Source organism: Corvus hawaiiensis, chromosome 30 (assembly GCF_020740725.1).
Source record: "Corvus hawaiiensis isolate bCorHaw1 chromosome 30, bCorHaw1.pri.cur, whole genome shotgun sequence".
Lineage (NCBI taxonomy): Eukaryota > Metazoa > Chordata > Aves > Passeriformes > Corvidae > Corvus > Corvus hawaiiensis.
Genome location: NC_063242.1, coordinates 293,192 through 581,549, shown reverse-complemented (window position 1 = coordinate 581,549; position 288,358 = coordinate 293,192). Strand labels below are relative to the sequence as shown.

Here is a 288,358-nt window from a genome sequence, read left to right as displayed (position 1 = left end):
CACCTTTGTGATTGATAAAAAAGGGCTAGGTGAAACCTCTTTTCCCCATCACATTTTTTCTTGACTTTTCCCACGGAGACACTGTGGGACAGAGATCCTTATTTCCTTTACATTAGATTTTTCAAAAGACTTGTACTTTTTGTTAGAGGCAGATTTGCAAAGTATTTCAGAACACCTAAGAGGGAGTTGCTCTTTCACAGATGCTTCAATCTCATTGCTTTCAACTGTGGTGACAGACAACATGTGGAGATGGGAACAAGCATGGAGTTAGGAAGGTGTTGACCAGCCCCAAGGATGCATATCTTTGCTGTGCTGAGCTCTGTAGTCTGCTGCTTTTTCCTAGATTTTTAAACACTCTGTCCCTTGTGTGTAATAGGAGCATGCACAGCCTGTGTTTCAAGTCAGACCAAATGGGTCAGGTGTGTTTCTGGTCCATGTGGCTGCTCGTGAGCTACTTTCAGTTTGATGGACAGTCAAATCTAACTAAGCATCCAGACACCTTTGGGGATCTGTTTTAGCCACAGGGCAGAGAAGTGGGAAGCAAAAAGCCTGAAACGGGTCTGGGAGGCTCATTCCCTCCCAGTGTGCCTGTCATGTGCCAGGAACCTGGTGGGATAACAGCCACTTTTGGGAAGGCTGGGCTGCACAGGTAGAAAGAATTCCGTGAAGTTGGTCCCATTGCTTCTGTTTCCTCGTCCACCCCAGCTTAGGTCCACAGCAACTTATGGACACAGAATGATCTTGGTCCCCTTCATACCACTGGGGCAGTGGTTGGGAAGGACCTGACTCAGGCTGTCAGGGATGCCTTATCCCCTCCTCCACTTCCATTGGCTATGTCCCTGTGTCAGGGCCACAGTGGCAATGGTTTCAGTCCAGAAATAAATGTTAGTGAAATTCTGAAATGTCAAATAATCTGTCCTGCCTTCTCGAGGTTTTCTCTGATTTTTTCCTGGTAAATACCTTTTTGTTGATAAATATGTGAATGTATCTTAGATATGAACCAGAAGACCTATTAGTTTTGGACACGAAGGTCTTAAGATCCAGCTCAAAGCCCCCAAACAGGCAGGGTGGGTTTATTTAGATAGGAGTTCTCTCACATCAGGCCTTGTCTTACTAACTTAAGGTGTGTTATGTTCTTCATGAGGTTGCCTGTTCGTGATAATGCTGGTGTTTCATAAAGGACGAGTAGTCACACAAGTGCATACAAATGCCCGCTTAAATATATTTTAACTGCCCCCAGTCTTATTTGATTTAGATTCTTGTGATTTCAAAAACCATCTCATGACTAATTTGAATCCCTTGGCATTTGAATGTATAGGGTTGGTGCTTACTTGGGTCCTGAGCAAGGTGTCACACAAATCAATAGAATAGATCTGGGAGTTAGAAATAATTTTATTTCAGAATCATGAGAATATAGATATTAGATTATTAAAAAGCATCACCTATGTCAGACCTGGAAAACAATGACATAAAATAGACGGTTTATTATTCATCTTCTGTCTAGTTCTAATGACTTTCCTTTGCCCAGAATCAATCCAACATGAACCATGCTGTTACTTCTTACTCTTAAACAGTGAACTGTCCTGAAGCAGAGGGAATAAAGAAATTGAGGCCATCTATAACACATTTCAATAAAGCATGAAGGTGGTATTGGTTCTGTCACCTGCAGATTAAAGTAGCTGAATTCGTTATAATTTGATAGAATTTTGTTCTTGTTCTATTATTTCACTGTATTTTATTTAAAAGGGAATGAATTGAAGATATTTAAAAATACATTGCCATTGTAGAAAAATGCAATTACATTAGCCTTCTGCTGATGTACTTCTGTCTCAATGTCAGAATTTGTCAGCTTTAAAGTAGGTTTTACTCTCTGCTTAAGAAGAGTGGGTATCGATTTTCCTTAAATCACCTGTGGATCCTCCTCCTCTTGTTCCTGTGTTTGTATGTTACCACCATAGGAAATTAGTCTCAGAACCAATGATGAAATGCCCATTTATTTCAGTGGGACTAGAATGTCTTGTTTGGGTTTAATGTTTGCTGCCTGATGTCCAACAAATGTTTTGAGTTTTGAGAATGGACAAAGTGGAGCATTTCTTCTTTGAAGACTAAGCCGATGATTTGGTTTGGGTACTTTAAACCTCTTGAGAAATGTCCCAAAGGCCTCGTTGAAAAGCCTGTTGAAATAAATGGCAAGACTCTGCTTTACATCAACAGATTTGAGCCCACCTCTCACATCTGAGCCCATGCCTGTCACAGCTTCAGAAACAGTACTAGACCCAAATTTTAAAAATCTGGCATTTCAGAACTCACTGCAGTGTATCTCCAGTTACCTGAGTTGATTTGTTTCCTGTGGGGCATATGAGAAGTGGAATCAAGTTATTGTCATTATCTATTCCTGTAAATTATTGATATCTGAAATGCTGATGCTTCAGGCTGTGGTTACAGTAAGCATCAAAGCTTCCTGGAGTATTACTTTTCTTACTGGCTCTTGTCCCATATTCTGGCCTTGTTCACTTCCAGAACAAGCAGTGATGAGCTGTGATTGACAGATCATTCTTGCTTGTTTATATATGATTATTTGCATTCGTTTCAGGAATGTCAGAGAAAATGAAACATTAAATATTGATTTCAAGCAGGAAAAGGCAATGCTTTCTTTTAACCACAAACATCTCTGTAGCTACAGTTAAATTTTAAAGTAAAATTTGAAAGTTTGTGTTTACCTTCCTGCACAAAGCCAGAAATGTTTTTCCTAGGGTTAAGCAGCGGCCTTCCCACTCTTTGTTTTTCTGTTGGCCATAGGAAAGCAGCAGCTATGGCATTCAGAGAGCAGTAGGTTTGAGCTGGCTGTCCATTTTGCTAGGAAGAGAATGGCTGCTGCATATCAGGGAGGATCCACCCTCTCACCAAAAAGCAAACAAAGCAGAACAATGATTTCAGAGCCTTTCTAAGATGTGTTGTTGACCCCATATGCCAACACCAGAGCTCTGATAGAGTGCATCAGTGCTCTTTGGTAGGGTGGAATACTGTGTGTGCCTGAGAACCTGAAAGCACAGTAGTAAATTATTATGTGTAAAGCTTCTGGGACAGATTACTCAACCCTATTTTCCCAAGGAATTTTATTATCTCCTGTCAAGGAAAACATATTACAGAAATCAAGGGCTCTGTGTGTCTGCAAACCTCTTCCATAGATGTAAATACCGAAACTTTGGGGATGGTATACGATACTAAGCAACCCATTTCACTGTTCACATCAACAGTAATTAAGAGTGCTTGGATCTCAAAAGCTTTAGGTGATTTATTTGAGGTCATACTGAAGCCTGTAGGTGAATTGATCCGTGATGTTTTTATGGGGCTAAAGCTGGTGTTAGGTTAGGCTGCTCTTTTCCTGGTAACCCATGCTCAGATGGCAGGGAGCACTGGCCCCCTCCCAGCAAAGCATTTAAACACAGTGTGGAATATGAACATAAAATCCATAAAGACAGTGCTTGACTTAATAATTCCATGGGGATTCAGGTTACATGTGAGCTTTGCTGGAATGGGCATGTGATGGGATCTCTCTGCTTCCTGGTAACAAATGCAAGGAGAGATATTTGCCCTCCTAGGAGAAGGCATGAAATTGGCTCCAGAGTGCTGATAATCTTCCCAGAGGTTTTGAATGTTTTGGGGGTAGCACGTTGCCCATGTACACTGCTGAAGCACCAGCAATGTCCTTGCGAATACAGCATTACCAACTGTCTGAGGCTCTCCATATTTTTTTTGTTTGAAGCATGCTGCTGCCAGGACAGTTTGGATCCTTCCCTTGGCATCACCCTGCCTCCTGCTCTCCTGGATCTCTGTGCCATCTATCCTGATCCAGAAACCCAGTGAGCTCTATGTGTGGGCTGCGGGGGAAAGGGAACATTGCTGTGGAAGTAACAACTCTTGACATTCAACTCAAGGAGTAAAAAATCTGTCACCACACCTTCTGCTAACACAGAGAAAGCTCTGAGGCTTGAATTACACCCTCTGTCCTGAAAGCCAGGCTTAAGCGTCCTGCAGGAAGCTGACCTGGACTACCCCACAGTCACTGTACAGGAGGATATCTTGCAAGGCAACCATATGCTGAAGCTGATGTAGAGGCTTGTGAGACAGGCTTCTCACCAAGGAGAGTGGCAGATATCTTGAATGATGTTTAACAGTAGCCGGATTTTAACTTATTAATCTTGCAGAACATTTATGAAGTCATGCTTTGCTTTATTGGTGTGGTGGACTTAGCTTTTAACTAACACTGATGATGCCAACGGTCTGTATATGCCAGTCTACTTTTTGACCACTATCTAAAATACTCCACTCTTCTCTTTTCCTATCCTAACTTGCTCATCCATGCTCCTGTATACGATTATAAAAAGAATTTCCTTCATCTTCTATTCACCTTTTAACTTACAAGAGCTAAATATACTTACAGGGATCTGGGTCTTTCAGCACTAAAAAGAGTGAAAAAAGTGATTATTATTATTTACTTTTCTGATATCAGAATTAAACTGTGCCTTGCCAGGCTTGCTTAGCTGGCTCTAGGAAGATTAATACACCCACATTTGGCTTACTCGAGTTACAGACTGTTTACGCTAACAATTTGGAGAAAATGACACCAGTGGTCTTCAAGAAGTGAAGTGCCAACACAACAGATTTTAAAATCTGCAAGAAATAAAAAAATGGGCCTCAGTAAGAAATGAAAGCCTTGCATGCTGGATTAATAAAGAGGAAACTGTTCATGGTATATAAAATACAATGTATGTCCAGGACCTGCTTGCTAATCCAAAGCTATACCAAAGCTAAAAAGTTTTGCTTTTTCCATTGCTAAATATCTGGGAAACCCAGGCACACCAGTATATTAAAATGTTCCTTTAAAATGACATTTCCTTGCATATATAAAGGTCTTTTTCTAATCAAATCTGCATTTAAATCCACATACTGCAAATGCTTCTGCACATATTTAATTCACCTTGTATGCAGAAATTCTTGCAAGGTTATGGCCTTAAAGTATATGTGTTTTACCCTTTTAGTCCTGACCTTGCATGAGGGAAGAATGTGATTTTCAAGTGTGCTTAAGAAAGTGAAGTATGCTGTTCTCATTTCTCATACTGGGGGCCTGATCCTTAAAGATATCTTAAAAATTCTGACCAGAATATTTCAAGAAGGAAAAAAATGTCTACAGCTGCAAGCCTGAAAACACACAGTTTTTAGAGACAGGCAAATGTACTGAAGGAACCACCAAGAGGAAAAATGACTTAACAGTTGCAACTGCAAGACAGAGTGTACTTGAATGAACAGCATAATTGTACATGTCAAGCACTCCAGTGCAGAACATTTATTTCTATATCCATGTGGGGAGGGGAATGTGTAGTAAATGACTCACCCTCACTACCTTACAGTCCTCACACCGTTTTTTCTTCTAAATTATTGTGATTGTTCCAATAGTCTATAAAGAATATAGTATTTGTACGTTAGAATACGACTTAAAGAGGAGAATGTATAGTTATAGAATTAAAGACCCGCAGTAAGCTTTTATCAAAGCTCCAATGACCCCTTTATCAATAGTGTCCATATCACCAATGTTTCAACACTATTTTTTATTTATGGCGCAATCTTTAGCCCACTGGAGGCAGTGAAAAGATTTTCACTGAGAACAGCATAGGCATGGTCAACTCCTAACCTTCCAAATCAGAGGCTGAGTTGTTTCCTAAAAGAATTTCTAGGTGGGGTTGTTGGAATAACTTTCCTCTTTTATAACTTCTAATTCTCTCCTCATGACCATGAAAACCATAGGAACATGCAGTAACATGCTGTAACCCCGTTTCCAAAATTTCTAGAAAAGTCATGGAAATCCATATCTCTTCCAAAATCCACTGAAAATTTTTCAGCTGATCCAACCTGCACTGACAGCAATTACAGGCTTGAATGTTCTCAGGTGGAAACTTTCTCACAAAACCCTGTGACTTCCAGCTCTATCATGGTCTCAGTCATTTCTGAAAACTGCTTTCAGTGCTCCACCACTGTGCTGACCTCAGAGCAACAGTGCAGCCCAAACTGGGCATTAATTGCCCTGGCAAAATACTGCTCAGACAGAGCTACCTGGGGAAAAGGAGTCCTTAAAACAAAATGAAAGCAAACAAAAACAGTTGTCTCAATTATACTGGCACAAGCTGTGATGTTTGATGATTACTGATAAGGTGAAATGGGGTGCTAAGTGTGGTCCTTAAAAATCTGTCTCTTATCTGAGCAAGTCTAGGAAATATCAGTAAAACATTGGCATTATGTATAAAAGCTGGTAGAGAAACTCAGCACAGATATGTTGGTTAAGTCCTTAGTCACAGCAAAGCACCATAGGAGACAATATTTCCCTTGAGTGCATTAGCTATGACATGGTAATAGGTCATGACAAATGACCCTTAACAAGAAGCAGGTATAAAAGCATAGGTCTCAATCTCTCCCTCATGTGTTGAGGCTTTCAGGAATTTTATGGAAAGAATATTTCCTATAAACTTTAATTCAAAAAAGAGCTGCTCTTACTAATCCTCTTCTTGTTGACCCAGATAACTCATGCTGTATGAGGTGGTGGATCTTCAGGCACCAACAATCTGTTACTGTGACTTGCAGGAAACACTATTAGGAAACTATTATCTAAACATGTGTGGTGGATAGCCAAAAGATCTGAAGTGTGACTCTTCATGTTGGCAGACCTCAGCAGCGAGCAGAGTGCCCAGCTGCTCTGACATCCACTGTGCAGCACAGAGAGCACAAAGATGACAGAAAATAAGCTCTCTGTTTGTTTAGAGTCATCAAAAATAAGATATCGGATGTCTTGAAACAGCAGTAGGCATACATAGCTCTCTGTTTAAGCAACACCAAAGTGGAAGAGAAAACACTGAGAGAAAAACCCACAGCCTCTCAATTTCAGCAGCATCTTACTGAAATACAAAGTTGGAGAACAGAATTAGGGCTGAATACAGAAAGAATACACATCAAGGTGGAGTTTAACATGTTTTGGGAATGACTTAAATACAATAAGTAGATTATTATTTAAATAAATAAAGTAGAATGAAAGTGAAACAAAATCCTTGTGTGTATTTTTATTTAGAAAAATAGGAGCCTAAAATACTCCCTCTTCCCTTGATCTGAGTGCAGATCTTTGCATTCCAGTCTCTATCAGCTGCCTTCACTAGCAAAAATAAAAATTGCTTTATTCCCCTAATAGTCTGCTAGAGCTGTGCTACATTGCACATCAACAAGACTCACTGACTTAGTTGTAGCTATAAATTTTGCTCAGTGTCACTCAGAATGTAACTTGAAGACAATGGAAACTCTGTGGATATAACAAATATCCCAATTTATTCCACACAAGTTTAATTTCCTTTGTTGGAAACCACAGAAGCTGGTTGAGTTTACATGACTGAGATTTAATTCCAATAATATGAGAACCTAAAATATAGAAATTGAGAGAAAAAAACCACAGATGTCTCCCATGCCGTGTTTGAGGTTTGTTTTACAAGTACATGTACTCTGAACTCCAGAGGAGCAATCTTATTTATATATGTACATACAACATAAGTGAGATGGGATATTGGCATATTTGGATGGAAGCTCTGGGGAAGAGGTAATTAATCAACATAATAATCCTATAACTTTGCATTTTACATCCCAAATTAAATTTGCATTTTTAACCTGGCTTATATTTATTCAAGCTTTATTCTTTCCATTGGGTTTTACCCTTCCTTCTTCAGCTTTCTTTCCTACTTCCTTCCTAAGCAATCTCATAGCTAGCAGGCCTCCCATTCCTTCATGGTTCTTGAAGAACTGCCTTATTTTTCCTACCACCCTTTCAGTTCATTTATAAGACAGAGACAGTGTGTTCTCTCTAAAATCAAATCCTGACAACCAGTTGCTCTGACAGCTCTACCTGCAATGCACATTTGATACCTTCTGAGTTTCAATCAGCTGTAAGATATAATGACAAGATGTTTGAGCAGTGAGGATGATAATGGATCAAAATAACACATGAATTCTTTGTAAGCATAATATGAAAAGCAAGAGTGATATTACCTTACACTGTCACTTTTAATGAGTAAGAACTCATTGCTCCCACAGACTTTCTCACTTGATTATGTGTGCCACACTTTTTGATAGACAGACAAATTGAAGACAATTTAGAGATAGCAAAGTATCAGTAAATAGTAAAACAAGAATGTAAAAGGAAAAAATCAGAGTTAGGCATGTCTGTTCAGGAAATTAGTTGATCAAAATATAATTTCTACATTAACCATGTTACAGTCATGGTTGATTAATTTAGAGAGGAAGATAAGAAACCAAAGCTTCAAGCAGAGAAGGAAAATGTAACTTCGATATTAAGGAAAACTTTCCAGTACAATGCAAAATTGACAAAGAATAAACTTTCAGGAAAGACTGCATAATAGCTATCATTGCAGAAGCTCAAGGTCAGATGAGAGAGCCTCATCTATTTAATATCAGTTAAGGAGAACTGAATCATAGCTTCACTTTAGGAGGATGACCCAAATCCCAGTCTTCTACCAAAAGGTTCTCATCAATAATCCTCACAAGCAACCTATCTTAAGCTTTTGTCTTAATATAAGACACAAGCTCTGTTTAGCATAGGATTAAGTACTAGGATCTGAGAGGCTTAAAGAAATTAGAATATTCTCTCTATAGGTGTGCAAGAACAAGTGACATTCAGACAAATAGAAAACTCCTTAACATTTAAAAAGAATATGCAGGAGTTAATGGACATGACCAACAGCAATTTCTGAAGTTCTTTAATGGGGTTTAACTACAGACAGCCTTGTTGATAGATCACACCTGACCATCCTCTGAGCTTTTATAAAATGCAGATGCCTGAAAGAGCATTATAAATGCTGGTGGTGTTCTCCCTTACCTTTCCAGCTCTGTGCATCTGGCATTAAGTTTTGATAGTTGTGCTATGTTATTTGGATAAAATCTCTGCTCTGTCCTTTCTTAGCACACTAGTGCCTATCTGGTTTACTGCTGGGATTTTGTCCTCCTTCAGAAGGTAACAATTCTCCCCCCAAATAATTTTTCCTTGTTAATGATTGCCTGACTTCAGTGGATTTACAGGAAAAGGATAATAGTGTCTTTACACATAAGTTCAAGTTTTCTGATTCTGCTTAAGCTATGTTATCAATGCTGTATATTGCTGTCACACTTTTGAGTTTCAGATAAAACTTCTAAAAGAGGAATAGAGAGAAATGTGCTCTCATTGAAGCAAAATACGTAGATAAAAATGTGATGGTACCATTTAAATACATGTAACAACTTAGAAGCACACCAACAGAGGAATTGTTTAATAGCTTTTGCATAAATTATTCACAGGACTCCAGATATCTTTTATAATGTTACCTCTGTGCATTGAAAGCTTATTTACAAAAAAAAAAAAAAAAAAGCCAAACTAAACTAGCTGGGCTATGCTTTCATTTAAACGGATGTGAACTGTTAGCTCATTAGTACAAAGTCCTCCTAGCCCTGAGGTTTATCTCTGTATGTCTTTCTGGAAAAGCAGAAGTCTGGCCTGTGTCAAGTTAAAGCAAAAGGCCATATGTACTGTGAATGGTGTGTAATACTGTCCTAGCATCCTTTCTTGCCGTTGTGGAAAACAAGTCTCTGTCTAGCTTTTTGCTTTGCTTAGGCTTGAAACCCTGAGTCATACAACACGTGGTGCTTCAGGTCTGTGTAGTAACAACCCGCTACAGCAGAATGGAAAATAAATCCTGTAAGGACAGAAGAGAATCACAAAATGTTAATGCCCCAAAGATGTATAGGCCCCCTTCCACTGAATTCTCTTGACCTTTTGAATGAAGATAGGAAGAGCAGGAGCAAGACAGGTGATTCTGATTTGTGGTGAAGAGGAATGAATGTGGATTTTCCTAATCAGATGGCCGTGTATTTCAGCTGCAGAGATTTTTAAGAACAAGCTGTTAAAGGTTATGCAAAGAATTAACCATTTTGCAAGTTTAACTGAGGGGTAAATATTTTTTGCTGAAGGAGGCATTTTTAGATTTCAAATGAATGGTTTGAATCTTAGTTGTGGTGTTGTACATCATGTGCTCAGCCGTGTTGCTCCTCCAGCACTCTGCCCACCCTATTGGTGTTCAACCATCCTGTACCTAATGCTGTGTCAGAGTTCAGTGCTGCACTATTCAGGACATATTGTACATGCTGCATGCCTATAGATGTATGTCCATAAATAAAGTAAAAAGTTAGTGTGGTAGCACAAGAGTCAGACCAACTATTCCATTTCTTCTCCAGAGAGAAAAAGGCAATTTCTCTTCAAAACTCTCAGAAATTTTCTGTTGGGTTTATAGGCTGAGACCTTTTCTTTTCCAATGTACTTTTATGAACTCCAAGGTCAAATCATGCAGGCTGAATTAGATAACAGTGTCTAGAGAGACCATGACTCAGTTTATTTGGGTGGCACAATATGAGCTACTCATAGTCCCAAGAGTTTCTCTCAGCTTGTCAGGGATTTGCAGGTGATATTTCTGCTTGTCTGTTTCTTTTTGTAGATTTTCATACTGTAAAAAAAAAAAAAACCAAAAAAAAAAAAAACCAAAAAACCTGACATCATCTTCACCTGGTTTATTAGGGAATAAGTTGTGAAATTTAAGTAGTTGCCTATAATGATAGAGAGAGATTTCCGTTTAATCTGGAGATTAAGGATTTATTTTATTTATTGTTGATTATTTAATGCGCCTATTTGACACATAACCCAATATTTCAGCAGTCCCATAGCATCTTTTGAGTAGTGTGAGTGTGTGATGGAGACCTTGGGATGGTATCAGAGGTGCTGCCAGGCTGCAGGAGTGGATTGTGCCTTGTAGCGAGGCTCCCTTGGGCTCAGCCTTTCCAGGCAGGGGGTGCAGCCCTGGTGAGTGCACAGACACAGGGCGCCTGTCTCACACCCCCAGCTCATGCACCAGACTTGCCAGGCTGGTGGGACCTGCTGTGCTGGTGGAGGCTGGCCTGGCTTCCAGACAGCTGGAAAGGAAGGGCTGCATTAGTGCCCAAGCAGGCTGGCGTGCCTTCTTTGGGAGAGGTGGCACTGCCCTTCAGCAGGGACACGGCAGGAGCCACCTTTGATAATAAGCACGTCAGCTGCATTTGCTGTAAGTAATGTCTCCTTAAAGAAGGACATAATCTGCATTAAGAGTAGCTGAAGTATTTTATTCCCTTTTAGGACACAGACATGAGTTTTGGTTTTTTTTTTTGTGGATCATTGTTGCTAAATGTAGAGCAGAATTCAGCTGCCTTCTCACTCAGGCCAACCTGGAACTTCTTTTTAGCTGAACCTAAAGCAATTGTAGAAGCTTGCTGACATTTTTGTTAGGAGACAAGCATCCCAATAAATAATCTGGAGAGTTGCTTTATGATAGACTGAGTCACTGTTTTCTGAAATAGGCCAAAGATCATCTAATTTATATGCCTGATCCTCCATCTGGCTGTCTTTAAAGCCCTTCAAAACTTAAACTGTAAGAGAAAATATGCCTGATCTTGTCTCAGTTCTGAGCAAAGAGTTTTGATTCCTGGAACTGGCTGCACCATTAAAAAGAGCATGTGATATTTTTTGTGATGGGATGAGAACAGGTGAAAGGGGCTGGAAAATAGAGCATAAGCTTATTGACACTTTTTTTTTTTAAATCAAGAAATGCACATCTGTTGATTTGTATTCACAAGTTATTTAGCCATGAAAAGAGCAGGTGAAAAGAGAAAGCCTGGTAATTGAATAGTTTATTTGCAACAGCTTGTCAATGAGTCTTCAAATGCCCTTTTCCACTACGTTTTTCTTGTGCCTGCAGTATGGTTTCCCCTTGTGAGTAAGAGTCTCAGCCTGGCTTAAAATTTTTCTGAGTCATCAGTTACACATCCTCTATCTCATATATTTATTGTGGCCCTGTGATTGTCTTTATCCAAAAAGGTTTGTTTAGAACTGGATTTTTGTCAAAGGAATCATTAATTAAAATTTCTCTGGACCCTTTCCTCAGAAACTTCCTTAGCCTGTCCTGTATTTCCTGCAGGAAATACAGGTGATCTTGACAGGTTTATCATGAGGGGTTACTTGTTTGGTTGGTTTTCTTTAAAAAAACACAACAACCCACAAGTATAATGAGCTTTGGAAGTTTTGTGTTAGAGAAAAACATAAATAGTCTGCCATGTTTGTATATGGTTGTTCCACACCAGTCAGTTCACATCCTTCATATTTGGCTCCCATAGGGGTTTTTCATATTCAGATATATTTTTCTTCTTTTAGAGTGGAACCCCATGAAATAAAGAAGTTTGTCCTTTTTCCCGTATTAGTCAACTCTATTGTGCTTTGTCTTCTTGAAGAATTTACTTGTCCCTTTTATTTTCCTGCTGCTTCTCTGTTTATTTAAGAATACTGATTTAAAACTTCTTTTCATACACTTAGAAAAAATAATGTTTTACTTATAAAATCCTGAAAATCAAACTGAAAGAACCATTACCATGAAATGAGCAAGTTGTGCTGCATTAATAACGTGTGCACTACACGAACAGGAGTTAATGCAGTGATATCTTACTGCTTCCTAGATCTTCCATGGAAAACTTCAGTCCTTTTCAGGTAAGCAATTTTCACATTTTTAGGTCATTTTGAGGGTGGTGTTCAAGTTACAGAAAAACCTACACCTTTTCTGAACTCTTTAGAAGGTAATAAGAGAACTGAGTTTTAACTTCCTAAAGAAAGTCAACAAAACACCTGATAGACACAAGCTTTGAACGATGATGGCTGTTCTATTAGTGTGACTTTGTGGCTTTCTGGTCTGTGAAGTATGGTCAACTTCTCTCTACAGGAAACATGGAAGGATGCAACTTCTATAATTTTGTTCACTTTAGCTCCTGATTAAATGAACATAAAAATACCACACAACACCTGAGAAAGCCAACTGAGGAACGGATATCGTAAAATGTGCACAAAATATTATAGAACCCAGAAATTTAATGCCTAATAGTACCTTTATAGAAATAAGAAGACCTCTAGGTCTTGTTTTGTCCATTTTCTTATTATAGAAATTAGACAAAATGGATTTACTGGAACATGTGTCTGATGTATTTGCAGTCAAAACCTAGGAACTCATCTCTTAAAAAAAAAAAAAAAAAGGGAGAGAGTGGGGGGAAATTTCTGCTAAACCAGTGTTTTAGAGGATTACCTGTCAGCTCTGTGGCTCTTCTGTACTTCCTTCTTTCCTTGATTCACTGAAGAAATGGATGCTCCATGATGGTTTATTTCTGGTGCTGGCAACACAAACTTTTTCATGGGACTTAAACAAGTACTCTTTCTGTGTTTTAACAGGGGTAAGGTTTGCCTCAAGGCTTATAAACCAAATTGACATCTCTCTGCCTTGTAAAATGCATTGTAGGTTTAAAATTGGATTTGTTTTACTCATGTGCTTAAAAATGTCATTCTCAAAACTTGAGTAGATAAACTGTGTTTTAAATAAATTGCAATTAAATGTACTGCCCACTTTACCTGTGAATACATTACTCTTCTGGAAACTAGCTATTTTAAAATTTAGGTTAGGATTATGTTAGATTTTCTTCACTACAATTGTCCAAGTAACGCTTCTGAATAGAAGTGGTATCCAATTATGAAGCAGCCTATGGCAATTTGCATCATGGAACTCAAAACACGTATAATCTGGAAGAAGGAAATGAGGAAAATAGTAAGGAGTTTATTCTTAAACACTGAATTTTGAAGTATATACCATTAGCACTTTCCAAAACTGCAAAGTAGAATAAAACCAGGTTTTAAACAAACTGATTTATTATGCCAACAATACATCTGACCTAGTTTTAGAACTTTTCCTTTTTTTTTTTAATAGTTCTGCAGTGTCAGAACACCAGCACAAGCCAGTAAAATGATTAAAACACTCTCTCTAAATTTCAGAGGATGACAGAGGTATACTGCAGCTGTGATGGAGAAGAATGGTTTGTACCAGCTGTGATAAGCTTGATGTGAAATTGGCAGGCCACACTTTCACTGGTTGAAATAAACCCAAAAAAGATGTTTGACAATACTAGTGTGGTCCTGAATGAGAGAAAAGGATGTTTTTTCCCATCTTTGTAATAAAGAAGAATATTTTCTACAAAAACTAGCAAAGAAATGTGGTATCTAAAAAAAAAAAATACTGTGGCACTTAATCTTTTAAAAGTAAGACTCCTTTCCTTCATGCCATGCAGACATCTTATACACTGAGAAAATCTTTTCCTTCCTGTTACTGGCAGAGCTGATGTACTGTGTAACACCATCTTTTAATTCCTCTTGGTAAGCTTAGAGCCCTTTTTTGAAGGATCCACAATGCAGTGCAAACAAAAGTGTACACCATAATCTTATGAGAAAATGAAACTGAGAATGAACTAAAACAGATTATTGGTGTTTGCATTGCTTTGTACGTTTAGTGCAACCTTAAGCAGTTAATACTAGAATGCTTCTCCTGAATTTCAATGATAGTTTGCATCTGTGTTACATTGTTTTAAAAATTGATTTGGTCAGTTGCATAAGCAGTCAAGATGTGGACTAGCAAAATAAATATCCAGTGATATGTTCCATAGACTTTTTTTTCTCCTTGAAATGAGTTAATTGAAAACAGTATATAGGTATTGACTGGGACACCTTGCCACTATATGTTTTAACAGAGCCCATAAAACCAATCATGATTAAGTTTAATAGATCAATATGAAATGTACTAAAGCTCTGTTAAACTTTAAGCAGTTAAAATCAATGGGTAACCTACTGCAAACAGATACAGAGAGGCCCTTGATTACCAACAGAGTTAAACATCTCCTTGTGAAGTGGTGGAATAGAAAGTTCTTGTATGTCAGCAGACTTGTCAGTGTCATTGTTGTTCCTGGAGCTCTTCTTAGGGAGAAATGCATTTGGGAACCACTATGCTGACCTTGTTTCACAACAAAAGGATATGCAAAGCTGTGGGCACCACCTTCATTATCGGGTTCAACCCCAGATCTTTCACCCTGCCCACTACTTGGTGTTCATATGTATACGGCTTCTCTCACACTGTGGCTGCAGGTCTCTGCTCAGCTCCCCGAGCCCTCACTACTGGGTCACTTCTGAACCATATCCCAGAGTGACATTTCACCAGGATTTGAGAGGGTTTGGGCTTGGATTTGAACATAGTAACTTAAGCACATATCTATAATTTTTGCTCTTTAGGGGATTTTAAAATTATCATTATTAATTTCCAGACCTTTTTTTTAATGCTTAAAGCCCTAAACACTTGGAAATGCTCACAGAATAAAGTGCTGTTAAAGCTGCACTTTTTCATCTATTGCCTGCTGCTGTACCTGGGCGGTTGTGAAAGGTGCTGTGTGCCCATACCTAGTTTTACACTAGGGTGGATGCCTGTAGCACTGCATGTCTCATCCCAGGATTCGCTGTGGTCTGCAAAGAATGTTCTGAACTCTGTGCTGCCACTAGCACACCAGTAGTGGTGCCTGACCTCCTTAGTTTCTGGTTGGGCTGGTATAAAAGGCTTGCAGGAGTTTCCTCCATAGGTTGCAAACTGAATATGTCCATAATAGCAATTTAAGTTTTTACTGATTACACCCATAAATCATAACTTGTGATTATTATCATGATTCCATAATCAGAAATACTGTCTTGGTTGCTCATATTTTTTTTACAGCATTTTTAGTATTTTCTGTGTTTCTTGATGTCTATTGGTTAAGAAATTGCTGAGCAACTCCTTCTGTAATGCTAAAAGGTAGGCTTGGCTTAAAGCAATAAATATTGGAGTACCTATTTCTCAAATCTACTCACAGTTGGTGGACCCTCTGATCTTTATGGAGACCTGCATGTTCCCCTGTGAGTACTGATCTCTGTGCAGGGTAAAGGGATTAAAATAATACGGAGGGTTATATAACTCTGAAGGAGAATGGGAAGACAAGAGATGCAGTGCCTGAAACAAGTACAGTGATGATTCTGTTCATCACTGAGGAATGTCTAACTCCAGTTGGATGAAATAATGCATTCAGAGAATTGGCCACTTAAAGACAGAAGGGCAATTCAGATTGGCAAAGCCAAAGCAAGGGTGCAGTGCTCATGCTTGGTGTAATGTGCCATGCTGAACAGCTTCATAATTCATGGAAATACTATCTGTAAGAATAAAGGTGATTTATTATAGGTGTTTCACTTGGGGCTAGCAATGATTTTTTGGTTATTTTTTTTCTAATGTTAGATGAATGAAACTAAGGATATTTGTTGTCTTATATCCTGCTGGAAAAGATGGGTTTGTGTAATTTGTTAGTCATCTTTCCAGAGCTTCTCTCCCAGCATGTCCTCAGAGATGCACACTTTGGTAACACAAATACTGTCCTTTTATGCTGTTGTACTGCTGAATGTCAGCACAAACTTTTCAACAATGAAGAAATGATAGGTTGTAACAAAGCAATAGGACCATCCTTTCTCCCTCAGTGCTGGGTGTCTGTCCCAGTAACTGGGAGAGAAAGTCTTATTCCCAGATGCATATTAAATCTTCATAATAAAATCGTTTTTTCTGGTTAGTTACAATTTAGCTCTAAAACAAAGCCCTGACACTAATCACTTTTACAAATCCTTTTTCTAGGGCTTGAGTCAACTCCCTTTGAAGTCAGTGGAAGTCTTTGAATTTACTGAGAGTTAGTAGAGGCCCCTACATTATAAGCAGCACTTGGTTGATTAGATTTAAAAAAAAAAAAAAAAACCACTTATAGTAACTGCACTTACACACAGCACTAAAACTTTCGAATAACAGCCTTCTAATAAAATCTTAATTTCTAAAACATGTGAGCCTAATTATTATTCATCTGTGCTTGCATGCTGTGCTACCTCTTGCAAAGCTTTCTGCCTCATATATCATGTTGTAATTAGTAAAGTGGGAAAACACATTCATCTCTTCTTCAAAGAAAAAAATCACACTTTAATCTTAAGTACATCATAATTGGCAAGAGAAAAAAGAGTGGGGGAGGTATCTGATGAGTACCTCAAGGATTTTGCACAGCCAATCTTTTTAGGAGGGAATCAGTGCTGTATAGCTTTTATTTCTGCATTATTACTGGCTAGAAAAAATAAGGGAGAGAGGCACAAAGAAAGGAGCACAAGGACCAATGTGAGGAAGCACCAAACCAAGAAGAAACACCCCATATTGGGAGAACCTTCTCTCTTTCCCTTTTTGGAATAAAACCCTGAAAGTTGTTCAAAAATAGTAATGCTACTGATCTTACTCATAGGACTGTCTCCCTAACAGAGCCAGCAGGCTGAGGTAGCAGCTTAGGGCTTATGGAACCATGCAGAACAGAAAAAATTATTTTTTCTAGTTATAATTCAGACGATGAGGCTGCATAGTGGTCCATGGGATATTCAGAGAGTATGCAGAAACCCACTGGTCTAATATTTGGGAATTCTTGGTTAAAATTCCTTGCTTCTTTGTGAAAACAGCCAGTAAGACAAAAATGAAATGCATATTTTTACAGCGATGAAACAGGGGGATGAACAAATCTGCCCCTGTTAGAAGCTTGAATATGGTCAGTTATTCAAATAAATCATTTGAGGCTACAATTTGATGTTGTTAATTTCTCTTTCAATATTGTAAAATGATCAGGGATCTGTCTAAGAAATATTCAGCTGGGCTAAATATTTAACAATAAGAGCACTGGGGATATGTATTTTTAAGTAGTGTAAAATGAATGCAAGGTTAAAAATTACCAAAATGGGAGTAAGGAGTGATAGGGCATGTTTCCCTGGAGTGAGCCTACTGAGGATCCCAGAACACTTTAAACAAACTTTGTCTGAAGCTCACAAACTCTTTAAGCATTATAATGTGCCACTTAGAAATAATAGGCCTGGGAGCCTATAAAAACATAGTAACAATGTTTTTGTTTCAAGTGTCTTGCTCAAACTTAAACATAAAATAGTCTCAGATGAAAGCAAGCTTTAAGGTTTTTTTGTCTTCCCCTTCCAACACATCAAATCCTGGAACCCAAATGTTAGGGTATTATGCAAAATATTATCTGTCTGTGATTACTGAGGTTTCTTCTGGGCTTTTGCAAAGACACAAACTGCAGCAGGGACAGCTGAATGTATCCTTAGCACAGTAAATGAACTGCCTTTTTCACATTGTAGTGAATTGAAAAAGCCCCCAATTTAGACTTCAATTTCTCTATATTTAGCTCTCCAAGTCAACAATTATAGCAAACTTCCATCCCTTATGGGTCTGGCACAATGTTCTCAAACTTTTAATCTTCCATCATCTTTAAATAAAAAATAAAATAAAATTTACATTTGCTCTCAGGTTCTGGAAATAAGCCAGTTTCCACTTAACTAGTCTATGGAGCAGAAAGAATTGGGAAGAAACTTACCCAGAGGAAAAGCCTCAGCAGATGAGTCCCTAGGAACTGGCTTGCTCTTCCTCTCTGCATGTTTAGTGTTTCTGTATCATAATCAGGACATTGTGCTTTTAGGGTTGACTTCTCCACACTGGAATTAGAATGCTTTCTTGTAACTACTTTGTTTAGGCATCTATGGCTTTGGGTAAGCTACTCAAGTGTTTTGCAGCCTGTATGGAAGTGGTGGGTGACATATTTGTCTGTACCAGAGGGCACACTGCTGTGAAGGAGCTAGGATATGGCAGCCATTGGCTGTGCACTCAGGCTGATGGCAAACCCATCTGCCTGACCTCTGAATATCAGTGTTCTATTTTGTCTCGTTTCCTTTTGCTGTGCTGAGCCGAATGACTTGTTTGAGGAAAGATACGTACTTAGCTTTGTTGAGCAGCAGGCTGGAACTTGATCTACCCATGCTTTGGAATTGTAGGTGACTCTGCCTCCCGGGAGCGGGGAGCTGAGGTGTGCTTTAGGGCAGCAGCAGATAGTGTGGGGGTGGCCTGTGTGCCCTCCAGAGGGTGTGAGGCACTGCAGAGTGTCTCCAGGCATTTCTTCTGAGCAGCTATATTCTGCCTGACAGTGATAAAAAGAGAGGGGGGAAGTCGCGTCTCCTTGAAACTTGTTCCAATAGTTGACCAATTTTCAAACATCTTAGTTCAAATGCAAATTTGTTGAGCATCATCTTCCAGGTATTGGCAGAACCACCACCTAAACCTTTTTGTTTCCCTGCAAAGGAGATAAGATTGCTATGAAGCCATGTCTCATGTTACTTTCTGATAGTATAAACTGATGGAGGTTTTTCACTGAAGGACATATTTTCTGGTCTTTTGGTATTTTTTTCCTTCTTTGTTCTCCTAAACTTTTCATTACGCTTTTTTAGAACTGGAGAGAGAATTTTAGAACAGGACATAAAAGCTTTCTGGTTATAATTCAATATACACTATGTGCTACAGTCAGGAATGTAGCTGCCAGGAAAGAAATATAAGAAGGTATACATTAAAATATGCAACACTGTTTTTCCTGCCTCACCAGTCTTTGCTGTCTTCACTATAGGTAAATTGCTTTGATCATATATCCATTGACCAAATGCTAAATCACACTGCTACACACACAGCCTTTAGTTCTTGGCTCAGTGAATCTTGGTTACCCTTTTAACAAAATGAGTCTTGTTGCATATGAATATCTTCGTTCAGTAAAATAAAATGAGTCAGTAAGTTTTAGCTCATTAGGCAAAATGTTGCATAAATGAATAGAAAAAAACTATTTGGTGCTATAAATATGTTCCAGAGAGTAAATGTTAAATTGAATCTAACATTTAATAACAGTAACATCATTTTTTTTAAACTTTACAGTATACACATATTGATGGACAAAATGTGCAACTTAGGTTTCAGTCCATCGTGGGGTGTAGAAATGTAAAGCAATGTCAACAATGTATGAAGAGTAGAGATAAACATACCATATACCTCTGCTTCAAAAATACAAGGTACTTTTCAGCAACTTAGGGGACCTAACTTTACCTGGATAATTAAAATATGCTGAAATATTTTGCAGGGAATAATATGCTCAGTGAATCCCAAGCTGAATTCTTCACTCATCTGGCTTGAATCTGTCTTTTCAGAATTTTTCATGGGTTTACAACCACTGTAAATCTACCAATATTGTTTAGGCTAAAATTATGGTGGTTCCAGCTTCTTCAGCCTTGGTGCTTCTCTAAGTGGGTTTCAAACAGTGTCAGAATTCAATGGTCTTGGCGTGTAAGCCTGGAAAGTCTTGAAAATGGCATTTAAGATCAGATGAGGCAACAGGTGTGGGTAGCTTTGACCTAACTGTGATGGCAGAAAATAAGCTCAGAGGGTGCTCGAAGATGGACCTAAATACTTGATAAATTTTTCCTGGAGTGCAGGCTTACTAAATGGAGTCTCTTATGAGGAAAACATTCAAGTTCCATCAGACATTGATTCTGTGCACAATGCTGTGAGCCCAAGGAGTATGGAAACCGGGGCTCTTATGGGTGCAGCCCTTCAACTTCACAACTTTGTCAGTGGTATTTCAGAGGATTTCTAGATTACGAGAGTTGTCATGGAAGTGATCTGAAAGCCACAAAACAATTCAGCACCCATGCTATTGATTTGATTAGAGTTAATTTATCCCAGATTTTCAAAGAATAAAAACCAGCAAGTATTTAGGAATTAAAACAAATATTAACACAAATTGTTATGGCATGCTAATTTCCTCCAGGGGACATAGAAACTATAGATATCATAGTGCAAGTCTTTTTCTAGAGTTGATAAGAAATGACAAAAGTGCTATAGTTGTGAGAAATTAGCATATATATTGTTCAATGATCATATTTTTTTTAGGGATGGAGAATTTTTTGGAAGGTGATACCACAGAAATATAACTGAACTCATAATAAAGGTTAGTGATCTTCACTTAAATCTTGACTGAGCTGTCCCATCTTCTCTTCTGTAGATGAAGTTTTCACTTTGTCCTTACACCTCTACTAATTAGTTTACCTTCTAGAACATTAAATTATTCTCCCTATCCTACTTATGTCTGAACAAGGCTTTAAAGTCAGATAGGCTGGTAGCTAGCACTAGTTACAGCTCCAAGGCCTGGAAACAACCTCATCCCTGAAGTACCCATATTTGTCCACATTTGCTGGTGGACATAAACACCAGACACCTCAGCAGTTAAATTCACATGGAGATCCCCAAACCAGCCTGCTAAGCACCTGTGAGGACTGAGCAGGAGCCTAGCTGCTGACATGAGCCTTGCACAAAGCCCAACAAGGACTCCCAGGTGAAGTCTTCATCCATAAGATGAAGAAGAACAATCTCCTGTGCTGCCCTGCTTTTTAACCTCTATTTGGGATGTGAATCTAAGACAAATATCTATTTACATCCCAATCATCTGCCTGCAGTGCTCCAACAAGACCCTGGTGACTTGGTCTCTCTTATCGAAAGTCTCCCATTTTGAGCAAAGCTCAAATTCACTGGTCAGATGGCAGGAGACTGGATCTACCCCACTACCCAAAACAGAGTTAGTCTCCTTTTTTCTACTCAAGCTCGTCAACATGATGTATGAATATGGAGGGGACTGAGAGTGCAAACTCTGTGCTCTCCCTGTTTCTTCATGGTTAAAGGACTCCTCTCTAAATTTTAGTGCTTCTGGTGATGACTGTGCTCCAAATGAAGTCTCCCACAGGCCACTTTGCTCTTGCAGCTGGGTCTTGGTGTGGATGTTTAAGAACAGGTTGGGGTCAGCTCTGCCCTAAAAGTGTGCAGAGAAAGCCCAGAAAAGATTATTCAGGGTCCAATCTTACATCCTTTGCTGTGTAAATTCTAAGGATACTTGACTATATAGTAGAAGTGATGGCTTGGACCAGAAACACCAAAGGTACAACTGTGACTTTAGATCATTCCCATAAGCCTGTCTAACATAATGGTCCCAAAGGAAGCAGTATCTAGTAAATCTGTCCCTTTCAATCCAAAAAGTCATGTTACACACACAGAGCAAGCTGAGATGCTATTTTTCAAATGACTGACAGATCATTACAGTTTTTGAAACCTGGAGTTTTAGTAACCTGTCCTTTGTTAGTCATTAACAGAGGTCCCCCCCCCCCCACAACTGCTTGCTGGAGTTCAGATTTGTTCTAGTAGACATAAATCAGTTGTGAGATTTTTTCTTTTTTTGGTGTCTCAGTGAATTGCTGTCACTGAAAAGGATGATAAATGATTATTTCTGTTGACAATAGAAAATAACTAAAGTGCTAATCAGATCCCACATTCTGGGGTCAATACTGAATTTCTTACTAGACTATCTTTTACACCCCCGTGCATAGTCAGCTTCCTTCTATCCCAGGTATCACTTGAACAACAAAAACCAGCATCCCAGTAAATTCATGAAATATGGTTTCTGGCATGTTGCTCCCTTGCTCAGTGAATGCTTCTGAAATGAACACTCTTCTCTTGAATACAAACCTTTATGGCATAGCACATCACACTTTTTCAGGCTTAATGTAGCTAGAAATATGATCCCCTTTGTGACTTTGGAATAAATGAGAAATACTCTCACTGCAGATGAAGGACTGCCAAGCAGGTGAGTTCTCACTCACCCAGGGTCCTTGCTAGTTTCCTGCTTCCCATACTTCTATCTACTTTAGTTTGTCCAAGCTTTTTTGTTCATCTCTCTTGTCTACTTTTCTCTCAAGGTATTCCCCAAGTCATTAAAGTCCTCCAAATCTCTCTCAGTAAAAGGGTTCTCCCATCCCTCCCTTCACACCTTCTGGATTCTGTCTGTCCACTCTTATACTGTGGCCCTCAGCCAGCTCTGTCCTTCCCCAATGCTCATTCCTTTGATTGTAGCAATGTAGAAAAGCATGGATGTGCATCTATGGAATTCCCTCCTAATACCCATGTTTAGGGAGGTAATATGCAAGTTGCCTGTCCATGGAACCTGGCACACTGATATCCCAGTTCTGGTGGGCCTCCCCTTCCTGGGAGCTTGCAGTGTTTTTGTAGTTGCCCATTCATTTGCTTATAGATGTTTGAATTCCCAAGCATACCAAAATGACACTATGTAAACCAAAATTAGAAGTTGGGGAACAGTAATAAGAATACTGATCTGAAACCATGCTGAGCACAGGAAATGGCAAAAGTTTTTCTGGTGAGAAATAATTAGTTCATGTAATTTAATCCACTGTTTTGTTGTTTAATAGTGGCTTCTTTATTAGCTTCATGCTAAAAGAGGCTGCTGTCTGCTTTGCCTCCTATTGAAGCTGTCTACTTTAAACTCTTTCAAGTTGCCCACTGGTTGAAGCTTTCAAAAGTCAAAGTGACTGGCTAAGGGAGTCCCTCTGTGTGTGGGAGTCTGGAATGCAAATCCAAGTGGTACATGCTGGAGGGAAGCTGACTGCAGAACGAGCAGGAAGAAAATGCCAAGTAGCTTATTTTGCATATAGGTGCTTTTCTTATTCTAGAAAAATTTCTTTGGTACAGAGGAAAAATCTGTGATAATATAGTTCTGCCACATGACAGACTGCTGCTCATCAGGCCAAGACATGCTTATTTTCCTTTCTTTTTAGAAGAAAAAAGATCTAACTTGCCAGTTGAATGGTTTTTGACTTATTATGTTTTCTGTATGTAAAGCAGTAACTCAGCAGCCAGGCTCTAAGATAACATGTTCAGTGTGCCATAATCAGATGGGACCAAATGTATTCTTGGTACAACTCTATTAACTTTGATGGGCTTACAGGAGAGAAAAGTACAGCCCATCAACATTAAGGGGGAAATTTTTCCTGGATAGAGAGCTGCAATATCTCTATAGGTAATACTGACATGATTGTTCCGTGTCTTGGAGGCACAGTCATTGCAATTAATGGAGTGAGTCTACATGATATACAGCATTTTGTTGTATGTTTTCTTTTTCATTTAGCAGGATTAAACTACGTTTTCATGTGTACTATTTCTGTTCAAGAGTAATAGCTGTGATTTCATGCTCTCACTGCTCAGTGTGCAGTCTCAGGACTGCATAGCAGAAGTGTTTCTAAGGAAATAACACAACTAGGGGCAGTAACTGCTAAGCAAATGGTACAGGTGGATGTGATTTACTGCTGACCAAGTCTCATTTGAACTGTTTGGCACACCTCTAAATTAACTGAACAGATGGTTTTTTAATTAGTTCTGTCATTTCATTTTCTGCATTCTTAATACATGTCAGGCTGTATGTCAGGGAGTATTAGCATCAATTTCAAGTGATACAAAGACATTCATAGCAAGAATAAGCTGATAATAACAATAACAAAATATAATTAGAGTACAAATTGGGAGGTCTGCAGCTTTATAAACATGGTAAACCTAGATTTATGAGACTTCAGAGATTTGTTCAAAATGAGAAATGCATTAAACTTGCTGCAAACCAATTAGTTCTGTGCAGACCTAGAGCAGGATTTTCTGGCTTCCTGTAGTGGGATAGGCCCTGCTAATGTGAATTGCCCGAGAAGAGCTCCTGAATTTATGCATTTGATTTATCTGATTCCACCTTCCCCAAATGGCAGAATCACTTTCCTGGGCACTAAAGTGCCTTTTAGCTTCAGAGATGTCAGTAGAAGATTTAGTTATTCTTTCCTTCTCACCAAAGTGGTATTTGTCCAAGTGCAAAATCCTTTCTTTGCCATTTCCAGCCAGGCTAGTGGAACTGTTTCCAAGGGGAAGGTAGCAGCAGAATTTTGTTCAAGTATAGTAACATGGCAGCAACTGTTGCACTCCCATATGAAATTAAAATTATAGTGATTTCTCATGAAGAAGCAGAACAATACGACATAGTTTTATTAGGACAATCTTTCCAAATACTAATGATGCTGTTTATATGATGGTAGTTAACAAGATGAAGTGTAATCTACACAAAAACAAATTCTACTGACTGTATAGAATTAGAATGCCACACTGTTCATATAGTTTAAGCTGCAAAGATTACTTTTTATGCATTTGTAACTCTCCATGGAAAATTGGATAAAATACTTATTTCCTCCAGGTTTATCTCTGCAGGAAATACCTTAGAACTACGGCAGGCCATACATTACAAGTAGAATCAACATCTAAGTTAAAGCAAATAGCTTTAATCATAGACTTTCAAAATCTGTTCCTCTTTGGATCTGCAGAAAATGGATAGCATGTAAACAGGCCTAGTCAGAGCAATATTTCCAGCAGCAGGATCCTAGAGGAATTAAATAGGAGAGTCCTCATCACAGGGACATAATGATGCTTGGTAAGCTCTCCATCCCTTGACACCTTTTCTGCAATATTACACAATGTACACATAGTGGGAAGTGCTTTATTTAAAATACAACATAACATTTTGCACGGGTTTATTTAGGAGTGTCATCTTTTGATGTCCTACAACTGGTTAAAACACACACAGCAAAGTGGTTGGGGTTTTTTTCCCAAGAATAAGGAAAGTATTTAAGCCTGAGTGACTTTATGCAAGTGCAAGTTACTACCTTGTTTCCTTATTCAGTTATAGTCCACTTGCTGTCTTTTGTGCAAGATCTCAGCATCTCATGAAAAGCAATTGTCAGCAACAGAGCAGACAATATGCTGGCTGCTAAGGAAATTCTGGTTAAAGTCTCCCCATTTCAGAATTGGGGCAAACACTGAGGCCTTTGCTGTAGCCTAATCATATGGTTACTGGCTCTCCTGTGGCAGAGTATTTGGCTCTGGTCATTGACAGCATCCTGAATGCGCTGCAGACAGCTCTAGGTTTTTTGTGAGATATTCAATTTCAAAAGTGTCACTTTGCAGATTTTGAAATACTTACCCTTGGAAATTTTTCAGTCAGATCTGAAACTGAATAACCTTGGTTGATACTTTACATTGTCAGAGGATTTGCTGGGAGTCTTCAAATATGGGAGGCGTATGCTGACTCAGACCTGAAGATTTTGCATGTATTCAGGCCCTGATAGATGAGAGCCCTGTACATAGCTTACAATTCCTCAGTTGCAGAGTCCTAGAAAAGTCTTTTCAGTATCTGGACTACTTCATAGCTGATGCTTTAACCTGGAATGGCAGTGCAGGATCTCGTCTTCTTCAGCCTTGCTGTCCAGAGGGTTTGACAGATGGATCTGTGTCCATATGAAGGTGGGCTTGGGTGGCTCAGCTCTGCCTCCTCTGCAAAGAGCACACTGTGCTTCTGCAGAGCTTTTCAGTCTGCCAGGCAGCCAGAGCCATCCTGAAAGGACCTGAGATAGCCTGGCCTTCTCCTGAGCAGATAAGTTAATGTGGTTATTTTAACAAGGTTTGGAATTCTGTAGCTTTGGGGGGACAGGTGATGTTATGGAGACCGTCTTTGGCCATAGGCATGAGTGCTGCTGAAAAGTGATGGTTGCAGTCCCCATGTTAGAGCAGCAGGCAGGATCTCTGCTGGAGCCCTGCTATCACCTCTGCCCAGCCTATTTGCCTTTGGATACAGAGATGGTCTCATTGACAACATAAATTTTCATCAGATATAGATATAGATATATGATATAGGTATCGATATAGATATAGATATATGTATGTATATATTTACAGGAATAAAAGTTTTGTGTATGCAAGGACTACAGGGCATCAAATAAAATCAGCATGGACCAAGTTAATACCAAAGATCTGCCCCATGGCGAAGCCTGTGGGTGAGCTTGCCACAGAGTGCAACAGACAGTAAAGTCCTGGAAGTTTGAAAAGGAATTGGGCATGTTGCTGGATGAAACACTAATTAAGGTTATTAAATATTTAAGGCACCATCTCCGCTTCAGGAAGCCCTCAAAGCAGTTAGCACCTGAGATTAGAGGAGGATGGTGGGTCATTGTTGCTATGTGCCTCCCTTAATTCTTCCTTAGGCATGAGTTATTAGCATATGACTGGAGGCTGGTGCTAGGCTACCTAGACCTTTCATCTAACTCAGTATGGGTTTTCTTAGGTTTTTTTTGTATTCTTTTGACCACTGTTTTTCAAAGCAAAATTTCAGGGCAGAAAAATCTATGTTGTCAAAAGTAGGAAAATTTTGGAGAAAGCAAAAAAAAAAATCTCTATAAGAACATGCAGTTTCTTCTCGAAATCTATTAATTGTGAGAGCAAAATAACAACCAGATGTTGTGAAAGGGAGTAGGGGGAAGACAACATGTACTGAAGTTGCATGCCTGTGCTTTTAAGTTCCCAGCGCAATCAAAAGTGTTTTTGTCAGCCTGCAAGCCATGGCCCTTGGTGTAAATAGCGCATGATTTAAATGGTAACTAGCAGGTTGCTGAGGCAGCTGCTGAACAGACTCAACACCTCAATAAAGATATTGCATGTTTCTGGGGAGCCCTGTAAAACATTATTCATGTCGAAAAGCAGATTCTGAATAACTGTGTTATGCTAGGCATTACATCGTGTTTATTTGTAATTGTCTGGGGCCCAAATGAGAGTAAAGAAGACACTCCAAAACTTTTTGTAGCAGTGAGGAGGAAGATCCTTATGGGACAATAAATACTGAATTAATGTAGGTTCATCAATACAATCTGAATAAATAGGCTTCCTTCATTCTGCAGCTGGCTTTAGCTGTATTATTAGTTGTTTGTAACAACTGCCAGATACTTTTGAAAGTGTTCATGAGTTCTGGACGATTCACGATTCCTTAGTGTAGGTGATTTTTCATGAAACAGTTCTTACCAGAAATGTGGTGTTACTCATTAATTCAGTATTTGCTATTTATTGTTTTGTCTTTTGTTTTATATCTTTTTATATCTTTTGTTTAAATATATTTAAAATATAAATATATAAATATTTAATCAGAAATACTGTCTGGTAACTTAGGACTAGTTATGAACCATAAACAGCAAGCAGACAAAATGGAACAGTTTGACATCAGACATGGTATGTCCAAACCAGTTGGCAAGTGCTTTCCATTAAGGAATTTGCTAATAGAAATGATTACTTGTTCATGGTCCATTTGAAGCAAAAAAGAAATTATTTTCTGGTGAATATACACTCACTCAATATACACTCAGTTTTAATTAAATACTTGTATGGAATGAGTCTCTTGGTAGCTGCCCCTGGAAGTTGGTGTTCATGAAAGCAAACACACCCAGCATGGGAAATAAAGAGCAGTTGTTAGAGACATGCACATGCCTGCAGGGCTATGAAGTTGTTGGCATCATGGAGATGTGGTGGGATCGCCCTTATAACTGGAGTGTTGGAATGGATGGATAAAGGCTCTTCAGAAAGGACAATCAAGGAAGATGAGGAGGGGGTTTCACCCTCTATGTCAATATCGATGACCATCTGGTGTGTATGGAACTCCACCTGGGGATGGATGAGGAGCCAACTGAGAGCTTATGGGTCAGGACTGAAGTGGGGTCTGCTACAGGCCACCTGACCAGGAAGACAGAGCAGATGAAGCCCTCCATAGACAAATGGGAGCAGCTTCATATTCACAAGCCTAGGTCCTTATGGGGGCCTTCAAACATCCTGATATGAGTTGGAGGGACAGCATAGCAGAGCATAAGCAATACAGTATGCTGGAATATATACACAGTATATTTAACTGATCTATGATTTTTCCCTCCCTTCCCTCCTGGTCACCCGAGTCAACATGTAGCAAGATCTCCTCACTTTCTTAAAATAGTCCAGTGGGAAGCATCATAACAGGATACTTCTGAGGCTATCACTAGATGCACACAAGTGAAGTCACAGACAGAAAGTGATGCACTACTAGACTTTGAACAAACTACCAAATGACTTACAAGAACAAAAGCAATCAAAGTTCTACCTCTGGCAATAAGAGGCAAGTGACCTCAGGGTGTGTTTTCTGATGCCGACTTCCCTCTCTGCTGAACCATACCAAGCTGATGATGAAGTACCAAGGATATCTAAAAAAGCTTATGATAACCTGATCTTTGAGCCCTGTGATTAATCATCTCCTGAGTTTCATGCATACACAGGTAGCAGCACTGTGGGAGGTGCTGGTAAGCATATTTTGTCTTTTTTTTTCCCCTTTGGTGATGAATGCTACAGAATTCTTTGAGTGTATTTCTGCCATGTAAGAAAAATGGTAATGAGAAGTTAAATCTTTCTTCCAGTGAAGAATCAGTCTTTCTGGGCATACTTTGAAAATCTGTTTTCTCTATTACATCTTTCATTTAGAGGCTACCTTTGTGCCCTAGTAGAAAATAAGGCTGCATGTCACCTTGGGAACCTGCTCTTCAGAATGGAAATGATCTTTCAGACATGTGCTTTAACTTTAGTTTTGCTGTGATGAAGTAATGAAGCAGAGGTGCTGGTCAACAGACACGAGAACACAAATCTAGCTGCTACACATTTGTTTGCAAATTTAGAGATTTGTGGGTTGTAAAGAAGCAGCAAATACCACTGCCTCTTAACTTATGCTGATAGTCCTCTTAACTGAGGGTAACCCAGCGGTGGTGGAAATGCAGCTGCTGTCAGAAACCAGAATTTTGTGGAAAGAGAAGTAGATTAGTGTAGCTCTTAGCAGTGCAATAAAGCAGCAGAGTAAGATAATACTTCTAGGAAGGGTCCACAGTCACACTCAGCGAGGATGCAGGAGGATGAAGAAAGATGTGAAGATGTCACATTTTCCCATGACCTGCCAGACCCAAGCAATGAATAGTTAACTGGGTTTTATTAAATACCACATTTACTGCTTGTGCAAGCTCCTTCTCTCCTCTAGTAACAGAAATATGGCAGCAGTGGCCAAATTAGAAAATGTGGATCCGAGATTGACCAGTCACCAGAGTATCTGCCATTCTCTTCATGTAGGGAACATGAGCACACTTGGAGATTAGAGCAGGAAGTTAAATACTGTGCTAAGTATAACTCTTCAGAGGGAATGGTCTTCAGTACACACTGCAGAATAGCATTTCAGAAGGTTCAGTTTGAAGCATTATACGGGAGAATATAACTTGAAAAATACTGCACTATCCACCCATGAAAATATGCACAATAATTTTAATATTACCTCTGTTTCTCACAGCTCTTGCAGCCAAGGTCAGTAACTGTGTGAAGGAAAAACATCTAGAGACATGATTTTTCCATACTAACTCGAATGATAGGATATCATATGTACAGTGTACAAAGCCACATTCAGGACAAATTCAAATGGTACACAGGAAACTAAAAAGCACATTAATCTTGTATATTTTAATCATTGTTTTACTGGCTCACATTGGCAATAACATCTTAATTCAATAAGTCTCATTCAGTAGTTCAGTCTTAAATCTTAGACAGCTGGTAGAGATTTTAATAGAATTCAGCAATTTAGTCGATACATGAGAACTGAGATAAGCAAATTAAGATCTACCAGAGATAGGATATAAAATTAGAGACAGTATAATTTTTGATGGGCCATGACCTCAGCAGCTAGGAATTGTCATTTCACTGTGAAATTAGATGAACGGATAATGAAGCCATTACTTTGTGAACTTTGAAATTATAAACAAATGGTAATGCTGCAGGACAGGCAAAGTAAGTTATTTGCAGCATCTGCAATTTATCTTTAAATTCCACATAAACTCTTCAAATCTGCGTATATTAGTATAAATAAGAGTAACTAAACTCAAGAATGATTTCTCTCCCAAAGGCATGTCCTTTTTTTAGTATAAATAAATATGTTTATAATACTTTGCTAATCACAAGTCAATGCAGCTACCTTATGATTTTTGTCTTAAATTCTTAAGTTACTTTGGCCAGGTAAGTAACTTAATCATATGTATCGTAATGACATCTCAGACAAAATACACCTTGTGTTTTCCTAAGGCTTCAATGAAATAACTGCTTTTCCTCAGCAGCAAATTAAGAGCAGTAGAAAGATCTGAACACCTTTGGACAGTGGCTTTGTGAATATGAAGTCTGTCTGGTTTTCTTTACCTTGGGCATAAATGCTAGGTCAGCAGGTTCACTCTGAGCTTGTCTTGCTGAAATCTAAGGTGCAAGCACAATGCTTTTGTAAAGCTCTGACTGACAGGACAAGGGCAAGTTCCACCCTGGAGTGCAGTAGAAATATGTTTATCAAAGGACAGAATAGGCAATTAACTGCATTTTATCCTGTGGTGATTTGGATAATACAGGCTTCATGTGCTTTTTGCTCTGTGCAGCACGTGATTTTTGATTAACACATTGCTGCCAGTTTTAGGCACAATTTTATTGTGATGAAGGTGATGATTTTGGCTCTCTTTGTAGGCATTTCCTCTGAGGATTTTTAATTCTCTTACTAAATGTGCATGTTTATATAATCTTCTTTAGTGCATTATACATGTACTTAATGAAGTGTGATTTTTCAGTGGCTGCTTATGATAACTATTTCTCCAGATGGGCAGTAACAAATTTGGGTGATCACAATTCTATTTGCTCCATGGTTCACTCAACTCTGGAGTTACTGAGAAGGTGGAAAGAATTGCATTACCAAAGATGTAAAAAGTAGTGTTTTATAAAACCAGACTATAAACTATAACCCAATTTTAAAATACAAGGCGATCAGTGATAGCAGATTATTTCTTTGACTGTGAAAGATGAATAGGGTAGAAAGGATATGGACAACATTAGAAATAGTGGAAAAAAAATCTGTACTTGCCTGTTAAGGAACTTCTTTTCTCATATTATGAGCAAAACAAAACTGAAACTCAAAATATAGGCAGACCGAAGCAGGATCTTCTCTTTTGAACCCCTTCAGATTTTAAGGAGCTGGATGATCTCAGACTTCATCAGTCTTTTTTTCTCTAAGAAAACCGCAAATGAGGGGGGGAAGCAAAGTCAGCATCCCAAAGCTTAATTAGTGTATTTGCTCACTGTGCTCACCTTAGTCTCTTGGTGAAGGTAGATACAGATGTCAAAACAGAGTAAGACAGTGGTGAATGAAGTGGGTCTGCAGTTTGTATATCTGGTTTGGAATGTGCTTTAAAATTATTTGCAGGTATAAATCAGGAGTAATTCCTCACAAACACAGCTGGAAGAATACATGGATTCTATTCTTACAGATCAAAATCACTGTTTCCTGTGGGCTTTGACTTCATCAGAGAAGCCTTTGCATTGCCATGCTGCTTCTATTTGCCTTCCCCAGATGAGAAAGCATTTAAGGCCAAATTTACCTTTAGGCACATCTCTACATTTAGAATGACTTTGAACAGAATTTCTGTTCACTGGAAGCACATTAGGAAAGACAAAGATCTGTGGAATTCAGGAGAAGAATCCAAAACCTCTGGTTGGGAATGTCATGGATATCAGCTGTCAGGTTTCCACCAAACTTTTCCTATTCCACCACAAAGAATCAGGAAAAGAAGGAAAACCTGCTTACACAGATTACAGACAAACTATACTCAGACAGACCTGCCAGAGGCTCTGCTCAGAAGGGCATGCCAGAGGCTCTGCCTGCATTAGTTGTTCCCAGCAGGGCCGGATGCAACATTTGGAGAACTTGCTAAAAGCTCCAATGGAGAAACACCGAGTGGGATGGGGTGGGGGAAGAATTTGGTGCCTCTGAAAAACAAGGACTAGATTTTATCAAGAGTCACCGTTTAGGCATTTCTGCAGACCTGTTGTCTCCTGGCTTTCAGTTAGGAGCTGCATTTCCCATCACCTCCCAAACAGTTAGGACTCTTACTCTCTGTTTTTAAAAGGCTTTTACATTCTTACAGACAATGCCTAGAGTAGCTGAATTTAAAATGGAGAAGTTCTTACCAGCATTACTAAAACTTACTCAAAATAACAATACCAGCAAATTTTAATACCTTGCACCATTGCTATTGATTACCTTTTCTACTTGCTGACTATTTTTTTTAATGGTTAGATGCCTCACACAGTGAAGAGAACAGAAAAAAAAAATCCACTTATTTTTCTTTTACTTAGCTGTTTAGTTATTTTACCTGTCCTTTTTATTCTGTCATGGTGCTGTCCTCCCCAGATTGCAAGCATTGCAAGGAATCCTTCTGATACAAATGAAGAAGTCCCTATTCATTTTCTGAGATAGAACATACTTTTGGTAATGTTGTATCTTGAAATCTCTTTTGAAAGAACTTAAGTTTGAGAGTAAACATGGAAATGATATGATGCATGTACTGCAAAGGAGCTAAAAATATAGAGTAGTTTAGAATATTTATCTTAACAGTATTACCCTTTCCCTAGAGAGATTTTCTGTCTTCCATCTGCCTATATCCATTTTTATACTTACCCATGTTTCTAAAATAAATCTGACTCTCTTATTCAGGTTTCTTTATATTCCAACCCCTAAATATTCTATCCATTCAATTGCCTACACAAAAGTCCCATTTATGTGAAGAGTCCTGTATTACCCTTTAGTTAGGGGCAGTATTACAGATTTTCCTCATTACTTAAAACTCCAAGCTGCAGTGGAATGTGCCTAGTTATTTCAGGGTTTCAAAAGCAGCTACCTTCTGTTCCATGAGAAAGTGTAATCCATGTATGTGGGAACTTTGCTTCATAATCTTCACATCCAATTGTGTTTGCATCAGTATTAAAATCCTTCCTTTATGGCAGCGTTCTGGATTTATGAGAACACAGATGATTACAAGGATAAAGAAATAAGTGCCATCCTTGTAATGTTTACCCAGCAAGAATCTGTATGACAGAGGAGCATTTATATAATTGATGACAAAAAGTTTCTTCAGCAAAGCCATATTTCTTTTCATAAAGTCATATTTCACTTGATCTTTAGTCAAACTGGACTAAACTCTTAGCTGAATTCACAACTTTGGTGCACAACTCCTGATCCTTGTCCTTTGGTGTTTCCTTCTCGAATCGCCTCCCTTTCCTGATTTTCCTAATTATGATATGCTACCTATGAATCAATAACAGACTAATAGGTATTATACTAGAATCTCAAGTACCATTTCACAATGGGTAGTTTAAGGTGTGAATTTACTGTGGAGACAAAAGGAATCCGTAACCTAGCTGGGCAGAAGGGAGAGAGGCTCAGTCCATGGCTCACTGAATTACTTCTTTCCTACCCAAGTGAAGGTAGAAGCTTTTGCCTTCCCTTCCTGGTTACAGTGGTGGCCCCTCTGATCACGTACAGACTGCTCTGATGTTCAGCTGGATATATACAGTAAATAAAACTTCTAGTTAAAGAAAGTGGGGGAAGCAATCTCTGGATCTGGACAGCACCTTCACTGGTATAAGACTTACAACAGGAGCGGAGTGAGCTGAGGGACCTGTGGGTGACAGGAAAGGAGGAGCATGGCTTTCTGAGGTATAATGGGAGTGTGTTTTTGTGTTTTGCCCATGGGGAGATACAAATCTGCTCTGGAAGAAGATATACTTTTTCAGCGTAGTGAGACGAATATGGCAAAGAGCAGGTATATGTATTTTACCCATTGATCCCTGAAGTCTGCACTCCTCAAGACATCTGGCCCCAAAGTATCACAGGGCCTGAAAGCTGTTTTGTGCAGTTCCCAGCTGAGCTTTGATATATACTGCTTTTTCTGTTGACTCAGTTTATTGGGTGTTTTGTTTGTTTGTTTGTTTGGCATTTTTTTTGTTGGTGGTGTTGGGTTTTTTGGTTGGGATTATTTTTTTTTTCCTAATGAGGTAGGCATTTTTGCACCTTGAATGAAACTGGAATGATGCTGTGATGATCTGGCATGAAGTACTGAAAGGAAGAAGAAAAGCCTCACAAATGCCAAGAGCACATCTGTATATACAAATTGAACATTACTCTGATTACAAGATAAGGAACAGAAGAAAAGCTACTTCTTTTTTAAGTCGATAATATTGATTGAACATCATAATTATGGACTGGTGCTGCAGCAACTGAGACTCCACAAAGTATTGCGATCACAGCTAAAGGAATACAACAGGCATTTGAAATACTGTCCTAACTAGTAAATAGTACTAGTAGCAGCTGGCCTTTATACTTCAAATAGTTTGCTCTTAAATAGCTTAAAAATAAAACAAGAAACAAAGGAATAAAAAACAGATTAAAACACCTTTATCATACAGACACAAAGCTTAGCAGAAGGTAGTTGCAGAACTGAAATAATGCTGGATCAAATGTTCCTCCCTGCTTCTGCATGGTAGCAGCATGCCACACTCTGAATTCCCCTGCCCAGAGCAGATGCTGAACATCAGACACTGTGGGTCCATTTGATACTTGCCGTAGTGAACTGAGAGATGTTACAGAGGGCAAAGGAATGCTTTGTGGCTGTAATTCTTTGACTTCGTTATATCTTTTGAAAGCAGGGCAAGTAATTATTTAGACTTTTTTAATAGGAAAGTAGAATTCCACTTTCATGGAAGCAAGTGGAATTCAAAAAAAGAGGCAAATTACTCTGTTGGCACACTTCGCGGTCCTGCTTTCCCTTCTCAGGATATATTTAATGAAAAAGCATAGCGTTTTCCAATCATATAATTTTTTCAAGGAGAGTAGAAAAAGAATAGAACACAGTAAGTGTTCAAACTTTCAATAATTGAGGAACTGTACAAGATGAGCTGATGTCTAGTTCATTAAAATTATCTTTATTTTTGTGGAAAAATCCCCTAGTTTTCTCATGAAACTAAGGTCAACTGATTTTAAATGTAAATTTAAGTTATGTTATGGATTTGTATTGGACACGGGGCTGATAATACAGAGATGTTTTTGTTATTGCTAAGCAGGGCTTACACAGAGTCAAGGCCTTTTTGGTTTTCCATACTGCCACGCTGGGGAGGAAGTTGGGGTGAATAGGAGACTGGAAGGAGACACAGGCAGGATAGGTGACGCAAACTGACCAAAAGGATATTCCAAGCCATATGATATCATGCTCAATATATAAAGCTGGGGGGAAGAAGGAGGAAGGGGGAGACATTTGGAGTGATGGAGTTTGTCTTCCCAAGTCACTGATATGCATAATGGGGCCCTGCTCTCCTGGAGATAGCTGAACATGTGTCTGCCCATGGAAAGCAGTGAATTTATCCCTTGTTTTGCTTTGCTTTGTGTGCACGCCTTTTGCTTTCCCTATTAAACTGTCTTTATCTCAATCCATGTGTTTTCTACCTTTTCCTATGCTCTCCCTAGACCTGCTGGTGGGAGAATGAGCAAGCGGGTGTGCAGGGCATGGTGTCTGGCTGGGGTTAAACCCCAGCAAGCAGAGATGTACTTCTCAGCTTAAGCACAGTGACTAACTGGATTTTTTTTCCCCATTTTGGTTTGGAGCACTGTATGGTAAAATCTTGCAGACACATGGCTGATAGGACATAAGGCTGTCAGTTTCTCAAACCTCAAAGGAGCAAGGTCAGTTCTGAAAACAGGAAGAAAAAGGAGTATTGGCATTGCTTACACTTTATTGTTCCACTTCTGATCAGATAAATGAGAACAACCCATGTAATGAAAAATAAAATTTAATACAGGAAAAAAAGAGCTTATGGTAAATCCCTTATATTTCTTTAAAATTTTCAATTATGTATTGCCTTGCATAAATGTTGCCTTCTTCATGATTTCAAGCATGAGCTTGAAATTTTGAAGTGGAATGGAGTAGGATTTTCTTGTGTGAGGATAACTTTCAAATTGAATGACATCCTCACCTCATGTTGGTAACAAGAGACACTGCGTAAAATTTCCATCCACAAAGAATACTTCCAGATGGATCAACTGAAACATCTGTGTTAAGTCCAATCCTGTATTTTGATGTCAGCCCTAAGAGAAAGAAATGAAAACTTCAAAAATAGAAATTATTTTATATTTTGAAGAGAAATTTTCTCTTTAGTGTGCATTAATCCCCTTTTGCTTTCTTATTATGCAAACTTGTTCCCTAGCCAAGTGTCCAAAAAGCACACTTGAGAAGTCTGAAACTTTAAAAGAAACAAAGTTTTCTTGAACATTTTTATGACCACTAAGAATCCCCTAGGGAAATGGGAAAATTAAAGCTGAACAGAACTAAAGACGCTTTCAAATTTTATTCTAACATAAGTGTTTCTGAAGCAGCCTTTACTATGACATTTAAATGTTACATATGTGAAAACCTTCATTCACTCTTGCTGTAGGTGGAAATAGAGGCCATCTACATTAAGGCCTTCTTATTACCCTAGATCTACAATGAACACTCCTATTAAAATCAGCAAGAATTCACTAAATCTAGAGCATATTAATGAAGGTGGCAGAAATAGATGTGCAGTTGTTTTGCTGACTGGGAGGTTTTCAAGGATTGCTTTGAGGCACTCCATAAGTGTTGCCTCACATGCTCCCAAAGTAGGTAGGTGTTAGTGTTGAAAAAATAAGATCAGTCTTGAGAGATGAAAGAAGAGTTGTCTGTTATGACAGTTCTTTCAGCTGGAAAAGAGGGAGGAGAACTGGGTTAGGGCAGCCCTGTGTCCTTGACAAGAGCTGCAGACAGACCATCAGCAACTGATGGCACAGCCATAGAAGTGCTGATTGTTATGGACCTCTGCAGGCTGTCTGCTTCAACCACTGCCAAGGCACCATCTACTTCAACCACTTCAGAGCATGTGTCTCCACATATTGTAGCAATGATTTTCTCTAGCCAAGTAAGAAAATCCTTCAAAAGTCATCTCCATCCCAAAAATTAACTCATTCCAGTGCTGTGCTATTCTCCTTATGAAGAATTTTTTCCTGTTGCCACTTGGACCTCTCAAACTGAAGGTCTTGGCCACTTCCCCTTATTTTATACACTTCTGCTATTGCTGGGAAGAGGTTGGTTCTATTGTCTTTTATCTCCTTCATGCAGTTGTAGGCTACTAGAAAATTAACCTTAGTCAACCTTAGTCAATTAACTCTTCATCAAACTAAGCTGTGTGTTTTAATACACAGTGTCTGAGGAGCAGCTCTAGGCCACAGACATCCTGACAGCAATCTAGGGTACCCTTTTTAGTTCCTCAGTATCGTTTCTTGACAGGGAGGCTGAAACCAGGGCATAAAATTCCAATTGCAGTCTCCACGGCAAAGAAGAAAGCTCCACTTCATGCAGTCCAGCACCAGTTTCCTGCATTGGTAGGGACAGCACGGAGTTGGCTCATGTTTGACCTAATGGTGACTGAAATACCCTGGGCCATTTTAGCAGGTCTGCTCCTCACCCAGCTCTCTTCCAGCTGTGCTGACAGATCAGATCACCTGATCCCCAGTGTAATTCTTTGGGCTTTTTGCTGAGCTTCTTGAGGCATGTGTTGGCTCACGTTATGCCCTGATACGCTCAGCGGGTTTAGGGGAAGGTTATTTGATTCTCTCTGGGTGATGCACAGAAGAAAAACCAAAATTCTCAGGAGGTTCAACAACAAACTTTTACTTGCAAACTTTAGAAAATTAAGATAGAATAATGTACTTGGCAAATTTTAAAATAACATCCAAAGTAAGGTACTTCACAAACTTTAACTTAGCAAACTTCAATTTATCCAGACACTACAAGGCACTTATTAAGGCATTGACTGGAATTTTTTAGTCTGTCTTACATTATATTTCAAGAAGAAGCATCTAGGAGATGAAAGAGATAAAAAGAAAGAAAAAAAGGATGAGAAAAGTTCAGTGGGTTAATAGGTTAATATATACTCAGGCTATGTGGGAGCACCCAGGTATCTTCCCTAGAGGTGAGTTTAACACTGATGCAGCACTGGGGATCATGAACAGTCCTCTGGTGGAAGGCCCCAGAAACGAGTCTGGGGGCACTCTGGGGGTCTTTGATGGTGTATGACACCTTCTAAAACATGACAGCTCTCATGTTAGTGTAGTTAAGCCAATTAGAAGGGATGAACACCCTCAGGGTTGTGTGTAAACAGGAGGAAGAGTTTTGACATCTGAGCCCGTTGTGTAGGGGAGGACATTGTCAAGATAAAAAGCACAATCCCACCTCACAGAATCTGCTTCTTATTGGCCTCTTTGCTCATCTGCCTCAAAACTCAGCTTATTGCTAAAAAAACGTTTCTTTGTCACGGCCATCCTGTAGTGCTCCTGCCCTCTGCACCTGGGCTGTTTCCTTGCACATCATCAGCAAAGCACCCACTGCTTTTGTAAGTGGCCGATTGTTTGAGCCATTAATCTTTAACGTTTTGGTCTCTCACAGCTCAGTCCCCAAGTTAATCAAATTTTTTGGACTGAACCTCCTTAGACATCTGCAGACGATGTGCTCTTGCTATCAAATTTGCTGATGAAGATCCTGAACAAAACAGGCCTTACTGCTTACCTGTGATACAGTCTGCTTCTTAAGCATTAGCTCAGCATCAAACTAGTGACTTTTTTTTTCTCTATGGAACTTGTGGTGTACCCAGTTTACAACCTAGGCTTGATATCAGAGCCAGTTAAAATACTGCCTGTGTATTGTCTTTTTCTGTAGCACAACAGTGATATGTCGATGGTATCAGATGTGTTAAATCGCACAATATTAAAACCTGAAGACTAACCAGAGTGGTTCAGAGTGTGGGTGAATATAATTCAGTTTTTCTATTTTCCTAGTTTAATGCTATATAAAGATAGATTATATATGAAACAATATTGGTTAGAATCGCTCTAGTTAATCTTTTCAGCATGCTTGTTACCACACACCTGTCCAGATGTCCCAGGACTGAGGTGGTAAGGCTGGTAATGAAATGAAGCATTCCTTACTGATTTTAAACAACATGAAGAGGTGAGCTGCTTGCTAAAAAACTCAGATTACCCTGTTTCACTTCTTCTAGGATGATCAATTGGGCTGTTTCTTCCTCTTTAATCTATTGTTTTTAAGACAGAATTCAAATTTTTATACCAAATAAGATGCTGGGGCCACTCAGGGATCTCAAAGATAATGGCCCTAAATTTTTCCTCATATTGATTATGCTTTTCAAAAAGGCACCTATGAACTCCAGAAATACTTGGCTTTACATTATTTAGTATCAATGCAAACTCTATTCAGAGAAGTTGTTTATCCACATTTCCACTTTTTTCCTGTACTTACTTTACCTGTTCTTAAAAAATTGCAATCTATTAGTATAAGAGTAACTTTCATGAGCCAGAAGACAGTAATTTAGATCTCAAAACCCACTTCTAGTGGGATAGTTATTTCTCCTGAAGCATAGTGCTTCTCTGAAATGAGTCTACGTTAAACTGGTGGCTTTTCTCACCATCTCTCTTGCAGAGCACTTTCACTGCTAATTTGAGTGACACAAATACATTTTCACTGTGCTTTATTCCTGTTTGCCCTGCAGAGGTACCACTGCTGAGAGACACTTTGATTTCTTTTTCTTGTACTTTATCAACAGAATTGTTTGCTAAGAACCATTCATGGAACGTTTCAAAGGCAAAAGAGAGGATAACTGTCACAGAAAGCACAATCAGAAACCTTTAGGCTAGGCAGGATGAGATTTAGCAAAAAACATTTGACTAATGAATATTCTTGAAAAAGAACCCACTGGGATTATGAAGAATTGGATAAGGAAGGGAGCAAGGAGAGATTATTTGCATATCAAAAAAGCCTGTGATGTATTTATGGAGATACACTAAACCGAGTTAGCCAAAGAACAGAATGTTTTTTTCTGGTTTTTGTTTTGGTTTTGTTTGGTTGGTTGGTTGGTTTTCGGTTTTTTAAGAAATGGCAGGATTTATCTTGTGAGTAAGTGCACATTTGGCTTTTGTGTGTCTAAAAACAAACTGTTTCAACTGTATCAAGACGGTGTGATAAATTTTTGTCAGCATATTATAATAGAACTACCTGACACCCATTTAAATTTCATTGACTTGGCATTTTTCAGTAGGAAACTACTTCCCTGGAAATTGTTTAATCAACTTACAGATGAAATAGTGCATAATAAATGTTTTCAGTTTCTTTACATCCTTCTCTGCATAGTGAGTGCTCATCTCATCAAAATCAGGGAACTTGAACTCTTATCTCGTTGCCTTTCCCCACCCAGCCCAACTTAGCAGTCTGTCTTACCCTCACAGAGTCACAGCAGATGAAGAAATACTAGGCTTCTGGAGTAAAACCTTCTAAGGGGAGGCATTGAGCAAAAATGCATCAAGAATTCCTTTTAAGAACACCTGTAGACCTGAACTATTCCCAGAGGAAATTAGCTTCTTTAATGTAGTTTTTAAGTGGCACTCTATTTTAATATTAAAGCTGGCCCTCAAAAGTGGAGGTACAAAGAACAATTTGGGTGCTGCAGGTTTTTCTGCTAGAGAGCTTGTCACTGCAGATGCATCCTGCCGGGCACTGTTTGGGAGCTGGTGATAAAAATTAAATCCTCCAGCTCCTGAAGGCTCAGAAAAACACTGAAATCAAAGGCTGCAGGGATGTTCTTCCCCAGACTGAAAACCAGAAATAAGTAGCAAAAGGAAAGACTTTATTCATATAGCAAGGAGAAAGGGCTTTTGGTTTTAAACTTGCCACAACACTTTATGTTCCTAAATATGTTAAAAGGGCTTATTCTCTTCAATCTAGGCCTGGAGGTTCACGACTGTGCCACTGGCAAGGGCTCATATAAGCATTTCTGCTGATGTTCTTGAAGCATGTTCAAGGAGACATTTGGCTTAATTTGGAAACCTCTTCTGTCACGAGTTTCCTGGAATTATAAATATTAATAGAGTCACTATTGTATATTATCTTCTACCCACAAAATTTCTGGAAAATATTTCTTACGAAGTAGCCTCTAAAGTGGGTTGAAAGATGAATGCTATGCTAGATAGAATGATAACAGAGGCAGCATCAAGATGACATTTTCTAAGGATTCTGATTGCTTATGTCTGGTTTTTCATAAGAATAATGCTAAAGGCCTTGCCTACAGCATAAATGACACTAAGCTATGTAGGGAATTTGCCTGAATATCATCTCACAGTTTTTAACAGAGCTTAGTGTTTATGATGTTTTCATTGGAAATGATGTTTTATATATATATATATATATATATATATATATATATAAATTGTATCTTTTAAATTAGGAATATTAACATTACTGTGTGTATCTTGGAAAACAGTGATAATATTTGATTATAGTCTATTATGATAAAGCTGATATGTTCTTTAATTTTTAGCCATGAGGTCACTGGAAATTGGAGCAACTTGCCAGAGATTTTTTTAGATTGCACATAACTGGAAATTGGTGTATCAAGATTGTGTGGCCTTTCTTTTCCACCAAAACATTACTTAGACATAAATTAATTCAGGGGATTCCTCTAACATGCATTGCACAGTGTGGTTACAGGATTATAGCCAGTTACTTTTGGTCTTATGACCTATTGATTTACAGTATATTAGATGAACCTATACAATTGACAGTATACCCAGGCCTCCCAAAAAGTTCCCTGATGACTTTGAAATGTGTTATGTGGTCGTGATGTCCAATTCCTCTTACAGGGCAATTGCAATGATGTTCATAGTGCCAGCATTCACAAAACACTTAAAAATCCTTGTATTGAATCCCATGTTCCTGTAAGTAGGGCAGGGGTATAACATACCTGCATAACAATTCAACACAGTTATGTGCAGTTATCAGTAGATTGAAAGCTGTTTGGGGAAAATGGGTGAGAGATAGGGCGCCTTGCTAATAGCACCTCATTTCTCAGTCTCAAGGCTAAACTGGACCTACAATCACCTTTCCCTCATGTTGGCTCTGTAACCACGTGAAGTGGCTATCCAGCTTTCATGCTCCAGGCTCAAGTAGGTGACACTGAAATGGTAAAATGTTGTCTCTGGTTTGTCTTGCTGTTGGTGTTTGAAATGCAGATTATTCCCATGAAAACAGAAATGAAGGAGGCCCTTTCCTTTTAAACGACTTATAATAGCATTTTAGCGTAAGACAGTGGAAAGATTAAACCCTGTGTTTGCTTGTCTACAACAAGATACAGAAATGTGTGTCTGTACAGCCATGTAGACAAGTAAATAAATAGCTTAGTGTTCAAAAGTGCTGAGCACATTCAGAAGTAATTGAGCTCAGTGGGATTACAAGTGCTTGCTGGCTGCATTATTATTTTAATATCTGTTTTAAAGACTTTAGGAAAATTTAAGATCAGGCTTTTATGCCATCGAACCATAAACTTTCCTTGTGTCACTGACTACACCTTCCATCAGTCTAGCCAAGAATCTCAAACATTACTGTTATGCTGTAGTCCTAGGAACAGTCATCTTCCCTTCAACCTTAGAAGACAATCCTGTGTCTTCTCAAATATTTGTGTCTCAATCTCAAATATTTGTCAAGCTTTCTCAAACAAGGTGATTTTAAAAATGTGGATTTCATTAACCTTAGTATGAAACGATTGCTCTGTGCTGCCTCTACAATTAAAGCTGCTCTTAAGGTCCAAACAGGATATGTGGTTTTCTCTACACCCTGATGAATTTCACAGACTAATAGTTTCACCTATTTTCATGCTTTACTGTACTTGCAGTAAAAACTGGACTAACAGTGATTTTGGTGATTCCCCTCCCCACCCCCCCCCCCCAGTATTGCAATAAAATAGTACTTTTAATAATGTGTGGAAACAGGTCCCAGCACACTGTTAGGGAGGCAAACCCTAAACAGCCTGATGCCAACCCAAGAGGTGCCAGGCTTACAATGAGAAAATCTTTGATGGGAGAGGCAATGGCAGGGGTGTGTGGAAACACCAAGTGAGACAGAGTATTTTAATTTTTGCATGCTGTCATCTCAGTTTTTAGTGTGACAGCTCCTGCCTGAGATTTCAAGCTCCTGTACTAGTGTGAAGAATGGTAACTTCTGCTTTTGACTTAGCTTTCTCTTCTATTCTCAGATGGGATGCTTCATAAAACATGGTGAGGGGGAGAGGGGAGGGACCTCCAAAAAAAGTAAAATCTTTAACTTGGCACTGACCCCTTCATCTAGTTTAGTTTTAAACAATAGTTCAAGGAGTTGCTTCTTCCTGGACAAAGTGGTCCAACTTCCCAACCTGATGCTGGAGTGTTTGTTGGCAAACATTAGGTTGCTGTATTTTGGCCAAAGTCAATAACAAAAATGCAATAACTGCACACTGCACGTGATTCCACTTTTTAAAAGTAGTTTGCATGCAATCACATGCAAGTGCATACAAATCCTTATGTAATATCCACCCTCCCTACATTTGCAGATGACTGGATGGTGCCATGTTATTTCTCATGCCACATTTTGACTGCTGTTCTATTTCTGTCATAAGAGGCTTGGGTTATGGGACTTAGTGCCTGTTAAAACTAATTACCCTTACCATTATCATCAATTAACCCCAATTAATGTCAGACAGAAATGCAAAAATGTTGAACCATTTTTTACAATTCATTACAGATGAGTTCAGAGGAACTGCTAATGACATCTTCAAGCTGTGCGCGAGAAGCTCAGGCTACCAAAAAAAAAAAAAAAAAAGCTTTCTTCTAGGTTATATATACACATCACTTGAAGAGGCCAAGAAATTGGTGCTTCCTGTCACCAGGTCACCTAGCTCTTCATCTGGGAAGATGTGTGCGTTAGAGCATGCAGTAGGGCAGGTTCTCCAGCACGACAGCATTGGCAGCTATGCCAGCAGGCTGACATGGAGGATGTACTGCATGTATGGCCTTTGTCCCTTGCCTGAATTCTCTCTGTCTTCCTGTATTATTAACTATTTTTCCCAGTACATGGCAGCATGCTGTAGAATGCTGATTTTGTCAATCTTATAAACATTTAGTCTGTAAAGAAACATATGTTATTGAGGCTTTTCAGATTTGGATCTTGCACTTCCAGGCCTGAGTTCTGCTTTCTGCTTTAGGCCACGTGGGCCTTGATGAGTAAGAATTAAGCCTTCTGTTTTGCACTACCTCTCATTGGAAGCGATGGTGTCCTTGTCCCTAGTCCTTCATCCCTTTAAAGGAAAGGAACTTTGAATCAGTTGCAAGATTCTGTGTGTGCAGCGAGCACATGCTGAAGGAAGGGCAATGGCTTGCAGGTAAGGGAAGCTGTGCATCAGGAATGAGAACAGTTAAGAGTGGTCGGAGTTGTGCTTTAAAGTAAAAATGAAGGAATAACATTAAAAATAGAAAACCAGATTATACCAGAGTTGTTCCCTCAAAAAACCTAAATTAAGTAGCTTGCTCAACAATAGCTATTATAAAATTTGTGTGTGCAGTTTTGCCACCTATGCTTTTCAGACATAGATTTGCTGTTAAACAACGAATGAGGAACGGAGTCACTTTACTGTAATAAATATCATAATGTTAATTTAGTAAGTCATATGTGATAGCACAAATGTATTAATGTTGTTGGCTCGTGAATGCCAAGACTCACACAAGATTTGAAGTCCTGGTTGTGGTTCTAGCACTAGTGGATCTATGAAGGAAGTTTGCTCACAATGTTCAAATTTTCTGCAACATTTCCTAAATCAGTGGCTCTATCCTGGCTGCAGTATGGAGCTTGGAAACTTAGGACAAAGCTGTACATTATGGGGATAAAGCTCTGTTCAAAATCCTCTGACTGTGTCTGCCAGTATAGCTCCTCTGTACTCTCTCGCATCACTCGTCAGTTTCTGATCCCTTCTGTTGGCACCACCTGCACTGGGATTTGGAAAGCTTTTAGGGATGACTATTGCATGTGTGGAAGCTGAAGATGATTGCTTTTCATTATTCTGTTAGGATGTAGTGTGATAGTTATGACAAATACTGTGACAACTGAGTCTCTTGTTATTTGAACAGATTTCATTCTTAATAAAAGTTGACAAATATCCTTAATCTTTCACTTTTTTACAATGAAGCAATGAACACCGGTAATTTAAAGAATGAGTGTTTTTCTGATTTCAGAAATTGTCATATGAAATACACTCCAAATTTCTTCTTTGCATTGGTTTTCTACTTTAAAAATGTAACCTCTTTCAATACACAATATAAAGAAGCACCACTAGCTATGTTGTGAAAGATTATCATAAAAGAGAGTAATATACACATCTTTGAGGTATACATGTAGCAATACTTCATTTCTTTCTGTGCTACAAGTGGTCCTGGTTACCATATTTTACACAACAGCTGTGAAAATGCTGAAGGCATTAGGCTTCAGGGAGCATAAGTGTGATCTACTGGTCAGAGTATAGGACTGAGAAAGGGAAAATTTATACTGCAGGTCTGTGTTTGTGGTGGTGTCTAAATCATTCTATCTGATCAACTCAAAGGCAGTTTGGTAACATATTACGGTATCTCAGCCATATGTCACGGCTTTTCTGTCTAAAAAACAGAGTAGGAACAAAAATCATTATCTTATTGACCACAACACTGTCTGGCCCTTAAGAAAGTTCAGTAATATATAAATGCTCCAAAGAAAGGCACAAGGAAACTAAATCAAAGATATTTTGAAATAATTTGGAATTTTTCCCCTGCCATTCTTTTTGCCTCATAGTAGGGCTGGTTTATACTGTGGAGTAGTGAGGCTTTAAATCCCTTATTTGTTAACCTTTGTGAAGTGTTTTAAAAACTTCAGTTGAGAAGCACTATGTAAGCCAAAATATTCTTAATTGTTTTATTATACAGTGCTCATGCATGTCAAGAAATATAAATACTGGAGGGAAGGTGGAACATTTGTCAGCCAAAGACCTAGAAGGGTTTATGTAACCTGGAATGACAGGCTTGGAGTTTTTAATAATTTTTCAAAGTGTTGTTTGAAGAAATACATATTTCAAGAATTTCACTTTTCAAATTTTTACAGCAAGAAAGAGATTTTCTTCTCTATTCCTGAGACAAGAGAAACTATCTCTCCTGAGGAGAAAGGGAGAGAAAGCATGTGAAATGAAGAGAGGGGCTGGCTTTATCTATTACTACCATGAAGTTGTCTCTGACTCCTGAAACATGTTAAATCTTTCCTGCTGTAAGGAACCCAAGTTCGTATTTTGTTATTACCAAAGTACTCTTTGGTACTGAAATTACCAAAGAGTAAACTGGTGTGGGAATTTCAGAATCTCAGATAAGTCTCAGTCGGCATTTAATAGAATTTTACTTTTCTCTTTGTGTAATATTTTAAACTGTTCGTAAGACGAATGTGACACTGCACATTCTTTTCTTCAATTTTTGGATATGTATGTGTAGACAAAAATGTTGAGCATGTGTTATTGCAATAAATGATTTACTTTGCCAAATAACAGTTTTGCAAACATTGGCATGGTGCCGTCTCTTCTGCTGCAAGCTAGTATTTCATTGTATTAACCACACTAAAACTGGGATGTGGACAAGTGATTTTTTTTTATTTACATGGAGTTTTAATGAACAAAAATGTAACTCGTTATAATTTATAGGATTTGCACAGTGTTAGTTCTAACTAGGTGCAGGCAGTTGTATATCAATGCCTTTGTTAATATTAACTACTGTACAGTTGCTGCTATCAAGAAATTCTTAGAGTACAAAGTAGCACTAAAAGCCTTGGTTGCATTTCATTGAGCAATGTAGATAATCTTTTCAGTCACTACCTGGCCACAGACTTCTGACTGAAGAACTCACATGATGTACACAGGGTTACTTTGGATGACTTGGCTGCTGAAAAATTTGAAGCTGTATGGCAACATTTTTTCCAAAGTGACAGTAACTTCTGATTATAAATTCAAGAATCTCTGATTCTTAGAAATGTTGAGCTTTAGACATCAGCACAAGGCTGTGAGAGCACTGCTGCCAGACCCAGACAGCAAATACACCAAGACTGCCAGCACACAGAGATTTAGCTAACCACAGTTTTGGCTAGATAGGGAAAAGCTGAGATACTCCCAGGTATGTCATTCAAAGAGGAATCCCAGAGTAACTTCTTGTTTCTGCGGGTGATAGATTTACATTTATATTCATTATATCCATGTCATAACATTTATTAGATTGACTTGATTTCCCCTTTTTGTCTTATTTACAGCACTTCCCTTTCCCTCTATTTCTTCAACTGCTACTGTCTAAGAGGCCTTGTGAAGACCAAAAATATACCAAACCCAAATCTTGAGCACTTCCAGTGTAACAAATTTCTCAAACCTGCCTGTCAAGATCTGACATTAACTCCTTTTCCTTATATGACAGTTGGCAGGTGTCACTTTGTTGTTTGAAAGGGTGCTTGCTTTGTGCTTCACCTGCCCTTTTGCTTTCATGCAAAATTCTCTTATGCTATTAATATTCTCTATGAATTTGAAGAAAATCAGAAATTACTCCTTTTTCACTTCCTTTTCACAAATCCCCTGGTTTTTTGTTGTGCACTATAAATTCTGACTATTTCTGCTGCTCTACCCAGATATTTCATCAAGCTGAAGAGCTGACTGGGGCTGCTGCCTGCCAGTCAGATGCTGTAGAAGGATGTCTCCACGTGCAAGATGATGGACACCCTGGCAGGGTCAAGTGTGCATGTTCACTTTGCCAAGTGTCAACTCCAATTACAGAATGCTACCTCCCAACATTTTAAAAAATAAAGTCCCTCCTAAAAGTACATGGAGTATTTCTTAATTGCAGGAAAACTCTCTCTCTTTTAATTTTTTATAAAGCTAAGCATAAAAAATTTAAGTGAAAACTTTTAAAGGGTATAGCTTGAAATTTAAGATTTGTAGTGTTGCTGCAGCACAACTGACTCCAAACTCTAACCTGTAAATAGGCACAAGTTTCATTGTGCAGTAATTTAATTTCAATTCCATTATCAGCTTCTTAGACTCAATACAAGGTGATTATTCCTCTCTTTGGCTAGGTAATGTTCTTGTAATAGTTCTTGACTATTACAAACTGCAGATTTGAATCACACTCTGAAGTCTTTGGAGTCCAAGAAGTGCTTCTAGTGCCCCTCAGTGATACCAGTGGTGTTGGGAGGCAGCTCTTTTGTTATAAATGGGAGTGGTAGAACACTGGAACAGGTTGCACAGAGAGATGGTAGATGCCCCATCCCTGGAACCATCCAAGGCCAGGTTGGTTGGAGCGCTGAGCAATCTGATCTGGTGACAGGTGACTAGGTCAAGATGAAGACAAGATGAGCTTTAAAGATCCTTTCCAACTCAAACAATTCTGTGATTCGGTGAAATGGTACAGTCCTTTTTTTATCCAGAAACAATGGGTTAAGTTAAGATGTTTGATAGTGAATACAGAGTAGGAAGAAGGTTCAGGACACACAATACTCTGGAGTCAGATTGATCAGGTTAAATGCAGTCCACTGAGACTAAACATTTCTCTGTTTCATCCACTCTGCCAACAGACTATAAGCACTAAGGGAACCTCTACTGCAGAAGACTCCGTGAACTTAGTGTTAGAAGCAGCCTTGTGCAGTAGGATTTCAAGTCCCTCTTTTGAATTAGGGATTTGGACACAGTCATGTAACCCTATAAGCACCAACTTTCAGGGTTTATCACTTGTCAGTGCACTTGTTCATAACACCAGCTGCAGGAAGCAGTTTATTTTCAGCCAGGCTTGAGACAGATGATCTGAACAGAATGTACTTCCTTATAAGCTTATATGTCTGTGATTTGTTTCTATTAGTTTATATTGCTTCCTGATGAGCTGATTTCTGTGGCTTGTTCCTTAATTCTGCTCTCAGGTTAGAGGAAAGAGCCTGTGGAGGTATTTGGAGATGACCCTTCTAAGCGGCAGAAGCCTGAGATGATGCACTGCTTTGTGTTAAAATGCCTGTGGGAGTCAAACCTTCGTGCCAGCAGTAAATGAGTTGTTCTTCCCTTCCATGCAGTGTCATGGTCAGCAATAAAACTGGGGGAGATTGCCCTGGGGGTGGCAGCCTGTTGCTCAGGGACTGGCTGTGCATTGATCAGTGAGTGGTAAGCAGTTGGATTCTGCACCACTTGTTTTGCATATTCTTTTATAATAATTATTATTTTCCTTTTCTGTCCCATGAAAATATCTGTATCTCAACCCACAAACTTTAATTTTTTTTCACCAATTCTCTCCCCCATCCCACATGGTGGGGAGTGAGCAAACGTCTGTGTGGTGCTCAGCTGCCTGCTGGGTTAAGCCACAACAGGAACCTAAGACCTTCCTTTTTCTGGTCTTATAATTTCTTTGTCAAGCCCAGGTGCCTCTCCCTTCTCTGGTGTGATTTATTTCACCCTGCTGCAGAATTATAGATGCATACTAATATTCTTTTTTCCTTCTCCCTTTTCAGTTTTAGCTAATAGATTGCTTGTAGGTGTGTGAAAACTTGGCTACCAGTCATTGTATTACATCTAACTTCCTGATCATTGCTGATGGCATACATTACTGTCTCACATAAAATAAGACTCCTAATCAGTATTTCTAAAGCTATGAATGATGTCTGCAGTGCTTCTCAGAATTTAGTATAGAAGAATTTTAGGTAGTTGAGACTATCAAATACATGATTGATTTGATTTTTAAAATTTTTTGAATTGTTGGCTAGTAAAAATTACTTTGGAAAAGGCCCAAATAACAAAAGACCAACAATAATTACTTAATTAAAGCTCCTTGTCCCACACTGAAGGTAATCCCTTCTACAATGTGTTTCCAACATTTTCAAGAAAAAAACCCAAACCATTAGATCTCATGTCAGATTCTCTGTGTAGAAAGAGTAAGTATTTTTACTTAGTGAACTGTCTGCTATAGCTTGAAAACCATCTGCAAGCACAAAAAACTGTCAAAATTCATTAAGAATACCATTATTTTAAGTTAACAAGAGTGATCTTCATTTTTCCCACCATCCATTTGTGCTTCAGAAATCAAGAGAAAAGGCATCTTTGAAATGAAAGCTCTGCTGTTTGTAAATGTGGTTTTTAATGTGGAATATTTTGTATAGCAAAAATTTGTTGTGAAAACCACTATTCACAATAGTGTGATACCTCAGTGTGCTACCAGAAGTGTCAAAATTGGTTTTGGCTGGGATTAAAATAATTTTCTTCATAGTAGCTAGTATGGAATCATATTTTGGATTTGTCCTGGAAACAATATCAGAGGTGTTTTTGTTACTGCTGAGCAGCACTTACACTGTATCTTATCATTTGGTTTGGAAAAGACCTTCAAGATTATTAACCAAACTGTAAACCCAGCTCTGCCAAATCCACCATTGAACCATGTCCCTCAGTGTCACATCTACACTTTGTCTTTGTAATACCTCCAGGGATGGTGATTCTATCACTTTCCTGGGCAGCCTGTTCCAGTATTGGAAAACCTTTTATTGAAGAAATTTTTCCTAATATCCAGTCTAAACCTTCCCTGGTGCAACTTGAGGCCATTTCCTCTTGTCCTGTCACTTGTTACCTGGGACAAGAGACCGACCTCCACCTGTCCACACCCTCCTTTCAGGCAGCTGTGTAGAGTAATAATGTCCTTTCTGAGCCTTCTTTTTTCCAGGCTAAACAACCCTAGGCCCCTCAGCTGCTCCTCATAAAACTTGTGCTTCATCCCCTTAAACCAGTTTCATTGCCCTTCTATGGACATGCTCCAGGACCTCAATGTCCTTCTCGTAGTGAGGAGCCCAAAATTGAACACAGGATTTGAGATGTGGCTTCATGAGGGCTGAGTACAGCAGGATGGTCACTTACCTGGTCCTGCTGGCCACACTATTTCTGATGCAGGCCAGGATGCCATTGGCCTTCTTGGCCACCTGGGCACACTGTTGCCTCATGTTCAGCCGCTGTCAACCGGCACCCCCAGGTCATTCTCCACTGGGCTGTATTCCAGCCACTTTGTCCCCAGCCTATAGCACTGCATGGGGTTATTGTGACCCAACTGAAGGATCTGGCACTTCATCTTGTTGACCTTGGCCCATTTGCTAGCCTATCCAAATTCCTCTGTAGACCCTTCCTACAATAGATCAATACAAAAGATCAATACTCCTGCCCAGCCTGATGTCATCTACAAACTGATGATACCCTTGCACAGATCACGGATAAAGACATTAACAGAACTGGCCCAAGCACTGAGTGCTGGGGAACACCACTGGTGACCGGCACCACTGGACGTAACTCCAATCACTACCACTCTCTAGCTCCAGCCATCCAGACAATTTTTTTACCAAGTGAGGAGTGCACCTGTCTAAGCCACAAGTAGCCAGTTTCCCCATGAGAATGCTGTCAGAAATTATGTCACAGTCTTTAGTATAGTCTAGGTAGAAAACATCCTCAGCCTTTCCCTCATCTTCTAGTCAGGTCACCCCGCCATAGATGGAGATCCGGTTGGTCAAGTCAACCTGCCTTTTACAAACCCACCCTGGCTGGGCCAGATCCCCTGATTGTCCTGTGTGTGCCATGTGATGGCATTCAGGATGATCTGCTCCAGGACCTTCCCTGGCACTAAGGTCAGGCTGACAGGCCTGTAATTCCCTGGATCCTCCTTCCAACCCTTCTTGTAGATGAGTGTTGCATTTGCTAACTTCCTGTCACCTGGGACCTTGCCAGTTAGCCAAGGCTGCTAGTAAATAATGCCAAGGTCATGGGTTCAATCCCCACATGGGCCATTCACTTAAAGAGTTGATGATCCTTCTGCATGCCTTCCAACTCAGACTATTGTGTGATCCTGTAAATGATGGAGAATGGCTTGGTGAGCTCTCCTGCAGCTCCTTTGAATGCATCCCATCTGGCCCCAGAGACTTGTGATGGTGTCATGTTCAGCAGATAAGGGAGGGGGAACACAGAGGAAGTGGGGGATGTTCAGCATGATGGAGTTTGTTTTCCCAAGTCGTCATGACACATGAAAGCCCTGCTTTCCTGGAGATGACTGAACACTTGCCTGCTCACGGGAAGTAGTATGCACTCCTTGTTTTGATGTGCTTGTGTGCATGGCTTTTGCTTTACCTGTTAAACTGTCTTTATCTCAAACCCACAAGTTTTCTTGATTTTCCTTTTCTGATTCTCTCCCACATCCCACTGCAGGGAGGGAGCAAGTGGCTGTTCAAAGTTTAGTTTCTGGTTTGCATTAAACTCTGACAGTTGGTCAACAGTGTCAAATATATTTTAATTTGTATTTGAAGAGAGATGTCAAATATAATACCTAAAAGACATAGAGATTGCCCTAAAAATAAAGCAATATACTGAAAGTAATGAAGCTCAGCTTGTAACAGTAGCTCATCACATATTTGTTTCATATTGGTTTTTAGTCGGCACAAAAAATTCCAAATGTTTCAAGCTGAACAATCAAATGATAATGGAAAGTTTAAGAACGGGAAGTTGGATGAGAAACATTATTGCAAATTTAGGTACATTTTTAAGTTTGCAAAGTTACTTCAAAGAGAGAGAGAATTAAATTTTTTACAAAGTTGCCAGTGTGTTAAAGCTAACCTGCTGGGAATGACTTTTGGTAGCTTGTGATAACAGGTATAAATTATAAGCTTCATGGTTATAAACAACACATAGGTGGATGTGTTGCATCTACTATGGAGCAGGGAAATCTTTGCACTTCTGCATGTGTATATATGAAATGTTTTGGACTTTGTAACTGTAAAAAGCCGTTTTGCCATTTAAAGTCAGCATCACTAAGCCTCAACCAGCAAGATTACGACTCTCCAATCCACATTAATAATTCAGTGTAAAATATCTTCACGAAGCTTGTAGCCCTGTCAGAGATAGAAAGTGTTTATATTTTCTGGATACATTACATTAAAAGCAAAAAGTATTTGTATGCTGCAAGCATTTGCAATTCTAGTCATAGTGGATGTGTTATGACATGAAGACTATAATTTCAAACCCAACCCTGCATTATCACTCGTGTTGATTTCTGTGGACGGTACTGATTTGTAACAGGCAACTTATGATAAAAGTGCCCTGTCTGGACAGGTGTTATGGGTGAGGACAAGTGGTAAAACCTGAATCCCAAACCATATTCAGTTCTGATCTCCATATGGGGTATGAGGTTCATCAAAATCACTGGGTTTGGCCCCTCTTGTTAAAACAAGTTTTGGGTTTGTGTTTCCTCCAGTCCTTCTGTTTTTCTCACATCTCTATCTAGTGCCCCCTGCCTGACTCTTAGGATGACAAGGGATGCATGCAAATGTCTTTCCACTGAAATCTGTTTTAGTCGGAAAGACTAAAGAAAGATGGCCTAGCTACTGTTTGTCAAAGCCATGCATGTCATATTTGCAACACAATCAGCCTTTCAAAAGCAGAGGCTTATGCGATCAAGTCTTCCTTTGAACTTTTGGATTCTCGTTAGAAGCGCAAAGCTTTGTCATGGTGTTGCAAAAAATCGTATTTTAGTAACTGTTAAAACCTTTGAACATAAAGTTTAATAATAACACTTGCAGGAATTAAATACTTTCATCGAGTGTCGGAGTTTATGGCCTAAACCCGTTAGATTTTCACCACCTGCTACCTACGCTGGGGACTGGGGTTTGCCTCAGAACAGGGGCTGATTGCAACAAACACTGAACAGACGCAGTCAGTAATAGTAGAAAAAAAGCATTCCAGAGTTTAAAGCTTAAAAACACAGGCCTGAAGAGAAGTGTGGAAATTGGGCAGAATGTGCCACCTGTGCTACCATGAGTTTCTTTCCCATCTCTTGATAGTGGCTACTTTTTTCCGGAATGGGGATCTGTCTCAGGATTCACCACTGGTGGGCAAGGATTAGCCAAACTTAAAGACAACTAAAAGAGAAGGTGGGCTGCAAATAGACTGGAGGAAGAAGTGGAAAGCACATGCAGGCTGAAGCTAGAAAGAAATGGTGAGCGTTAGTGGAATGGGAGGGCAAAAAGGGCGGGGAACTGATTTGAACTGATTCGAATCAACAGACTCCTTCCACTTAAGCCACCAAAACTGCATTTCCATGCTTGCTTTGCTACAACTGGACTACAATTGCTGGGGGGTTCCGTATGTAAGGTACTCATTTTCACTTTTTTTCCCCCGAGTGAAAGATTGCCACAGATCAAAAACCTAAACAGTTCACAATGATCATCTCTAATTCTCAGGATAAATATGGCCATTTCTTTACTAAAGACAACCATCTATGTGCAAAACAGAATACCAGGTGTCAGTGAAAAAATCTTTTCTTTTTCTTGAGTGTAGTTTGTTTTTTGTGGTTTTGTTGGTTTTGGGAGGGTTTTTTCACACAGGAATAAACTAAAAGTTATAATCTTGACTTTTGATGTGTGTGCTCTAGCAGCTTTATTATAACTGGTGGTCTCAAAGAGCTATACAGTAAGTGGACCTTTTGTAACTAATTGTAAGCATGTTGTGATTTAGATAAAGTTTTCCTTATAGCCAATAAAGTCAAAAGTCAAACTGTTTACAGTTAGTAAGCAACTGCATCAGAGTTCTGATCCTGCACATCTTATCAGACCAACCAGTTCATCAGAGACTGTAGCACTATGTGCACACATTGGGATGTCTCTACAATGAGCAAAACAGGTTTTTTTTTTATTGTTCCATGACACAAGATGCAAAAGAATATAGCAGGGTGAAATAAATTTTGTAAATAATGAATAAATAAGAAGGGTTATGTCAGTTCTGAACATGTAACAAGTGTAATCTGGGCTGCAATGAGTTAATAATGCCTTTCCAAATAAATAAGCACAAAGGCAAGGCTACGCCTGTGCTGACCTCAATGCACCTCATTTAATGGCTGTAGCATTCATTTCCACTGGTGCTTTCAGTATCAGTGGAGGATCAAAGAGAACCTGGCTTTCTGCTGGCAAAAGTTCTGCCTGAGAGCAATACCTCTCCCTTCCAAGACCTATTTTGCAGTTTTCACATGTACTGCATCATGGTGGTTCTTAGTATTCTGTATGCTTCCTGTTACATGGTTCCAAACTGCTTAACCCTTTAATAAAATATCCAATCATGCCCATCAGCTGTGACTCTTAGTTTTCAACAATTTATATCTAAGACTACTACAAGGAAGTAGTAGCTCAAGGAAGTAGTAGCAGAGACAAAGCCCTAGCTAATGGCTTTCTACAGCATTAGTCCGTGTATTTTATACCAGCCTTGTCAGTAAAGCTTTGTCAAAGCAGGAAACTGTAAGATGAGCCTTGGGATAGTCCTGTTATGGTTAAGCAAGCTGGGCATGACAGGGTTCAGAACTGGAAGTTGTCGCTTCATGTCGGAACTCCATGAAATCTCCAGCTTTTACCTCAGAAACAGAGTTAAGAGTAAAGCCTAGATAGTTTTTTAGAAGTTATACTGATTTTCAAACACAAAAACTTCTATACTGACACCGAGTGACCTTAACACCTCTTATTATCTAAAGATTCTGGCCAGCCTTTATGATGGATTAACTAAGCTCTTTATTGTAAACCAGTAGATCACCAGTAATCAGTGATCATCACCAGGCTACATACAATGTGCAAACAGAGCACATTCCCAGTTAGTACTGTCTCCATGTATATGTTGCTTCCAAAGGGCTAATCTTCAAAAATCAGGAGGAAAAAAAGAGACAGAAATCAATTATGAGGGACCATATTTTATACAAAAATGTGAAAGGAAATTAGGTCTTCAAGATGCATTTATTGTAAGATAAGAAAGCTGCATTCTGTCATCTGTTTTCATGGGGAAAACTAGTCTTGTTTCAATAAGAAATTGAAAAAAACTACTTGACATAAATAATATATAAAAATGGTTAGGGAACTATGTATAGTGATCAATATAAATAAATTGCTCTGTAAATTAGTAACAGGAAGCTAGAAATATGAAGGAAAATCCATAGCAGATATTTTCTACATATACCTTCAGTAAAAAAGAACTCATAGTGAGGGCATAGGATCTCCTAAATCACAATGCATAAGCTGTTAAAATAATTTTAAAAAGGTATTTGGTGCAGGGTTCTTGTTTGGCTGTGGGTTTGTTTTTTTTTTTTTTTTTAAGTGACTTCAAGAGATCAACCAAGAACATTCCTCCACTTGATAGCAACTGTTCTTTTTTTTTTTTGTCAGCAGTGTTTTGTTCATCTGGAAGGAAATGTTTAAGGTATGACTCATTTGGCAATTGGTTTTGGTAAAATCATTGGCTGGCCAAAAGAGGTACTATTTCACCTGGGGATGTCATGTCCTATATACCTGTCCCAATCATTAATACAGAGTCAGGGACAGATACACTTTTATAGTGTTACAGAAATATATGCCCTGAATCCAGGGCTATGTGTTTAAATTAGGCAAAATTTCCTAATATATAAAGCAGGGAGCACATTAGCATGCTATACTTCACATCGGGCTTATGTTATGATTTTCTACATGGCTTTATTTCAGTACCATTTTGTAAGTGAAAATCTTTACAGTTCAGTTTGGGCTGAAGTTCTTTGTAGTTTCCCATTTCACTGACATCCCACTAGTAGCATTTCAAACAATCTAATGAGAGTCTGCCTTATCAGTTTTCGAATATAAGTCCATCCTAACGTGTGCAGTTTTATTTTAGTATTGGACTAATATTGGAGGTCATTTAATGCTCTGCAGATTGCATAGCTGTAAGTAGAAAAATTCACTGCAAGGAGAATGTCAGAAAAAAAATTAATATGAAAATAACACAACAACCCCCCCCAAAAAAAAAAAAATCAAACCAACAAAACAACAACAAAAGGAAACAAAAAACCCACAACAAACACATTCCTTTAACTATGACTTTTTTGGTTTATTTGTATGATTATAGTTTATCTGACAAAGCAAAGGCTTTTACAGGAATGGCTTTTACACGGGAGAACATGCCTGTTCTCTCTGCCCCTGATGACCAGCCCGTACCACTCCTGTGGCTGTGGGCCGTGGTACTCAGCACTGCGCACACAGCATCTATGGCCCTGAGAGCTGGCTCGGCGTGCTGCAGGAGTATCGTACACCAAATGCAAGGCGTGGGACAGTGACCTCCGCTATTAGCAGCAATGGCACAGGGATTGAAGAAAATCTGGGCTTGAATTGGAAAATTTTAGGGGAGAGAGATTCCCATGAAGTATTATAAACAGCATGTCCCAATAGGAGGGTATGTGAGCAGAGACACACTTGTTACTGCTATCTCCAAACCGATCTCCGGGTGCTTCGGGTAACTTCTTCCTTACGGGAAACGCCTCCCCGTGCCGGCCCCACTGCCCGGCTCAGCCGCGGCCGGACCCGCCCCGGGGCCGCCGCCGCCCCCGGCGCAGGTCGGGCAGGCGGGGCGGGAGGCGGGCGGAGCAGCCGGGCCGGGCCGGGCCGGGCTGGGCCGAGCGGGCCCAGAGCGCGGCGGCCGGGGAGGCTCCGCTGCCGCGGGAGCCGCGCCGCTCTCCGCGCCGGGCCCTTCCAGCCGGCATGGCCGGGGAGCCGCTCTCCTTCCGCGCCTTCCGCGCCGCCCGCCCCGCCGGCTGCGAGTACGGCTACGGGCACGGGGACGGGCTCAGCGCGCTGCGGGACCGCGAGTTCCCCCGGCTCCGAGGTACCGCGGGCACCCTGAGGGCCGGGCGAGGCTGCGGGGGGCGGGCCGGGGGCGGGGGAGGCCCGGACCATTCCCAGCTCGATTCGGCCCCGGGCGGGAAGTCTCCCGTACGAGGGAGCGGCGGCAGGGGCGGGGACGGGAACGCCGGGAGAAGGCGCTGGGCTCAGGGGACTGCAGTTTTTTCTGCGGCTCCGTGGGGAGACGAGAGGCAGCTCTCCTTCTCCTCCCTCCGACACAAATACCTCAGAGGTGCTGTGGATTCAGTAACAGGATTTCGATATGGATTTTAAGAAGGGGGATGGGAGAGAAAGGAGAGACATTATAATAGTAAACCAGCCCATTCTAGTGAAAGTTTGTAGTTAGACGAGTGTTTGTGAAATACTTTTGCAGGTTATGTAGGTTTTCCCATCCCCCAGCATTAACCATCCTTGTGCATGCTACTTCAAATCTAATCGTGATGGTTATATGACAGCAACTTGTTTTGTTTAAAGAAATATCAATGCCTGTGATATTGGCACTTCAAAATTCTTAGGGCAAAAAGACCCAGGTAGAGAGTGGAGTAAATGACATCAATTTGGATGCCCTCAAACTGTTACTTAGGCCACTCTTGAGAGTTTCATGTTACTGCTCTTTTCTGTTTTGTAATTTCTCTGAATTTTGGTGATTGAATACAAGAGCAGGCTTTCTCACACACAGGTGTTTAGTTAGAATGGAGTTATACTTTGTCTCTAAATGAATATGAAAAAAACTTAGGCAACACTTTGAAGAACTTTGAGATTCAGTCAGTCAATGTCACAGTCTGATACTAGATACAGTATTTGCATCAGTAAAAGCTTGAACACAAGAAGTTGCTTGTCCGAAATTCAGGCTTAAATTTTGGAAAAGTGGCTGTTTTGTAACTGAAACATTGTTTAGGCCTTTAAGCAGATGAGTTTTCAAAACTCCCGAGAATTAGGCTCATTTCTCAGAGGTTCCCCAGTTTTGAAATAAAGTGTATCTGCTAATGAATGATGTTTGGTGGATTAGTCTGGTTCCCAAAGGGAGGTTACTGCAAAGACAGAGCATTAGGAATTTTCCTCCATTTGAAAATGTTTTTCCTAATGTAGCCTTCTGAGCTGTGCAGCCTGCTAAAGTAAGATGTAGATAATTTAGAATATTTCCAGAAAAAAAAAAAAATACAGGCTTTAAAATAGAATCTTCAATAATGTTAGCTAATTGAAATCACATAATCGTCTATGGTAAGGTGACCTAGGTTGCAAATTCCTTCTGCCCTTTCATTTCCCCTTTGGAACTTTAACATGTTATCCAATTCACGAATTGTCATGCATTCGCCTTGAAAGTTTGTCACTTCTGTGAGGAAACTCAGTATCCCTTAAGTGATTGCTGTACATGCACATGGTGTCCTGTCTGGAACTCCTTGTCTGAAAAACAGTGACATCTTCTGTGCTCAAGAACTTGTGCCTTCAAGTGATATCAGCAGTGCCAAAAGAAAGGTGCCCGACAGATTCCTAGGCTAAGTGTCCCCTGCCTAACATGTCTCTCTTTAGCTGACTAATTGGACTAGTCCAGGACAGACTCCAGGAACTGGCTGATAGCGGAGCAGTATGGATGAGAAGCACATTGCTTTTACTTATTTCTTGGTCTCCTTTTATTTAGCCATGTATCCCCACATGCTGATGGTCTCAACACACTGATGTTGAGATAATAAAAAGTCTTTTAAAGCTCTCAATTTTGTTGCCTTGCGGAAAGAAGGCAAAGAAAATGTACAGGCTAATGTACAGGTTGGTGGCAGCAATAGTAAATAAAGGAACCTTCTCCAAGTGACTTACAAAAAATTAGCATTTAGCTGATGAAGCATTTTCAGTGGCCTGCCAGAACATGGCATGTTGCAGGATGACGTAGAAGTTTTACATCTCTGGTGGCCTTGGATCAGCTCTCTGGGTAAGTCCTGATTGTACAAACAGTGATTCACCATAAGGAACTTGTACCTGTCCATGGGGTTGATCTCTGCTATGTGTCTCCCTACTGCACAAAGCTGCTGCAGTTTTATCCCTTCTCGTAAAGAGCAATCTTAACTAGTTCCACTGGGCAAAAAGAAGGAGTGCTATTTTAGGGAGTTAACAGGAATCACAGAATCATAGAATCGTTTGGGTTGGAAGGGACCTTAAAGATCATCTAGTTCCAACCCCCCTGCTGTGGACAGGGACACCTTCCACTCGACCAGGTCACTCAAAGCCCCATCCAGGCTGGCCCTGAACACCTCCAGGAATGGGGAGTCCACAACCTCTCTAGGCAACCTGTTTCAGTACCTCACTAGCCTTATAGTAAAGAATTTCTCACAAATATGTAATCTGAACCTACTTTCTTCCAGTTGGAAGCCATTCCCCCTTGTTCTATGAGTACATGCCTTTGTCCAATCAGTAGATGCCATCTCCAGCTCTCCTGTAAGCCCCCTTTAGGTACTGGAAGGTGCTACAAGGTCTCCCTGGAGTCTTCTCTTCCCCAAGCTGAACAGCCCCAACTCTCTCAGCCTGTGCTCTGTTTATTTGGGGCATGCCTTAAAGATCTTTCCATCATTAAAACTGGTAAAAATTCAGATTTTGCTGCTCACTTTTTATGTGAACAGAAATTTTGGAGTCCCTGTCTAGATACCTGTGATTTAAGCCTAATGTTTGATTTTGGAAGTGTAATTTTTTTATGAGCATCATGTGATAATTATTATTGCATATCAATATATTCACTTTTTCCTGATTACTATATTTTGTGGCATCCACTAAGGACATCGTGTGCAAATGGTGGATCCTGGGGAAGGCAGAAATCTTTTCTGTGTTACAGACCATTGCTTACATGGTGCTGGTTCTTCTGTTGTAGCTTTAGTATGAGTGGTTGCACAGGTGCCTGTTGAGCAGAAGGTGCAACAGATGTCTGGAGGGAGCACCAGCTACCAGGCATACTGCGAAGCCAGGACTTTTCAAAGGTGGTCCACCTGTGGTTGTATCAAAGTCTTGGGGAGTTTCACTCTTAGCTCCATCAGAAGGAAAGTAAGGTTCATACTCAGTGTGTTGGGGATTTCCCTTTCAGGTTTTGTGAAGAGATAAAAAGAACTACTTTGCTTCCTTAAATCAGCAGGGGTCTGTCTGTTTTGGCACAGAAACCTTATATTTTCCCTTTTAAGCCAAAGTTTATCTTCACTTCTGTAATTCAAAGGCTGTTAGCTGATGACTAGAGCAGCCCTTTCTAAAAATACATGTGGAGTCTGTGAAACAGATCGCTGTTTCACAGGCAGCAGCGTATGTGCAATATGTGACCTTGACTTTAATCTTGTGAGCAGTGTACCCTTATCTGCAGTGTAGGATTTTAAACTGTGCTTTAGAAACGGATAAAGAAATCAGCAGGAGTTTATAGGTTCTGTTGTTAAGTAATGGGGATGAATATGCTTCTGTGATGTTTATCATTGCAAGGAAAATATCAGCTTCAGTTTGTATCATGGTTTTAAAAAAGAAAAAGCTGACATGTGATTTGGATGCAGCATTTAATCACAAGATACCTCTCCATTTTAAGTCGAGTGCCAGTATTCTCCTCTAATATAGCTGTGGCAGTTCAGTGGGAGCTTTCCAAGAGCAGTAAGCAGTGGATACCCATCCCCCAAATAAAAATCAGCATGTGTTAGCAATCAGGTATTCTTTAAAGGCTACTGACTATTTGAAGATAGTCTTTAGCTGAGGTGAGGTGAACTGTCCCATTTAATGTCAAATTGGTCACTGTCCTGTACTTTAATGTCATATCTTACCTTAGTAAGAACATTTATGAGATGTGTGATTACATACTACTAACAATAATAATGCAATTTGCCTGTTAAACAAAAAGGAAAGGCAGACTGAGCTGGGAGTAACAGAATTGTCCTTTGTTTCTCTGAAACTCAAATGATGTCCCATGAACTGGTCACCTGTATGAGGACTTACTGTATTGCTCAGTTAAGGAATAGCAGCATATTGGATCTGACCTTACACAAAAGTAAGTCTTTTTTACTCATATTGCTGGTAATTATTTGAGTGGTGACTTTTCCTCTGTGTAGGAGAATGTGAAAAGCAGATCTCTGTGTGCTGCAGAAGTCCTCAGCGGCTCAGTTAGTGAAGTTCATCTCTGTCCTCGGAGAACAGAAAAACCTATCTGTTTTGTCACCTTTGGAGTAATCTAGTTTTCTTTGGCTGAACTACAGAAGTAAGAAATACATTCTGGTGTGTCAACTCAGAGTAATTTTGTTGATAGGTAGCTGATGCTCACACTTTATGAAACTCGTGAAGATGAGTGGACTGTGAGCCTGAGGAGTCATGCTCACCTCTTGATTGCAAATGTAGGCTTGCCTTGTCAACCAGAAATTCTACCTTGTGCCTGAGGTTTTTTCTTTATTTTAAAAAAAAAAAAAAAGAAAAAAAAAAGGAGTAATTTTTGCATCCTAAAATAATAACTGCTTTTGGGGAAAGAGGAGGCTGAGGGTTTGGTTTTTTTTTTTTTTTTTTTGTTTTGTTTTGCTTTTTATAAGACCATTCTGTTTGACTTGGTAGCTATCTTCTGTGTGTGTATGTTAATCTCTGCTGATTTCTTAATTATTAATTTTTGTCTGTGGATGAATCTTTTTTATTTCAATTTTTTTTTCTTGGAGACTGACTGAATTTTCAGCAAAACCGTTTATAGTTCGGTTCTTTGAGCAGTACTGGTCTCTGACCAAGTTAGCAGTATGCAGGTCTGATCATGTTCTTTAAAAACCAGTTTGATAGTGAGGGATAAGTTTATTTTAATTAATTTTTGTCTAAAGACCGTCATACACCAGAAACAAGGCATGTGCCATTTTATGGTCAGATGCAATGCTTACTGTGAATTCCCTGACACACACCCACCCATTGCTGTCCAGAGTTGAGACAACATCTCATGGAAAGGACAAATTATTTCTCCCACATGCAGAAACTGGCATATGTTAATGTTAATCCAGTGCTTGCTTCTCCTACACAAAGGCAGCCAAAGCAATGTGCAGGGGAAGGATGAGGCTGCTTTTTGTTGTCTTGTTGGAAGATTCTGTGTAGCCTAGAAGAGTTGCTAATTGTGCTGGAGAATAAATCTTACTGAGTTTCCTTATCTCTAGCTCATCCTGAACAGAGGAAAAAATCTTCTAAACCTTTCCATTTGGTGTTTAAAGCTGAGAGCTCTTTCTGTCACTGTCCAGGCTTTTTCACTCTCCTCAGTGGCTGTGAGATCTCTGGTAACCTGCTCCTGTTCTCCATAGCCTCTCCACTAGAATGTGATTTGATTTTGTGAAACACCTATTTATTTTTTTGGAGGGGAAAAGAAAGCAAAAGAAATTATCTTTATTGAAGGAATCTGCTGTTGGACAGTTTGAAATGCTAAAAGACATCTGGGAAGAAGTGTTTAGTGGGTGGAGAAGGTATTGTTCAAAGAAGCTGCAGTATGGGTAGTGTAACCGCACAACTAATGACAATTGCTTTGGAAAAATAAAATATACATATGCTCATGTAAAGCCTTAATGCTTCCTGTTGATTCCAAGTCAGCAGCAGCTATATAAATAAGCTCTTATCTAAAGAATTGATAGCAAAGAGGAGGCATATGTTGAGCGTAAATTGTATTTAGTCCCAAATGCAGTAACAGTAGCTGTGTGTTAGTTTCAGGTGTTTGCCTACACGGAAGTAACAGGTACTGCTAAGGAATTCCTTACTCTGCATTTCAGGGCTCAGGAGATGGTCTACTCTGTGCAGGACTGATCTTTCAATTGCTGTTCATGATGGACATAGCTCTAAATGAAGAGTAGTCAATGATATTGTCATTGTAATACTTCAGCACGGAAAACAGTTTTAGTTACTTTGAAGTTTAATTAGTGGAAAAAAAAAATGTGGAGGAGAAAAGCAAAGTCCCAAACCCTATAAACCTGATACAGCTGACATGAACTCAAAATATTCAGTGGTATTTGAGAAATAAATAGTCAATCAGTTGGGACTAGATTCTTTACAAGAAGAAATAAACATATATAGACATTAGATTTTTTAATCAATATGTTGATGTAAAAAAAGATAAGATTTTGGAAGATAAATTTATGGAACTCCACAGATGCGGCAGGGTATCAGTCGCCCATTTTTTAAAAAATTTCACTTTTAATTAAAAGATACATTATCTCTAAAATTATTGCCTGTACAAGATGTATATTAGTATTTGAAAGTGTTGAAGCAGGCAGATGTTCTACTTAGAAGAGCACAAGATGCTTTTTTCTCTTCCTCAAAAATTGGAAATTCAACAAGGTCTTTTTCCTACAAAATACCGCCCTAGTGGTACTTTCTTCCTTCTGTTGCCTTTGCGTCCTCTTAAGTTCTCCTGTTTGTCCTCTTGGGTTGTTATGATGTTGCTATGTGTGAGATGTGTATTGATTTCTTCCCAGACTATTTTTGTATGTTTCTGTGTGATACATGGATTTTATTTTTTTTTTTTTTTAATTTTTTTTTTTTAGTATTAAATATAAGGTTATTAATTAAAGAGTGTATGTATGTTTCCAGCAGAAGCTATCTGCTTCTGGTGTTCCTGCATTTATACTGGAATTTCCTCTGCCAAAGCTGGAATCTGATGCCCTTGAAATTTCCATTAGATGTTATGGTAGCAATTCCCATTTCTGCACCGCTTGTCAGAATTCAGGAGTGCTCCCTGTGTAAGGACAAACAGTCAAATGGAGAGGTGAGAGGTCACTGTTTGTGGTTCAGCTTGATTCATTGCATGCCTGGTATCAGAGAGATTGCTTGGATGTGAAAAGACTGTCATTGAATTCAGGAAGGCCATACTGCAGAACACTGCATAGTAAAAAGCACTGATATGAGAGATTGATAAATGTGTAGACAGCACAGTATGTTTGGAGAACAGGAAGCCAGTAGGGTGCTTAACTTGGAGAGGATATTTAGGAAGTAGTTTGAGCTTCCAAATGTCTCAGGCTTTTTATAATCCATTGTTTTTGGCCCAAGCCATCAATGCAGATGTTTTCCTTTGTGTGACACTAACGTACTGGTAAGGCGGGCTTCTAATTTTTTTTTTCTTTTGCTTCGCTGAACTTAAAAAGGGGACTAAAAAAAATAAAATTATTTTTAGGAATATGTCAGCTTGGGGTTGGTATAATTATTTTCTCTTTCTAATAATGCTGTTAGTGTTACCATGTCTGCATGTTGAGAACCACTGACTGGTTCCTCTCACATTTGGTAGAAGGGAATGTGTTTTGAGGAGGCATTAGGAAAAGGGTGGTGTCAAGACAGAAGGTGTGGGACAGGGATGTCAGAATTATGGAGAGACAGGTATAGTGGGGCAGGGAGGCATGAAGACAGGCCACAAAGCATTGAAAAGTCGGCCTTAATTAGTTTAATTGCTAGTGAGTCAAGTTGTTAGGCTCCTGGCTGTATTTGTGTCAGCCCAGATGGATCCTGTGCCTTGGTGCTCTTTGCCCCTTCACCTTCTGCCCTGCTGTAGAGAAGCAATGGTCTGTGAGATGCCTGCGGCGGGGATGTGACCCCAGGTAGGCAGCTGTTGTGAGAGTGGCATGCAGGAAAGTGTGAAGTCACTCTTTTTTTCCCCAGTATGTGAAATACCCATATTAAATTGGAAGGCAAGACTGTAGGAGAGAAGTCTTTCTCTCACAGTATTTTATTTCTCCTTCTTGCTTTCAGCATCATCCTGACTCACTCCTTGTATCTTGTAGCAGCCAGGGGAATATGGCTTTCACATGAGAAGTAAAAAACAGATGAAGTTTCTGTGCTCTTTCAGATTAGTCCCTGGAGCAGCAGGTTCTAAAATGCCTTTAAAAGAAAGTTAAGAACATGACTGGACAGGGTTTTTTGTCACTTATGGTCTACCTAAAAGAGGGAGATGTGATCACAAGGATGTGATATTTTGGTGACATCATTAGCTGTGAAGGATGATTACACAACTAAGCTCACTTCTTCTGCCAATATGCAGAATAATGTTCTAAATTAAAATTTGGAAAGACGGCAGGAAGCTTATTTGAAGAAATATTCATTAATTAAATTAATGGTGTGTGACCTAATTTCATTAATGCACAATTAAACACCAAATATCACTCTGTATACCCCTTTGCAAACTTATGAACAGGTCAGGTGAAGTTACACAGTCATCAGAAAGTTTCTCCTGTAATTTCTTCCAGAGGAAAAAATTGAAACTCTGGACTTCCCACATGTTTGTGTTCATGCCACACAGCACATTAAAGATATCATAATTCAGTAACTTGGAACTGATGGTAACAGGTTCCAGTGTATGTTGCCGTTCTTTATAAAAAAGACTTTGTATTGCTGTTGAGTAAAATACACTGTTCATCTGCTGTGCCATTCATTTCCCAAGTAATATATTGAGGAGCGTAGCTTATTAAATGTGTCTCAGAGTTGCATTTTTATTATTTGTATGCCTGCCTATAATTTCTTTTAATGTTAAACAGTTAGAATTGTCTAAAAACAAAATGTTACTTGGCTGCTCTGGCAGTATGCAACCTTCTTTAAGTCTGTCATCGTCTTTCATTTGTCACACACTAGGAAAATATTCATTACATATTTAATCAATTTAGGAGTGTGTAAGCCCAGTGATCAGAGTGACATTTCTTTTCTTAATACCTTGTCCAATCTCAGTTGTGATGGATAATTTGTTTTGATAATGCACCTTGCCTTCTCATGAGACTGGATAAAAAAAGATAAATGAAAGTGGTTACCTAGCAAGAGCTCCCTGCCCAGCAGACTGAATGGCCCACAATTAAAGGCTGCGTGAAAAAGAAGCTTTTGCCATCCACAGAGATGTTGCTTTCTTCTCCCAACACACATGAACTCGCTAGTATTGCTTAGCTGGGAAACTGACCAAATTAATGTTCAGACAAAACTGTATGTAGAAAATTGCACTCCACTGTTGGTCACAGAGTTTGTGTTCACAATAGATGAAACAGATTAATGAGTAAATTCCCATAAGAATGCAAATTCCTCAGAAGTAACGTATTGTTGGCAGGCATTGGACAGGAGGCTGCCCAGGGAGGTGGTGGAGTCACCATCCCTGGAGGTGTTCAAGAAACAATTGGATGTGGCACTCAGTGCTGTGCTTTAGTTGACAAAGTGGTGATTGGTCACAGGTTGGAGTCGATGACTTTGGTGGTCTTTTCCAACCTTAAAGATTCTATGATTCTTTGATGTCATGGAAGGTTGTCAGGAGGTGTAGCAATATGGTAATGTTCCTCCTCTTACCACTTCTGCTTGGATGTTTAGTGACAGGTACTGTCCACTGCAACAAGGTACAGTGCTGCCAAGACAGCCGAATATCACACATGCAGGTTGACTGTTTGCCCTTCTAAAAAGGAGATAATTTAATATTACTATAAGTGCATGAAAATACGTGCCATTTAAATTCATTGGAAGTGACTTAGAAGACTTGGAGTACATAAGAAATAAACTAAAAACCATGTAAGCTGTGATTTGGGTAGCATGAAATTACATGCAAGAGACATTAAAATGCAAAAATAACCTTTAAGGGATGGCTTGAAAGGTGTACTTTTAAGATAGACTAAGGCAATAAGAGTGTGACACCTCTGAACTGCACTGCAGCTCACTTTTTCTGGGGACAGAGCAGCCCATGTAACTGGGGCCCACAAATTCTTTTCCATTTAGTTTTTTCCATTTCTCGTCTGACTGAAGTGCATGTCCCTGACAGATTTTTTTTCTGGTAATGAAATTAAGCCCTCTTTTTGCAAATTGTTAGCTCTTTGGTTAACATTTGATCTGAATTGTCTAAGTATCACTCCAAGCTCACCAAGAGCAGAAATACAGAAGGGAGAAAACTATTGAGAGTTGTAAAGGGAAAATCACTTTCTGTGTATATTAAATATCCCCAAAAGCCATCTTAAATTGCAAAGCTGGAGTCATAGTGAAAATAAGCCTTCCTTTCTTCCTTCCGTCCTTCCTTCCTTCCGTCCTTCCTTCCTTCCTTCTCTTTGATATAGGTCTTGTTGAAACCACAGTTATAAATCTGAGATTTTTTTGGTAAATGAGTTGTGCATTTCAGTGAAATGGTTCAAAATTCATGCTCAGGTGAAACTCTCTAAACTGGCATTTGATTAAAAAGTCATAATACCAGCAGCTTTATCTGCTCTTTGTCCTTCAGGGTCACTTCCTGAGAAATAGGTTGACTTCTCTAATGATCAGAAAATTAATGATTTGTTTTTCTTCTGCAGAAAGATTTCTGATTTTGGGTTACGTGGAAATTTAGCTTTTCATCAATTAGAATAGCAGTTATTGATGTACTCAGGCATAGCTAATGGCTCTACAGCATTGAGGAGATTACCGTGCATTGAAGTGGTTCTCCTATAGACAGAACACTGCAACTATAACTCCAACATAAAGGAAATCTATTCCTTGGGAAGCACCTTTTTTCCTTTCAGATACTAACAATTTACGATTTGTTGCTGTTAACTATATTCATTGAGAAGGGTTGATCAATAGTTTAAGTCACTTCAGTTACATTCCTTAAAGCCTCTGTAAAAACAGCGAGCAGAAGGAAGAGGTAGGGTATGAAGGAGGAATGAGGCAGATGCCTGGGTCAAAAAGTAAGCTTTTCAAATATTCATTGTTCCTGTCACAAAGATCTGCTTCAATAGTAACTTCCATAGCTTATTATAAAGTTGAGTTTTAAACTTTCCATCTTCTATTTTTATGGAGGCCTGAGTATATTTGTTTGGAAAACAGAATTGAAGCTGAACTTTAGTCATAAACTACAGCTTGGAAAGAAACCACACTTCTGTGAATGAGTAGGAAAGTAATGATGAAATTGTTAGGAGCTGCCTCATGTTCAGGCTTGGTGAAGCTCATCTGCAGACTGCAGAAAGCATCACTGCACCACAGGGCTGTGGAACCAGGGCTGCCTTCTAGTGAGCACTGCCATGGGCCCAGCTTCTACTGATCCACTGGGAGAGATTGGCAGACAGGAGACAAACCCTTCCTGTGGCAGTATAGGAAGCCTCCTTGAGATATAGGCTGTGTAAAAACAAATCCTCCCTTCATCCCGTTTTTCAGTATCACCTTGCCCAAAGGGTGAGGCTACTCCAGTGAAATGCTTTCTAGGAATTGAAGCCATCTACTTCTCTCTCTTACAACTCACCCTCTTGGTTGTCCTTAGAAGCCTATAATAGTGTGAGGTTGAGTACTTTATGAATGATGAAAATGTCTAAATGCTAGTGAGTTACATTAATAGTTTAGTGAGTTTCCTTTCTATCTGGTGTTTTTCAAGGGTGGGGATAAGTCTTCCTCACTCAGCTCCCCCAATACTAAATTTAAAAATACCTGCTTTTGTTGGAATATTTATATCCTGATTGGCAATTATGAAAGGCAAATCAAGCTTTTTAGCTTGTGGGTGCTAAAGTTACCCACTTAAAAAAAATTATGAAAACCCCTTTTCCTTTGGATGTTGTGGAGTTCACAGGGTGCAATGCTTGTTTGAAGGCACTCAGTTGATTCTCCAGACTTAGCATCACTGAGTATGACAGCTCCTGAGAGATTAAAGAGCTGTTACCATCAGAAGTTTAATCAATTTTTCTTTCATTTCTGCAAGTACAGAGAAGGATAGGTGTACTTGTAAAGTGTCACGAGGATTACACTGCAATGCTTTCTGGATAAACTTCATTATATAAATAATGGATAAACTGAAGTGGGGGTAACAGGACCAAATAATCTCATGACATCTGTCACGTTTCCAGAAGTGTCTGATCAGATCTTCAAATCTGAATGCTAGATAACTTGTGGGTACATTCCAGTAGCCATCACTTCTGTTTCCATCCATTCTAGTTGTAGAAGTATGATTAGGTACTAAACTAATCAAACAGCTGTTAATTTACAATGATCTCTCCTCAATCTTACATGTGAAATGATTTATAATGAGTGGGATATTTGGAAATTTGGGGGAGAACCTGTCTTTGCCTAGTTCCCACTTCTTCAAATGCTTCCTAAACTTTATGTTTAGAGAATGTATTGTGTATTTAAAAATTATTTGGATTGTTACATGGGTTGTATTGAAATACCATGAGAATTTCTCAAATGAGTAAAACTGTTATTTATAATATAATTATAAAAATCTTCCATCTGTGAGGGGTGAAGCATGGAAGGGAGTCTCTCAGATCTTGTGCTTTAGGGTAAGAGATTCTGTGCGTATGTGCTGTTTGCTTGATTGGTTGGTTTGTTTCTTTTATAATCTAGCTACATGACTTGGGGTCTTTCTAGTCACTACATATCTCCTTTTTTTGTTTGTTTGGTTAGTTCATTTGTTTGTTTGTTTGGGGGTTCTTTTTTTGTTTTGGGGGTTTTTTGGTTGGTTGGTTGGTTTGGGGTTTTTGTTTTGGTTTGTTTCATTTTTTACTGTAGATTGAATTTCCCCTTAGTTGTAGAACAGAAATAGCTGAATCCAGAGGAGAAACTTTACTGTTTAGGCTCTTAATTAAAATGAGTTGTAGTTAGTGTTGCATATGTTGAATCTACTTCAGTGCACTGCGTACTCCATGTAGAATGACTCAGAAGAAAACAGCAGTCTAGTCTAACATATATAGTCTCTGGATATATGTTGGCTGGGATTCCTGGCTTGTAGACAGCAGTATATGAGAAAGAATGAAACACTAGAGAAAAAAAAAGGTATATAGGGAAGAATCTATTCCTATCAAAACTGATTGTTTTGTATTGTCTTTTCGCTGAGCAGTCATTACAATGGGTATATATACAAATGTCAACATAAAAAATAGAAAAAAAATGGGTATCTCTCTATAAATCTGTGAATTTTACTGTCACTCTGGTGAGAACACAAAGCATCATCTTTCATAGCAGAAGTAAGAAAACTGTTTCAAACTGGAAGGGGAGTAGGGGAAAAAGAGCACAGAGTAGGCACGGGGAAAAATTTGCCCTTAATACCATACTTCTTGTCCCTCAGTCAGCAGACATGGGAGAAGCCCATAGTTTGCTCTGTAGAAAAAAATAGTCTGTGTTTACTATGCAATAACTGATCTCACAAGGTTCACTTTATCCTAATTTTCTGTGGAGGCAGAGTACCAAATATCTGGTGTCTGTACGAAATACTGAGGAATACTTGCTTTCCATCTAGAAACAAGCTTCCTCAAAGCAGTAATCTCACGTGTAACCAGCGTCCTGTGCAGCTGATTGCCTTGGCTCATTCTAGGTTTACTATTGGGGAGCCATTAATTCTGTTGTGGTGGTGATTACATGACATAATAGGGATCATTTGTGTTTCAGTATTTATGGCACAAGTTTGGAGAGGTGTTTTTGGAAGTAAATAGATCTGGAATGAAACATGTAGAACCAATTGTATGCACTGAGTTAGATGCATTCTTTGAGTTATCACTGTTTCAGGGTATTTTGACCCATATTTTTTTTCCCATTAGTTGTTTGAATTTTTCATAGTCTAATTTGAAATGTGGTGGGCAGATTGAGATATCTGACTGAACCAGATTTACAATAGTTGTGATCTTACAATTCTTTGAAAATCAGGTCCTTCTTGAGATAGCTGTAACTAAGGACACAAATGAGGGCATTCTAACACACTAATTTTAAAATTTAAATTTTTATTAAACCAGTTTGATTTTCTTGTTGCTTTGCTTAGATTTATAATCCTTTCCCTTACAGTTTCCAAAGCCCTGAGCTGTCCCTTGGCCTTTTTGTACTCCACGAAAAGCCTTCAATAAGTATTTTAGAATGTGTTTTTGATGTGTTTAGGTTTTTCATTTTTGCATCTCCTGGGTGATTTTTTGGTGAAAAATGTTCATGCAGTTTTGCTAAAAATAAACAAATAGGAATTACAAGTTAATTTCTTCTTAATGGCAAATAACTAGCTTTAGAATGCAAGTGATAGGAATCAAATGTGGTATTGTTGCCTTTAACATACTTGCTTTGGGGCAATATAGAAATAAAATGTCTGCACGCACAAATTCAACAAAAAGTAGAAATTTTGAGGATATAAAAAGAGCTCCTTACAGAAGCTCAATACTATTCTGAGATGTTACTTCTAGCTATAGCAAGTGTGAGGAAGTATTTGAAAATTAACAGTGCATAAGTTAGCTTTGAAATATTAGCAAATTACTACTACTTTGCCAGTTATGATAATACTGTTCATTATTAATTAGATCATTCATTGTCATAAATAATGCTCACCTCACTTAAAATTCCTCTCCATCCCCACTTCATGTTACGGAATCAATTCCTGAATTTATTTGCTTGTGTAACTCTTCATGTGTCACCAGACATCCTCTGTCCATGTAAGGACGAGGTGTGTTCAGCCATCTGGTTTGTACAGCATCCGTAGAAGTGGTCTGTAAAGAAGGAGCAGCCTTTGGCCTGGCTAAGGAATTCCAGCACTAGCTGGAAGCTCTATCACTTCTGTGTGGCTGTGCTAGTTATGGAGGAGGCTCCACATAGGAAATTGCTACCCATACTTGGAATCCAGTCCTGTAGTCACTTTTGGAAGCAGCATATGCCATGTGTAGTTTTATCTAGATAGTATTTTGAAGTACCCTGTATCAGAAATTGAGTAAGATATGTTGTATGAACGTTATGTCTGGTCTTGTCATTTATTCAAATCTTATACAACTTGTGGGGGAAGGCCTTGATTTTTAAATACATAATGTTTTCTTAGATGTTTTGAGGCAAAGTGCAATAGCTGGTGTTGTGGCAGAGTTGTGAATTTAAGCTCAGAGTTCAGAGATTAGGGGTACTGGAATATTTGTTTTCCCATGCATAATATTTTACTCATTCTCAAATCTAGTCTAGTGTTAATGAAGCCATTTGTATTTAGTATTTTGAATAATTTATGGTGAAATTATAATTCTCTTTAATTTCTAAAGTCATTAGTATTGAAAGAATCTCTTTGAGAGAAATTATATCGTGATTCAGTGAAGCACAGGTGTATGCTTATAAAACTGGGATGACATAGTAATTGCTTTATTGCTGGTTCCATGAAAAAAAAAAAAGGAAGAACTGTGAAACTTATTTTTGTAGCCAAAGGTACCCAATGGAAGGTTGCTACCAAAAATGAAATTCTGTGTATTTATATCAGTAGCATTAGACTGTTACTGGGTTTTTATGATACTCAGATATTTTTATCTCTTAGTACTAACTTAAATCGGACTAACTTCACAGGTGTCCCAAATACTACTTTTATTTAAACATAGACCATTCTGATAAAGATGCAAAGGAGAAGCAGTTGACTGAGTGGACTTGCGTCGAGCTGAGCAGCTTTGGAACTCAGTCTCCAGTACTGGAATTCTATAGTGGATGCAAATTTATTCAAATTAAAAGTGTGCCTGACTCTCTTCAAAGATATTCACTGGTAACTGTGGTTAGCGTACTGTTATCAAAAGTTGGTTTTGTTTTTGTTGAGTGCTGATGATGTTCTGTAGATGTTAATTTTGATTTAGATTGAAAGCAGATGTGATGGCCCCTAGGTTATGACTTTGCCAAATATCAAAACGTACAATTGGATAAGCATTAGAGAGGAGAAAGGGGGAAAGAGCTGTAAGGGAAGAGAGTCTTCAGGTTCACATCTGCTTTTCCTTATGTTTTGCTACAAGAAGCAACAGGGAAACACTAATTATCCTCTTAAGGGGATCCTTACGTACATATATATTCATATGCCCATCTCAGCCCTGCATATACAGGCACATTTGTGCATATTTGTAACTAAAGGTGTACAATATGTGCTTGGAGGAAACACAATCACCTGGATGCCTTAAATACACCTCTGGAGCAGTTCTTCATTTGATGTAACTGACTCCAGTAAATTGATCGATGTGATTCTGAGATTCTGTTGCTTTTGCCTGTTATTACAGCACTCCTACTCCTCTTGTCAATGGGTTACTACAAATACTGCACTTTTAAAATTGATACCTGGAGTTTTAGAGAATCCATGCATATCCTAGAGACTGAAGATGTTCTTTAGGTGCCAGATAAAGATACAGCTATATGAGCAGTCCAGTGCTTTTAATTAAAGAAAGGAAAATTTCACTTGTTTCAAAGGTCATTTAAGCTTCTGTGCAGATTGTAATCCAGCTCTTTAACTTGGCCTGGAACCAGAAAGGTGATTAGTGCAGTATGTTTAGGAAGTGCTGGTTATAGTGTATTTGTTAATGGTTTAACTCGGAGTTCAGCAGAGCCCCATAATTACTTCAAAGGCTCTGGACACCTTGATGCGTGTTCTCACGTTTGAATGGAGCTTGCTTCTCTTTACAGAGTTGAGGTCTCTGTGACCTGAAGGCAAAGTTCTGCTTTGGTTATTCATTGTAGTACAGCAGAAATGCAATCAGACTCTGCATGCGTTCCTTTCGAGTCACTGGACTTTGGAAAAGACTTTTTTTTGCTAGGTTGCAGCCCTTTGAGTTCAGACAGCCTGTCCTCTGAAAATGTAGTATCTGTGCTCAGTGCAACATAATGCCTCTGGAAGAGCCACAAACTCCTTCTTCTAAACAGCTTTATGGCAGTGTCCAGCAGTGGATCATTGCTGCCCAAAGTCAGATTCAAAGTGATTACTTCCAAAAGCTGTGTCACATGCCAGCCATCCTTTAGAAAGAGGATTGTAAATGATGTGTTTGTGCCAATAGCTCAGGAGATTTTTAGTTTTCTTTTAGAAATCTTTAACATGGACAGCAGGGAAGTTAAAAAAATTGAGAATCTGGAAGCTGCATGCTGTTATTTGTATTTAAAGCAGGCCCATGTTAGGTAGGATTTCCCTCACATACTGCTGTGTTCAGACCTACTCATTGGGAAGCTGGTATTTTTGTCACAACTAGTTAACAAATCTCTACAGTTGTCAAACTGTTTCAGAATTAAAAACTTTGGTTTCCCCTAACAGTATTTTTTGATAAATGTACTGTTTCATTCATAGTAGATTTCTGAAAATGATTGTTGAGTATTTGAATCTATGCTTGGAAATACCCCTAAGAAATGTAAAATAACCTGTGGAAACTCATTTAGGTCGAGTATAATAAGACAGTAACAGAACACTTATGCCAATGTTTAATTGTATATGTATTAAATTATTTACAGAAACTTGTGTCTGTTAGATTTTTTGTCTGAATGGGAACAATTTTATTTTCGAGTAGGAGATGCTTTTTTTACTGAAGTATTAAAATTTTGTGGAGGTATCAGGAAATTACAGTCAGTCCTGAAAAAATTTACAAAACAATTCTTATTTTAAAAAAAAAATCCCTAAATAAGAAATAAGGTTATTTAAGAGTTCTCTTATTGATAGCTGCATACCTAATGTGGTCAATGAATTTCAGTAAAGGTAAAGCAATTGAGTATAATCTTACTATTTCAGTCAGTCTGTTTATAGTTGAATAGTTTCACCTGAAAGAGCAGCTTGGATCAAATTACGATAAAGTATAAATTAATCTGTGGGAACTTGGAGCCAAAAGGTTTTAAGATGGAAAAATACCTAGATTAACCCAATACATATGCAGAAGAAAAACTTATACATAGTTTTTCATGCATACTTACTATCTCCCTAATGAAATCTCAGTATTTTCTCTACCTCATTAAAAGTAAATTGTTTGTGTTAAGTCCTAATTATTTACTCAGTAGCAATACTGAAACTCCTACACTTAACATTTTTACACACTATTGTTGCTGTCTCCTGATTGTGGTTTCAGTTTTTGTTGGTGGCTGCTCACTGGTGAAAAGGTGATACAGGAGATCTTGGCCAAGCATTATATATGGGCATTTCAAGCATTAAGCCTCTCCCTGGTCTAATAATGCTGTTTTTTCCTGACTACACTACAATCAATTAGGAGTGTAAATCAGGTAAGGAGTAACAGTTAGGAGTGTAACCCAAGAGATCTGGATATGTTGGTCTAAGGAAGTATATTTCCAGTAAAGTTAGGGACGCTTACTCTAGGTCTCCAAAATTCTGAGATCATCTTCTGGAATGTGTGTTCTGCTCCCCCACTCCTGCTCTCCAATCCCCTGTTGCTCCCAGAGAAAGGGCTTCCAGCTGGAAGAGGCATGACTGGGATTGAAATGAGTTGTTGGAATTACCATTTATTAGGAATAAAGAAACGTGGAATTTTTAGCCAGAGCAGATGGAGAGATGCTACTGGGTTGTCAAGGGAGAAATACCTGTTAAAGCTGAGTGGCTGGAGATAGATATTAAAGCAAAAGAATGCTGACATGAGAGATATGAGAATATACTGATCATGGAAGAACAGTCTAGAGGGTGAGATGTAGTTTCTTACCAGGAAGATACAATTGTGAAGCACTGTTCTGGTTTGAGCAAATAGACTAACAGCCTGCCTGTTTTGCATAGAGGCAGCTTGGCTGATGAGTGTTGTAGCAAAGGACTGCCCACTGTGGGCCAGGAGAATCTTCTTAGACCTCTCATCTAATGAGTGTGGTTTTCGCTAAAGCCCTCACTCACACTCTTCATTCCACAGTCTTTGAATTTATGCACAGTTCCTCTTGGTAATGTGGTCATTTGGTTTTACATATTTTTCCCTGAAAGATCAAATTTATGCTGAACAGAAATTTATGCTTCACTTACTCTTGCATCCCTGAAATTGATCTTCACTATTTGTTCCTGGACTTTTTGCTGGATAGTGCAAGTAAATCAAGGGCTGTAAATGTCTGTGAGGAGCCTTGTACGAAGAACTTCCATTGGAGAATAACTTTACCACTGGTTTTCAGCAGCAGCCTTGCTTCTTTGCCAGAAAAAGCAGCAGAGAGGGCTGTTACATTTGCCAAACAAGGCATTAACATGGTCTTGTCATTGGGAAGAAATGATGGCTGGGAAGTACTTCTGCAGGGCCTCAACAGTGGATAATTGATATTTCCTGTCTGTCACTGAGTGTTCCTAGTGTGTACCAGTTCTCATGTGGGTGTTTAATTATTGCTGTGGTTGCAAGTTCAGCCCCAGGCTCCAGCTGCCAGAGGCTCATAGTGAATTATTTCTGCGTAATGAAATGAGTTTTAAGGGAAATTGGTGAAGAAAAGGGTTACTCTTTGGTTTTTGTTTTGAACTTAGTTTATCTTCTAGTGCTTTTGGAAACACATAAAATAATTTTAAAGGCTTTCTATATATCTTTGCACAATTCATTTGATGTATTTTGGAGAGAATATTGAGTCACTCTTTTGTCCTAGATTTTATATGAAGCCCATTATTTCAGGTTACAGAGCAAGAAGTAGAACTGACTAGAAAACTTAGTTTTAAATATTATCTTGGCATGTTGTTGAAAGTCTGTGGCTGTTTTATGGGAAGAAAAGGAAGGAAAAAAGTGCAGGAGTATGCTACTAGAATGTTTAGGTAATGACTACTATTATAAACAATTATTATTATGATTCCTTAAACATTGCTTTTTACCATCGTTTTTTCATCTCAATTCTCTTTCCTACACAAAAGCGCCTCTTTCCTACACAAAAGTGAATGTTTCCGTGAAATTTTCATCAAAACCAACAAAAGCATTTTCCAGTAATAGGAGAATGGGGAATGTGTTCTCTTTCAACTCTTCTTTCATTTGATCAGTTGCATCAGAGAGAAGGGGAAAAAAGAAAGAGACCATATCATATCTTCGCTAAGGAGGTATGAATGCTGGTTTCAGTCTGAGCAAGTTGCAGTTGTTTGAAGACATGCATGAATATGAATCACTTGTGATATATATTTCATCCAAAGACAGAGAGGCAGGCTGCAGCAGGTTATTCATATGAAGCTGGGGTACCTCTGTTTTTGGCCCGCATGTAAGACTTCAACCGGTCTCACACAACCCATTAAAGGTGTCTATGGAAATAATATCACTGACTGCAGTCGATATTTAATCCTGCCCCAGTGATGCACTGAGTAAAGCTATGCCTTACAGGTAAGGCTGTAAGGATGAAGGTGAGTGCTGATTGATCCCTTTACTGCAGTCTCATTTAGCACAGGAGTTGGCAAATGATGAAATTTGATGCCATGCTGTTTTAAATTTTTTTCTGTAGCTGCACAAAATACGTAGGCTTGGATGTGATTTCTTAATAAATGTGAAATCACTGCTTTCCTTTGCCCTTGCATCTTCCTCAATACCAGCAAGCTGTAAACTCAAAGCTGCAAGTAGGACTCATGTACATGGAACAGTGTCAATGCATAATGACACTGAATAACCTTATCCACCTAAATAGCTTTTGTGGAGTTGGTATAGCCTCTGCTGAGGAGTACAGCAAGCAAAGAGAGCATGTGGTATTCACTGTAAAGGGTTTTGATGTTCTGCCTACTTTGCTGTAGGTAATAATGCAATGAGAGCAAATAATGCAAGCCAATAGCACATGGAGAAAAATAATGAAACTTTTTATGGATAAATATAATTGCACATTTTGTGCTTTGCTTTTTGTAGTGAGTCCATCAAGTCAAACACTCAAATACATTAGTTAAACACCATTTTCCCACAGAACTCAGTAACTAGTTAGCAGCCCTTGGAATACTGGTACCATTATCCGGGTTGGTTGCAGCCTAGTGCAGAGCAGCATTTGGCAGTCAGGTCAAGCTGTGATTACTTGAATTGATGAATTTGGTGGACTGGCAGTGGAAAGCAGAATGTGCCCCATGGCTGTGGGCTGACTGCTGCGTTACTTCACCAGGCCTGTAGCAATTAAGTGAAATCATGCTGAGGAACAGTGTCTCCTTTGACTGCATGGTAACTACTCAGGCTTTGAACATCTATGGCCTTGTCCATCAAGCACTATGCTCTTGTGGTCTTTTGAAGAGCTTCTTGGCCCTAAGCAAGGGAAATAAAACATTACCTTGTCTAGCAGAACAGGACTGTTTAGATGAGAGGCATGTTTTTATTGAGAAAACATACTCTGATGTGATTGTTTTTGTCTAAATCGATGCCAAAAACGCACTGAAGGTGCAGGTAAAAATATTCATTAAATATTGAATCCAGAAAATATCCAGCAAAGGCAAATCTCAAGCCATATTAGTAGGATTTTTCTTTTCTTTTAATGCACTTCATTAATGGTTTTGTGTAATGAGGATCTTTATCTGTTTGTCCTTACAGTATGTAGGCATATCATGTTCTGTGTCAGGAACTTCAGGCACTTTTAGAAAGGTTATATGTACTACATTACATAGTTAAAGCTACTTTTGCCATTTAATTTAGGAGCATTCCTTGGGGGAGCTGGGGACTGGAAAGAAGGAGCTGACTCTAAAGAATATCTGACTTAGATTACTAAAATAACCTGGAGGCTGGGCGTGACCCGGCCATGTGTGCTCACAGCCCAGAAGGCCAGCTGTGTCCTGGGCTGCATCCAAAGCAGCGCGGCCAGCAGGGTGAGAGATGTGATTCTCCCCCTTTGCTCCGCCCTGGTAAGACCCCACCTGGAGTGCTGTATCCAGCCCTGGGGTCTCCAGCACAGGAAAGACGTGGACTTGTTGGAGTGAGTCCAGAGGAGGCCACCAAGATGATTAGAGGGACCGAGCACCTCTTCTATGAGGAAAGGCTGAGAGAATTGGGATTGTTCAGCCTGGAGAAGAGAAGGCTTCAGGGTGACCTAATTGCAGCCTTCTGGTGCCTGAAGCCTACAAGAAAGATGAAGAGGTGCTTTTTACAAGAGCATGTAGTGATAGGACAAGGGGGAATGGTTTCAAACGGGAAGAGAATATGTTTAGATTAGATATTAGGAAGAAATTCTTTACTGTGAGGGTGGTGAGGCACTGGAACAGATTGCCCAGGGCAGTTGTGGATGCCCCATCCCTGGAAATATTCAAGACCAGGTTGGATGGGACTTCAAGCAACCTGGGATAATGGAAGGGTGGTTGGAACTAGATGATCTTTAAGGTCCTTTCCAACCCAAACCATTCTATGATTCTATGAATCTGAGGTACCTGATGTGATGCTACCTGTTAAAACCTCTCTGTGTCCAAATGCTATCCCACTTGTCTACAAGCTCTGTAGACCCCACTTGTCCCTATATATTGTCACTTGTTTTTTCTCCTGCTTATGGTTTGGTGTATGGAAATGTGATATTTATCTTTTGACAGATAATGCTTAATTTTGCCTTCAGCTTGTTTTCATATAATCTATTTCATACTGGTTTTGTTAATATTGCTGTACTTAAGATATATACTCTCTCCCCAGGGCATTCTCTCTATCTGTTTTCCAAGTAATATTGTGTATATAATCCTACTGAATTGCAATTATATCCACCAATCAAAATTCATGACTCTGTAGAGCTGCTGCCTTGTAACTACACATTTCATTCTTTATTACGAGACTTTTGGCAATATAACTGGCAGCCTGTAATCAGCTGGAGTGCAGGAATTTTGAAGTGCCAAGGCTGTGAGAAATAATCTGCGAAGCCATAGCTCAGGTTGGCTTGTTTTGGTGACTGTAGCAGAATCACAGAATAACAAAAGGTTAAGGTGGTGAACACAGAGCGTCCAGATGGTGCGTAGGTAAATTGGTTATTTTTGGAAGTGATACTTAGATAAAGTTCATAAATGTGTAGCACCAAGAATAATTTCAAGGATTACAAGAACATATTACATAATACCAAAGTAGTAATCATTTAGCCGGAGAGGAGCTGGGTGGCTAGACATGGGTTTATGGGTGGGGTGTGAAGCAGGAGAAAGCTTAGTCACTTAGTGCCATGTGGCACCAGGCCACTGTAGGAAGTGCCTCCATGGCCTCTCTGTGCTTCCCCTCTAGACCATCCTCTGGGTGGTAAACATATGCACAGCTTAGTAGTTACTAAAAGATTTAGTAACAACATTAACTGCCTTATTCTACTTTCAGTTCATCAAATGATGTCTTTCAAGTTCTTCTAAGTCAGGTGGAGTCACGTTTCAGGGAAGTGTGCTTTTGTCAGAAGCAGATATTTGGCTCACAAAGATTAATCTGATAGTTTCTTTTTGCCTTGTGTGTTTTGCAGGTTCTCAGACTTTTTGCAGTTGAATGTTCTCACTTGGTCTTAAACTCTAATTTTGGAATGTTCCAAATTAAATTATCTTTTTTTTTTAAGAGATAAAAATGTTCAGTTAAACTGGATGGTCCCCTGGCATTTATGAGGCTGTATGTAGGTGTGCATTCATGAAGTTTTACAGACGGCCAAGGGCACACAGAGATGGTAAACACTTTGTTAAGAGGCGAATTGTAGCATGTAAGGAGATCAGAGAGCTGGGCTGGGACTTTTTCAGCAGGACAGACTGGCCTGTGTTTGTTCCTGAAGAGTTCCTCATGTAAAATTAATCTTCAACGATATTAGCATATGAATATTGCAGCTTATGAACCAATACTGTATCTGAATAACTTTCCATAACTAATGCCAACACACTGAATGATTTTGATACTTGTATTAAGAAAAACCCCTACTTCTGAAATATGATCTTATCAAATAGTTGGTATATTATTAGACCAGTGAAGTCGGTTACACACTCCAAATATAATAGTATGTAAATTAAACTAAAAGTTAATTTTACATTTTCCCTGAGCAATGAAACCACGTCCTGATGGATATTGCATTTTAATGTTATTTTTGGTTGATCATATTATATTTTCTTTCTTCTGTTATTTGCCATAAACAGTATCAACTCATAGTGCTGACAGCCTATATACTAAATACCACAGTGAAACAATGGGAACTGTATTGTTCTCTATATACTGGAAAATCTCTTTGGTTAATGTGCATTCAATAAAGATAAAATAGCAAATGTTACTAAACTGGGGAAAAGCACAATGAAAGTTATTAATGTGTTTTTTTCACAGTGTTATACATATACCACTTTTTTTTCTTTTCTTTAAAAATACAATTTTTTTGAAATAAGACAGCAAGGAAAAACTACATCATAAAAGTGCAGTAGAGATGAAGATATTTGTTTCAGTGCAGTCTCAAAAGATGAGAGATCCCATTTCTTTTTTTGAGCAGTGAGAGAGAGTATGAAACACTGTTCTCTGTTTGCAATTAAACAGCAGCATTAAATATAAAATAAAAGTTTAAGAATTAATAATTTTTCCTTCCTCAGCCAAATTTCCTCACAGATTTTAAAAGTATTACACCCAGAGGAGGAGTTTAAAAAATGACTAGCTGTTTTTTATACTTCCATTTCACAGAACTGCAATATTGTCCTTCATCATGAGCTACATAAGGAATCAAATTTGAAAAACCACTTAAGGGCCTTTGCCTAGAGGTCTTTTAGTCTAAATTGTCTCACAGGAGTGTTGGTTAGGACGGGAAGTGCCTGTCCCTTGTCAGTGGGTGGTTCGCATTTGAGGAGCCTCAGCTGGTTGTCCGGTTTTTACTTGTGCTGTAGGGCTGTGTAATGACTTCAGTGCTGTCACCATCCCTGGGGTGGAAAGGTCCAAACATGGCAGCTGCTCCCAGAGGAGCATCACCGGGCTGTGCTCCTGGTGCCCATGAGAGCCAAATGGCACCTCTGTGGAGGCTTTGTTGGGAGTGTGTTAGCTGGGGTGGTTCCCTCCAGGACAGCAGTCCTTCCACCTGTGTCTGGCTCAGGGCTGCCTCTTCCCATTCTCAGCTCCAATCCTATCTTTCCTAGCTCTCCCAGCTAGTGACCGTGGACTGCCTATTGCCCTGACAGCTGTTGGAGCTGGTGGAGATTGTGGCTGTTGCTCTGTGCTTTAGCTCCATCTCAGGGCCTATCTGAGCTTTTGGTGCCAAGATGCAGGTCCTGGGGTGGCCATGGTGAGCATATGTCCTGCTGGACGGAACGCTGCTGTCCCCTTGCTGGCAGAAGCTGTGCCACAGAACCGGGCAGGGGTCTGGCTGTGTCCTGCCATGGGCAGTGTGCCTCTCTCCCTCCAAAGCCCTGCATTCCAGCAGAGCTGAGCAGCTGTCAGGAACTGAGCAGGACAGACCTCCATAAGCATTTTGACCCCTAAGTGCTTGTGTGTGTTGCTTCATACTGATTGGGAGAAACTTCCTAGGATTCTTCCTTTTTAAAAAAGTAAAAACCTAAAAAACCTGTACAGCAAATGAACTGACTCTGGTTTTTGTCCATGCTCCACCTCTTGAAGCGCCCCAAAACACTCGATTGACTTCAAGCCATTATTAAGAATTCTGCTTCTACTAGGCACTCTTAAGGCAGAAGAGGGCTCTTCTCTTTCGAAAATAAGGGGTGGGCATCTGGATTGGTTTTATTATTAGCACTGCCTCACAGCTTTACCCACTGGATCACTGCTACAGTAATATAATATATAATAATATATATTTCCAAGTGTCAAGGCTTCTCGTTTAAAGCTTAACTCAATTTTAAATCTGTGTGGAAAGGAAAGACCTTTAAAATACTTAATAAATTCTAATCTTAATCATATTCATCATTATTAAAATTTGAAATAGGTTGAAATACTTAAGGTAAGTGAAATGAAAAAACTAATAAAGAGCATGAAACACACTGGAGAAATGGAAGAATAATTGCTAAAGATTAAGAAATCTACAATGGCCAAACATGAAAAAGCCTTCATTTCCAGTAAGCATTTATTTAAAAGTTTTGCAATAGCTTAATAATATAAAAGGAGATTTTAAGAATGAATTGAGTGTTAAGTGCAGCAGAGTGGCGAGACATGATTAAATACATTAAAACTTATACTAGTCCTGTCTTTGGGCTTCAGACATGATTTAGGCTTTTGTCGGTTCTTGAGAGAGTTGCTTCACCTGTCAGCAAGGAGACAACATTGCTATTGCTGTTGCTGTTAATAATAATTATTATCATTGTGGTAATAGTAGTTTTCATAATACGTAGTGCCTAGAAGAAGCAAGGCTGAAGACACCAGCTTGCTCAGTTTTGTACAGGCCAAACAAAAGATTTTTTCTCTTCCAAAGAATGTGTAATATAAGCAAGAAAGGAAAGACCTCTTTGGTTTTAATTAAAAGTTATACACAGGTAATCAAAATTTTTGGCTTCTATTGTTTGTTTCATCCTTTTTTTTATTTTTCTGCTAGTGAATGAAGGGTATTTGAATGGTGCACTTCACAATGTAGTCTGTGGGAGAAAATGGCATTAAATATTTTAAAAAATGAAAGTAGTAATTTTATTTATATTCTAGGCATTACTTACCTTGACCATGCTGGTTCAGCACTTTTCCCAGAGAGTCTACTTAAGGCTTTTACTGATGACCTCAGAAAAAATGTTTATGGTAAGTGCAAAGCAACATTCCCATTAGTCTTCTCAATGTTGCATCTAAATCGTACAAAACTGAGTTTCTTGGAAGAGACCTTCTGCAGGCTTTTTAATACTGCTATAGAGTAGTTGGAAGACCAGTGCTTTTACAAAGGAGGCATAGGCTCTTTGTGTCACCTCTAGCTTCATTCTTCGGTTGCCACAGACGTGTCAATGTTGGTGAAGAAGAAAAATCAAAGGGAGCATGACTGTTGCCTCAGAGTTAGGGCACCAGGCTTGGGATAAAGAAATACAGTGCAGCTATAACCACTGTTCATTCTTTGTGTTTTTTTCCACACAAAATGCAAACTCAATTTCTTATGCAAGGACCAGAATCCAGAATCACCCTCCTTCTCAGCGAGAGTCATCACAAAGAGTTTAGACTGTGACTCAGTATAAACATTTTACTCAGAAGAAAGCTTAGCTCAAAGATCCCAAGTGAATTTAGGCATGGAATAGGTGCTATTCGACTTTGCTCTATTAGACTTTGGTGCCTGCTCAGAAAAAGGATAGGTATTGCCAAAGCAATAATGCACAGAGGAACGTGAGTAAAAGTATCTACAGAATTGTGTAATATCTGGGTGGAGATTTAACTATTGCAGCACCACCTCTAGGTACTTCATCTCCAGATCCTCTACCTAAACCTTTCATTTCTTTCTAATGTTATTATTAGCTGAGAATCACACACTGAGTGTGATTTTACATACAAAGTCAGCAGCATCCATTGTTTAAAAAATATTGTTACTGTGTGAGACAACTTACATTAGAGTGAGTCATGCTCAACCAGAAAAAAATATACTGCACAGTATTATGCTGTAAGTAGTCCCACTGAAGTAATGAAATTTCCTGTGGTATGTTACTATCTGTGGGTCATGTGTCCTTTTTGCTAGTTTTGTGTATTTTTTGTGCTCCCTGTTACACGGAACAAAGGGATTCCTCACTTGGGAACTAGGTACCACTGCTTTACAAGAAAACTCTTGTTCACTCCAGCACTGGCACGCTTGTGCTTATCACCTGGGCTAGCCACTTGAGAGTTTTGGGTAGTTTTCATTTTCCGTGAGCCATTATGTCATTTTCCCATTTTCTTTTTTCCTTGAGTGCTGGCAAAGCTGGGATCCAGAGCATGAATTAAGGTTCCACTATAAAATAAGTGTTATTCTTGATAGGGATAGGGTCTTTTTTCTGTTATAACAAAATACATCGATTCGATTACATTCAAGATCTCCTATTCAAGTGCATGCCAGTGATATTAAAATTAATGTTCTGTCACCACAGACATTGTAAAGTGAAATGTATGCACTCTGATCTTAGTTATTTCAAACAACATTGGGCTCAACCCTTTTAATAAGTACCATCTGTCTCAGAAAAGAAAATTAATTTGTGAATCAATTGAGTGCATGTGAATAGAAGTAGTAGTACTACCAGTTTGGAGCAGATTTGCATAGTACCTATAACGCTATAGGAGAACAAATTGTGTGTTTTTATTGGTGTTTTCATCTAAAATGATAACAAGAGCTCCAGTATGGTCAATTCCCTTTTTTTTCAGTTACATCTCGTACTCTGAGGACAGTAAATGCTGTATAGAAAGAGTTAATTTAACAAATACAGGTGTGAATTAAGGGGGAGTCTCACTTGCAGCTTTTTTATTTTCTTGGTGGTAATCCACAGGCCCAAAGAACTGCAGTTTAGCTGTTGCATGTGTAAATGAGGGAAAGTAATATAAGTGAGAGATAGTCTCACTTCTAAATTGAGAATACTTGAATTGGAAATTACAGAAATGCAACATCAGACATGAAAAGTGTAAGTATTAGTTTTGGGTTTGAGCTCTAAAGTTATTATTTCCAACACCTTCACTCAACAACTTTCAGCAGGGTAATTTTTAAATTTTGGAAAGAGTAGCTAATATTGGAGCCTACTGCAAAAACTGTATTAGTATGGCAATTTTCCTCTTATTCTCTTTCCAAACTGTTTTGGCATGTTCTCTGAAGTATTTGCTAGTAAGAAAGTGTGCTGTGCCTGTGTGAATATTGCTGCAATCTATTTTGCTCAAGAAGATAAAATTATGCCGACTTAATTGTTATGTATGCTTGTTCTGAGCTGGGCTAAGGTGGCTACTAATTTTGCAATAAAATTTATATTTCAATGAATTAGTTGAATTTCAGACTCTAAAAAAACCTAGGATTAATTCTGCTGTCCAATCATGATTGTCTGTTATCTCCAGATCCTGTCTCTTTCTTCTTAGCTGCCGCACAAATACATTTATGAATGTGCATTCTGTCTGTAGTCTAGTATGTTTGTGCATATGCAGTTTCATTTTCTTTTTAGGAGAACTGCCTAAGTATTAGTGAGAAATCCAGCTGAAGTTTCCTGTTATAATTACTTTACCCTCTTGTATGTCCCTTCTCTTGACTAAGGTGCTTCAGGACATTGCTGTGAAGTATGCATTGAATCTTTTTTTTATCATCTTTTGGGCTTGCTTGGTGTAATACTTTGATAAAAGACAAATTTAATAGCAAAATTGTGATTGATGATTAATTTCTGTATCTCTGTTATCTCCTAGGCAACCCTCACAGTCAGAATCTCAGCAGCAAACTGACATATGACACAATCGAGCATGTTCGATACAGGTAGAATAATCCTTTTCTCAGATGTTATATGATGCACTTGATAGTTTTCTTTTTGGTTAGGCCTGTAGTGTTTTGATGACTTTGATGTGATGCTATTTTCTAAGGGTCATCTGTCATACCTAGAGAAAACACCTCACTTTTAAAACACAAGTCAAATGTTGGATCATATCAGTTCTTTCTCTCTCAGATTCCCCAATTCTCAAAGTCCTTTAGTTAGTTTAGTACTGTAAGACAACTCCACAGTTTTAATTACGATATAGGACTTGGAATTTCAGAAGAGATTATTAGTAGGATGTTATGGTAAGATAGCAAGGTAGTACGAGGTTTAAGGACATGGTTAAAATTCAGATAAAATTAAATAGAGCATAATGGCTCTATTTACAAATAGAGAATTTACAAAAAGCTTATGGGAATGTGTACAGCATGTACTTACTTATTACTTGGAGTAATAAAATACCTTTTAAAGCAGTTTTAGTATAACTTTTAAGAGTAGAAAGTAAAGGTGAAATTGACTGTTGGGGCTTCTGAGTATAGGCAAGAAAATGAACTGATTCTCTAAATAAAATACTCCTTTGAAAGTTCAGGATGGAGTGTGCTGAAGGGTACGCTTCTTGCCATTGATTTACACCATGATGAAATATACAGCTTAGGTACTTGGTTATTCATTTTAGGGATTTGTTTCAGAAAACTCTTGCTATTTTATAAAAGATGTCTTCATCGCAGAATATGGATGCTCTGAGTTTATTTGCCTGCTTTTAATGGCACTCTTAAGGCAAGTAAAGAATGTCATGGATTCCTCTTATTTTATCTTCTTTCTTGGAAGTAAATGTTTCTCCAAAACACGTCACAGAATTCAGATCAATAGCACTGTAATAGCATATAGTTGTAATGAAGAAAATCTGTTTTATGCCTTTCTGCTGCATTTTCTCCCACTGTTTTTATGAGAGTGTAAAAAATCCAAGATTTCTAGTTGGATGCTGCTGCTGGTTAAAACCTGTTTCCCCCTTCCCATTACCTTCTTTCTGGAAAAAGTATATTCTTTTTGCTTCTGCCACAACCCTCTCTTAATGCTGTGCAGGATGACAACCTATTAATGCATGGCCAAGTGAAATGAAGGAGACTACCCATGAGGAATAGTTGTCTTCAGAAGCAGACACTCACAGCCAGTTACAGCAATACCCACAGCCTGCAGAGTCTTTTGAGCAGACCTGTGTGCTCACATGCAGAATTAGCATTCTGATTTCCATTTACTCTCAGTGCTGTTGCAATGTTGCTGTTTCACAGTTCTGTTTATGAAGGCACAGTAGGAAGTGTAACTGTTTTTAGAAAAATTACTATTGTATTGTGTGTTCTTCGTTGTTAGGGAATAAGGAAATAGACTTTCACTGTGTAAAAACCTAGATTACTTTAAAAGAACTTACATCTTCAGCTTGTTTTATTTTGGATCTTGCTTTAAAAAAGCTTGTGACTTTTTTAAGGGCAGAATGGGAGATGACAAGAACATACCAGTGTTAGTATTGAGGGGTCTTTTGTGTGTTTTATTGTTCTGGTTTTTTTTTTTAGATGCCCTCTGCATCTAAATGAACGTTTTTCATATCACACCTGATAGAATTTGTCATCTGTCCCTAAAGAAATTCAGCCATTTTTAACTCCCAACAAAAATTTAAAAAGCATAGTTGTCAAAAAAGCATAGTCATAAAAATTCAGGAAGAAAATGCCCCAAACCTACTGTCAATAAGTCAGCTATCTAAAATGCAATAAAATTATATTAAAAATCTATACTTCTATGCCATTGCAGCTAATCAAAATAAGCAGTATGACAAGACAGGGAGACAGGCAGCTCTGTCCTGCATCACAGTGCAAAGATTGAATTTCCTCAGTGAAAAAAATTATTCAGCAGGTAATTTTAGAAATCTTAAAATGAATTACTGGCTTGAATGTGGCTTTTGGCACATGGCTGTAGTCAGAAGTATAGCTTTTTTTTCAGTGTTTGACTCTAGGACAATGCTGTTTTATTTTTTAAATTATTTTTTAAATTTTACTTTCTGATGTGATGGCACAATCAACTAATTAAAAATTAACACAAAGCTTAATTTCAGATTTATAGGTGCTGATATGGGTGATAGCAGCATCAGAATAGACTTTCCTAATCCGGCAGTGTACGCTGTACAAAGGTGAATGATTCGGTCTTACCTCCATATCTGCTGGGCAGGGAGAAACCACTCTTAGAATGTGGCTTTGTGAGAGAATAATAATAAATAATTAAATAATTGAGTCAGTGGATGTTTTCTCTGATTTAAAAAATTATAAAAAGATGCTTTACTTCTTGACCAACTCAAGTGCAGTAAGATTAGAAATAACTATTTTATGCTTAAAAACATTGCTACTCTTTTCTTAATATGGACTGCTGAGTGATTTTTAACATCGTACATATCTCAACATTAACCATGAGTGATGCTGAGAAGAGGAAGCAAGAAATGTAATAAGCCTTACTGAAATGTATTAAATGTATGCATCAAAAGATTATAGATCGTTTTTATGACTTTACTTATGGATGTATGGCAATGCCATTGCTCCACTCCCACATAGCTAGAGAGCAGGAGTACAGTATCTCCTGATGATGCTGCAGTTAATGTAACTCAGAAATTCATTACACTGAGTATTAAATAACCCTTTTTCCATATGCAAGCATTTTAAAATACTAGATTTCTGAATATTTTAAAACATTGTCCTTGTGAATCTTGCACTTGCAACATCAAATAGTGCAGCAGTGTCTTCTAACCAGAACCAGACTGAAGTTTTAGTGTTGTTTGAAGTTTGTGATGTGTTTAAGATCTACAACAGGATACTTTTTAATTTAAACACAGTGTTGTTATAACAGTTTTGATGTTCATCCTTGAACTTTCAAGTACTGTGAAGTGTTAAACTGAATCATACTTTGGGAATTCAAATATATATTTAAAAAAAGGCCAGAAATTTCAGGTATGATTTCGGTACCAAGCATCATCTAGATGTGGCAATATGTGTATTACAGAATTTTCTCACTGAAGCTAAAAGGATTGGGCACTTAGCTAAATGGGAACAAGTCAAAATATAGAACCAAAACATGTATTTCTATAAAGGCTTGTCTCAAAGTATGCCATCTAAGTGAACTATAAGAGGAGAATAATCTCTGTGGCCAGGGCATACAAACAAAAACAGGTGCAGCAGGCATGCAAAAAATGACTGTAAATGGCTTAGAGTTTTAAAAATGTATTTGTTGCTGTGGTAAAACACACAGGTGGTACCAGATTATGCTAAGGAAGCAGTCTCATAAATGCTGTTTATAATTTCATTTGCATTGTATTTTTAGAGAACATTTCATTATAGGAAGGTAGAACTTTACATTCCTTCTGAAAGCATCATACCTTGCTTATGAAATTGATGCCTTTTCCTGGTCTTAAAATCAAGAGTCATACACGGTTAGAAGGGGAAATGGGATTTTACCTTGGTATTTATTTTAAGGATCCTGAGGTGCACACGTCCAGGTCATATGCATCAAAATGCACACCACAATCCCCGCACACCACAATCCCCCCCCCCAAAAGATCTGGTATAACATTATAGGTTTTACTAATTAGCATATCTATCAAAGATTCCCCAATGAGAGGCTCGAGTGAGCCCCCCTCCCCAAGGAGCCTTCCCCTGGATGGTTCTATCTTAGTTTACAGAATGTGTTCTGGAGAGCACCTTGGGGTCTGGGGCACACTGATCCCTAGCTACGAAGCTTCTAAAATGTTTAGTCTCTTAGCTTGACAAACAAGTCCAAGAATGTAGGGGAAAAGCACTAGGAATACAGAAGTTGTAAAAAGGTATAACAGGGGTATAAAAGAAAAGGCAAAAAATCTTCATGGCATCAAATAAGTTTCCATTCCAAGTCTTTTTTTTTAAGTTAAAACATTTTGAAATGGTGTTACATGCAAGATAGGGATTTTTTCTTAATTCCCGGGTTTAAGCAATTCTGTGTCTGAAAACAGTAATGTTGGAACACATACATACATGAAAATGGGTTGACCTTTCCTACACAGTAAGAAGTAGTAGATACAGTATCTGCTTAGTATTGATTTGTCCTTTGCAAAGGTCATTGACGGGAGGCCGTATGGATGAGTGATATCTGAGCGCTGCATCCTGCCCTCCTTAATGGCACCTATCAACTTGAAAACCTGGTTTCCAGTCTAGGGTGGTTCAGCCCCTTTGCGTGCTTGTTTTAGAACACCATTTGCAAACGCTGCTTTTCCTGATCCCACTGCTCAGTGGGGCAACTCTGAAATACCACAGGCAGTGAAGTCCAGCAAAAGGTCACCATGCTCACTGCAGTGACTGCACACATGGCAAATCAGAGAGGCATTAGAAGATAATTACGAATAATGAATAGGTTTTTTGGAAGAACTTAGGCAAGAGGGGTGATCTTTTTCCTTGTGATTCATGAAATGATTTAGGCATGCAATTAAACAATCCCAGTGTGCCCACAGTGAGTGGCTGATAACCCCACTGTGGGCTCTGTCCATGTGCTGAGTGATAACACAGCAGGGGCTTTGGTGCAGATGCTTCTTGTTTTTCCCTCAGCCACACCTAGCCTTTTTTACAAAGGACTCCATTTTATAAACATTGTTTCTATGAGTCAATCTATTACTTTTGGTGTGTTTATTTTCTGCAATCCTATGCAAGGTAGTAAAAAGATTCTGGTCAGGGTAACAGGTACTGTCATTTTTGAATGAGTTAGGAGACTGATTTAAGAAGTAAAATCGGTCTGTTTTACTTTGGAACTTTGCTCCTGGACTTTCAGCTCTATTTAATAAATTAATTAATCATTAACTTGATAAGCTGAAGCTTTAGAAAGGAATTTGCTAATGCTTTCTTTTACTCTTCTCGTAGTCAGCTTTATACTTTCATAGTTTGTATGGAAAGTAGAAAATAAAACTGGTATATGCACTGTCATACTCTGACTAATCTTTGTTGCAAAGAGTCAAATCTGGAATGCTTCACTTATTGAAAGAAATAAATATTTCAGTAAAATAAATTAAAATCTGGAGGTCAAAATTGCTAGTTTATGAACAAAAAGGATAAAATGCTTCTGGGAAATTCTGAGTTTTATTAGTATGGGTGGCTAGAATGTTTTGCATAGAGGTCTGAAAAGCACTGGATACAACCTTTACTTTTTTTCTTCCTGATTCAGAAAAAAAACCCTCAGGACTCTGCTTTTGTAATATGCCTGTGACAAAGAAGCTGTGGAGACTAAGTGTAAAAATGATCTTTTTGTGCCATTGCTCTCTAGGTAACATTCAGAGTAGGGAGAGTGGTACAGGCTTACTTGGATTCAGGCCACCAGTTTAGTTCATATTTTTTTAAATGCACGCAGCCTTGATGCCTCCTCAGCTGCTTTTTGGCAGGGACCCAATGGCTTCTGTGCCCACGGGGAGGTCTGTGAAAGGGCACATGAGCTGATGAATGAGATAATCCAACTGGAACAAAACACATTGATAAAAATAGTGAAATTTCTCCAATGCAAATTCCTTTTTTCCATTCTCTCAGTCTCTTTGTCTTTTGCAGGATTTATATAGAAGCTTTTTTTCCCCTCCCAAGGCTGTACAATACTTATAGAAGAAATGTAGTGTTCATCCCTCTTCTGGGTTTGCAGCTGCTTTTCCTAAGAAGCAGCATTGTGAGGCACCAGTGGGTGACGTTTCTGGTGACGTTTCTGTTGCCTTGGATGTTCAGGGAGCAGTAACATTGTCCTGCCTAGCTGTTAGGAACACTAGCAGTTCCTTTGCCAACTCCAGGGGAGCCTGACAACTTCATTACTGGTGTACATGATTATTTGTATTTTAAGTAAGGCTTTTGGAAGACCAGATATTTAGCACAAATATAATTTCTGCCATCCCCTGTGTGCACCTGTTGTGCTTGACAACTTTGTTTTGGCTTCAGTGCAGTTCGGTTTCTCAGCACAAGTTGTGTAGCACTGGAGAGGTGCTCCACCTGAATGAATTCAAGAAATTTTGAAAGCCACCTTCAGTTATGTGTGTTGTTCAAAATTCAGCTGATATTTTTTTTCATGTCTAATTTTTTTGAAGTCTATGGACTCTTTCTCTTTTGCTCCATCTGAAACTGACTCAATGATCTTGCAGCAAGAAGTACATGACTGACAAAAGTTTAACCTGTGCTGTTCATATCTTATTTCATATTTAAAATCATAATTTTGGGAAATACTAATTAATCTACTTTTTTAGAAACACAGAGATAATTTATTGCTGCCCCTTTTAAAATAGTCTCTAATAATCTCTCTGTGAAGTTAGCAAACCCAGTATTGAGCTCCATTTTGAATCTTACTCATTTCACTTGTAAAGTAATATGGGTATTTCATTTATTGTTATAATTAAGCTGTTGAAGACACACTAAAGCATTCCCATGGGCTTCCATGGTGGCATCTGTGTCTCAATGAATCTGAAATTTCTGGTGTCATTTCTGCTGCAAGACAGAGCTTTTTGTACTCATCCTTTATTTTCTATCTGAGCCCCACCTTGCTACACTTTTGACCAGCAGATTTGAGTCCTTAAACAGTCTCATTTGCACTATGAGACTTTTTGCTCCCATCCAAAATTCTGACTGCCAGTTCTGACTCTGCTTACTGCTCTGTTCCCTCGGCATTTTGCTACTGGTTTTGTTGCCCACACTGCATGATCCTTAGTGATCATGATTTTTAATACTTCAAACACTGATATCTACTGATGTAGTTTTATTATAAAGTCCACCTAGGTGAGTAGCTATTAGTGTTGCTTATGTTTTTATCACTATGAATGGGGGCTAACTAGTTCATGATTTATTATTTGAATTTTGAATATAAATATTTTAACTACTGGTGAACTTCTAATCTCCTGAATATAGCAATGTATTCAGGATCTTCTGCTAGTTTTTTCTCCAGAAGCAGATATGATGTGCAAGTCGTAGTAACTTTGGGACAGGTGCCTCTGCAGTGTTTGAGTGATTTAATCACGTTTCTTTTTACTCTCATTTGTGATGTAGCCTTAGAATTATTTTCTGTCCCTGTTACATCAAGTGTACATCAAGTGGCTGCCTTCTCATCTGTGATGATGCCAGTTTTCTCTATGCATTGTTCCAGACTATCTGTAGCTCATCTGGTCTTCTTACAGACAAAGCAAACACATTTACTTTGTCAAATGATGGCACAAGCCCTCAGCTCCCTTTCTCTAATGAGCAGGTTGTTTACAGCAGCCATGCTAGATGCTGTAGTCCTAACACTGTTGGGGGTTTTTTGTTTGTTTGTTTTTGTTTGGGTGTTTTTTCTTTATTTTGCTGCCCTCTGCAACCTGCTGTCTTGCTGAAATTCTCAGTTAATATCTCATTTCTCTTAGCAGTTGTTGTCTTTTTTTTCCTCCCCCCAGCACTGAGACTGCACTTGGCCGCAGGCAGGTGCCAGCTAGCTGTGTTCATTAAATATATAACGGCCTGTTACTGAGGTCATGGCTGCCCTGGTGAAAACTTCTCTGTGGCAAAAAGCAGGCAGCTGCACGGCTTCCAGGCTGCCCAGGGGATGTGTTAAACACCACAGGGAGCAGAGCCAGCAGAGCACTGCAGCAGGAGAAGAATCCAAGAAGGGGGAGTGCAGAAGGATGGGCAGTGACTGGCAAGGGGTGATGGTGTGATGTAACCCAGCCACCTTAACCTGGAAGGGATGAAATGAGTGTGTGTGTGCCCAGTAGGGGTTTTAGGGTGCCAGGTTTCAGGACAGCCAGGTGAGAAACATATCCCAACTTATACAGTTCAAGAGTATGGGAATGCAAATGACCTTCAGGGTTTTGTGTTTCATCTCCAGCATTATAGAGTACTTTCCATCTACTGTTGATGATCTTTCCCCATTGAAAGGAATAGAAAACTTCCTCTTCCACTGGGTCTTGAGAAACCAGTGTCCTTTTGTTCCTACACCAAAATTTCCTGTTCTTATAGGCTTTTGTAGTCTGTTCTACTATTAACCCCTTCTGATGCATTTAAGTAGAGGAGACCTGTTTCCATAGGCTGAACAAGATATGCTCCTCTAGATACTGTTTCCAAAATGCATTCTTCATCCCCCGCCCCAATCTCCCTGACCCTGTCTGTGGGCTTGATCTGAATTACCTTCATCTTTCTGAAGTGTGTGACCAAAATAGAATGGGGTTGTTGAAGTAAGTCCTGAAGTCTGGAAATTGAGGGTTTGGTAACTAAAACACAATAAAAGATGCTTGAGATGGTGCTGTGACCTCATCAAGTGTTCTGGGTGCTATGAGGCCAAAAGTATTGTAAAGCTAAGGAAATGGCACGAGCATTTCAAACAGAGGAAATCTGAAGGCACAATGGATTTCCAGAGAGAAAGAAAGCACATAATTTGGGGAATTCTTCTAGAATGTAATGAATTTGCTGGAACATGAACTTTCTTGTTTTTGTTAAGAAATTTCGTGCTAGGCTGAAAGTGATAATGTGGTCCGTAAACTGGTTGGTACTTACAAGAATGGAGCAAAAATGAAAGATTGAGATTTTGTACAGAGTTTTTGTTTAGGACACCACAATCACTTAAAGGAGAGAAATTTATTTGATTAAACTTGATCACTTTATGCATTTAGTTCTTTGAAGCTAAATGCTTTAACTTTAATTTGTAATTTGAAATAATGGCAAATAAGTACCTAAAACTCACATAGACCTTTGTAGTGTATGCTGGTAATATTAGTGAGTTCCTTCTAATTTTCATTATTCTTTCTATTGTTTCTCTGCTGATTCCATTGTTTCAAGTTTCTTACCTGTTTTAAACTTTATTTCTAATTTGAAGTTTGTAAGCAAATATGGTGTCCTTGAAATTAAAGGCTGCCTTTAAGAAGCAGCACAAGTCATGGTAAGATTCAGGAATATGAAAGATAAATGAAACAAGACTTTTAACAGAACTGTCTCCTTTATATTTAGGTCAATAACACAGGTTTAATTTGCTAGATTTTATTAGTGTGTTTGGTATGTGTCAAGGCAGAAGAAAATTGCATCATTGATATTACTGAGTGCCAGCTCAATAACATGTTGCAAATAATTTAGAATTTATTGCAAGCTTTTGGATGGTGAGACTGTTTAGAGGAGTATGATGTATGTACTTTGGATTTTATGGAGACTCCCTAGGCTTGTAATGAATCCAGTGATCACAGGCAATGGTTCTCAAAAGAGCTTTTCAACACTCAGGCTTTTCTGAGCCATCCACTTACCACTTGTTTTAGTTTGTCTGCTTTTACCTTTTTAAAGGTGTTTAAAATTTAGATACTTTTTTTTGCAAATACCTGTCATGATAAAAAGGAGGTTTTAGACACGTGAAACACTTCTTTGCAAAATCTGTCAATCAGGGCACAGACCGGATATTTCTGACTTGTGAGTAAACTATGTATGAAAACAGTGTTGCTTTGCAGGAAGGAAAAAAAACCACAAAACCACAAAAAGACCAAAGATAAGAACAATACTAAAACTGACCTCTAGAATATAAGGCTGAGGCTGTTAGCTTCTGTGCTAACAAGGGAAGCACTCTGCAGCAGAGGTGTAAGGCACAATCCTAGTTACTTTTCCCCTGCTAAAAAAAAATTTCACTGACCTGTTGGTTTCAAAATCCTGATGCCAAAGTCTTGTTTGTTGTCTAATTCGGTCTTTTAAGAGCCTGGGTCTCTGGTGAGCTGGGTGTGAATCTTCCAGTTCAATGATTGTCCAGCTAACTTGCAACAGGAGAAAGAGATCTGCCTGCCTATAACAGCTTGTCTCAAGATGCTTACAGTCTTGCTGTAAATTCATAAAAGCTGAAGGTTGTTTTATTTCACACACATCTGTCTTCCTGTGGAAGGTGAAAATGAGAATCCAAAACGTTTTGTTAGACAATAGCTGCCTTGCTCACCTTGCAGGGCTAGAAAGCCTTTAGTCCCACACGAATACAATCCAAACCCTAAAGTCCCCATGTACAAGCTTACTGGGAAGTGCCTGTCTGGCCTTCCAAGGACCAAACAGCTCACCACATATGTAAAACTTTATGCCAAAATACTTAACGTGAACTCCATCAATATCCTACACACAATATAATGTTTTAGTAACATATTTGAGGAATGGTTCCTTCCCTGTAAAAGGTATTTATGGACAGTTTTGATCATTGGATTTTTATCTGCCATCATGTAATGACACATTTACAATAACTGTAATTACAACCTGCCTTGTTAGAAACTTGGGTGTTACCATGCTTTGAAACTGGAATGTGAAACTGTGCAGACCTCTGAAGTGTTGTGGCTGAGAAAGCATATGAAGGCAGTGAATGAGCCTAGATTAAAACAGACCTTCTAACTCTTCTTGGTCATGTTCCTCCTATGTGAGTAGTGTGCTACAAACAGGTAATTTATGCATTATTCTCCATGACTTCGGCACAAACTGCCTGTGTTTGTTTGTGATGAGCTCAGTGTGTTGCAGAAATAGACTGAGTTTGTAAATCTGTCAGCAACAGGTTACCTCAGCCAAGGAAGAAACCTAAACAACCATGATATAGTTCAGCTAACCAGACCTACCTGAACCAGAATAGGTAGGAACTGTGCCTCTCCTCCCTCCTACTTGGCTGACAAAGTTGCTTAGATGAAGGAGGGAGGCCTCCAACGTTCCAATAACACTTGTCAGCTGTCTTGAGTGGCTGTCACAGTATATGGGATGCTCTTGCTAAAGTCTCCTTCTTTCTCCTTTGGGTGGGGGAAAGTTTTGTGGCAACCTTACACATGCATTGTCTGAAGGCAGTGTACAAGGGTAACTTTCTGTCAGTCAGTGAGAAGTCCTTGCTGACTGGGATGTAACCCAGTGATGAGTATAATATGCTGCTTCATTTCTGAGAGGAAAATAAAATAAGCTAGTTTACTTTATAGGCACAGCTACAAGCAGGATAGTTTTTCAATGCCTTGGGCTATACCTGTGAAAATTTAAAATCGAGGATATGCCATGTAGCTCTCAGTAGCAGTTCAGATACAGAGGACTTCATCTGAAAAAACATAGAACATTCACAAGCTCCTGTGAGTTTATCTGACCGTGTTTGCCTATTTAAACATCTAAATGGGATGGGATTGCTATAGCAAATAATACTGGCATTTAGCTTTTCTAATGAACTTTGGAATGAGTTTGATGAAGTATGCTTTTAGTATAAATTGGAGTTAAGCTGCACTGTCAAAATGTGATATTATAGGTGGCATTCTTAACAATGAAGTGCAAATGAAATTCTGCCTGCTTTTAATTAAATAAGCACACACTCCACTGAATTTTGGAAATTTAATTCTCTTAATCTGAAGTCTCAGACCCTGAATAGCTATTGTAATTTCAAAGATAGTGCTGATATATTTCAAAGCTGTTTGTACTTAACAAAATACTCATGTTGTTTTCTTTGGTAAATTTGGGGCCCTTTTGATTTCCTCTAGTATTTCTTTTTCAATTGTGTGAAAAAGAGCTAGGGTAACCTTCCCCATGGTTTTGGCCCATGAAAGTCAGAGCTGTAAGCACGTGAATATCAATGACAGGGCTCAAGCACCTGGAATCTGGTGCTGGAATTTGGAATACTGAGGAGCACCTGGAACCTGGATACTGAGGAACTGTTGGTTGTGGCTACACCCTGTGGACAATGCACTGAAGTGTGTTTTTGTACATGAGGAAGTCATGCCTGGCAATTCAGAGCTGTCACAGGCATTCCCAAGTGGAAAGCGATTGACCACAAATTCTTGCTGGAAAGGTACCCTGCTATTTTTAAACTTCATGGCCATGATAAGATGCTGGAAAGGCATTTGGCTGAAGATCTTCCTATAGAAGGGTCATAAGGCTTGGAGGACAGAGATTACCCTAACAAAGATTATTCTACAAGATGTAATAAATTCACACTTACCAGTGCTAATTACTTCATTTTTGGTGTTCTGAGAAGGTATGTACAGCAAATTGAATAGGAAGGGGAAAAAAGGAAAAATAACTGTCAACATTTATGTAATACTGTGCTTTGAGTTACAAGTCTTTTAGAGAAATTAGTATGTGCTTCATCCTTTTCTTCTTTCTCGACTTCCATTATCACATGAATCAAATTACTACAAACAAAAAATAAGGATGGATACAAAGTCTTCTAAGGATAAGAAATACAATTTTATTTGGCAAGAGTTCATGATATGAAGTAAGGTCTAGTTAATTAGATAGTATGTAAAAAAAGTTTCTTGAGTTTGGAATAGTCACATTTAAATGTTTCGCTGGAGGGGTTTTTTTTGTATATAAAGACCTGCATTTGAACTGTTTCAGAAACATTTATAAGAGGTAGCAATCTTTTTGGATATGTTTATATGTGGTTTATGTGTTTTGGAGTAATCTCAGTTTTGTTTTCACAGCCTAAAGTATTTTTTCACCTCCATTATAAGTAATTTAAAACCAGTGGCATATAATATTTTCTATGTCACTTGCTTGACTTTCATTTTCAAGTCTAATTGACATTTACTTGCAATGAATTTGAGCTATCAAATCCCTTAAACCATTACTGTAGCAGAAGCACTCTGCCTTTAGGGTGTACTTATATTTCTACATTAGCAGATTTGTGTTTTGTACCTATATAGTGAAATTCCCTGTATCAAACTCAAACAAGAGAAATGGAAATTAAATCCTCTCTTTTTTTCCCTCTTTCTAGACAGGAGAATTTTGCTCATGTGGCTATATTAACTTCTTATCATATACCTGACCAATACAGTAACTATGGCAGTAGAACTAGCTAAATATGGAATTAAGCATTTGGGAAAACAATATTCAGCATAACTTTATAAGAATTCAGGGTTATAGTGTACAATTAACAGCTTAATGGACCTTTACATTTTCTGAGATGCTCATTTTAAATGAGACAGATTGCTTGGCAATGTTTAATAAAAAGTTTGATTACATACAGTGTATAAAATGAAGACTTTAAAATTAACCGTGTTCAGAAGTAATTTCTCTCAAGCACACGTGGGTTGCTACAAAAGGAGAGTGTGTGTGAACTTGATGACTTAGAATATAATTACTGAGGTGCACTGCATATTGTAAGTAATTTAAAATTTGTGAGTGGCAAGTCTCTGTGAAGGTTTAATCACAGCAAAATATAAATGTTGTTAAACTTGTTTTTACAACCACAGTGAAAGAATCGCCCGGGTGATTTATTCTGTGTTGCAAGCAGATCAGTGCCACTTTTTAGAAGGAGAAGAAAAAACAACAAAGCATTATTTGGTGAACAGAGGTCAGCAGACTTACCTGATGGAGCATTTTGGGTTTGAAGACAGCTTTTGAGGGAGCCGTGGGATGAGTTGTGACATAAATAATGCTTTACCAGCTTTGGTCATGTGCTGTTACTGTGTCCCATGGGCTCCTTCCATGCCTTTTCCAGAGGTACACCCATGATGCCGGCAGACTGGAGCTGCTGACAGTTCAAATGCTGAATGTGGAGCTGAAGCAGTGGGGACACACACATGTGCACAGTACCAGCTGTGGCGAAGATGGGTCATTTTGGGCAGGCAGTAAGGCAGGCAAATGGACATGGTCAAACCCATTGCTGCCAGACTCACAGCAGCTCATAATAATGCCTATGGCATGTAGCATGTCTTGGATCCCTGCTAGGCTGGGGTCCTGTCTCTGAATGTGGAGCTGTAAGATGGCAAGTACTGCCCTGGAATGTGGCCTTCTGTCAGTGCTCTGATTGGATGTTCAAATTGCTTGAGACTTGCACTGACTTGAGGATCTGGGGCTGGAAAATCCAGGATCCTGGGTGTCACTTGGTAGAGATCAGCTTTCTGAAGGCTTTACATCAGGAAATGTTGTTCTCAACCGGTCCTATATATTCCCACTGTTAATGGTGTCAGAGGAGTTGCAGTAGATGGATTTTAGCTATTTATAACTTCAAAGCTTTTGGGTCTAGCACAAGCAAGTGTGTTGCCCAGGAAAAGCTACTGATACAATGTAAAGAAGAAAATGAGAATCTTAAATTCTTCCTAGAAAATTGTGAGAAGATTATTATTGTGTTATGCAACAATTTAAGGTCTGTTAGACCTATTAGGACATGAAGACATGTTCCTCCAGTGCATTGTTAGTCACACTACCACTAAACTTTCTGAACTTACAGTGTTTATAGTTTGTTGAGTACAATCTGTTATGCTAATGGTGTTGTGTTTGCTTATTTATGTAGGTAATTTTAAATGGAGCCTCTCACCATTGTACTAGGTGCTTTGCAGAAAAATTAAAAACATAAATTACATAAGCTACCTGCAGTGGATACAGTAAGATAGGGAAGCTGATAAAAATGACCACCAAAGCATATAGCTGAGTTCTCTGAAACAAAACTAAAGCCAGAGAAATGGATGCAAGTCAGGAGAGGAGAGCTGCTAGTTAGATGCAAAATTAAACAGTGACTGTCTGTACTTCCTTCTGGGTCCCAGCAGCAGTCTGTACCAGGCCAAAATGATTAATGGACTAGAAGTAGGGTTCTAGCAAATTTAATAATATATTTTATACATTTCTTGAATAGGTGTTTCTTCCCTTTTCCTCAGGCTTTCTGCTCTAGATATGTTCTTGCAGGTTTGTCTGCTGATTTCATAACAATGCAAAGGGAATATTATGTTTTCTTTCTGCTACTGTGGGCAGGTGATCTGGCTGCAGAAAAGAGCTTTTTAAGGCAGAGCAAAGTTATATGCAGAACCCTGGTTTTGTGTTCTTTTATACCTGTGTAATGCATGTGATGTGCCTAGAAGGCTGCTAATGTGAAGGGAGAAAAAACCCCAGCAAATTCAAATCTGTGGGTGGTAGGCGACTGAAAAAGAAAACTCTTTGGTCTTTACATATGCAATTCTATTTCTGTGGAGCAGACTGAGATGAGAGGCCCTAAAATAATTTTGAAAACCCAGAGGGATCTTACAGTGCTATGTGGCTGCCATGATTTAATTTTTATTGGTTATATTTTTCTCCATTTTGCTGGCACACCTTTTAAACCCGGGTTTTATAAGAAATTCTGGTTGAGAAGTTTTTCAGGCATTTTCACATCCTCTTGATGCTGAGCTCCACATTTTAGGACTTTGGACATTCTTTTCTATCCTCTTACTTCATGACACAGGATAAGACTGATCACATACTATTATTGCCCAGAGAAGAGTTACCCTTTAAGGAGAGAAGATATACTGCCATTCATCACTGTTTTCTGTGATCTTCAGTGTTTTTCCTGCTTGTTTTCTGTCTAAAGTATTTTTTTCTCATTTCATAGACTGCATTGGTTTTACCTGACTGTTTTAACTCCTTTGCCGCTCTTCACTGATTTCACTGTCAGGCACTTCACGACATATTTTCCAGTTAAAAACAGCTCTATGAGCTTGCTTGTATCCTGATATTGTCTATGTAAAATAGAGTGTCAAATCAGCCTTGCTGCTTCTGAAGAGCTGCTAGAAAAGCAGCAGCCTTCAGCTTCTTGCCTGGTGCCTGTCTTGAAAAAATTTGAAAAGGATTCTTTGGACATGAGAACTGTGTCATGGCAGTAGATGTTAAAAAAATACTCTGCATTGAATAAACTGTTAACCAAGTAATAACAAGACAAACTCAAACATCAGAACAGGATTTAAGATTCCAGATTTTCGTGCCTCCATGGGACTCTGTGATCTTGCATCTGGGCCTATATCTTATGTCTGCAAAAAGACTTGTCTCGTCTACAAGAGGAATGCTACTTGTATTGACTGTGAAACTGTGAGATTGTGGGTGTTAAAGGCCACAGCTGTGACTTGTGCTCCCGAGAGAAAACCTGACATGGTCTCTGCAAATATTAGGAGAGTTGTGGTATCTCTTTTCATTTTTGAATGCTTCTGGATTGACAATACTAGTGAAGAGCACTGCAGCTTGTTATTAGGCTCAAATGGGCATTTTTCTTGACTGCCTGGCTTGGCTCCTGAAACATGGCATATAGCAGCATACTGCTCACTTTTTTCCCACTGGATGTAGTTATGTGGGTCTATTTCAACTGCAGCTGAGAAACTCAGTATTTATTTTTCCCTGTTCCAGAGGTCTCTGAAACCTCCTCTCATCAGTCATACTGATTTGAAATTTGACAGCATCCTCAGGAAGAGCTTGAGGTAGAGATCCTACCAGAGGTTGTGCACAGCAAAAAGTTCTCCCTATCCCCCCCAAAAGGCTGCAATTACCACTGGTGTTTGGCTTTATGATCCTTTGTGAGTTTTTATTGTGCTGATTTGCTTCTAACAACAGGACAGAGAATTACACCAACAACAGAGAATTGATGTTGGATAATCAGAGGCAAGGGAATGTATGAAATAGAAAAATAGGAAGTAAACCCTACGCGTGCGTGTCTAGCATGTAGCCCCCAAGTATATTTTCCTAAGCAGTCTTTTCTACCTGCTTTGTGCCACGGGTTTGAAGCTTCAGTTTTTACCTCAAGGGTGCCACTAACCATTGGTCAAGAGACTTGGCCCCTAAAGTACCTCTTTTATCCAATTATTATTAGTTATATGGGAAAGAAGTACAAAATGGAGAAAGAATATGCACATTTTCTCTGTCTCTTTCAGTTAGTTGATGTGATACTGGAATTTGCATGAGCTTCCTGGTCTCAATGTTGCACAATAAACACTGTGGCTCGTTTTGTAATGGTATTTTAGCTATTCTGGGGATTCCGTTTACCTCTCCTAGTTTACCTCTCCTTGGTCTTATCCTTCGTGAAACATGGGAAGCAAAGTCACAAACATCTGTGTGTTTGAGAAAACCTGTTCTCCCCAAACCTTTCCTGTTCAGCATTTGGAACAGTTGCCTTTGATGTTTTCTTACCGTAGTAATTGCAGACTCATAATACTATGAGGGAGTTGTACTCCTTTGCAGCAGTTGCAATATCAGTCTTAATCTTTTTCTGCCTAAGTCACTAGAATTGGTTTGCTGCCAAGCACAGGGAGAAGTGCACTGTTTTTCTGGTAGAATATTTTATCCCACAAATTTCTGTAATATATAAAGCTGTTTTTTATAGTGGATAAATAAATTGATGTGTTGTCTGGGTTCTTATCCAGTGAGAATCGATCCAGACTTTTGTTCCTTTTTGTCACTGATTTTGAATTTAATTATCTACATGTAAGCATCTCCAATTGATCGCACAATATAAATGCCATGCAGCTTTGAGCACAGAGGATTGGATGGTAGCAATTGCACTGTTTACATTATTTGATAATACCTGTAAGTCTGTATGTGTAAATTACGAGAGATCCACATCCTTTATGAGAAATGTTCACTTTAGTTTTATAGTCTATTACACATGCACAAAGCCAGAGTCTGTACTGCTGTAAGTGGTCTCTGATTTCTTTTGATGACTTCTGTTCAGTTGTCAGAAAGTATTTCTATATTTATGTACCCACTGTAGTTTGGACATGCTGTGAGAGGTGGGCTATTCAATTTAACTTTTGCACTGAAATCTGTACAGGTGTTACGCATTTTGGGATGCATGAAGGTGTGTTGCAAGTACCAAATATATATAATAGCCTTTTCCTCTGCCCACTTTATCTTTCATAAACTCCTCATAGGACTTGCCCTCTGGACCTTTACCAGCTTTATTGCCCGTCTCTGCACTTGCTCCAGCACCTCAATGCCAGTCCTGATGTGAGTTTTGGCACTGTTCATGTAGAAGTTGGTCAGTTTAGTTACCTTATTTTAACTGTCTCAGGTTGAGATTGGTATCTATGGTAGGTAGCATAAATCTACTTTTTTAGGGATGACTAGTGTATGTTTAGATGCTAAACTTAGGTGAAGTTCTAGAATCTAAAAAAGATGATTTACTGTATGCATTTCTGATTGTATAATTGTATTTATTGAAGAAAATAGACATTTTATTAAATGCCTGCTCCAGAATGTGGTAACTTTTTAGTTATGCAGAACTTAACAGCAAAAGGAGAGAAAGAGGATGACAAGAAAGGAAATTTTTTCTTTCAACGACAGATAGAAATGATTGAACCAAGATCGATATTGGCAGCTGTCATTACTGCTGTACTTCTAAACGTGGCAGAAATAGTCACTTTACTATATTGCAGTAACCTGAGAGGAGCAGTGACTTGTGTAAAACAGGCTACTTCTGAGAAAAATAAGAAAATGTTATGGAATCTTCAAGGCAAAGCTTGTCTGTGTTTGTGGGAAACAGTCATCCCAAGCATCAGTACTGCTAGTTAAGGATCAGACACTTCATTGCAGTCAATGTAAGCTGTAAGAACTCGGTAGATTTAGGACCACATGTGCCCCCCCTTCCATGGGGAAGGAGAGGGGAAAAACAGGGCTGTTCTTTTTCACTGTATTTCTTTTCCGTCCAACTCTGGGGCAGTAAGTTTCCCATAAGTATAAACAACTATGTTATGGTTAATCTTAATAACTGTATATAGTTAATAACTGTGACTGGAGACAAAATGTAGTGCACACTCTGTCCTTCAAATGTTACACGATTGCTACATTATTCAATTTGGAGTGCAACCTTAAAAATCTTTTGCTCAGAAAATTGGGAGTCCAGCCTTTTGCTCACAAAAAAGCAGGTGTAACAAGGAAGGTGAAAAACTAGACTTTTGTTCCTCTTCACACAGCTACTTAGAGCTTTCTTTTGCAGAGGCTGTGAAATAAGTTTAGTAAGAGACTATGTAATTCTTATTGCGGAGCTGATGGTTTAAGTAGCAAGGTGGGACTATATGGCAGTACCATGTATCCCTCTGCTGAATAAGTGAAAATGAGAAGAGCTCTTAGTTACAGAAGCCTGTTCATTGTTTTGGTTTTTTTTTTTTTCTGTGCTGTAGCCTCTTTAGGGGAGAGCAAGTGTTACATGCCTGTTCTTTAGCTTCTTTTGAAGTACAGATTTTTGGAACAATTACAAGTCATTGGAGAAATAAAACTATTTATTGAATGCATATTATAAAAAAACTTGTAAGATAATCAGACACTGTTATTCACAGTACCATACATCTGTAAAGCTTTCCCACATATTAAAGTTGTGGCAAGAGTTTAGGATACTTTAAAATGTTTTTCCCTTAACTGAATGTGCTAGACAGCTTTTTAATGATGGTGTAAGATGAAGCAAAGGGATTTTGTTTTGCAGTTACTCTTAGCTGTACAAGCCATGACAGGGTAAAACTTTTGCCCTGGCTCTCAACAGTGCAAGCCAGACTTCAGTGTTAAAAATTAAACCAAGAGGTCTGTCTTCTGGCTTCTTATTTTCACAAACACCTTCCTCACTGCAAATGAAGCCAGCAGGTATGGGAAAGAGGAAAGATAACCTCACCTGTACTGGGGCTCCTAGCATGGTTCTTAGGGCTACACCTCAGCCAGTGCTAATAAAACAGGGAAAGCTTCAGCTGAGCCTTCTCTTTGCACAGGACGGTTCTCTTATCAGAAGCCAAGCAATTGATATATGTATATAATGAATAATTTTTCTACATATGTTTGGGTCTATTTAAAAAGATTTTATTTTCTGAGAAGTCTGGGAAGGAAATTTAGAGAGGGAATATATTTCCCACCTAAAACCCCCCACTTCTTAAAGGAAAGTATTTAGACAAATGAGTGTGAAGGAGCCCCAGCTACAGTGGCAAAATGCAGAATAGAAATTGTTTCAAGGAATTACACTCTCTCCGGTATTCTGACTAATTAACATTAGGTGTGTTTGTGCATGTAAATACAAGCTTCCCTTGTGTATACTTTGCTGTTCACACTCAGAATTATATTCATCCATGGAACAACTACTAATATGCCAGCTGCATTGTTAGTACATTTAATATACTTTAAAACATTGTAAAGCAGGAATGCACTTTAGTGAATAATAAGTACTGGAGAGGAAGGGGAATACGTTGGTTGTAGTCTCATTAATATATATCTGCCTGAGGTGTTCTTCCAGTGGTAAAACGGGGTAGTAGCGGAGTGTTGTCCAGTTGCATTGGTGGTGATCCACAAGCCAGATTATTCAAAATGCAGGTTTAGGGTATGTGTGAAGACACAAACCAGACATGTGATTCTGTAGGTAATATACTCAACACAGCAGTGTAAAAGAAACTCAACACAGAGTCATAGAGTCTTAGAAGGGTTTGGGTTGAAAGGGCACTTAAACATCACCCAGTTCCAACGCACCTGCCATGGGCAGGGACACCTTATACTAGAGCAGGTGACTCAAAGCCCCATCCAGCTTGGCTTTGAACACTTCCAGGGCTGGGGCATCCACAACTTCTCTGGATAACCTATTTTAATTCAGCGACTGTACAAAACCATGCCTTTACCAATTGTTTCCCCAAAAATCCCTTTCCAATGCCGAGTGGGGGATGAAGAGGGGGAGGGAAGACATTAACTATTGTTGTTTAGAGTTCCAACAGGTACAAATGGAAGAGACCCTCTCCTGCCTCAGTTTCCCCACAAAGCATGCCTGGAGAGTCCTGTCTCCCTTCTGTCAGCCTTAAGATGTTCCAGAGAATCTGTTTGGACATTTGAGAACTCAGGAGGGTGGCTTGTTCTGTTTTGAAACTGTTCTTGTTATGTTTATCCAGTTGTTTTCAATGTTAAGTTTTAAATCTCTTTTTGTTAAAAATAAATGGGTGAAATATTGGGGTCTCCCCCCCTGCCACATAGCCCTGGGAGAGGGGCCCTGGGGAGGAGGCACGGGGTTTCCCTGCCCCTGGTCAGCCTCGTTCCCCATTGGTTGTTTTGTGTTCCCCTGCGCGGGCAAGGACCCTCGGGTCCCATGATTGAGCAGTTCCTCAGCAGAGCTCCGGCCATGCGGCTGGAGAAATAAACATCTCTGAAACATCTATCAAGAATCTGTCCATAGATATTTCTTTCCACAGGTCTGGTTGTCTGATACACGTGTTGCAGTATCCCCACTGTAACACTGTACACTTCAATTAGTTACTGAAATTTAATTCTGTTAGGTTAAATGCTCCAAACCTGAATAGTCATTGTGCTGCATAATTAAAACATTCTCTTCTTGTAGTCTTAAGTGATGTTTCTATATTAAAGCTGCTTTGCTTTCTATAGTTTGCTAGGTCAAACTTTGAAGTAATCTGTTTCTTCAGACTTTTTTGGGATTTTTGTGTGACATTGTCCCTTGAATGTAGCACAAGATACTCAGTTGATCATTATTGTTATTGATAATATATCTTAAAAGTTTGCAGTTGCTAGATTTTGTAATATTCCAGGTATTATAAATCTTCTGCGAGATTAAAAAACATTAAAAAATCACTTACATTAGAAGTTAGAGAGCTAATCATAGATTTGGAGTTTGCAAGAATTGGAATTCTTCTTGATAGAGCAAATTCTGTGGTGTTAAGGCTCTGTTTCAGCTTCTTGGAACCTGTTTCTCTCTGTGTAAAATGTGAAGATAATATCTCGCTGAGTTGGAGAGGTCTTTTGAGGCTTAATAAGAGGATATTTTATCATTGTAAGATACTTGAGTATAAAATATTATATTGGATTTAATTTTAGAAATACATGCAGGCAAACTTTATCACAATCAGTATTATAAAAGGAGTGTCTTTCATCTTTGGGCAGTTCAAGACCAAGGTTACAGATTGATAATTTCTTAGAATAAGTATCTTATGCTTACATAAGTAGCACATACTCCTTTTGATGGTTTGCTGTGAAATAAATGCTCCTAAAATTCTCTAAAGGCTATACACAAGTGCAGTTAACAAGACCTAGGGCCTTGTCAGTACTCAAAATTGCTCTCTAAGTCATTTGCGAGTGTGCTATGTCCTTGCAAAGCATGACACATAGTTGATGTTTAAGTTCAGTTTGTATTGATGTTTCTTTTGTTCATTCTCCTGAAATCTGTAGGGAAGGGGTGTTCACAAGCAGTAATGCTTTTGCCATCATGATAGTCCTTCTGAAATAATTGCCTGAAATGAGTAAGAGTGTGATGCATGAGGTTTATGGAAATGAACCACTATTTTCTGAGTTCCCAACCAGTGGTCTAACTGTCAGACCTTCTCCTCATTTTGTCCTTTAAGCTGTCAAAGTGTATACAGGTTTTACTTTATTTTAATTAAACCTTCAAAATAACTATATTTAAACCTGTTTGCTTTTGAGTAGGACAAGATATGCAAAGTGTTGATGGTGTTGTGTTTTCTTTTTTCCAATCTGTGAAATTTGTGCCCACTGCTCTGTATATGTATGAATTATTTGGCTTTATGGAGTTTGCTAGTTTACAGTGATGCTGACTGAGAGGATCATTCTTGTCACTGGTGCTGCTGAAATGCCCTACATCTTTTTTGTAGTTGTTAAAAAGGAAAAAAAAAGCTGGCTACAATAGGCCTTTTTTGTACTTTTGTTCTTTTATCCCCTCTTATGTGAGGGAGGGAGGGTACACACAGTTAGTTGGGAAATATCTATGAAAACTTAGGGTTATGAAGAGTGATACAAGTTAATAATTGACAGCCACATTGCAAGTAACAATGGCTTCTTTGTGAGCTAATTTGTGCTGTCTCTGTGACTGGGCATTTTGGTCTTGGCAATGAGATGAAGTCAGCATTTTGTCACTGTGACCTCGTGTACCTTGATTTCAATTACTTAGTCCACTGATTGGATATACTTTCTTCTCCTTTCATGTTCTTACTCTTCAAAGGGTTGAGGCAGCTTGCATTGATAATTTCTAAATAATTCAAGTCTGATTGCACACATTGTGAAAATTGATGAATTTTAAATTACACACATTTGTAACTAAGTTCTTCAACTCACAGATGGCTTGGATAGATAAAAAGTGAACCTAATAACTTATTGAAGAGGAAAATATGTACAGTACCATTCTACCATTTATGTAGCTTTTTAGGGGAGTTCATATGTGTCATTTGCAATACCAAGGCTTTGTTCAAAAGTATTTGTTCTCCTGTGAAGCTTAAGTAACTTTATATCCATGAGCTTGACATCTGTTCTGATATCTATCTGAAAGATTCAATCAGTAAAAGATTAAAGGATAACAACTTTCTTAATGCAAATCTGTGTGCAAATCAAACTCATGGAAAACAAGTTTTGTTTGCTTGAGACCATTTTCTGAGTTTAATTGGTAGAAAGAGCTCTTGACATAGTAGATTTTTGATAGGCATTTGACTTAGCACTGCACAGATTTTCTTGTTTTTATTTATGTTTTAAGGGTTCTGCACCCAGACATGAAAAACAGATTTTCTTTCTACAGAATAAAGATCTGTAATTTGGAATGAGTGACTCAAAAAGGCTTGAGATGCATGGGTATAACCGACATATGCTGCACTTCTGCTGCTAGCATAAATAAACGGGGGATTTTAGTCAAAAGAGATTGTTCAGCCAGTTGAGGAAAACTGACTTGTGCATATACCAGAAAGAAAGGATGCATGTAAAAAAATTATAGTCTACATTTTTGGTTTTTTTCGATGTAGACAGTTAAATAGTAGGAAAGAAGGTTGAGTTTACAGGCCGGGAGACAGTATCTGAGATGCAAAGGAACTGTGGCATGGACTAAAATACGTTAAAACTTTTTTAACAAGTAGTGAAGATACTCCCATAGAACACACACGTTTATGAAAACATGTTTTCTGAGATGGGGAGGCACCTTAGAGACACTGACACGTTTTTTATTGTTTTCTTCCACTAATAGTGGAATTCAGTGGATTTTGGTTCCCACAGAAATCAAGAAAAATGCATATGAAGAAAGATAATGTTCAGTTTAAGCTTAATCCACACCATATAAAAATGTGTCACATCAAACAGTGAAATGTGCAAAGCTTGTTTATACGTTTACTGATAAGGTCAAAATCTCAAATCACCTGCCTAAGCCTCCTATCAAAAGAAGCCTTATCTTATAATAATTCATGTTTTTCTAATGTTTTTCCTTGAATTACAATAAGTAGTGTATATAGAAATATACCATAGTGCTGAAAGTCAGTCCTCTGAAATTAATTGTAGAATCACAGAATCACCATGTATTCTGAGTTGGAAGGGATCCACAAGTATCATCGAGTCCAACTCAGCCCTGCGCAGGACACCCCAAGAGCCACACCATGTGCCTGAGAGCAGTGTCCAAATGCTTCTTGAACTCTGTCAGGTTGGTGCTGTGACCACTCCCCTGGGGAGCCTGTACCAGTGCCCAGCCACCCTCTGGGTGGAGAACCTTCTTCCTGATATCCAACCTAAACCTCCCCTGACACAGCTTCAGGCCATTCCCTCGGGTCCTGTCACTGGCCAGCGCAGAGAAGAGATCAGTGCCTGCTTTTCCTCTTCACCTTGTGAGCATGTTGAAGACTGTAATGAGGGCTTCTCTCAATCTCTTCTCCAGGCTGAACAGACCAAGTGACCTCAGCCGTTCCTAATGTGGCTTCCCCTCCAAGCCCTTCACCATCTTCATTGCCCTCCTTTGGATGCTCTCTAATAGCTTAATATTGGTTTTATATTTTTGTGCTCAAAACCGCACACAGAATTCAGTGTGAGGCCGCCCCGGTGCAGAGCAGAGCGGGACAATCCCCTCCCTTGCCCAGCTGCTGATGCTGTGCCTGATGCCCCCCGGACACACTTGGCCCTCCTGGCTGCCAGGGCACTGCTGACTCATGGTCACCTTTCCACTGACCGGGACTCCCAGGTCCCTTTCCATGGCACTGCTTTCCAGCATCTCCTTCCCCAGTCTGTCTGTACATCCAGCGTTGTGTCCAGCCCAGGTGCAGAATCCGGCATGTTCCCTTTTTGAACTTCATACAGTTGGTGATTGCCCAGTCCTCTAATTTGTCGAGGTCTCTCTGCAGGGTCTCCCTTCCTTTACAGGAGTCAACAGCTCCTCCCAGTTTTGCAGCACCTGCACACTTGCTCAGTATCCCTTACAGTCCTGTGTCCAAGTCTTTAATGAAGATGTTGAAGAACACAGGGCCTAAGAGGGAGCTCTGTGGAACCCTACTAGTGACAAGTCTCCAGTCTGATGTCTCCCTATTCACTATAACCCTTTGAGCCCAACCCATGGGCCAGTTGCTCATGAATTGCATGATGTATTTATTCAGATGTGTGCTGTCCTGTCATTTTGTCCCAGAGGATACTGTGAGAGATGGTATGAAAAGCTTTGCAGAATTCCAGAAAGATTACATCAACTGGCTTCCCTTGATTCTCTAGGTGGGTTATCCTGTCATTAAAGGAAATCAGGTTTGATAAGCAGAACTTTCTCTCATGAACCCATGCTGGCTGTGACCAATGACTGGTGTTTTTCAATATGTTCCAGAGTAATCTTCTCCATAAATTTACCAGGCACTGAAGTGCTACTGACAGGCCTGTAGTTTCCAGGGTCCTCCATTTTGCCCTTCTTGAAAATTGGGACAACATTTGCGAGTTTTTCAGTCAGCTGGGACCTGTTTGGATTCCCAAGACCACTCAAAAATCATTGAGAGAGACTTTGTGGTGACATTAACCAGTTCTTTGAGGATTCTTGGATGAATCCCATCAGGTCCCATAGATTTGTAGGGATCCAGCTGGAAATTAGTATTGTTTTCATATGGCCGTCAGCAAAACCAGGAAAGATACTCTCTATCTGTTGCTGAAAGTTAAGGAAAGCTTCTGGATTTAGTAAGGGTATCTGCAGATAGCTGTTGACAGAAGAAAAAAAAAAATTGGTGATGACTGAAAGTCCTGTAGCATTCTGTGGCAACTGAAAAGTTGTTTTTCCTAATGCCTTGGAGGTCGTGGCAACTTTTCTACTCTAAAACAATGTACCTCTGTGAGACTTTAGGCTTGACCTGATATGCTTTTTAATAGAAGAGTAAATAAGTGGAAAAATATCAGCATGAAATGACACCCTGAAAGCATTATTTAAGAGAGTACCATAACTCTTCCCTTTGCATGGGAGGTGACAGGTCACAGTGCACTCTTAGGAAACATTTTCCCTCTTAACCAGATATGATCAGTAAGATTTTCTCTTGTTTTATTTTTAACAAACTGCTGGAAGTGCCTCTCTGGGTAGCATAATGGAATCATTCAAGACAGAAGGAAGACATGGGCTGGGAAAGGGGAAGTGTTTGAATTTCAGTACAATTTGACTTTTAGTGGCTTTGAGCAAAAAGGTAAGAAGTTGTCATCTTGGCAAATGAAGGTGTCCCATATCCATTCAAATGTTTCTGTTTTCTAATAAGGTCTCTTTACATGAGGTGGGTTTTATAGTTTACAACTTATGTCATGTCCAAATTACCCGTTATGAAAATCATATTTTTTCCTCAGGAGCTGTAAGTAGTCAGTGTCTTTTGATACCTAAGGAGGATACCTGTTAGTTCAACTTGAATTGAAAACATCTTTCAATCACTGTGTGGACATGTCCTTTCAGAATGACACAGGACTTCCATTTCCTCGAAAGAATTTTTAGTTTTGGTGTATTTGGGAATAGTGATTTTGAAATCCATGTTCAGTCATAACCAATATACATGTGATCCATTGTCTAAGTAACAAAGAAGATAAAATACCTTTGAAATTTGAAGAGCTAACATTAAGACCTGCCCATGTAATGAGATTACATTTTATGTGTATGTACAGTTTTTTTTATATATTTACAGCAGTGCAGTGATCTCTTTCTGCAAGGAGCAGATACATTTCCATCGTCGTGGAACACTGAAGTCTAATTGTCAGTGATAGGAGTATTGGATGTTGAAAAGTTCTGTATTATTTTTACTGAACTCTAAATAAGAGCTCAGAGTTGCAGGTGGAATTTCCAGTGAGTTAGTTTTGTCACATAAGACTTGCAATGACTGCCAAGACACTTGGCTCACTGTTCATAATAACCCCAATACAGACTGAGATATTTTATTAGTTTGGGGGTTAATAGAAACTGCCTTTTGTCAGTGCCATGAACGTTAGTGATTTTTGAATCTGGCACTTGAGCTGAAGTCTGTGCCACCATGCTTACTCATTTAATAGTTACATGTTGCCTTGGAACTATTTATAGGACTACAGCCTTTTTCTAAAGAGAGAGGGATTGATGCATCTATCATCCTTGACCTCATTTTAACATTTACTGTAATTTTCAAGCTGCAAGACGATGGTGGCATTGTGACAGGTTTTTATATATCAAACAATCACAAAGAACATGGCTGAGTTTTTTATCCAATTGAAATCAATACATCTTGTCTAGTTGACGTCACTTGCTAGTATTTAATCATCTACAAGCAAGTCAAATCGATTACACAATATAAGAGCCTTACAGCTTTGAAGCAAAATGACTGAGCCTTTAGATTTGGCTAGGATAGCTATCAATGCTGGTGGCAAAGTATAATTAATAAATTAATATTTTTGATTGGGAGAAACAACTTTTAATAACTTTGAAGGACTTGATATAACTGTAGCTTGAAACTAAAATTCATCATAAGAGTCAATATCGTTGCTGGGTTTGGTTTTTTCAATCTTTTGTCCCAAGTTCGTGGTTATCATAGGTGCTTGTTCACATATTTATCTTCCCTAAAATTTGGAGATAAAGAAACAGTCTTACAGTTTTGTCCCTTATTTCAACTTTTGTGATTATTGATGGAGGAGATTTTAAGCTTGGGATAAAAACGGAGCAAAATATCTGTGAATATATGCCCAGGCAAAAGTTTTAGTGAGCTCTTTTTGCAACAAGAAGTGTACAACTTGCATGCAGTGTATGTGCCTGCATATCTTGCATGAAATCTCTTTACATGCTGATAGAAATCCTTCAGCTGACTAGGAAAAAAAAATGTAGATCTTTCCCCTAAGATGACATTTCATGGCTCTTTGTTTCATATTTTTTTAGAATGAAGGTGAAGAATAAAGTTGTTCAGGTTAAAACCTAAGCATAGTGAAAGGAGAGAAAGAATAAAGGACATCTAAAATGCCAGTGCAGCAAAATTAAGGCTATTTCAGAGGGAAACAGTTCTAAGAAGGAAGGCAAATTCTTGGTTAGGTAACAGATGTTTTCCCTCAAGGATAGTGATGGAACAGAGGCACCAGAGGGGGCAAAAAAAATCTAATGAACAGCAAAATTTCTCGTTTTTTCTTTTTTCCTTCTACTCCCAATGTCAGAGCAATGTCTAAAGAAGTGTGACAAGAACTGTCACCTTCTTTGATATTGAAACAGCACCTAAGAAAACAGATAGCTAGTTTTTAAATTTCCATGTAGGATGAGAGGAAATGCTCCCAATAATTAGATGACTAGATCTATCAAGGGAAGCTCAGCACAGCTGAGTACTGTGCATGTAGTTGAGCTGCCTTCAAAGGGAGTGTTGTGTGTGCCAACATTTATTGTTTTCTCTTTTCCATTGATGCATACAAGAAAAGCAGCAGGAAAGTGCTTTACTCCCTAGAATTCTCACTAGAGTAGGATAATAGTAGAATGTTCATTAGAGATATATCAGCATGTTTGTGTTGTGAAGGTTAGTTACGAACTTATTGTACCTTTGGTACTAGACTAGTTATGTAATGAAGATTACTTCCTTGCACAGACTTCCTTATTGCAGTTTCTACCTAAGGTCAGGCTGTGCACTGACTTGCAAGAGAATTGAATAAATCCATTTAACATGAAATTACAGACTTTGACATTTGGCTGGCACAGAGGTTTTTTAAAAAGATGTTGCCACCACATCAGTCAGTTTCCATGTGATAAACACATTGTTTCCAATATTTGAGACCCCAGAAATTTATCAGTATAAAAGGTCATCTCCAAGTCAGGAATGGAAATATATCCATGATTGTATATGTCTTTTTCCTTTTTTCCTTTGTTTCCTCATTTTTATAAGAGCAACTAGGTAACACAAGAGGAAGTTGGGAGCCAAATTTGCCCTTTGACACAGATTTCCTGTTGGTTGTAAACCAGTGGGAGCCATATGCTTGTGAAGTTAAAGCATTTTTTTTTATGTTTATGCTGTTTTAATTTAGGCTATGATCCTGCAGTCATTTATTCAGTAAAAATTCCCATCAAATTGAACAGCAGCATGAGGATCAACAGTGGCAATTTTCTCTTAGTAGGGCTTCCAGCAAGAGGCTGCCTGCTGCTCCCAGCCGTGGCAGAGTGCAGCCTCACGCTGCTCACGGGACTGAGTGGCTGTGATCACATTATATCCACCCAGCAGTCTTTTCACTCTCTGCCCATAAAGTGACAATGGATCGATTTTAAACTGACCCCATTGACTTCTAAAGCCCTTGCCGTAGAAGGAGCTGATTTTCTGTAAGCCTCCCCCATTCCTTTGGCTCTTGAGTCCTCTTAGTTTTTTTCTAGTCAGAGGTTGTTGGTTGGCAGGCATTCTGTTGTTGTGGCCACTGTGGTTTTGTAACTTGTTTATTCTCAAACATCTCTTTGAATATTTTCTCCTGCCATTTTTAAAAAAATGTTGTGTGAATCCAAATTTTTGACACAGCCTTCTTCTTCTCCCCAGCATCAGTTCAGTTTTAGTTTTTCTTCTACAAAGGAGCAGCAACATCCGACCTCCTTATAGCATTTCATAATGATTTTGACTAGTTTCCCTTAGGAAATAGAGTCATACAATAATTCAGCTTGGAAGGGACCTCTGGAGTGGGTTGTGTCACCAAACAGGGCTACCTTCCAAGCTAGGTTAGGTTGTTCAGGATTGCGTCCAGTTGAGTTTTGAGTTAACCCCAAGGATGACACAGCCTCTGTGAGAAACCTTTTGTGGTGATTGGCTGTCCTCATGGGGAAGACTTTCTTCTTCATGTTTGATCAGAATTTTCCTGCTGCATCTGTGATTGTTGCCTCTTATTCTGTACTGTGTATGTCTGAGAAGAGTCTGGCTTTGTTTTGTCTATAACTCCCCTCTCTTTAATTAATAAAGGCAGTAATGAGATCTCCTGAAGCCTCCCTCCTCCAGACTGAGAAAACTCCATCTTTCAGTCTTTCTTCATAGGACATAGACCTCAACTTCCTGGCCATTTTAGTGGGCCACTGTTGAACTCAATGCAGTTTACAAAGGCTGAAGACACAAAACTAGATGCAGTAATCCTGACATCTTTTGAGTGCTGGGCAATAGGAATAACCACTGGAGCTGCTATCCATGCTATTAATAGTACTGCCCAGGATGTGGCTGGAATTCCACACAAGTGCTCTGGTTGCTCACATTCAACTGGAGATTAGTGTCTTGCTTTCTATGCAAATTAACTATCATGCACTAATGATATGTCCATTCCTCTACACCTTTCTGGAAATGGGTTGGAGGACCTCGGGGGGTCTTTGGTGATCTTGATCCCCCCCTACTGGGTCTGCCTTTGGTCAACAGTCCATGTCCGCTTCTCAACCTCATTCCTGCGCCTGCGTTGTACTGTGCTGTGCTTGTCTCCAGAATCCAGAACAAGGATGTTTGTCCCAGAGAAGTGCAGCCATACCTCCATATGGTCCCCCTATCCAGTAACATCCTGTTCTTTTTCACACTGTGTAAGTACCAATAGTCCTTCCTTGGCTCCACAAGTATCCGGCCACTGGTGTTTGAGACATACACATTATTCCTCTTATTTTCTAGGCTTCTACACATGGGCAGACTGAAATTTTGATTTCCATTTTCTTTCTGGCTTGGGAGGCCATTGTGCGTAATACCACTGTGAGTAGTGGGAGAATGGTATATCCCTCTGGATATGAATGGCATAATGTATAGATGCCCACAGTTCTGAGCACCTTGGAGGTATGGAGATGTTTTGACATGAGTTTAGATGTTACTGATGTTCTGGACAAATAAAAGAGGTTTACCAGAGAGTGCAATGGGTCTCAGTGCTGGTCAGTACCATGGGGAGGCAAGTCCATAGCTTCTTCTTTTGGAGAAGATGGCCTATATGTGATAAGGTATTTTTCACTAGGACTCATAATTTTTTGGCCTGTTTGGTTGCTCTGGAAGTTTTCCAGGCCTCTTGGCTACATATACATGTGCTAAAATGGGCTCTACAGGCACAATAGCAAAGCTTAGCATCTTTATGAACCTTTTTATTATTACTTGAGGGAAATAAATGGCTGTTTGCATTATGCATGAGCATGCTGTGGCACTGCATTACTCTGTCTTCCATTAATGTGTCTTGTTCTCTTTCTTTATCAGCTAATGCTCATGATAATTTCAGGGGTGCATCTTAAAGCTCAAACAAATGAATATCATAACCCAAACAGGTGGAAGAACATGATATTAGGCTTTTGCATATTCTAATACATGAAACAGCCAGCCAGATAGTTATGTTTTAACAACATTATCAAAACAGAGATATATCTGTGTAATAAAATTTACTGTTGCTGTAACCATTACACTTAGAATGATTACATGATTATAATAAAAATGCAGTGGTTATTTGCTACATTAATTAGCTGTTGATTTAATGTTATACAAATGTGATTCCTTTCAAGTAATCATATTTCTTGCTGACATTTCTGAATAGGACTACCAATTAGTTAAACATGGGTAAATAGCTGATTATAGTTAAGCCACAGCAGAAAACTGGAATAAGGCCTCGTAATTTTAAACTTTTAACATGTTACTTTCCAGGCCATGTTGTTGTTAATATAAACTTTTGATGCATTAGCAGCACCTTTTTAAATAAACACATACCTCAAGATGTCTCTGTAAGTGTTGAAAAACTTCTTCCTTAATGAAAAGCAAATAGTATGATCCAAATGTGAAAATGTGTACAGCTAAGCTGTCTTCTTCCGTGACTTCCTAACTGTCAAACCTCCTTGAAACTCAGAAGACACAGCTTACTCTGTGCTAATGGAGTTGTTTCGTAAATCCTCCTCATAATGAGGATGCTTGCAGAATCCCTCTGCCTCTTGCTTACCTGTGCAAACCAAAGCCACACCCTCAAATGATGTTTTCAGTGGAGTTTATTTCCAACAGCTTGTGCTTAACTTGCTGGACCTGCATGATTTCCATCAAGAGCAGTCCTTAGCTTAAGTAAAATTTATGAGTCTGAAAAACGACATGTTTAATCACATGTAAATACTTCATTGGTTGAATCCCTTAAATAAGAAGTAGATTTCCTAATTAAAGTGCTTTTTTTTTCCTAGTGATTGTATAACAGTCTGTAAACTGGAGGTGACTTGGAGATTAATAATATGTGGTGTTTGCTCTAGGCATTTTTTACACAAAATATTTTTGTGTGCCATCTCCTGTACAGTTTTCCTTCCTATAGCTTGCTATTTTCTTGGCTGCTTCCCTCCTATTTATATTAAAAGAACATACAATATTTATTGTAGGACTCTCTCCTACATACAAATACATTTTTCTGTGTAAGACATTTGCCTAATCAATAAACCATCAGTGCCATAAGACTGCAACTTAATGTCTTTAGAACTCTGCATGAGGGTTTTTTACATTTGCAAAGCTATAATTAGTCAGGACTTTTTTGAGTGGTATTAGGAGTTAAAATCAGTCAAAAGTTCATTCTTAGTTTGTTTAAGCAGCAACAAGCCAATTCAGTCAATCATGCCTACTGCTAAGCTGTTTCACAGAAAGCTATGCAAAGTGCAGTGAAAACATCCACTTTTTCCTTGAAAAATTGTTAAAAACTGTAAAAATTGTATTTCAATTGAGAGACTGATTAGGATGTGAACTTTTAATCTGCCTGCAAACTACACAAAGTGACAAGTTCTTCTGGCTTCTGCAAATCTGTAATGATCTGTATTTAAAAATTCATTTGCTATCAGAACTCCTCATCTTGCACATGCAAAAACTACCACACATTTTGTATTTGGATTCAAATTTTTACAATACTCATACACCAAGGTGATACAAAGAAATTTGGGAAACTGAGAAAAAAATACACTGAAGAGCTATTGTACAAAATATGGATTAGTAGCATATTTTCTTCATTGTTCTATTTGTTCAAAACAATATTTCCTCTGAAGGACTGACTGAGGAAGATATATATACTCACACATGAATCTCAGGCCATAGAAAACCCTTTACCTTGGATTTTATGTTTTGCAGACAGAGCTGAAGCCATCAGAAAGGAAAGAGGTGAACAAAAAGTAGATTATGATTTTAAGTGCTTTGGTTTGGAAAGCTAGAGCCACTGGCCTTTTTGCTGCCTTGTCTTTTCTCGTGTAGGACTTGCAGATAGCTCTGGTGGTAGATGCCAGAAAGACCCACAGAGACATGGACAGATTTTAATAACCTGCTCTTAGCCAGCTTAAACTTCCCTTCTGGTAAACAATGTCAGGCCTCCATTCCAGAAGATAATTCCATTTATCTGTTACTGTCTGGACTAACACATAAGCATCCATTAAAATCTCAAGTCTCTACTTCAGTGGGACACACACCTACATTTAAAACTAGGTATGTGTTTAACTGCTGTTCAGAACACGGGTTTTTTTATGAGCAGGCTTTATTTTTAATTGCATGAACAGAAAGACAAACAGCATGGGGGTGTTTGGTTTTTGGTGTTGTTTTTAATTTCTGACTCGTTTTATGTTCTTGTAACCTAAATATTTGGTTTGCACTGTCAGCTTTGAAAAAAAACCAGAAGCACATCCAATTGGAATTAGCAGCTAGACTTAAAGTTCTTAATTATTTAAGACTTAACTGTTTTTATTTCTCTTGTTGTGTGACATATATCAAACCTATTTTCACACTTGCAAAGACGAAAGCAGTATCTACTTTGGGAGGCGTTTTTGCTCTACTTCTGGCTTTCTTTTTTTTGTAAAGTGCAAAAGAAAACAGCCAAAGATATCAGTCATCCCTTGTGCTTTAAATGTAGAGAACCTTAGGAATAGAAGGAGAAGGTGTTTGGTACATGGTGAAAGCCTTGCAGTTCTTGAAAGCCATATTCATTTGTAAACCTCCAAGAACCCCAGTCCGTATAATACTTCTTGGCAAAGTTTCATTGCTTTGCTGTCCCCATAGGGCAAAAGCTTTTTCTTCTATCCAATTTGATCCTCTCTCATTTCATTTAACATCTTTTCCACCTCATCCTCATGCTACACCACTGTGAAGAGCCTGTCTCTGTCTTCTTAATGACCGCCTCACAGGTAAGGGAAGGGTGCTGTTAGATCCCCCTGAAGTCTTCACTTTCAGAGGCTAAAAGCCCTGCAGGTCATGTACTCAACCTTGATGTCCATCCACTGAATTAGCTGCATTTGATCATTGTCTTTCCTGCGCTGGAGGCCCGAAACTGCAGTGCTCCTGATGATTGCTTCATAGAGGAGAATGATGAGCTGTGCTTCTGGTAATCCAGCCCAGGATGCTGCTTGCCTTCTTGGCTGTCATGGCATCCTGCTGGTCCATATTCCCTTTTGTGGATATATATCTTTTTCTGAAAGAGCATGTTACTCAATTACTAAAACTTTATAGAGCTAACCAAGCCCCTGTGGCAGGAGGTGGTTAACTACTTACACTTGGCAGAATTGCTTGGCCTCACTCATCAACAAAGTGCTCCGTTATTCTCCTGCTAGATGTGTCTGATCCTGGAATCTGTAAAGGCTGTGTACTTTGGTCTGTCATATATTTGGTGAATTGTAAATGTTCTGTGCTCACATTTTCCCAGATGCGATACCTGCTAATCCCCAGTGACAGTGACCTGCTATTTTGAGCATGGATTTGATGCATTATTGATTAATCCAGTTTAGACTGCACTTAAAGTGGTTGTACTCTAATTACATCTGGTGTCTAGAAATAATAGTTTAGCATTTCAGAGGCTTCTTGGAAGAGATGAGGTTTTCTGTACTGCAGCATGCTTATTCTGATGGTATTTTGGTGTTATTAGAAAAAAAAAAGGTGTATCCTTTAACGGAGTATTCTTTTAATCTGGTTGCTTTTCTGTAACAATAATTTATCATTAGTAAGCTTCTTTTTCCCTGTGGATGTTTCATTTTATCAGTAACAATTCTTACTTCCAAAGAAAATAATACATCACTTGAAACCACTATACCGTAATCTCAAAATGAAGCTTCTTTAGTGAACCTTTTCCTTTCTGTGTGTCTGTGTGTGATTTTTTTGGTCAGTTACTCCTGTTTTATTAATGCTGAATTCTTTGAAAATATTTTATATTAGTAGTTTCTGGCTGTGCCCATTAGTATATTTGCTTGCTTTCTGACATCGAGAGCAGAGATGTTGCTAAGTTTCATGGTTTAAAAAATAGGTCTCCAGGTAACTTTCACATAAAAATGTCTTATTTTCTTTATGGGTACTAATAAGTACCCCTTTAGCATCATGCTGATTGTGAAACATTTCAGATTGTACTGCTGATGGAAGTAGGCTTAATGTAGTAATTTGAAGAGAGGAGATCTACATTTTCACACATCCTCTATGTGATTTCTTGGGTGAGTAATTTCAGTAAAATTATCACCTAAAGTAAAATCAGTTTAAAATATAGTCAGTTATTGATTAAAAGACAGTTGAATGTGATAAACTGTTATCAACATTAGTAGGTGCTAGAGTTGTGTTACTTAAGCCTAAATTTCAGAAGTGCTACCAAATCAGGAATCCAAAATCTTCCTGGTTTGTATGCATTTTGGATTGCATTCAAACATTTAGGGTACAAATGTTTACCATACTTCTCCTTTTCTTTGTGCTCTGATAGTGCATAAAATACCTGATGCATACTATTGTACTTGATGTGTTAGGTAGTGTCGGGGGAAGGTAGTCTCTCTCCTGGAAAATTTAGTATCTAGGTTTAAGAGCAGGAACTGCAGGTGGGCCCAGATGTTTAAGGGAGCATAGTTGACCCAGCAGAAAAGAGAGATCAACATGAGAAGTAACAGTGGAAGGGCCCCACTTGTTGAAAGAAAATTTATTCTGGAGGGTAGTGGGGGTGGAATGCAACAAGGGAGACTTGTAATCAAATACCCATTAATGGATATTCTGCTAGTGGATACTTGCTACAAGCTTTTTCTAGAGCAGGAGTGGGACCATTTGAAAATGCATAAGTGGTGAGGTTCGTGGCACAAGAGTCAAGAGTCAAAACCTTGGCAGTGGAGAACAAAATTCCCTTTTTGGTTCAGTTGAGATGGGGAGAGCAAGTTGGGGGCAGTGAGTTGGTCAAAGTGACAAAAGGAGAAACTGTTTCTTGCAGTAGAATTTGAGCTAACAGGGAATGGGAGACGGGTGTCAGAGAGGAGCATGCAAAGGGAAATGCGTTACATTAGATATTTTGTCCGTGTGGACAGATGCCTTGGGACATTATAGTAGGTTGTGTAAATGCAGTTTAGCTAAAGCTCAGAAGGATTCAAAGTGGGATAAATTTATTTATTGGTTGGTTTGTTTATTTATTTATTTCTCTTCAAAAGACTTTATTGAAAGAAATGATTGAACTTTAATAATGCTGGTAATGTGTTTGGGACAAGCTTTAGAGAAAGAAATGTTCACACTCATCAACATTTTCTTATCTTAGCAGTCTTTATTTGGCAAAAATTTAGTGGAATTGCTAGCAAGAGTGTCAGTTTCTAATGTCTGAGATATGACACTTAATCATGTAAATGTCTAAATGTTACCACCCATACAGAGAAATGGCAAAGAGTTTAGTTCGTGTAAGGGCCTCAGCCTGTAGCTTTCCAAGAATAGCAAAGGATCAAAGTGTAGCGTACTTTGATTGCTGCAGAGAGCAGTGGTTGCACAAGAGCACCAGGAAATGTACAAGAACACAACAAGAATGCTTGTGCTTTTCTGACCTTGGTTTCTGAGCATCAGATGCCAAGTACTCTGCAGAAGCAAAAAGGGAAAAGAGAGATCAAGGGGAGAAAAAAACCTCCTAAGTTGCTGAATTCCCTGATGGTTCAGTTGTTACTCAATATAATAAGTAAAAATGCTTATTGAGTTATTGTACAAAATATAAACCTTTTTAGGTTTACCTAAACCTTTTATGTATCGTGACTTAAAAGCAAACTTCTCTTTAGTTTCTCGTTCAGAGTAAAATAACAGTACCTCTGTTGATCGTAAAGGAATGCAACCTTGTGGCAGATGTGTATTTTTTTCTTCCTTTGTAATGTGGCTGAGCAATATCTGAGAATCAAAATAAGTTTAATCCTCATGAGAACAATAAGGACAATAAAGTCACAAATGGTCTCCATATGCCCATATGAAGTCTTATGCACTGAATAAAGCAGATATCACAAGACTGTAAGGTTTTTTCTTTCTCTTAAATCGACAGTCAATTAGCTTTGTCTGGGGAGCACATAGAAGCTCTGTTCCTTTGCATAATTTTAAAGATCTTGTAAAGCTTTACAACTATTCTGGAGTAATTTTCTTTTTATTTACATGTCTTTTTTCCTAGCATAAAGGGGTTTTGTCTTTGTCTGTGCATGCACACAGATGTGTATCTAAGCAAAACAAATTTTCTGTTTGATTTTGCTTTGTGCATTCTGCCTGGTTGTAAAGTGTTTTTCAAGGCTGTGCTGTAAACCTTGCCAATTCTGCAGGCTTTCAGAAGGCAGTCAGAGCCATCCTGAAGTTCCTTGGGGAATGTAGTTGGTTCTGTGCGAATACAGCATCTCTCACAGTGGCATCCTGTGGGTGAGCAGAGCTTCTTGTGTAGTAAAAGAATGTAAATAATTAAACAACAACGACCAAGTGTGTCTCTGTACTACCAGTTCATGGTAAGAGGAACTGAGATTTCAGGAGATAGTTTTGGGGATTTTTTTTTTTAAGCTCAGTCCTTATCTTTTAATCTCACCATTGTGTTAGGTGAAGCATGAAGGCAATGGAAACAGTTACAGATTTGCTAAAATTTGCACTAAAAGTGCAATAATATGAAAAATATTAATTGCAATCTTTCATTACTACTAGTATTAGTACTTAATATTATTATTACTATTATTACTACTATTATTATTATTTGGTATGTGGAGTTATTTTGATAAAAATTAACCTTGAAACTTACATTTAAAGAAATGTGTAGGCACAGAGACATTTGATGACATCTGCACTGCAGCTTGATGAAATATTATAAACAAAGTAGCTCTCTTTATCTAGAATCTCTTTCTTAGAGACCTCCAGAACAGGACATTCATGTGAAAAAAGAATCAAAAAAGGCTATGCTAAAAACCGTTACAAGTCTGCTCAACATCTCCCCCTGTTCTACCAGCCTACAAGCAGTAAGAGGGCAGTCTACTTTCATTTTTCTGCTTGACTCTGTGGTTAAACAAAAATAGACAGTATGGCTCAACATTGAATAAAGAACTGTTGAATAGCTTATAAAATTGTTATGACATTTATGGCATTTGAATAATTTGTGGGGGTTGAAGAAGAAGGATGAATATGAGAAATTTACTGTGTAATGTCTCTGTTCAAGAAGGTTTTTAGGCATGTGTGTAATTGCAGACAAATTGAAAACAATGGGTAAACATTGAGAGTTAAAGACATGCTTAAATACTCTCCTTACCAAGGCTTAAGTACCCAATAAACCTGCAGTGCACTTGTAGTACAGATATGTCATGTCAACCCTCCCTTTCTAACTTTAGTGAAGTGTTATGGGTACATCTGCTGCTTCCAGTGAAAAATAGACAGGATTTGAAGTGATTGCTGTTGCTGCAGGAGTTTTCTGTAGTAGCTGCCAAATGGGAGGGAGGAGGGGAAGACAGCAGCAGAGGAAGCAGTAACCTTCCTGCTTCAAGAAAAGAAACCAATCAATCAGTAGCTCTATGCAGGGAATTGGAGAACCTGCCTGACATCTGTCAGACGAAAACCGACACGCTGCAGCAGAGTCTGCTTTATTGCCAACCATTGTGGGTGTTCTGCCTTCAGAGGTGTATTCTGAGAGCTTTTTGAAGTTCTTTACATGGTACAAAGGTGGTGTATCAGTGGCACTGCACCCCTGCATATATTTGAAGCAGTAAGTCAAGAGTCAATAAAGAATCAATAAATACCAACAGAGCTTTATATCTTTCATATTCTTCTGTAAAGATCTTGTTTCTGGATTACTACAAGCAACGTGACACTTTTATACAACCAGCCCTCTAACCAAAATGGGCAGTGAGTACAGTAGAAATGGTAGAGGTTGTTTCACCTGAGAGGGAGGTCTCAGTAGAGTACAGAAATTACCCAGTTCATAATAGTGTGCAGAAACACCTTTTTAACCTCAGGAGCTTCCTGGGAAGTGCAACACACTGGAACTGTAAGTTTGAAAATATCTATGCAATTCTTGCCCTTTTCTTCATCAAAAAATTATGCATAATGAAAAACAGCCCAGTAGAACTATAATGTGAATGAGCAGCAACACATAAAGTATCTTGTACCCTTCACATTTAATTGTCTTTGAATCACAAGCAAAGTACACTTGGAATGAGCCCTTCTGCTTTTTATAGCAGACCACTTACTGTTTCTGACTTCTTCTGGTAATACTCATAGGTAACTTACTTTGATGGGATCTCTTGACAATTCATGCATCTACCTTTTTTTTTAGGGACATGCAGTTTTGAGTTGCAGCCAGATGGTCTAGACAGATGATTAAAAAGTATGAAATGATACACCAGAGCACTTACATCCTGCTGCTCTGTCACATTGAACAAACACTTAATGAAATCTGAAGTGTAATAGCTAAAAATATATACTGCAGTACAATGGACTTGCACACATCCTTCTGGGATTTAATTGTCTTTAAATATGGCTTCTGAAAAAAAGTTACCTTTTGGTTTTATTTCTGGACAAATTCCTAGTGAGCTGATGACCGTGAGCTGGGCGAAGAACATAATTACTCTGTGTTGGGATTTTCTCATCACTCATTCTGGAAATTGTCCATAAAAATAAGACTGTTCTTCAGCGTGGTTTTTTATTCACCCAATAATTTGCTAAAAACCTCATTGAAGGGAATGCTTGACAGCAATTAATTTTGAGATCCTGTAATTCAAAATTTGAACCTTTTAATGAGATACATCGTGTGTGTTAAACTTCTGCCTTTGGCCTTTAGAAGATAGGTCTTAGAATCAGATTTCTAGTGTACAATTACAAGCTCAGTATTTACCTTCCTAGAACATTCTATAATCATTTATACTTGCTGTACATTTGCTGGAATGTTTGCAGAAAGCAATGTACAAAGGGCACAGACATATGCACCATGAGTGTCCTTAGAACTTTGAATAAATATTCATCAAATATATTCATTTTTCATTCTGCTCCTCATGATATTAGATGTTACCAAAGCTAATACCAAAGCATCAAAGGTGTGACAAATCTTCCAAAATGGTGTTGAAATTATGATAGGTAGAGTTTAAAAGTGCAGACCAGAAAGAAAGTAGGTTTTAACTGTAAAAACTTCTGTTCTCCTACTTCATGCATATGAAATGTGGCTTGATCCTGGTGTAATTTGAGGCCAGGGCTGCAGATCTACAGATCTGCAGATCTACAGCCTTAGTAGAGCTCTAAAACTCTGATCAGATCTTACTGCTCACATCTCCTCTGATTTGTGTTTTGAGATCACTTTCAGAAGAACTAGCCTATTGTAATGTGGTGCTGCAGGGTAACACAGAGGCTGTTGCAATTTCTAGTTGTTTTGAAATGTAATTTTTCCAGCCATTAATAAAGCTTTCCAATTTTGGTGCATTTAAAGAATTCCTAGATTCCCTAATGCAAGAGGGTTATAGGTTAAATCTATGTCTAGTGAAAGATTTATTTGCTTAATTACATTTTTCCCAAAAGGGTTTCATCACTATATAAGATAATACATGAATGCACCCAGTCTTTTGTTTTAGCTTGAGTACACTTTCAGGACTTTTGGATCCCAGTAGCAATAAATTCTAGACCATATTTTACCTTGAAATGTGATCAAGGGTAGAGGGCTTCCTTTTATGCATCTGTGAGCATGTAACAACACACGTGCCCCTACACATGCATGCATTGACAGGAATTGCATCAGTGTTGTCACAACCATTAGTTCTGCTAAAGTGACCACACATTTACCAGTGAAAACAAGAAGAATAATTAACCCCTTCCCTGAAAAACAACAAAACTAAGAAATCATGTAGTGAGGAACAAATTTTTTGCCAGTGCACGAACATGGATAGTACTGTGGTTACCCAAATTTGAATAAGGCAATTTCAGTGTTTCTGCATGAATCCAAAAAGAATGAGTGTTCCTGCTTTTCTAGCTCAACACATGGTGTCAGCTCAAGTGGTGAAAGGCTACAGTGCAGATTTCAGTTGTCAGCTGCAACATGTTACTTTACTTTGGGGTTTTTTTAAGGTCACTGATACCTCAAATCGGAAAGAGAAATTTTTGCAAATGTTCTAATCTGTTAATCATCCCATTTAAAATAGCATTTCAAAGAAGTCAAACATGATGGGATTTTTCCATGCTGGGTTGTTGGGGGTTTTCTGCTTTTGCTCTGTAAAGAAGCTTGAACTTAAAAAGACAACTTAATTACTGTTTTGAAGGTGTGATTGGTGGTTCTTTTCCCACAAGATGCTGTGTATTTTGTTTCAACTGAGCATCGTGTGTCATCTTGTGCATGGCAATATCCTTATGCATGTGAATAGTCCTCTGCTCACTTTGAGAATCATTCCCTGACCTGCTTTTCTCTTTTGGGGGGCTTTGCTGTGAAGGGTGGCATGCTTGGAGTGCCAGAAATAGGTTCCTAAGTATTATTCCTTGTTGTAAATGGATCTACTGAGGTTGCAGTGATGAATTTGCTATTCAGAATGTTTCCCAGAATACAAGCAGCATGGATTTGTATTTCTATGTATGGACTGACCATCTCACATCTGGATTTCCTGGCTTCCTGGGTCAGGTTTCTACCTCCTAGGAGCTAGATAGTGACAAAAAGAGAAATTCAGGGCAGCCACTACATTTTCTGACTCAGATTTTCTCTGTAAAATGAGATTGACATGTATTCTTAGTCACTTTTGACTTCTTGATGTTTCCAAATGGGAAAGGTTATTTCATATGCACCTTCTGGGGTGAATTTTCTAATCAATAGCATCTTTAATTTATATCAGGATTATCTAATGGGACACTTTAAACAGCATTAGTTTCAGTTTATAGTTGTCATGTCCACTTTAGTTTGAACAGAGTGATCCTCAACAAAGATGGGACAGACTGCAGCAAGTCACAAAATATTTCTCTTAGTGCTCTCTCACATATGCAGCATCTGGTTCCTGAGTTTTATTCATATTTTCTGTTCAATTAATAAAGCAACGGCTTTTATATGGAGCTTTTGTGATCCTACGGGTTTTAAGTTTCCTGTAAGCTGCTTTCATTTTACAATTCTAAAAATGTCACTTGTGAGCTCCTTAAAATGCTTTTATTGTTCCTTTTTCCCTGATGTTGTAGATCGCGACCAGCTTTGTTTTAAGGCTATCCCTCAACAGCCATTTATGCCTTATTGCATCCATCATGTGTCAAAGTGTTTCTCCGTCAACTGCCAGGAGCACTGGAAGCTCAATTGTCAGGATTTAAGGTGAATGAAGAGCAACTTGACAGGCAGAAATTATTCTTCCCATATGAAAAAAAACATCCATTCATAGTTTCTGGGAAATCTTGGGGCTGTTTGAGCCAACACAAGAAGGTGGTTCAGTGGGAACAGCATGCAGCAAGGGCACACTAAGACCAAGAATCTGTTGGTCAGCTCAACAAACAAGCAGAAAAGCCTTTCACTCCTGAGTGTTTCTGTAATTATGGTTACCAAGATGTTTTCACTAAGAATTCATGATGCTGTGTAATTTCTACCTCACAAGTGATCAGATAGTCCACTGTTTTACCAAAGTATGAGCCTCGCAGGTTTCAGGAATTCATGTCCCAAGAGCACTGGCTGTGCTCTTCATATTTTTGTCACTGCCCTTAAGGAAGTTTTTGCAGTTTTGTGTAAAATGCTTCAATATTCTTCCTAGAAAGCAGAATCAGAGCTACACTGAAGTGGGATATCACAGCACATGAAAAACAAATGGCAAAAAACTGGTAGCCAGCTGTCTTCCAGACTTCACTCTTGGGGCTTTTCCCCACAGCAAGGTGAAGTACAGACTGCTGTTGAGGATTTGTTTGATTTGCTGGGATACCACGTAAAGTAAAATGCTGTTGAAATACATAAATAGATTTATGTAAGCCCTCTGTATTTTGAAAGCAGACTGAAGTGATTTCAGATTAACATCTTCATCTAAAGTCATTTCCAGACAAAGCACAGTACTTGAAAATTTACCCTTGATGAAATAAGACCTATATACCCTTGATGAAATAAGACATTTGCTATAGTCTCTGTCACTATAGTAACTGAGACCCAGATTCACAAAATCATGTAATTCCCACTTAAGCACCTGAGTACCTCTGAAGTTCTGGGCCTAAGTATTTCTTGAGTAAATGTGAACTCACTGTACAGGCCTTTTATGAATTTCAAGAAATTATCCTTTCTTCATAATTCTTTTTTCCTCTTGAGCAAGAAAGCTCTGGCAGGGGATCTGATGAATTTTTGTAGTCATACTGTGGCAATATGTTGTAGAGGTGGTTCCAAAAGGTTATACTGGAATCCATCAGTTTCTGAGCTTCTGGACATTTGGGATCAGAGTACTTCATCACCACTGTGGGTCCATTTTATGTAGTTGACTCCTTTTGACATGAAAGCATTTTGTCTTTGTTTCCTTTCACCTTGTATTTTGCAACTTTTCCAGAGAAAAATATTAATATTAAAGAGTTGACAATACATGCGTGTGCGAGTTTGGACAAATTTAGAAATATATCCTCTGAAAGAAGGCAGGTCACCACCCCTCCCCTACCAGGTTCGGGAAAAATAAATTTTCCTCAAAGGAAAGTGAAAGAGATAAATCGATTTATTTAACAAACACAGGGGAAAAGGAAAATAATGCTAAATAATGAAATTTCTCGCTGTGGAGAAAAACCTGAGAAAGTGTTTGAGTGTTCGAGTCCTCCCTTTGGTCTCCTCGGAGCTGGGGCTTGGCTCGGGGCCAGGCCCTCTGTGCTTGATGGAAAGTCCTCCTGACGTGTTCTGATATTGAAGCAGTCCAGTAGAAAAGGGAGAAAATCCAAAATTCCAGGGAAGGAAAAAAAAAGTTCAACTCTCAGTCTCTCTCCAGAGAAAAAAGAAACTGAACAACTGGCCAGAAACTGACCCAGGAGCAGCAAGCCAGGTGCTTCCTCGCTCCCCTGCCGCAGCTGGAAAAAAAAAAAGTCGCTATCTCTGTGTGACCTTGAACAAGCTGCAAACTGCTTTGAAAAAATTTTGCCTTCCCCCTCTCAGGCTCAGGTTAAAGGCATAGAAAGGCACAAGAATTAATTTCTGGGCATAGGGCAGCGATATGGGATACACATCATAAAGTCACCCCAAGACAATGCATGATATGTGAACACTGATTATTTGTAGTTGATATCTTTCAAGATTAGGATCAAGGCCTTGTTTCAGAGCAGGAATTGGAGTAGAAACCATCGGATAGATCTCAGCATTGGGAAGATGTCTTCCAAGTGGCTCATCCTACCAGGGAGGTGGGCAGCTCTACTCTTCACAGGCTATAGACTCTGGTGTATCTATTTTCTGATAACCACAAGAGTGATTGACTCCTCACACTTCAGAAGGGAGATGGTAGAAGGAGATTGCTAGCCATGTGGGAGTGCTTGGGGCCCACACACCTTGTCACAGCTGTTGCACTTTGATCCCTGGCACTCAGGATGGCTCAGGGATGGACTTGTTTGGAGCAGGTGTAGAGCAACCCTGGTACACAGGAGTTGCACAGGCTTGTCTATACAACTGCTCTCCTCCTGCCTTTCAAACCTACCTCAGTCCCAGGCAATACCACCCCAAAAAGAATAAATAAGTAATGGAAGACTGAGTGAGCATATGTCTGTGCTTGACTCATGCACCACAGAATAAATCCTACTGTTGCTGGAGAGTGTGAGAGCTGCTGGGTTATGCTTTTGCAGCTATGCTTCATTACTCATGCTTTACAATCTAAAATACCAGGCAACGTGCAAGTAAGTCAAGCTTACTTGATAGCAAATCCATTTTGTAAACAGGTCATGGACTCGTTGTCCCACGTCCGTTCTCTGGCACCTACAGGGAAAAGAGATTGGCCAGAGTCAGAGTGTCTGGGGTATGTGACGCACTGTTTTAGGAAAAAGTTGCTGTAGTTTTTTAATTGGCTACAAAACCCCTACAAAAGAAAAAACAAACCACCATGGCTGAAGATATCACAGAAGAACACAGTTTAAAGGCCAAATCTAATCTGGAAACAAATTCCACTAAATAAAATTTGAACAAAGAATAATGTTTTAAAAAGATTGGAAGCCATGGTACATTATTCAAGATTAAAAAATGGCTAGCTTATAAAGTTTTTTCAGCACCCTAAAGGATATTTAACTTCTTATCTGACGTTACTTAAAAGGTTAGCCACTGTAAAACCTTGAGAGTTTGGAACCATCAGAATGCCTAAGTGGGATTTTTTTTTTTTCTGAAACAACCTTTACAAATTTGAAATACTTGGCTGAAAATAGCCAAGTGTTATGCTCCAGTTGATTATTTCCTATTGCTATGATTATTTCCAAAAAACAGAAAACAAAGTGTAGTAACTTCTGACCGGTTACCAGCAAATATCTCTACAGCAGGTAGGCAGGCCTCATGGCAGTGGGTGCTTGCTGGCATTAGCAGTATTAATTAGACACTGCAACACTGAGTCTCCCCAGCAGGAGCTCAGAACACCTGCAAAGGTCAGAGATCAGGACTTACTAAGTAAGATTGGGAAGAGGGATGATTGCGCTCCAAAGATGCTGAGGTTAAGCTGGATAAGTGTAGCTGTGTATGGTGCACAAGGCATTTAGATGCCTTTGGTGTGCAGTGGAAGGATTTGGACATGTCCAGAGCAAGACACCTTAGCCTGAAGCAGACCTCTAGCTTAGGTCAGATGAGCTTTTTGATGCAGAGCCTGTGGTCTTTGGGTGGCTCTAAAATGATGTGCTCTGGTTTCCACAGTGTAGATGTCTTACAGTGATATGAATTTCCATATGCACACCCTTTACTTTGTTCCTGTAGCCTGTGAATAGGATATTGCACATATTCATGGTAGAAATGACATCTCTGGCTGGTATTGTGCTGTCTCGAGTGTTCACCATTTAAACAAATCTTGTGTTCTTTGTTTCTGTTCCTGGCATGCCTAAATATAAACCTTATGGTCTGTGCTAGGTAAGAGGAAGATACAGTGACTTTAGGTGTTTGGTGTAACTTATGAGGAAAATACTGTATTGAAAACATCTCACACTGAAGTTACCTAGACACCAACTGAGGTGATATGCTAGTCCATGCACAAAATCTTCCTATGTTTGTTTTTAGATTTGCTTCTTCCTAGTGACTCCTAAGACTTGCTGCAGAAATAGCTTGAATTCTAAGACATGAATGATTTAAAAACTGATCTGTATTAATTTGTAGTTTTTCAATTTGGCAATTAGTTTTTGCAAATACAGTTTGGAACGGATTTCTCATGAACTGTTTGATGTTTATGGCTAGTCCTCCTTAAATGGTTCCCTAAAATATGGGTTATTTTTTCCATTTCTTTCCTGGTTACTTGAATATCAGGTGGTGAATTCTTCTTTAAAAAACCTATGGTATAAATTTTCAGAGTCATTTGTGTCGTAATTAATGAAAATACTAGGTTTCATGGGTGTTTTTACAAATCTTTGGCACTTATTCAAGTACTGAAATAAACAGATCTGGCTGATCTTACTCAGAAAAAATATCCACAAAGTGGTTTTAAAATCATGTAGCTATTGATCTTCCTTCTCTACACAGAAAAACAACATTTAATTTCAAAGAGAAGAGTTACCCAGGGGCTTCTGCCACATCTAGGAAGTTACAGGCATTAGAGACTTCTGTCAGTGAGAGGAGTTATAGTTGCGTATTAGAACAAACTGTACCAACAGGTCGCTTGTAGTATTGGATTTTGTGGATTTTATGAGTCCTTCTGACTGTTTTGCTCTTTTGATTACATGCGGAGCCATAATACCACCCTTATTTGTAGTTTGCTCTGTCAGTGTGCCAGGTGTGACACTGAACACCTGCTGGATGTGCACTTTGAAATGAGTTATGAGGGTCAACACCTCTCAGTCAGGGTGTGTGCTTGTTATAGGCTTTATTCATCAAAGCATCTTTTCCTGCAGGAAGATGTTTTGTGGTCATTAAAGAGCTCCTGCTCTTCTGAAGCTGTTGTGCAAGGGAAACTCCAGGCATTCTGCTGAGCTGCCAGCTTTGTAGAGCTGGAGAGAGGATCTGTTTGGTGAAGACCGACTATGACCCTTTGTAAGCAAATAGGTATTTCCACAGTGTGTCTCCAGTGAACTTGGCAGGGGAATAAATGTAAAGGATTATAATGCTTCAATTCAGATGGCTGAGTGTGAATGCCTAAAGAAAGTGTAACGCTTTCAAATAGCAAGGGGGGGACTTTTCAATCACCTGCCTGTGCCAAGTGGAACTTTTGAGGTGCATTCCATCTAATCATTTATTTTGTCTCCAGGGAGGAAATAAACAACAGTCATATCAATGGGTAAGATCCTAATCACTCTCATGCAAGCAGTAATGGGAAGAAGCTGGGTTCAGAATGAGTGCCTTTCAAGTAAAATGGTCAGACAAGAAGTTTATGTGTATGTAACTAGTGAGGATACACAAGGCAGTGTGCAGCTATTTCACAGTTAGCGTGCGCTCTGAAAACTTTAAATTTGTACATTGTCAATATGAGAAAGGAAAATGAAACAGAAAAGGGAACTGACTGAGGAAACTTGGAGAGAGAGCTATAAAGGATTATTTATCCCAGTGCTCTTCCTCATGCTAGTATTAATCCATGGGCAAATCCTTCTAATTTGGAGGATCTCCACTGGATTAGCTGCACAGGTTGCAGAGGTGATATGGTATAGATTTCTGATGAAAACATTGCTATAAGAAAAAAACCAAACAAAACAACAACAACAACAATGAAAAACCAAACAAAACTCCCCAAACCTAAACCTTTACAAGAGCTTTTTTCAGTAAGTTAATGTTTTGCTGAAGGGAGACAGATTAGGTAAATTTTTTCCTGCTTGAGTATATTTGATTCTTTAAAGCATTTATAGATTTTAGTTTGCTTTTGTTTGAATTGGGAATTGACAATGAGAATATAACTTGAGGCTGTGGCATACTGGATTGAATAGACCTTGTCTTTATGAAATAAAATATAAGATATTTCCTACCCAGAAGGCCTGTCTTTTTAGTCTGTAAACTGGAACGTTCCCCTCATGGATATAGATGTAAGCTGTCACTTCTGTCAGCAAGAGAAATTAAAGAAAATTTAGGTTGTGTGTTAAGAAGTATATCCTTTTCTACGGTATCCTTCTGTGCTGGCTTGAATGAGGATAGCTACATCTTCTTTTCCTTTTTTCTCTGTGTAAGTAGAGAGAAAAACATGTACAGAACTGCTACTGCACATGAAGTTAAGCCTGAAAGCAGGGGTGGGTCCTGCTCTGTAACAGCCACAGCAGTTTACAAGACCTTAGGAACTCTCACTAAAGTTGGTGGGAGTTTTTCCATTGGCTGCTTTGATCACTGGAGCTGACTCTTAATTAATAAATGGGGAATGTTAAAACACTCTTACCCAGAAATGTAGATTCAGCCACTGTCTATACTTCCCACATGCACTTGTGTCCAGAAAGGATTAAAATGCCAGTTAAAGAATTTAAAAAACCCAACAACAACAACAACAACAACAACAAAACAAAACACCAAAAAAAACCCCCAAAATAAAATATTTTCTGGCTCAAAAGTAATTTATTAATTTTATTCTTACAAAACCTATTCATTAAACAACAGCATGTCACATCTTTTCAGTTTCTATAGAGCAGAAAACACTGTGATGATACTTCTAAGGCCCAAGGTAAGCATCTTTTAATACAAGTGTAAACTGGATTTGTGAATCTGGCTGGCATGCCACTGAAAAAATATTAAAATAGAAAATACTTTTAGATTTAGATGTGCAGCTGAAAAGATTCCTTTATAAAATGCAACCTAAACTTGTACTGTTGTATGGGTAACTATGCTCTGTCTTCAAATCTGAATCTCCTGTTACAATGGCAATACTTAAATTTTTATAAGGGTTTTTTTATCAGCTACTGACTAGAGAATCATTGTACTGATGATATTTATGAAAACTCATATACAATCTAAATAAAAATGTGAATACAAATATAAAAAATGTAAACCACTAAGTCCCTGAGCATATTTTGATTTTGCCAACTAGAGATAGAAATGTTTGCACCAATTGGAATTAAAGTATGGCAGGAAGCAAATCTAGCAATATAAGTTGCTTTTCAGTTTTTTACTAGCTGTTTTCAAAAGGTAGATTTGAATAGAGAGAAATTGATGTAAAACATATTTTTTGAAAGTATTTTAAGCCTAGCAGTATGGAAGAAAAGCCATGTCAATCAGCTGAATTTTGGGAGGCTGTAATGGAAATGGTGTAGTATGGGAATAAGTTTGTTTGCTACTGATTTTCTGCTGAGAGCTACAAAGAGCTGATGGCAAGGAGGAACAAGGGGCTTCTTGCATGAGAGAATGGCAGCCAGGAAGCAGCTTTGGAGAGCATCTCATCTAACTTTGGGTGTCACAGTGTCCCTAAGGTAGCTGAAAAAATAGTAGCCTTTACCTTCTGCACAGCTGCCAGTGGCACTGTGGAGTGATAGTTCTAATTAAACTATTAATTTGGGCTTTTGGACTGGATAAGTTAGATAATGTGACTACTCCCTCTGAATATATGACTTGATTATAGAAATCTTTAAGTATAAAGCTCATTACTAATTTTGTGTGTATTAAACGTATAAAATGAGACAGCAGGCTTGGCGGGGTTGAAAATTGACTTTCTTTGCCAGTGTTTGCTTTGAAGTGCAAAGGCATTTTGGCTCAGCTGTTGTTGTAAAGATACAAGAGTCTCCTGGCAACTTTTAAAAATTATTAAACACCAGCTAACAGAGAGGTCTCAGAATACAAACACCCACAGGGAAGTGTGGTCAAGTGGGGGCATTTTCACTGCCTTCTCTCTGGACAGGTTTCATGATCTATGTATGTCACAATCTGTGCTCCTGAGGACGTTGAGAGGACGAGGAGAAGAGGTGGCCACTCGTAGTGTGTCTTCAATGTCTGCAAAGATGGAGCTTGCAGCTTCGTCCCTGCCTTGCCAGTCTGACAGCAAGGGACTGGATTAAGTTCCTCAGCCTTTCTGCCAACTTGCAAGTGAAGGCACAGTTGTATCCATATGTTTCACAATTACCTTCTTAGTCCTTCCAAAGAGTCCTTTGAAACGTGGGAATTTGTAATACTATAAAATGCCACTGCTCTTTGCAGCTGTGAGCTGTAGTAGATCAAGTTATCAGTTTTCTACTTCAAGTCTTTAGTCCTGCTGCCAACAGCAACCTTATATATGGCTATAAATCTTCCTGGAGTGTAATAAAGGTGTACTGCATTTCACTGTAATGGGGTATGTCTTGCACGAAGACAGACAGCATTAGGAATTTTGTGTGTAATAGCTAGTGCTTCCCAATATCCATGTCAAAACAGAGGATGTAGTACTGTGGGCTGCAGAAGTCAGTAAGATGTATTGCAGTTTTCTATCCCTGAGTAGTCTGATTTTATCATGGCAGTGCTGCTCTAGTTCAGGATTTTGTGGTATTCATTTCATAAACCTTATTCTGAGGTGCTCGCAGCTTTTCTGCTCTGCACATCAAAAGGAGAAGGAAGTTCCCTGAATTCAGTTGCTCTTGATTTATTTATTTATTTTACTTTTTGAGGTAAGAAATAGTTCAAACTTTTAAAATTCCACTTCTTTTGCAAGTACTGGAGTTATAGCAATTTTATAAGGCATTTGGAGACTCAAAATGCAATAGGTACTTAATTTGACTTTCAAAAGAATCTATTTGCTATCTAAGTCAATTAGAAATATAACTTGATTGTTTCTCTAGCTCTAGGAACTTAAATGGCTTTAAAAAAAAAGCATCTAATTTATTTGGAGACTTCTGAAAAGTTAACCCTACAGCTTGATTTTTTTCATCTGAAAGTCAATTTCTTGTACTGAGCTGAATAGATAATACATCAGTGTTGTGTCAGGGATTTTATTTCAGAACTTTTCAGCTATTTCTGAATTTGAATGAATTCAAACTAAATATAGTTAAAATACCCATGAGCTTTGTCTCACTCATTTATGAATTAAACATGGAGATGTCACTATTTGTGAGCCTAAACAATCCAAAATAGTATTTATTGTTTTGTAAAATTCTGAAAATGTTTAATAAAGGTACTCAATGGCTCTGATATTCATGGTTGGATGACAGCATCCCATTATTAAATCCCATTCCACCATTTTTGCATTCTAGCTATAGTCATTTAACAGTGTCTTTTGGTCAAAGTAAGTGCTGTGGTAAGCAAGTACAATTCCAGTGGAGAACTTCAGGTACTACTCTTACACAAAATTTAGCATTTGACCCAGGTGTGTCTCACCTTGCACTGAGCATGTGTGGCACAAAGAGGCTGAGTGGGGAGGAGAGCAGAGAAATTCTAGAGTAAAAGAGGAGCAGACTTGATAATAGCCTTCAGCTTGCTTTTTGTCGCTGCTCTTGTCAGCTCACTCTTATGAAAAGATGTTACATATTAAGAATTTGCTCCTATCACTGAGTGTTTTAGCTCAAAATGTATTCTGTGTGTGAATACGTAAGTTGGCCTGCAGCTCACAGAGGTAAAAATAGAGCAAGTTGGATATTTTATTGTTATTGTTGTTGATCATTTTTCTTGAAATTGCACAACCTTTTTGCAATTTTGTTTATATCAGTGTGATGATTCCAAAACTTATCCAATATGACTGTAGAGCATACAAAAATTAGCCACATCAGATAATACATAGAAAATTATGCCCATAACCACAAAGACCCAGCCTCCTTTCTAATCTACTCTCCACCATTCCATTCCCATAGAAACAAAACTGTAATGCTTTCCTTCTCTGTCCCTGAAAAAGAAATTAGGACTCTTGCTTTTTCTGCTTTCCATCTCTTCTGTATCTAGGTAAATGCACGGAAAGAAGAATAAAGGCAGAATGATATCAGGACTGAAATTGAGGGCATGGTTCTGAGTGGTAACCCTGCAACCAGCTGGGTTGAGGGTTTCAGGTTCCTTCACTGAGGTGTCCTACACAACACATACACGTGCTCTATGCTGTAAAGCAGGTGATGGAGGGAAAGGCTGCACAGCACTGTGCAGGGGAAAGGGGAATGATTCAGTGACTGGAGAGAACAGGTCACAGCAATGAATGAGGCAGGCTGTCAGCTCAATACCTGATACAAAAACGTCTGTGATTGTTCCTGTCTTCAGTGCTAACAGGGTTTCTAAACTCTAATGGAAAAACTTGGGTTCTATGAACATGGTCTTTAAAAATTATGTGCAGGGCTGTGAATGCTTGCAGCAACTATCCTTTGGCAGGTCTGTTTCAGAAAGATTCTTATGAATTCTTTCAAATGGTTTCTCAGAATGTTTAAAGCCTAAGTCCATGACCTGCTCCTTCATAAAAGTTGCAATTCTGTCTTTATTTCCAAGACATAAAATACCTACCATTTGCATCAGTTTTCAAAAATTTAAGTTCTGAAAAAAGTCAAGTCTCATTTGGGCTTATGAAATCATCTGTTGCATCCTGTACTTCCCAGTGCCATAACAGTTTTCTTCAACTGAGAAAAGTATTCATAGTATCATTTCAGTGGGCCTTTTTAGGGTGGTTTTTTAGTGCAAATCATCAAAGCCATTGTAATTGTTTCTTTTCCAGTGTTTAATATTTGACTGTTGCACCCACCATCAAGCTCTAAAACCCTTTCCCTGTAGCATTTGTGTTTCAGACTGGACGAATAAAATTTTAAGGAATTTCAGCACTGTCCTATGTTTCATGATTTTTAACTTGAATTTGTCACATAATCTTTTATGCAACTTATATTTAAATGCACCTGCATCTTCAGTTTCTGCCTCTTCTAGCAAGGGAATATCATGTTGTATGAAACATGCAAACTTTTAATGATACACATTGGAAACCAGAGTTCATGGCCTCTCTAAGTGCTGGTCTGTATCTTGGAATTCCACAGATCAGAATGCCAGCTGCTTGGAGAGCACTTCTGAGCCGCAGCATGTATGCTCTGGTTCCATTTTGTTTGCTCTGCTCCATTCTCTGAAGCTGATGTCTCTCGGATGTTTATTACATTTTCTGTTTATATTAGTAGGAGTTTTATAAAGTTAATTCAGAGAAAGTCCATCAGGTGAAAAAGGTAAGAAAGGTGACTGAATTGAAGCTGTTCCTCAGCCTCTGAAAAGACTCATCTTGCACACTGCAAAACCGTAATAGATGCACAGCCTAGCATGGATACCACAAGCTGTGTTAGATGGTGTTCACAAAAGGTAGTTTAGAGCCAACAAGGTGCTCTCAAGACATCAAAGAATGTCTAGTGCAGACATGCCTCCAGAGATCAGTTTGCTTTTCATAGTTTGGGTCATTGGAAAACGTTAGATTGCTTCTGGTTTGGGAAGCTTACCTTTGTGGAGCACAGAGATTACAGCCTTAAGTGCATAAGGCCCATGGAATTGTGTGTTGCTTCTTGCTGCCTTCTGTTTCTATTGTTAATAACATAAGCAAGGAGCAAAGCTGTTTTCTAAGGTTTCCCTGTTGAATATTGTGACCCTTAATTTGGATGCTCACTATTTAAGTAGATTATCTTAACTGAAACATATTCTGTCTGCTCTAAATAGTCTGCAAACTGAAAACAGTAATAGTTTATAAATAAAACTGGTCCCTCTCAAGGACAGTGTAATTTTAATTATATTCAGGCTTAATTCTGATCCCACTGAGGGACCAGACTGGCCACTCTATTTGGAGCCAGGCAAATTGGCTTCTATCCTTAAGAACACAGCCACGTTCACTGCAACAATGAAAAGTGTCTCTTGTGGACAAAGTGATTCAAGATCCCTTGTTGAAGCTTATTGTACTGTTTGGCAAAACTTGTCTACTATTCATAGAACTTATGGTGAGGAAAACTGAAATACATCACACAGCAATAAAAAAGAAAAATCAGAAAATAAATTGATATTTTTCTTTTTTCATTTTTCAGAACATTGCAACACTTCCACACTACTGCTGAGGATTACACCATCATTTTCACATCTGGATGCACAGCTGCACTTAAACTGATAGCAGAATCATTCCCTTGGATACCTGAAGGCACAAAGCAACCCAGCAGTCGATTTTGTTACCTAACTGACAGCCACACATCTGTGGTGGGTATGAGAGGCATAACTGCTTCAATGAATGTCTTGTCTGTTCCAATAAAACCAAAGGAAATTTTGTCAGCAAAAAGCAAGTTACCAGCTGAAGAACAAAACTGCACAACACCTCATCTATTCTCTTACCCAGCTCAGAGCAATTTTTCTGGTACCAAATATCCCCTTTCATGGATACAGGACATAAAATCTGGAAAACTCTGCCCCATCAAAATACCAGGGAAGTGGTTTGTTCTACTAGATGCAGCTTCGTATGTGAGCAGTTCTCCACTGGACCTGGGAGTTCACCAAGCTGACTTTATCCCCATCTCATTCTATAAAATCTTTGGATTCCCAACTGGTTTAGGAGCATTATTGGTAAACAACCGGATTGCTCCCCTCTTGAGGAAAACCTATTTTGGAGGTGGAACTGCAGCTGCCTACCTCGCAGGAGAGGACTTTTATTTGCCAATGAAATCCATAGCAGAAAGGTGAGGCTTTGTTTAACAAAACAGGATTTTTTGCTGATACTGTTTGCATCAGATAAATGTCTCAGGCTTGGTGTATGCACTGGGCTGTGATGCATGTGCTTTTTATGCAGTTGGATAGGTATTTCACATCTAACTCAGTTTGTCTTATTATTCTTTTTCCTATCTAAAGAATATAATCTGAAATATGCGCCTTCCTTTCCTGATCTAGTTTGCCAAAACAGCTAAAAATATAAGGCTTCATTCAGTGACATAAAGGTCAATCCATGCATTTTTTAATTTGTATTTAAGGTGCCTCAGTGGAAACTTGATTTATTTTTGAAACTCTGTACCCAAAGCAGCCAGACCAAGGTCGATCACGCAGTGTAACAACCCTTAGTGAAATTGCAAAGGTAGGTCTATGTATTTCACTGGACAAGTGCAACGCTTTACCCTCAAGAGAAGCTTCATCAGAATAACAAGTTCAGTAAGATACATTACCTACAACAAATATTTGTGGTGCACTTATTCCTTGACTGAGATTCTGAAGAAGATCTGAAGCTCTCCTACAGAAAAGAGAGGACACCTAAAGGAGGTCAAACATATACACATAGGAAAATGCAGAGCAATAAGGTAAGTTTCACCAGTCCTTGAACACACTGAAGTGCCACTCTTAGTGATGCTTGGTCTCCCTTCTTCATGTCAGCAACAACTTACATAAATGCAGTAAAGGGTCTTTCTTCCTGTGTCACATCTGCACAAAGGAAATGCTAGAGATCAGCATTTCATCACAGAATCATAGAACAGTTTGGGTTGGAAGGGACCTTAAAGATTGTCTAGAGGTCCAAGCCCCCTGCTGTGGGCCCAGACACCTTCCACTAGACCAGGTTGCTCAGAGGCCCATCCAGCCTGATCTTGAACATTTGCAGGGATGGGGCATTGAGGACTTCTCTGAGCAACCTTCTCCAATGCCTCACCACCCTCACAGTAAAAAAATTCTTCCTTATATCTAATCTAAACCTGCACCCTTTCAGTTTGAATTTACCCTTGTCCTGTCAATATATGGCCTTGTAAAAAGGCTCTCTCTAGCTCTCCTCTAGTCCTCCTTCAGGTACCGGAAGGCTTCTGTAAGGTCTCCCCTGAACATTCTATTTTCTAGTGCTGAACTGTTGCAGTGGGGATACTGCAACACGCATATATCAAACCAGGAGTCCCGTGGAAAGGAAATATATATGGACAGACAGATTCTTGATAGCTGTTTCAGAGAGATGTTTATTTCTCCAGCCGCATGGCCGGAGCTCTGCCGAGGAACTGTTCCAGTCACAGGACCAAGGGTCCTTCTGCCCGCGCAGGGAACACAAACCAACCAATGGGAACGAGGCTGAGCAGGGGCAGGGAAGCCCCGTGTCTGTGCCCTCAGGGCCCCTCTCCCAGGGCTACACGGCAGGGGAGGGACCCCAACACCTCACCCGTTTTATTTTAATAAAAGGAGAATGAAAACAACTGGATAAACATAACAAGAACAGTTTCAAAACAAAACAAGCCACCCTCCTGAGTCTTTAAATGTCCAAACAGATTCTGTGGAACATCTTAGGGCTGACAGAAGGGAGACAGAACTCTGAGCATGCTTTGTGGGGAAACTGAGGCAGGAGAGGGTTTAACTTCTTCCCTCCCCCTTTTCATCCCCCACTCGGCATTGGAAAGGGATTTTTGGGGAAACAATTGGCAAAAGCATGGTTTTGTGAGGGAAACCATGGATGAAAAAACGGATTGGGAATACACTGGGGGTAATAGGACATAGGGTAAAAGGGAAAGGTGGGATTAGGAAAGGGAAACTGTAGGGGGGGCTTACAATGGAGATACTGTCTAACATGACTACGATTTTTTGCATATATACTGCCTTTTACAGGAACACCATCAGGCCCAGTGACCTGCGATGCTTGTAACCCTTTTCTCCCTAGTACAATATTAAATTCCACCACCTCTCCATCTCCCAAGCTTGGGATGCATTTTTCAGGGTTATTCTTTTTAATAGCAGTTCTATGCACGAATATGTCTTGCTGGTTGTCACACCTTGTTATAAAACCATAATTTTGCTTAACATTATACCATTTTACTATCCCTAAGGTCTTAGTTGCTATGATCTTTTCCTTTTTCCGAGTGGCTGCTGTTTTCTGTCTCGCTGCGTCTTTGCTCTCTCTTTCGGTCGCTCCCGTGTTGGAATTGTCGGGGCTGCTCGTGCCTGCGCGCTCTTCCCGGGGTCGCGTTCGGGGCTGCGCGGGCCGGGTCGGGCCGCGCCGCTCAGTTCTCCGTGTGTCGCCTCCTCTGGTCGCAGCTTCGCTGCCGCTGCCGGGCGCTGCACCCACGTCTCGGCCGGGCCCCCGGGCGATGACTCCCCCGCGCCCCGCTCCAGCGCGCGTCTTGGCTGGGTGCGGCTCCGCTCCACCGCCACTGCCGCCAGCCGCTGCCCGCGCACCGCCCCTCTCGGCCGGGCATTCACGGGGCTCGCTCCACCACGCGCTGCACAGGGCCGGGCGGGCACCGCCGGGTCCCGCCGCTCCCCGCTCCGCCACCGACACTGCGGCTCGCGTGGCTCCGCCCGCGCGCGGGAACTGCCTCGCTGCTGCTCGCAGAGCGCTCGGTGCACGTGGCCTGGGCCGCACGGTCCCTGCGCCAGGCTTCCCTTCGCCAGGACACAGCTGACACTGCTCAACAGTCTCGGTAACTAAATAATATTCACGAAAATATTCTTCCATCGGCATATATTTTGACTCCAGTATTAACTGTGTCCAAACGGTTTTCCAAAAGCCCTTGGTAAGAATTAAATCCCAAGAAACATAGAAAAAGTTCTTAAACAACCATGCCAGGAAGTGTTTCAGTTCTTTCTGAGCTTGAATCAAGCTAAAATTTACAAATCGTTGTTCAAGAATCATTTTAAGTTTAAGATAAATGTCCATATGCGGCTCTGAGAGCCAAGAGTCTTCCCACGGTTCCTCCATAGTTTAGATATGGAATAGCAAAGCAAAACCAAGAAGAGGAATCCAAAGTTTCCAGGGTTTACTCACACAAATCAGTCGCTTAGGGATCGGGGATCGTTCTGCTCACAATTCTCCACCATTTGTTGCAGTGGGGATACTGCAACACGCATATATCAAACCAGGAGTCCCGTGGAAAGGAAATATATACGGACAGACAGATTCTTGATAGCTGTTTCAGAGATGTTTATTTCTCCAGCCGCATGGCCGGAGCTCTGCCGAGGAACTGTTCCAGTCACGGGACCAAGGGTCCTTCTGCCCGCGCAGGGAACACAAACCAACCAATGGGAACGAGGCTGAGCAGGGGCAGGGAAGCCCCGTGTCTGTGCCCTCAGGGCCCCTCTCCCAGGGCTACACGGCGGGGGAGGGACCCCAACACTGAACAACCCCAATTCTCTCAGCCTTTGTAAGAGAGGTACTCCAGTCCTCTGAGCATTTTCATGACCCTCTTCTGGACTCATTCAAACAGATGCATTTCCTTTCTATGTAGGGTGCCCCAGAGCTGGATGCAGCACTCCAGGTGGGGTCTCTGAGGGCAGAGCAGAGGGGCAGAAGCACCTCCCTGAACCTGCTGGCCATACTGCTTTGGATGAATCCTAGGATATGGTTGGCTTTCTGGGCTTCCAACACACTCGTTGCTGGGTCATGTTGAGCTTCTCATCAACCAACACATCCAGGTCCTTCTCCCCAGCAGTGATGTCAGTTCATTCTCCACTCAGCCTGTATTTGTGTTTGGGATTGCCCTGACCCATGTGCAGGACCTTTTACTTGGTGTTGTTGAGATTTATGATGTTCACACAGGTCCACCTCTCAAGCCTGCCAAGGTCCCTCTGGATGGCATCCCTTCTCTCCAGTGTGTCAACTACACCACACAACTTGGTGACATCAGCAAACTTGCTGAGAGAGCGCTCAGTCCCACTGCCCACATTGCTTGCAGAGATGTTGAACAGCGCCAGTCCCAATATCAACCGCTGAGGAACACCTCCTGTCACTGGTCTCCACTTGGACATCGAGCCATTGGTGGCAACTCTTTGGATGTTGTCATCCAACCAATCCATCCACTGTTCCACTGAGTGGTCCATCTGTCAAAGCCATGCCTGTTCAGTTTAGGAACAAGGGTGCCATGTAAGACAGTGCCAAGTGCTTTCCACAAGTCCAGGTACCTGCTCTTCCCTTATCCATCAATGCTGTAGTGCCCTCTTAATAGCCCACCAAATATGCCAGACGTGGTTTGCCCTTAGTAAAACCATGTTGGCTGGCAGGAATCACCTTCTTATTTAACATGTGGCTTAGCATAATTTCCAGGATGATTTCTCCATGGTCTGGCTGGGCACCAAGGTGAAACTAACCAATATGTAGTTCTTCAGGTCTTCCTTTGCTCTCTTTTTAAAAGTGGGTGTTCAAGTCAGTGGGAACTTCACCTGACCGCCATGACTTCTCAAATACAATGGAAAGTGGCTTAGCCACTTCATCCACCAATTCCCTCAGGACCCACAGATGTATCTCACCAGATCACATGGACTTGGTCACCTTCAGGTTCCTTGGATGGTCTCAAACCTGTTCTTTTCCTACAGTGGACCATTCTTCATTCTTCCGGTTCTTGCCTTTTCATTCTGTGGCTTGGGCAGTGTGACTGGGGCACTTGCCGGTCAAGACAGAGGAAAAAAAGTCATTGAGTACTTCAGCCTTCTCATATCCTAGGTAACCAGGTGTCCTGTTCCTTTCTGGAGAGAGCATCATTCCTAGGCTTGGAAAAGATGATCCTTGAACCCATGCAGGCCTCCTGGCGTTTTTGCCTGACTTCCTCTTCGTTGAGATGCGTCATTCCTAGGCTTGGAATAGATGACCCTTGAATCTTAACCAACTCTCTTGTGTCACTCTTCCTTCCAGGGCTTTATCCCATAGCATTCTAACAAATACTAAATACATATTGATATATAGATATATATAAAATTATAGACCTTGAGAAAGGCTAGAGGTTAAAAAGGGAAATGGTAAAAAACGCCCTTAATTCCTTTCAATTATTTATGGATGTGTATTCAGAAGCACGATGTCCTGCATCTCCCATAATGTGAATGTCTGACCTTTCACTGTGTGCAAAATGATGCTTCATGTGTTTGCACCTCTTCTGGGTATGTGCTCTGAATGCTGCTGGGAGTTCTGGTTCTGGGCTGGTAAATGCAGAGCCTGGCTGCATTCACCTGGCTCTTGCCATACAAGACCATGCATTATTTCTGAATTGGATGTCGGTACCGTGAATGTCCAGTTAATCTTTTAATGTAGAAATAAAAAGAACAGGGAAACATTGTTATTCGGACCTCTGTTTCTGATTTTTCAAACCAAAAAGGCTTTGAAGTGCAGCTCTCACTGAAATTCAGGATGACAGGGCATAGAAATCACGGGATCCCAGGGTGCTCCTGCATCATCTGCAAGCCAAGGATAAAACCTGCTTTAATTTCACCTGGGCAGGCTCTAGTTTCCAAGCAGCTTTTCTAGAGGTAATTGATACATGACTCCTGAGATAGCATAGCAGATAAAAATACCTGAAATGTGTTTTATGTCTCAGTTCTGCTTTTATACTTTCTTTAATTAAGAAGGGAAAGGTATGTGGTAACCTGAAGGGGTACTGTATTTCTGGTATCTTTTTCAAGAGTTTTCAGAGGTTGACTAATTATAAACATTTCAGGTATCTGAGGCTCCCACTGTTTCAAGGGCTTTTTTTACTGAGTCAGAAGAAGGACCTGCTTTAACCTTCTTCTACTACAGAGTTAGAAACAAAGGAAATTGACTTCTAAGTCAGGCTGGGTACACAATGTGTAATCTTGGTATGAGGGATTAAAACTAAAATAATCAAAACTGACAGCTGGATAATAGTTGCCATTAAACACCAAAGTGTCATGCAGATAGGTCTAAGTCATTGTTCATAGGTCAATATTTATACTTGGCCTCATCTGATCCTTTAGTTGTTATTTGAAAAGCCAATATTTAAAAGTTCGTGTTTAGAGCATTACTGATGCAGTCCATAACCTCTCATGAACTGTGGAGACTTAAAGTTCTGCCTGGAGAGGCTTGAATTTTTCAAAGATAGGTCAGGAATGAGGCTAACTTTCTTGAAAAGTAAAAACAACAATACAACAATGTTGTATTGACATCCTCAATCAATGTGCTTCAAGCTATAGCACCTTTTTTTTTTTTTTTTTTGTTCAGCTGCTATGGGTTTTGCTTTGTTATGTTTTTAAAGTGTTTTCCCAATAATAAAATACAGGCAGAGCAGTTAGGAACAGAACTACTACAGTTCAAATGAAATGCCAGGTCACCATAGCTGGAGTTAATACGATTACCTTATCTGTGGGCCACATTTCCATTTCCTTGCTAGTGGCTGAAACACCTGGGTCATTATTTGTCCAGTAACAGCAGGTCCAGTCAGGTTTTATCTCTGCCAAATTGCAGTGAGGAACCTCCATCCCTGTAGGTATCCAAACCCAACTGGCGGAGGCCCTGAGCAACCTGCTCCAGCTGGAAATGCTTTAGGCCAGAGGTTGGATTTGAGATTCCCAGGGGTCCTTTCTAGCCTCTGTGCTTCTGTGATTGATTTTGTGCACCTCTTCTGAGCTCCATCTGCATTGTCTCTTCAGACCTGTCTTTGTGATTCCAAAAGGTTTTATTTTTATTTTACATTTTTTTTAAAAAAGCTCGTTTACAGTGTGTGATTAGTATTCGGAATGAACACACTGAAACATGTCATTTCATCTGATAATTCATAAGGAAACTTGAACTCTAGCAAATGGCATTGGAAAAGGGGATTTAAATATATGTGTCTGAGTACTGCTAGCAGAAGGTATTCCCCATTCACACATAATCCAAGAGCAGTGTACTAAGAAAATAGCTTTTTCTAAGTCAAGGTGAAACTTGAGCAGAAACATGTAACGAGCGACGGTTTATCCATCTCTCCTACCCAATACTGTCAAAATGGTTGCCATTTTTCTTCATAGATGCAGCTTTTGCTACTGTTTCTTGTATTTTATTTTGATGTTCCTGCTATATAAATTAATATACCGCAGTCTCTTTTACATTTCTTTAATATCTTTAAATCACTTCCATGTTTTCCCATTTCATGTCAGTAGCCAATCTTCCTATCTCAACTTTTAAAACCATGTTTATTGTATTCTCATCCTTGTATCAAACAGCTTGACAAATTACTATTATCATTCACAAATCTAGCCTCATTTCCCATGTTTTTTTTTTCTGCACAGCATGAGATAATAAAATGATATGATTATGTATAGCAAGAATTCAGCGATAAAATATTCATCATCTGCTCTATTTTTCTTTTGTATCTGGGAGTGCTATTCAGAATCTGATCATCCTGGAATTTATGACTCAGGGAAAAGGAGCTGTTGTGTTATCTGTAAATTGGGTATCTGCATCTTAGTCTACCAATGTGAAATATTTAGTGCATTAGCTGTTGTGTGTTGTTCATTTCCAAATGCATTTTCAAAAGCTTTGTAAATCCAGGTGGCATGACTTTGCCCCTGACAAGTTTAAGTGACTATTGCCTCTGTTGTTCGAATAATTTGACAATCCCAAAGCAGCACACACACTTTTGTAATCTATTATACATTGCACTTAGCCAAAGCAGGTTTCTTTATTCTTGATGCTGTGGCTGGAGATCCCTGGGACAACTCTGTGCATGCTTATGCAGTGTATGCTGACATGGTTTGAGTCCGCAGTGGCATTCTGGGTTTGTGCGTGCTCAGGGGAAGGAAGCAAGGAATGGGAAATACAGGCAGAAAGCTAGGGATAAAAACTAGAATCCCAAGAGCTGGAGTTGAGACAAAACCCTGAGGCTGGATGGTGGGTATGCAGCAGCTTGACAATCCTTTGGCAAATAAAGCTGATCTTCTGCTTGAAGCTATCTCTTTAGCGTGATTGTTTCTGTCAGCCTAGAAAGAAAGAATATAGTGACAGGTGCTGGCTTATTCCATAGAAGCTCTTCACAGTGCTCAGAAATCACCCAGGGCCTGGACTGTGCTGAGAGGAGCACAGTCTTTATGTGCAAACTCACCTTGTAGTCTGGCATATGCTCATTGGCTCCACACAAGAGGACTTTGGCCATCTGCCCATGATTACTTTATGTGGTAAGTGGACTTAAGCATCACCCTGTCAAAAACTACATTTTGTTTAAGCATTTTGCTATGATTCTTCTGCATTTTTATGACGTTTAGAGATCTCCAAACAGGGCAACTTTTGGGAAAATTTCAAAATCTCTAAATTTCATGAACAAGCACCTTTTCAAATAGCAGTGGTGGATTTCAGATTAGACACTTGGGAAGTAATCTTCATTTCTAATGTGTGTTTGCACCATGAGACTGCCTTCTGCACCTGACAGATCGGTGGCAGCCACTGACATGGACTCGTAAGCCTGAACAGGGAACATGACAGTGAACAAGTCTCTTCCTTCCTCTCAGCCCCCAGTGCCACCATGTCCTGCAGAGATGAGAGGTCAGAGGTCCTTGAAAAGAACTGCATAGGACTCTCATTCAGCTGTTCTCCATGTCTGAAAGGCAAAGTCCTTTCATTTAACTGCTGGAACTTTCACTTATGTAATAGAACTTAATTCTTACGACTTTTCAACTGTTTTTCAAAACAAGAGCTGTGGAAAAATAAAAGGGTAACTGTAAGAAGATTCAAGTAAGCCATTACTCTTTCCCTTCTCTGTTGAAGTGTAAGTATCTGCTGGCAAGTTTCATGCAGTCTGTTTTGTTACCTCTCAGGACATCCAAGGTGGCAGTTGACATTTGCTGTGTTTTTCTGCCAGCCATCACTGCAGCCAGCCAAATTCTTCAGTATTTGATGCAAAGGAAAGTTTTGCTTATTTTTTTGTTCTAAGTCCCATCATTAAGAAGGCATTCATATGTCATTTTGCAGTCTAATCTTCCAGGTGATTTTTTTTTCAATACTGAAGTTGTTTTATTCCCCAGCATAGTCAAAATAAACTGAAAATTGTACATCAGCGACCCAGATGGTATCCTGAGGGGATCACTTTTGATCTTGATTCACCATGGGATTCACCTTAAATTGCTGAATCTGGGATAAACTGAAAGCAGTGCCCCTGATAAATGCTTATAGAGCATAACATGACACTTAAAAACATGTTTGTTAACTTGGATTAGTGGGCAGTCACCAAAAGAGAAGCAATAATATAGGTAAAATTTTGAAGAGGCAACACAGTTGGCAGAGGTGGCTTCTGTTATGCAGCCAGCCCTACCTCTATGCATTTGCACGCTCCTGGAGTGTTGGTGCTAGGATGCAATCTTACAGTATGGAAACAAATACAGAAGGAGGTGTTTTTCTCAGGAGGGGGAGGTAGTGGATCTTGCAAAGTTTTTAGAAATGTTCAGCAAAATGAAATCAATAAAAACCAGAATACAAAGAATTTTTTAACTGTACCGTGGATTCTCTTACTCAGATGGAGGCTAATCCAAGTAACCATATTTCCTCTTTTGTTTTGCAAGTGTCATTGAAAGCCAGTAGAAATCATGGGCCCAGTGTAGCCACATGCCTACCACAGAGAGGCGCATGTAAATCACACCAAGCACCAATCTGTATTGTTGGGAAACTCCATCCCCCTATATGAATGGAACCAAATTACTGATTTATGAAATAAACCTTATAAACTGCTAGAGAGCTACAGCACATTCATTTTTTAAAGAGAAAAATGTGGAACTCATTGTAAAATGCATTTTTCTTAAAATATAAAGTGTTTTGAGATGATAGCAAGAAAGAAGGGAATTCTGGCTTATACCAGGATTCAATTTTGCCATTGATCAAATACAGTAAAAATTTTGCTTGAGCTAGGATGTATTGTTACAGTCATTATGGCTAACAAGGTGACACAACATAGTTTTACCCTATGGAGTTCTTGGACTCAAATTTCGAATTAAACATTTTCCCTAAGACTTCTCTAAAAGGCTTTGTGCATTTCTAGCACCAGCTATTGTGACTTTACAGAATTGGTTTTCTGCTGATAAATTTATGGCACATTTTAAATTATGCTTTGTAGATTTTGCATTTGTGATTGATTAACATGTTTGATATATGAGGAAACATAATGGTAACTTGTTTGGCATACAAATCACATTTCTTTTCTTCACCATTTGTAGTGTGTACTTAAAATGTCATGATACTGGATGTAAAAGGGTGAGACTGGCTTTTTGACCCAGATAGTATTTACAATATACAAGTCCTATTCAATTACTGTTAAGGGAGTGATTTACTTTAAAGTGCAGAAATTAAAGCTTTTGCTCTCTCTTTTTACCTCAGGCAGTTCTTAGTAACAGGAATTGCTGTAAATACTCCATGGTATAGTATATAATTAGTATAATGCTCTTTCTTTGACTCCTGAAGTCTCAGAGACAAAAGCATGAGCTAAGGCAGACATATGGAAGAGCTGTAACTACTATCAGGGGGTCAATTTAGATATTTAACATTATTTTAACCTAGTTTTTATGTGCTCTTAATCCTCTGGCATGTGTATGTGTGTTTAAATACTTTCCAAAGCGATGCTGAAATTGTTCTAAGTTGGCTGCTGAAACTTTATTGGCTTCCTTGGAACGAGTTCAATCTCAGTTTACATGGTACAGCCCGAGATGTGCAGAAAGCACCAAGTCTGGGCAGCATCATGTGCTGCCCACAGGTCTGGTCCTGCACAGAGCATGTCCCTGTACCTCTTCAGAACCTCCCAAACAGGAAGGAATCCTTCTCAAATCTTCCCTCCTTCCCCAGGAAAGCCATTACTGCTTTCTCTAACCTTTTGAGGAGAATGGGGAAGGAAGGGTGGGTTTTTCATGTGTGTGTGTGTATGTGCTTCCATCCTCCTTAAGAAGGAAATGACTGTGACAAGGTGTTTATATTTTCCATTTTGCAATTTTTTTTAAAGCATAAGATAATGTAAACAGGAGAAAGGCGTGAGCTAATAGAAATAAGAAAAAGCAGAATGGAGATGGCAAAAATGGAGGTAAAGTTGAAACAATGTGTCTGTACGAGTGCCAGCCCCAAGCCAGATATGGTGATGTGAGGTTGCTGCTGCGAGGGTGGCAGCTCTGCATGTGGAGAGCAAATCTGCCCTGGGAGCTGACCCATCCAGATGAGGGGGGCTTCTTCAGGCAGGATGGGGAGGGCTTGGGATGTTAGGAGCAGATGGGGAAATTGAAGAAATACGGCTTAATGTCTCTGTCTCCTCATGTGTCTCTGACCCCCAAACAAGTAGTGTTGGCTTGTTGGAAGCTGTCATAAGATCTGGATCAGGGCCATTCCCTTCAGCACGTACCAAAGCTTCTGGCATGTCTTCTGCATGGACATTGTCACCCTGGGCTTCAAAGCAGACGTTGTAATCTGTGAGTTCTGCAGATTTTTTGTTTTGCTGAGCAAATGAGTCCAAACTGAAGGATCCTGCTGTGCATGGCTGCCATGCCGCCCAGTCCTTCTGCCAGCTGGGTGGACTTTGCACTGCAGAATAGGACACCCAGGTCCACATGTGGATTCAAGACTCATAGGTGTGCATGCTCACAGCTGTGAAGATGTAGTTTAATTTCCCATGTGTGGATGAGAGCTGAATACCACATGGCCCTCTCAGTGTTCAGGTAGAGCAAAGTAACCAAGACTGTGAGCCCCACACCAGTCCATTTGCTAGGGCTGATGATGAACTGATGCCTTTGCAAGTGCAGCTCCATGACATGCCAGGGGTGCCTCTCCAGAGACATGCACCCGAGGAGCAAAGTTGTGTGGCTGCACAAACCCTGCATTTTGAACCTTCTTGGTTTCAACAGTTTTGTCATTCTTCTGTTGAAAACTTTCCTATTGAAACAACTTTTAGACTTAGGAGATAGTACTGTGTTGGGTTTTAAAAAGAGTGATGCACAGCAGTGAAAATTGTGGAGAGGGGAATCTGTTCTCCAGAAAAGGACTGAAGCATATGTATTTCAGTCAGTCTCTGGTTCACAAACTCCTCAAGCTTTAGCAGAGATGTCAGCTTGTAGTTCAAGTCCAGTAAGTTTATGCTAATTGCATTGGTGTATTTCTGTATGGATCCTTTTGGAAGCAAAACTTTCAGGAAACACTTATATTCTCTCTTCTCACAGCAGTTCCTGTCCCCATACTACTTGTGTGGATTTAGTTTATTCTTTTTTGGGGACAGGGAGCAGAGGAAGGCATGGTAGAGTGCCTGGCAATTAAAATCACTGACTGAATGCCATCCAAATTTAGTTATTCCAAAATGGGATGGGACTAGGTAGTTTCCTTTAATATTTTGTCCTTAATGGAAATAATCATTATGCAATGAAAAAGTATACTTAGAATAAAAACTGCCTGACCACAAATGACGAAACATCCCCTCTACTATAATGTACTATTATACTCTAATGTCATGAATTGATGTTAATCATTCTTGCTAACTTTTACTTGCCCATTTCAGCAAGAACAGACTAAAAATCAGTGTGTTTCAGCATGTTGTGCATGGATTCCTTGAGATCCATGAATTCACTGTAAAGGGTCCAGCAAAGGAGACTGAGACACCTCCATGTGGCATATCATGTGGCAATTGCAGATTTGATCTTTTGAAAGAGAACTTCATCTTCACTGAATTTTTTTCTAGTCTGGTGAGTTCCTTCCACTCAGATTCATGCTTATAAAATCTTTTTGGAATGGTATTCTTATCAGACTTATTCTTTTCAGTATCATCAGAGATCTCTTATCATTTAAGAAAAGGATATGTTTTTTCCTGTCTAAATGACATCAAAATGCAAGAGAGAAAGCTGAAATGCTATAAAGGTTTGTCTGTGTATAGCAGAAGACCTACAGAACTATCTTAAATTCAGTGACTCAGATTATGTGGCTTCTTATTTGGTACGCGTATTATTTTATATTTTATTTATACCTAAGCTACAGGGAGATACTTTTTAAAGAAGTTTAGTGTTCACTGCCTTCCTAGTGGTAAAAAAGAGATATATAGAAACAGAGTAGTTTTCATGCTTAGATGACACCACTCAACCTAGTATTTGAAGATTACAAGTACAAGCACGGGTTTGGTCTAGGCTCTTTTTTTTCATGTTCTCACTAGTCAAATATATGCAAGAGTGCATCTGGCAGTTGTGCTCTTGGGAACCCACGAAAGAAACATCTACAGGCTTCTCAAACAGATTTAATTTATAAGAAAAAGGAAAATATTGATGCTCTTGAGAAAAAGGGGTTTTACAGTCTTTCTTAAGTTTCACATATAAGCAACGGTTTCCAAAAATGGAAATACGCAGATTTGATTAAAGACTTGGCTGTCACATTTGTGTCTGTTCATGTTCAATTAAAAAATTCAGAGGGATTCTCTAGCATTATTATAATCTACTTTTTTAATATCTAGGCATTTATATTATCAAGTAACATCTGCTATGGCTTAATAACTGTGTCAAATGATTGTAATAGCTTTATTTTTGGTGAATTTAATGATAAAAAGTTTTAGAGCTACAGCAGGGAGAGTATTAATGCTGAATGGATAGGATCTCCTATTTCATATTTTATGGCAGACATTTTGCCATTATGTTTTCAGGTTGTACTCTGAAGTGGCCCCCTTTTTTTTTAATTGTTGCTGATGCCAACAGTCTTAAGTTCAGCAATATAGATTGCATGGATTATCTCCATAATGTCCACTGCTAAAAAGTGGTTAGTATGAATCTAACTCTTCTTATCACTCATTTTGGCTTTATATTAGAAGTGTCTTGATTGGTCTTAAGTTACGTACATTAATATATGACCAGTTTAAGTGGGAAAAATGGTGTGATGATTTTATTAATGAAAGATTTGACAAAGGATTTGACAAAGTCTGTGCTCTTAAGCAGATCAATAAGTTGATGCCAAGTAACAGGAACCCAGTTAACCTTTCCAAGAAAAGAAAGTGTATATATATATATATATATTTTTTTTTTTTTTTTTTTTTTTTAGTTTTTTTGTTTTTTTTTTTTTTAGTTTTCTGCTGTCAGTATATGAATGAAGGGAACTGCTTTGAAGTTTTCATCAGTATTAAAGAAGGGTGTTGTTCATATTTATTATGAACATATCATACTTAGGTCTTGGGTTTTCTGTACATACATTTTTCTGTGTTTTATCATGACAGGTTAGTTTAGAAGGACAGTTTCAAAATAAATAGCGAAAGTCATTGTTAGCCCTAGATATTTTGACTTTTATCTTAAGAAAGATAAAAGATAAACCTTTTATGACCTTTTATCAAATTAAGGAAAGCATGTGTATACATATAAGAAATCACAGAATCACAGAATCACAGAATATGCTGAGTTGAAAGGGACCTACAAGAATCATTGAGTCCATCTCCTGGCCCTGTCACACCATGGGCTTGGCAGCATTGTCCAAAGGCTTCTTGAACGCAGGCAGGCTTGGTGCTGTGACCACTCCCCTGGGGAGTTTTGGGTTTCAGTGCCCAACCACCCTCTGGGTGAAAACCTCTTCTTAATATCCAACCTAAACCTCCCCTGATACAACTTCAGGCCACTCCCTCAGGTCCTGTCACTGTCACCACTAAGAGGAGGTCAGTGCCTGTCCCTCCTCTTCCCCTCATGAGGAAGTTGTAACTGCAATGAGGTCTCCCCTCAGACTCCTTCAGGCTGAACAAATCAAGTGACCTCAGCCATTCCTAATGTGGCTTCTCCTCCAAGCCCTTCACCGTCTTCATTGCCCTCCTTTGGATGCTCTCTGATAGCTTAATATCTTTTTTATATTTTTGTGCTCAAAACCGCACACAGAATTCAGTGTGAGGCTGCCTCGGTGCAGAACAGAGCGGGACAATCCCCTCCCTTGCCCGGCTGCTGATGCTGTGCCTGATGTTCCTCAGGACATACTTGGCCCTCCTGGCTGCCAGGGCACTGCTGACTCATGGTCACCTTTCCACTGACCGGGACTCCCAGGTCCCTTTCCATGGCACTGCTTTCCAGCATCTCCTTCCCCAGTCTGTCTGTACATCCAGGGTTGCCCCATGTCAGGTGCAGATTCCAGCACTTCCCTGGATTTTTGAACTTCGTAGGGTTGGTGATTGCCCAGTCCTCTAATTTGTCAAGGTCTCTCTGCAGGGCCTCTCTGCCTTCATGGGAGTCAACAGCTCCTTCCAATTTTGTGTCATCTGTGAATTTGCTTAGTATCCCTTCCAGTCCTTCATCCACATCATTTATGAAGATATTGAAGAGCACAGGGCCTAAAATGGAGCCCTGCACAACCCATCCTTCACTGCCAAATACCAATATGTGGACACCAAGTTATCTCTAAACATTTTAATGATAAAATTTTGTAGTATTTTTCTAGTATAGTTCAAATCACATCTCTGTGTGACAGCAATCTTTCAAAATAAGGTTTTACACATCAGATACTTTAGTATGCCTCTTTGCTAGGACAGAACATGTAGCCCCAGAGAGGTTGTACTCTGTTGTGCTAAAAGCCCAGGAAGAGCTTTTGCAGGCATTCGAAAACATGACACAGTAAATGTGAATAGCATAAGCTCTCTGGGAGGAGAGTGACAGAGCTGCTGTGTAAAGGCCTGTTGACCCAATTCATCTCCTGTTGGATTCAACAGGAGACCTTTGATTTCATTCCTTATGCCAAATTTAATCAATTTTAATCAAGTGAATAGATTTTTTAAAAAATACATTAATCTCATTGATTCTCTATCTAGACATTTCTAGATGATTTTCCTAGGCAGATTGCTGCAGAATTGGTGATGAACAGAAAGAACACCTCTCTAACTGTTCATAAGAATTACACTCTTGGCATTTAATGTGATGATTAAATTAGAAGAAAAATAAGCAGGACCATGCACTTTATCTGATTTTTCGGAAGAATTTGTCATATTATGTATATGAAAATATATATATATGTGTGTGTATATATATATATAAGGGCATACATAACCAAGAAACTATAGTAGATTCACCAGTAGACAAATAACCATGGAAGAATTCCTCCCTCCAAACTTTGACTGCATGTAAATGTACATTCTATATGTAACAACTTCATGCAGCTGTAACTCTTCCTGTGCTCTGATACCAGCTGGTGGTGTTTACAAGGAGTTTAATACACAGAAGTGCAAGGTGCAGTTTTAAATTCTAGTGAGGACTAAATGCTGTGGTGTTGCTAAGCAAAACTTGATTAAGGTACATGGCATGCAAAATGTTTTAAACAATAAGATATAATGAAGCGTGTTTTAGCTTAACAACATGATTGCATTTTCAAGAAGGTTGAGTTCCTTCCTCATTTTCTTGTTTGTATTCTTTATCTTGTGTTGCTTATGTAAGTCCACAGCAGAGAACAGGTAAACATTATAAATGAAACTGCTGTAAAATTTTACCTTTAGCCAAGAAGTCACGTGTGAAGACACGTGAATGTGTTCAGCTTCTATAAAAAATGCTTATCAAATTGTACTATTCTTCTCTTGGTAAAGGAGAATGGTCTCCGAAATTGTTAGTGTGCCAGTTTGTAGCAGATATTCTAAATATTTTCTGTAAGTCCTTCTATTATGGAATAAAGTACATGAAGATTAATGTCCACAGCATAAACACACCTGCAGTTTTCATTATCAGAGCTATTCATAGGAGTGTAGATATATTAATTTTGTGTTCCCTAAAAATTTCTGTAATACCTGCACGCTGTTCACGTTGTCACCAAATCCTTAATGTGATACTATGCACACCTTAGTGGACATGCATCTTTTAAGATCAACTATATGAAATTTTCAGAAATTCAGATTTTGACAAATCAAACTTACGAGTATTTTTCTCTGTGCAAGAAATATAAATTTACACGTACTTATCCCATGCAGGATAACTTCTCATTTAATCTCCTTTCCTGTCTGATGAACACAAATGCTTGGCAATCAGAATTGTGAGTTAAAGATAAAGAAAGATTTCTTATCCTAGCCTGGTTTATTTAAATTATGATCTAAAGGTGAGAATCTGAATCTTGAAGCCGTTTTGTAGTTAATGAAGCAGTAATAACAACCAAGGAGATCTACCTTCAGCTGTTTAAATGGCTGCAGGAGCATTAAAAATTTATACTATAATAAGAATTCTCAGCAGAACATCTTATTTAAGTAAACTTTTCTTGTCTCTGCTGCTTTCCCAAGCTAACAATTAATAATCCATTAATTTAACATTTCTGAATTATTTTTTTCTTCAGGTACACAAAGAATTTAAAAAGGAAAGTCCAACCACCATTAAATATCATGTGTGGTTCATTCAGAATTCAGATAGTTTTTTAATCTATAGTGGCCTATCAAAAGATGTGAAAATACTTGACAAGTCTGTGAACCTTGCTTTTGTGTGGATGTCCCGAAGGGGGTGGAGGAAGAATAATGTTCATTCACTATATTTATGCCTGCAAATTGCACTATCAACTCATTTTCCAGGTGCAAATGACGTACATGGAAAGGAAAAGTGAATACACACAAACAAGAAGAGTATGTCACTAAGTTTTTCATGGAACTACTGACCAAAGAATGTCTAACCCATAGGGATGAATGCAGCATATTGCACAACAAGTATTTCTCCCTCTGTTTTACATTCGGAACTCGTTCTTCTTCCAAGAGTACCCCAGAGCCAAGACTGTAGGTAATACTGAGTAACAGAGAAGTGGGACCCTGTGTCTTGTGAAAGGTTGATTTCTCAGTTCCACATGGTACTGTGCATAAGCCTTAACTTACATCCTTTGCCTCTGAATTCTGTCTGGCCAGTGCCTGAGGCAGTGACCTGGCAAACAAGACTGATCAGTGTGCACCATCAGAGAGTGAGCAATAGCTACGATACTCTCTTCCTATTTCTAATCTTGCTGGGTGATCTGCCCTGCCTTGCTGTCAGCATGTCTGTAGACTTAACTGTACAGAAGGTAAAAGCGGAAGCCAAGTCTCCTACTCACCTATTCTCTGGGCTGTGCTGAGGTGCCTGTTGATTATAGCTACAGAATAAAGGTTTGAAAACATCAGAAGAACTTGATGTTAAAGAAAACATCAACATACCAACTCTGTAAACTGGTAGTGGCTCAATGATTTTAGGGCCCTTTGTGATCCAGAAAGTCTTTGAGTGATGCTGCCCTGAGAATGAATAATGTGAATCTTAACTATGTCTGTAATAATAACTGATTAATCACTTCATTTCAAACTGCTAACTTTCCAGGCGTACACTGCTGGTATTTTAAGCATTAATACAACATTATTGAAACATTAATACAAGATTATTCTGGTGTCTGTTCAGTTTCTATTCTAAAGCTAAATACATGAAAAATCCTCTAATACAAAGTTTCTTGTTTAGGGAAGAGGGCAAAACCTGAACATTGAAGACATCTCTTTCCTTTTTACAAGCAGAGGAGCAGGTTTTAAGCCTGCTTCTGTGGTCCAGGTAGTGCACAGTGCTGTGCTCAGAAGTGTTCAGCCAAATTCTGGCCCCTGAGACTCCAAGGACATGGGAGCTGTAGTCACAATGTCTAAAATGCAAGTGAGGCAAGGCTCGTGAGTTGGAGTAACCTTATTTATGGGACCAACTGCTACAGCTGGGAAATCTGAAAACTTGCATTACAAGCTTCAGACACCATTGAATCAGGCAGTGTTTGCTGGTGCTCCACTGAAAATACACAAGACGTTCAGACACTTGTCCTCTGCTTCTTGTCCATTTCTCTCTAAGTCAAAACCAGAATTCTAACAATGTTTAATTTCTAGGGAACAGCCTTATAGGAGAGGATGAAATCTGGTTCTTAAACTTGAAAGAAAGAACAGTATAACTTCATTTGTACTGAAACATATAGTTATCAATTACAACAGAGACTTTATGGCTTCAAATACCACAGTGATTTGACATCCCATGGTGATATAATTGCTACATGCATTACTGGTCTGCAGAAAAAAAAATAAAGCAATGACAGTACCATTTTTCAGATTTCCACAGGGGAAAATATCTTTGGCATCTGTTTCAGTTTGCAGAAAAAAAAAAGGAAAAAAAATCCTTTTAAACACTCTTTGAATGACTTAAGCTAAATTGCACAGTAAAAGAAAGATAATCTCCTTTATAAGATACTATTGAATAAATCCTAATCCTAAAAGAAAGAAAAAAAATAGTTAGCAGTAGTATTTAGATCTATGGTTTTTGTTTTTTAATTTCCATATACTTAGATTTTTAGACAGCATCTTAGTTTCGAATATGAACTTGGTTCTGCAACCTCAGGCAACTAAAAATCAGTGAGGCATGGTGTCTTGTCATGTTTTCCTTATTTGTTTAATGATGTACATATCTACAGCCCCAATTAGGTTTGGAAGTTGAGGTCCCTCCTGGGTGTTCTTACAGTCTCTTGGCAGATCCAAGAAGACAGTGTTACCTTGTACTATTTCCAACATTCTGTCTCAATATTTTTATTTCAATTACTTCCCTGATTGCCGGAAAAATATAGTCAATGGAGTGATAAAACCTTGCATCCTTTTGATCCTGGCAATTTGATTACCATTTAAAATAAGGATTTCTTTATGACTGAAAAGTTCAAAGTTTGTCTTCTCCCTTTCAGCATTGCCTTATAGCAGCATCCTAAGAGAATAAGACCTCTTTGGCATATATGAGATGCATCAGTAATAATCCTGTTTGCAGAAACCCTGCATGAGTAGAAAATGTCAACATTCAGAGTAAGTGTGACTGTTTTGCAGGGTTTTTTTAATAAATTACATTTTTATGATCTTCCTTGTAAGATTATTCCAAGTAACTGTTGACTCATTATTCTGTTTTCACTCCATTGTTTTTTCTGGTTTTGTTTTGCAATCCCCTGATTATACTTGACTCTTAAGAAAAGCTTCAGAGAATGCTCTGTATTTACAGTGTGAATTATGATTCTGCCAGTGTGCATAACAATTACATTATAAATATTTCCTCAGCCATTTGATAAAGACGCAAATTAAGAAAAATAATTACCATTACAATTACAATTATATATAATTACACTATATTCAATTTAGTTTATCTCTAACCTTTCTTGCTATAATGTGTTCATTGTTGAAGAGTGAGATTTCAACTGACTGTGTTGGAAGTAAACATGGATTTTTCTGTCATTTACAATGTATTTTCTTCGAAAGAAGAGTTTTATCTCCAGAAAATGATAGTTTAGGTGGTTCAACTTTGAAGCTCCTCCTAGATTAAGATTGTGTATGTGTGTCTGTGTGTGTGTGTGTGTGTGTGTGTCTGTGTGTGTGTGTGGAGTTTGCCCTTCATTAGTTTAGAGAGACTGTTTGCTCCTAAAAATGCTACTTCCTTAAATATAAATTATTCCTACCTGGGCAGGTAGTTAGTTTGTACTTGTGCAGTAAGAGAGATTTATGGCTGCTGGATTGACTAAACATAGCGGATACTTTTCCAGAGAAGCACGGTCTTCCAGAACATTGAGTGAAGACCCATTGTCTCTGAGAGGGAACAGTGCAGAGACTTACTTAGCATTACACCCTTATTTAGCATAAATATTAGCTGCAGGCTAATCAGTATGTACCAAGACACCTGAGGAGGTAGAACAGCTAAGATGTGCCGACTTGCTTTGTTTGCTGAGAGCAAGTATGTACACACCTGCTGTTCACAAGAACTGCACCTACACTGTCTTGCTTTGGAAGGATTGATTTCTGAAAATAAAAAGAGGACAAGCAACTAGAAAAGAGAGGATTTTTTATTTTTCATTTTATGTCAAGAAATTCCCTGTGGTCCTCCACTGCTGCTGCTTCTGACTCAAAGTACTCAAATGGTATTAGCAAGACCATGTTACCTGGTCACATGCCTCTCAGATGGTACAGTTTTGCTGACAAAAGAGGCTATGTACAGCAGTCTGTATGGTGCTATTGTTGTTTATAATGCATTTGTTTGGTATCTTCTTCATGCTGCCTTCAAATAGTCCCTTGATACTTTAAGCATTCCTTGTGTATGTTAAGCAGTCATGTTAATTTGTGCTTTTCAGAGTCTCTGAGGCTAAGTATTTTCATTTCTCTACTCACTTTAGGGAATTCTTGTCCTATTACAGATGACATTCTGTTTTTAGACAGTCGCTCTGTGCAGCTTTATGTCTTAGATGTACATAATACTGATTGCTTGCTCTTCATTACTCAGTCTGCAATCTGCCTGTGTACTGTGATCCACAAAGGGGTAATAGCCCATGATTCAGTCTCTTTCTCCCAGGTAATCAGTGACAGGATGAGACAAAATGGCCTCAAGTTGCTCCAGGGGAGGTTTAGATTAATAATTGGGAAAAATTTCTTCATTGAAATGTTGGCCAGTCATTGAGATAGGCTGCCCAGGGGAAGTGGTGGATCACCAGCCCTGGTAGCGTTCAAAAGGCACGTGGATGTGACACTTGGGGATATGTTTTAGTGGTGAACATGGCAGTGCTGGGTTAACAGTTGGACTTGATGATATTAGAGGTCTTTTCCAACCTCTATGATTCTATCATTTTGTGACTAAAGGAAATTGTCATTTCAGAGATATGGGTCATCTTTATTTTTCAATTTCCATAAAATTTTTGTTATAATTAAGGATATGTATCTTTGCTGGTTAACACAGATTTTGAAAGTGGACACAGCTTTTATTTTCCCCAGACTGTTATGTGTTTAACACTAATGCCCTTGTTTAAGTTACCATGTAAGGTGTAACCAAAAGTATGTATTCTATCACCATCTTCATAAGCTGTTTAAGCAGGTGGGGCAGTATTCCCTGTCTCCTTCATGACACATCCCTGATAACTCCCTCTGGGGGATATCTTCTGTTAATGGGCCGTCCAGCCTCACTGCATGACTCATAAAATTACATCCTCCCATTGTGAGGTGCTCTGCCCAGGGGGAGGAACCAAGTATTCCTACCTGGATATACTCTGAGGTTTGGAACACCACACTCAGCCCTTTCCTACTGGATTCCCAGAGGACAAGAGCTACATAATCACCACTGGACCTTCTGAGGAGGACCAGACCCTTCTACAGGATCACTGCTTCAACAGAACCACATCTATCACCTCAAGAAGACTGCAGCCACCACTTAACTGGACTGCTACCGCCACCCTGCCCGACAGGGTGTCAGGTTGTATCCTGACCCTGTCAGTTTAAACCAGTGTTTTCTGCCTTTAATTTTCCTATTAAATTTTAGTTCTGACTTGGAGTCTCCCACTGGTTTGTTTTCAAACTAGTGCATTATTAAACTCTGAAATGCAGCATTGGTCAGTTGGCAGAACAGTAGCAACTCCCAGCACCTGAAAAAAGAACCCAAATGCAGTTCCTATTTTAGTATCTCAAAATTGGAACTGCAGCTGTCTGCTTAAGCTCCAGTTCACCTTTGTAAAGCAGGAGAGCAGTATTTATTTTTTGTATGCGTATGTAAAAAGGTCAGTCAGAGCTTCACTAAGATTTGGTTTTAAATAGTGGCTGAGGAAAACGGAAATGAAGATAAACTGAGAGTAGCATTTAGGTTAATGTATAGTGCTTGTATTTCATTAGCATCATTAGCATCTTTATGGGAAAGATGTCCACAGTAGGACACAAGGTATTAATTTATAACCTGCTCACTGTGGTTAGCAGCACTGAGCTGACCCACTGTGCAGAGTGGTGTGAGGTAACTGGCGGAACTGAATGGTTGAATGTGTTCCTGAGCAGGTGCCAGTGAGCAATTGTTTGGAAAGTGTCCAATTTATTCTAATCAGGATAAACATTGATGACTTACATCTAACAGGTATATAGGAAAGAAATCTGAAATTACTCAACTCACATTTCTTCACATCAATGGATGACTTGCATGATTTAACTTGGTCGGAAACCGACCTAAGTGTCGTGTATCTGCCCAAAAGTAGGGAAGTCAAGATGACTTCCATACCTTTAATGTAAACCTTCATTTTTAATGTTCCTTTTTAAAATTAAAAAATAGCTTAAATCTTTTGGAGGAAAAAGTGCAAGTAAAGACAGCATAGCAGATGGCACCTGTTAGACCAAGGGAAAGTGCAAGTTCTAGAGGACAGTGAACTTGGATATAGGCAGTACTGCATGACAACATCTCATGGTGGTAGCCAGCAATGTGTGTCCCTGCCAGTCTCTCCAGAAAACTCCCCAGGCACCCTCTCCCTCAGTGGACATGGGTGTTATAAGCAGAATAAGGTAGCATGGTGCTCTTTCTCAACCTGCCTGCACAAACACTCTTCTTGGTGAGATCTTCCCACGTGCAGAGGGAGGAAGCAAGGGAAAAAAGAGTCACAAATTCTGATGACAGTCCCTGATAAATTTGTCCGTAGAACTTGTTGCTGGTAGCAGGAGTGTCATTAGAACAATTCAAAAGCTCTGGAGCTCACCTTTAAATTAGTAGCCAGACTCTCCAGGCCTGAAGCCAAGTGCTTCTTGTGAGTCAAATTTTACTAGGATCTCTCTGGTTAATCACTATCCATCTCTATGGGTAGTCAATGTTATCTTCAGTCAGTTCCATCATTGGTATTTGTTATTATGGTAACAAAAGATGGTAAAAAATGCTGGTTCTTGTTGCATAGCTTAAAATTTCCCAAGTTTTGTTTTGATGATGAATGTGCCAATATCAAACATTATACCTTTCAAAAATCTTCCACTTACCTCACTAATTTATTCTGGTTTTCTCAAAGGAGCCTTTGAAATGGCTCCAGTGAGTTTGAACACCAGAATTTTAATAGATGCTATGTTGGTTAATTGAACAAATGTGTTAGTCAAGTTGTATTAAACATCTTATCTGCAGAGCTTAATTCCAATAACAAATGTAGCTTTACAAACATTAACAAATGCAGAATTGCATTAGGTATAATGTTCTTAACAGTGTATTATCAGATGTATCCCTTCTCCAAAATATATAAAGTATTAGCCAGAGAATAGCCTAAAGAGCACTAGTTTGCTAGATACCATAAAAACTAGAGAATATGCTTGTTACGAAAACACAGTTATTTTCATAGGTTACAAGTGAAAACAAATTTTAGATTTTTTGCAGTTCACATATGTCAGCAAGATATTAGTAATATTTATTTGTAGGTTTATACTAAAGCAATAACGATTTAGATTTCTGTCTACAAGAATGGCAGCACTTTTAGCATTTGGTTTGTTTTCAGAAGAATTTGTGGAGAACCGTGGTTTTTAATCAGAGCCTAAAATTGTGTCAAATGTGTTTGAGTTTAGGAGGATAGGATTACAACAAGCTAGTAAATTTTATATGCCATATCATATGTGCACAGAATGGTATGGCACAGTGAGAAATCACAACAAAATAAACAAATTCTGTTGTGAAGTTTGAACCTTTTACATGAGTTTTCAGCATGCTGCAACTTGAAAACAATATCCCCAAGTTAACTGATTTTCTATAAATGTGTACAGGTTTTCTTAAACTAGACCTGCCATCTAGATTTGGACTGAATATTAAAACTTTTTCATTTTAGCTATGCTAACTACAAAAATAATGAACATATTCTTGTTTCCCACCATGCCTGATATTTTCCTGATAAAGACATGTAGCAATCAGTGCCCTTTGTCTAGTCATCACAGGCAATATATGTAAAATTACTGCTTTCCTTTTCAATCTGAAGTCATGTACAGCAGCCCTGTGCTGTGCTGGGACACAGCTCCTCAGGGCAAACTTGCACATTCATTGCAAAAAAAAAAAGGCCCAAGGCCAGTGACAGGATTCACAAGCATTCAAGTAAATACACAATGGGGACCCCCTGACAGTAGAAAATTCTTAGGACCATGTCTGAGGTGAAAAGAAAATTAGTTTGGTGCTTACAAGGAGAGAAAAAAAAAACAACAACAAACAAACCAACAGAAAAACCCCCAACACACCAAACTAGGACAGCTAAGACTTACCTTAAAATACCCTGAGCTGCCTGTCTATGTCATCCAAAGGTTTTCTTTTTCTCCTCCCAGGATCTTAGGTTTCAATCTTTTGTGTGAATGTACACATTAAAAAGAAAGATACCTCTTCAGAAATTGTACCAGAAAGAACAAAGACTGGTTTTTTCCTCATATGGTTAAGCTGCCATATTAATGTCAATTTTTAATTTTATCCTTTGGATTTCTCATTAGCTTTACAACATGTCTAGGTTATTTAATTATTATGTTTCAGATCATAGATGACATAAGATTTAAGAACTTTTGCTGGTCTCTAACAAGTTGTCGCTATATTTTGCCTGAAGCTGCTTTTGTATAAAATAATCTTTCCATAGTTAACATTCAGGATACTCTGCAGAGCATCTTAAGAAGACTTAAATGCTAAATAACTGTCACATAGCAAGTCTTGGTATTATTGCACTAAATTACATTGCAAGCAGTGTGATAAACAACATCATAATACTTTGACACATTCATCATTAATTATAACTGAAATCTAATCTCAGCTGGATTTCTTTCAGTAATTATAACCAGTAAAGCAAACATTAACATACATGGGGAAGGGAGGGTAGAGGAAAGAAGTCTTCCAAAAGCATAGCTGATATATCAAAATACTGAATGGACTGACAGTCTTATTAGGTTTTTATATGGGGTTTTCTACATATATTAAGAGATTAAAAATCTGAAATACATTTGGAATTCATTATGTGAATAATCATTTTGAAAGCAAAACTTTCCAGAAACCTACTGGTTGTGTTATTTTAAGGTGGCATATGACATTCCAGATTTCTGCTGTCTTACACAGAAGAATAGTATAGAACTAAATTTTAAATTGGGGATCTCTCTGACCACCAAAATACTGTCTGGATGGTAGTTCAGCCTTCTTACTACTAAGCTTCCTGTATTTCCCTAAAAATTGTATAATGTATTTTTTAATGGCAACTCCACTTACTTTTTCTCTCCAAATTCACATTTATTTTCCACTGGGGAGCTTTCTTCTGTTGGGGAGCTCCCATTTTGGTGGTGCAAACCCTTTTCCTTTGTGCTGGGAGACTGGGGAGTCTGGCAGCCAAGCTGTGGGCAGCAATGCTGTGTGCTGCTCCCCACAGCGCTGTGAGGCACCACCACAGCACCCTGTCGGCCCAGTCAGAGCTCATGGCTCAAGAATGAATTTTTGCTCTCTTTGCTGTCTTCCTAAGATTCTGTTTTAGGAAAGTACTTTATTGCTTGTGTAGTACTAAGGATGCTTTCAAGCGTGATTTTACTTTCCTCTGCATATTCTGAATTCCCTGCATGCAAAGTTACCTGTTTTCTACCATTTCCAGTGGTTAGCAAGTCTGAAGAGAAAATATGTATATCTTGTCAACCATATCTACTATATTTGGAGCAATGTCACCTGGTTCTCCTAATGGATATTTCAGATATCTTCACTGCCTATTATTTTACGACCATCAGTTACCTGGCTGCGTGTCCCTGAAATATTTATATGCTGTACCTGAAAAATCAAACTAGTGGAAGATGAAGTAGGTTCATTTCAGCCCTGGTTAGTCGTTGGTTGTAAATGAACTATGAGAAAGTTTTTTCCAATGAGACTTTTACAGAAAACATACCTATTTTTCTGTGGTTGCAGGTGCAATTTGGTGAAACTTGCATGCAAACATTTTCTCTTATACTTACCGCTATGCTGTCTATAGCATTTACAAACCCAATATATTCTTGTCCAAGAGGATTCATTGAGAGCTGAATTTTGAAAGTGCTTCTATTCATAAGAGGGAATAGATGACTTACTGTATTGGTGCATGCTGAGTTTTTTAAATGAGTGTTTTGTATTACAATGTCACTGTACAATTTTTCTTTCTTGATGATACTTTTGTGTCTGGTGTGACTGAGGCAGAGATTTCCTGTACTCTTAAGTGAAAAAAACATTAATGGAGATGGGTATTTCCATGTTTACTGTGTTAGCATCATCTTATAAAATTATACAGCTGTCAAGATCACCTTTTACTTCTGTGATGATCAATCTAAATAAAATTATCTACTTATTCCTCACCACCATCACCAGAGACCCTCCTTACAGAAGCATAGAGAACTAGTCAGTATGCCATACTTTCAGGCTGGTAGAATATGCAGACAAATTCATAAGAAAAACCCCCTGTCAGTACATGCATTTCTTTTGCTCTTGTCTCAGTAGTCTCATACAACTGATGTTGAGCAAGATGGTGTCACCCTAATTGCATGTCAAATGGAACTGACTTGGTCACAGGAAAATCATCAAGAGGGATGACTCCAGGGTTTTCAGAGGTTCCCAAAGTAACAAACTTCTGCATTTATGTTATTTTTATATGTAGTTTCAGAAAGTAAAAGGAGTTGCTATTTTGGCATTTTCTCTTTTTGTATTCTTGGGCATGGGGTAAAAGCCTTCTGGGTCATGTAATCAACCTATTCATGGTCAAAGACACCCACACTATGTAATCACCTCTTTATCCTGAGCTTGTGTGCAAAATGAGGGGGATACCTTTGGGACAGGGGAAGGAGGATATGTCGGTTTTGGTTTGTTCCTGCTTCTCATGTTGAGAAATGGTTCTATAATCTCATGTTTTGGATGTTCACAAACTTTTAATTTGCAGTCTATATTGCCTTGTGGACAGTTTGGTCATTTATCTGCATTTTGTTCTCTAGCTGTTTTTCCTTCCTGATTATTACCCACCTTTTCCCCATCTTTAGATCTACCAAGCACTTCTACTTAGCTTTGAATTTCCATACTAAGTGAACTGAGTACTTCTCTAAGATAGACTTTCCTTTTCTCTGTTTGTCATATACAGCATGCCACAGAAAGTCTTATCAGACCTTTATTAATGGTGTTATTTTTCTATCTGGAAGTCCTAGCATGTTTTCCTGTTTGTCATCCTCATGGCTGATAGCTGATCTGATAGACTGGCAAATCTAATATTTTGGATGACAGTCCTCCAGTTCATGGCAGAAGTTAATTTCAGTAATCCCTAAGTGCATAATAGGGTTTATGCACAATGATGTACTTACCATACATTGTAGCATATTATACATTTAATCTCATTTCTGTTTTTAGGGTTTTCAACATTATCTGTTTCTTAATGCACACATTATACAGCCCCTTCTCCTGCACCGACAATCTCCAGATTTCACTTCAGCAGCCCATTTTATCTTCACATTCATACCTTATATGCCAGGATCATTACTGAGACTACTAAAAGAGATACTTGCCCCAAAGCCAGAGCTCAAGGAATTAAATGGGAAACCTTTTCCTAGCGTAATAGTTCCCCTTTCAGCACAATTGCTTGGCCTACTGTAACACTCTTCTAATATTCTTTGTTCTATAATAGTTCTTCATATGACACTAGAGGTAAGGTTTTACTGAAATCCAGATAAATTAGTTCTTCATTTCCTTTGCCTAGAAAAATAATGTGCTTTTAAAATGGCAGCATCTCTGGGATTGATTTTCCTGGCACAATCCAAGGTGCGTTTGAACATGCTTTTGTTTACTCATTTAATTGTGCTTTCATTCAGAACTTCTTTTCAGAACGTACATAACACTGAGTTCAAGCTAACAGACGTGTTGTTTCCTGGATTACTGTTTCCCTTTCTTCAGCAGAAATACTGTGTTTTCTGCTTTCCATTCCTGATTTGAAAAATTTGCTTACTGGCCTGTGTTATTTGGCTTGGGGAGTTTTTCATGCCAATTTCTTACAATTCTGGGACATAGTTCATCTGTGTTCATCTGCCTGTGTTCAAGTACATTAAAACCTTTGATGTGAGCTTCCACACTCACTTGCAACATCCAGTTGCAATAATTTCAGTTTTGATACTCTCCACACACTTTCAGCCATGAGTCACCCTCTCCTGACCTGTGTTTTTCATCAGTCCTTCTTAAAATCTGAGTCCAAGTACTCACGTAGTTTTCAGACTTTTCCACCAGCTCTTTGCTTTTTGAATAACAATCATAATCCTTTTCTTTCTCTTTTTATTTATATTCCTTATTTTGTTATATTTATATGCTATTATATATCCTTAATATTTTCCATTGTTTGTAAATAAAGAATAGTTTACCCTTCAGTGTGATTTGTCTTGTCAGGGCTTGGCTCCTGGGAATTCTCACTTTATCCCTGTGTTTTCTATCTTTCCAACAGTAGCTTCCTTCCCTGAGCAGCACTGTTTCTGATTTCATGTCATCATTAATAAAAAGTGCTAAAATTGCACATAAGAGGTCTTTTTTTAGTGCAGGTTATTGCTGGAGACTTTCTCTAAAAGTTCATTTTCTTTATTTCTTTCATACTTTTGGGATGCAAATTCCATATATTTTTTAACCTCAACTTTAAGTAATTTTAAGTCTCCTCTTTATCTAAGTATTTGATGATTTCAGTTCAGTTTTCCTGGCCAAGTAACTTCATTAATGTCTCATTTTTCCCCAGTCACATTCAAAATCTCATTTGAGGTTGCTTATCCATCTGTGACACATAAACTTGTAGTTCATCTGACCAGGGTTTCAATCAGTCAAAGTCTTCCATTGTGTATTGTATAACTGTTGGTAAAAGCAATTTTTCAGGTAACTATTTTATTTGTAGCAGGTTTTGTTTGGGTTTGGCCCTGATATTAAGTAATAATTGAACCTGACCATTTCTGTTATCTTGGTTTTGCTTGAAGAAAAGTTAATATATTTATTTCTATGAGAGTGATAGAAAAGTATCTGTTGGACCCAAAAACTTTTTTTTCCTCCATGGCTATATAGCCTATAGCAGAATCTCAGCAACTAGTCCTTCTTGTTTTGAACATCTCACCAAAGACATTTCAATTCAAAATATTTCTGTTTTCTTCACCACTGTCTCTCCTATATTTATGTGTTTTCTTCAGCATGATTTCTGTTTGTGATTTTTCTACCACATACTAATAAGGTAGTGTCCTAGAGTGGCTCTAATCCCTCCATTTTGTACCCCATGTACTTTGTCTTAGCATATAAACATCTCTGCTTTTTTCACCCACTCATTATCCTGTTTTCCGTTTGGGTGATAGCTGGGATGCTATTGCTTACATAATGAATGCTTCTATGAATATTAAGTTTTTTGTTTCTCTATTGATGCATGCACTCCTAACCATCTGCTGTTCCTTCACCCTGTTGTTTCCTCAGCTACATGACTCATGCTCTTCTCTGTCAAAGCCAGGGACAGGAGTCATCTCCCTGTGCGCCCTACTTCAAGCATCAGCAATGCCGAGTAATACGCCAGAACTTTCCTGATTCTAGAAGGAATTGTTAGTTGAGATGATCCTTTCTTCTGGATTAGGATGACTGGAAGACCTCCAAAACTTCCTTCAGTTACTGACCTTATCAATGCAGGTCCAGGACACCTTTGATTATATGAGCACATGAAATTCCTGGGGACTCCATCACTGCACTCCTGTTAAAGAGGCAAGGCAGTTGTATGGAAAGGGCTCTTGGCTTTCTGCAGTTTAAGGTGCAAACTACTTAAAACAGTGAGAAACTAGGAGTACTTGCTAATTCAGTATCGCTGCTGTGAATTCAATTTTCTGGAAATATGGTAGCTCTCAAAATCCAGTCCATGCTTGGAAAATCAATTAGAGTTGGTACGCGGAAAGAAAAGTTGCTTACTTCTTCAACTTCCCAGTCTTCATACACTGAGGTACCTGTTGACCTCACAGGGTAGCGTGAAGTATTAGTAAGCCTCACAACAATGCTGAAAAATAAAAAAATAAAAAATATTGGAAGAAATCTGCATATTATAGTCCCAAAGTGGAAAAATAGTTTGGTGGATCTTGCAGTAAACCAAATCATTACCAGGGTGCACCTGATTTGGTGTAACAGACCTTACAATACAATTTTTTTTTTTTTTTCCAGCATGAAAGAGGTGCAGAAGCAGTAAGGGTTTTTCCTTGTGAAAGTCATAGTTGGTTGTATCCCCTAGGCATAAAAAGGCTACTTGTATGCCTTAGAATGTTTTATTAGCTGAAGTTTTCCTTGTATTTGTCTTGTCCCATTCTTCTTTGATGGTTTTACTGTTATCACGAAGGTCTCAACATGCAAACTAGCTAATAAGACCTTATTCTGAACCTTAGTTGTTTCATAGCAGGAATTTAATAATGCCAGTTCTGTCAAGCTGCCAGCCTTTCTGAATACACAGTGTTGTTTCTACATATATCATACATTAAACTGAATTTGGCTGCTTAGTACTCACTTGTTACTACTTGTAGTTGGTGTATGCCACCAGCTACAGTAGTTTCACATACATGCACGTTCACATCAGAAGTAAAAGACAAAAACACTGATAACATTTTATTCTTGCTGACACCTATGAAATATTAATTACATGCATGAAGACTTCTGAAATACACTTAACGCTCATTCCATTTTATAAAAATGAAAATTATTTCCTGCTTGTATTTTATCTGAGTTAATCCAGCATTGCCAAGTCCACCACTAAACCACGTCACTCAGTGCCACATCTACATCTTTTAAATATCAGGGATGGTGACTCCACCACTCCCCTGAGCAGCCTGTGCCAAAGCTTGACAACCCATTCCATGAAAAGATTTTTCCTAATATCCGATCTGAACTTCCTGTAGAGCAACTTGAGGCTGTTTCCTCTTGTCCTATCACTTGTTACTTGGGAGAAGAGACTGACCCCTACCTGGCCACAACCTCCTTTCAGATCAGTTGTAAAGAGCAATAAAGTTCCCCCCAAACCTTCTTTTCTCCAGGCTAAACAATCCCAGCTCACTCCCTGTTCTGCAGGGCAGCTTTCCAGCCACTCTGCCCCCAGCCTGTAGTTCTGCCTGGGTTTGTTGTGACCCAAGCACAGGACTCAGAGCTTAACCCTGTTAAATGTCATACAGTTGGTCTGTCCAGATCCCTCACATTCATGAGCACACTATGGGCATCTTTCTTACTGACGGTAACAACATTTGAAGTTCTTTAAGTTAGTTTTTGTGTTGCCATGAAAGCAGAGCACGTCTTCCCCAAATGGTGGCTCAACACAAAGTGGTTTAACATGACGGTCCTAATTCACAGCTCCCAATGCATTCTGCTAATCTTGGGCATATATTGCCTCTGAAAATTACCTCTGGAAAGAATTTTTTTCTAGAGAAAGAAGCTTTTTGGATGACATCAGAGAAGTCTTTTTACACCCTCCCCTGCCTCCCCCCCACATACACACACCCCCCCCCCCCCCCCCCCACCCCACCCCAACTGAGGAAATAAAACACTGAGAAGTCTTGCTGAATTCACTTTTATCTGTAGTGGAAATGAAGTTTATGCAATGCAGCAATCCCTTCTTCAAGGCACAGACCTTTGTATAGAATGGAGATTACCCATTGGAAAGCACTCACAGGGATTTTTCTCCATTTTCTGAGGATAAGTTACTGCTAACCTTATCTGAGGTCACTGATCTGGGGCTGCCTCACTGGCACACACGATTAGACAGTGGTATTTTTAGGTGTAGGTTTTTAAGACTGAATTCATGTTCAAGTTCCTTTCTTGTCTGCCAATTTTTAAACAGATATTTCAATTTAAATCTTTAGCAGTTAATTACAAAGTTATTCTTTATCCCCAAATGTACCTGTTTAAGGATGAAAGATTACATCTCAATCTTCATGAGGAAATAAATCTGTTTATACTGAACACAGAAAAATGATTACAGCTGGTCCGATTCTTGCCTGTGAAAAATTTACTTCCAGAATGTCTTTCATCCTTTCCTTCCTCCTAAGGAGAAAATCAAAGAAAGGGCTTTGAATTTTTATTAATGATTCATTACCCATAGCTGATCAGTGAACAGTTTATGCAAATACACTTTGCAAATTGCTCACTTTAACTATTACTTGGGGTTATATCTGGATATTACCTTCCCATGGGAAGCAGAGGTGTGAACATTTGGATTATTGATATATAATCATGGGAGTATAATGCATATCAAATGTTAAATACTCAGACAGATACAGAAATCATTTGCAATACGCTTGCTTGCACTGAATTGTGCCTTAATGGGGTTCTTGTTGGCACTAATAAGTTACAAGTTAAGATGAGTGAGTATAAATTGCAAGCTAACTAGCTGATAGTTGAACATATTATTCTTTGAGAGTAGTTAACCAGCAGGCCTCATGTTCCTAAAGACTTAAATTTAATGTACCTCAAGGAAATATCCCTTTGTATGATGGAATTTAAAAGAGAAAGATTATTTTTGTTTGTCCCTGTCTGCCATAGCAATACAATGAAAATATATTGGCCCGTTTTGTGAGTTTGGAAGGGAGCTTTTGGCCTGTGACATGCAGTGCATTGGTTGTTTTGTGACCAATGACTTCTAGTGGGGAAAAAAAAGTAGTTTTGTTATTATTTTGCTTTGGAGGGTCCTTGTAGGTGTTGGCAGGGGGAGTATGTTAACCCTGAGATGTAATTTATTCATTGTTTCAGAGCTCTGAGGAGTTGATAATCTACAAAATCACAATGTGTCATTCAGACCAATTTGAGTAACAGGTTTAAGGATTGCTAATCTTTTCAGCGCAAATGGGGAAGATTTTTCTAGATATACATAGTGAGCAAAGTTACCAGCTAGGAGTTCATCAAATTGTACATAAGGGAGAGATGCACAGAGACATTTGAGAAATAAAAATGGATTCATTTATTAATTCAATTTTCTCCTCCACAAGTGGCTGGTTTTAGGGCACTGGATCTCCTTTTATTGTATGAGAAACAATCACTGTTCATGATTGTGTAATGTACCACTAACAGAGGTAAAAAGGAGTTGCTGAAGTGGTAAGAGTAGGTGTCTTATTCAGAGGTCTAGCATTTATTACTGCCCTCCTACCATTTAAATTCTTGGCTTACTGTAGTATGCTCCTGTGCACATAATTACACAAATGTTAGATTATTATGAAATAATAGTTTAATGGTAGCATATGTGTCTGTTCCAACAGGCTGTCTCCTAATTTTATTTACTTGCTTCAATGGCTTTCACTGTGGGAAACAGAGATTTAGTCAAAATGGAATGTGTACCTGAGGTTAGTCATCTGTGGATCATATTCTGTTCCAAAGATCTTACTAGTAGAGGATCAAAAAGCCCACAGACAAATGCTTGGTCTTGGGAGATGCTGCCTTAAAGTTCAGCTGTTGGTGTCGATGTGACGAGGATTTTCCCCGGTTAAGAAAGTGACTAATACAGTCAACTAGCTAATTGCTAAAAATGAAGAGTATCACCTGTGGGAGACAAAGCCAGACAAAGGGAATCATGTCCTCTGGTGACACACAAACACCCTGGAAAACTACCTTAGAACTTTGTCTCAGGAGGAGTTGATAAAAGTTCTAAAGAGCAGAGCAGGGCCCTAAAGGTTTTGTAGCCTAGTAATGATATATTTTGAGTTAAAGAAAAGCAAAACAAATAAAGCTCCTTCTGCAAATGTTGGGTTTTGATGTTGGAAAGCAGTGAGACCAATTAAAATCTGTTCCCCTGCTAATATCAGAGATGGCAATTACTAACCTAAGAACATGAATATGATTGAGAACAGTCTGTTCCTACAGCCATGAGCTTGATACTGTATACCCTTGTTGCTATTGTAATTCCAGAAAATGTCACTTTAGAATAAATAAGAAAATGTATAAAATGTAAAAATTGAATTTGCCAGGACAGATGTTTCATGTGGTGGTGATATGGAGTATCTCTAAGAGCTGAAAAATAGGATCTGAATGAACTACTTTTAAATGCATACCAAGAACCTCTCTGTATTGTTGTACTTTTTAATTAGATGAAAATAAATGAATTGAAAAGATGAAAGGAACTCATGTAACATCTCACTTCAAAGGGCAGCTCCACTCTTGAGGAGTGTTTAAAAAAAAGAAAAAAAAAAGAAGAAAAGCAGCTTATTCAAGAAATATGCGTTCTCTGTGGATTTGGTTTCTCTTTTACCTGCTTTAGAAACTCAGGAATGTCTTCTGTTCATTTGACCTAAATGGAGTCATTACCCCAGTGTAAGGGAGAGTGGCAACTGGCTGACAGTGATGTTCGCCATGCGCTCCTTCACTACAATTTGCATTGACTCAACAATGCTCACAAATGAGCAGAATTATTTTTGACCTTGTGATGGGATTTTTATCAAAGTTTCAGTGCTCTGGCCTCTGTTCTGGATAGATACTGCACATGTGGAAATGTTCCTTAGCTGCTTCCCAAGGTGAGAACTAGAACACCAACTACCTCAAGTGTATACATATCAGTGCATGCAGCCTGGGAAACAGACAGGATGAACTGGAGCTCCATGCCTGGTCAGAAAGATATGATAGCGTAGGAATAACTTACACATGGTGGGACAACTGGCCTGAGTGAAGGATTGTGATAGGTAGTTAAAGGCTTTTTTGTAAACACAGGCAGAGAAGAAGAGGAGGAGGGGTCACACGAGTTAAAGACAACCTTCAGTGTACAGAAGTCAAATAGAGTGATTATGGAAGCCTTATCTAATGCCTCTGGCTCAAGATCACAGGGGTCGTCTCCAAGGAGGATCTTACAGGAGGCATCTGCTGCTGACCTCCAAACCAAGACCAATGAGGCAATATTTGGGTCAACTAAGCAAGCTTCAAATCACCAAGAACCCTGTTCTTATGGGTGACTTCAACCACCCAAACATTTATTGGAAGAACAAACAATAGCTAACATATCATCTATCAAGTTTTGGAAACGTGTGGAGAGCTGCTTCCTTATGTTAGCTGTGCCAGCCAGGAAAGAGGCACTGCTGGATTTGCTACACTCAAACCAAGAAAACCTGCTTTCGTTTCGATCTTGGTTAGAGATGGCCTTGGCTGCAGTGATCACAATATTGTGGAGTTTGGGATCCTGCTGAGCATGCTGAAGGTGGCTAGTAAGACAAAGGTTTTAGATTTTAGAAGGAAAACCTTATCACCATATTCCAGTATTTAAAGGGTGGCTAGAAAGAAGATGGAAACTCTCTTTTTTTCCAAGGAGGCATATGGGTAATATGGGGAGTAATGGGTACAAGTTACTCCTGAGGAAATTCTGACTGGACATTCCTGATGGAAACACTCAGCCACTGGAATAATCTCCTCAGGCAAGTGGCAGATTCCCCAGCATTGCACACTTTTAAGATTCAGCTGCACAAGATGTTGTGCCATCTTGTCTAGACCATGTTTTTTCCAAGAAAGGTTGGACCAGATAATTCTTGAGGTTCCCTCAAGAACCTGTTATTCTATGAGTCTGTGATTCTATGCACAGATAAAATGTCTCTATGTCTGGATTTACTTTATCTGGACAAATGAATTGAAAAAAAAAACCAAAACCAAAAAAATCCCTCAAACAACTCAACCACTCATCTGCCTGCTAAACAAGTCAGCATTCCCAATCCAGCAGCGGATGCTTCCACCCAAAATACCTAAAAGCCATGCCTTGTATACTTTTTATATGCAGAATAGCTTTTATTATGCCAGATATTTCGTCACCTCAGCATTGGTTGATTGTCTTGAGGGAATTTCTGGACTCTTGACTTAAGTCAGTGCTGTCCTACTCCAGGGTAGTATTTTTGCCTTCCACCAAATTTTCCTCTAAATCCTCTTTTCTAACATGAAGGGGTTTTTAGCCCTTCAGCACTTTATTTCCAATCACATCTGCCCAGGCCAGAATTCTTGTCATCATATTTCTGTGTAAAGGTGGCTTGGCTAAGGGCAGGATGAATTGAAACTGCCCAAGATGTCACAGTTTCCTTCTGTGTTTCAGTTGCCCTGAAGTGTGAGATGGTAACTTTAGAAAATAGCATTTGTATGCAGAAGTGTAACAGACAAGTGTCACAACAAGCAGTTGATTGTTTCAAAGAAAAACTAGCCTATCTCCATCCCTAGGAAGATCCCAAAGGCAGGACTGCTCACTGTAAAGCAATAGTTTTCTCTTGTGACTCAAAAATTTTTGCTTCTAGAAGCAGAGTTTGTGTGTGACTTGGAGAGGGAGAGCAGCTCATCAGCTTCATAACTCCTGGATAGATTTTAGGCAAGCTGCTCTGTTCTTTGTTATGTCACGAATTGCTTAGCCAGTTTGTCAGATAGCAATTGGATGTGAAATGCTATTAGCACTTCACAAACACAATCAGCTAAGCAACTGAGCTCATCCCAGACCTGATTAAGTGAGATCAATTATAATAAGAACTAGATAAAAGAGGTAAGCTTCTTGTTTCTTGGGTTGGTATTCTGCCGTATTAGCCTTTGTAAGTATCCTTTATACATCATCAGCTGCAAAATCTTGATTACTTCAGGAAGTGGCTTCTAGACCAGCATTCAAATGAACTTCATCCTGAGCTGATTATTCTAACACTGCAACTGCCACTGAGTTTATTTGAAGCATCAAAAAAATAAGCCATTGAAGCCAATGTTTTGCAATTCAAGAAGCATGTTTCCTCTCAATCTTAAATACTGTTAAATATTCTGAGAGAGAGCTCTTTGTGTCCCAAGAAGGCAATAGCTGCCCTTCATAGCATCGTGTTTTGCCATGGCACTATTGCTATAGCACTTTAGGCTTAATTTCCTAGATACCAGAAATTATACATGATTCCTGAAAATCTTCACATGAAGTTGCACACCAAGTGTTCACAAAATCTGAAGAATATATGTGAGAGTCAAGTGCACCAGAAGTAGTGTAAATATACATTTTATAGCAATACCACAATATTCATGCTTTGTTAATCAGAATTGGAAAGCTGCTAATGTAGGAATAGAGGGGGCCATATGAACAAACAAAATACAAGAGAGGAATGTTGCAAAACAGTCCATGTCTAAATTGTAGAAAGAGAGACTTGCCCATCTCTTTGAGCAGATATTTTTAGCATTATTTTCATCTCTTTTGTGGCTTCTGGTTCTTGCCATGGAGCTGCCAGGAGGTAATTTTTTTGTGATACAGAGATTAAATGCAGGATGCATATCATGCCGCTACGGTTGTGCTGTTCTGGAGCATAAGGTTTGACCAAAGCCCACAACTCTTTTTTTTAATTTGAATGAAGATTCCTGAGCTCTGAACTATTTTCATAAAAATATTTAAGATCTTAGAAGAGTGACATGGTCCATACGTCTTTCCTATTGTGTAGCATTGGATGTACTCAGTTGTCTGCTTAGTTAATAATCATATCTGATAAACAGAAATACAATTTTTGCCTTCCCTTTTACATTGGGTAAGACTCACATGTCTTTGGCGATCTAGGCTGGCACCTTTGTTGCCCTTTCAAGTGCTTTCTACTATGATAGTGATAAAGTTGTTGTTAGGGGTTGTGCAGTCTCATTGACGGGCTCAGTGCCAGTGCCTCTGCTCTGGTCCAGTTCCCAGTGTTTTGTTTGCTTTGCTGGCCATTGTGAGTAACTGAGCAGAGCAGATCAGTTCCCCCTCACGGATGCTCTCTGTAATCTCTCCTTGGCAGACATGTGGGACCACTGTGACCTTTTCTGCATCCAGTGTAAGTTTTTAATGTTTTTCTGTATTCAATTCCAAAACAACTGTTAGCCTCTGCCTTATCTTTTCTTCCCCATCCTCCCACATCTTTTATGGCTTTTTGGATAGAGTAGTGCTTCCCTCAGATACTGGTCCACAGATCTCTGTGAAAATACTCCTGGGGTTAGGTCTCTTTCAAATCACAAATGGCCATTTTACATATCATCACTGACAACCAGCAAGATTTCTTCCCTAAAGTTCAAGATCAATTATTAATAATTACTAGGCAAGATTCAGAAATTTCTAGGACAGATTCTTTGGCCTATTCTACGTTAAAATATGTGAACATGAGTGGTCTCTTTTGGGCCATTCATATTTGTAGCAGTCCACCACTTTTCTCTTATCACTTGGTTTATAATTATTTGCCGCCTCTATCTTCTTTCATTGCAGCTTAACATATTATCATATATACACAGTACTCTTGCATTTTTCTTTTGTGTGGACCTTTACCAAATATTTTTGGAAGGTTAATATGTCCTTCACCTGATGGTGTCACTTGCAGTGTTTAAAAGATTTGATAACTATAGAAAAATAAAATAGGAAGTAAAAAAATTATTATAGAAATGAGAGCCATTATGATATTCTATCAATGTTTATTTTATTAAATAAAAAGCATTTGATATCTGACATTTTCAAACTTTGAGCCTTTTCACAATACATACTTAATTGTGGCACCAAAAGCTTTTAACATGCATTATGAAAGACTATGCATACAGGAAAAAAAGTAATCCCCTATTTTGTGGTCTTAAACATGTATGTAAAGTGTTTTTGCCCAAGAGTGCATGTCTTATGCTCCACCTTGTCCACTAATTCTTCAATGTAGATATCATCTGACCTTTCTGAGAAAGATCCAAGGAGCACCAGGTCCCTGTGGGGGTCTTGTCCTCATGGTCGGAATTTAATTTTGAGCTTGAACCATGAGATTTGGGATGGGTTCATTTCCAGCATTAACTGTTACCATTTTGGACATAGCTCCTTCCTCAGAGACTTGCTGTGACCCCAGGTTTAGCCTTGCAAAGTATTGAGTCCTGTTCAGTTCATCAGTAGCATTATTCTGCGTTCTTCTTTGTGATGAAGAAAAATGAATGATCACTCCTTAAAACTTCTCTTGGACTGTAGTGCACACACAGCCTAAATTAAACATATTTTGGGCTTCCCTGGTGTCCCTTCTGGTCCCTTGAATGCTTTTGTGCATCAATTCCTGAATACATTCTCACCTTGGAGCTTCACCTTCTCCTGTTGGACTGTGGTAGTAGTTTGGTAGTAGTAGCTGCAGTAGTTCATAAAATCCAGCGGTTTTGTTTCTATTTGATGTTTCCTTTAAAAGATGCTGGTAGGGGATGCACCTCTCCCCCCATCCTTGTATAGTGCTCTCGTTGCAGGTCAGTTAAAAATTAATTTCCTGGAGAAGCACACAGAGGGAGATTTGTTAGTGATCTCTTTGTCTGATTCCTTTTTGCACCAGATTACTGGAGTCTTCTAACTCAACTCCATTAGGTGTAATTACATCGGGGGGTAGGGGGATACACACAAGTCTCCACCTGTCTTCTCACCTATTCCCTAATCTCTCAGAAGGTAACTTAGGACCTTAACATAACTGTTAACCATTACTTTAATGTAGGTTAGTACATAGTTACTCTATGTAGGAGAAATTATACCTTTCTATGTGCAAGCAACTGTTTATGTGAACCTCTATTGCTTTGGGGAACATATTTTCACTTCACAGGACACTACAAGACTGGGGGATGAATCCCTAAGGGAAGAGTTCCCACTCTGCAAGTTAGATTCACTGAAAATAAAAATAGTAACTCTTAAAATAGATTTAAAATCTGTACCTTAGCTGCATGTTGTATTTACTGTGCTCATTTGTTCCATTCTTTAGGTTTGAAGATGGTACAGTCTCTTTTCTTGATATCATTGCTCTGAAACATGGATTTGATGTTCTGGAAAAACTCACAGGTCAGTTAATATAACTCTAATACTGAAGCCTGAAGATTTATGCTCAGGGTACAGGTCTGGTCATATTTCTTATGTGTCTAGCTTAATTTCCCTTTGTAGTTTTACTATCCACGTTCATCGTTGTGAAGATGAGACTTCAGTGTAACTGGCTTATTCATGTTGGATTATTCCAGCCTGGTTTGAAAGAAAAAAACGGTCCAGACTCTTCTGGATATGCAAGTCTTGAGTACATGGAGCACTTTTTGTCTGCCTCACACTCACAAAGATGCAATAGGAAAGTAACACTAGAAAGTAGCTGAGTGACTCACACTGAGTCAAGCTTTAAAGCCCTTGACGTGGAGCCAACACTAAAGTCCCAAATAAAACTTGAAGCTGATGTTCTGGCCAGAGCCTGTATGTGAAGAGTGACACTCATGTACCGTGTTTACTCCAGGATAGACTGCTGCTTTTTTGGCTCAGCAACCCAAAAGCACAATCTCTCTTGTGTTTGCTGCCATGGGTCAGGGATTCTCCTGAAAAGAGCAGGAGATGACACCAGGCCAGGGAAGCGTGCTCCACTGGCTGTGCATACTAGACTGAGGGGAACACTCAGCCCTGAACCTGAATAAAGTGGATATCCGTGGATGACAGGGTAGAAGAGAAGCATGAAAAAATAGTATGTTGAGATCTGTCAGTTGTCAAAAATGTGAATTGGCTTTGAATTTTCATATTTACAATCCTTCCATTAAAAATGTAAATCAAAAATTTAGGAATATTTATATTTTCAATTAATTTTTGTTTTTCACACTGCTAAAATATAGAAAGATAAAGAAAGACAAGAAAACATAGACCAAATGAGAAAACAAGAAGAAGCCTATATGGAGAAGAAAATTGAAAAATTAAATAAAAAATGGTTTTGACAAATAGTGGAATTTTAAAACTTCAGCGCTTGTGGTGTAGTCTAGGTACTTTAGTGGTCTGTAGTCAAATTCAGGAGTGCCACACTGAAAAGCAAAAGTGCCAGCACTGCCTATTTACAGATATAGAAACCAGAGAAATCCATAGTGGAAGAAAAAATAGAATTTTCTGAAGGATTTTAATCACCACATGATCCAAGGATTTTCCATAAAGTTGGGCTAGTCCTAGACCATTATACATGGCCAAAGATAAATTTAGCTTGTGTTCCAGATAAGTAGGAACTTTTAACATCCTCCTGCTAAAACTTTTGTGATTATGCTTACGTTTATGTGTGTGTAAGTAGAAAAATTTCCATGTGATGTGTTTTTGTTAATTAGATTTTAATCATACAGAAGAGAAATGAAACAAGCCACTCAAAGTTGATAGTAGCACATGGCACAACTACAGTCATGTTCAGATTTTTCCATCATAAAATGCATTTTGTGTGCCCATGTTTCAAAGCTGATGTGAAGGGTAGCTCAGCCCTGTCAGGTCTCTTGGCCCTTCTGTGCAGGCTGTGAGATGAAGGCTGTGGGAGCCTTCCTCTTCAATTTGTGTAGGCATTGAATATATCTGTGCCTGGCAAGACTGATGCAACAAGAGATTCAGGGCTTTGCAGTTGCCATCTTCGTCTCACCATCCTTTTGTCCCCTGAACATCATTGACAACATGGAGTTTTGCAGGTTATTTAATTTCTGTCAAAGGCTCAGCATTCCTTTTGAACAGAGATTATTAGCATTTGGGTGTATAGAACAAAGCCATTGCATGCTGTAGAAGCATTTCCTAATCCAGAAGGACTGCAGATTTGTTTTAAGCCTCTTTATGCATATTTCTTCCACTTCAACTGTCAGAGTTTTCAGTGGCAAAATGCACTGTCAAATGTGAATCACTTTTGAATCTCACTTTGCTGTAGCTACTGGAGCACTTGCTTTGCACTCCCCAAACACAAAAAATTATTCTCATTCTGGGTTGGAAATAGCCTGGAGTAGAAACAGGCAAAAACCCAAAGTATTGTTGTTATTAATCATGTCCTAATGTGTAATAAAAGCACTGCTGAAGTTCTTAGGGGATGTGCTGTAGCTGGATTATTCTGGTGTAATTATTGAAGATGGGGAGGGAAATCACTAATGGAAGGTAACTCAGAGTTTCAGTGTTAGTCAGTGTTGTGAAACATACAGATCAGTTTCTGACTCTGATATCATCTGAATAAATCCTTGACCTGTCTCAGCTTCCATTTAGAACAAGGCACATTTCCTGCCAGAATTGCATAATTATGTGCATGTGTATTTAAACCATTCCCAGAGGTCTTGCATCTATATGATTTTTAAACTTATGGTTTATGATATGTATTTTTGTTAGTAAATTTTATTCTGCTTTAAAAATGAAACTAAGGCACATCACTTGCTCCTTATTGTTATAAGGTTTACTTTGATTATAATGTCTGTTCAAGAAACATTAATTCACTTCAGAAGAAAATATAATATATATGGGAAAAAATTTTAAAATGCAGGCTGTCTCCTAAGTATGATGAATTGAAAATTGTTTTTAAATTTACCAGATGCTTGATAGGTTGTTGGAGAGTAAAGGTTATATTGACTTTCATAAAGACAATTGTACCACAAAACAACCAAAGCAAAATGTAGTTCAGGATGTTAAATGGTGATGCTAACTTAGTTTTTTAACTTGGCCTTTGGAACTTTTGTTGTGTTTTGCCCTGGTACAGCAAGGACTGGTTGCAGTCAGTTATGGGATGTTTGTCAGCCTGCATTTAATGGTACTGCAAAGATTCTCAGTGTTGCGTTTAAACACTTAAGATCATGCAAGTCATCCAGTTTAGGGGCCAGGAAAAAAAAAAAAGTTCTCTTACATAAGATTGTCAGGGATTAGTGGGATTTCTTTTGTGTGGAGGTTGTTACATCATCCTGCTGTTGTCTGATCACGTCACCTAAACATGCACCATGGGTGTGATGCTTTCATCCTTAGTTACTGCTTTCATCCTTAGTGCTCCTTTCATTCATACTTTTAATGGATTTGGGGGTTCACTAATGTGAACACCAACTGTACAGTCTAAATTTCTTGCAAGTGTGCCTTTCTTTCTACATGTGGTATTATATAAATAGGTAGTTTTCCAGGCTTACATCAGATGGCTGCTGTAAAACTAAGCTGTGACCTACTGATGAATCAGAACCTCTACAGAGGAATTACCTGCACTTGTTCCCTTTCAGATTTGCAACATGACATTGTGCTTCACTGTGAGTACCTCATCTGTGTGGACACTTTGCTGAATGCTTCCATTGAAGTCAATGGGGCCACGAAAAGAAGTCTAATAGCTCAGGAGCTAGGCGAGGAATTGGGAGACTTGAGTTCCTTTCCTTGGCCACAAAATTTACTTGACATTTATTAAATCATGTAAATACTAATATTAAGGGGAACAGGGAGTTAGGTAACTGAATATGTTTTCAGATCTGTGTTTAACCTCTGGATGGCATTTACCTTATCTTGTTGTCAACACTGATGCCTGAGGTACCATTTTGATTCCCGTTGAAATCAGTGGAACAGACAGTGACTTCACCAGCCTGATCCCTCTGAATTTTTAGAAATTTAGGATGAGAGGAGGTATAGCCAGCAGTAGCAGCTCTTTTCTTTGTCTATTAAAGGAGCTTAGATGATTACCTTAGTGTGGTATAGGACATTTCTTTAATTTTATATAACTTTCCTGCTAATGATCCCTGTGGGACTAGAAAGATGAACTGCCACATTAGTTAAGGTGGAAATAGTGTTTTGGGATTTTTTTGCTTCACTTAAATCTGCAGCTTCTTTTGAGCCGGGCAAGTTCTACATTTCCTGTGGCTGAAATAAACCAGTAAAGCATAACAGGAAATGTTCTGCAAGAACCCTGAGGAGCATGAAGTTTTCTATTTGTGAAACCTTTATCTGTCCATTACTCTAGCAATGATTTCTGATTTCCAATATATATTTCATGCTTCAAATCCAGGTTTATTCAGGTAGATGTTGCTTTCTCTGAGGGGGAAAGGCTCACAGTCTGACAGCAAACTATCCTGCAAAGGCAAAAAAAAATTCTGTCTCCAGGGTGAAAATGTGCCTGTTATGGTAAAAAAAGATGTCTTATATAAAGAACTTGTGTGTACAGCTGATTTCAGAAGTCCGTGGTGGTTTTCATTTTCAAATGACTGGTTACAGCAGATTAGGAGGAAAGAAAGCTCAGTTGGTTCTTTTGGGTCAAAAGAAGCCATTGTTGGGACTGTGGTTAATTTATTAGGAAGAACAGGCTCAATTTAGTACACATTTACTAATGGCTATGGATGAAATTAAAACAATTACAGAGGCAGTATTACAAAATGAGCAAGGAGGTGAGGCAGTTTTGTGCAACTGCCTGGAAATACAGCCAAGCATATACAATGTGTTTGGAAGGCAAGTTTGGATTAATGAATGGGGCTACTTTTTTTACTGTAGATACAGAAACTGTTCCCAGTTCTGCCTAAGGTAGCATGGTAGAATCCATCACTTCCCAGAAATAAAGGGGGAGAGATTGTTGTACCCTCCATTGAGAGACAAAGTCTGTAAGACCAAGTGTTCAATAAAGGCCATAGGAATATTAACAGCAGTCACGGGTAATGGAACTCAGATCTACTCATTCCTACAATGATGCAGCATTGCCTACATATGGCCAAAGGATGTCTTGGAGAAGAAGTACTTTCTGTCTGTAATAACTTTTTCCCAAGATCATTTTCTGTGTCAGATATAGTTAGGACCTGAAAGACTCGTCATTTTCATTACAAAGTTGTCATTATCACTGCTAAGATATAAAGTCCTATGAAACCATCTTTTTCAAAGGAGAACAGAAGTGACAGCTTTCAGACTTGGGGGCAGACCTTCCAAAGACTTTTTGATGCCTCAAGTGATTGATTAGGTGAGGGATCTTGTTATTCTTAGAATATCCTTTTGAAATGGGAAGAAAAAAATCTTGTTCAGCTGTATTCTTAAAACCCGCATATGAAATATTCCAGAATTGTCTCTGTATAGTTACAACTAAAACCTGGAAGGAAAATAGCAAATAAAATTACACATAAATTAATTTCATTACATTTTAAACAGTGTCATGTATTACTAATTATTTTTTGCTGCATCTTGATATACTAACTAGGAAATAAAATGTTACCTAGTGGATACTAATTTCCTTTACTGATAAGGTGAACAATTTTCTTATTAACATGCGCCTGGAAAATGAACCTTGACATGGTGGTGAAATAATTCAGTTTTCTGAAAAACTGGAGCGCATTGGGGTTAGAGAAGGGATCAGTGTTTTGGCATTTGTGGAAGAGGTCTGGCTTGTGTTAGGAGTGCTCACTTAAGCCATCCCCCAGAGATCTCAGGGTCCCACTCTACTGGCTACCATGGCAAAGATTACCTTATTTCATTTAGTACATTTTTAATTTCCTAGCTAACTGGATCCAGCTGTTTCAGCCCTTCATGCAACACAGAGATTTTATGCTAAATCCAAAGGGGCTAAATTAAAGTGAAATGAAATTTGCATATCGTGTAAAACTCGACTTGTTCAGCAGATCCAGATTATATGGTGCTAATCACAAACACTAGACAGAGTAAATCCTCTTGAAGTCACCCTGGGGTTAAGTCAAATGCTTTACACTCTTTGACACATACCCATGAAATATGTAATCAAGTCTGTTTGACGTCCTCTCCTAATTATGTGTGTGTATTTTAAGCAGATGCTTTTCCAGCTGATCTGCGCCTTTTGAGATTTTTTTTTCATTATTAATCAGAAAATCATGCTGTATGTTAACGGCAAGTGCCAATTATGAGAAACTAATATTAGTTTCTTTGCTTAGAAGCTGTGCTTTTGCAAATAAGACCATTGCCAAATAACATATAGATGTAAAGAAAATATAAGAACCTATGAATGTTTTACATCAGGGGCACAATTATTCTAGCATGCATTGCACTATTTCAGCCTAAAACTAAAATTTACTTTTTCCATATAATAGTTTAAGAAGCTCTCTGTTGGAAGTAGGAAGGACTGCTTGTTTTCACAAAAGTTATTATTTAATGATAAAAACATTTTTCCCAAAGACTCTAGCCTCATAACTTCTGTCAAGAATGTTAATATATAAGCTTACTTATATATTTTATAACTTTTCTGAGTCTCATTACTCAGTGAGATAATATCAGGAGACATATTTAAGTAAGTTGGGAGTCACTGAGTTTTAAGTAAATGCCATTTGTATTGTGACTATGTAAAAGCAGTCTTCAGAAAGGACTAGTGACCTAGTTGGTTCTATCCTGCTCTTCAGCTGAAGGATGCAAACGTCCACTTTCATTTCACTGAAATTTCAAACTGAATATTTTCCCTTCAGTGTGTTTAGCAGAGACATCTACTGGCAAATTGTTCACTGGCATTCTCCTCCTCAGGTCCTACACTGCCATTTCTTACATCTCTGAAGCAGAGACTTGCTAACAGGGAAGTGACTACTTTGAACCTTTTAGATGTGCTGCAGCATTCAATTTATTGTTTGGGAAGAAGTGTTAAGTAGTATATCAACAGATACAAAATCAATAAAGGCAAAATAAAATTTTCCTATTTTCTTGCTAATGTTACTTCCTCTTGAACTGCCAAGCTACTTTTAGCAGAAATGTGCATATCAGAGAAAAGGAGTTTATGATCCATTATAGATGAACAGGACTAATTGCAAATCACGTAATAATTGTCGTCAGTCTCCATTGATTTTGATTCAGTCAATATAAAATGAAAAGAAGGAAATCACAGGATAAAATTGGAAGAGCTGTTTTGCCTACAGGGATTGGTTTCGTGTCTACTGCTTGCACCACACTCGCAGTTTATTTTTTCAATTAAGGTCTGCCTCAGCTGTCACCTTTGCCCAGTTGTTAATGGCTCTCAATAGAGCCATGCTAGATATGGGTTCAGCTCTTGAGCACCACCTGCTCTAGTTCTGGTTTAAACAGTTAGAGGCTGTTCAAGTGGAATAAGACTCACACAAACAAAGCTACCAGAAAGTCCCCCTTGGGCTTAGGCCCTGCAGGAGCCCCTGGGAATACACCTGGGCCTCTTCTGCAGTCCAGCCTTGCTACCCCCCCAGGAGACACTCACATACCTTGGGGTGGGCATCACTTTGCAGAGGTGCAAAAGCAGAACTGAAAGGACACAGATGATTGATTGCATGGCCCCAACAAAAGATGTCTAAATATTTCAAAATTAGCCTTTGCATTTTTGGGTAACCTGTGGATTCAAGACACTAAGTAGCATCTCATCCTTCCAGTTGGAATGGGTGCATTTTCTCACAATCACTACTGGTAAAATATATTTAAAGGCCTTATCTGAGGCCTGCTCAGATAAGTGAATTTTTTCAGATTGGCTTCATTCAAGTAAAATATCCCTATTCTCTGAACCTACTGACCCTACTGAACCTACTTTGTGCATTTGTGTGCTACATTCCTACATACATTCATTTTACGTTACTCTAGGTTTATATGCATTTGTAATGACATTTCAGTTCTGTTATGCTTTCAGGACTCTGTGTGCACCTTGCCTAGTTCCAGATTTGAGATCCACACATCTGATCTTCCATATCACATCCCATATTCCCCATTTTCATCCACATCCTAATTTCCACAAAAGGAAGAGTTTACTGGGCAAAGAAGCTCCATTTGTAAGCTGCTTTAATTGCAATTGTTGCAATTCTATGAGCTGGTAAAATATTTTTGGAAGATACCCTCTGCTCCTCCTTTTCCCTTTCCTTAGATATTTTCACAAGCAAACTAAGTTGAGTATTGTCACAAGGGCTGATGTGAACCATCTTTATGTTAGAAGGACTTTGCTACCATAACTACACTGGCAAAACCTTTAAGGCAAAAAAACCTATTTGCTTCTGAGTGTCCAGCAGCACAACACAGTATTTCAGTAATGATGTTCAAGCATTTGAACAGGCTGCTTAGGGAAGTTTTGGAATCACTGTCCCTGCAAGTATTCAAAAAATGCTTAGGTGTGGTGCTTAGGGATATGGTTTAGTAGTGGATTTGGCAGTGATGGGTTAATGGTTGGACTTGATCTTGGAGACCTTTCCAACCTTAATGATTCTATGATTCTATGATATAAACTGTCGTAGTTTATTGATGCTAGTGGAGACATGGTAGTTGATACCACGTGTCCCTTAATCTTTGGCTAAGATCATGGAGATGTTGCTTGAAAAGCTGTCATTTATAGGTGGGTTTGACAAATATCGTCAGAGTACAGACCCGTAACAATTGAGCTAGTTTCACTCCTTGGGCATGGCTAGTTCACACCTTAAAAGAACTTCATCCCAGAAATTAAAGAGCTAGGCTGGGGATCAGAGCTGGTTTTATTTATAGAAATAAGTTTTCATAAATTTTGGCAACACTCTACAGTGGTATGATCTTCCTTCCATACTGTATAAAGAAAAATTGGAGCAAATTGATTCTAGGTGAGTGAATAAACAGCGTAGGATGGGTACTCACACAGATGTATTTGAGCCTGTTTTGGCAGGGAGGTGGAAGTCTGCTTTGAAAGGGGTTTTTTTTTCAATATAGTTCACATAAATACAACAATGATTTTTTTTCCTTCTTGTGACTATATGTTAAGCAGTGAAACTCAGTTTCTAATTAGTAGAGAGCCTGGGCCCAAGGGTCAGTAATTTACTTTCTAAAGTATACCAAAACTTTTTATTTGGGCAACTGAAAGCAACAGGCCAGTGCCTTTTCAGGGTGCTTCCAAGCACCTGCTTTTAATTTTTTACATTTATTTTTCCCTTTTCCCCCTCTTCACATTAGTGGAAGTTTTGTTGCAGTCATTTTTGTTGGATTTTGGAAACTGGTATCATCTCTGTTCATGGAGATGTCTTCAACAATTTTTTCAACCTAGTTTCAATTGTAACAAGTGTCATTAGATTTTTTTGTTGTAATTTCTTTCTTCTCTACTGTTTTTATTGTCTGGTATAAGAAAATCTACTTCTTATTTCTATTTTCAGATAAGTAAGATCTTCTAGAGGGACATGAAACTCAGATTTTACTTAGTCTCTGGTTTGCACGATCTGCTAATTCACCATCATCACTGCCGATTAAGTGATTAAGAGGTTTCTGTTTCCAGACACCCCTCCCTCCCCCCCCCCCCCCACCCAAATCTTGGCCAGAGCTGATGCCTAGAGGCTGAGTAGTCAGTGTACCTACTTCTGAGCTCAGGCAGGTGGCAGCCCAACCTACTAACTGAAGTTTCATCCACCTCTGTCTCCATAAATAAAAATCACGAAATGCCGCGGCTGAATGCTTGAATTCACAATCCTCGTTAGGACTGTGGGTGCCAGTTTGCCACTTCTGTCTCCTTTTCTGTAGCCAGAGTGCTGTGTAGACTGACAGAGGCTTCTAAGCAGAGTCTTGAATTACATATCAGTAGAAGCTAAAAAAACATGAGTCAGGTCCAAAGGCAGTAGAGACATAAAGCCTCTGGTAATTTTATATTGACATGGTATGGGTGAAGAACAGAAGCTCCATGGACTATCTTGGAGAATAATATGGAAGATACTTAAGTGCCGCCCTATAAATCGCATGTTTCTTATAATCTAAAATGTGTCATGCAGTCCTGATTACCTCACCACACAAGTGCATCCAAAGAATTGGAGGGTGCTCAGCAATGAGCAGCAGCACAAACGAGTGCTTACATGAACAGAGACTAAAATAATCAATGGCATTCTTTAGGGACATGTCTCTGCTTATCAAAAAAAAAAAAAAAAAAGGAAGCCAGCATAGGCTTAAAACACTGTTTAGCAGAACACAAAACTCTGTGACTCTGTGTTTTCCCACATATCTTTGGTTTCACAGTGCTTGCTGTGTTTGAAGCATTCCCATAATGCCTCCTGTTCCTGCTGTTCCACAGGGCACTTGATATTCTTTTTCCTATTTGCTAGAAAGTCACCAGCAGAATTAGACCAGTGTTCAAGAAGCAAGGAGTGGAAACAAGAAAAGAAACTGTGAGGACAATCCAATTGTTCCAATGCCACTTGATTCAATAAGAACAATAATGTTAAAAGGGTATGGGGTCTGCAAGCTGCTGTTGTCTGAATAATTTACCATGTGTGCAAAAGATCGATGAGGGGGCCTTGAGCTAGCCAACAGGCACTGTTGATCTGGGCAGTTAAACTGCTGGGTACATCCAATTATTAAGGAAAACAATGAAGTTCAAACTCCAGAATATCTTTTTCTTGATGTTGGTAATGCATGTGGATGTTTGGATTGTGCAAGTTCCGTTGTGAGAAGCATAATGCGAAGATAATGATTACCCAGTTAAGTGTGTTGACACATTTCTGTTAATCACTTTCATTAAATTATTAAGCCACTTATCTGTCTTTGGCATTAATGCACACTACATGACTAGTGGACATTACATTGATAACAAGTCTGGAAGGAATTCTTACCCTAAGCAATCTAGATAGCTCTGTGCATCCACCACACACTGACAATGCAAAACGTTGAGTCAGACTCAGTAACTTGAGCAAACCTATTAAGGGGTGCATGACCTGACCCAACATCATGAGATTTTGAGAAGAAACCATACCATTTTCATTATGTTCTGAGATTTTTGGTCCTATAAAATAGCAAAACTCTATTGCTATTTTTGCTATTAGGTAATTTTTTGTGTCTATATTGTGTGTGATTTGCAACTGTGTTTTATCTTTCACATTGCAACAAGCTAAAATGTAATTGAAAATTTTCAAAGCACTGGCTTTGACGGGCCTCCAAATTATTTCACTGTCCAACATGAAAGATCTCAAGTCATGCTATATGTTTAGCATAAAGTATTGTGAGAAGAGTATGTGGTTGGCTTCCTGAGTTGTGGTTGGAGAGAGCTGGGGAGGAGCGTCTCTTGTCAGCTAATCAGGGGATAAAAGGATCAGGTCAATGGCTGCATCCAGCACAGAAAGTTATCAAACTGGTAAAAGGATATAATTATTATTGGTGTCATGTTTCTCCCTCACTATTTTATGTGTATAAATAAAATAAAACCAAACCCTAAATCTCCCCCCTTATTTCTGTACCAGTATGTGAGACACTACTCCGAGGCGGTGTCTTACAAGGACCTATGCCTGCCACATGCTGTCCTGTGGTAGGGCTGAGCCTGAGGTGCTGGGTCACAGCTTGAAAAGGTGCCCATGGTGTTGTGCAGTTCCTTCCTCTTCACCCTGAGCACAGGCACAACTGGTATAGCAGAGCAGCTGTGCTTGGGGTGAGAGGCTGTGTGTTCCCCTGGGTCTCCATTCCACCATAACTTGTGTTCCTTTTTTTTCCACGTAGAGAAGATAATGTTTCCTGCTAGTTAGTTGGTGGAAGTATAGGCAATAGGAGTTTCAGGGCAGTATAACAGAACAAAGGAGATTCTGAAGTGCTGCCAAATGGTTAGGGGGCAGGAAGTACATCAGATATTCCAGTTAGAAAACTGATGTTAAAAAGGGTAAGAGTAGAGGCAGCATTTTTTGTTTAGTTTTGTTTGTTCTAGTTCTTGTTGGTTTTTTTCATCAAATTACAGAGAAAAAACTTGCTGTGATTTGATGCTCATAAAATCTAAAAGCAGTGGGGGACACAATTAACAGATTGCTGCGATTTGTGAGGTGAAACAAGAAATATATTTGGCTCATGGGTTTTAGTAGCCCAAAGATGTTTTTATGCCATCCTTTCTTGTGCTTGTGATGTTTGATAATGGCTATACAGAATGAGTTAAAGTGTGGTAATTTTTTTGCCAGTGTGGGAGCTGCTAGAAGTTCCTGGGAGAGAAGAGCATATATAATACCATAGTAATAAAGGGCAAACAATATCAAGGGCAAATAACTTCATTAGACAACACAGGCATGTGGTCTTCAGTATAAAGCGTTGTAGGTAGAGCAGCTGCTGGAGAGAATGAGAAATATCAGGATGGATCTGAATAAAGCCCAGAAATGAGATCTATTTCTATTTCTCTGAAGTCTTATTTACAACCTAAACTCAGATCACCAACTGATGTAAAGTGATTTATGGCCTAAAAATAATAATGGTATTAGTACAGCTGAGCACCATTAGGAATCTGTCCACTAAAGTCTCCACACACCCTATAAAAACAAGACCAAATTCCCATTGTTGCATTAAGCTTGCCTAAGCACCATGCATCATCCAAATGGCAAGCAGTGACTAAGCAATGTCGTATTTGAATGAATATTCAAATGTAGATACATTATTTTATTTCTGTTGGCTTTTTGATTTCCTAATGCTTTTTCAAGGTCTGTGCATCTGGAAGGGTGGGAGGGAGATGTTTGCTCTTAGAGGAAAAAAAAATGCACATTGCCATTTCATTTCTTTGTAGAGGTTGGTAATGCGATTACGAAAATGTGAATAACAATCAAATAATGCAGAGGCTTATTCCCTATGGATAGCAAAAATAAATTTCAGTCAAATGTTTCCAGCAGAAATCTCAAATTTGTCATGCAAAGTACTTCTCTGCATTCAAACATAATGTATTTATGTGACTCAGAAACATCAAACATTAGGATAAATAGCCAGATTATAAGTACAGTCCGCTTATGAAATGATTGGAATAGAAGTGCAATTAATGAAACTGGCAGAATGGCTATGAAGCAGTGTTAATGCCTTGAGATTTAAAGCAAGAATCCAGACCTGCTTTACAGCACAGGGTGGAAGAGACACTTAAGAGATTGCTTGCCATTCTCCTGTTAACAATCTTTGAGTACCTTTTTGTGTTTGTGACTCATATTCATGTCAGAAGGAAGTTAGAAGCAATTTTTGCAAGATTCTCCTAAGCTCAAATTTAAAAGGGAACTGAGGCCTGAGGAGCCAAGGCGAAGAAAATTAAAAGATTGGTAACATCATCAATGCTTTCCTTCTGCCTCAAAGCCAGTGTAACACTACATACTTCAAAAAAAAGCCAAACCAAACAGAAAACTAACAAACAAACCAGGAGTAGGGAAGAATGGTGAGTTTGTATATGTGACAAAAGTGCTGCTTTGAACTCCTTATCCCAACTTTCCCAGCTCCCCTTACCTGTCAGAAATGTTGTCTTAGCTCCAGATCTTATTTCCCCTAGATGAGCTGTTGAGTTTCTGTCTCCTCACTTGCTTTCTCTGCATCCTTGAAAAGGAATGGATATAGTCTGAGATACCTGGATTGGATCTACTGATGTTTGTGAGAGGTTAGGTAGGAGTGGCATAAAGCATATGAAATGGCAGGTTTTAATAATTGTGTGGGTCCTGTGTGTTTCTGGGGCTGAAGGGTGCATGTTTGGGAAAAACAAACAGGAATAAGCATTGCCTGCTCAGTATTAGTCTGTGTGCATGCAGTTCTTTACTGGGCAGATAGTTTGGAGATGTGCATCAGCAGTCTGTGATCAGTGGATTGATTGTTCAGCAGATTTTGTTAGTTTTCTGTGTCCAGCAGCTAGTGGTGATGGAATAAATGTTTTAATTTTGTAAGGACCTTCGAGAGAATGTTCAAGCAGAGGTTGCTGAGTGCAACACCAGGCTCAGTTACCATTGTCTGATGGCAGAGGCTGACATTACTTTTAAGCAGTGAGAAGTGCTGAGATTCATCTTCCTATTGCTGGAACCTCTGACACTACCTTTATATGGAGAATTTGTTACGGCTGTTCTTACTGGGTTTTTTTTTTTCCTCTGATCTTATTAACTATTAGTATATCAATGTGACTTGATTAGCAGTAGCAGAAATTTTTGAATTTACCATAGTGCACTATTGCAGGTAAATTATAATGGCCTGCTCCAAATAAATGTTAAATTAGTCGGGTATTCAAATCTTAATTAAGCTTGCTCAACACAAAGGTTTCACAATACTTTGAGTACATTACTACTTATTTCAGTAAATGAATGTATAAATAATAAACCTCAGGATGGGTTTCATGAGCTGAGGCAGGTGAAATGCAAGTCTGGGTGACCTGTGCTTAGTACTGAATTTAGAGCATATGAAAGTGAAAAAAAAAAGGTAACAAATGGGATTAGTACGCCTATATTTTGAAGTTGTAGAGGATTTATTACACCTTATATAGCCTTGGAGCTAGCATAGTTTATATCCACTTATCTATAGCCTATAGATCTTTATGAGAAGGGTTTTGCCAGGAAATAGATATGTTACTCTATAGTTCATCACAGGGGAGGACTCCTCTATAAAGGAAGAAATTTTACTAGTCTCAGATTTTTCTTTTCCTGGCTTCAACAGGACCTGCAAATGTTTTCCTCCAGAAAACCCTTTAAAAACCTTCCCCTTTAAGTCAGCAATAATGATTTCAGGTGTCCAAGCAACTTCTGTGCACTGAAGCTATACTTTCAGTAACTGTGGAAAATTCACAAGGACCACATGAAATGTTATGAGCTGGTATCTTGCACAGGTGATTCCCTTCTCCCAGTAAGTCCATACGAAGTCCTTATGTGCTCACATAGGAGCCTCTGTTCTGCTTGATGAGCCTGGTAGAATACAGCTAGAAGGAAAAGCTAGCAGTAGTCTTCCTTGTGCCTCAAGCAGTGCCCATGATGGTTTGTGATAAGGCACATTCCCAAGGAACTGTAAGACCTTCACTTCAACTGTTAAATCCTGAAACTGATTTTTCTTCTGTTTGTGTGTTGAGGCCAACTAAGAGTCTACCAAATCTCAGAAAGGTAACTCTAGAAAGAGCTGAGTCTTCTGCAAAGCTCCTTGATGACAGTGATATAGCCTTTGCTTGCATATATATTGGACAGCAATGTATTTACTAACTAAATTATTCTCTGACATTTAATTTTTATAAAATTTAAACTTTACTGAGCTTTGGGCTTTGTTTTTGTTGTCAAAGAAATGTCATTGATCTTGTACTTAGAAAATGTGGAAATATTTTAATTTCTTATAGGCTTTCTTATATTTTAAAAGATACTAGCTTTTTTATATCTTGTTAAATGCTGTCAAATAATAATGAGATGTGGTGGTTTTTAACTTTAGAAGTTTTCAGGAGTCAGAACTAACCAACATGGTGAGTTTTTCAGTTACATCACTCAGAAGGTACTTGGTGGAAAGACACTTCTCTAGGACAGTGAATTCTACATCTTCAGCAACTCCAGCAATTACTTCTTTAAAACCTGCTTATAAGATACTGAGAAGATGTTTGTTCATGGGCATTAACTCTGCGGTGATTTTTGAAAATTTTCACTTGGCATGAATTCCATCACTTTATACTTGCAATTCAAATCAGAATTACTTTTTAATATGTTAGAATTTCATATATAACAGGAATTCCATTTCTTGAGCAGTTGTGTAGAAGCCCTGCTTTCCCTTCAAAGAGACTGACTTTTATAATACGATGAAGAGAGTCATAATCAAGTCTGGCTGCTCACAAGTTATTAAAACTGTTAGTCACTGTGTCCATGTAAGAGAAGCATGAATATATCATTGAAAAACTAAACTAGCAGCATAAATAGATAGGCCTTTTTGCCTTTTTCTTGAATGAGTCCATATGTCTCTTTTAGGCCCACAGAGGGACTAATTGTGTTACTCAATGGAATGAAGAAAAAGATCTCTCTCAGTTCAAGGCTGAGGGCTTTCTGCCAAGTTTATTTCTGATGTTTTTGTGGAATTTCCTGTTTTTCAGTTTGTGCCCATTGCCTTTTGTCCTGTCACTGGGCAACACTGAGAAGAGCCTGGCTTCATCTTCTTTACAATCTTCCCTTTGGGTATTTATGCACTTCAAGAAGATCCCCACCTGAAATATCTATTCTTCAGACTGAACAGTTCCATCTCTCTCAGCTTCTCCTCATATTAGAGATGGTCTAGTCCCTTATTCCTATTTGTAATCCTTCAGTAGACTCACTCCATTATGTCTTGGACTGTGGAGCTCAGGACTGGCCATATCACTGCAGATGTGACCTCACCAGTGCTGATAAAGGGGAGGGATTACCTCCATTAGTGTAATCCAGACCAGGATACCATTTCCCTTCTTTGCCACAAGGTGATCAGCTGGTTGTTCACTAGGACACCCAGACCCTTTTATAACAAAGCTGCTTTCCAGCCAGTCTGGCCCTTACCAGTACTGGTGCCTGGGTTTGTTCCTACCCAAATGCAAGACTTTGCATTTCTTGTTGATCCTCATGAATTCCTCTTTACAATTCTCCAGCTTGTCGAGGTCCCTCTGCTTTGCAGCGCAATCATTAGTTGTATCATCTGGAAATTTGTTGAGTGTGCATGCTGCCCTATTGTCCAAGTCATTATTGAAGATTTTCAATGGCAAAGGACTCAGTATCAATACCTGGGGTACATCACCAGTGACTAGCTTCCAGCTGGACTTTGTGCCATTGATCACAGCCCTCTAAGCCTGACAGTTAAACCATTTTTCAGTTCCACCTCATTGTCTACTTATCTAACCCATACTTCACCAGTTTCTCTGTGAGGATTTTATGGGATAGAGTGTCAAAAATTAATTAAGTCAAGATAAACAACATCCAGTGTTCTTCCCTCATTTACCAAACTGGTCATCTCATTGAAGAAGGCTGTGAGGTTGGTTAAGCATGTTTTACTCTTAAATCCATGATGACTATTCCTGATCATCTTCTTGTCCTTCGTGTATGAAAATGGTTTCCGGACTCATCTGCTTTATCACCTTCCCTGAGACTGAGGTGAAGCTGACCAGCCTGTAATTGCCTGAATCTTCCTTCTTGCCCTTCTTGAGAATAGGAATGAGATTTGCTTTTCTCCAGTACCAGTCTTTGAGAAATTCTCTCAATCACCATGATCTTTCAAAGATTATCAGGAATGGCCTTGTAAGCAACAGCTCACAGCTCCATTGGCACTTGTGGGAGCATCCCATCAGGGCCCATGAAGTTGTTTATGCCCAGTTTATTTTAAGGGTTCCATAATGTGATCCTGTTCCACTGATAGGAAGTTGTCCTTGGACTAGACTTTTCTTCTGAGCTGGGGGCTTGGGATTCCTGAAGGCAAGGTTCACCAGTAAAAAATGAGTCACAGAAGGCATTGAGACCTTTACCCTTTCCTGTGTCCTTCCTCAACAGGGCTTCTGCTTGTAGAAATCCTTCTTGTTACCAGTTACATTCCTGACCAAACTCCTAATTGCATCCATGCAGGCTCAGACCACAGCTCTGTATTCCTCCTGGGTCACCCGGCCTTGTTTTCACCTTTCTACTTCTTGTGTTTTAGTTCAGTGGGGAGCTCCTTGGTCATCCATGAAAGTCTCCATGCTGCCTTAAGTATGTTTCCTGTTTGCTGGCATGGACCACTCCTGAGCTTGAAGGAGGTGGTCCTTGAAACATGTTTTTTTTTACCTGAAATAGAATTTTTCTTGTCAGGTTAAAACCAAATTTTTGCAGTGACTAATCCTAAATGTGCTGGGAAGCCTTTCTGAAAAGCTGAACAAGGACACCTGGGTAATAACAGGCATTTGAGTATATAGACTATGTATCTGCATCAGGAATAATTTAAATCACTACCAAAATTTCTCATTTATTTCCATGAGCACAGAATCAGGAAGTGGGTTATTCTTGTGGTTCATGAGATCATTGTACCATTTGGAGAAGAATCAATCTGTGCTGCACCTATGGGAATGGTAGCAAGGGCAGAAGATGGAGCCTCTAAGCTTTTTATGGGCATAGTAAAAAATGGTTATTGAAACTAATCTCAAATATTTAGGGTTTAGCCCTTCTTGAAAAGCTATCAAGGATTTAATAGAAAATAAAAGCTTTTCTATTACATTTGTAACCATATGCTAGCAATTAGAAGAGAATTATGAGCTGGATATAGAATCCCATATGAAAGCATAAAATGCCTCCAACCTCTAAAAAGGAAAAATTCTCTCTTAAGCTATCTGGACTTTCACAGTAATTTCCAGGCAGCCCAATAGATTTGATTTCACTAGGTTTTTCTATAAGTAGTTTCTTACAGGCATATAGCTATTAATGATATTTAATAAATTATTTCCGGGATTGAGGTCTTAATGAAGTTTTTATTTTCAAGCAATTTAAGAGGCTAGTGTTGATGCAGTGATTTCTTTAAGCTGAATATCTTTGTTTTAGAGCAAATTTATAAAACCTTTGTCTGCAATAGCACCTGTTTATCCATCAAACTTAAAATTCCTTATGTACATCTACACAAATATGCTTATGTCCCTTTCACAAATTCTTTTTTAAAAAAAGTGTCTGGTTAAAAGAAGTCCAACAGATCTTCACAAAACAAGTGCTTTCCTCTTTGTTATTGGATTTTAGTGTTTCCCTCAGCAAACAATACTTACAGAGATATGTTTTATGTATTGATTCTTACCAAGAAGTGGTTTAGATCAATGCTAATTTTGAATTGTCAAGGTACTGAAGAGAAGCATAGCTATAACGTTAGTAGTCGATGGCTTTTCTGTGTTCTACTAACATTAGGAAGTGGACTTTACGGAGGGTTTTTTTGATGGAACAGCAGTTTCTAGCAGACAAACAAATTCAGCAGTGCATATTTTGTTATATTTCTAGATCATCTGTGTGGCATTCCAGGTGTGCTCGTAACTTTGACATATTCATATTAAATAAAAGACCATTCAGTAATTTTAAAAATAGTACTAAATAATTTATCTCTGGAATTTTAAACAGAATTCTTCTTAATCTCCAAAGTGATCATGTTTTAAAGTTAAAGTGTTGCAGTGGGGATCCTGCAACACGCATATATCAAACCAGGAGTCCCGTGGAAAGGAAATATATATGGACAGACAGATTCTTGCTAGCTGTTTCAGAGAGATGTTTATTTCTCCAGCCGCATGGCCGGAGCTCTGCCCAGGAACTGTCCCAGTCACGGGACCAAGGGTCCTTCTGCCCGCGCAGGGAACACAAACCAACCAATGGGAACGAGGCTGAGCAGGGACAGGGAAGCCCCGTGTCTGTGCCCTCAGGGCCCCTCTCCCAGGGCTACACGGCAGGGGAGGGACCCCAACACCTCACCCGTTTTATTTTAATAAAAGGAGAATGAAAACAACTGGATAAACATAACAAGAACAGTTTCAAGACAAAACAAGCCACCCTCCTGAGTCTTTAAATGTCCAAACAGATTCTGTGGAACATCTTAGGGCTGACAGAAGGGAGACAGAACTCTGAGCATGCTTTGTGGGGAAACTGAGGCAGGAGAGGGTTTAACTTCTTCCCTCCCCCTTTTCATCCCCCACTCGGCATTGGAAAGGGATTTTTGGGGAAACAATTGGCAAAAGCATGGTTTTGTGAGGGAAACCATGGATGAAAAAACGGATTGGGAATACACTGGGGGTAATAGGACATAGGGTAAAAGGGAAAGGTGGGATTAGGAAAGGGAAACTGTAGGGGGGGCTTACAATGGAGATACTGTCTAACATGACTACGATTTTTTGCATATATACTGCCTTTTACAGGAACACCATCAGGCCCAGTGACCTGCGATGCTTGTAACCCTTTTCTCCCTAGTACAATATTAAATTCCACCACCTCTCCATCTCCCAAGCTTGGGATGCATTTTTCAGGGTTATTCTTTTTAATAGCAGTTCTATGCACGAATATGTCTTGCTGGTTGTCACACCTTGTTATAAAACCATAATTTTGCTTAACATTATACCATTTTACTATCCCTAAGGTCTTAGTTGCTATGATCTTTTCCTTTTTCCGAGTGGCTGCTGTTTTCTGTCTCGCTGCGTCTTTGCTCTCTCTTTCGGTCGCTCCCGTGTTGGAATTGTCGGGGCTGCTCGTGCCTGCGCGCTCTTCCCGGGGTCGCGTTCGGGGCTGCGCGGGCCGGGCCGGGCCACGCCGCTCCGTTCTCCGTGCGTCGCCTCCTCTGGTCGCAGCTTCGCTGCCGCTGCCGGGCGCTGCACCCACGTCTCGGCCGGGCCCCCGAGCGATGACCCCCCCGCGCCCTGCTCCAGCGCGCGTCTCGGCTGGGCACGGCTCCGTTCCACCGCCATCGCCGCCAGCCGCTGCCCCGCGCGCCGCCCCTCTCGGCCGGGCGTTCACGGGGCTCGCTCCACCACGCGCTGCACAGGACCGGGCGGGCACCGCCGGGTCCCGCCGCTCCCGCCGCGCCTCGCTCCGCCACCGACACTGCGGCTCGCGTGGCTCCGCCCGCGCGCAGGAACTGCCTCGCTGCTGCTCTCAGAGCGCTCGGTGCACGTGGCCTGGGCCGCACGGTCCCTGCGCCACGCTTCCCTTCACCAGGACACAGCTGACATTGCTCAACAGTCTCGGTAACTAAATAATATTCACGAAAATATTCTTCCATCGGCATATATTTTGACTCCAGTATTAACTGTGTCCAAACGGTTTTCCAAAAGCCCTTGGTAAGAATTAAATCCCAAGAAACATAGAAAAAGTTCTTAAACAACCATGCCAGGAAGTGTTTCAGTTCTTTTTGAGCTTGAATCAAGCTAAAATTTACAAATCGTTGTTCAAGAATCATTTTAAGTTTAAGATAAATGTCCATATGCGGCTCTGAGAGCCAAGAGTCTTCCCACGGTTCCTCCATAGTTTAGATATGGAATAGCAAAGCAAAACCAAGAAGAGGAATCCAAAGTTTCCAGGGTTTACTCACACAAATCAGTCGCTTAGGGATCGGGGATCGTTCTGCTCACAAATCTCCACCATTTGTTGCAGTGGGGATCCTGCAACACGCATATATCAAACCAGGAGTCCCGTGGAAAGGAAATATATACGGACAGACAGATTCTTGCTAGCTGTTTCAGAGAGATGTTTATTTCTCCAGCCGCATGGCCGGAGCTCTGCCCAGGAACTGTCCCAGTCACGGGACCAAGGGTCCTTCTGCCCGCGCAGGGAACACAAACCAACCAATGGGAACGAGGCTGAGCAGGGACAGGGAAGCCCCGTGTCTGTGCCCTCAGGGCCCCTCTCCCAGGGCTACACGGCAGGGGAGAGACCCCAACATTAAAGTTTTGGGCTGAAAACTCAAGTACCTGGTTTCATGTAAATAAATACCATTTTCATTTACGTAGTGTCAAATTTCAGCAGTTGCAATTATCAATACAAATTTTGAAGAGGATTAATAAAAGAGAGGAAAAATTTTTGAAGTTTATAGAGCAGAGGGAATATTCTGCAAGGCTCTAGAGCCAGGAATTCCTGTGGCTTGTATAGTTCTCCCTCACAGTAGCAGTGTGAGCTGAGTAACTGAGTCATTCAGCCATAGCTGGAAGATGGGATCAACGCCATCCAAGGGAGAGCCCCCTCTGGGGGCCACAGTAGCATAGAGAAGGCAGCTCTTCAGCCATCTCACATGTGGGAGGAGGCAAGGCACTTTCCCTCAGAGATGCCCACCACATGGCATGGCATTCATGTTGAGCTGTGCATGGGAGGATTTGAGCCTAATTAAACAGCAGCTGTTGACCTGGCATGTTCTGTAAATAGGCATGACACCATTTGGTACTTAGTTGTGGTCTAGCATCAAACAGCTCCCTTGAACTGCAGATCCGAGGCACAGCTCAAAGAATAATTCCGTTTGCCTGCGACAAGCCAGGGGCTGGCTGACAGAACAAGTAGCATTAGCGAGGGTGGAGACTGCCAGCATCAATAATGATTATATGTGCTGCTTCTGCCTGTGATGAGCTGCCAGCTTGTAAATGCTGAACAATTGAGTGACCTTGGACAAACCGGTCCCAATAATGATACAGCATTTGTTTTAATATGAAAGTGACAAGAAGGAAAAGATCACAGTGTGTCTCTCTTTCATGCAATCCCTCATCTCCAAAATGGATGCATCTCATGTGAGTTTAATAATTTGTTTCATATGCAAAGCTTCTTTCTCTGGTATTAAGAACATCTTCATTTCAAAGCTTAGAAAATTTAAAATCTGAAGGCTGGAGTCAAGAAAGGAAGATAGTTCTTATACCTGCAATGGCTGTCACCTGCTTAGAGATAATAAAAATACTTTCTGAAATTTAAAACTATGCTTTATCTCAGCTTAGGTACCTGCAAGCTTTTTGTATTTGGGAGCAGTGGCAGCCTGTCCCCATGGGGGGATGAGGCCTGGCCGTGGCTGTCCCGAGGCACTGCATGTTGCTGCCCATGGCCCACGTGTGGGAAGAGGAGGAGGGGGAGGCATGGGATGAAAGTGGCTGCCTTGGCACAGGGTGCCCCCCAGTGCTGGCAAGCCTGGCCTCAGCATCCAAACAGCTCAGTGTGGCCCCATCCCACCACGGGGCTCTCCCTCCTGCCCCGTCCTTCTCCTAGCGCCTCCTCTGAAGGCTCGGCAGCCCCTTAGCAGGCTGGGAGTTGGTGTTCTCCAAAAGGATCTCCATGGTTGTGTTTGGCATCCTCTGCCAGGGGCAGCCAGGGGAGATGCTGCCTCCTGAGAGAGAGAGCTGCTTTCCTGGGAGCTGGGCACCCCAGGGCTCTGTGTTCCTTCAGTCCCCCCAGGACCAGGGCAGAGCCCTGCAGTTTCACAGTGGTTTCTGGGCATCTCCAATCCCAGCACAGGTGTCCTGTGGCAACAGGTTCTGGTGAAATTAATGATTTTCTTTAATAATTTAGAAAAGCTGGAGGTGAGTAGAAGGGGGAGCATGGGGATAAGAAGGGTGTAAAATAGAGTCTGAGAATCTTACAAATTGTAATTTTTAAATTGAGGGTAGCAATACCAATTCATTAATTGAATAACATCATAGGCATTTAAAAGCAATATATTTTTATGGCTGTGTTAAGTGGTTTTAAAGATATATTTTGCTCTCCTTTTCATAAATTAGTCTTGATAAAATCTTCCTGTTCATGGAAGCAGAAATTCTCAAAATCTGTCTCTTGGCATTTTGCCATTTTGTGGCAGTAATAGATCATTCTCTTCTGATGGGAAGAGTTTTAAATAAATGTCAGCTCAACAAGCAGCTGTGTGAAATAGGCTGATCCAGCCTCTGTCTTTGGGTCAAATACTCACTGTCTCTGCTGGAAACGAAATACGAAAACTAAAGAGATGAAGTCCAATGAGGTGCATTCAGTTATCACGGAAGAATTTCAAAACACCTTGAAGGATGGATCTGCATCTCGGCGCCACATAGGACATGGAAAAATGTTCTTGCTGGTTACTGCAGGAGACCTTTACAGCTGTGGAGGATCCTGTTGGCTTTAATAGTCTCTGAATACGTTACTGACTAACATGGCTTACAAGCAGCTGACATTGAAGTGCCTGATACCCCTGACACACTCCTTCATCTCTTCCTTACCTGTAGATGAAAAGACAAAGTCTGCAGGAAAATAATACCAGCATAGCCAAAAAGCCAAAATAGCTGAGCAGTGTAGTGATGTGTTTAACTTCTGTCTTACAGAATATTTTCAGATAAAATTACAAACATATCACACACACATATACCCAATTCAGTGACTATTGTACATAAAGAGCTGTGGAAATGAGGGAAAAGAAAGAACTGCATGAGACGTGGGAAACAAATTAATCCTCTGTAACAGAGCTTATCATATGGTACAAGAAAGTGTGGTATGAGTTAAGTCAAAGCTTGGTAGTTGCAGAAGAAAATAAAGACTGCAGTTGCTGTCTCTGGCTGTTGAACAAAGTGAGCCTTCAAGGTTCAGCTTTTAGTCAGAAATAATCAACATGCTGTCCTGTTACCAACACTTCTTGTTATGTGCTCTGATAAAGAAGGATCTAGGCTTTTATATTAGATCACATACTGAACTTGACAGCATCATTCTGATAAAGAAAGAAGAAAGGGAAGAGCTGTAATGAGTACATTTGGCAGGACTCACATTGTCAAGCCCTCAAAAATAAAATTTTTTATTATTTTGATTGATTGATTGGTCTGACCTTACAGGTGAGTCAAATCTCAGCAGGACCATAAAACTATAATTTTTCTGACCCTTCAATTTATAGTACCTTCCTTTTTCCTTTTCTGTTCTCTGTCCAAGACAGGTGAAATGTTTCAACACAGCTTCTACTGATCCTAGAAAATTCTGTGATTCATCATAACTTCAGGATATTAATCAATTTATTTCTTGCATATTCAAAGACACAGAAGGGAAGATGTGCTTGAACCAACATTTCTTTAATTATCTAGTTATTTGTTCCCTAGCTGTACAAGGGATGTTTTAATCCATTGAAATGTCTATCTTCAGATGGCATGTGAGAGAGTAGAACTCCATGGGACACTAGAGAGTCTCTCCTTAGATCAAAATGTAGGCTTTTCTGTCACTTCTCAACACTATGTGGAAGTTTTGATATCAGAATAGCTCGGAAGAAATTAAGAAAAACAGAACATAATACTATTACAAAGACTTGACAGCAAGAGGTATGTCACGTAAGCCTCCTCATACTCTGGAGAGCATGGTTGTAAAAGTATGTGAGAAGACAAGAAAAAGGAAAATTGCTAACCAGTGTAAAAACCTCTCAGGCCAGTGCACTGTTAAAGTTTCAGCAGTTTGCTGAAGGAGGACTTGCTGTGTAGCTGTCACTACTGCTTTGTCTCTCCTGGGGAGTTCAGCTTGACTGCCTGCCACTGTCATGAAAGGCCGGCTCATCTTTCTGACCTCTGTTCTTAGTTTGTATTAACTCTCTGGTGAGAATTGTTGCAGGTCTTATAATGAAAGGGAAAAGGGTGGAGAAGCCATATCACAATCCAAGCTAATATCATCTGATAAATGCTTCATCTTATCCTGGTGTCACTTTTGGTCACCCTAAAATAGAACAACACACTAAGGTTGATGTCCTTGCAGTTGCCTTTTGGTCTCACCAATTTAGTAAAATTTCCCTGTTGAAAACTGCTCAGTAAATTCAAACCATTTATAATAAACATTGAAGATGTTCTTCACCTCTTACAAATTATTGAGGAGTTTCATGGGAAAATTTCACTGAGTACTAGTAAAAGAGTTTGCAGATGGGAAAATTGTGGGACTGTTATTTTTCTCCTAAAAGGAAACAGGGCTGATTGTTTGCATGTAGTTTTCCCCTATTCTGCCATATCCAAGATGGCAGAAGAGTTTCAGAGAGGTAAGGGAATGTACGAGTTCTGCATGAAATGCAGCCACACTAATGTTTGATACATGCAGCCTTTAAAGGCATTGCCATGCATTTAAATTCACACCTCTTAGTTGTACAAGTTTTCCTGTTGGGTTTGCAGTCAAATATTTGAACAGTTTGATTAATCACTCCACTTCTAATTGGTCTGAAGTTTGCTGCTGCTTTGAATTAGGTGTCTTCTCTCTCCTGCAAAGTACCTCAGCAGGGTGACGTAATTCCTGTATGCTCGCCACCTAGGTATGTAAGACCACCAGAGGTGTGGTGAGACCAGAAGGGTTGAGTCAATAAAATATTAGAGAGGTTGAGTCAAGAGAAATATTAGAAGCTTGGGCAGCCTGAGACAGCCATTCTGGTTAGTTCAATTCAGACAAGAATATCTGTTGCACTTAATAAATGAAATAGACTAAATAATAATCTTTAATAGGTTTAAGTACTTTCAACTACAAACCAGGACTCCTGCCTGGTCACCTGGAGAATCCAAACCAAGACAACATTATCTACAACGGTGTCTTGTGTGCCATTGCAGCCATTCAAATTATCTCAGGTATTTAGTTAAGCACCTTTCAAGAACGCAAAAAAACCCAGGAAGAGATGCATGTATTTCATCAACGAGTTTCGTAGTTCAAGGCTTGAGTATGGCATTTGCATATCTCGTGTTGTGCAGCACCTCTGCATAGCCAAAGGTCATGGAGCTAAGCATGTGCCAACTTTCTTTGCCAACAGTAGTAACACTCAGTGTCTGTTAGGCATAGTAGCCATATACACTGTGAGCCATTTCTGAGGATTTTCTTTTCATGATGATTTAAATAAGAAGCTCTCTTCATGGTCATACGTTCCATTTACAAAAGCAAGACTGCACTTGGTGGGGCAAGAATGAAAAGGAAAGTAATAAGGATTATCTATGTATTTCTGTAAATTGCTTCTTCCCTGAATATTTCCATTTACGAATAAAAGCTTTGTAGGTATCTTTGGAAAATACGCTGCATAAAAGAAAGAAAGAAAGAAATGCATGGTAGATAAGAGTAAATAAGTAAATAAAAAAAAAACCACAGGAAGAGCTGTTATTTCTGATTTTTTCCTTCATTAGTCCTGATAGTGTTCTTTAACATCTTAAAATATGAATCTCATAGAAGTCTGAAGAGCAGTAGCCACTATTACTGCTAATAATAGTGGTGGGTCTCAGAAAAAGCAGTCCAAAAACTGAGAGCTCCAAAGAAACGAGGGAAGTAAAATATATTGTTTTATTGTCATGTGTGGTGACAAACTAGAGTGTGAAGCCCCTCAGGGGAAGACGTAAGTGAATTTGGGCTCCTCCACACCACATGAGTGTTGTGGCTTCATCCCTACGCCATAAGAAGGGAACCTTTGCTGTCTTGCCTTTTCTTTGTGACCTAAAATTGGAATTATGTGAACAGTGCCTTGAGCTGGACCTTCATTTTTAAAGCCTTGCTGTTGTTAAAAAATACCTGAAGTGGAAATGATGAGGAAAATGAGTTTTTTTAAGCCATTTGTTTATTCCTTAGCTTCAAAGTCCCCCATTTGAAAGAATTGCAGCAGCCCCTACTCTTTTTCCCTTCCGTCTGCAGAGCTCATAATGTAATGGGTTGCCATGGGAAAAGGCCAGGGCTTCCTAAGTGCATGCTGCCTTGCTTCTTTTTCCTGTCAGTGGCTCCCTCTGAGTTGGCAGCACTCATCCTTCACCGATGCCTTGCTCTCATCAGTGTTTTCTTTTAACCTTGCCCAAGTCTGTCTTCAGAGGCAGCTCCTCAGTTCACCGAAGAGCTTGATTTACAGTGTGAGACAATGAGTGGTGCACATAAGAATTGCTCATGTCTTGAATACTTCAACTCTTCTGAACTGAATCTGAAGTACAGATTTTGACTGATTTATGGTGTTACAGCTTATTGAAGCTGATATAAGGCCAAGAGTGGTTATTTTTTTTGGAAGCACATTACCTACATTCTTTAGAATGAAGCAAAAAATGGCAATAAATTACTTATAATATTAACATTTTCTACCTGAGATTTCTCTTCCAGTCTTCTGTTTAGTAGATCTGCTCGTTGAACTTACAATTGAGTAAAATACTTATTCCATACTTAGAAAATTACAAATATTCAGTCTTAATCCAGCACAATTTCGTATTGTTCATCAGCCCCTTGACTTGGAGACCACAAAATCTTCTAGGTGCGGTGGGTTTCAGAAACTCAGAGGAATGAGCAATGTAATAAAAACCTGCCAGAAGTTAATTTGTGCCTGCCAACACTGGAGGACATTCTGCTTATGAGAAACCTGGTGCTGTTTTACAGGAGTGATTGCTGAGCATCCCATAGCAATGGCTATACTTTAAGTACTGGCATCTCACTTTTATTGCATGAACTCTTGAGAAGTGAGGCTGGAACTATAACATCATTGCTGAAACCTATGTGTTGAGAGTGTGTAACATTGTGCCAAAGTAGCCACTTTTTGCCCTCAGTTTTTCCTTTCACTGTCTGTGAAATGTTTTTTGTGTTCACACATCTCACAAACTCAGCAATGAACTTCAAGAGCTCTGAGCCTGTTATGTCCAGTCAGAAAAGACAACCACAAGAGGGAAAGTGTGTCAATGGGTCACCTTTTGGTCCTCACAAGTCCAGTGACTGATGTAAAGCATACTTAATGCTATGTCCTCAGGGGAAGATCTATAAAACTCACAGCAAAAATATTATATGTTAGCTATAGGTCTCTCCCATGGTGTTAGTGTAGATAATTATTAAAACAACATTAGCCTGGTTAAAAAGCCTGGGAGAAGCACTGGTGTGATTCAATTTAGCATAAGGTTCCAGAATTCAGAGCACTTTTTAATATTGACTGCATACTTCCTAATGATTAAGACATCAAATTAGAGAAATTTCAGGGCAGTTTTTCCAATTCATTGTATTTGCTTTATTACCACTGTTTCATTAATGACACCCTTCCTTCCATGGGAGCTATTATTATTATAATAACAGTACCAGCAGAAACCTAGTCTGATAATGCAAAACAAATGGCAAAGCATCCTTTCAGGCTATTAGAAAATTATGAATATCAATAAATCCAAAATTTCACTAAGAACAATGTTGTTCTTTTAATAAAAATGGATAGAAATTATTTTATTAATTTCCTGTATTCCTGAATGTTACAGATAGAGAATGGGAAAATTGAGGTTTTTTTTTTTTCTTGTTCCATCACTATTCAGCCTCATGCTTAAAGATTTGTCCTCTGGAAAATTCTCTTTTAGTGTTTTGTGATTCTTGGTTTAATTAAATGAACTTGTGGTATTTTCTGTATTGCTAGGATGGGAAAGTTCTGTGGAACCTTAGAAAGAGCAGGATACAAAGGCCGCACAAGAGCAGACATGGAGCATCCCCACTACTTCATACACTGTCAGGAAAAGCCTTGGTTCAGAGATTGTCAGAGAAAAAGAGGAAAGGTGTCCAACCAAAATTATGAGTAAGGGAAAAGCTGTACTGCAAATCAATATGCTGCCTTGAACACCAAAGTATTTCACTAACAGAGAGATTCCAAAAATGTTACGTTGAATGTTTTGCTAATACAAAGCTTACAGGAAGGTAGAGTCAAACCAATGGGTACTGAGGTGTGCATTCTGGGCACAGCATTAGCCATTCTTCTTCACCTAGTCCAGGCATGGTGAGCTTTGAAGCAGAACTGATTTATATCCTAGCAAGGCTTTAGATTGGGACCTGTCAGCTTAGGAAGGAAAGGAAGGAAGCTGTCAGGGTTTTCAGAATATTTTAAATGGTTCTCTTGGTACTGAGGGAGAAATTTCCTCCCACAAACACCCCACATTTGGATTTCTCTTTATATCCAGTTTATTTTTGGTGAAGGTTGATTGTATCCATTGGTCTGCACCTCCCCTTGGAAGAAAAAAATAATGAACAACCCACAAAACTGTGGAGGTTAGAAAATCATGAGGCTGTCAAATAGCAAAAAGTCTGCATCTTATAGAAAAATTATTTTTCAGAAGAACTCAACTTAACTGCAGATTTGATGATGGTTATCAGTTTAGGCTAGCAGAAGATGACAATGGTTCTCCTCCAGCTATGTTGCAGTGATGAGAAAGTTGTTGCTGACTCGAATAAGTAAGTTAGAAAATAAATAAATAAATAAATAAATGTTCATGCAAAATCAGGGTCAAATTAGTCTTATTGGCTTGAAAATGTAAGATTTACTTCCCCATCTTTAAATGTTTTCTAAATGTTTTCATTATATAACTGTAGCACAAAGAAAGAGTTTTATGCTCTGCCTTATATTAGCAGACTAGTTGTTGAGAGTTAAAAATTCCAGGGAACAAGCAGCAGTAAAGCTTCCACATGCTGACTTCAAGGAATTGTGCATAGCAGGCTCCATTAAACAGAGGGCAGAGACATTTCATAACAAAGCAGAAAACAGGCCTGTATGTAACATTCAGGTTTCTAACAGCTGCCAGGAGAATTCATGTGCTTTTATAGTACAAGCTTCTCTTGCATTTCGTCCTTAAGATGACAGAATCATAAGCAGAAGTTGTTCTGCTGGACTGAGAAAAACCTTGGGAGATAAAGCCTTTAGAGGTAAAATGTGAGTATGACATAAATACTTACTTTTAGGGATGATTCTGTTGTTCTCACAGAAATCTCTGTGGGCTCATGTCATCTAACACTCTGGAGGTGCAGTTTGAATGCTGCTTCCATGAGATGTGCAAAGCATTCTGCCTTTTTAAGAAAGACTCCTCAGTCATCTTTTATGTTGCTCTTTTTATGGTTTGAAAAGTCATCCTGAAATTATTACTTCTGCTGAGAGTATGGCATGGGCACAGGGAAGAAAAGGATGGACAGAAATACATACCCTCCCTTGACTCAAAAAAGAAATCTCATAATAGCAACCAGTAAATTAAATGCATCTTACATGAAGTTTATTTGAATTCTTAGATAGCTATTAGTCTAAAAAGCAGTTAACTGAAGTTGAATTGTACCTGTAATTAAAATATTTATACTAAAAGTGAGTCAGACATGTACAACTTCCCCGCTTTCATGCAACTCCCAAGAAATTTTTAAAAAAGCAAAGTATTCATCATTATGATGTTTGAAAATTAGTAGCTGCTTCTTTCAGAATGTGCTGCTCATTTTATTTAGAACAAAGACTTCGAAACTCCCCTCACTGTGGGAAAACAGAGCGTGAATCAGCTGCTCTAAAGAAGTGGGAGATGGGGCATCAAAGAGCCTTCTGTTCATTAAGATAAACACCGAATATGTGTTTCATGTTTGGTTTCAGTATAACATCCTGAATAGAGGATTAAGCAGTTGCTTCCCACAGTCTTAAACTATTGAGATGGTGTGGGAGAAGGAGGAGAATAAAAGGATTTAAGCTATTATGCAAAGAATTAGTATTGAGAGAGTGAAAGGTCCCCCTATTACCCATTGAATTCTGGATGGATTTAGTTGTGTTGAGAGTGTGACATAGCTCTCTGTTTTGGACACACAGAAAGTACATAATTAGGTTGCAGGAGTCCATCTGAAGTTTCAGTCTGGACACTGATCTTGTGAGATGGATTCTTGCCAGTCGATTACGTACTTTCAAACAATATTATGTACTTTTCAGGAAAAAAAACACCATTGTTTCATAACCAAAATTTTCTTTTTATGTAATTCTTTTTGTTACATCTTAACTTTAGAAAGAAGCCTGCATTATATTTTTAGAAGTACCAATGAAAACTGGGGACACAGATTTTACCCTTCTTGCTCTCAAACACAGTCACCTCAGCTGAAGAAACAGTCATGGTCCACCCCACTTTGTGTTCCCCAAACCAATTTTTATTACATGTGTTTTGTAAATCAGGTTGATTGGACTGGTCATGTGAGTCAGTGTGAAAGTGAGGTTTGCAATCTGTCCATGCTTTATGCCTTTTCTGTGAGTGTGGATGATAGATATTTTTATGAATTGGCTGGTAAGCCATTTACTGTAGTTTATTTTGAATTAAATGAATGATATTTTGTTAACAGTTATGGCCACTATTGCAGTTCTCTTACATCAGAAGAGCTTTTTTATGTTGACACCAAGGAAATGTTAATGTGCTAATTGTAAAGCTCAAGATCCCTGAGGGGTTTTTAAGCCATTAGTTCTGTTTTTAAAATTAATGTTTAGTTTCTGTTAGCCAACCTGTAAGCACATTTTCATATTTTGGGATTTTTTAATATATATATTTTGTTTACTTCGTTGTAGCTGATTAGAAATTACATACCTTTTTTCATATATTTTTTCCTCTAGGCATCTGTTATTTCTCACTCTGGGAAGCAGGCAGTAGCTAGATTTGGTCTTACTTAGGGCAGCTATTCTCATAATTTAGGGGGGAAAATCCCACCAGGAATGGGCGTATTTAATATTTTTATTGATAGATGTAGAAGCTCTACCAAGGGATGACTGATCAAGTTGATTATATTTTCTTCTCTTTCTTTTCTTTTCTTGTATTTATAACATTTCAGGGTTGCACTTCAGTGGCAGGGAGTTGGATAATCTTAAGAATATTTCATTTTCAGGTCTGCAGCATTCTGCTTAAAACAGGAGTGATAAAGAATAGCAGTGGTTAGGATACGTTGTTTAATGTGGTTTAAAGCTGAAGCACTCAAATTCGCAAAAAATTACCATTACCAAGTTCATCCTCAAGAGATTTTTTTGTGGGGAGAATAACACTAAGTAGGTGACAGACCTCAGTCAGAGACATCCAATTCTATGCATAAATGAACTCCAAAACCACTCAGAAATTAATCCTAATGTACACTTCTTGGAGGAAATGAAGGAAGGACTCCAAGTGTTTGACAGGATTTCCAGGTTCCGTGGTTTCATTAGCACATTGGCTCACTGGTCCTGCGTGGTGATCTGTCTCGTTTGGGATTCAGTAGAAGGTGGCTACATCTTGGTTTCACTCCCTGCTGATTGGTTTGCTGAGATTTCAGCTCATTATTTCTCTGCCTCGTTGCTATCTATTAGGTGATGCTGACGAATAGTGAATCACATTGATCTTTCTCTTATCCAAAGATAGACGGAAGATTGGATTCACTGGAGTGATAGAGAATTTGTCGCTTAAACCTCAATTTCTGTGGCTTTTTCACACTGAGTTAGAACAATAACTGTATATTTGTTTTATGTCTCTCTTCTTCTTTATCTCTGGTATTTAGCTTCTCGTAATAAGAGAGATAAAAAATGTATTTGAATGCTGATCATAGAGGTTTCTGAGTGCAGCCTGAAAACCTTAAGCACCAGAGCTTTCATTCTAGAGGCTCATTTTCAGTCTCTGCTTTATCTTAATCTCTTTATTCAAAATCTTTTATAGGTGTTGACATATGCCTATTTGTCTACAGCTCTTTCAGGAAAAGCTAACATTTGAACATTTGGGCTGCTGAAATCCTGGTTCTTTCGGAGGGGAGATGATATGCCATTACATGTTTGCCATTATGTAATGCAAAATCAGGTCCATGCTAACTGAGAATCATTCTTCACTGAATACTTGTTGGACATCTGTATATCTCAGACGTCTCTGATTAGATAAAATTCCACTGGAAAAAAGAAAATCTTACTCTATTTTGCATAGAACAAGCAGCTAACAAGACAGAGGTAATGGAGATACAAGATGTTATCACCAGGCAAGACAAGCAGTGGATTTACTATACCGTGATGACAATTGTGAATAGTTTGGATGCACATAGTTTGTACCCTCTCGTAAGCGTGACATAACTTCTCCTTCTCTTCCAGATGACTTAACTGTCCCACATTCTCAAACAGTCTCTGTGGAGAGGCATAGGCCCACATGCAATTCCTATGGAAGAGCTGACATTACAAATTTATCTGTGGGCTATCCAGTGCAGTGGCACTCTGAATTTTCCATACTGGAACACTGTTAGTTTCCATAACAATACCCAAACTGAGGTAAAAGATGGGATGGCAGATCTGATAGGAGCTGACCTATCAGAATGCTGTTGTGTGCAAACATACATCAGCGATATGAGGGGTAACAGCATCTCCACAGGTTTGCTAGATTACTTTGGCAAGGAGGCTTGTGCACAAAAGTACAAACTTGCTTTGTCAATCTGTTCTGCTCAAAAACTTTAGCACTGCAGAAGTATATAGCATTCTTTGTAGCAACAATTTATGTGGAAAATCTGGTGCTACTGGGAAGAAGAATTAATTAAATGATCGTGTCTGGCTTAATGTAATGTCAAAAAATGCACATGGAGACAAAGTAGTAAGGGGCATATTAATCCACAGAAATGCAGAAGTTTCCCTTTTAACAGAGTAGTCCTTACGATTCCGCTATAGCAAGAAGTCACTAATGAGTGCAGACTGTGGACTGTGAGCATTCTTTGTGCTGAATGTGTTCCTACACACATTACACTCATAAATACAGTGGATGGTATTAGATAGACTTCATCTGATGTAGTTTAGACATTATGGAATGCATTTTAAAATAATTTTTAAGAGCAACTAGATGCAATTCACCTTAATGAAATAATGCAGCAGTAAGGAATAAAATCCCTAAACTGAGGAGTCAAGGCACTTGAGTCCTTCCTAGCACCTTCTTGAGGTGAAGTATCAATGAATTTCCAAATTGTAAGTCTTCCAAAAGGCTTATGATGTGTTACTACTTTTATTCTCAAACAGAGATTTGTTCTGGTTTTTATTTTCTCTTGCTCACATTCTTGTCTCTAGAAGGGAGATGAGGTAAGCACTGGATTTATGCAATACGCAGTATAGATAATTTTGTTGAACAAAATAAAAATAAATTGGATCTATTTTTTGAATATATCCCTTTTTCTGTCAGAACAAACTTCAGATTGTTGGCAGCTTTTCCATAAGGTTTTCTGTGACATCAGACCTAATTACCACCTATTCTGCTACTTAAAAATATGGGATCCTGGCAACACAGCTTCCTTTCTCCAATCACGGGGCAGGAAAGCAACTGCAGGCTATTGCATTTGGATTTGTCAGAATAAATAATTAAAAGGCTCATCAGCTTCTTGCTAATGAACAAGGAAATGTGATTAAGAAACTTTAAAGGAGAATAGCTGAAAACAATATAGAAATGATAGCAGGATGATTGCTCTGAATGAGTGACTGAAATTTCTGAATAAGAGATTTCTTCAACCAGGCGCAAGGACAGTAGTTTAATCTTCTATTAAAAGATTCCTGACAATTTGGAAAAGCTCTGAATCAGGAGATTAGACACATCTCAGAAGCTGACAAGGCAGTCACTTCTCTTAAGACAGCTACTTTCTGGCAAATGCTCAGAAATAACTTTTTCTCTGTGTGGTTTTGGTCTTCTTTTTTGCTATTTCAAGACTTCTACCCAACAATGACTAGGATGTTTCTGACTAGGCAACCTTTTATTCTCAGAGACTCTGGAAATACATCTTTCAGACCAAAATGTTCTAGAGATGCTTGCCAAGTTTACTGTGGCTAACATCTAGAAATTGCACTGATTAGCTTCTGGCATGCTTCCTTGCAAGTGCTATGCATGTTAGTATCTCATTAGAAATCTTCTTCCTCATTATTATTCTTCAGCACCAAAAAATGTACTTCCACCTTACATCTAATCTGTTTCTATGCTTTTAATGTATGCTCTCCCAACTTATCCAAAAGACATAGCACATGATAGAGAAACTCAAAGAATAGTGAAATAACAGATGCTGCTACAGTTCTTCTGCATGTCAGAAGAAATATATCTTTTTTTTTCCCTTTATATACATTCATAAATGGCACGGTCTTTTTATGAATAAAGGCACAGAAGTCAACAAGATTACAAAATTTCAATTCAAGGGTGGAAATTTCCAGATACTCAATATAAAAGTAATATGCACAGAAGTGAGATTCATAGTTACAAAGATTAATAAAAAAAGGTAAAAATAAAATGTGAAACATGCTTTCGAGCTTCAAAGAGGATACTCATTTTTACAGGAAAAACTCTGGGTCTAAAACCCAGAAGGAAAAATGCTTTTCTACTTCGAGAAGTCTTTGGTGATTCTTTACCTTCTTTTGTTCTTTCCGCATGATGTAGACCCACCATGGTGCAGTGCATAGTGTGCATAATAGAAGCCCCTTCAATAGGGATATCTAGCAAAGGCACAACCTCTCCTCAAAGAGCAGAGATGTAGAAGAGATCTTCATCTGTCAGGAATTCTCTGAGGTTCTCTTTTCCAAAATGTACAGTGTAGAAAAAAAAAAAAAAAAAGTTTATTTCCTCTTTATGTTTTTCTAGGCCAAGTTCTGTGAAAACTTGTGTGTAAAGTTTCTCTTGAGCCCCGAGATTGCATGGATGTAGTCAATGAAGCATTCGCAATGTCCTTTTTCTTCTACAGAAAGAAGTATTGGAAGAATAATTCTTCATTAATCTAATAAATTCCTTGTAAAATGACATTTTTATTTTGTCATTACATTTAGAATTTTATTATTTTCATTTTATCTCAGACATAACAGTTCACTTTCTGTGTTGTGTTCCCATGATCTCCAGAGCGAGATCTGGAGAAAAACTTGCTTTTCAATTTATTTGTGTCAGAACATCTTAGTTTTATGTATAGACTGCAACTATAAATCTCGTAATTCCTGTAATCCATTTCCGTGAAACTTTAGCTTCCTAAAGTTTCTACAGTAGATTAACTGTAGATAAATCCTTGGTGCAACAGTACTTCTGAAACTTCTACATGAGAAAAGAAACATTTGAAAATTGTATATGCATTTAAAGAAACACAAAACTATCAATTTTGTACTAATTGCCTCAGACTGCGCCACTCTGAAATATCATCCTTTTTTTTACATTGCCATAAAAATAATGCACCTGACATGTACGTGCACTTTTCTTTTGTAGGTGGAATGGAGAAAATAAAACAACATACCTTTGCATTAGCTCACTACACCTATACTGTGCTGTCTAACTTGAGATATGCCAATGGGGCTCCTGTAGTACGTATTTACAATGATACAGACTTCAGCAGTCCTGATGTCCAAGGTCCAATCATTAATTTTAACGTGCTCGATGAAAATGGAGAAGTGGTCGGCTTTTCACAGGTATGTTTTTCTTTTGTCTTAACTTGAGTTTATGGTTGTATTTTAAGCATATTCACAGTGAATTCTTTAGCCTAAAAGAAATCCTTTATTCATAGTAGTCCCTTCTGAGGTTTTGGGTTTGTTTCTTCATAGCTCTGCGCCATATATACACACCATTTTTAAAGCAATAGAAAGAATCCAATAAATAGTGCTAGCACAATACAAAATACATAATAGCCAGAGGCAATATCTTACAGATTAATTACTCCACAAATAGGAAGTTTGGAAGTGGGCTGTTTTAACAGGATTGTTTGCCTAGGCAGTTTGATTTTTTGTTGGCTTCCTTCTCTAGAGTACTCAAAATTGGGAATTGAAGAGCAAGTCTGGAAAAGCTGATAAAGAGACTGCCTTGGAGCTTTGACGTATAAGTGAAATTAGACCTCAGAATATTGCAGTCACCAATGAAAGAGGAGTTCTCTTTTCCCTTCAGTTCTAACTACTGCATTCTTGTAATATTCCTGAGGAAACATGGAATAAAGTTGAATGATCAGTGTAAAGAATGAGATTCAAGCTCAAGAAATCCTTAAATGCTGTCTTTCTCAGCAGCATTTTGTAGCCTTTATTCATCAGGTATACCAAGTATCTTTAAGATGAAACTTCATTAACCTTTTCTCCCTTCAGCAGAGAGGTAATGGTGTGTGACCATAACTGTGTGTGTGGTTGTGCACCATGTAGGCAGTGGGTCACAGAGGTGAGAGCAGCTCACTTGCTCATCAGCAGAAGGCAGAAAAAACACAGTTCTCTTGTTTTACTGGCTTCTTCTTTTTTTTCCTTGGCTGCCTGAGAGAACAGGATGAGGAGGGGAACATGGAGATATGTCTACAAGAATGAGATCCATTTCTCACAAAGGAAAACAGAAGTGAAGCACTTGCTTTGTGGCCTGCAAGTGTGGAGTTTTACATTTTTTTAAAACATTTACGTGATTAACATGGGATGGCCAAATGTGTAGTACTCAATAAGCTCTTCTTAACATAAATCTTTTTTTAGACAATGCTACCAAATATGGCAAATCTTCACCACATTTCATTTCAAAGCAGTCCACATTTTAGGAGTGAGTTAGTCATTCATGCAGCCTTCAATATGTGTGACAATGTTCAGAAAAGGCTGGAGATATTAACACAACTGAGTTTGTAAAACTCCCCAAACACTTTGATGTTGCTTCTGTTCTTTGGTTAAAACCAAAACCTTTACTTTGATTTCTGATTTCCACAATTTCTTAGTAAAAATGGCTCATCTGTGTTTCAGTTTTTAAAACTCAACTGTACCCTCAAATTAAAAATTCTTTTATAGTCTTAAGAATCCATTGGGCCTGTTTGCTCCAGTGGCTGATCATAAAAAGCTTCTTTATTGATCTGTATCATCTGGATTGTGCTGTTCACCAGATTATCGAAATTTCTGGCATATGTAGAATGAATAACTATAAAATTTTCAAACTCATCCCAGTCACATCTGCAGTGTCTGTTAGACTACTTTGTTTAATTAAAATAATGTGCAATTTAATGATTTTTAGAAATTAATAAGCAGCAGCACTATTCTTTCCAAAGCTACAATGTGTGATATATATATAATTGGCTTCTTTATGGAATTAAATTCTTTCACAGACGCCTTATAGAAGTTACGGGGGAGAAAAGTCTTTGCTGGTTCTTCTTTATGATTACAAAGAAAACACATACAACAGAAAGAAAGCTTCATCTTTCAACAGAAAGTAAGCAGTCAGCTGCATGCATGTCTAAAATTAGATAGGTTTATTCAAATCAAAGTTGAATCCAATACTTTTGTTAATGGTTTGGAAGTGAAATAGTGTCCCCTGCTTTGGTTGTGTCTGTGGTCTGCACATCCATGTGGATGCACTGGGCAGTCTCCAAATGCAATCTTGTGGAGTCAGGAGAACACAGTTTCAGAAGGCTCTGTAGTGGTTTGGGGATTTTTTTATGAAGGGAAAATTGGATGGTGTTTCTATCTGACATACCTACTACTAGTGGGAAACAGTTAATGAATCAGGAGGTTATCTTTGTATATTAAAAGAGAAATGACAGGCCATCCTATTTCTTTATGGATGATATCCCATCTATAATTAATTACTTAAAACCAGGCATTGAACCAGTTCTATTTGTCTTTCTGACAGGCAATTGTTATGTGTCCATTGCCTGTTGTAGGGCACAGTGTGACTGGACATTAACATTTCGTAGCTTGAAAAGGACAATATGGCTAACTGATTCCAGAGAAAATATTATGAGGAGGCTTGGAGCAGTTTATTTGGAACATTTGAGATTGGCAAGAAAGACTTCATAAGTAGATGCTGTCTTCAGAGGATACCAAGCTTACATTTAAGCCTCAAGATTTGCATAATTGGCATGATATTCAAAACTCTGAACTAAGCCCAAGATATTTAGGATGTGAAAGGCATGTAGTGAAATACATGACATGTAACACCGCTGCTGAAAAATGAAAACAGAGAAAAAATTATGTCTTTCATCTGTGTAGCAATGGGGAAGAAAGTTATTCTTACCTGCTCATATGATTGAAATCCATTTCTCAGTGTTATCAGTTTAATTACCAGAGGTAACAAGATTGTGCCACTAAACACAAACATTCTTGAATTACATACATGGGGTCAATTGCACCAAGAGGAAATGCCCACAGTCTCATGTTCATCTTTGAGTAAAACTTTCATTGCAGCACTGAAGAGCAAATGAAGGCATTTCTTTAAAGTGAGAAACAAATAGCCACACCATGATTGTACTCTCAGAGATGGCAGCAATTTTTACAGCCTCCTGTCCCAATATATATGATATAGAGTATTTGGATGTTAAGAAGTGATAGGGTGGGAGTGAAATAATTGTGGAAGTTAGTTGAATTGCTGTTGCTTTTTTGTTTGAATGTTTCTTTGTGACTGTTGAAGGGTAATACCGTCTTAGAATATTATACTTGGAATAAAATTGTGTTATATACTATATGTATCATTGGTTTAATTGACAGTTTAATTACTAGTTTAGGTTTTTTGGCTCTAAATGGTAATTAAAACAATTAAATAAGAGAGACTTTCAGACTCCCAACATCCATAGTCACTCACTAGCTTTGGTTTTAATTTAGATTTTTCATGATACATTTATCTAGCAATAAAACTACTACAGTTTTGAAATTTCCATAAATCTCTTGTCTTTAAGCACTAAAACTGCATTAAATTTCCTCCTTTGAGCTGCACCAAATACTTTCCATGAAATTTTTTTCCTTCGGTAAAGCTGTCTCATAGACTACTATTGGTAGTAATTTGTTCTTGAAATCACTTGGGAGGACACCTGTATTCTTTTCACACAAGATACCTGTCCTCTGCAGTAGCATCTCTGTCATTTTGTTATGTGTTTATTTGCACTGCAACATCAAAAAGCCCCTGTTACTAACAGGGGTTGAATTATGATGAGTACTTGACAGGCCCAGGACATAAAGATGGCCTTTTTGCCAAATGGCTTCTTCATATATATACTTGTCTAGTCAAGAATGGATAATTCCCCAGCATTATGGTTTTTGCTGCTAATGAAGTGTGGACAGATGACAGACTGGTAATTTGGAAAGATGCGAAAGTGCAGGGGTAGAGATGAAAGACGTCTGCAGGATAGAAGCAGAAGAGTTGACATTAAAGCAGCAAACTGCCAATCTTCTGCTTCCTTGTGAGGCTACCAGAAAAAGATAAGCAATCAGCCCTAGATTTTAAAGAGGGGTTGTGATGTAACAAAAAATGGTGTTACAGATATATACCTGGTGCTGAGCTAATGCAGCAAACTCTTCACACGGAGAATCATCAGCAGCTCATTTATTAACAATGAATATTTGCAACCTTCAGCATATATGAATGCCACGTGTTCTGTCATCATCAAGTCTTTTCCAGCCTCTGGAACACTGACAGCAATGACTCAGCTTCAGTTTGCATCCTTGCCATCTTTTTTTTAGTAAAAACTTGAATAGGACTCTATGAAGTCTAACCTGATCTGAATGCCAAAGAGATGGAACGGTCATAAGAGAACAACACAGATTTGAAACAATGATACACACAAAAAAAGTGGATTTCTTATAAACTGGGTCTCTTCCATTTGCAGATATGATAAAACATCACCATCTCTGGTCTGCGAGATTTTTATGCTAACATTATTTATAAAATTTTCTCTTTGTTTTGATAGGGAGACAAGACCTGTGAAATTCTCTTTGTGCATTCAGTAGATAATTTCAGAGTAATATTATAATTCCTTCATATTTTATTCTATAAAGTCAGTTTGGAAGCTGGAAGAGTGGAAAGAGGTAGGAGACACAGATGGACAGATGGAATTTCACCTGAAACATTTGTTGAATTATATGCACTGGAGAGCTCTTACCCAGCCACACCTTTCAGTTCAGTGTTATGCCACTAGTCAAAAATAGCCCTTCCCTTATCAAAATTTTCTTTTTCCACTCTGATCTTCTGAGACAATATTTTTTTCTCCTCCTGTGTGTAACGGAGCTAGTAATGGGCTTTAAAAAGTGAGCAAACCATCATGGCTGTCTTTTGAAAAATGGCCATCATTTCACATTTTAGCTGTGGATTACCAGCATCCATCCCTACTCTCCTTTTTCACACTGCCTCCTTTGCTTGGAGCCTGGACCTAAGCACAAGTAACTTGCTGTGATTGGCTCACCTGCAAAAGTTCCCTTGCTATATATATATATTCTTGCCATGTCCCCTAAAAATCCTGTCATGGAGGGAATGAGCATCAGTCCATTAGCAGTCTCAGCCTTCTTGCCTACCACTTCACACTTGTGTGTGATAGACAAACTGCTATAACAGGAATAGCTGCCAAAGACAGAGAATGTAAACGTTTTGGTTTGCCTAAGGAAGGCTCTTCTGCAGTGTTGCATATGAATGAGTTTTGCCTCTCAAGACTGAGAGCCCTGCTCACATAGATTATAATCAGTTTTGTCTAGGAGCCTACATTAGCATGTCCTGGCTCACCCTCATCAATCCAGATTGAGTGAAGGGAGGTCTAGACTTTGAGTTTACTTTCTTCACTCATTTCTCAATTAAAGAAAAAATCAGCATTTCTCAAGAGACAACTTCTAGTCAGTGTCCCTTCAGTTTAAATTTATAAAACAGTTCGATGACTGCTCTTATTATGGCATGTGCCCACTGTCTCACTTACCTTCCTCTATCTCAACTGCCCTTGAATTAATGTAAGGATTGACTCGATGACCCTCTGCTGGGTTTTTTCCTTTCCTCCCTTGCTTTCTATCATTCTGAAGTGAAGACCAGGGTTTTCCATTGGAATGTGTGGCCTCAAATCACTTACATCCAACCACTCACCGTGACACTCTTGGAAGCCTCTTTTCCTACCCTGGTAGCCTCTTTCTGCTAGAAGTACATGTTATGAGTATAATCTTTAGTTCCTGGTCACAGAATACTCTGAGTTGGAAGGGACCCACAAGGATCATCAAGTCCAACCCTAAGTAAATGGCCCAGATGGGGATAAACCCCACAACCTTGGTAGTAGTAGCACCCTGGTTGATGAAGGCAAAATCAGAGTGAGATTCCCCCAATAAATAAAATTTTGTTTTCCTTTTAACCCATTTATCCATCTGTATCCAAAGCATTCTATGTTAGTGAATTGCCTTGTAAGCAGCTTAGCAGCCAAGCCAAATTCTACCCTGTGGTTTGAGATGTAGAGGGAGAAAAATCTATCTTAGAATTGCATGGTCATCTTTACTTAAACATTTCTTACCAGAAGCAATTTGTTCTGGAACTTAGCTATAGTCAGTACTACAAAATATTTCCTAGTAATTAAAATAAATTTCTCACAGTGCAGCTAAAGTCCATTATTACATGTATTGGGCAAAGAAAGACACACCAGTTTGGGAAAAAAAGCAGAAAAAAGAGGATTTCAGATATCCAAGGCAGGGAAGAATCGGACAAGCAGCATGAAGCAGTGTTGTATGGGTGAGGTGTGATGAGAGAAGAGACAGAGCTGTATATGCAGGTAGAAGTTATTCCATCAGTTTGTATTTGAACAGATCTGCAAACAAAAGTAACATGGGACAAAGGGGTGTGAGGCAGGATGGGAAATGCACAAAAAAGTAGCTGCTTTAGGTAAATATCATGGTGATAGCTGGTTCTGGAAGAGCCTTCATACTGCAAGTACACTTTCTTTGCTTTAGTTGCACAATATTCTCTTTTAAAAGCTTCCTTTTCCTTTAGTAATATCTTAAGTAATTGTTTAGCTGGACTTAGATTAGTAACCAGGACCCACAAACAGCCAGGTAAAATGCTCTCCTGCTGTAGGCTTTCAGTGTCACCTTGAGGGATTCAATGCCTTATCTTCCCAATTTACTCTCACCTCACAGGAGTGGAGAGAAAATATGTTAAATACTGTCAAATCTTCAGATATCAAGTGGCGGATACATTTGTATATACACACAGCTGGTTCAATACATATTCATATCACTGCTTATCATTACCTGATAAAAGCGACCAGGCAATACCTGAAGTGGGTCGATTTCTTGAAATAATTGCTGTTTGTGTCTTAGATATTTTTAGTTGCACTAGAAGATCATCTCCAGCCCACTGTACACATGGTGCATAGGTACAGAATAAAAGCAATGGCAACATGTGAACGACAGGAGTGAAGGAAAGAAACAAGCTGCAGCATTTCCCATGTTGCTGATGGGAAATGGAAGTTGCTACCAGGTCAATTGGATCAGATTGACCAAAGCCTGGTACTACTTGTCAGTACTCATCTGGAAAGTCATGCCACAATATGAAAAAAGTGGGCAGTGATGGGGGATACCTCCTACTTCATTTAATCTATTTGAAATAAGTCTTCATAGAAAGTTATTAAGCAAGAGATCTTTGCTGCTCTTCATATTTAATTCTTTTATGGTTTTTTTCCCATCTGTTTCTTTTTAGTTCTGTGTAAAACAATAATTCAGTTTTGTAAGTGCAGCATTTTTTCATCTGGGCCACAGAAAATGGAAATCCAGCATTTTTTAATTCCAGCTAAGAATGTCTTTGCAGCAATGGTCATATGACTCTGAGCTAGTTACACTAATGCTTTTAGAAGCATAACCACTTATTATATTAATTTTGATGAGTTAGGGAAAGAAAAGTGTTCTCTAACTTGCTTAATGGGATTTTTGGCCATCTTCCCAATAGCTACCTAAAAATTGCTGAGGTGATTACTCACTATTGATTTTAGCTATGGATTTAGCCATTGATTTCAGGAAGCCAGGAAGGGCAGATGGACCAGCATAATAGAATGCAAACAGGATGATAAGGACAAAAAGATTCTTGTGAAGATTCCTGTTGAACATATACTGATTTCTTTGGCTCCAATTAGTTTCCAGTTGTGCTGTGGATGTCTTGGACCAGGAAGATAGCAGCAGTGAAGTAAACCACACTGGCATGTCAATAAATGGCACCTTATTTCTTCAAACTGGCAAGAAATCATTACAGTCCAGATCTTTGCTTTCATGACACGGCACTGGGTGCTCAAAGACAGCCCTTACAAAAAGGAGCTCACAACATAGGAGGCAACGGTGTTGATCTAGGCAAGGGGTCACTGACTGAACATAAGGAGGTGCTGAATTTTAGAGGCTCAATGTGAGAAATGCAAACCTAGTTAGTAGGTAATGAAGCTCTCTTCTTGCTGAGGTAGTAGTGACAGAGTACAGGCTGAGTTCTTTCTGTAATGTCTCATTGCAGGAGGACAAAGACACATGTGAGTTAGTGTGCTTGAAATTGCCTACTATTAAACTGCACATCAGAGCTGATCAAGGTTGGAAAGCTTCATGAAAGACTAGACTGAACGTGTTGCCTGACAGTGTTTCTCTGGAGTGTCCTTGCACGTTGCTAAGGAAACGAAAGGAGATAAAAGAAAGATGCTTATAGTTGTTCAGATGAAAGAATCTGAGATGAATGAGGGAGGCTAAAGATTTTCTGTTTGGTAACAGGGCCAAACTGTGGCTCTAAACTACAGACCTTGTCATATGGGAGAAATGTGAAAAGAGAGCACATGATAGCAGGAGAAGAACTGCACTTTTGACAGCTTCCACTGGATTCCGTTTGCCTTCATCTTGGTAAAAGCAGATCAGCTGCTTTTGAATGCATGCAGTGTCTAGTTTCAGTCCATCATCTGAATCCTTTGAAGACAAAAGAGCCTGGCCCCACCTTCTCTACTACTCTGCTTCCTTTTTCTCTTTTACTCTTCTTCCTGCCCCCACACCCCTCTACCCCACCACACTACTGTATAGGATCCTGTGGCTGTAATTAAAGTAATATGAGATTTTGACCCCACAACCTCCCTGTGTTCTATTATCCCTGTTTTCAGGGGTTAAATACAGACAGAAGAGGATTTAACTGCTTTAAAAGAAAGAGGAAAAGGTGGAGAAGATTTTAACTGTGACATGAATTAAACCTATGTCACTAGACTTTCAGTATCATGCACTGCACATTTTTATTTCTAGGCATTGTTTCCACTTGTATTAGTCTGCTACATTCCCCTTTTATCCCTCTTGATATGAGTTATAGCTTAGCCTTCTGTGTAGTTTTCCTCTGGCTTTCACATTTCTGACTAGCAGCAGTTTGACCGAAAGCCTTTAGCCTACAAAATAGCTGGGGATGCTCAATGGGATGTACAGATACAGATGTTTTTCTATGACTCACAAGAGGATGCTTTGTTGAAGTCAGTTAGGAAACCACAGGGGGCTTGAGATCCTTTACTTTGCTTTCTTCCTGAAACCCATCTGTTGCCTGATATCATTTTAGCAAACCAGGTTTTCATTGTCAGTGAATGCAGCTTGAACTGGAGGAAAAAAACCCACAAAAAATGGAAGACAAGGTATCACTGATTGGAGAGACCTATGGCCATTAAGATACCAAATCAAAGAAGGAAAGATGTTTAGCCTATTCATCAGTCTGTTCAGTTTCACATAGTTGGATTGTGGACTCACTAAGTTTACATATGTTCAAATAAGTCCATGCCAAATTCGCTGCATATACAGAAGGAAAGAAAAAAGCAGTTGAAAAAATGTTAAGCATCCCTTAACAAGACTGTGTTTCATTGTTACATTTCTTTTTTATAGCTACCCCCTCCCCAGGAAGTCTTTTAGCCTCTGGTTCTCAGAAATGTAAAATTATTGTTACTCCTTTAAGCATGAAGAACCTGCAGTTCACTATGTATATGGCATCTTCTAAGTGAGAGTGCCTGCAGAGTGGCAACCCACATATTCTGAATTATGCTGATGTTTCTCAGTCTGCTTCTATCCCATGCAATCTTACCTGCTATTTGGCTGTCTTCAAAAGTAGCTGAGAAAATTATCACATTGACTGCAGGTTTCCTGATAAGATGGCATTTATACTATCAGGACACTGAACTTGACAATTTCAGTAAATTTCAATATCTCTGTCTAATACTTCACTGCCTTCTACCAAAGGGATTTTGGTCAGAGTAAGCAATGAATGGATGAAGACTGAATAGAGATATACATCCTCTCTTCAGTTAATTTAAACCATTGTCTACAACTAGAGAGGCAAAAAAGAGGAGAGGATCAGATTCCTCAATACTGAGGGAATCTGCCCACAGAGAAATTATTTCTCTGAGATGGAAAAAAATGCCTTTGTTGCCGAAAACCATGCAGTTAAAACAATTAATGATACTGTAACTCAACTAAAATGCTTTCCCCCCCCACTTAATGATTTGGTAACAAGTACTGATTTTTTTTTTTTCCTTCTGACCTACTTCTTATTAAATTGTATTAAACAAGATTAAGTACACATTTGCATCAGCAACAGCGTTTCACAGTCAAATTCTGGATGACAGAAAGAGCTAGCTTACTTTCTCTCCAATTCCATGCCATGAATCAGTGAATTAATTTACCAGTGGATGTGGAGAACAGCGTCATGAAGCCTGTTTTATAACCAGCCATCAGTGGTGTGCAGTGAAATTCTTGTAATGAGCAAATCCATCAGACAGACAAACTGCTCTGATATTTGGGCATTGGCATTGTAGAAAGCAGAATGAGAAGTCCTAATCCCAGTTCCTGAAGGACAGTACTTGCCAGTACTGAATTATATGATTTTTTTTTTCAGAACACCTCATGATGTATTATAACAATTTCCTTTGTTCATGTGAATAATTCTTGTGATACTCAGTGAGATAACTTACACAAATAAGTACTTGCTTGAATAAGAGCTACAGAATTGCATCCTATGGGAATGACTTCAGCAGGGTTTCTAAAACATTCATCATTCTTAGTGAAAGTCTTAGACTTAATTGATTAGAAATAATGCAAAATTATGTGCTATTTGTAAATCTTTACTTTCATTTAGTATATACGTACTTCCAGCAAGTATCATTCTCAGACTTTTTCAATGGAACCTGAAGCCAGAGAAAAGCTTACAGCTTTCACTGAGCGCCCCAGGGGCCCTGAAGTGAATGGACAGCAGAAGTCAGTCATTTAGCAAATGCAGAGAAGTCACCAGTGCAATTGTGTGACAGGAAATGGGAAAGCAGAACACACCAGAATGTCATTTCTTCTCAGAACCTTCCAGCTAATGAGTGTCAACTAAAATACCAAATTTCCAAGAGGGGACTACAGTAGGGTAATGCATTAAAGTGAGGAGGGGGGAAAGCTCTCCACTTCAATATTTTTTATATACTTAAAAAAAAAAAAAAGTATTTATTAGATAGAGCACTATGAAAAAAAAATCCAAATGTGAACATTTGATCAGTGTGGAAATGCTGAAGGAAAGCTCACTGATGGAAAAAAAATAACAGTTTTAAAAAATTGGTTTAGGCAAACTTCATTTCTGTATCTTTATTAAATTTGAAGGCCGTGGCTTGGAAGTGTGAAAAGCACATTTTGCTTGTCAAAAATTAAGACAATGTGACACTGGAAGTGTTGGGGTGTGAAGCAACCTACAGGGCCAGGTCTACAGTAAAGAGCCTTGGAAAAAGTAATGAATACCAAAGGGCTCTGAGATAGAAGGGACTCTAAGATAGCATGATGGCTTGATTGCCATGTCCTCACTGGCTGAAATCAGTAAAAATGCTGCAAGATTTCTGCATTTGTTTTGCAGTTTAATTGTAGTCTTTAATCAAGACCAAGACACAATAGTTCCAAATATCACATCCAGGGAATCACCAAAACTGACAATCCAAGTACATTAAACTGTGTACTTATCATTAGCACCATTCATGCTTCTGTGCCTTCATTGATGAACACATTCCTGGCTCCCAAAAGTCAGCCTCTGCTGTTACAGACAGAACTGCAAGTGACGTTCTGTATTTCATAACCCTGAGCTCAATATCCATCATTGCTCCTTATGGCAATTTTAAAGATGTGTTTTATTTAAGGAAGCTTTTCTTCATCGAAATAACTGTAACAGATGTTTTATGTTCTATTTGTTTTGCTATGTGGTAGCACTGCAGAGAGAGATTAAATTAACTCCCCAAGTAGTGTATTTCTAGGGTGAAACTAAACAAGAGGAAATCAAAACATATGTCCAAGGGAAAACCAAGCATCTATTCAAGGGACAGATATTTTTGCAGTGCTGCCTTTACTGCTTCTTTACATGGTGTCATTGTTTCCAGTGAAAAGTGTGCATTGTATTCCCAAGATCTGTGCACATTATCACATTGGTGATAATGAACTTCAGTTAATAGTAAAGCTATTCATAACTTACATTTTTTTCCCTGAATCACAATTCCCATATTCCTCTAATGATCATGTTTTTATGTCTCAGTAGTCCTTGTCTAATGTACAGATTAATATATATTATAATTAAAGTATTATTGTACAAGAGGATTGGATTGAATGGCTAGAATGGAGCTACTGTTCATTAAATAACAGTAATAATTTATTTGACAAAATTTAAAAAATAATTTTAAAAATCTTGTTTGTAATTCCTTGAAGATGTGTCATGGAAACTTCATTACACCATATACATTTTGATTTAAAAGGCTGCCCCAGGAACATTTCTTTTAAAAAGTATTAATAGTAAAAAGATTATATATTTTAAGGCTTTTTGTATACTGAGTAAATAAGCCCAAACTGTACGATTTCAGTAGTGATATATGTCATGATTTTTGCCTTGCTTGTCATCATTAACAGAATGACAGATCCGCCCACAAGTCACTAGCACCATGACAAACCATGCTACGGCAGAATGACAACTGTTCTCATCTAAATGAAAAAAGACGTCAAGAAAATGTCACTGTTCCCATATTGAAGTCTTCTGACAAAACAAAGCTAGAGACACTACAACAGTCTCTCTCAACAGATGCCTTTTACTAAAACTTCAATTTAGAAACGTGCTTTAAACACAAGATATTCTCCAAGGCATTAATCATCAACAGGGATCTTGGAGCTAATTGTATTCTCTGCTTTCCAAGTCTGTATATATGGAGTTATTTTAATTATATCTCTGTTGGAGAACTGAACAAATTTGAACTGAACTGGTGGTGCAGAACATATTTAAATGTGAACTTGAGAACTTGTGCACTACAGCAATGTAGAGTCTTTGTAGATACAGCACATTTTTGTGCTGAGACCCTTGTGCCCCACACATGAAAAAAGAATAAGAGCTCTGTTTGAACTGCTTTTAGCAGGGCTAAATAGTATTTAGGTTGAATTACTTCAGCATGGAGTAAGCTCTTACAGAATGCTTGGCTTTTCCAGCTGCTGAGATAGTGACTTTAAAGGTGCTTGGCACCTTACACAGTTAGAGATGTCAGAAGATAGAAGATTGATATGTCAAGACAGAGGATAGATGGAATTATACCAGAAAGTGTTTGGTATATGTATTGGGCCATTATCCTGTGCAGAGGGAATTTATGTTAAAAATAATAAAAGCCAGTAGAGGTTTAGCCAGCTACAGAAGCTATGTTGAACATTTATACTGATACCTCAGACTAAGCAAGAGCTCACAGTTAGGAAAGTGGTTAGTATGAGTTGGTTGACACTCCCTTTCCTGCCCCTTTAGGCTGAGCTGTTGCTGTGCATCCAGCTGAGCCGGAGCTTCGTGCATGGAGGATTCTGTCAGTGGTACAGTGGAGTCTCCTGAATCTGCAGGGTGGTCATTAACAGAGCTCTCAGCTCTCCTTCCATAGAAAAGGAGCAGAAGCAGAGAGGGGTTAATGCAAGTTGTGCAAGGTTGTTCTGGGAGCCTGTGGTAGAGATGGGGTCAGATTTCATGCATTTGGCTGTCCTTTCTTGCAGTCTTCACCAGGAATGTTTATCATTTTTCCAAATAACTGGTGTTAGCTCAACTAATCTTATCAGCTGCAGCTGTTGCTTTTTGAAATCAATATAAAGCATTTCCAGGTCCCTGCAGTGAGCTTCCATGGTTTCTTAGCTGTGCTAAGAGGATCCCTGTGGTGCGCTTGCCATGTGCTGTGCTATGAAACCCTGACAATCCGTATCCCTTGCAGTGCTGTCCTCCCAGTGCACGCATATATATGTCTCCTTCTGAGGCACATATGAGCATGTTCTTCTGTTCTCTTTGCACATCATTTTCATTCCTTCCCATCATTTATTCATGCTAGTTTGTCATCAAGTATTGTATTTCTGCCCATTCATTATTTATATGGGATGATGAAGAAGTGGTGTAATACCTAACAGCACAAGGAAGAAATGCACCAGGGACTTGGTAGATTGGGGGGTTGTATGTGCCAGACACAAGGAGACATTCCAGTTCATTCCCTGTCCTGGCAGATGCTATTGCTTACTGAGGGGCTGATCCTTCTGGCACTTGGGTGCCAAAATCCCACAGATGCCCTCAGTTTCTATAATGAGGACTTACATTTTCAGATTCTTGGAGCACAAGCTTTTCTTTAGCTACCTGAAAAGGTGCCCCAGGATTCTCTTCAGTCTCTTCAGATGCAGCTGCAGGTGGTGGCTCTGTCAAGACACCGAGTAACACCTGGCTGCAGGTCTGTAATGAGCAGTACTGATGTGAATAAACCTGTTCACAGATTGAAAATTCAGCAGATGTACTGGCATTTACAGGATCGAGACCTGAATGGGTGTTTTGTGTGTAGTAGTCTCTCAGTGCTAAGGTAGACATCTCTGCTTCTACCACTGTGTTCTTCTAGCTGAAATAACAAAGTTGAAAAATACTAAATCTGTATGTGAAGGGTAAAAGCGACAGTAAGTTGTTAATTGTTTAGAGACACCATTTACCTCCATTGATTTCTACCTTTAAAACATTGTACCTTGTTGACCACAACTTTAAAATGTCTATTTTTCTTTCTTCTCCTATATCTTCTGCTGAATTGGGAAGGTGGACAGCATGGCCAGTCTCCACAACATACATGTTCGCACAGGCTGTTTCTGTAACACGGGAGCCTGCCAGATGCATTTGGACATAAGCAATGAGGACATCCAAAGGAACCTGCAGGTTAGTTTCTACATCTGATTAGAAAAATTTAAAAGCTAAAGTAAGTGTATCATGTCCCACAGTTTTGAGTCTCTGTGACTTTACAAATTTGATTTGCTTTCTATGAACTTTAAAATCACTTGCCTTGTTAAAGAACTAAATTAACTGAAATTCAGTTCATTGAAATAAGGTATTGAAACAAAATCATTTGATGGACCCAGAGAAGTATGTGTTGCTTGTTATTATTTCATTGGAAAATAGGAAATTGGGGCTTCTTTTTGGTTTTGGAATTGCATGACATCCAGACTTCCAGAAGAACAGAAGTTCCTGGACAATTCCTCTCATATTTTTCTTTAAGTATGCTTAATTAATTGTTGTACATAATAATGTTCAAGTCGTGTAGACCTATTGGTCTTGGGTGTTACAGTTTAAAATACATGTGCAAACTGGACAGGAAACAATAAAGGCAAATACACAGTGAATCTCAGAGAATGAAGTAAATTTAGATGGCATCTACTTAGGTTACTGGTGTGTTAGGTTGTTAGAATATGAGTGTAAAGACTGTTTTCAAGATTACTAATGTTTTCCATAAGCTATCATTAAAAGATATATAGCAGGATGTATTACAGTGAAGTGGAGGAGGCTTCCTGTCTGCATATTTGTCAGAGTTTGAAATTACAGTAAATTAATTCAGAACAATCAAAAATTTTATTAATGGTGTTCTTCAAAAGGTAAAAAAAATCTAATGGCTGTAATCATATTATAGCTCCCTCATAAATTCACAGAGACATATAGATAATTTTGCAAACACATTTACATGCAGGACTGATAGCACAAGTACTTAAAGGCTGCTGCAGTTCTTTAAAAACTTCCTGGGCAAAATGGTGATTTGATTTACCATGGAAGCTCTCTCCTCTGAGAAAGCAAAAAAGAGCCTACCCTTCTACTGAAATGAAAAATGCCAAATAACTACCTGCAATGCTCTTAGGTCTCCTTATACAAGGAGGATTTTGCTAAGGAGTGAGTGACTTCTTTTAGATCTGTATCATTTACATGGGGATAGGCCAAAGTTAAATTTATGGAGAGACACTTAATCTGCCAAAGGTTGTATAAAGAGGTGGTACAGTTACACAGTCATTTTTTTGGGACATTCCATTCCCATCAGTGCCTTGAGAAAGATCAGGATGAGTTATTGACAACATTACTGCATAGAGGAAGGCATCTTTTATCACATCATTTGCACATATACTTCAGTTTCACATTTTCCCAGGGCGCTGTCTGTATTCTTCCTTCCCTGATGAAGATTTACATGATAAAATGGCTGTGAGGGAGGACTTTCTGTCCTCAAGGGTCCCTGGAGAAGTGTGGTTAGTTTTCTTAGAATGTTATGTAGGAGCTCGTTCACTTATTTGCACAGTAGGAACCTCTCTCCTCAGTCAATCAAGCAATACTTGGCAGAAGGGTTACAGAAGGGTATATTAACAGATGCAACCTAATTTTGCAAATGTTGATTCTGCTCTGTTGTCAAGGATAAAACCTACATCACACTGCATTAAAATATTTACTACTGTGTTGCATGCTTTGACATAGATGTAGGGTTTTTATTTCTCCTTGCATAAATGGCATCTGTGTTCACTGTACTGTGACATTTCTTGCTTAAGGAAAGGCCTCATGTAAATAAACTATTCACACTTCCATTTTTAATGTAACAGAAATGTGTAAATAAATTAAATTCTGAGGAAAAAACCCAACAGCTGCTGCACTTAGGGAATAGGATGCTGAGTTAGGACTAAATCCTATGTCCATTGGTGAGCAGATATTAAATGGATGGACTCTAGCTTGCTTCACTGGTGGTGAGTGGCAGCACTCACTGACTCACTTAAAGAATGAGAAACTTTTGCTCTTAAGGGAGAGTTTTCCGTAGAGTCTTGTATGAGAGACATATTAACATGTGTATCTTCATGGAGGTCACTATAGGGCAATCAAGGAATTTTTCAGCAAAAGTTTTTCAAGTGGAAACTTGTGCTCTTCAAAGGAGGAAGTGTTAGAGGAAAGACTAGTTCTCTCCATCCTGAAAGCAATGAGTTGACTGGATCAACAAGACAGACATGATGAGTATTCCAATGTCACTTCGGATGTCTGAGCTCTAGATTCAAGTCTTTGCTTTGCTGACATCCCAGATGAGTTAGTTCTCTGCTGTTTGGACTGTTTAACGCAAGCCATGAATAAGCCACTGATGGTATAAAATGGAACTCTTCTGACAGTGAATATCAAGAAAACTGCCCCAGAAAAATCATCTGTCTCATGCTTTGTTCACTTATCTGAACATAATATCACAGTTTAAATCCCAGTGAACTAGGCAGGTGAGACTGGAATATGCCTGGGGATTGTCCTAGCTAACAATCATGGGACATACAACCTTTTAGGGATTCTTGATATGTCTTGAGAAGTATCTCTTCCCCTAGAGTAGGATACGACAAGCAGCTCAAAATTATTTTCTTCAGAGTCTGAGTAAATCATAAGATGATTGTGGGGTTTTTCTCCATTTTCTTTCTGTATTGATGAGTTAATCTTGTATTTTTTACAATAGTTTTTTGGGTTAGAATTAAGATACTCACTAATAACTAGGTAAAGTTAGAGAGAAATAAAGCAAACTTCATGACAGCTCTCTGGTTTTCTTCCTACTTCAAACTAGGCTGGCCATGTCTGTGGAGATAATATAGACCTAGTTGATGGACGTCCCACTGGTTCTGTGAGAATATCCTTTGGCTACATGTCTTCTTTTGAAGATGCACAGACATTTTTGAATTTCATCATAGCCACCAGACTCTCCAAATCGGATGCTGAGATTCCTTTCCAGTCTGTTACAAAGCTGATGACAGAGTCTGTTCCAGATGAGCACCTTTCTTTTAACAGTGCAGATAAATTGTCTCCAATACTGCAAGTCTCGGACGGAGAACTCAGGAATAATCCATTTGAGACAGAGGCAACTGGCAGCTGGCAGCCACTGGAGCCTGAGGCAGAAAGCATAAGGGCAGCTGTTTCTGAGACTGCAGTGCCAACGTGTAGGAAAGGTGGCAAGCCCATCACTGTCACCAAAATTTACCTCTACCCAATCAAATCCTGCTCTGCATTTGAGGTACGTGCTTTGAACTATTTGGAAGCATTTGTTCAGCTCAGCCTTTTGTTTTTCCTCAGACACACGTGCATGAGATAGTAGGAAGCAGTGTGTGGGTACCCATGCTTCCTTTTTTCCAGTTTCTGGGATCAAGTCCTACATGTTAGGCTACCTTGAAGGATTTTCAATTGGGCTGAAGGTACAGGGCAGGGGGATGTGTCTTCTGTTCTCCCCTCCCCCACAACAGGCAAATCTGCACATAATATGCTGTCTTGAAGAAAATAGTTGGTTTTGCAAAACTTGACTAAAATATAATCAAATAATTAGTATGCTTTTACAGAATGACATCTGATGGACTCGTAGGCATTGATGGGTAGGCAGCAATTGAGAAATAACTTGATTAACATGTTATAATTGAGAGGCGGCTGATTTACATTACAAAGAAATGTTATCATTAAAAATACATTTGCAACAGAAATATGACATTTAAGTGTTGCTGCACTATTTGAAAGTTCACTCTTTGAAAATTTTAATTGCTTTTTTACCAAGTTAATAATATCATCACCTTAGCTGTGACTTTTTTTTTTTTTTTAAATAATGCATGATGAAATAGGTGCATGGCCCACACATGACCTAGAATGTCGCTCTGCTTAGTACCATACTGGGAAGTGATTTCATGAATATCAATAATGGTATAACTTTCTCTGCGAAAACTTACTGGTGTAGGTCAGTGTCTCACATCTGAGAGAAAATTGGGGTCAAATCCAATGATGAATCCCCTGCATTTCAAATAGGGTTTTTCAGCTGATTTGATCATGTTTTGGTTTTTTTCTTTCTCAATGCAGAGAGGTTGGGCAATTAAACACTATTAAATGATCAGCAAAACATCTGTATTTTTAAACTTGGGTTGGCTTATGATGTCTTTAATTCAGAGGCACAATCCTGAGCATTAAATGAGACTCGAAAAAACTATTTCCACCCCTTATTAACCTCCTACTAGATCAAACTGTTTAGAAAATCAAATTAATTGCCCATTTCATGTGAAAATTTTTTAACCTTTGTTTAAGTGTTGCAGTTTTTATAGCTGTATTACAGAAGCCCAGTATAGAAGTTGCTGAAATACGTTGGCAGTATTCAGATGCCTTTGGGTTAAATTCTATTTTTGACATGCAGGCTGGTGTTGTGAGATACATGCCACAACATTCAGCACTGGGAAGGCTTTGAAGTGATTGTGCCCAGGAGCAGGTAAGACATACCTCAGCATGAAAGAAAGCTTATGTTTCCCCACAAGCTGAGCTGGGTTTCTCCTCTTCAAGCTCTATGAGGGGAAACAGCTCTAGGTGATAAATTCACACAAACCTGGTACTCTCTGGCAAACAGGACTGGAATTCTATATGGGGGGAGGAAATCCCCATGCCTCATGCATAGTGCTTGTGCCAGGCATGTGTTAATGGGCCCAGAGTGAAAACAGGGCTCACCTTACCTCAGCTTCCACCTCTACAAGTTAGACACTGTTCTGTAAGCAGTGAGAGATGGATACCTGCTTTTTATTTATTTATTTATTTATTTATTTTATTTATTTATTTATTATATATGCTATTTATTTTATTTTATCGTACAATAGGCATCTGCAGTAGAAGAAATAAATTGTTCCTGGATATTTCTGTTTCTTTTCATTGCCTGCAAGAGGAATCCAAGGCAACTTGGATTATGCAGCTAACACTAGCTGATCTGAATAATTTAAAAATAGATATAAAAACTGCAACTACATTATGAGGTTTAATTTTGCATGTCTAGAGTAATTTTTGAAGTCTGTTTTGATTTTGTTTTTATGACAAAGCCTCAGCTCCATTAGAACACTGTAATCTAAGTACTGTTAGAGCCTGTATTGCCAAAGAGTAACAGAAAATTAAATAAATACTGGATTTAGTGTAAGGTTAATTTCTTCTTTCTTCGAAGAAATTCGAAGGGACTCGAATTTCACTATAAAGAGCATTTAGCTCTTCCCCTCGTCTTCTTAAAAATTAATTTTTTGCATTTCCACATGGTTTCCATGTGGTTCATAGGAGATACATGGGGACATATGAAAGCACAGTAGAAGTTGACCAAACAAATCCACTGGGAAAGAGCTTTTACTGCATTGGGACACCAGGCCAGGAATTGAAGTCAAAAGAGTATTTTAACTTTCATGAGTTTTTTCATATTGAAGTAAATCCCCACAAAAAATATGTTTGCTTTTGTGACCGTCTTCCTGTCCACCAGACTTTCTTCATGATTTTTCTTCCCAAAAGTCTGACTGGCATTTCTAGACCTGTCATATGTTTATAGCCAGTATGTGAAAGATCTGCCAATTTCATTGTCTGCCTATAGAAGAGGTAAAAATGCCAACTTACAGACCACCATTTGTAAAATGAACTTTAAAACTCAGTTAATCCCATTCTAAATCACCAAGTGGCTTAGTCTCTTCCCAATGGGTAAGAGTAGAATAGGAAGCCATGGCTGCCAGGACCCAGGCCCTAGCTAACTGCAGAGTGCACTAACCTCCAATACATATCTATATATACATATATGTCTTTATATGTCATTACTGCAACTTCAGCCTGTATAACCTTGAAACAGGAAAACAATGCATGCCACATGGACTGGAGTTTGAAGCAAGGCATGCTAGAGAGGAAAGATTACCACAATTAAATGGAATCAAATCCTGAAAATCATTTTGCCTTCTAAAATATTGATTATACCAGAATCTTAAGTCTTTATCTTGAAAAGACTGAATCATATGCAAAACTATTCTTTTGCCATTTGTTTAGTGGTCTTTTTCATACAGACTTCACACTCAGCATTGTATTATCTCCTTACTTCAGGAAACTCATAAACTTCTGAAGTAGTAATCATGTAGCTTGTAGTTTCTTTAGTCTTTGATTGGAATCCAAGAATTGAAATTCAGTGTCTTGTTCTAAATCTCAAATAGCTTTAGATGCTTTGTAGTTCCTGGAAATTTAGAACAGTATTTTCCCAATTAAAAATTTGATCTCCATGTTTATCAGTTATAGGGTAACTCTCAGCTAGCCGATGTGAGAAGGTAAAAGTGCTTCAAATACTGAGCTATAGAAAATTCATTCACCTTGTGATACTTTGATACTTGAGACCGGAAGCCCATAGATCTGTAGGTTCAAGTGCAGGCCTCCAGCTGGTATGGGAGGTCAGATCTTTAGCATGCGTAGTAACTAGGCTTTATTGTAACTACATGATCACTTGAGTTTTCCTAAAATAATATGCGCAGTGGAAAATTCCACCTAACCATGTGTGCAGGACCCAGCCCATCTGCCAGTGAAATCTGCCCACGGATTTGCTGGTTGCAGGATAGATGATTAGTGGCAGGAGGACAAACTTGAGGAGGATGTGAGTGCAAACTCACAGCTGTTTGATCTCCTCTTTAGAGTCACATAATCTCCTCCTCTCCTAAACTCTGATTTCTCTGTTCTATTCTAAGTGGTTTAATATGAGAGGTTCTTGACCTCCAGAGAAAATGAGAGTGCAGGGTGCTTTGGCAGCTGGGAGGATGAAACTTGGCATGAAGATTGTCAGCTCACTGCAGGTCGGGTGGTTTCTGCAGCATTTTATAGATTGTTCCTGGCCACAGGACAGTCCCTATCCACAGTTGTCCCATGGATTTTGTACACATGGTGCAGGAAGCAGAGGGCAGAATATTCTAACTCAACTTCTCAAATGTGTTTTCTCTTCCCTACAATTATTTTATTTAATGGAGAAAAGCAGAGGAGCAACCTCTATCCCAGACCACTTTCTTTTTTCCAACATAAAAATGTGTTTTAAACATGCATTTTTAAACAGGAACATCTCTCATGTCAATGACTTTTGCATAATTATATAATGCAATGTGCCTAGTGAAAGAGTTTAGGAATTTAAACTAATAACTAATTAATAACTTTATTATTCTTGCAGTAGATTTCAGAGTATAAAAAATTGCATCTCAACAGAGAAGACAAACTAGCTTTTAATTTAAAATACAATGCAAATTCCTAGTGATCAGTGGATAAAGTGTATGTAAGACCACTAATATTTTTAAACTTAGATAATTTAAAGCCTTTTTAGTGATTCCTTTAATGTGTTCAAAAACTGTGGTAGCCTTCATGGTGACGTTACTCCCGTTACTATGGGAGAAATGCAGCCCAAAATGTTTTACAGAAAATTCTGAAATAAAACAAAACAACCAAACAACCCCACCTGTTTTTGCGGTGGATATTTTTATTTTGTGATAAGAAAAGGTGGACTAAAGCAGATAGGACAATCCCAAGTATTGGCTGTATTATGCAATGATCCTTGTGACAGGTAGAGAAGACCTTATATTGAATGATGCTGGAATGCATCATCCCCTGCCATGCTTGGAATGAACGTGTATGCCGGTATCCATCAGTAAAACCATGCTCTCCCTGCTCTTCTTCTGTCCTCCCACTTTTAATTTGTCTCAGGAGCCAGAGATGGCCAGGCAACTTCAGGGAATCACATTACGAGCTATACAATGCAGTATTGCTCACTGCCATGTATGCTAACCTGCTCTATTTTACTTCGTTTAACAACCCCTTCAGCCTCTTTGAAATAAGGGCAGGATATGCTGTGCACAGGCCACAGGCCTACATGCTGAGAAAAGAAATGAGTGTGTTCTTCCATGCTCATCTCCAGTGTCAGTATTAGCAACGAGTCAGCTCTGGCTGTTCAGAGCTGTCTGTGACTCTCCATCCAAGGCAGGGCACACAGTTATTTTGTTGTTGCAACTTTCTTTAGCAGAGTCCTAGCAACATGTGCAATACAGTGAACTGAAAAGTGGAGAGGGAGTTGGGCACTTGACAGTGCACAGAGGGCATCCATGAGAGGACAGGGACTCACTGCAGGGTATGTGTGTGACTCTCACTACAATGGCAAATACCCAGCTGAAGGGCGAAAAATGGGCTGGGGACCTGTAGTCACGTGCTGCATCACATTTGTGATGTGAGTGAAGCATGGAGTTAGTCACCATTATTCTGGACCTGTCAGAGGTATTTTGAGTGGAAGGTGTTGATTGCATCCAAATATCTGCTACCTAGTTAGCTGTGCTTACCCTTTAGTGCCTGACAGCATGTAAGAACTACCTGAAGCTCTGACTAAAGAGAGGTTTTGTTTTGCTCATTAAACCTCTTGCCTTCCATGAAGGGGTAAGAAAACACTTAAGCTATTTCCTGAATAAGATTGCTATCCTGAAGTGGAACCAAAACAATGGAATGTTACAATAGGGAACTAAGAACCTTTGTGCTCTTTTTCTATTTTTCTGCTTTTTTAGTTTATTCTGCTCTCTATATCTTGCAAATCCTGTAAAGATCTGTTGGATTCATAGGAGGATGTATTACCAATTAATGATCTTCTTTTTTGGAAGGGAGATTTGTTAGCAGGAAATTCTTGCAGCTCTGAGATGATCACCAGCTGTTCAAATGCATTTTGTAGTCTAATTATACAGGATAACCAAAAATTCTGGTCTCTCCAAAGAATAATTTCCACTAAGAACAAAAGTGTGTTCTTCAGCTGATATTGCAGTCTTAGGGTTATGCTTCCTCTCCTAAAAAAGACAGGGCAAAGGTTCACATAACTGAGGTGCTGACAGTTTGAGGTACTTGAATAATGTGATTTCAGATGACCCTGTCAGACTCAAAATTTCTATTTATCACTGAATTTTTCATCCACACTTGCATAAAAAAATTGCCAAATAATATTATAAATGAAGTAGGTTGATAAAACACATTTCTTTTCTTTTTTTTTTTTTTCATTTTCTGTATTCAATATAATTGGTAGCACTGTGGCAAAATTATTTTGAGTTCAGCTTTGGTGCTTTAAATTTTCAGTTCTAGCATGCCTGCCCCCAGCTTTCTATAGTGAGACTGTCAGTGTCAAACTGCTGCTGCAGGCTTTTATAAACACAGGAAAAGTTTTTAAGAATGAGATCTTTTGGGTTCTGTCAAGTTTTGGGTTGATCATATGATAAACAAAAATGTGATTTTTAATTAATCTAACCAGTACTTCTAGACATGCTTTTCTTCAGAGCATCAGGCTGTGCTTGACATATCTTTTACTCAAAAAAGTCTTTTGTCAGCTAATTCATGTGAGATGTACTCAGCTTTTCTATAAGAATTCAACCAAGTTCAGCTGTAAACTTTTCTCCATATTCAACTGTGACTAGAAAGCATACGTGAGCTGAAGAATATGTTTAAATGGCCAGCTTTATATTACAAGAATGGTATTAATATTTTAACATTCTGAAGAAGAAAGCAGATATTAATGTCACCCAAAGGCATTACTAAAATTGCTCTCTTTTTGGATTTCAAGATTACCATCTGTGTAGCATCAGAAACAGATGTTCTTTTCACCAGAAAAATGTATGTGAAAGCAAGGACAATATGCTTGTATGGGCTATTGAATGTAAAGAGTGTTACAGAAGTAGTGGAAGAACAGATAGCAAAGAAGACAATGTGTATTTTTGTTAGGGGATCTAAAGAAACTATTATTCTCCCAGCTAAACCAGAAGCTTCAGTGGTGGAGATTTTCTCAGATGGATTAATTGATAAAGTGGTCCCATTTTATGAAAAACAGAATTTTGAATTTCACAGTTTTTCTGCTGTTTCTTTGGTTTTGCCTTAGTTCATAAAACTCCCATAAAATTTCTGTACTTTGTTAAGTTAAATAAAAATTGCTGGGGAAACAGATCCTAAAAATGGACGAGTATAAAATTAAAGACAGTTTTCAGAGTGTTTCAGAGATTCTTTATTCTTATAGCTCTGTTAAACGGTATGATAATATGTAACAAATCAGAGTAATTTGATTTTGTTTTGTCAGCTTTGTTCAGTGATGTCTTTATCTTTCATTTGCAATCAAGGTTTCTCTCATAAAAAGCTGACATTGGCTTGCAAAAGCTTTCCTGATTTCAATGAGTGTCGTAAATGGATTCTTTCCCCTCTCTTTTCAGCATGAATTTATTAATGCAGCTAACATTTTTTAAACCCTTGTACCCCCTCCTAATGCCTTCCCAGGTTACAGAATGGCCGGTAGGAAGCCAGGGTTTGCTGTATGACCGAAACTGGATGGTTGTAAACCAGAATGGAGTCTGCATGACTCAGAAGCAGGAGCCAAGGTTGTGTCTTGTGAATCCCTCAATTGATCTGAAGCAAAAAATTATGGTCATTCAGGCAGAAGGTTAGTAAACAATATCCTTTCCTTTCCTTCCCTTCTTTATTGGTGTCAGACTTCTAGGCAGGGACACCTGCATGCACCCACCAAACTACTGAATGCTGTGCATGCTTACTTGGGACTTACTTGGGACTTCAGGGACAAGTTCTGTGCTGGCTGTGGGCAATGAAAGCCCAATCTGTTATATGCAGCTCTGGGGGGGTTCCTAACTTGTTGCTGGGGTAGGCAGAGAGTAGATAATGACTCCCTATGTGCAATCATAAAGTGGATGCTCCAGGATGGAGAAAGAACAGACAGATGTGGAAATCTACTGACTAATGTCTCTCCATAGCATGAAGTGCCATAGCCTGAAGGCATTGTTATTGCTGCAAAGGTGTAGGAATAGAAGTCTAACATTAAACACCCTGGCCAAAAACCTTCCCATTTTGTATCTCTCTTCCTCCTTCCATCTGTGGGATTAAAGGGGTAGAGTCTTCAGGGGAAATTAGTATGAATTAAAATAAGGACCAGACATTATTTAACTCGGTTAAATACTTGCACTAGCAGGCAAATATTTCATGATGTTTGACCTTCCTGGGAATTATCAAAATCCTTTTTATTCTCTGATGAGGGGAAAAAAAAAAAAATATGTAAAGTGTTACAGAAAGCCCTTTGCTACTCAGGGGTGAAAATTATTTATTTTCATAACAGTGCCATTGGCACTGAGCACTGGAACAGGTTTGTATTCCACCAAAGTCATTACTAATGCTGACTTTGCATGTGTCTGAATGATGTTCATCATTTCCCCAGGGTCCAACTTTTACTCAGCCTGTGTGTCTTAACCATTAATAATACATGTGCCCACATTTTCAGCAGCTAGAGCAAAACAAGGGAACCTATCTTCAGATTTTTCACCCTTTATTAGAAATCCATATGAGTGGATCTGTAACTACAATCTCTTTTCTGTGTGTACATTAGAGTTGTAGACCTGTCCAACTGTCTGAGCACTCTCCAGAGAGTTAAATCCAACTCTTTGATTCGTTTTGTCTGAAATAGGTTTCTAAAACATACATTTGGATACTTCCACTAATCATGTGCTACTTCCTGTGTTTCTAATCCCAAACACGATCTACTCTCATCTTAGGGATTCCAGACTTGCTCACTGGCACACACACTGCTGTTTCCCCCTCTCTCCTCCATACTATTTCTTTGAAAATCTATCATTAATTCATTTAGATTTAATGTGGAGCACCTTGCACCTCAGATTTTTGTAGTACAGCTGCACAGACAGCCTTCTCCCACAACTTTTAAATTATCGAGTGCTTCAGAACTAATTATTTCTAGAAATTTATTTCCTTACCATCTCTCTGTCTTTCTGACCATTCTGAGTCTGTTCTTCATTTTTTTTCCTTACTAGCATTTGTTCAGACATGTGCATACCCCTTACTATGTTCACCTGTCAATAACACCTGTACTGACATACTTCAGGGAGTCAGGAAGAGGTTTTCTCAGACAAAAATGACAGTCAAGGTACCCACTTCACACTGAGATTTACTCTCTCTTTCCATAGTGCAAGGGTGAAATTTCCTTTAAATTCTACCTTTTGTGTCATTTTTGGAGTTTTCACTGTCATTTGCCTTCCTTTTGATGAAAGTGAGCACCATTTCCACACAGAAGTGATTGTCCAAGTCTGTTGATCATTTCTCTGCCCAAAAGTAATTGATCAGTGTGCTCTAACAGGAATGTCATTGCCATTTATTTACAGCCTGCTTTGGCACAGCCAGTGTGTAAGAATGAAGTAATTTTATTCTTTGTATAATGACTCTAGATACCAAAGTCCTAGCCCGTGATGTGGTCTAGGACCTCTTTTATAGCAGTCCTACTGTTTTTTACTCTCATGGTGTCCTTGCAACCTGTGGCATTTTTTTTAAGTTCTTGACAGTGAGATAATGGCTCTCTTTTCCTTGGGGAGTCTATTCCAGAGCTTACTGCTCCTAAGATGGCACAGTGATGGGAGCACATACAAACCAGCAGGGTTTGTTTGTGCTGAGCAGATAAATCTGTAGGAAGTTGTTCCAATACTTATTTTTTTCCTCTTACCCGCAGTCTAAATGCATTATTTGTTTGTTTATTTTTTTCTTTTATCCCTTCACAAACATGGGTCAGTGTTATATCTCCTACTTAAATCATTTCATGACAGACAAATTTAAGTTAATGTTGACTGTTCCTTGAAAATCCCATGCTAATCCCTGCTGCTTTTGTCGCCACTCTCACCAGTCTGTCTGTAGTGTCTGTAGCTGGTTGCAAATGTAGGCCCTGAAGCTGAATGCCTCATGTGAAGCTGGAGCAGTGATCCATGTGGTGGGTGTTCCAGTTTGGCCAAATTTAGAAATAAATCCTCTGAGAGAAGGCACAACCACCCCTTCACACACCCCCCCCCCCCCCCCCCCCCCCCCCAGGGTCGGGAAAAAATAAATTTTCCTCAAAGGAAAGTGAAGGAGATAAAACTATTTATTTACCAAACACACGGGAAAAGGAAAATAAGGCTAAATAATAAACTGTTTCGCTGTGGAGGAAAAACCTGGGAAAGTGTTCGAGTCCTCCCTTTGGTCTCCTCGGAGCTGGGGCTTGGCCCAGGGCCAGGCCCTCTGTGCCCGGTGGAAAGTCCTCCCGATGTGCTCTGAGGTTGAAAGCAGTCCAGTAGAAAAGGGAGAAAATCCGGAATTCCAGAGAAGGAAAAGCAAAGTCCAACTCTCAGTCTCTCTCCAGAGAACAAGAAACTGAAAACAACTGGCCAAAAGCTGACTGGAAAGCAGCAAGCTGGGTGCTTCCTCGCTCCCCTGCCGCAGCTGGGGGAAAAAACCTGCTATCTTTATGTGACCTTGAACAAGGTGCAAACTGCTTTGAGAAAGTTTTGCTCAGTTTTTTCCTTCCCCCTCTCAGGCTCAGTTTAGAGGCATAGAAAGGCACAGGAATTAATTTCTGGGCATAGGCAGCGATATGGGATACACATCATAAGGTCATCCCAAGACAGTGGGGAGCAGTGGAACTTGGTTGAGCCAGGCAGGCTGTTCTGCAGCTCAGAACCTTCACTGGCCTGTGTCGGTGGCTGATGTTATTTCAGATCTGTAGCTCTTGGCCTGCTGACTGACAGCCTCCTCCAGGTCTCTTCCTGCTTTGCTCCTTCCTGAGTTATTTCTCACGTGGAATGCCACCCACCCAAACCGCCTTTCCTCAGCCACAGCAGCATGCATCTTTCCAAGATGAGTTTTGTTTCCTCCATCTCTCCTCCCCCTCTCCTCACGGTCCCTGTGCTGAGTTTCTCTGTCCTTTCCATTTCTGCAATCCCCTTGCTCTGGTGAACGTGCAAGCCCAGTGGCTCCTAGCTGACTGGTGACCAGTGCAGTCCAGCCGGCTGCCTCCCTGTGCTGCTCTGCAAGGAGCTGTAACCTCTGTGTTTTCTCTGCCAGTTCCGCTGCTACCTGTGCTTTTCTCACTGTGAGAGCAGGCTGTGGCGCACATCTCCACCCAGAGCGCGCTTTGCTGCCTGGAGGCGCCTCTCTCCAAAAGAGAGAGCCTGAGGCTACTGCGCTGCTGGAATAGGTGCCTCTGGTAAGTGCCTAAAGCCGAGCGGGGCGAATCCCACGTAGCTGACGTACACAGCATTTTTAAAGAGCATTCTGCTATTACACTGTTAGATATGGGTGAAGACTTTATCTGTGTCACTTTTAAAACATGATGAGTCTGTTCTCTCTTCCCCTCCAGGCACATGCTTTCCTCTCCCTCTAGAACTTTTCATTAGTGGAAGATTTGTTTATGGCTATTTTATTTCAATGTGGCTTAATATTCTCGGTCTTCTCTGTCCAAGAAAAATTTGTCAGCATGATTTGGTGTGACAGTAACTGCTTTAACACCTTTTGCTGAATCCTGCTGGGACACCCTTTCAGGGTTGTTCTTTAACCCCTGCATGTTGGGTGTCTCCATAGCCCATCTAACCCCCAGTGGTGGAAGGGCAGAGCCTGCTGCCTGACCGACCCAGCTGTGCAATCCTGCCGCCACTGTGGGTAGCAAAGATGGCAGAGTGGGGCTCTACACAAGCCCAAAGCTGCCTGAAGGCTTAGGATCTTTCCCTGGCATGCCTGCAAAATTAGTTGGCTTGCGTGGCAGCTGAGGAGCTCCAGGTATTTCCCAGATCCCTGACGAAGGGGTTAAGTGAGAGCAGAGGGAGAGGCAGGGCTTGTGTCTACTCTCTCACTGGCTATGCTTTTATTCAGCAGAGGGAGTGAGATTTTAATTTTGAGAAACTGTATTTATTAATTTTGTCAGAATTATTTTCTTAGGCTATGTGATTGTTAACAGGCATTTCCTATTTTATTTAATATTAAGAGTGTAGCAAAGCCTTGCTATCGCAGAACCCACTTTGAGAAAATCAGTGTGCCTAACTCTAAATCAGCCCCCATGGAGAAAAACAGCTTCTTGTGTCTTGACTGCTGTTTAGTGGTTTGGCTCCCAGTAACTTAAAGGTGGTCAGGAGCAAGTGCCTTTATTTCCAGAAATCCTATTACTTGAGTGAGAATCAAGGGAAATATCCTTGTCCTCCTCCATCAAATACGTGGGAGTGCAGATTGCACTTGTTCCTGACCTACACAAATCTGTAGCCAAACAGAATTTGGCTGAGAATACACTTCTGGAAAAGACTAATTTCTCTCTTTCCATTTTCGCTAACAATCAGCATTAGTCTGGCAAGTTGGGCATTAGTTTGCCACTGCACAGTGGGAGAAATTCTGAGTGTTGAGGAGGCACTTTAAAATATTGGAGTAGAAAGATGCTAGCAAAACTGAGCAGCTAATTGCACTTTATGGAGTTTATTGTGCCTTCAAATAGTCATGTGTTACTGCCAATAAAAATAATGGAAATTAAGTGCATACACTGATGAAAGAATATACATGAATAGTTTATATTTCAGTCTATTGAAATAACAGATCTCTAATTTTCCTCATTGACTGAAAATAGGAGCTATAACGATAAGAATTTTTTTATATTAATACTGTGAGCACATCTGTGAATTTTATTATCGAGCAAATGACCATGGAGAATGACAGCTTTTACATTTTAGTAACTGGCAATATTCTACTTTATTTTTTTGCCTTAAAGATAGAATAAAATTGTAATTAACAACGTTTAACTGACCTAAACATCACTATAAAATGTGTACTGTTCAATAAAAATGTGGTACACTTTCTGATGTATAAAAGCAGGCTTTTTAAAGCCCTGAAATTCTATTTAAAAAAATTTTGTGAGTGTGCTTTTCTTAGAAAGTATTTGAAAGATATAACAGTTAAGAGCGCGTGCAGGATGAAATATTTCAAACTCTTCCAGAAGGAATGATGCTAATGTTTAATTGTTTCAAAGTCCAACAGCATTAGTCTAGTCAATAAGATGATAACATTGGCTTCTTTTTCAGGTTGTTACAGGGTAGTTCAAAGCATTTATTACATGTATTATTTTCCTAAGTGAACCTAACTTTTCCCTCTCTGTCTTCACTTATGAAGTATACTAACATAATTAACCAAAGAAGAAGTAGACCACTTTCTATTTTGTAAAACGTGCATGAAACAGAGTTGATAGTCATAGTATAATGAATCTGAGCTACATTTCATTACTCTTAAGAAGAAAATAAACTAACTTGATTTCACCATATCACAGAGCTGGTAGAGCTTGATTCTTATTTGTTTTACATTATATAATATCAAAATGTGTGGTTATAATCCTGGGAAATTGGGGGTCAGAGTCTTGGTTAGTATATGTTGCAGTATAATGGAAAAGCTGGATTCATTGCAGCCACGCAGTAAAACACTTTGTTCTGCAGTTAAGATTATTGTTTTCAACTAACAGAAAGAAAAGTAGTACAGCTTTTCTTTTTGGTACTAGTAAACTGCAGTACCCTTTCCATCTCTTTGACTCATTCTGTTCAAGATGAGAAAAATGTGGGAGAAGTTGTTAACATAGATCATTACCAGGTTTAAACTTGGAGATGAATAGATGGAAATAATTCTCTCATTCGCAGTTTTCCATGCATTTTGTCTTCAAATTATTGTAGTTTTATCCCACAGTATATTTCTTTTTTTTTGAACAGACTGTGCTTCTTTTTTCTTCCCCCTCCTCTGTCTTTCACCTTTCAGATCACTCAATCCCTCTATTCCAAAAAACCCCAACATGACAGTGTTTAACATCATCTCCTGACTTGATAGAGGGACCATCCTTTCAACAGAAACCGTGGCTGAGGCAATAATTCTGTGCCAGTTTCATTGCCTGAGATAAACAGAGAATGAAGTTACTCAAAGCTGAAACTGTGTATTTCTTAATATGATTTGAATACCAAGGTCATCTGCAGCCTTTGTGCTTTGTTTTATCCTTTGGAGCCACCTGCAGGCAGAGAATATAATTCTAACAAAATGAAAAAGGATTTTTTTGATTTGCTGTTTGTCAGGCTGCTGTGATTGTGAACAGGAGCAAAAATAAGAACTTTTTTCATAACTTTACGATTCTTTGTAAATTTTTTATTTAAATATGGCTTGCTCTCTGCCCATCTAGGCATGGACCCAATATCTGTGTCACTAGAAGACAATACTGGAAAAGAGACTGTGATCTGTGAGAGTAAAGTCTGTTCACACAGGTAAGTGAGAGCAGAGAGGTACTGAAGCTGAAAATCACTGTAGTGACACTCAGGATGTGAACAGATGTGCACAAAGACAGAAGTCCTTGAAAAAATGGTGGAAAGCAATGACTGACTTAGTGGACCAGGAGAGTGGTCCTATTTAAGTAAGTAAGTTGGCATGCCCCACATGTCTGATAGAAAACAGTAAAAATTTTTTTTAATTAAAAAGGAGAGGAAGGGTGGTACAATAAAATGACTTAGTACTCACTTGAATGAGTGAGATCTTTTTTTTTTTCACTTGCTCCAAGCATGAGAAAAGGAGGTGTGTCCCCAGTTACTTCCAAATGGCAACTGGGGGTCTCAGCAGGACTTGAATTTAGTTCCCTCATTTAACAGTAATGATGCTGGCAATGTTGCCCATTTCATACTGCATGGATTTAAAATTGCTAGAACCTTCTAAAGTTATAAATAGCTTTCCATATTTACAATGCTTTTTAATTTTGTTTTGACCACCCATGTTGTTCAGTGTCCCCTTAATAATCTTGGGATGACTGAAGGTGTGTAAATTAAATAACATTAATTCTAATCAAGAGACATACCACTTCAGTGAATATAACATTATGAATAAATTTATTTCCTATCCCTAAACTTAAGTGTTTATCCATCATATTTTCTAAGAACTTCCCCCAGTCTCATTAAGTGGCAGTGTATCAAGCGCCTTCCTAAAGTACATTTGCATTATTCACTATGTTTCTTTTAAATGAGTCTCTTGGTAAGTCCAACTAAAAGAGCCACTTAAAGATTTATATCTTCCTTTAACCAAGGTATACTAATTCTTTGTAACCCTCTACATTTGCTTCTCTGAGTAACACATAAACAAACCAGCAGAAGACCTGGCAATTTCCCCATGGAGCCATGCAGAAAATTATCTTCTCCTTCTTTTCTACTAGCTATTCAGATGATAAAGAGGATCTTTTCCTCAGAAGTGTATTTTCCTCAGGTAGTGGAATTCACCCAAGAGTCATTTGTTTTAACCACCTGTCCCACTTCCCTTAGTGTTGACTCATCCCTGGCCTCCCCATGGTAAGCCCATCTATTACAGGCTGTAAAATAGCCTGGCTTATCCTTCTCTCTGTGTGCATAAAATTTGTTGCCATACTATTTATTGTAGCTTCTCTTTCATATAAATGACCATGTCATTTTTATTGTATCAAATTGGAAGTTTTCATGGAAAACTTCTTAGAGTTCTGAGAAGGAGGGAAAGGACAGAATGAATAAGAAAGGGGATGTGAACGCAAATTGCACAGAGTGGACTGCAACTAGCAAATAAACAAGACAGGAAGTAAGGCAGGATGGGTGAACAACATTGATGAGGCTCTGAAACTGCTCAGAGATCCAATAGCAATTGATGCCAGTTTCCAGTGTTCCATCAGAGGAGCCTCCAGGGCCGAAAATAATGAGGAAAGCAGTGCTTTGCAGTAGGGCAGGAGGGGATTTGTGGTCTGGGGTCTTTTCTGCAAAGTGTCTAAGGTGAGCAGTGGGAGCCAAAAGACCAAAAAGTCTTTGTTAAAAGGCTTTTACTCGAAAGAAACCCCTAGTGAAGGCATTTTCTATTTACTGATTCTGTGCTCTGATGCTGTTATTTCATCCAGTTCTGCTGGCTTACTCTGAATTTAGACTGAGATACCTGAGAAAAGTACATGATGTAGAATCTGCAAGCAGTCATGTGAGGAAGTTTAATTTTGCAGAAGCCATGCAAGTTTAATGAGCCCAAATTTCACTTCTGAAGCAATTAATCAATGTTAGCCTTCATCCCAGCAGGGACTGTCCATGAGCAGGTGCTGCTTACATTGCAGGGACATGGCTTTCTGGTACAATATCAAACAGTGGACAGATGAAAGTAGAAGCTAATGTTGATAAGGTTATTGATGTTGTAAAAGACCCTAAATACTCAAGGTTGCTGCTCTACTGAAATAGGCAGGGGTATAGCCTCCTCTTTGACAGGCTGCAACATCAAAGAAATCAAGGGAAGTGTAGCAGTGGTAGGAAACAAAGGTGTAGTTAAGAACAAGGTGAACTGAGCCTGTTGTGTGCATTATATCCCTTGGGATCAATATTCAGACTTCATCTGTCCTTGTTTCTTGTTCTGTAAATTACCCTGCTAGAGGGACCAGTTGTAACGCACTGAGGCTAAATGACATAACAGAAAGATGAGTGGGAAACTCAAGGCAAACAGCAAGTGAAATCAGAGAGAAATAGGCTCTTCTTTATAAATTGCCTGACATGTGCCAAATGAAATGTAATGCTGACAGATGTAAAGTTACACTCCACAAAAATAAACACAAGCAGAAAACAAGTAGAATTGAGCTACAACAGAATGACTTTGACTAAGACCTTGAAGAGATGATGGTACTTGCTCAGAAAATGGTCTGAAAATAAGGGAAAGCAATTTGAAAACATGGGAGTCTTGAATTACAAAAAGTACACTGTGACATTTGATGAAATATCAACAATAGTGTGAGTCTCTAGCTCAGCCACTGTGACTCAAAACAATAAGTATATAAAAAGAGGGCAAAATTTTGTTCCTGGTTTATACAGTATTAATCTCCAACAGGCTGCTAGAGGCAATTGGCTCAGGAGATATTTTAAACGCCCCTATACCTCTGTGAAGGTGGGAAAAAATACTGGAGGCATTTGTTTCACTTGCACTGTTACCGTGGGAGATTCATGCGTTCTCATTAGCAGCCTTCTCCCTAACACAGTGGTGGGCAAGAGCACAGTTCAGACTGTGAGATCTCATGTGGACACTCACCTTTTGGCCTCTTTCTTGACACAGTGCCTGCATCTCATACTCACACCAGAACACCATTTCAGTTCTAGGGCATCACTGGCTAGATGCAGCTGTGGTTAACATCTGTCCAGTCTCAAAGTGGGGAGAGGGATGCAGAGCTGCACCATAATTCAAAATTCAGAACAAGCACTGAAGAGATACCTGATCCTTGCAGGGTGATAGAATCTCCTTGATTTTCACTTGTGCTGGCTTTCTACCTGTGTAATTCAGTTGAACCCTACAGAGCATTTCGTAAAGCCAAGCCACTTCCTCTCAATCCTGGGGCTTAGCACCTTTTGCTGTGAGTAGCTGTTTTCTTGTTTCACAAAGCAGATGGTTTCCATGCAGATCAACTTTGGCTGGGTAGGAAAACAGGGTGAGCATAGGAACGTGGCTACTTCACTTTCCTTGCCACAGGAATCCTCCCTAGATCAGCATAAGAATTTGCATTACTCTTACGTTTAAAGTTAGGTATCAGTCAAGTTTCCTTTTGTAGTCAATAAAGAGTTGAACATCCCCACACTGGGAGTCATCCTATCCTGAGGTCTAATGTAGATGAGAACTACTTACTTCTACCCATTATCTGTGAGCGAAACCCAGACAACTGATTTAAACTAAATGCCTGGATTTTGGAAGATTGACATTAAGTTTACTCAGGGCTGAGGAATCTAATGTCAAATAGGGTCAATTTCCTGTGGACTGATCTGTGGTCTTCTTGGATGGAGAGAGGTGATTTCAAAATCCCTCTAGGAAAGATTACATCCAGGTAAAGAAGGCAATTCTATTGCCAGCTTGCATAACGCACTAGACATTTTACAAGTAATGGAAATCATCTTTAAAGAGATACTTGGCCTCTGTTAGTGGAGCCATGTTTTAATGTGGAATGTCTGTACTAACATGAATTAAATTAGGGAAGTAACATCATTGTACCTGATGGGATCGTTAAAAATTACACACAGTGGAGCAATCTTAAATTGAACTCAGATCATTCATCTCTGTTCTAGTAAAAAGCACAGACAAGAGTGTGACTTTTTCATAATACCGTATTGTAATATGGTTATATGGGCAACCACTTGCTGTACTTCAGAGTCAGTGTCTTCAGCGTTATGATTATTTAATCCTTTATTCCACAGTAATTTTCTGTACTAAACTAAATTAGATCTTGTGAAAGTTGACTTCAAGTGGAACAGAGTAAAGTTGAGGAAATGCGGAGTTAGAGTCATGCAGAGCTTCACATCAGAAATTCATCAGGCAATATGGATACTGTACTTTGTATTGAAGGATTCAGAAGAAACATCTTCACAATTTGACTTCTGTTTTGCAAATTAATGTTTGGGCAATCAAACGTAAACTCCCTCTTTTCTTGTTACAGGGTAAAAACATATGACTGTGGAGAAAGAATTGCTGGCTGGTTCTCTACATTTCTTGGTCATCCATGTCGCTTGATACGACAAAGTTCAGACATGAAAAGCAAGTCACATCAGAAGAATACAAAAGGTATGTTGTCATTCTTAAAAATAAAAATAATTCTAAAAAAATCTTAAAGATTTGTGATTCCTCATGCAAAAATCAGGCTCATGGACTTCATACTGAGTATATAGGTACCCTGATAAAGGCTGAAAGAGTTATCCAGCATTGATCTAGTAGTTATGTTTATACTCAAACTGACTTTTTGCTGCCTTTCTACTTGTTAAACTTGGTGAAAATGTACAGATACACCAGTATAGGGGGAGTTACCATCATGACCATTATTTTGTCTGGAAACTCAAAGACCATTTAGAAAAATGATTGTGAAAAATCTAAGGATCAAAGAATTTATCCAGAGACTAAATTTCTTTATAAAAATAATTGAATGAAGACTGAAATTGAAAGAGGATTGAAAATGCATAGATATTGCTCTTGTAAATTGTTTTACAAATTTGGTGAAATATCAACTCTATCTCAGTTTCTAACTTCATTGCATTATTATCATTTACAGGTTTGAGGGCATTCTTGGAGTATTTCATAGTGACTGAAACCAAATGAATAAACTAGTAATGAGAATGAGTAAGAGGTCAAAGGAAAGATGAGGTGAAATTACTAATTTTTATGATGATTTTAGAATGTTGGATTGATTTTTTTAGGTCTGTCACCTGCTACACACATCTCACTCTCTCTTGTGAATGAAGCACAATACCTCCTGATAAATGTAGCAAGCATTCTGCAGCTGAAAGAACACATTTCTGCAAGGTAAGATGCTTCTGTCTCCAAATGTCTCTCAGTGATCTTGGATTCCAGAACCTTGCCTTAAGGTGCCAATGTAGGTGTTTTATGTGGAAATTTAGAGATAGTAACTTTTCAACATTCAACAAATATATAGCTACTAAACTGGTATAATTAATAATTATTTTATGATTTCTGAAAATTTGAATTAAATGCATGAGCATAATCTGTCTACCAACCATCTTTAGGAAAATTTAAATGAAATTTTTGTCAAATTATTTGGTGGAAAGATATTATTGAGAACCAGCCAAGTTCTATTTGTCAGAAGAACATGGAGAAATAGGTTTTCTCAACATAAATCATCTGGCAGGTGAAACTATAAAGTCTTACTACTGGCTGAACTACTTCCCTCCCATGGGAACGATTAAGATTTAGAATAAATATGCACAACAGAAATACTTTAAAAGTATTTTCAGGACTGGAATAATTTTATTTCTTAATTGAATTTGGCTTTACTTATACAAAAGTGGGAGATAGAAGCAGCAAATGAAACACTGAGTCAGCCCACAGTTCAAAGATAACAAACCCATTACCAACCGAATTTTCATATACTGACCATAGGAAATTGTTGTTCCTTGAATATAACTAGGCAAGGTTCAATTTCCACAGAAAATCTTCCCTCAAGGCCTCCATTATAGCTGTGCATCCCACAGCCCCAGCATTTGTCTCGGAGCCCCATTTTCCTGTCTCACAAAACTTCTCTCTTGCCTCTTCCTGGAGTCATCTTGTCTCCTCTTAGTCACCCACCAAACACATCCCCTGCATTGAAAAGTCCTGCTTTGAGTAGGAGAGGAATCTATCTATCTGTCTATCTATCTATCTATCTATCTATCTACTATCTATCTATCTATCTGCAGGAGCATATGTATATAGCTTCAGGATTTAAAACCACTGACTGAATGAAGCATCACTAGGACCACTGGAGCTTGCATTGTCTGAGGGTTTTCCTTCTTTAGGAGAAGACACTTGGGCAATTTTATTATATCATGGGAAATGTGTGTAGAAGGGGTTTGAATCAGTCCATCTCTCAGTGCTTTGACTACCCTTTCTCAGTCTTTTGAGGTTTGACTGGCTGGGTTACATCTCCTTGGGAGGGCACTTCTTGCAGACATCCCTTACTCAGACTGGGCTTTTTCCATGGTGAGACTCACTGTGGAACCTTCCAGATATGGGATTTGAGTGCAAGGATGTAGAGCAAGAAGCAGCAAGTGAGGATGAAAGAGAACAAGGAACTTCAGTAACACATTCAACCTCAGATGATCCACTGATTTTATACCTCATATCTTCCAGCACAACTAGGCTTGTAATTTCCCTTTCCTCAAAGGAAACTCCAGATGTGACCAGAGCTGCAATGGTGAGAGAAGCATCTTGCTTCCCACTCTGTAGCATGAGTTGGAAATGTCCTCCCTTCCATGCATTTTGCCATGCAGTGCCTTCTCCAGGTGCTGGAGAAATGAATTCAGATATCCTCATTCTACACTGTTACTAAATCCTGGTGTACAAACGTTCCAAATACTGAACTATCCAATGTACTTTCAAGAACTGCACTTACGGGTCTTTATTAAATATTGGAGGGTTTTTAGAAAATATTATTTAGCTTCTTGGCATGTGGGTTTGTTTTTGCTTAATGGAAACCCGCTAAGTTTTGTAAAACAATTTCAATTTTCAATTATGTTTTCATAATTTCTCTTTGTATCTTCCGTAAGTAAAAACTAGTCTTCTAGTCTGCACCTGGCTTTTGAGAGGTGATTTAAAACAGAAACAGTAATTCAATTAAAAATTAGAATACAGCATACTATTGGAGAACTACATGTACCTGCAGACATTCGTCTCTCTGGTGTTTCCATTACAGGTCACCTCTATGAAAATCCCTATGGCCTGGCCTAATGCTCATATGTTCTTGTTAGAAATATAACCCTGAAGATATAAATATTCATTTTCAGGTGTGCCTGTTAAATACAGGTAATGCATTCTTCATCACAGAGCCTACTGCTGTGAAAATCCAAAGCACCTAGGCTGACTTTGACACATTACAGTGATTTTCAAAACAGGTGCATGTTGAAATTTGCAGGATGAAGGTACCTGCCACTCCATCCAACCAATGCATGTTTTGTGGGAGGAGGAATAATGGGAATTTACTCAGATACATGTTGCCAAGTAATTACAAGCACTTCTGAGGGCTGGGGGAGGTGCAAAAGAGGTGAGGTGTTCTGGATATGAGCCTGCGCAGGTTGAAGGCAGAGACTCAGGATGGGGGCACTGCAGTCTTTGAGTTCAGCAGCAAAGGGTAGATTAGTAGAGGCTTGAAGTAGTTTTCAGCAGCTGTCTCAGGACGCTACAGGCCCAGCTCTGAGCTTACTGGGGCTTTTGATGCCCCCACCAGTACAGGCTGGGGTGGCAGGCAGTTACATTTTGCAAAACACATTTGAAACTAGAGGCTACCCAGCAGCCAAGCTCCAAGAGCCCACAGCAAAGCTGGGAAGCTCAGCAGCATAACTGAACATGTTCACAAGTAACTGCTGTGTTCCTCCTTGTTTGCATGAGCACTGGCACAATCTACGCTTCCTGTTGGCTCCCACCTCCTGCGCTCATTACAAATTGTGTCTCAGCCATGGGATTGCATGTGGGATCTTGAGGGAAAACCTTTGGCCTTGCAACTTCCAATTCCTCCTTCTACCCCCAGGCTGCTGGAGCCCTTGTGAGCACTGGGGGCTTGGTGGAGCTGGGCTTCTGAGGTTTGACTGAAAGTCTACACAGGTAGTTTATCCTTATGCTCTTTTGTCTGCTAGAGAAGATCATCTAGACTATTTTCAATAAAACCAAGCTCTTTTTTTTTTTTTACCTAACAGGCCTCCTCCGCCAAGACTGCTTGATGTGAACTTTCCCCTGTACTTTGGTTTTTTGCATGTTTTTTCTCTTTTTAACTAAAATACATTTTAAACTGTATGGCCTTACTTCTTTTTCTTTGGAAGAGAAACGCCTCTCCTCACTGCTTACCCAGGTTTCTGTCTCTGCTGCAGGATTTCATATCCCAAAGTTGTCAGACTAAAGTTGATGGAGTATCAAAAATTCTTCATGCCCTTAATAGCTAATGCAAAAAGAAGTGTTCTTCTCCACTAAAAATGGCACTGAGAGAACCCTCTTGCACATTTTACAGTGTCTCTTTTTTATTTTTTCTGGTGCTGTTCAAGTTCTCCTTTAGAAGAAGAGTGAAGAATGACAATTCAAAGATGCAGCAAGATTTCTGATATTTGTATGCAGTCTGCTTCTCTTTCTGTCTCATATACATTCTCCACACTGACACAAATCTACACTCCGGCAGTTCAAATGCTTGTAAAGAGGGGGAGCTATCACCACACAGAGATTAATTTTTTTTAAAACACCTATCATTTGGTGCAATCTGCTGCCTCCCGAAGGCAAATAATAATAATATGAGGGATATATTCTCTCATAAAATTATTTTACTGGCCTTTTTCACCTTCAGCAACTGTTGGTTTTGTCCCTTCTGACATTGCAGCATGTGCAGAATAAATTTTTATTTGGCTTTGGTTCTAGAAGCTTCTATTTTTACAACATTTAACAAGTTAAATGATTACTAACTGAAAAGATCTTTTTATTTGTTACCATTAGCCCTACATATGATAACAAATTGGGAATTTTCTCATATGCATGGTTCACCTGTCTACATGTTTTCATACCTACTTTTCCAGGTTACACCTCTGAAGAAGCCACCTAGAGGGTTACATATTATAGTTGAAAGGTTACAAATTATAGTTAAATACCCTGTGCCACTTCCATAGCCTTTGTAATAAAACTTGGTCCAGGTTATTCTGGAGAAGCACTTACTTAATCACATGAGCCACCAGATTCTTACAGCACAAACATCTAATGCAAAACCATTTAATAATTTTATTTTTTCTTTTTCTCTGTCAACTCTGTGAGACAGACTGAAGGAGCCATTGGAAACAGAGGAATTAATCCGACGTTTCCGTGCCAACATTGTCATCAGTGCACCAGAGTCCTTTGAAGAAGAAGAGTGGGCCGAGATTTCAATAGGTGCTCTGCAATTCCAGGTGTGAACTTTCCTCTCTTGTCCATGTCCCAGTCTATCACAAAGCATTTTGATTCCTGGAGACAAACCAATTTTTATAAGGCTTTGACTAGAATATGGGCAGCATGGTTTGTGCAGGTGAAATTTATGAAGTGTGTAAAAAAAAAAAGTGATGTGTCCTGTGACAAACATACTTCAATATATTTGAGAGGTGTTGACATATTTCTCCACACTTTTATTGAATTTCATAATTCATAGCATTCCTTATCTTTATCTGAACTGAATAATAATCAGGTTTTTTGAGGCAGAGTTTACAGCACATATTTAGCCAGCACGTCAGCAGAGAACACTCACTGTTAAGCACAGTAGTCCAAATGTAACCTCACATTGCTGCACATCAAGCAAGTGATTGCCAAAAGACTGGGCATGAACACAAGTGAACACTCATGGTCTATTGCCCTCTGTTGTATACATCTTATCCTAATCTCCACTCAAGGAACGTTTCTAATTCTAGCCTGGTAGGGTTTTTTGGTGTGTTGTGCTTCATATTATAGTCAACAATACAATGTCCCTTGTACTTCAAGGAAAACGCTGAAGAGTTAGACCTTGTTTGCAAATACATTCTTTTAAGAAAAACTCTCAACAAAGAATCTCTAGAAACTACACATGAAACCTAAGGGAATGATGCACACATGTATTACATGTTCTGCTGAATTTGTCTGACCTTGAGGTATGAAATATGTATTTGAAGATGCTTTGCCTAGGATGTGAAAGTGGCTTATTCATTGTTTTCTTAGAGATTATAATTAAGGTGTGAATAACAGAAATGCCAAGGTCAAACCTAGAAGTTGTGATAGACATCACTCCTATTTTTTTCTGGTCAGCACAGTGTAAGAAACTTTTTCAGAAGGGTGGAATATATTACTTATCTGCTCTCTTCTTATGTGTACTTTGATCAGTAAGCTGCCATATGATTTACAGAAAACTGAGGAAAAATTCCTATAAGTAAGAAACAAGGAACACAAAGGACAAAATCCTTGGTGTATAGCTTGTTAGAGGCTGGAGTTACACTGGGGAGCTCAGCTGAGGTTCCTGTTGATAAGTTACTGTAAAACAGTAAAATAAAAAGGCATTCCTGGCATCGATATACTTTAGGAATACAAGGCTAAAATAGAAAAGCTTATGCAACTTATATTGTCTTTCCCCATCTCTGCTAAGTCCTTCTTCAGACAGTGATATAGTAACAGTAGAAATTATGTTAATGCTCCTTGATGCCATGAAAATGGTAGAAGCTGTTGAACAAAGTAATATTTCCTTCTCTGTCTTGTTGTTCTTTTAATTAAAAAAAAAATTAAAGCTGTGGAAAATAATTTTCTAAAAGAGCTGATGTATGTTGTTGATGACTACACTGAAGAGTTATACAAGCAGTTCTAGATGCATCTCAAAAACCTGAAATATCCCTTCAGATCAGCACATAAAATGTTTGAAGTGTACAGCTTATTTATTTGCCCTATTTGACATTTATGACACATTTTACCAAAGTAGAATGTGTGTACTGGGATACTGTAAGACTTAATTTCTGTAATGTAGAGCTTTGCTAAAGTTAGTGAAGCAGTGTTAAGTGAAAGTGCAATATGTCATCCTTCTCCATTTTAAAGCTCTAAGAATAACTTTGTTGCAGGGTTTTTTTACCCCTAGCAACACACCTTAGTTCAAACAACAATTAACTTTAAGAACAATTAACATCATATGTAATAGATGATAGAGGATGAATTGTTTCTTCTGATTAATAAACTTGTATATGTAAATATTTTACATTCTGATTATCTAAAAGTGCCATGCATATAAGAAAGATATAGTGCATTTCAGCTGCGCTAAAACAGTCCCAAAAAAATCCTCCTTGGGTTGAATCCTGAGGCACTGGCTTAATTTTGTATTCAGTTCTTTGGGCAAGCAGCCCTGCTAACCCACAGAAGAAGGGAAGCCAACCGGAAATACAAATATGTAAATGTCTGGTATTTCTCAGATTCTGTCTCTGAGAAAGTTTTCCTTAAAAAAAGAAAAAAGTGAATTAAAAATTCAGTGAGGCTTTTGCAAGTAGACCTACTACATTAGGTGAACAGACCTGACCTTTTACATAATGAAAGCTTGAAACACCACAGGAAAAGTATGCAAAAGGTATGTGTTTAAGATATGATTATGGTCAGAATCTTGTACTGTTCAGTGTCGTACTGCTTTGATAAACAGCCATGAACTTTCTTTAACTAAAATTTCAGGTTGTGGGTCCATGTAGCAGATGTCAAATAATCTGCATTGATCAACAGTCTGGGGAACGAAACAAAGAAATTCTGCAGTCCCTGTCTGCTGCCAGAGGTAGAAAGGTTAGTACAGTACTTCAAAATAGCTGTAATGAAAGATGTAGTGACTTTATTGCATGGGTAGTGAAATACCTGCTGAGAGAATATTCACAGTTAAGTTGTTGTGCTAATTGCTACCATCTGAATTTTTTCTGTAGAAAGAGGGTGCACTTACAACCCAGATATGACATGGTTTATTTCCATAAAAAGCTCAGTATGTTTTTTATTCAGAAATGGACTATTAATATGCATTATTTTTAACTGTGCTTGCTTCTATTCAGTATGCACTTATTTACAGTGTGTTTATTTTGTTCTTAAAAACACAACCTGATGCACTGATGTCTTTTAAGAAAAGAAATATGCAGAAAAATCCAAAAGTGCTTGGAATTATGCAGTTGGCTTCTAAGACTACATTTTATTCTTACCCTGGGAAACTAGTTATCAGGAAAAACAGAGCAGATGTGAATATAGTCAAAGTGGAGAGTAATTGCTTAAGAAAATGACTGGAGAGAAAGTGTGAAATACAGGTGTTTATTTGAGGTCCTGCTTCCTAAGGTTGCACTGCTTCTTGAAACTGAGAGTGCTCAGATGATGGCTAGACAGTACAGCATCCCAAAAGCTCCACAAATCTCATCATACATATTTATTTAGCTGAAAATCCTTTTTCAAAATTCATTGCTTCCTGTTAGTTAAGCTTCTGTTGTTAAAGTGTCTCAGGCAGTCAGGGCTCGGGAGCCTCGCCAGTACCAAACACCGGGCACAGGGCTGGCCCAGAACAATAACAAATAGGCTCAAAATCATTCACCCAGACAATGCACAAACAAGTTACAAATACTGCATTCTATGTTTGGACAAAAAAATAAATAAATAAATAAATAGATTCGTCTCGGTGACTCATTAAACAAACAAAGGGCTTTCTTTTCGTTGGCTGTTATCCTTGGTGAGTAGCTCCTCTGGCTCCGTGTCCGAGCCAGCCCAGTGCAGTGAGCTGGGGAGAGGCGCAGGCAGGGCCGGCTGTCGAGGCACGGCTTCTCCTGACCTGAGGTGACTTAGGGTTGCACAGCAGGCTCTGCTCCAGGTCACCGCAGTACATGAGCCTTTGGGAGATGAGCTTCTGGCCACGGTAGGTAGCTTGAGGACAGGGGCCCTTTCCCGGTAATGGTGAGCCACAGCTTGAGCATCTGGGACAGTTCAGAGCACATTTGGGCACTCTGGGCAAGAATGCTCCCTGCCACATGGGGCGTAGGAAGCAGAGGACTTTTTCTGCCCATATGGGTTTTACTGGGTTATAACTTGGAACCTCTGTAGAGAGAAAGCACTCTGTACTCAAGGAGAAAATAGCAACAAAACCTTACTCGAGATACAGATTCTCAGGCGAGGCAAAGCATCTTCTGCATGTTTCCCACAGCAAAGATGAGCTCCTCTTTCACTCTGATTAATTCAGCAATGAAGAGATTTTCTTGACACACTGCTAGAACCAAGTGACTCGTTCAAACAGGACTAAGGCAAAGAGAGCAATCCAGCCTCTCGAGAAGAAGCTGGCGTCGGATGAAAGCCGCCCGGCGAGGCGAGGCAGGCGCTGCCGATCACCGCGGGGGAGTGCTCTGTCTCCCTCAGCTGTGCGCCGATATTCACGCTGCAAACACAGGGGCATTCAGCCTTTTTTATTTTTCCCAGCCTTCAGCGCTGCTGGCAGATGGGATCTTGTGAGCATGCCCTGCTCTGCATAAGGGCGAGTCCTCTGGGTTAGCTGACAGCTGAAAGGGAGAGTTTGAACTGGTGGCTTTGCCTGGGCTGGTCTGAGAAGACCTCCGAGTCCATGCCGCCTGCAGGTCACCTCTGTGGTGATGGGCACCAGCTGACTATCAATGAGCAGCACCCAGGAAGGACTATGGCATTTTCAGTGTGCTCAGCAGACCTAGCAGAGGACATTGATCCAAACCTTTCACAGCTCACAGTGGGGAGAGAAAAAGAACGTTGAGTTCATGTGACTGTGTTAAATTGCAGAGCTAATCCTTTGGTGACTCATATCTCTACCATGTGCTTTTCTGATAAGGAGTCATCTAATGGACTTCATTCTCTTTTTTTTTTTTTTTAATCAGATGCAGATTCAGTGAAGGAATTTAGCAATGTTTTCTCCCATCTGTCAATAATCTGATTCAAACTACAAAAGCAACTATTGCGGAAAAATAAGATTTAAGATAATTTCCCAGTTTTTTTGAAAAGCTGCTGTAGCTAGTTGTTTGCCAAAACATTAAAGATACTGCATGTAGAAAAGAGTGCCAGATATTAATATTTACCATTTTGTTTTGATATTTTCCAAGAACATCAACCTGAAAAAAATTACATTGAAATTCATCAAACAAGTAGCCCAAATAGCAGCACTGCCAATGAACTTCAATAATGAGCTAAATAATGTAAGGCTTGTAAAAAGTAGCTCGATATTTATTTCTGAAATCCTGTTTTTCTCCATTCCTCTGAGACTCTGAGAATTTTTTTTTTACCCAAATTGAAAGATTGAGCCTTTGTATAGACGGATTGCAGCTGAAAGTCAGAACCAGCTACTGTAACTAGCCACACAAGCAATTTGCATGTTTCCTGATAAATGTAAAGCATGGTGCTGAGGCCTTGCCAGCTGCTTTTTATGAAACCTTTTATGTCACTGTTTGACATAAAATGCAAGCACCTCTACAAAGTGAACTTGAGCTCTGCTTTCTGAAGAAACACTCACTAAGGATTCCTTCCGTAATTTTTGCCTGGAAAAGAAAGATGAGCTCTCCTCGTGTGACAGAGTGCTCTCTGTTACTGCAGGAGATTAGGAAAGACTAGATAACTACATTAAGCAAATGGCCACATGCTGTTTCACATGCCTCACCACCTGATGCAAAACACACATGGCTGGCAAGGGGAAAACACTGAATTCTTGCCTCTCTTTGGTGTTTTGCAGATGCCGTTTAGCGCTAATGATAGCGGAAGCCCTGTGGGTAGATTTGCAGCGTTGCTATAAGCTGGGACTTGCTGTCAAGGCAGCAAAGGGAATTATTGCATTAGCAGTCTGCCCTGGTCTAAATGTATGGATAGCAGCACATCAAGGGAAATCCATTATGTTTGAACATGCCTTCATACGCTAAAAGGCTTGTGTTTTTTCCTGGGGGCTGTTGATCCTCCTTTATGTATCTCATTGTGCCTTGGGAGAGCTTCCTTTTGTGCGGAATTAGATGCTGTGCCTTTGTATTGCTTACTGGAGCGTTAGCAAAGATAGCAAATGACCTTTCATATCTGATGCATCATTATCATTATTTTCATAGTAATGCAGGGCTTTACACCATGCAATGCTTTTCATTCAAATATCTGGAACATTGGAGAACAGTGATTGTTGTAATTAATAGACCTCTGAAATAATACGGTTCTCTTTTCTCATTGGTGGCTGAACTGGAAAATGCATTTATTTAAGGTAGAGCAAAGAAATATCAGTTCTTAAGAAAGCATTCTATAGTCCAGATATTTTCAACAGAACGATATGAGGTTTTATTGCCACCAACTTAAAAATTTCCCTTTTTCCAATAAAAAAAATCAGTGTGTCAAAAGTGAGTACTTCCACTCTCCTATTTTTAAGGCTTTAAGTTTTGGTAAATCTAAAGCTAATAAAACATTCTTGCATTTAAAAAAAAAATCAATTTTAATAATTGCATCTCCCAAATCTTTGGATGAGAGGGAGGTTATGTTATTGTGTGAATAAATGATCAGACCTGGACAGGTAAATTTATCTGCTGGGCTATGGCAGCTGAGAGCTACATCTAGGGGCAAAATCCAGAACTCATCCATCCAAAGCTAAGTATTAGCATGCAGTATGATTTATGTGCTTGTTACACATTCTAGCAGGGTATTTTCCTACCAAGTTCTAGTCTGTGTTAACTGATTCTTTGGGAACTGTAGCTCGAAGGCGTCTCAGCTCAGGCCTTTGTCAGATGCAGCCCCTCAGGTTTCTATCTTACAAAAGGGAATAGTGCACACAGGGTATTTCTCTGTCAGTGAATTTCTGAGCAGAGCATATTACTGTTGAACCAGTAAATGAACTTGAAACAACATGCAAGAATGACAGCATTTCATAGCTCCTCCTGTGAGTGTGATGACTATCATATGATTCACTGTTGGCAAGAATAGGTATGTTTTCTCTATTTCTCCCAGCAGTGAAGTGGTCTGCTTTTTCCTAATCAAGAAGCTTTAAATTTTTTGTCCCTCTAACATTTTACAGTGATGGGAGGAGTCTCTACTGCCAGGTAAAGCCACAGAGCTTGCAGTCCTGCACTCCCTGCCCAGTTCTCAGTGTGTTCTGGGAAGATTATATGCAGAATAAAATGCCCTTGAAGTCAGGAAAAGGTAGCAGCAGCAGTGAGAGATTATGCAGTTCACTGTAATAACTCTGCATCTGAAAGCCTCATTTTTCATCAGAAATGTGAGAAGGGCTTATTTCTACATTTTATCTTTCTCTGGAAACAGAGCTGAAGTGGCAGATGCAGCTTTTGTGGTTGCTTGGCAGGGGTGTGTGTATGATTGCTATTATCAGTACTTGCTGAGTCATTATTTGTAATTATTGAAAAAACAGGGAAATTTACTTAAAAGATGTTAAATCCACTGCTGGCAATCACAGGCTAAATTTTGGTTTTAAGAACATTCACAAAAAAAAAGAGGTCGGCAATTCCAAGCAGGCATTAGTACTAAAATATGTGTAGCATCAGTATATCATCACCTTGGAAACTCCTTAGGCATTACTGAAACTCCTCACTGAAAAAAACACTGATACTTTAGATTCCCAATTGGAGAAGGAAAATATTAAGGAGCAGCATTAAAACAGTATTTGAGATCTCCTAAAGACAAGATCTATTCAAACATGCATTTTCTTAAATAATTCTGAATGTTTTAAGGTGCATCCAAAAAAAAAAAACAAAACCTGCTAAATAATTTGAAATAACAAAAACTGATAAATTAAGTTCTTCAGAGTGAGCAATCTGCCCAGATTTATTTTAGTCTCATTTTAAGATACATCAAGATGACAATACAGTAAATATAAATAAAAACTTCTCATGCATCAAATAAGCTCACTTACATGGAAGAATTGAAGAATTATAAAATTCTTTCCTGTGTGAAATGTGGTGTATCATGAACTAATATTAATTTTACAATTTTTTTTATATTGCCTGATTTTTTAAAAAAACAAAATCATGGCAACTGTCATTTTTGCATCAGGGTATAGGAAGTGAATCCAGGTTATTACCCACAAGGCTGAAGAATACATCATTAATGCCAATAGAGAAACTTGTCAATGAATGAGAGAAAAGCAAAAATGGAAAAATAAGACTACGTGCTTTAATATTTTAAATGAAACAGTCACTGACACCATTATGGCATCATGGCTGATCCAACACAGTCTCTGTGCTGGAGGGTTGGCATCTTACAATGCTGCAGTCATTCCTCGACATTAAATATTGAACCCTGACCATAAGGATATACCCTGTGTCCACTGAGTGTTGACACCATTATAGCCACTGGTACCCAAAAAGTGTCAGCAATAGGACAAGCCTGATAGGTCCAGCTCATGCCCTCTACGTGGGATGTGCCAGTGAGATGAAGGAATAGCAGAGGTAGCCAAAAATACCTAAGCCTAGGGCCCATTTTTGTCAATGATGTTTAGGATTACGAATGAAACAGAAACACCCAAATTCAGAGTCTGAGGCCATGTTTGGACAGATTTCTGCTTTACAGCTTCTCTCTTATTTAGGAGTAGGGCTCAGTCTTATCTCTCATGAATTCTTCAAAGACTAAAAGCTGTTCTGTGTTACCTCAATGCTGCATCTTTATTTAATTATTCAGGGCAAGAATAGGAGAAAACATACTGCCTTCATATTTAGGCTGTGAAATATGCTCACTTAAATTCACCTAACAGATTTTTTTTTATTTATTGCAATTCTTTTTACTCACTGTTTTTTAAACCTGCTCTAAATGTAATTCACTCAATTTCAGGATCATTGATCTGAACAATGGCAGTAAATGTAATCAGGAAATAGAGAAGGATAATAGAATTTTGTTTTCGAGTAATTTCATTTGCTTTTTTATTTACTTTACACTTTAGAACGGCTTGTATGTTTTGGCTGTAGTCTATGAAAGCAAAATACTTTTTTTTGAAACCTGAAAAAAGAGACAAGAAGATTAGTATTGGTTTTCCAAGGTCCTCAGTTTAATGAGCAGACTTTCTGAGGTCTAAAAATCAGTTATCAATTTAACATGGTCTTCAATGTTCCTTTTTTTCCTACTTTGCATTTTTTTTTTTTATTAATTATTATCTAATTCTTTGGAAAATACTCTCATGAGATGACAAGTCTTTTTCTTCCATATTTCTAAATTCTCCGTGGCTGGAAAACAAAACCACAAAACCTCACCAGTCTCTTCCTGTGACATTTCCAGATCACACCCACAGCTGTAACATTCAACTGATTGAGATCAAGATCTCACATAAGAATGCAGACACTCACATCAGGTTTTTGGTGCCTGTGAGGGTTGCATGGTCAGTGGGGAAAGTGGATATTCCATTCTTCTTTTCTTTATTACTCAGAATCACAAAGACATATTCTAAGTATTTCTAATATCTATGCAGGATGGGTCCATGGATAATGCCACTTAACAAGTGGGAGCAATAATAAAACAAACTTTCTGAATATTTTCTGTAAAGCATACTAAAGCATTCATAAAAACAAATGAAGGGAAACTCGCAGAGGCTTGACAGAATAAATTTCTGTTAACAAAGCAAATAATTCTTGGTAGAAGATGCAAGACTTCCTCGCTGTTGGAACATACCAGTGTTCCCATCCTGCAAAGCCATTGTTTGTGACAATGCATTAACTGTATTTGTCAAGGAGCCAGAGCAGTCATTAAATAACAAGATTGTGAGAGAGTGTAAATTGCATATATGATATTATGGAGCTCATGGTGAAATACTGTGTTATTTATCCACTTACTTAAGCTATTCTTCTTGAATAGCATGGCATTAGCTTTTGTTTACCAGTCTGTTATAACTAATGAGTTAAGAATGTTCTTAATTACATGGACATAGTACATACCTCCTTATTCTTAAAGCAGTATTGTTCTTCTAAATGTATCTGGGTTGTGAGATCCTCTATAGATTTGATTACCCTAACATGTGTTACATCTTAATACATATTTTGGTTTTTTTCAGACAAACTTTGGCATATACCTGATGAACCAGCCCTTGCACTCATCCTTTTCAGATATTTTATCAGTTGAGTCTCAAGTGCTTCCAGTGCTGAAGGAGAATACAGAAATTCAGCCTCCGACATCCAGTGAAGAAAAATGTTCAGGATAGATTCTCTGGAGATGAAATTTTTATGCAAGTACAGGGAAAAGTCAGTTACTAAAAAAAAACACGAAAAAGCTTCCCCTCATTTGCTTCTGGTAATTTTCTATTTGCTGTAAATGTTATCAGATGGCAAAACTGTTGATAATTATAGCTCACCTACATGTTTTTGCTTGTGATTAGGTTGCAGCAGCTATAACTCTATTTTGCACAATTGCTTCAGGGTGCAACAGGTTTGATCAAGTTTTACTGGTGGATGACTCCCAAAACAAGCCCAACTTTGTTGTCAGAAAGCCACATCTCAATGAAAGAAAGTAAACACAATAATACACTACTTCCTTCTGCTGCTTTGTCAAAACCCCAATTAGGAGAGAGGATGCAAGACATATTTTAGAAACAATGTGGGTGGGAAGAGAACAGTGGGAGAGTGGCATGAGAGTAGCAGTGCATTCAGCTTTTCCAAAAGGAAACTGATGGTGATGTGTAGACAGTCTGAAAGCAATGGAGAAGAGGGAATTATTGGGAAATCTGTCTTCCCCTTTGGAAGTGGTGTGTGGGGATGCCAACAAGGCACAAAGATAATGAAGATTCAGGATGCCATTTGCAAAACACATTCCCTGTGAAGGAATTCCATCCATTTGTTCTCAACTTCTTTCTCTTCCATTTGTTACTTTTCCATCTGATTTATTTTATGCAATGTCTTCCCTGGGATGTTTTGTGTGATGGTGTCCCTGCCTATGAAAGGGGAGTTGGAGCTCAATGATCTTTAGGGTCCCTTCCAGCCCAAGCTGATTCCATGAGTTCCACACTCTTGTTTCCTTATATATTTGTGGATGCTGACACATTATTTCTAATTAGATATTTTTCAAGTAATACAGTCATTTCCTATACAAACTTTGTTTATCCTCAGCAATCTCTAATGGCTGCTTAAGGGAACTCTTGAAAGTTTGGATGTTTCTCCATCGTGAACAGGTCAAAATATTCTTTTTTCTTATCTCTTTGTTCATTTCATAATGCCCTTCTTAAAAGGCTGTTGGAAGCTCCTAAACAAGATTCATGCCTTCTGATTTCTGAGAGAAAATGTCTAAAACCTATGACTTAGTCTGAAATATCAATTATTGTGAAAATTACAAAAAATAAAGGAAGCCACAGAGCGAAAAAAAAAAAAAAAACAACAAACCCACATGGAAAGTCTATGTAAATCAAGATTGAATACATTGAGGCCAGGTGTTTTATGACCCTCAACATGTGTCCAGCTAGCTATGGGATGATTTCATACTTACAGGAAGTCCTTCTGGAAGAAGAAATTCTCCTAGATTGGCTGCTCTATTTCCACCTGGGAAGTGAAATTTTGACCCTGCTAAAACCACCATCAAAACTCTCATCCAATGTGATTTAGATCTTCCTTGGGGCAATTTTGGCTCCACCTGTGTGAAAGGGCTTCTGGCTGAAGCAATGCTTGAGTTTTTTGAGCATATCCCTGGAGACAGGCTTTGTGAAAGAGTTGGTAAAACAGAAAGGGGAGCAACTACCACAGAGCAGCAGAGAATGGGAAAAAGGAAGCTCATCACCCAGTGCACAAATCAGAATTCAAAAATGCTCTTTCTTCTTTTTCTTTTTCCCTATTTCCCCCCCCCTTTTTTTTTTTTTAATGTATAATATTTTATTTTTTCTTTTGTTCTTTTGAAGAACTGGTTTTACTTCAGCTGGAACAGTCTCTCAGCAAAGCTTTGTAATGGAAATGAGAAGAAACATTATCTGTTTCTTACAATCTGCCATAAAATACATGTAAAGAGAGAAGTTTTTCATATGTATGTAAACTGAGAATCAGTTTTGACAGTTGTGCCTTCCACTTCAGAGCCCAAGGTCTGCTCCTTGATGTCTGCTTTGAAAAGCAGGGGGTTTATCTCTCTAATAGTCAATTATCTGAGGTTGTAATGAGCAGGCTTTTTGGAACCTTGAAAAGCAGTTTCCTGGTATGTAAATCTCTCAACTGCTTCACTCTTTGCCTTTCTGTTATGCAGAGCATTGCTTTGTTGGGTAGAAAGCCAGCAGCTCTGGCAGTTTTAATATGAAGAGACCTGTTGTATGCTGACCTTCAGGTGATCTCTGGTCTTCTGCTCTGTCCTCTTCACCTCACCACTGTGTCATTTGTTTAAAATGGCACAGAAGTTAGAAAAGGAAATTGAAAGCAACATCAACAAGCTCTGTTTCACTTGTTATTGCATTTAGTACAAAATAAGTCACTTTGGTACACAGTGGCTTGACAAATACTGTTTGTGAATATCCATAATGCAATGTATAATAACTATGGATGAGAGGATTTGAACTTTAAAAATGTCATGCTTGGTCATTTTGACCTATTATTTACAGTCAATTACACATTCTCTCTGCTGTGGCTTAGAAATATTAGATCAAGAATAATTTTGCCATTTTACAGGGGGAAAATAAAGATTTTCTCTGATGTATGAACATATTCATTAGTACAGCCTGTGCATTTCCTGGAAGGAACATCCTTGCGGTAAGGTGATAGGAAATGTCACAACGCTTCAGATTGATGGAAGATACATAAGGAATCTTTCAGCTCAACAAAGGATCATATTTCCCTTCTAGTAAGTGGAGTGTTCCTGCCACCACTGATACGTCTTTCCATCAATGAAGACAAATTCTTCTCAGTGCCAAAACTCTCTGGAAAATCTTGAAGTATGAAGAGTTGCTTTTAAGTGGCATGCACTGTAAGTTTGTAAAAAGAACATCCCTCCCATAAAGTGAAAAAATAATTCAAAGGAAGAAGGAATTTAACATAGCGCAACCCCAAGGACTGCCAATACAAAAGGGGCATAAACACTTTGACACACTATACAGAAAAAATTTTGATGATCTATAGGGTTTTATTTCTTAACCTTCCAAATATATAGAAAATAAGACCATTTCATATGAATGCAGGCTCTTTGATCTAAATACTCCAATTACTGCAAAATTAAATCTTCGGAATAATTGCAGATATGTGTCTGCCTTATACGGATAATAAATGTACTTAATACAGTATTTCCAGAGTGCTGTATGTGGAAAGTCCTCTATATATTTGAAAACCAAATCCTTATTTACTTGCAATGAATTATTCAGACACATTCCATTCTCTGGGAGACTTAGCTCCTTCTCACATCTCAAGGTAGAAATGGTGACTATTACAAGCTCTAATAATAGCCAGGAGGCTGAAATCACAAAACAGAAATCGGCATTTTTAGGAGAAGTTTCTGAGCTCTGTGTTTTCTGATATGACTAAAATATTTCAAATACAGTTTATGATTTATATACTTTCAATGGTGCCCTTCAAAGTATGGTAAAAATTTTAGGTCATCTTTCTGTCAAAATTACACTCAATCAAAATGAAGGACTGCATAAAAGATGTGATTATTCTTCATAAATTGTAGAGATTATGCTATGCAAGTCTTCTTCCATCTTGTTTTTAACTTTCTTGGAAATTAAACCAATAAAACACATATGTTTGATGTGTCTGCTGGTGATGGTTGCATTCCTGACCTTCGAGCTCATGAGGTGCTCAATTCTGCTTGGAGGCATTGTTGGGCTCATGGATGAGTATGTGGCTCAGGACTGAAGGGATGTCTCATCACTGCTGGGTTTCACAGGTGAGGTGTTCCCTCCATCTGTGTAGCCACATGCCAGTTAGCTGCACACCCAAGCCCTGCACAAAATGAGCTCATAATCACTGGTTTCCTTTAAAATATGTACAGTCAGTCCTGTTGAAGCAATCTCTGTTATCCAGAGGTTGGAGCTTTCACCAAGGGTGAGATGGTGAGGGAAGAGATGGTTTATTTCCCTCTCCTTTGCCTGGAGAGATCCAACACTGTTTTTCCCCACTGTTTAACCCATCACTCAGCAGGGGAGACTAAACAGGGTGGTGTGTGTAGGAATCTCGGGGAAGGCTTGTCCCTCCCTTCTCAAGAGGTTTACCTGGAAATGATCTGTGACTCACAGGGCCAGCAAGAGACAGACACGAGCACAGTGAGGCAGTATCCACACGTGACTTTGAGCTACTTGTTCATGCATTTTTTGATTCGCTGAGTGTGGGAGGGGAAGCAGAGCAGGACTCTGTAACCCAACAGGTAGGTCACTCCCGTGGAGGTGAAATGTGGGTACATTCCTGTCTCTCTATTATGCAGCTGTCATGAGGCAACTGCTTGGGAAAAACATAGGCACAGCCCCCAGAGAGGGGAGAAGGCAGAGTGCCCCTCTCCACTGGGCATTGCGAGACAATGGGTTTGCAGAGGCAGCCTTGTCTCCTTCCTCTGGCCATCAGTGTTTAAGTACAAGGTGGAACTTCAGCAAGAATACAGAAGAACCTCCCAAGTGTGTTTTGGAACAGGCCATTAGGGGAAATATGAGTTTGAGTCATCAAAAGACAAAGTCAAAATGTACCCACATCTCTGACTTCTTGGTAGCAGTGCCAGTGGCAAGGCCAGACTGAACAGGAGAAAATGTGGGAGAGAAAGAAAAGTGGCATTTCCTACAGTCAGAATTTAAGAGAAAGTTGTGATGCGCATGCTTTCATCACCCAGTTTATGATTTTTTTTTCCAGAAAATAAAGGACGTAAGTATCCTCAGGCCTATAAATCAGATTCTGAGAACTCAGAATAAGTCATTGACAGAGAGGTGCCTCTTAAGCAAGGCACCATTTAAGAGGCTTCTCTTCCCTCCCTTTTGTGCCAACCAGCTTGCTTTGCTGGTTACTCAGTGTGGTGGTGGTTCTGGGTGGAAAAGAAGACAGGCAGATTTGCTGCACGAGGAGTGAAGTGACTTGCTCAGGGCTATGAACAGGGAGAGATATTAGAGAAGTTTGAGATGGGGCATCTTTGAGCATCACTGCCACGGTCCTACATCAGAAATCTCCTTAATAATCCCAGAAATACGTGTTACAGAAAGCATTAGTCATTTTTCTGCTGGTGCTGTGAAGTTTTCCTGTAAGGCTGATATTCAAGAATTGTGCTGTTGGGGAACAGACCATTGCAAAGGTAGGATGGGGAAAGGGAACAAACAAAAAAAAAACCCATCTTGTAGCATTTGCCACTCAAAATTGCTGAGGCATTTCTTAAATATCCACCAAGTAAGAAAAAATGTGAGAGATCAGGGAATTTGATTTAGTACAGCAGTTTCATAGCAAATTTGAAATGACACTGATATCAAATATAGAGCCTCTTCCCTTGCATGTCTCATGTATAGCCTATAACTAGGTGCATTTCTATGTTGAACCAATTTTTTTCTGTGAGGCAATCTATTCCAAACTTTCAACCAAAACTTGTCAACACACTTCAGATCTGGAACTCAACATCAGCTTCTCCTAGATAACCAGTATATTCCATATTTGAGCCCCTTTCATGCTTTTTGCTGGCTTTCAGAAGTAAGGGTCCCATCTGAATTAAAGCACTCTGGCCAGGATTGTTAATGCAGAGATGATTCCTCAGTCCAGAAGTGAAATCAGATTTTGATTTCTGAAAGGGCTGTGTTTTCTGTGAGGCTTTGTTTGAAAAGCCAGCAGTGATCTAATATCAAGTCTGTTGTTTCCTGGTACTTATGGTAGATGAATCAGATAAATCTGTTGAAAAGTTTGTGAGTTATTATTTCCAGAAGCTACAGAAGAGTAGAAGACTACAGAAGGTCCTGCACTGCTGAACCCATTCTACAAATGGAGAAGAGCCTCTTGGTATCCATCATTCATGTATGTAATTCCCGTGAGTCATGCATTAAATATTTGTAATTTCACTGCTTTAGCCAAATGCTTTCAATTATTTCTTATCCTTGGAGCCTTTGTATTTTCTGTCAAAGTTTCTCCCAGCAAACCCTTTAATACTGAAATGAAATTAAATTTTTCTTGTGTCAAATGTTTGTTTTTATTCTGCTTCAAGGAATAAGAGGAAATGGTCTCAAGTTGTGCCACGAGAGTTTTATGCTGGATATTAGGAAAAATTTCTTCATGGAAAGGGTTGTCAAGAATTGGAATAGGCTGTCCAGGGAAGTGGCTGAGTCACCATCCCTGGAGGTATTTAAAAGACATGCAGATGTGGTGCTGAGGGACATGGTTTAGTGGTGGACTGGGATGTGCTGGGTTAACTGTTGGACTCGATGATCTTAAGGGCGTTTTCCAGCCTAAATGGCTCTATGATTGTAAAAATGTAAGTTTTCTGTGTTTAACTTGCTATCCAAAGCTCGATGTAATGATTTAATACACTTGAAAAGAGAAGGTTCTTGTCTGAGTTGCTTTATCTGTCAGAGAGTGTTCCTCAGAAATGTCTGGTCAGTTAGAAAAGAAGACGGGGGAGAGAGAGAGAGAGAGAGTGAGGGGGGGAGAAAGAGAGCACAGCAGCCCAGGAACACTGAATGCTGCCACTGCTGCCCTGTGCTGTAGCACAGGATTTGTATATTGTGGCCAGAGACTTTTAGAAGAATTAAAAGCCAACAGTCATTGCTAATTTAGGTTACTAGCCTCGAAGGACTTTTCATTAAATAGTTGTGCATGTTATTTTCTGAGGGAAGGACTTTGTCAGGTTCTTACACTATTTTATGTCTCCTACTGGCATCATGGAGTCACTTGGTATTCATTTAGTCTCCCTTGCCGTTCCCCCTGGCACAGTGTGGTAATTTGGAGCTATTTATGTGCAAAGTGAAGACTAGGTTGAGGAAGAGAAAATCTGAGGTTTCATTGAGTGGGTAATTTGAAACAATTGGTTAAATCAGTCAAGCAAGACTGAGAACTGTGTGGAGTAGGGACCTGCATGAAACAGGGAAAATGTAAGTGGATTCCTACTAGCCCTTTTTGTTAAGTGCAAAGACAATACAAACCATCAATCATGTATTTAAGAAGCTATATGTGATCTAAATGAGATTGTCAGGTATTTGTATTAGCATATTTATCTGCACTTATATTAAATCAATATTCTGCTTCAAAGAATGTTTAGATTGGGAGGGTCATTATAACCTGTGTTGTATTTCTTCTAATTTCATCTATCGGCCCCAAAATATCGATGGGCAAAATATCTGTTTAAATTATAATTTCCATTTAATAAGAGGAGTTGAGCTTTGAAAATGCCTGAACAAGACACAGCTTTCAGAATTGAGAGACTACAAGTTAGCTGAATGGTGATATTACACAACCAGCCAATTGGAAAAATGGCCATGACACTTGTCAAAGAGAAGAAAACTGGGAGGGATTCAGCACTTGGGAGGAGAAGCATACAGTCAGGCATCACGTTACGGCTAGAGAGGAATGCTTGCTGGAAGAGAAATCCCTTAACATACACACACATCTGTCTCAGAAACTGCCCAAATTAGGATATTACTTTTCTTCTTCTTTTCTTCTGTATCTCAAGTTCTTTTACTCAGAGTTTGAATTGAGACGCAGGAGATCGAGAATTTTTGTTCGGACTTAGTTGTTTATTACATCTTATCAGTAATACAGCTGCACAGTGTGCCTCCAAGTTTGTCAGGGTGGAAAAAATGGCCATGAGCTTTAATTTTCCAAGCTTTTTAAAGTCTAAACTAACCAATTAGGAGATATGTTTTTACTTACAATCCAGTTACTAACTTTTCAAGTTCTGCAGTGCAGAACTTTTAACCCAATGACAGAACATTGATTTGTGAAGAAGGAGAAAGAAGAAGACATAAATCCACACCCAAAATCCTCCATATTGTAACCTCTTATTACCTATATCTTCTAAATCTAATTTTCTACATTTCTACATATTTCATCCAGTGACATAACTTTTAATTACACAGCAACAACCTCAGTGTTATCACACAATTTAGGAAGCTTTTCCAAGGGTTTTGGACCGAGTTCCGTGTGTTTCTGAGGATCACTGCCTCTCAGCACCGAAAGGCTGAAATTCTCAGAACCCAGGGTTCCAACATTAGGACATTTACTTTAAGTATGTATTCTTATTTTCCTGAGGTCTCTGGTGATAAGCTTTATGCCAGAAGGAACAGGTAGAGATTGAGAGGCAAAGTGGTATCAGATGGAAATTGCCAGAACACAACAAAATAATGGAATTTTTTTAAATGAAAATGGCATACTTTGACTTTCTACAGCTTTCTCTGTAGGAAAAAGATTAAGTTTAAAAAGAGTATGAAAATAAGTATTAAAGTGCATAATGGAACTAAATAACACCATCTAAGCCTTCTAGAATGCATTAATATAAATAAATTTCTTGGGTTTTGAACACCCAAATAACAGTTCATCTTACCAGTTCTTGTTATTACAGCACCCTAACTACCAGATCATGGATAGAAGTCACTGAAATAGTGATGTTATCAGCTTATTCTTGACAAAGATATTCATGCTGGATATGGGCATGGAGATAAAGTTTCTAATCAATGCAGTTACATGACAAAGTAAACCTTAAAATTGTAAGGGAAGGCTTCATGAAGAGACACACTCTTTCTCAGAAAGAGGAAATTTCTGACCTTAATCCTGCAATGAAAAGCTGAAAAGCTTTCTAGCTATAGCAAGACGTACTGGTTCAGAAACATCATGATTTTTGACCTCTTTATGCTGGCATTATTGTGACATACACTTAGCCTTTCTTAACCTGGATTTTCTGTGGAGGAAATAACTGCAGCTGACAGGAAGAGGATGTGTGAACATGAATGGCAGAGGATATGAAGCCTTTTAAGAGGCTGTAAGTAGAACAAGACCCCTTGGTGCCCTTGGGGCAATAGGAGCCATGAGCCCAGTAATCCATCTGGAAATGCAGCTACACATTCATGAATGGACTTGAGAATGGGGAAATGCTGCCTTAAAAATGAGCTCTTCCCTGCATCTTTCAGCTATTTCTCATTTCTGTCTAAAATTAAAGCTGGGTGAAGACACCATGAGATTAGAAATCTGTGTATTTCAGTGTGATTCCTTTTTCATTATAAGTCAGTCGTTTTCTCATCTAATCAGCCAAAATATTGCAGCGCAACATCAACTTAATAAATTTTTAAAAAGTTGTATGATGGGCTTTACGTGAATTCATTCATGTGAAATTTTGGTTTGAGTGCTACTAGCATTCATTAATTTCTTGTTAGTCTCTTGGTAATCAAATTGTCAATGTCAGGGTAACTGTGTTTGAAGGGGCTTCTGAAGGTTCCCTATAGTGCAAAATACTGCTTCAAGCTTCAGGGCTAGATCAGGTCTCACAGGGTTGTATCCAACTGAGTTTCGAGTATGTCCAGCAATGTTTCTGGGCAACCTCTTCCTGTGCTTTTCCACCCTCTGATGAAGAAATCTTTCTGTAGATTGAAATCCCACTTCTGGCTGTTGCTTCTTACCCTTTCACTGTGCATCTTTGTGAAGACTGGTCTTGCCTCTATCCCCGGCATAGGTAGTTGTACACCCTGCCCTTTGCTTTCTCTTCTCTAGGCTGAAGAAACCCACTCCCTCAGCTTCTCTTCATACATCATGTGCTGCAATCCTCAAACCTTCCTCTCCAGTGAGAAGTATGATGCATGAACTCAAATATCCTGTGCTGAATGTTGGAGAATTTAAACCAGAGAACTCAAAAAATCACTGCCTGACCTACAGGGCTGGACAGCATTCTCCCATCTGCCCTTTTGGTGAATGACTGAGAAAGGCCACACAATTCATGCAGGCACCATTTCCCTGGCAAGTTGGGTCAAAAAAGTTACATTATTATCAGTTTAGAGACTTGGCTGTGATAGATCCATTTTTGCTCCTTGGAGACTGGCTCTGAATTTAGTTTTAAATAAAACCTTACACTGAGTTCACGGTATAAGTCTATCAGCATTGAATTACTGGCTGATTCTCTTCTCAACTTAATCAAGGACAAGTTTGGGGGTTTATTTTCAAGGATAGGGAGAGAGGGAGTGTTTAGTACATTCTTTGCAAAACTGGAATGTGGTTGAAATCTTGATCTGACTGAAGTCAAGAGAGAACTAAACTCCTCTCTGCTGAGTAAACTCACATTTCCTCTCTAAGGTTGGCGGTAATCATATTTGCTTCACTCAATATGTTCTAAATGGATCTCCACAATATTCAGAAAGTTGCTGTGCAACTGAGGCGGTTCCATTTCTGTATGCCCGGTTTTGGATACTTAACAAATTTGATTCTCTATAAGTATGAGCTGAACACTCAATAAAAATTGGGTTGATTGAACAGTGCAACAATCAAATATCCGTTCAGACCAAGTACTTCTGAAACTTCAGACAAAAATATACCCCTACCTAATTTACTAAATGAACCACACCTGAAAGCAGTTAATCAGCTGTTTCTCTGCCAGAAGGTAAGAGGAAGTTGATAGCTGTTCAGCATTGTATCTTTGTGCTTCTCTCTTTAGCATATACAGTACAAAAAGTGTGAATCAGGCAGAATAGGTCAATGAGATTTTTCAGGCAAGCACGGGAACAAAGTAAGGGCTGAACTGCTGAGCAACCTCGTTTTTCTTTCCCTGGCACCTGGCATGCCAGTGCAACACGTGGATAAAAACCATAATCACATGGGAGCAGAGAACCCTCCCTCGAGTATCATTCTGAAATCCCCATGCTTAGGTGATGAATAACCTACATGAATTCCAAGGTGATGAAGAACCAGAATCAGTAGGATGTTTTTATATTGAAGAAGTTGAGAAGCTGTTAAAACCAAAATTCTTTGTCTGCTGAGATGGCAAAGCTCAAAATAATTCCCAATTTTTTGTTTCTTTTTTTTTTTTTTCTGTTGTATTAGGCTAACATTGCAAACATAGCAGCTGAGGTTTGGAATCTGAAAACCCTTGCAGCCAAGTCTTTTATTACCAGGCAGAGGTTGTTATTAAGTCAGTCAGCATTTCTTGCTTTTATGGGCTCTTCTTCCCTTTGATGGGATATCCTCATATGCATATTATCCAGCTGAACCACAGAGGAGTTGCACAAAGTTGGGCTTTTCCAGCACATCACTTGGAATATTCCCAAAAATATTTGCAGTGATGTGCAATTGATCTCAAAGATGAACATCATCCTGGTGTATTAGAAAAGAGCAGCAAAATGGAGGGAGAGGAGTCCTTGAGAGGTTATCAAATATTTCCCTCAGCCCTAGGCCAGCACCAAATATACCAGCACAACACCTGGCAGGTGACAAAGGGATCAAAAAGGGTCCCTAATTCCAGCATTCTTCAGCCCCAGCCTGTTGCAGCAGAGGGGAGTGCTGAACGCAGTGCCCAGACGGAGCTGAGACAGGTCTCAGGCTGAGCAGGGATAGAGGGTGGTCCTGGGAGACTGCTCAGGGCAACTGAGGCATATCAGTGCCCTCAAGGCCTGAACCTAGGGACAGTTGCTCTTGAAAACACACAGCTCTCTCTGTGTGACAATCGGGATCATTCTCCATCTGGCACAGAAAACAGCAATAACTACTTTGATTAAGGACCAAAGTGATCTGCCTGCTTCTGCACAAGCCTGGACAGCTCAGTCAGTCAGTTCTGCTGCTTTTCTCCCTGAGTTTCACTTTCTGCCAGGTAACTGATGTGGGCCAAAGACCAAGGTGACTATTTTTCAACTAATATCTGAACTTGGAGGCTCTTGTTGTCCCTGGGCTGACATAGTCTGACCCAGCTGTGCACACAGATTATTATGGACACTGTGTTCACAGGCTTATGCTCACGTAACTTAATGTGCAAAGGGCAGCCCTTGATGAAAGGGTTTTGTCAGACTGCTTAACTAGATCTTATAATCACCACCATGCCACCAGAGATCTGAGAGACTTCTGTTACCATGCTGCCTGTGCTTGTAATTTCTCAGATGAAGGCTGTGTATTGCTCATCCTTTATCAGCAGAGCTTTAGCTATTCTTAAAATTTCCAAAGTGGAATATAAAAAGGAAAATTCTTGTCAGACAGATGTTTACCACCACTGACTGATGCTGTTGCAAGGGCTAATGTCACCTGAAAGGCATCAATTAGCAGTGTTTCTGTTGCTTTCATCACAAAAGTCAGTAAAGCAGGAAATAGTATGAAACTTGAAAGAAGGATAAATGGGTCTCATTAAGAAGAGTGAGGTATGATTAAACAATAGGGTATAGCAGAGTAGGTGAAATATGAGGCCAGCACTGATGTGGGGACGACTCATCTAATTGTTATCAGTTTCCCAGCCCAAAGGAGTGGTAATTCAGAAGTTAAACATAGGTACTGAGGTATGTCATTGCAAGGCTAAAAATTAGGTTTGGAGGATTAACCACACTGATCCCTGAAAGTGAACTCAGAAGAATCCTTGAAGTGATGAGTTCATAATGAGCCTGAGGGATGACAGCTCATGATCAGTCGCGCCCGCCCCTGGTGTAAGTTGGCAGTATCTCACTGACTCCCATCGATGTGACTCTTCTGATATCAGTGTGAGTGTGAAAAGGCAAAAGCACAGTGAACGTTTTTCTATTCTTGATTTCTGTAAACTGCAGAACTTTTGATTTCAAAAGAAGCACGACAGGGCCATTTGCTTAATCATATTAAGTTCTCCCTACCAGATGTAATGGAAATTCATGTGAAGCTCTGTTTACTGTTTTTGCTGTGCCTGAAGCTGGAAGAACGTATTCCTTTCCATCCAGTGAAATGAGAGTGGTACTCACTCTTCTCATAATCTCATTGAAGCATCTGCACTCGAGGCAGAAGCTAAGGTCTGAAATTGAGGCAATTTAACAAACTGTCACTGACCTTGTGCCCAGTGCTGCATCCAGACAAATAATTGCACCACGGCTGGTGCTTACGTAACACACTCTTATGCAAGAGAAAGTAGCTGGGAGTCACTTTGTGTGTTTGGCCTGGGTGAGTAGCACAGCAGCCTCGACTGGATTGCACACAGCCAGGAGTAGGAGCAGGAGACCTGACTTTCCTTGGCCTTGCTGCCTGGATGCATTCATGCCTGCCCACCATGGTCACCTTCCTTCCACTCCAATCCACACGCAGGGTTGGGAATCCCATCAACTTTACCAAGCAAGTCTCACGTGGATGCTCTGTGACTCCCACCAAGAGGCATCTCCTGCCCAGGGACTGCAATGTACCTCTGAGATTTTAGCAGGACACAGCTGTACCATCCTACCCTTGCTTTATCAACTGCATTTTTCAGGCCAGATTGTGGCCTGGATCCTTTTCTGTCCCTGTGACCTTCTTCATGGTCTAAAGACTGACTGTCTGTGGTGACCAGAGAATGATGTCCTGGACTGATATTTCAATCCCTTGAGGCATTTTCCTCACCTATTTTCCAGACTCCACCTCACCAAAATGTCAGGGCAGGGATTCTCCCTTCTGCTGTCCCTTCTGATTATTGCACAGAAAGCAGTAGGAAGGGCATATCACCATGGAATTGTTGTGAGAGCAAGATGGAGCAGGGATCTTTATACTGGGTGCAAAAGGAGGGAGAAATTGGATGGCAAAAAAAAAAAAAATTGAAGGCAAGTCTCCCTATCATCTTGTTCCAATCTCTTTGGTAGTTGGCAAGTTATGATCAATACTAAAATATGTCACTTGCTCTTGTTGGTCTGCTCACCCTCACATGTGTAACTGCAAGAACAGATTCAGAAGAAAGAAAATTGGATTTCTGTACAGTTCCTCTAGATGGCAAGCTTTATCTGTTCTGTTTATCCTATCTGTTCAAAAGTGAGTGTGTTCAGGCTCAGCCACACTGGAAAAAACTTTCTATGCTACTGGGACCATTCTGTCAGTTCTGGAACATCAGCTCCTAGAGTCCTAAGGAAGTTTCTGTAGGGAAACAAAATTGTGAATGATGCACCAATTTCTTGACAAATGTGTTTACTTGTGGAATATGACTTATAAAGCAGAACAATGAAAATTTTTTTGAAAGATGGCATATGTTGCAAACATCGTTACTTCACCTAGTGATGAAGATGTTGACCAGTTTACTCCCAGGGGTATTTTGCTGTGCTGAATGTGAGGGAAGTCTTTTTCTCTCTCTGCCTCAACTTTTCTAGGCATTAACATTGATCATTACTTTCACTGCTGCTAAGTCAGTGAGGAATGAGTGTAAGAAATCAGAAATAGAATGAGGAAATCAATAAAGTTGCCCTGAGAGCTGATCCCAATCTAGGTCTTGTGTAATTAGCAATTACACCAGTGGACTTCCTGGCATAAAATTCCTATAAGATGGTCCTGTGTGCATCCAATATTTCAATATTAGAGAAAAATGTTACTAAAGAACAGCTATTTTGCATCCTAGGTTGTCTTTTGAACAGCTATAAAGTAAGTGTGATGGTAGTGTTGGGACACACAATCGTATTACAGGTTTCATGGTATTAGATGATTTACTGGGAAGCAAGAAGACAAAGGATCAAGCCCAAATCTCTCTGGAAATCAGGATACAGGCCCAGCCTTTATGCTTGACACAACAGAGCAAGCTTCCAGAAACACTCTTGGTATTTATGAGAACCCCAGTTGAGTGACATATCACTGGTGTAATGGGTCTTCATATGACAGTGGTTGTTCTGCATTTTCTGTGGGCAAATGAGACAATGTCCATCGAGACCAATGCTTGTGTCCAGCGCTCTGCTGTTTGCATTGTTTCTGTATTCCCCTTGCTGAGACCCCATCTCTGTTCCTTCTCCTGTGTGAAACAGTTTGTGCATTCCTCCAGGGAGAAATAATTTCACACATTTTGCAGGTGATACTATACATGACACTTTGCTCAGGTGTGATAAATGGAATATTTAAGCAGTTTTCTTGGATGATTTTGCAATGGCCCTAATGATTTATTTGAATTTTAATTTCAATTTAAGTTTGTCCTGTCTTAGTTTCAGCGTATTACTTGTTATTATATCTCTCAATCTCCATTTTCTTGCCTTTCACTCTTTCAGTCGTGCATCCTGTTATGCCTCTGACTAGAGCATAAGGGTCTCAGACCATGGATTTTTATTTGTTCTATAAAATGTCTGATCACTCTTTAAGTGCTGTACAAATACATAATATAGTGCTTGCTCTGCCTTAGATGACTTATCTCCCTTTTTCACCTCCACCCTTCAAATAATCTTGTCACAGAAATTTCCTGTAGCTTACCCAAGCTCTCTTAATTTTTTTCAAGTTGGTTTTCCCACCTTGGACAAGTCGGTCTTCCCAGCTCAGAAAACATTGCTGGCATCACTTGACCTCCCACTGGTCAGGCATTTGACAGAAACTAGAAAGCAGACTTGGCTTTCTAGAAGAGGGGTACCCAGACCTCGGTGCAGTTTTGCTGGTCACACCTCAGCCGAGTCACCTGGACAGAGTTACTCATCTCTCCTCCCTGACAAGAAGCCTCTCTGGTCGCTGTCTTCTGCTGCCACATTGCATTGCACGCTCCAGTCCCTGACAACACCTCTCCTTCTGGCCTCCAGCTCCCTGCCTTTCCCTTCCCTGGGGACGGTGCCTGCCCTAGATAATGAAGTGGTTTGTGCCTGGTTCTTGCATAACTATTTCACTCAGGGCACCAGGAGACCTGTTTTCTCCATTTCCTCTGCGCAGGGTCACCACGCACCTCTGAGCACTTTGCGATCAGACGTCAACTGTCCTCCAAAATAGCAGGGGACGTGGATTAATGTAATTCTTTCATCTTTTATTGAATCAGAGTTTTGACTGATAATGAACACGAGAATGTGCCATGTCCTTGCATAAAATGCATGGCAACATAATACTGGCCCCTACTATCCATAAGCATGATTGAATTCTTGTATTGTCCACAACAATTATTTCCCCCTATCTTGACAAGAAAGCTCTGACAACTAATTCGTCCTGATCTGAGCCAACAGACTTTCTTTTCTCTTGATTTTAGCCCTAATATTACTGCTAAAGGAAAAAAAAAAGACTAACTGGCTCTGCTTAGAAGCAAGGACACAGCAAGCATGACCCAGTGCACATGGTGTCCCGAGGAGCCTTTTTCTTCCCCCCTGAGGACACGGCACAGCACAGCCTTCTAGAAGGTGCACAGATAACCAGCCTTCCCTTTCCCTATTGCATCTGATTTCACAGCCTTTGCATATATTTAGCATATCCCTTTGAAGTGACTCGGGTTGGTGGGAATCCCTGCCCTCTGGCTCTCGGCAGCTCAGCGGGACTGACAAATGAGGCACTAACCCCTTCTCTCCGGCGTGAGACTGAGCCGTGCTCTGGCACCGAACCTCCCGCAGGTCCCTGCTCTTGCACAAGGTCTCCTTGGTCTTACCTCATGGCAGGGAGGAATAACCGACTCCCGAAGTGCCTGCTTTCCCACAGCATGCATTCCTTTCACCCCACTTAAAAAAAAGCCTCTGGCTGACAGGAAGTGCAGAACATTCTCGTTCAAGGTCAGAACGTCCCAACGTATCCAGATAAACGCTGGGAAATCTTTATCAGATAAGTGTGTGTAACTGCTGAGAAAAATGGTGATGTTACAGACTCTTATGTAGAAGAAGCTGTGAAGGAAACAGTGGCCTCTGACAATGTGCCAGCTAGGGAATTTGAGGAGAAGATCTATTTCCTCATGGATTTGTGTGTGAAATATGATGTGGTTACTGTGTATTGCAGCTGAGCTTTACTCAAGCTTAAGCTCTCCTCTTCCTATTTTTTTAATACTCATACTTTGAATACACATGTAATCGTGGGTGCCCTGACTTTCTTGACACTTTCCTTTCCTCTCTTCTTCAGTCTATTCGGAACTGGATCTGTGAGTGGTGCTTGAATATATATCTTGTATTGTATTTTTACAGCACCTTCAAGCAAGAATCAATGGAAAGACCCCGAGGCAATTATTTTTGGCCTGGTTTTCTAGTTGCAAAGGAGTAGGTCATGCAAATTAAACATCACTACATCCTTTGCTTCAGGCTATGCCCTGGGGCTGGAGCAGACCCAGAGAACATTATCTCTCACAGGGAACTCAGTGCATGGAGGCTGTGTTATCCTTTTGTGGGGTGCAGAAGCACTCACATAGAGAAGTTGTCCAGCCTGATAGGAAGAGGGAGAAACAAATTAGGAGGGAAAGTTGCAATCCCCTTCTTCCTCTTCCAGTGGGCAATTAGTCTAACAATTTGGACTCCTGTTTTAATCCCCCTTGCATTGCTCTAACTGAGAAGCAGTTTAAGCACAGCAAAGTTAAATCTGAGCTCGTGTTCTGCTGTGTCCCTCATTAAATGTGCAGTAGTGTGGAGGTTTGCAGTACTTCATGAGCTGGGTTCATCAACTTTTTTGATGAGATATATTTTAAGGACATTCTATAAATGCATGTGTATAGGTATCTTACGAGATACAAATCAGAAATGTCTCATAATCCTGATGAAATGGAGCTTTGGAATAAAGAATATCTTTACCTATCTCAATAACTAATGTGATAGACATCTTACCCTATCCTGCACTGCAGTACGCATCGATGGCTGTGTACATACTTCTAAATGTGTGAGGAAGACAAGCTAAAAAATTCTGTGCCTTTGGAAAAGTCATGCTTTGCAAGTCCAGCCTATACATAATCTTAAACTGTGTTCATACTGATAGCAAATGCTGAATGTATTTCATTACCAGGAGGGCAAGACTGGCTGCCAGCTGGATGGCATTTGCAAATGATCCATCCCTAATCTGCTCTTCCAGAGCATGACCTACATCTTGTTGCTATCTTTCCTCTTTTTCTGTGAATGCTTAACTCTCAGTTCATGAGACTTTTCCAAGCAGGACCTATCCTTCAGGGTGTCTAGTAAGCATCAAGTGCTTTTGTCTGCTTGTGCTCAGCTTCCAGCTCCCCAGAGCAGAAGCATCCCAGATCTCATTAAAAACATCATAAATTTTAACCTGAAGTCCCAGAGACCCAGCATAATACTGTGATGGAAATCCATCAGTAATGCACTGTCACAGTCAGCTATTTTCCTGTGCACAGGGATAGGTGGGCATTATGGACTGGAGCTGACATCTAAAGGCCAGTCCAATATTCAGAGCCAAGCCAGGGCTGCCAGGTATCACCAGAGCTGTGAAGGGAGGGAGAAGCCCCCACGTAAGGCTAGCCAGTGCTCAAACCCAGCCTGGGCTTCCTCTGTGGGAAGGTTTTCTAATGTAAACAGTGGTCTTTGGGTTTCAAGGACACCCTGGGGAAAATGGCTGGCTGTACAAAGGACTTCTGTTGTTGCTTGACCAGTTGGCTCACTCAGCATCTTACACCTCCCCACTGCCCTTCGGCCAGAGTCATGTTATTATGAGTATATAATTGTGTATTTAGCTCTTCTGTTAGGGCTACAATTTAAAATAATGAAGGACTCTAATTTAGATCAGTGTGCTCCCCATATGAGCTCAACTCAAAGCTATAATAAGCCAATTTATAAATGACACGTTTCCCCTAAACTCAGACAGAATGAAAAATATAAATATGAGAAGGACTCACTGCCAACGGGTTCATGAGAGCTCATTCCAAATATAGAGCTGAGCTGATCAAAAAAGCATTTGTGTACGAGCAATTAGAAAGTTTCTTTATAGTTTTCACAGGAAAATTAGACCAGTTTATGAATAACTGAGTCACAGGACATTGTGATTGGCTGCTCTTTAGCAAGAGTTAGTAGTAACGTGTGCTTTGTGCACAATGTTGGCAAACTGATTTTTTTTGTCTGCAATTTGACTTTTGAAAACTAGTCCAGCCAAGGGTTAAGAGAAAGCTCTTAGACATGGGCAGAATTCCAAAGCAGTCTGAGAGTCCATTCACTAACAGAAGCTGGTGTCAGGAAGCATGTCTTAATACGACCTTCAGGAAGTTCTTTAATTTTTTGCTAATATATCAACCTTCTCCTTTCTCTCCAGTATAAACAGCAACTTTAAACATATATATACACATATATCATTCTTTTTTATCTCCATGCCCAGCAAAGGCAGGAAAAGGAGCTGCTGAAACTAAGCCAGGAGAAAAGGAAGCAGGCCATTCCTGGAGAAGATGCTTCTCTCTCCCTAAAAAGCATGACACAGCAGGGTGGCTACCCACAGATTAAGAAACTGTTAAAAACCTTGAAATTACTCAAATGAGATTATTGCCTTTGGGTTACCCAAATGGCCACGGCAGGTCAGCCCCAGCACTTCCACCCCTGCTGACCAGGAGGCTGAGTCAGGCCTCAAATCATCCCACTGCCTCTCATGTATTCATGGTATCAAGCCTCAGCTGTCATCGCTCAAGGTGTAATGATGAAAAACATTCTCTGGTTTGCTTTTTTCTGAACCATTTCAGCTGAGCACCACTGCCCTGATCTTTCCCCACTCTGAGCATCTTTCCCCCACTCTGGTCCTTGCTTCCTTGAGGGGATCCCTCTCTTTCTCAGTGTCCCAGCTGAAATCACAGGAGGGTTTTGTTCTACTGGAAATGTTAACCTGTCTGCTGGGTGGCAAGAGGGAGAAGTTGCACAGAAACTGAGGTAAGACTGCCCAATAAAACCAGAATGCCTGCAGACAAATGGCCATAACTGGTGTCAAATGCAAAGCCCATTCCTGACCTGAGATATTCTACCAGAATGTCCAAAGCCTTGCACAGAGATTTTGTATCATGAGAACTGACCAACTGTTGTACAAGCTCTAAATTCCCTGCGCACACTGCTGTGTGACTACCCTGAAAAATCACGTTGTAGCATCTGCTTATTCCTGTCTGGGAACAGCAGTAGCAAGATTTTAAAAAGCAATATAATTTTTACCACATTAAAAGATGTGCAACCCAAATAAATTAGAAACTATAAATCTTTCCACTTCCTTGGCAGGGCAGGTAAGCTCTGTGCTCTCCAAGATTCACACACCTTCATGTTAATGTTTTTAATGCCACATCTTTCAGGTTGAGAAGAGAAACAACTGTCATTTTCGACCCTGGGAGGAGTCCAAATGTTGTGGGTGGTGGCAGGGCATTAGTTGAGGAAAGGAAGGGAATATTTGCTGTTCTGCCTGCTCAGAAATGTGCCTCCTTGGAAGTGGCAGAGCCTGCACTACTAGAAGGAAATTTGTTTTCTTTGACTCTTCGGAAATGCACAAAACTTCGTGAATGCAGAGCACTGTCGAATTTTTTGGCAGGAGAACAA

The 288,358-nt window shown here is 39.2% G+C and overlaps 1 protein-coding gene across 4 annotated transcripts; it reads left to right on the top strand.

Annotated features, from left to right (window-relative positions):
• Nucleotides 1–57,896: 57,896 nt before the first annotated feature.
• Nucleotides 57,897–271,857, top strand: MOCOS (molybdenum cofactor sulfurase). 4 transcript variants are annotated; one of them, XR_007200437.1, is made up of 15 exons: nucleotides 57,897–58,112; nucleotides 84,205–84,294; nucleotides 86,878–86,944; nucleotides 140,974–141,612; nucleotides 181,930–182,006; nucleotides 217,858–218,057; nucleotides 232,396–232,512; nucleotides 235,187–235,630; nucleotides 242,683–242,845; nucleotides 249,413–249,494; nucleotides 253,679–253,803; nucleotides 254,430–254,535; nucleotides 256,421–256,530; nucleotides 257,252–257,821; nucleotides 258,515–258,600. XR_007200437.1 is itself a non-coding variant. In XM_048289500.1 (15 exons), exons 1-15 carry the CDS (start codon nucleotides 57,989–57,991, stop codon nucleotides 268,352–268,354), a joined length of 2,613 nt encoding a protein of 870 aa, XP_048145457.1. In that variant the 5' UTR covers nucleotides 57,897–57,988; the 3' UTR covers nucleotides 268,355–271,857. The 4 variants fall into 4 exon arrangements, 1 of the variants encoding a protein (XP_048145457.1); XR_007200438.1 differs by having other exon boundaries at nucleotides 256,421–257,325; nucleotides 257,418–257,821; XM_048289500.1 differs by lacking the exons at nucleotides 256,421–256,530; nucleotides 257,252–257,821 and adding exons at nucleotides 260,896–261,000; nucleotides 268,208–271,857 and having other exon boundaries at nucleotides 258,515–258,641.
• The last annotated feature ends 16,501 nt before the right edge of the window (nucleotides 271,858–288,358 follow it).

Bases quoted from the DNA above. Each gene is read 5' to 3' on its own strand.
- MOCOS (XM_048289500.1), top strand. From the start codon at position 57,989: ATGGCCGGGGAGCCGCTCTCCTTCCGCGCCTTCCGCGCCGCCCGCCCC. The intron at 232,513-235,186 runs GTTAGTTTCTAC...ACTTCAAACTAG, and splicing joins ACATCCAAAGGAACCTGCAG to GCTGGCCATGTCTGTGGAGA. The intron at 261,001-268,207 runs GTTAGTACAGTA...GGTTTTTTTCAG, and splicing joins CTGCTGCCAGAGGTAGAAAG to ACAAACTTTGGCATATACCT.